Raw genomic sequence first — 255,632 nt, 5'->3', positions numbered from 1 at the left:
ACTTTTCTTTGAAACGCTTCATAATCGCAAAAATCCTTTTACGGAGTAAAGTTTAGGTACTAATAAAGGGGGGTTGTAAAAAAATTGAAATAATTAAAAAAAATTAAAATTCCTAACAATATCTTACCACGGGGCCCATTCTCTAACGGAAAATTCGCAAACACTCTCTAACGGGCTGAAAATTGTTTTGCTCTCTGTCGCACTTTTTGTAGCCAATAAGCTTGCAGCTTTTCTTTTTAGAGCAAGTTTACGATACTTTTGTAGATAGAAAATCGGGCCCCATATCTTTCAAAGTCGTTCTTTGAAACGGTATAGATCCAAAATCCTTTTACAGGGTGTTTGGTCTTGGGTTTTGGGTTTTAATTTTTAAATTGTGTTGCCTCGCTTCTTCCCCCTTCTTTCGCTCTTTTTTTGCCCGGCTTCTGTCGCCCCCCTTTTCGGAGTAAAGTTTAGGTACTAATGAAGGGTGGGATTGTAAAATAATTAGTAATAATTGCAAAAAATGTAAAAATGCCTAACGAGATATCTGTATCATATATCTGTCCTGCAATGTAGCCAACCCCGAAACTGCCCACAGCTGCGTGCGCCATCTCGCCATCTCTCGCAAGATCCGTGAACTACTGCTGTGACATAATTGCTGCTCTGCGTGAATATTTTTGTGAAAAATATACACGATCGTTTCAAAGCTCTCATTTTTATTCCAGGCTTTCAATCTCAATTTCAAAGGTACGTTATTGTTTGTGCACGTCTTCTGAAGGGTGGGAAAGTTTAATTTCGTACATATTACGTATACAACTGTTTATATCAGAAAATAAGGTTTTGAGGTGACAGCATTTTAAAATTTTTTTCAATTATTACTAATTATTTGACAATCCCACCCTTCATTAGTACCTCTACTTTACTCCTGTAAAAGAATTTTGCGATCTGTAAAGCCGTTTCAAAATAAGAGCTTTGAAATGAATTGTCGGTAATTTGGACGGCTTTAGCATCCCCTTAAGGAATATTGTGCTATTCGTGGGTTCCGAGAAAGGTTGGTGATTTTGAGTATATAGGCGAACGTTATAAAGCGATGCAACAAAACACGTATATAGATTCATCAGTGACGGGCTCAAGAAAACTAGTCATAGCAGTAAATTTTGCTGCTTAAAAAAAAAATAATGATTAATACTTATCTCCATACGCTTCTAGATGGGTGTGAATTGCATTTATACGAGTAAACGGAAAAATATTCGATGTATGCTTGAGAGAAAACTCGAGCGACAACGCTGTCGCTCTGGGTTAACTGACACATCGTGTGTTTTATATAGATTTATACTGATTTTATGCCGATTTGTGACCACGGCTTCAAAAATTACTTACTTACTTACTAATTCAATTATTGAGTGATTTTTTTTATCAAATACAATATACCACTAATTGAACCGAAACGACGATCACCGATCGATACAAAATTAAATCAGGCAGTCACTGATGCATCCATTTACATAATCTGCAATTTCTCTTTTAATATTTAGATTATGTTTAAAACTCGAGTAAAAAAAGTTTTTCGATACAAGAATGATTAATCTTGAGTTCGGTATAATTGCTTTTTGATTGGAATTACTTTAAAGTATTTTCCTCTCTTATATTAATTCATACGAAAATCTTAGGTGGTCACAAGTAGGTGCATTTACTTTATTGTCATGCTGCGCGGACAGTTTGCTTACTATAATAAATAGAACATCTTTTAGGCATGTGAATTAATTATAAGATGTAATCTCTTTAATTACCGCGTCTTTTGATATGGGCTTACAAAATAAGAATACGTATTACAAGTGCTAAGACAATTATAATAAGGAGAACAATATATTATGATACTTATTTTATATTTTTATTTTAACAGTATAACACTACAGTACAGTACTGCAAGAATTACAGCGTTAGTTTCTTCACCGAACAATGAGTTTTTAGATCTAAAGGATTCAACACCTTTACAGATGATTGTCGTTTCAAGATTATCCTTTATCGGAGTCTGGTCGGTATTTATTATCAAGTCCTTTAACCATTTTTCTTTCGTGCATCCTCTATGGTCTTTCTAACGAAGGCGTTCCATTCGTCGGGCTTATTCGTTGTATACCAATCGGCCATGTGGTCCAAAAGTACTTTTTGTTTTTCAGTGCATCTTCTGCATTGAGTTTGCATAGCTTCACCTATGACTCCTAAAACCACAAGAAAGCTCAATAGTTATTCGTTTTAACATAAAACATCAAAAATTATATAAAGCCCATAAAAAATGGAAAAGATTAGAAAAAAATAATATTCAGAAAGTCTGACATTTTAAAAATGCAATATATTTCAGCATTGCTGTAAATCGTATGCATTTCGATAAAAGATCGAAGTTTATATTTTGTCCATCATATTTCTAAAGAGACTTTTTATTCGAAGATTAGAGAGTAAAATCGTCGAACTCTCAAACCGATAGTCAATAGGAAATTTCATTGTTGTTTGTATAAATTATTCTCAGAAAATATATACTCTCAGAAAACTATGCTATTATTAAACATCTGTTTGTAAAACTTTCTGAAGCAGATTTAATTTTTTGCTAAAACATTCTATCTCTAGCATTTTGTTGTCGCAAGTTTTGTAAGATTGTTGTTGTTTTCAAATAGCGGAATAAGAATTAAGCAAATCTTTTGCCTGTACTGTACAGACAAGATTTTTTTATATATACGTATGTACGATCACCTTATTTTTTTGCATAAACGATCACCTTGGATGATTTTTACATCCCAATTAAAAGTCACTGTTATTGTCTCGAATTAGAAGTGATATTCCATAATTTTATGTATCGATATTTGAATATTATTATTATTATAAATATTAAGTATAATGATATATATTTATATATTAGTGGTTTTGCACATGTGCAAAGTTTTTAAGATTTCTTATAAGCTGCAGTCATTATTTATTTAAAAAAAACTCAGAGTGCTACGCAAAATTACACGTTTAAGGGTTATCTATTATAATAATATAATAGATATGTTTAATAGACATCTGTAATAGACTTATAATAATAAATATTAATTAATAACATAACATTGATAATGCCTTATAGGCTATCTTAGCAATGTTATGTATCTTAATTATAAACGTTATAAGTGTAAATAAAAATTGTCTTATAAAAGACAACTTTCATATAGATATGCGTGTCTGAGGGCGGTTATCCTAGTCGGATCTTATTTCAAGACCGTCTTAAGTAATGTCTTAAGTTTTGCTAATACGGTCATTTGATTGGCTGGACGGAGTCTTAAGACTGCTTTTGACCAGACTTAAAATGATCTTAGATATTAGATCCGACTATGAATACCGCCCTGAGAATGTTTCTCGAGTAACCAACAGTCGTGATACTTGAATATTTAAACGGGAAATACGCGCTCTAAATATATCCTTATGGATATGCATGCAAAACTCATAATTAAGATTCTGATTTATGATCTTGTGTGTGCACATCCGATACATAATAAAAGAAAGTTCTATTTTTGAACAACAAATCTCTTTTGATAGTTTGGTTTTTATCGATGTTTTTCTCAATGCAAGTTCAAAGCACAAAATTAATGCAATTTTATTAACTCTTCCCCAATTTTTAAGTTTATTCATTTTTATGCTAAGAAAAGATTTTTTTTATTTTAAATTGAAATTCTTGAATTAAAATTCTGCTCCACATGAAATTAATTTAAGAATGTTACTTTATGATACTTCTGGAAGTCGATTGTATACCTTGAAACGAGGTGAAAATTACGGAAGTGAGAAAACTTACTAGAGTATCTACAATTTTATTTGTCCAAATCCAGTAAATATGCCCACTTTTGTAATTTTTACCTCGTTTCAAGATACACAATTAAATCCCTATTCCCAACTCAATTCATCATAGATCCCTCATTAGCAGCCGTTAATTACTCAAAAGCTACAAATATATCAGCTACTATCATTAGAGAAAATCGATTTTACATTAACAAAAAAACAGCAAAGAAAAAAAATACATAATTAAACGTAGGGCGTTTTATGCGTAAGAATATACCTTTAAAGAATTTTGCATCTGCGGTCTTGCACGGTGCGGTGTCCATGAAGCAGTTGTAATATTGGATTCGCAATTTTTCGTTTGACAAAATTTCATTGAGGTCGATATCGTCGTACCGACCCGAGTACTTCTCCTCCGCGAATACACACGCCGATGCAACGGCGACCATCGTCACAATGAAGCTTAGTCGAGCCATCGTCTCTTCTACCTTTGCACTGACTCTCGCAATAGAAATACTTAGTATAACCGAGCAGCAAATCCATTTATACAGACTGGCCGCGGCAAAAAATTGTTGTTTTTTAAACTGGATATTGCATCACACGTGGTTGTCACACTTCGATGATGACATATCTGTAATTATAATGAAAGAAAAAAAAGAGACAAGAGGATTTACCAGTATAGACGAGTTCATCTTAGCGTTGTGCGTCACGAGTGATTCACAATTCAAAAAAAGCGTTTACGTAGATGCTTTTTCTGTCCCCTAAAGATTTATCTGAGAAATTAATTTTTTATTTTCTGCATTCGCATCTTGTTTTATCGCGGTTGATCTCACAAAGAAATTCTAAAGAATTGGGAGGGAGATAAAAAGAGAAATATTATAGCCAGAAATGTAAATATTATAGATAAGTGAATCATCATAGATAATCGTCATAGATTTCTCAGATCAGATTTTCAAAATTTGTATGAGTTTGTTAATAAGTAATTTCGATTTAGTTCGAATCTCGCTCTTACGAACGAATTATATATATACTTAAGCGTTCAAGCATTGCAGTTATAGTTATTTCTGAGTTATGAACAAGTTTCTCATGGACGCGAAACGACTAATAAATCTTCAAATCCCTATTTTTCTAATCATATTTTTTCATTATTATGTGTCAAATGAAATACGTTTCTTGAAGGTGACCGCGCGCTAGTAATTATTGTATAACTGGATACCATATTGGATATTGTAATAATAAAAAAGAAAAAATCCACGTGTATATGTAATCACGAGTATCCTGAATAAAATACAAAGTGCAATAAGGATTCTAAGAATCGCAATCAATCAAGATATCTGTTTTTTTGTTGCAGTTATTATATAGTTACATCAGAGAAAATAAATCTTTTTCTTATTTTTCACTACCGAAAGAAATGAATTTTTCGCATGCAATATCTTAAACACCACCAATTAGCAAAACTGTACCAAAGATTTTCTTTCGATATGTGTAGGCATTGTAGACTAATAAATAGCTCACGAAGAAAAAAGACGAGACAAATGTATTTTGGTATATAGACAACAGAAAAAAAATTTCTTTCTCATTTCTTACGCATCAGAGCTTGATAAAAAAAAAAAAAAAAAAAAAAAAAAAAAAAAAAAGTCTTAAATTATAGTCTTAAAAGTTTAAAATTATATTATCATATTAAAAGTGTTATTTACGTCACTATTTTTTATAGGATTTATTTTGCAAAGAAATAGTCTTGATAAATCATTAATTTAATATTTATCTATAAAAAATATCATATTATCTGATCGTTTTGTCAGCTAAATCGTCATTAATTATACTTCCCGAAATATTTTGCAGTCTTGTAATATGTAAAAAAATGCAAAATTAAAACGTGTAATTTCATAGGTGAATATTATTGTAGAAAATCCTATATGCTATTAGATAATTTGATTAAATAAGAATTAGTCGTACTTTGTAAATAGATAAATTTTTTATAAATAAACAGTCTTTTTCATGCTTTTTCTCAGAAGTCGGTCCGACTATGCTCTTCGACACGGGAAAAAAATTAGTTACCATAACAAATCTAGTTGTAAGATATGTTTAGTTGTCCATATTTTACAACTTCTTTTTTTTGTGGAAGAGATTAGAGAAATTTAAAGAAATTAGAATTATTGGAAAAATTAGAGAATTTAGAGAAAATACACACACATTTATCCAAAAGTATTTACTACAAAAACTGTGCGTAAACTCTTTCAAAAGATATATCATTTGTTATTGCTTGATGTGACGCAAAAGATCCTATAGGATATACAGGTCCATATGGATCTATCTTCGAAAATCAATAGTTTAAAAGTTACTGATTTTTTTGAAAAAATACAAAATTTGTTAACAAAATTTTTTTACTCTTTTGATAGTAAGTAACTCTTCACGAATCGAATTTTAACTTGGAGTCTGGGGTGGCTAACTCACGATCCAAAACGAAATGCTAAAATTTTTGCGCTCGTCACGCGAGCAGGTGGTCGGAGAGGAGATCAGGATTATACCTGAAAACGAGTGAGTGCACGAGTAAAAAATGAACTGTGTGCGTGTTTACGAGAAATGTTACGTACTATATGCTGAAAAAGAGATAACAAAAATGCGATAGTGAGCCAGTGAAAGATAGAATAAATGTGGTATACGAAGAGTGAGAAAACAATAATATGCGAATAAAAGAAAAAGATATACCGCGTGACGTTGCGCGTATTATACAGTAGGATGACCTAGATAAACCTTTACAAGCTTATAACTTGAAAGGAGGGGGTGTAAAAGTCGCCAGTTTTTGCTCTCGATGGGAACCTGTAAAAGTGTGAAATATGCTACCTTATTTGAGGGGTTGAAAGAAGAAGGAAATAATATTCTCCGAAGTTTTTGCCACACCGTAGACCGCTATTTTTGTCCGAATAACTCAAACTTACTCACATCAGAGCACAATACTGATCTCAAAGAAGTAAATATTCAGAAAACAGTAAAACGGAGGCGATAATATCACGGTATGGGGGTGCTTTGCATGGTTTGGTATCGGTAATTTAGCTCGAAATTGAAGGCATTATAACGGCAGAAAAGATATATCGATATATCGATATATTGTGCGAGAATTTAGAAGAATCTGTTTTGAAATTGGATTTAAAAAACAACTTTATCTCCCAGCAAGAAAATGACCCAAAGCATAAGGCAAAGAAAACCACTGCCTTTTTCAAATCTAATAAAGTAAAACTGCTCGAATGGCGCCACAATCACCAGATTAAAATTCCATTAAAAATCTGTGGGCTTATTTGGACAGAAACGTGGATAAAACGAACGTAACTGACAAGACATCGTACTATGCAGCATTCCAGAAGGCCTGGAGAAAATTGATCTTGAATACTTGAAGAAATTAGTCGAGAGTATGCCTCGCCGACTGGAAGCTACGGGCGGTCACACCAAGTATATACTAAGCACCATTAGAATTAATTTTATTTGTTTATTAATTATTACTTCTAAAAGTGTATGATTTATTTTGTCCAGAGCAAAAAATGTAACAATATATTGAATAATAAACTTTTTACAAGAAAAATGAGCACAATTTTTATTATTTCATATCTCCTTTAATTAAATACTTTGAAATGCTTTGATTTTGTATTTAATAATCTATTTGCTTGTTTAAAAAATAGTTACACTAACAAATTCAATTTATTGAAAGGTGAAGGGGTGACGGGGCATACTCGACATTTTTTTTTTCAAAGGCAATTTTCAACAATAAATTAAAATTTTCAAGCAAATTTAATGGTACACATTTAAAAAATGTTCCTTTAGGTAAAAAATTGCTTAAGGAAGTTTTGCTAGCGAATTCGGCACCTTGCACTAGTGCGCACTGAGTGCAAACTTTTTCGGTGCCACACATTCGGCTGCCGCCCTCTGCCCCAGTAGAGTGAAATCATCGTATTCGATTGTGTTGCACTACTATCATGCGACTTTTGTATCGTATTCGACGAAAAAAAACTGCCCCGATATAATGCTAAATTCGTATTCGGACAAACAAAGCAAACTGGATGAGGGCAAACTTTATTGCACTGAAATTTTTGGTGGTGCGGTTTGGTGTCACCGAGTATTTAACCACGAAATTTAAAATGGATAAAACAGTATTCGTTATATGGAATTATTGGAAACGAGTAGTAGAATGATGAAATAGAAAATTTAGTTTTAAATCATATAAGGGAGGAAAGACTAAAAGTAAAAAATTATGTGGATGTAGTAAATGAATATTCCGATAGAGAAGTATGTAATTTTACTTGATAATAACTGCCCTTATAAAATGTATATTGCAAAAAATACTTATATATAAATAAATAAATAAATATAATATAAAATAATAAATTATAAGTTATAATAAATATAATAAGTGTAAATATAAATATATATATATATATATATAAATATAATAAATATAATAATTAGTTATAATAGATGTTATATATGTTATAGTTTCAGAGAAACTTTCGACTACAACGCAGCACATATGCAAAATTAAAAAATTTATATGAAGAATCACAATTTTTTTCACAATGCTGCCGATAATATAATTTCAAGTGATCAAAAATTATTAGCATTTTTATGGTAACAAATTATCAAAAAGCAATATGTTTGTTGTACAAATATATGCAATTATAATACTATAAAATAAAATCAGATTTTTTTACATAGTTTTACAATATATAAGAGAGATGATATATTTAAATTACATTTAATTTTTTTCATAAATATTTCTGTATTAAAGGTTTGCAAGTAACAAAGTCAGCATCAGAGACGTTGCTGGCAGATTTAATATGGCAGAATCCACATTTCATAACAACAGTGACAATATTATGGATTTCTTAAATGACATAGCAAAATCAATAATAAAATTTCCTCAGACATTGAAAAAAAAAAAATATCCAGAAAGTTTGAAAGTGTAAGAAAGAAAAATAAATAAATAATATATTTTTAGTGTTGGTGCGTATTGTGTATGTGTGTGTGTACGTGTGTGTACGCACAAATATGTAGTTTTTAATGTTGTATACAGCATTATAGTAAACATTTACTTAAAGTAATATTATAAAAAAAATATTATTTACTTAAAGTAATATTTCTAAAACATTTTTGAAATATTCGGAAATATAATATTATGAAGTAACAATTTAGAAATATGTAGATATAAAATATTATGTAAGAACGTTCATAAGATACACAAAATCAATATTTTACAATGTTAATCTGATATTTCTTATTTATTGAGATCTAATTGTTTATTTTTATTTATAGATAAATGGTTTTCCTGGAATCCTGGGATGTATAGATGGAACATATATCTCAATACGTCCACCTGCTCACAAAATCAAGTCAACATATGTGAATCGGCACGATATGCCATCTTTAACGTTACAGGCAATATGTGATGCGGATAAGATGTTTTTCGATGTTTTTACAGGACCACCCAGTAAAGTGCATGATGCACGTATCTTTAAATTATCATTCATAAGTACTATATTGCCAGAAACATGTGGAGATGAGTGGCATATATTAGGCGATGCTGCCTATCCCCTTTATAACTCCTTACAGAGATTATGGAACTTTGACAGAACAACAAAGAAATTTTAATTACAAGTTCTCTGTTTGTAGAGTAAAAATAGAAAATGTTTTTTGTTTACTAAAAACAAGATTTAGATAGTTAATTAGATTATATTTTAATACAGTTCAACGTAGCTGTAAATTCATTCTAGCTTGCTGTACACTCCATAATTTATGTATTTATTATAAAGATAATTTGGATGATTTCATGGAAGAAGTAGACATTGTAAATATTGAAAATTTTGAAGAAATTAATAGAGATGATAAATAGAATTAAAGGTGAAGAAAAAAGGAATCGGCTATGTCAATTATTGTCATAATTCGATTTTCTAAACTTGTGACGTTTATTACGTTTCATTTTACATAAATTTGTGTTTAACTCTATAATCTATAATCTCTATAATCTAATAAGAAGTATAATAATAGCATAGTATAGCAAAAATATTTATTTTATTTTTATATTTTTAAGTATATTAAACAAAGTATTTGCACATATTTTTGCATAAATTAAATATTACATAGTAAACATAACTTTCAGCTATTAGAATTATTATTGCATGTTTAGTATTATTGCGTTATACATAAGTCATAATATTAAGGAGTTTTTACGATACTGTCTTTCAAAAACTTCCTATTATTGTGTTACAATATATGATAAAATGTAGTATAATAATATACATATACGTTACTATAATTATGTTTATCATCAACAAATACAAATATATTATCTTTCATGAATACTTTTTTTCAACATTACAAAATAATATACGTAATCAGAATTATAAAATAATATGTAATTAATACTGCAAAATAATAAGTAATTAACATTACAAAATGAGTAATTATCTTTTTTATGAATTATTATTTTCTTTTTCAAAAAAACTTTTTAATAATTTCATTTTTTCTTCATGCCTTTCTTGTCTTTTAGCCTCTTTTTCGTTATGAATCTTTAATAAAGTCTGTGCTAAACTTGAATCTTTATTATTTTTTTAACGTTAGATGTTTGTGGAGTATCTTTAACATTAATCACAACTTTGTTTGCACTTTGTAATATTTCTGGTTGTACATTATCATCTATAGCAGCAATCTTTTTTATTTCATTTTCAAAATTTACTTTCATTCTTTTTGACCCAGAAGTGGAATTATTTTTATCAGAAACGCGTTTTCTTTTAAGTATAGTTTTGTAGCGATTTTCGCATTGAATATATGTTTTTTTAATACCAAGAGTTGCTTTTAAATCTTCTGCTATTTGTTGTTACATTGCTTTTTTATTTTTAAACTTCTTCATCGGACCTTACTAATTCCAAGTAGGTTGGCGGTATTTAAAAAATTGAAGGTGACCTTTACGTGACCTTCAAGCAACTATTTAAGGTGAAACTAATGACACCATCTTATGTACCCCTTGGAACCATACAACTTTGGTCTGGAACATTTTTCTCTAAAATGTTGCGTTTACGAATAAATCGGGTGATACGGGTGGTCTGAGACAGCCGGTACATATAATATACCTATATATATATATATATATATATATATATATATACCGGGTGGAGAAAAAGTCCGGAACCGGTGAAATATCTCGAAAACAAGACATTTTAGGAAAAAACGTTTTATACAAAAGTTGTTTGGCTCAAAGGGGCACATAAGATGGTGCCACCTTGGATCGTCGTTTAAAGCTTACGTGAACAACACCTTTAATTTCTTAAATGGAAACCCCTATTTTTCAATGCATATTCTTGTAGCTAATCTCGAGAGCTTTTCAAAATACTATAATAAAGTATTTTTTTATTAAGAAGTTTTGGAATTATAAGGCTTAAAAGTTCTAGTATTTTGACATAAAATACAAAGTATCTTGTAAAACATTAAGTTTTTGGTAATGTTACCTTAACACTTATGCACAGAATAATGAGACGAATCAATTGGTGTAAAAAAGGCATATTTCCTTTAAGAAAAAATATGTAATTTGCAACATGCATTTGCATACTTTTTCTTAAAAGCAACTATGCCTTTTTTATACCAATTGATTTGTCTCATTATTTTGTACATAAAAGTGTTAAAGTAAAATTACCGAAAACTTAATGTTTTACAAGATATTTTGTATTTTATGTCAAAATACTATAGAACTTTCAAGCCTTATAATTCCAAAAGTTCTTAATGAAAAAATACTTTATTATAGTGTTTTGAAAAGCTCTCAAGATTAGCTACAAGAATATGCATTGAAATATAGAGGTTTTCATTTAAGAAATTAAAGGTGTCGTTCACGTGAGCTTTAAACGACCATCCAAGGTGAAACCAATGGCACCACCTTATATGCTCCTTCGAGCCAAACAACTTTTGTATAAAACGTTTTTTCCTAAAATGTCTTGTTTTCGAGATATTTCACCGGTTCCGGACTTTTTCCCCACCCGGTATATATATACGAACTTGTAAAGCGCGCCACGAACCATGTGACAACTCGTCTCGCGTGAAAAGTATATGTGTGAACTATTTCGACATATATATTAGTCATTTATGCCTTCTAATACTTAAAATAACTGCTATATTTTTCAAACTTTTTTTGTTTATAACTTTTTAATAAACAATGACCGCTAAAACCTTCTGAAGGTCACTCAGGAGGGTGACCTTGACAACATATGTCAAGGTCAAAGTAATTCGAGCTGTGTTAATTATTGTAAATAATTACCAATAATTTATATAGTATTATAGATTTGATGTTGTTAAATATCCTTCGTAAAATGTCTTTTATAAACGCACTAAATGTACTTTGGTTTATTATATTTGATATAGAGCGAATAAATTTTTGAAATTGAATATATAATACTTTGTAGACATTATGGAATAGTATTATTTGCTAATAGTATACTTAAATTTCAATATAAATTTTTATTATAATCGTTGATAGACTTTGAAGAAAAGACATGAAATAATGGCGTCGCTTTGTAGTAAAAAGCTTTATCTCTAAACAGTAGTTTTTACTATCTATAGAATAAAAATTGTATTTTTGTTGAATCTTCAAAATTTAATATTGTTCATAATTTTTTTTATTATCTTATACATTGCATATATTTTCGTCTATTTTAAATAAATTAATTTTTCAAAATATGATGTATGATTTATGAATATTTTGTATCACTTTTGTAGATCACTTATTTTAGTCGCAATATTGAAAAATATTATGTATTTCTATCGTTGTTAAAGAACTTGACGAGGTATAATATATTATAAACACAGGTTCCATATACGTATCGGATTCTTATTATTTTTCACTGTGTATGCTTTACATTTATTTATTATAGTTAGCTGAAACTATTTTTATATTGTGAGTATAAATTAATACATATTCTGTTAACGTTGAAACATCGAAATAATCTGTTTCAAATCAAGCGCAAGAAATATAACTTTTAAAATAAGATTTTATATTATTTTTACGTATTATTATTTCTAAAAATCTTTGGACAATTTTTAATTTTTTGTTATTTTTAAATATTTTTGTAACATTTTGTTTGTATTAATAATTCTAACTATTAGTACAATTTCGAATTTTTGTGATATATATTACACATAATTTACTGCCATCTGATTGGTAGTAAAGTATGTATGTGCTTTATAATGTTCACACTACTGTGTCTCTTTATTTTATATACTATTATATATATTATAATAATTTATTTTTTAGATATCGCTTGATTTAACGACTAGATTAAATTCGATAGACACGTTAGAAGAATTTATGCAGCTTTTTCACGGTGTTCCAGCGAACGAAAAGAGTATCGCGTTTACTAGTAAGTATAATTTGCTACTGCGTTATCTTTATTACGTGCTAAGTGCAAATGCAAATAATGCAATGGCAAATGATAATCTTAAGGAAAACCTGTCATGGAAGAAGGAGTAAATAAAACTTATTACTCTTTGCAAATTCCACTTTATTAAATAGAAATATAAATAAAAACTTATTATTATCAATAACTTATTATTATCATAATTAATTATCAAAAACTAGAAAATACGTCGTCAAAACAAACATTTGGAAATATATTTGATATATTCATCACGTTCCAATGTCGCATAATCACATATTAAATTCTTAAATACAGCTACAATCAAATGCATTACAATTATATATTACGGTTATCGTTGGAAAATTAATAGTTTATGGAGATGTGTGCAAATAAAAGTATGACGATAAGGTCTTTTATCCCCTAAGCTAAATTAAACCGTGGCGCGGTACGTCTTTTGATTGTTCCGTTGTTCATACAAACGCATAGTTATCAATGTAACCTGAGATCATCCCATAATGTGAATCGTATTTATCGTATTTATTGTATTTTATTTTTTACAGCAACAAATGGAAGTAAAAGGGCATGTAAACCCACGACCCATACCAGGTCGACCGCGACGTACTTCCGCTGAAGACAACGAATTTCTCCACAATTTTGATTCAAGCGAACGGATTCCGGTCAGCACAACAGACGGTAGTGGAAAATAATTTTAATTGTTCCGCGGAAACTGTTCGGCGTATATGGCGAGAACAGGGATATCACCGTCGTATCTCTGCTCAAAAGCAAACTCTAACGGAAAATCACAAAAACCAACGGATAGCTTTTGCCTTAGAACATTTGCCTTGGGAGAATGAATGGAAGAATACTATTTTCTCTGGTGAAAAAGTATTCTCAACGGATGAATTTAGACGTGTGACATTGTGGAGAACAAAAGGCACGAGGTACGATGAGAATAATGTGTATTTCCGCTAACGAAGTGGCCGCATCACATTAGTGTTTTAAGGGTGCATGACCTCGCGCGGCCCTGGACCGTTGGTACGCACCACACCACGTATGAACGGTGAGGAGTATGTGAACATATTGTCTACTGTGATGATGCCGTACGTTGCGGAAACATTTCCTGGTGTACCTCATCGTGTTAATTTTGTTCAAGACAATTCAGGAGTGCATCGATCGAGATTGGTTCAGGATTGGTTGGCCACACAACCCAACCTTAAGACGTTGGATTGGTCAGCCAAATCTCCGGATATGAATGTGATCGAAAATCTTTAAGACATAATTGTTCAAGAGTGGATTCCACGAATTCGGCGTACACGCGAGGAACTTGCGCAACACGTTCTTGATGTGTGGGAGGGTTTCCGCGCAAGGCCCGCGTTATTCCAAAACTTAGTGCAATCTATGCCCCAAAGATTAACTGCGGTGATAGAGAACCATGGAAGTGTCACGTGGTATTAATACTACGTGACCTTCCATGGATTATGCATGAATAAATGTTTGATATTGAATGATATTGTAGCTTGAACAATTTCGATGAAATATTATAATAATATAATTTAATAATGTTTCTATATTTTGAAATATAGAAACATTAAATTATAATATAGAATGAATGGAATGAATAAACAAGACATATGATATTTCCTCCCTTTACAACGCACAAAAACGTGAAAAGCTGAGGGACAAACTTGATAAGCGCATTAAATGCGATAACAATAACAATGTACAGGAAGATATAGAAGAACAATGGCAGAACATTAAAAGCAATATTCACGCGGCCGCCGAAGAGGTGTTAGAATACAGAAGAAAAGAAGCCAGGAAGGAGTGGATGACGCCCGAAATTCTCGACATGATGGAAGAGAGAAGGCACGCTAAGGAAGATACACAAAACTACAACCGGATACACCGAAATATTTGTCATAAGATTAGAGAACAAAAAACTCATGGTTGACGAATCAATGTAGAGAAGCCGAAGAACTGCAGCATGCAAAACATGATGACTTCCACTTCCACAAAAAATTAAAAGAGATTACCAATACCTTTAAAAGAACAAGCAGTACAAAAATTACAAAGGACAACAAGATTTTAATAGACCCTCAAGATATTAGCAGAGTGTGGAAGGAATATATACAAAATTTGTTTGATGACATACGATCGGCGGCTCCAGGTGAGGCATCTAATGACGCATCTGGTCCACCAATACTGGAGTCAGAGGTGGTCTATGCGCTCTCAACACTTAGAAACAGGAAATCACCAGGAGAGGATAACATACACGCGGAGGTGCTTAAACTAGTAAACACCAAAAACTTTGCCAACTATTCAATGCGATCTACGACACCGGCAACATTCCCGCTGATTGGCTAACCAGTACCTTCGTTGCTATACCAAAGAAACTTAACGCGAAAAAATGCGAGGAATATCGACTTATCAGCCTTATGAGCCATGCACTTAAAGCATTCCTAAAGATAATTTACAAGAGGATATACGGCAAATGTGAAGAGAACTCAGGCGACACACAGTTCGGTTTCAAGAATGGATTAGGCACAAGGGAAGCTCTATGTTGTATGCAACTACTTGTACAAAAATGCTATGATCAACGAAAAGATGTATTTATATGCTTCATTGATTATCAAAAGGCATTTGATAACGTACGACATGTCCAATTACTACCGATCTTGCAGGAAATAGGCATTGACGAGAAGGAAATTCGACTAATCCACAGACTATACTGGAACCAAACAGCTAAACTTAAATTGAGCAACGGGTCGCAAACAAACAGCATAAGAATCGCCATAGGGGACCGTCAAGGATGCTTACTCTCACCGCTTCTATTTAATATATATGTGGAGAGAATATTTCGGCTCGCACTCCAAGAACAAACAGCAGGAATAAAAGTAAATGGCATCCCTATTAATAATCTCAGATACGCAGACGACACGGCAATATTAGCTGAAAGTACCCAGGATCTACAAACAACCTTGAACGCCATCAATAAGGTAGGAAAGGAATATGGACTCAAAATCAACATAAGCAAGACAAAAATATAATGATAGTCGGCCGACAGTCCCACGAAAATAACAACCTCTATATAGACGGTCAACCGATTGAAAGAATAAACAAATTCAAATATCTAGGTACCACACTTAACGACAAGTGGGACAGCGATGGAGAAGTTAAAATAAGAGTGGCAATGGCCAGAAGTACTTTTACTAGATTTAATAAGTACCTCCTGAGACAGGAAGTGCCCTTGGCCCTCAGACTACGAGTAATCAGATGCTATGGCCAATACTGCTATACGGAGTGGAAACCTGGTCACTCAAGGTTAAATCCCTCAACAGAATAGAAGCCTTTGAAATGTGGACGCTAAGAAGGCTCTTAAGAATAAGCTGGACAAAACATACATCCAATGAAGAGGTATTGCATCGGGCCAACACCCATCGGCAACTACTAGATCTAGTCAAACAAAGGAAAACATCATACCTAGGACACATATACTACGGGGACCCAAATACGATCTTCTCTAAATCATTCTCACCGGAAAGATTGAGGGGAGAAGAGGCCCGGGCCGCAAGCAGCATTCATGGCTTCGCAACATTAGGAACTGGCGCAACATTTCAGATGCTGCCACTTTATTTAGACGTGCAGAAGAAGGCACACTACGCATTACGCAGTGAATACGTGAACACCTACACGCTACATTAAGCGTACAGCACTACAAGAAGAAGAAGAAAAAATGAATAAATGAATGAAGGAATGAATAAATATTGAATGAGAGCGTTATAAGGTAAAAGCTATCCGAGGTAATTTTAAAGATGCCAATTTATACTTTTTTTAATTTCCACTATCGTTGTCATGATCGGTCTCCTATATATATTTAAGACAAGTTCTCACTTCAGGTAAGACACCGTACCTGAAACATATTACTCTTTGAGTAAATTATATACTTTTTAAAATTCAAAATATAAAAAGTTTATAAATAATATTAAATTGAGCTTATTTTTCTTCTTTTTATAGAGTATACCAGGCAATCATACCTATATGACTGCCTCTTCCTTTCACGGCCACTTACCTTCCTTCGAGCATCGAGCGCATCCAACGTCCGCGTTGATGCTCGCTATCGGCACGGGTGGATTTCCGAGCGGGCGAACACCGTCTCGTGCACCGTCGCGTCGTCCTCTCCAACGTCGTCGTCGTCGTCGTCGTCGTCGTCGTCGTCGTCGTCGTCGTCGTCGTCGTCGTCGTCGTCGTCGTCGTCGTCGTCGTCGTCGGTGCCGTTCGTCCGAATGTCTTGGTCTTCATATAACATTCCTTGGATATTATTATAATATTAAAATATTTATACAAAATTTTTTATATAAACAAAGATTTTATTTAATAAAAATAATAAAATTTATAATTTTTTTATGTTCTCACATATCCTTTACATTGATTAATAGACAATATTTATAACCATTTGTAACATTAATTTTAGAACCATTATTTATTAAATATTTATAAATTGTTTTTAAATTTTTTAATTATTAAATTAAAAATAGTTTATTTATTTGATAATTTATTCCCGAAAATTTAAAATATTTTTATAACATTAAATAATATTATTTTATACAGGGGAGACCGGGGCGAAGTCGTCATCGTGGCGAAGTCGTTTTTGCAATTATCTCGAAATCTGTGTTGTGTGAACTTGCCATTAATACTGTAAACGCGGCTTATGGTGCCCACATGACCAACGGAGTCTAATGAGGTTACGTGCCATGTTTGGATTCTTATCGAGGCAAACGTGTTTTGGCAGGTCGAAAGTAAAATTTCTTCCGCGTCGAAAGTTTGTAATATCTTAAGTATTATTGTCTCTCCGAATCTCAAAGTAAGTGATTCTAAAGAGTAATGCATGCTGAACACGAATCTAGTGCAGTTTTTTTATTTTCATTGATTTCTAATATTTTATGAGCGACCAAACCTAAAACTTGTGTTCAGGGCGAAGTCGTCGCCAAGCCATCAGGGCGGACTCGTCACTGTGACGACTTCGCCCCGGTAGTTTCACTCTATTTTTCGTTGCAAATGCGTCATTGTATTTCTCAACTGCAGGAAAATGGTACGCACGTACCATCGCAAAACGGCTGCCGTCGACAAGGAGCAGCTTAAGAAGGTAGTTCTTGCGTAAATAAAGATATAGTAGATATAGTCCAGTCGGCACGTCGTTAAAAATGACAAATAAATCGACTAATTAGGACAAAGCTGCAAAAAAATTTTAATCGCTTTATTTGGGTGTCAGTAATGACATACTAAGGGTGCGTTCGGGGAGCGCGCTATTAGCACTATTGCATCATTCTATCTTTATCGCTCATCAAGTGTAGAACAAGGATAGAATAAGCAAATAGCGCTAATAGCGCGCTCCCCGAACGCAGCCTAAGTTTTCGACCTCCCCCGTAGTGTGCTTCGGCCGCCATCTTGGAAGAAAAGGGTGAAAAATCGGTTTTTTGCAAATATCTTGGTCTTTTATAACCAATAGTTTTGGCGCTAGAGCCGGGAAAAGTAGGATACTTTTTGTAACAAACGGTTTCAGCGACTTTATCTCGCCGTATCTCACTTCTCAGAGGCTGTAGTATACTTTTGAACTCGTTTCCTCACCACCTTGCGGTAGAGTTAGTGGCGCGTTTTTTTTTATATGGTGTCCGCTGTAGGCCTAATCCACTAAGTTTATTAATTATTAAGATTGTGTGTGAGTGAAAGGAGATGTAAAAATCGATTGTCACAATGCTTACGAAATAGGAATGTCTTCAATGTTACAAATTATTGTCAATCATTTTTGTGATATTAAATTTCAAAAAAAAAACGAGTTATTCCTCTCCGAGCAGCAAATTCATCAATAAAAATTGAAGACGAAATCGTTCCAATTGATCCAACCATACTTTTTCAAAAAATTTTGTTGGCTAAAAAATCTGATCAATATTGCCAACAATATTTGTGGTTCGAACTGGCTCCCTTTCCTCTCTCATTTTTCAATGAATTAGGGATGCGAAAGACAAAGAAATCGAGTTTGTACGAAGCATTTTCTCCTGTGACTAATGTCATTAATTTCGAAAATTTCGTGCACGTATAGACAGTGGATATTTTCTTCGTCGAATTGTATGGCGTCAACAAGAAACTTTCGCACAAATATTGGATAAATATGTTGATTATGTAAAGAAATATTACAAATTAAAGTTTCGTCATTTTTTATGGATATCCGGATGAAACATGCATTCAAAGCACAAAAAGTGATGAACGTCTCCGACGATCGAACAAACATGTTTCTACGAGCGTACTTTTCAATGAATCTATGATAGTTACCATCTATGATAGTTACCATGCCCCAAGAAAAATTGCTATCAAATGAAAAAAATAAGGATAGACTTATCTCAATGTTGGGCAAAAAATTTCAAACTGCAGGATTTATTATCAAGCAAGCTATTGAAGATGCTGACACTCTTATTGTCAATACTGCGATTGATGCATCGAAGAATTACGATTCCGTAGTAATAGTTGGCGAAGATATTGATCTTTTAGTGTTACTGACAGCCTTAGCATCATCTAAATCTAACATCTATTTCATGAAACCGAGCAAGGGAAAAACAGAGCAGATTTATTCATCTACTTTTTTCCAATATCTGATATTGCTGAGCACATTCTGTTTCTTCACACATTCACTGGTTGTGATACCACTTCAACATTTTTCAGGCAGGGTAAAATAAAATTTATTAAACTGTTCCAAAAAGATAAAAATTTGCAGAATATTTCAAAAATTTTTGGAGATCCGGATGCTCAGCCAGATTTCATTGACATAGCAGGACAAAAATGTATTCTCACTTTATACGGAGCAAAGAGCAATAGTTTTCTGGATGAGTTTCGATTTTCATGCTTCGCCAAATCTGCGTCGAAAGTAATGTTCAACATTGCCTCTATACCACCTACTGAAGCAGCTGCACGTCAACACTCCCTTAAGCTGGATTTTTACGAGCCGCTGAAACCGACCGTTCGAGCGACAAAACGGATCACGTGACGACGTTTGTATGGTACTTGGTATTTGTATCATACAAACGGCGTCACGTGATCCGTTTTGTCGCTCGAACGGTCGGTTTCAGCGGCTCGTGAAAATCCAGCTTTAGAGTCTACCATCAGATTCAGCTGTAGCGCGGAGTTAAAAAAAATCCTCAAGATTGGGGCTAGAAATATACAAGAAACGAATAATAATAAGAGAAATAGGATAGTAACGATAAACAATCAATTTAGTAACAAAGCCATGCGATCCAAGCCTGTCTTTTTTGGCAGCACCATATTAGTTTCTGTATGCATATATACTATATATATACGGGGCATTCTCTGTCAACCGGACACCCCCCTCTGCCCAAAATTTGTGTCGACCGATTGAGGTCAATGAGGGCTCAAATTGTAGGTAATGATATGTAGTTTCGTGTACCGTGTGGCCTTTTTGAGAATTCAAGATGGCTATCAAGGTGTCACGATGATAATCAGAGAAAACAAGATAAAATCAATAAACGACTTTCCGTATGCCACACGATCAAAAAAGCTCTAAAACTATTGATGGGATGGTTTTTGAGGTCGTTGATTAACAACTGAAGTAAAAATTCTAAAATTTAAGATGGCGGATCAAATATCGCGACCAAAACCGCAACGGCACCTTATTATGTTCCGTAAGGCTACTCGAATGGGCACTGGTTACGAATCTGCTACCAAAATTAAAAATTCAAGCAATTTCCGACCAGTTAAAGTAAGACCAAGCGTTGTCCGACTAGTTAAAGACAGAGAGACGACCCAGCCAATTGAGGCGAGACCAAGCGTTGTCCGACCAGTTAAAGCAAGACTGAGGGACGGTCCAGCCGGTTGAGGCGAGACCAAGCGTTGTCCGACCAGTTAAGGCAAGACTGAGGGACGGTCCAGCCGGTTGAGGCGAGACCAAGCGTTGTCCGACCAGTTAAGGCAAGACTGAGGGACGGTCCAGCCGGTTGAGGCGAGACCAAGGGGGTGACACTGAGTCAAATCACGACAATAAAATGGGCCGCATTTTGTTGCCGTCGAAACTAATCCACTAGTTGGCGCTAACAGTCATCTGCTCGGTGTGCTCCGTGGGCTCGTTCCGTGTGCTCGCAGCTCGATCGTGTTGTTACAACCTAAAAAGCTTTTGGTTCATATAATTTGTATTGAACGTTTTGAATATCGCAATAAATCAATTAAATTCGAGTGTGACAATTTGAAGCACATTTTGTCTGTCGTGCATATTTGTTTGCTGTACAATGCCGAGCTGCGTTGTGACCGGCTGTACTTCGGGCTATGGCTCAAACCCAGAACACGTGCATTTTTTTACAATTCCAAAAAATCCGGAAAGTGAAAAATTGTGGAAAACTGCAATTCGGCGAACCGATAGTTTTGTGAAATCCAGTAGAGCAGTGTGTGAGAAACATTTTCGAAAAGAACAGATTATGTGGAAGCGTGAACTTTTGGATCCTACTGGACGAGTCCTCGGCGTAGTGAATTTAATAAAATATGCTTGATAATTTTTAACTTGCCTTTGATAAAAATTTATTTTGTATTGTTATTCCAGACACAGTATAAAATACCACGTCTAATACCAGGCAGTGTTCCCTCTATATTTTCATGGGACGAAGTGATAAAGAGTGACCAGAGTGACAAAGTGATTACGACTGAACCGGCTGAAACACCACCTGCAAAATTTCAAAAGCTGGAATCGAGCAATGAACAAATCGATGTCGACGCAGATGAAACTGTCGTTTCTTCAGTTCAAATCGATAAGGTTTCATCGGTTTCATTCACAGAAGTTTACAATGTTATCCGAACAGGAGAATTGAAAGAGGCTGCAGCAAATACATGCGATGCCAGAGTTCCTATGCGATTGGCAGAACTCTCCACCGGAGAACTGTCTCTTCCATCAAGATGGATAATGCAGAGCATGCAGAGCAGTAAGAGCGAAGGCTCAAAATTATTAATTGTGTTTACTCTTGAAAGTGTTAAAATTGACGAGCATTTCCAAACATTCATATCGAAAGCAGTCACGGTAACAGAAGACTTGTCTGTTGAAATAAATGTATATGGTCAACCCTTGAATCCGATAAATTTTGATGTGCCTTGTCGTGTAACAAGTATAGAATGCTTACAAGATATAATATTCACAATTGATCGTCTTCACATATGCACTGGATGCAACGGATCTGCAGTAGAACAGGAAATGCAACGATTACACTGCCGCACTGTAAAAAAAGATTTTACCGGAAGCTGGCGTCACATTAATTGCATTGGGCTGCTTTCGAATACAACAGTATGTCAATTCTGTCGGACGGCAAAAAAAGTATCGCAAATATATTGCGTAGACTAAATAAATCGAAATCCCAAAAAATCCAAGCAACGACTTTCACAGAAAAAAAAATGCTGTGGTTGAAACTACAGAGCAAATGTCGGAAAGCACTACGAGCGAAACGTCAATCTCGTAAAAAAGTAAAAACATTAAAATCAGAACTTCAAGACATTCGCTCACAAATGACACGTCTCACTACGAGCGACCTCGAAAAGCATGTACAGGATGGTAATATACCTCAAAATCAACTGCATACATTAAGTCAGATCATTGATGCTGCCAAGCGTAAAAACTCCAAAGGCCGTAAATATTCGGAAGAATGGATTTTACTGTGCATGCTTATGCATATGCGATCAGCCTCGGGCTACGAGTTTCTACGATCAAACGAGATACTACCGCTACCTTGTGTGAGAACAATTCGAAGGTATGTTTCTTTCGTAATAGTATAGGCCGATTTGTAATACTTGTGACTTTCTTCAAAATAATGGAGATTAAAATATGTTACAATTACATGGCTTTATTTACAACAATGTTAATTTCAAGATGTTTACAATTATTTACACTTATTTATTAATGTAATTATTTACAATTTAATATGTTTATAAAGGTCCACATATTTATCGATTTTAGATATCTATCAAAAATTGATAGTACCTGTGTGGGTTCGATCCTCAATTCTTTGAGGTATTGAAAGTAGCGCTGAACAAAAAAGAGGAATCGTTGAGGCATGGAATTCTGTTACTGGATGAAATGTTGACACGAGAAAGCGTTAGCGTTGCTACGAAGAACCTAACGTACAAAGGATTAATTGATTTCGGCAGTGGTGAAGAACGATCCACGAAATTTACAGAAAAAGCTGATCACGCCCTAGTAATAATGTATCAGACGTTAAATGATTCATATGTTCAGCCAATAGCAGTATTTGCATCGAAAGGGCCCGTGAAAGGTGATGTGCTCGCAAAGCTCATAATCAAAGCAATTAGTCTCATGGAAAAAATAGGTGCCAAAATTCATGGAGTTGTTAGTGATGGCGCAAGCACGAACCGCAAATTTTGGACAGTACTCGGCGTCAATGCATCAAAAGATAATCTTCGCAATTACTTTGAGCATCCTTTAGTTGAAGGTCGAAAAGTATATGTTTTCTCCGACACTCCACACCTCATGAAGACCATTCGAAATCGTTTATATAACAACAAAGTTTTACAGGTTTGTAAAGTTTATTAGATTAGATAATTAAGTCACATAATTTCGGAATTTCTTCATCAGACATTTTCTATATTACCAAAAAATGTTTAGACTCATTTTTCAGAACCAGTTATAAAATGGGAATACATTGAAAAACTTCATGATGTAGATATCAAAAGTGCAGGCCCCGGACAAGCTCTGTATTGTCCGAAATTATCAAAAAATCATTTTGACCTCAACAATTCACTGAAAATGCGTGTTCGGTTAGCTGTTCAAGTATGAATTTGTATCTTTAAAATCCATTACATCCTAAAAAATGAGTTATTTATTTAATGTTTTATGTAAAAGGTTTTCAGTAACTCTGTTGCCTAAGGACTACGATTTTACAAGGGACGCGAACCAGAATTACAGCAGGATTGTGAACCAACAGCAAATTTTTGCAAATGGATGAACGATATGTTTGACGCTCTTAATCGTACAAACCCAATTGACGGCGTGACACCAGGAAATTCGGACTTCGAGGTGAGCTAAACAAACATTTACGGAGTCAATAACATTTTATTTATATTTAAATAAATACTTGCAGGTAATCGAAGAATCATTAAAGAAGTTGGATGCTTGGGAAAAACAAGTACGAGAGAAAAAACTTTCCAATGATCTGTTTTTGACGAAACCAACCGCAGAAGGTCTTAGAGTCACATTAAAATCAATGTTAGATCTTATCACGTATCTTACGGAGCATTGTGGATTTTCGTATGTCTTAACTGGGCGAATAAATCAGGATCCGTTGGAGGTTTGTATGTACACAGGACATCAAGCTTACAAAATTTTAGTATGATGTGTCACCTTTGTGCGAAGGGTGCGAAGTATTACAGGTATAAAAAGATTTGTAATTACGCTATAAAGTACTTTACTTTAAGACAATTTGCAAAATGTTTCTGTTGTTCTCTTTTGCTGCTCTCGTTTTACCGCGATCGTCAATAGCGCTTTTTACATTTTACTCACACTCGTGGCTCAATTTTCTTTTATGTTACGTGTATATCTTTCTTTTCTGAATTTGTCACTGTAGAGGTTTTTTGGCACAATTCGACAAGCTGGCGGTTGTGACGACCATCCTTCAACACCAACGTTCCTGAATATTTATAAAATTCTATCCATGTTTAGTGTTCTGAAACCTCCCAGGACAGGCAATTGTTCGATCACCGTGGACAAACCTGTTACTCCTTTAGTGACCCTTGGCGATTTCAAAGAAATATATAACAATCCTACAAATTCTTCAATCCTTTCAAAAAGTATTAAGGAAAAATTAAATCAAATAGTTCAGCACGAAGATTGGGATATTGAAAATATAATACAGCATGATTACAGCTTGCCCGAAGTAAGAAATTGTACAATGTACTGTTTGACAGCGGATTTGTTAAAACGCATTTGCAACACAGTCAAATGCTTAACATGCAAATATGCTCTTATAAAGCCTGAAGCAAATGGTATTATTCTGCCCGAATCTGTTCTGACACTGTGGCAGCAAAGAGACGGATTGGTACATCCCAACACCAATTTATATCGCTTTGTCCTCTTCCTGGAAAGTCGGTTCGAAAAGTACTGCAGATTTCCGAATGTTTTTGAAGAAATTTTGCAAGAAGTTTATAATTATGATAGTCTCTCATTCCCGTGTCTTGATCACGTTCATGACATTATTTTGCAAATTATTCAGCGCTTTCTTACGATGAGAATGCAGCAATACTGTACTCCCATGAATGCTGATAATAAAAAAATTAATCAGTTAAAAAAGAAAACTTCCAAATTTTGCAAAACGTAACAAAATGTTAATTGTAGGTATTAATTACTAATGTAAGCCAATTGCACGAAAATAAATATATTTTTACAACATTTACACAATTTTGTCATCTTACTGTAATCAATGTCAGTATTTTTAGTTCCTAATCTAATTCTGTTTTTCATCCATATACAGGGTGTTCGATATAAAAGTAACCACCCGAATAGGGGGGGGTAGATTGGGTCAAACTGAAAAGAAAAGTCTCGTACCATTTTGCAAAATTCGCAATAGTTAACGAGTTATTAAATAAAACGTCTGAGCGAATGCGCGCACAAGGAGCGATAGAGGCGGGCCTCGGCGGCTGGCTGGGCTGGCACGGTGCCCGGCGCGCGGCGAGCAGTGGGGGTCGAGAGACGAGCGGCGAGCGGGGCGCGGCGCGGCGCGGCGAACGTCGAGCGACAGATGTTATACACTGCGACGAAAAAGTATTAGAGCCAGCCCATACTAAACTTACGATAATTCCTTCGCGTAAACGGGATTTTCCTTCGCGTAAACGGGATTTTGTAGTAACTTACAATAATTTACTCCGCGTAAACGAGTGAATTATCGTAAGTTACTACAGAAGTAACGCGCTCGCGTAAACGTAGTAACAGTAGGTAGCACACGTATTGGCTATTGCATAGGCATTGCCGTAACGTCTTACGCCTTAGATAATATTAATTAGTTTAGCTTGAATTATGTGTAATAAAAACATTTAATTTTAGTAAATTTAATTATTTTGCATGTCAAAGTTTACGAGGTTTACCACAAGCCTTACTTTAACTTTTGTTTATGTTATAATAACTTTAATGGTGCGTGTCCACCTGCGAGTAAAACTCTCGAGAGTAGCTCTCGAGATTGATTCTCGCAAATGGACATATTTCTAAAGAGTACCTATAACGGAGAATGAATCGCAGCTCTCGGCGAGCGAACTTTTCAAGACCTACTCGCAAATCGACACGACGTTATTTTACTCTCGGAGATCAGCTCGCCAAGCTCGAACGCTGTACGTATTTTGAGAGCTACATGATGACACAAAGGAACTTATTGAATAATGCGGAAATCATGAACCATTGTAGAATACTACTGTGACAGAAATAAAAGTTTTTTTAATTTTTATGTTTTGCGAATAAAGTGCGAAAAATTCATAATTTAAAGAATTAGATAAGAATATTTTTAATACATTCTCTGCTTATTACATGGTCAATAATTAGTAACACTTTAGTTTTACATACTTTGCACGTTTTAATTACAGCGTTGAAATTAAATACATTTTTACATCGCAAATTAAGTACATTAAAAAAAAAATTATTAAATATTTACATGTAAAAATCTAACATCAAGGTATTTCGCAAACTGAAAACTAAATAATAATATCGCACTATGTATTACACTTCACAATTTGTAAGTCTGTAGAAACTTTTAATTGTTGGGAATCTTCAATCTTAAGCTCTCTAATTTAGAGCAGATCCGACACCTGCGATCAATCCATTGCTTGACCCAGAAGGTCTTTTTGTTGTTATTTAACACCCTTTTTCTTTTTAAAATAATGCTAGCCACTATAGTAGCCGCAAGTCTCTTCGTTTACGAGACATTATAATGTCACCACTCTCAGAGATCGACTAAAAAAGTACGTAAGTGGACACAGTTTTGAGAGAATTGTCCGAAAGAATACTCTCTGGATTCTCACGAGATGCTCGCAAGAGTACAATGTTAGAAAAATTACTCTCAAATGGCCAGTGTCAGAATAACTCGAGAGCTACTTTGGAGAGTTTTACTCGCAGGTGGACACGCGCCTTAAAACTCTCGAGAATATCTCTCGAGAGTTATTCTGACACTGTCCATTTGAGAGTAATTTTTCTGACATTGTATTCTCGCGAGCATCTCGCGAGAATCCGAAGAGTATTTTTTCTGAGAGTTCTCTCAAAACCGTATCCACTTACGTATTTTTTTAGTTGATGTCTGAGAGTGGTGACATCATAATGTCGCGTAAACGAAAAAACTTGCGGCTGCTATAGTGACTAGCATTATTTTAAAAAGGAAAAGGGCGATCATGGCGCAGAAAGATATGCGCTGCTCTAACGAGCTAAAGATCCGAGTTCAAATCCGACCGAAAATTGTCCGCGGTTTTTATTTGATCGCCACCTCTCGGAAGGGTTAATGGCAACCCGCCGAGAGTGTATCTCTAAGAAAGCAGAAGCACAGTATATACAGTAGCGCAACTCTCTGTCGGCGCCTTTGAAGTTAGTGTTGTCTAAAATGGAGTGCGCATGCGCGAAATAAGTAAGCGCCCACTAATACCAACTAAACGGCCACGTACAGCAGACACAACTGTTGAGTGTCGTCTTATCGACACGCTACGCTGATTCGTTGGGTCTAAAAGTATAAGAGCCAATCATGTGCTATGCTACTGAGCGGTTTTGCTGAACGCGCCCAACGTCTTTCTCTGAACTTCTTTCTCAATTGCTCTTCCTTTCTCCGCTCTCACTCCACTTTTACATGAAATTAATCTGAATTTAATGAAAATAATGAAAATAAATATTTATTATGTATTAAAAATAAGAAAAAAATTCATAAAAAATTCATAAATGAGAAAAAATAAAATTATATAAATGTGATTGTGCAGATTGAATAATATAAATGTATTGAGGTAAATTACTAGAAAATATAATGTTATATAACATATATTGAACAACCGAAAAGCAAAATATAATATTTTATACATTATACTTATAAGAAAACAATTATAATTATAAAAGATTTAATATAAAATAGTTTTATTACATTAAATGAAATAAATAAATGATTTTTAATTATGCATCCAAAATAAAAATGAGATATATATTCATGCTTAATTTAAAATGCAATAAATGAAATTTTAATTTTAATACAACGATGATATGTTAATATTACATTTTAAAATAATTTTAAGTATATCTCTATACAAAAAGAATATACCCGTAATAAATATAACTGCAATATATTAAAAGTACATGTTTTATTAATAAATATAATAAAGAAACTACATTTTTTATATAAAATAATTTTATTACAATACATAAGAAATTACATATTATGTAGTACCAAATTGTAGTCTTTTTTCTTTTAATTTATTCACTGCTCCATGCTTCAGCTACTCGATCCACCTCAACACAGACCAGAGAAACAGAACAAAAAAATACATTAAATACACTTTATTGTACAATTCTTTCATTGATATGTATCTCAGCTACTCGATCCACCTCGATACAACCCAAAAAAAGAAAAGGGCAATAAAAGTGCAAACTACAATAATTACCGTACAATAATGTAGAACAGAAAATACTTAAAATATAAACAAGGAATCTATAAAATGTAATATTAATAAGCGCCATTTCTTCTCCAAGTTTTTCATTCGTATAACCTTTTGATTATTCCTTGAGGCATGTAAGAACTTAAAAAAAAAAAATTAATTAATTTAATGTATCACTAACAGTATTCATGCCTTTACAAATACACATGCACCATCGCACATACATATATATATACATACATATATATATATATTTAACACACACGAATACATTAATTTATGTAACATACACAATATAAAATTTAATAAGTAACGTAATGTATAAAAGTCTATTAATGCACACTTATTAATACATATATAGTAACGCATAATTTCAACGCACAATATGAACGCATAATATCAAAACACAATATATCAATATTAACGCAACTGAAAAAATTGCACATACATGTTGCCATTAATTAAAAGTAAAATGTAAAACGCAACAATACAATCAATACATTATTAAATACAATATAAGTTAGACAATATAATTTGAAAATAAACAAAATGCAATAAAGAAACACGCAAAGTTATATATAATGTTATTTGCAAGCAAACAAAACATGCAATAAATGAACACACAATACTGGGCAAGTAATATATCACAATCCATTATAAGAATAAAAATCAATAAAACAGTAGCCTCAATAATTAAAATATGCCCGTAACGCATAACTCAACATGACAATTAAACATTATAAGAAGAAAATTTATAAATGGGAAACGTTTAAAAGTTTCCTATTTTTTGTGGTAACCCGTTTGCACGATTTATTATGCAGCGATAATGTATAATATATACGCATACGAAGATATAATTTTATCAAAAATGAAGTAGGGAAATTTGGACATGGCGGTTCAAAAGTTATATTTTGTGTTAATTGGAATAAATAATTGCCAATATTTTTTTGGAAACAATTCTTCTCAAAATTTTTTACAAATATTTCTTCTAATTTATGAATATAATAACAAAAGTCATTACTTGGTATGTTTAATTTCCCAAACAAATTTCCTTCTTCGTTTTCATAGGCTCGAAAAGAACAATATAATGTTGTATTATCTAAGACAGCCGTATTATCATTCATATATTTTGTACATATATCACAAGAATGTATTGCTGTACATCTTTTAATTAAAAATCCGCAAACATATTTAAATGCGTTTTCTTCTGGCAGATCCATTGAACGATATTCATGAGTCGGAATATTTAAAATGTTATGCGCCGATGATGAAGCAGTAAATTCCGAAACAGTGGACTCTTTGTTATTATCTAACGTTCCAATAAGATTTAACATATCATCATTATCAGAAGCACAATTTTGCGTATCCGAATGTTTTAATAATGTTGTACTAAAAAGTTTTTTAAAGGCGCGCTTAAATTGTATAGGTGTCGGATTAAGACAATTACCGCCTTGTTTCCGAACGGAACCAAAAAAATTTTCGACACAATCTTGATTCAATCTACGTGTTCGGAGATATGGAAAATTATGATTTTTTAATGTTTCCCAAAGCTGAATGATGCTATTAATTGTTATCTGCCAGCATTCAAAGCATTTAACTTTTACATATTTACCATTATTATTATTAATAACTACTTTAATACTTTTTATAAGATCTGACATTTCTTGCAAAAACTGCATTTGTTTTTCACTTCCGGTAAAAACTTTTCCATGTTCTTTAGGATTATTTACGGCGGACGAATTTAACATATCGAACAACTTATCAAAATGATCAATTAAATCTATAGTTCCAACGACTTCAGTCGGAAGAAGACCGACAGACATCTGTGTACACATTCCTGCACATACATGGTTACTAAGTACTTGTACGGCATATTTAACTTTCATTCTCATAAAGTTATTTGGGTCCATATGAATTTTTGATAATTTAGGAGCTGCTCTTATCCATTGTTTGACGTCTTGCATATAAAACTGTCTAATATGATCCCACGAAGCTACTTTATTATTAAATTCAAAATTATGTTTTAACAAATTATTTCGGGTTGCTTTTATTAAATGTGGAGTGTCAAAAATGTAAACTAAATTTTCTCCGTTAACTGAAAAAGTTGAATTTTGTGTAGATATTCCTAAATCACGGGACAGTTGTATAAAATTAGAACCCATGTCCGTAACCAATGCATGCACCATAGCACCTGTATTTCTTAATTTAATTATTGTATTAAATATCAGATTTTTTAAAAAGTTCATATGGCATGTAGTTTCTACAAAACAAAAAACAATAGGCACCTTCCAATTACCTGCAATACTACGTGCCATAATAACTAAAGCGCTTCTTGCAGGTTTAGATGATTTTTTATCACCAATGTCTTCGAAACCAATTATTTCATCCCGTGATATATTATAAAATAAATGAGCTTTTAAACTCATTTCATCGGCACATATTATGCAATGACGTTCTACAAGAGGCAACGTATTCAATTTTAATTTAAGTGCTTCAAAAATTTTATCATTTATACCAGGCTCAATATTCCATTTTTGCGTAAATAATTGTAGAGAACGTACAGAAGGCAATGCAATTGAATCTTTCAATTCCCGGTACATTCGTGGACTTAAAAAAAATAATGATAAAGCAAATTTCTTAAATTCGAGATCATATCTTCTGCCACGTTTACATTTTAATTGTGCGTCGACTTGTGCCGCTAATAATCTATTAAATTTTTCCGGTAATAACTTACGGCCTAATTTTATTAGCTGATCGAATTCGTTTTCTTCTTCAACTTTTGTAGCTTTCTTCTTGTTTTCCATACGAAGCCGTCGGATTGTTCCACGCATTACTTTATTTTGCGCCTTTAATTTTTGGAACTTCTCTCGCAATTTCCTTTTTCTTGGGCTATCATCAGACGATTTAGTCGAAACTGCAGGCTTCTTGATAGTGGATGTGCTCCTATAATATATTCCAAACGTTAGATCATAGCACAAAAATTATTTTTAAATATGATATATGTAATTATGTAACTATTTTGCTGTAAGAGACAAAAACAGCAAAATAATATTAAATAAAATCTAAAGTTAAAAAAAATATAAAAATATAAAGTGTTAATAAATAAATTACATATATCCTGACAATTATATTTTATAAGAAAACTTTTATTACATAACAAATAAAGAAAATAAAAATACATGTTTAACTGTAAATTAGTAAAGAAAAACTTACGGTTGAGTTATTTCTACGTCACTGACAATAATTGGGACGATTGTTTGTGAAGTTTCTGCTTTGCTGAAAATATACAATTTTTTTTTTTTTAGCCATTATTGTTAATAAACGTAAACAAGTCTCTTATTAATATAAATTACCTATTATCTTCTTGCACTTGCATTTCTGCAACAGTTGCCTTAGCACATGTATTTCTGCAACAAAAAATATATGTATCATATAATATTTATTATAAAATATAATATTATAACAAATAGAACATTTATATTTAGCATACCTATCTACTTTCTCTTTAACCACATTTTCCTCATTTTGTTGTGTTGTTTGTTCGGGTGCTGTGTTGTCCCTAAAAGATTTTAATTATTTTGTTTTTATATGTTACTTTCACATAATACATAAAAAATAATGTAAATATTGTTAGATATTGTTGCTATTATTTTTTATATACCTTATACCAGTATTATTCAAAAAATTTTATAACTAATTTAATTAAATTAAAATATGTAAAATTAATAATTATTTGTTAGTAAAAACTCACTGTTGTTGAAAACCTGGTCCAAAAAATATAGTGGGTACAGCATCTGGGTGAAGACGAGCCCTAACTTTATTAATTTTGTACCATTTGTTTTCAAAATGCAAATGGCACAAACGACAATTCTGGTGGGCATATTCTGGACCTTTAGGTTCTAGATCCAGCCTTCTACATGCTCGTACCCATTGCAGCCATCTGTAAATGTTGTACCATTTTACCAATGACAAAGTAATGCACACATTACAATTAAAAAAAATGGGTGCAAATTACAAACTTGCACATTGCTTCCTCATTATTACAGGAAGCTTATTTCATTTAATGTATAAATTTAATGTATATGAGAAAACTTTTATTTTATTTAATATATAATTATTAGTATTTATATATATATATATTTTTTTTTTTGGCTTCCTCATAGAAGAAGCTTTGTGAGCAAAGGGTTCTACTTGCACACTTAAAAACTATCAAGAAGCCCGATATCTCAATATTTGCGGAAGTTAGAGCAAATTTACCAAAATTTCTATAACTCCAGAACTAATCAACCAAATCTTAACAAATTATATATGAAATAGGGGTAGAAAAGACTGAAAAATATAATAAAATTAGAAATAGATCAATATCTCCAAATTTGCGGAAATTAAAGCATAAACAAACATTTCTGCAAATTCAAAATTTTATTTTAAAAAAACCCCTTGATTATTAGCAATTTTTATTAATTCTATTATATTCTTCAGTTTTTTCTACCCCTATTTCATATATAATTCGTTAAGATTTGGTTGATTAGTTCTGGAGTTAAAGAAATTTCGGTAAATTTGGCACGTACACACATACATACACACACACACACACACATACATGCATACAGACATTTTTTAAAACTGCAATTTTTCGACGTTTTAGAACATTCTGAACGCATTCAGAAAAACAAAAAAAAATTTTTTTTACGAAAACAAAGCTTCTATGTGAGGAAGCAATATAATTTATATAAAAAATAATAATATTATATAAAGCAATGTGTTATACCTGTCTTGTTCCTTTGGAAATTTAAAAAAATGTCGTTGCACATCAATAAACTTCTTAACGCACTCTGGTACTGCACAGCTTGGCTTTCTTATCGCATTCATTTTTAATTATTATATGCAGCAACACCTGAAACAAAGCTAAGATCAAAGTGCTTCCAAGAGAATTGAAAACTTATATAATATTTATATAGGTTAACTATTCCCTTAGAAAAAATTTCTCTTTTATGTTTCCTTCGCTTTTATCACTTTTATCATTTATTTCACTTTTATCACTTTCTTCACTTTTCTTTACTTCATTCTTTCACTGTCTTTATACTTTGTAAACTCTTTTCACTTTAATCACATAAACGTATTCAGAGTCTGTCAAACACTTCTAACAGCTCTCAATAGCATTCAGTGACTAATTGAGCTAATTCCCTCCAAATTTCTGTTCCAATACAGATAGGCATTTATTTAACTGACCATTTAAATTCTAAGAGGGAGCGAAGCAGAACGGAGAAAAGAAGAGCAATTGAGAAAGAAGTTCAGAGAACGACGTTCAGATGGGGTTAGTGGGCGCTTACTTATTTCGCGCATGCGCACTCAATTTTAGACAACAAGAAATCAGGAGAGTTGCGCTACTGTATATACTGTGGCAGAAGGGAGGCCTCGGATTTTATACAGGCCGAACTTCAGGAGGCTATGGCTTGAACTTGAGCTATAGTGCCGTTGAAACAACAAAAAGACCTTCTGGGTCAAGCAATGGATTGATCGCAGGTGTACATTCGGTGCTGGATCTGCTTTAATTAGAGAGCTTGAGATTGAAGACTCCTAACAATAAAAAGTTTCTGCAGACTTACAAGTTGTGAAGTGTAATACATAGTGCGATATTATTATTTAGTTTTCAGTTTGCGAAATACCTTGATGTTAGATTTTTACATGTAAATATTTAATAATTTTTTTTTTTTAATGTACTTAATTTGCGATGTAAAAATGTATTTAATTTCAACGCTGTAACTAAAACGTGCAAAGTATGTAAAACTAAAGTGTTACTAATTATTGACCATGTAATAAGCAGAGAATGTATTAAAAATATTCTTATCTAATTCTTTAAATTATGAATTTTTCGCACTTTATTCGCAAAACATAAAAATTAAAAAAACTTTTATTTCTGTCACAGTAGTATTCTACAATGGTTCATGATTTCCGCATTATTCAATAAGTTCCTTTGTGTCATCATGTAGCTCTCAAAATACGAACAGCGTTCGAGCTTGGCGAGCTGATCTCCGAGAGTAAAATAACGTCGTGTCAATTTGCGAGTAGGTCTTGAAAAGTTCGCTCGCCGAGAGCTGCGATTCATTCTCCGTTATAGGTACTCTTTAGGAATATGTCCATTTGCGAGAATCAATCTCGAGAGCTACTCTCGAGAGTTTTACTCGCAGGTGGACACGCACCATTAAAGTTATTATAACATAAACAAAAGTTAAAGTAAGGCTTGTGGTAAACCTCGTAAACTTTGACATGCAAAATAATTAAATTTACTAAAATTAAATGTTTTTATTACACATAATTCAAGCTAAACTAATTAATATTATCTAAGGCGTAAGACGTTACGGCAATGCCTATGCAATAGCCAATACGTGTGCTACCTACTGTTACTACGTTTACGCGAGCGCGTTACTTCTGTAGTAACTTACGATAATTCACTCGTTTACGCGGAGTAAATTATTGTAAGTTACTACAAAATCCCGTTTACGCGAAGGAAAATCCCGTTTACGCGAAGGAATTATCGTAAGTTTAGTATGGGCTGGCTCTAATACTTTTTCGTCGCAGTGTATAACATCTGTCGCTCGACGTTCGCCGCGCCGCGCCGCGCCCCGCTCGCCGCTCGTCTCTCGACCCCCACCGCTCGCCGCGCGCCGGGCACCGTGCCAGCCCAGCCAGCCGCCGAGGCCCGCCTCTATCGCTCCTTGTGCGCGCATTCGCTCAGACGTTTTATTTAATAACTCGTTAACTATTGCGAATTTTGCAAAATGGTACGAGACTTTTCTTTTCAGTTTGACCCAATCTACCCCCCTATTCGGGTGGTTACTTTAATATCGAACACCCTGTATATATATATATATATATATATATATATATATATATATTGTCACGACTTTTTGCACTCCCGGACCGCTCCGGGACGTGAGCCGGATCAAAAGGACTTAGGAGAGCGGGATGGTTGGCCTCTCCAGTGATTTCCTCGCACCTCCGATACTCCACGAAATGTTCCGAATGTTGGGCGCCAGACGCGTACCTTCGCGTCCACGAAATCGCGAAAACCTAAACGAGACGCAAAACGAAGTGTGGAGGTGCGTGGAATCGGCTAGCTGGACCTAATCACGGGCGGGGTTAATGAAGGGCGGCGCGATACTCGGCGGGGTGACACGTTAATTTCATACTCAGTCAGATAACAAAGAATATAACATTTATTGAGTACTGGTTGTCGAGAAAATAACAACGTTTATCCATCCATTATAACACGCAAGAATACTACACTTAACATCGCTCACGAGAGTGAGGTTCAACGCAAAATGTCGCGAGATAAGGGTACGTCACGCTTGGATTGCGTGAAACCCACGTCCGGAACCGTACGAAAACTCTGTCGCAATAATATCTTAACTTAACGCGAGATATTCATTTAACCAAGCAAGTCGCGATATCGCTAATAATATTGGGCGCCAGGTGTGGAGAAGGCCACACCACCTTTGACTTGAAGTACGCGTCTAATAACCACGGAACGCCAGGATGAACTACGCCAGTAACATCTAAACGCACGAAACGTGTAAGCGCCGGTAATTTCTTAACGCGAATATAGGACGCAACGCAAGTAATACCGGACGCAAAGTTTCTCAACGCGAGAGCACAATTATCAACCCGTAATAACGAGATCCGAACACCAATCAATACGCTAACACCGACGCTCGAACACCAGAATTTCCCGACGCGAAGAAACGGTAACGCAATTGACGAACTACCGGCCCGTATGCGGCCGTACACCAAGGTCGCGAGGACAACGCAATATACTCGCGATATCGAACTCATTAACGCCTATCGCGATCTCCAGGGATCCGCCACAACGCTTGTACCACGGTTCCGCGGCCACGATACCATCCCGAGGCCCTTCGCTCTCGTTATCGATCGCGAAATTACACTCAATCTTAACATACGTTATCCCGAGCGAGAGCGTGTACCGGAGGGCGGTGTCGTGGCTTTACATATCGCGATTTACGGGCAACCTCACCGGGGATACGCCTCCTCCTGGGCTCCTCGCCGTCGCCTTCCACCACGATCCTCGATCCTCCAGACAAATATCGAAATACCCGACTCGGGGTGGCTATCGCGTATCTTACGAAACGTATCTCGCCGACGGACGACCAGAGAGTGAAAACGCTAGACCCGCTCGATTGCGGAATCGATACGGTACCCCTTCCTGAGGGGCGCGCGAGCCAATCGGGCGCGAGCTTGCAAGCCCGCGGTGTCCCGGCGCAGTGCTGTCGATACGAGATCTTTCGGGGGCGTGCAGCGGTCCCTCGGCGGCGTGCGACTCCTCAATTCGGTCCTTAGCAGCGGACGGAATTCGGTTCTCGCCGGTGTGCCTCCGGTTTGACCCTGGGGCGGTGATCAGTCACCCCGTAGGTCGATGTTTTGTAGAGATCATTTGCTGAAGTCGGGTGTTCACCCATGCGCTTGGGGCCCCGCTATCGGCGGCCTCGTCCGTCGCTGCCGCACGTGCCGCCCGCCTGCCGCGCTGCTCTCGCCAGCCCGCGATCTCTGCTGCTTCCGCGTTTGCCACCCCTCCCGGGTCATCGATCGTCCTTGATTTCCCTCGCCACGTACTCCCTCGAAGGTTTGCCGTGGTGTGGGTGAGGTGCCGCGCGTATTACATTGCAAAAAAAAAGAACGTCATCAGAATGTGGAAACGCAATTAATTACGACCCCTGGAGATCTCGCCGTTGCCTCCCTGGTCCGTCCCTGGGCGCGAAATTCCGCGTCTTGTGACGGCGGCGGGGCGCCGCGACGAGGCGGCGAGCCGCAACGTCACAATATATATGGATGAAGATATATATATGGATACGAGCCGCATTTTGACGCCGTCTGAACTAATCCACTATGTGGCGCTGGTAGTCACCTGCTCGGTATATAACTATATGACACTACGGAACGGACCTACCGGACCTACGGACACTACTCTTCGGTGACTGTGTTCTTAATTAATAAATGTGTATATACATATATATATATATATACCAACGGTTTTGTAATCTGAGGAACCAGGTTCGAGTCCACTAGAGCCATGAATCATGGAAAAGTTTTTTTCCGAAAAAACCGCGCCCCTCCGTGCAAGATGCGGAAAAAACTGGGCTCCGTTTTTTGGCAGAGACGTTAAACCGTTGGGCCAAAAGGAGGAAACAGTAAGGTAGTGGATGAATTGGAGGTTAGAGTTAGGTACGTCCCTTCAAAACGCCCTTTAAGGTCCCTTGGGGTATATAAAGTAAAATTCTTTATTCAGTCCCCTAGTCTTGCCTTAACTGGTCGGACAACGCTTGGTCTCGCCTCAACCGTCTGGACCGTCCCTCAGTCTTGCCTTAACTGGTCGGACAACGCTTGGTCTCGCCTCAACCGGTTAGACCGTCCCTCAGTCTTTCTTTAACTGGTCGGACAACGCTTGGTCTCGCCTCAACCGGCTGGACCGTCCCTCAGTCTGGCTTTAACTGATTGGACAACGCTTGGTCTCGCCTCAACCGGCTGGACCGTTCCCCTATCTTGCTTTAACTGGTCGGACAACGCTTGGTCTCGCCTCAACCGGCTGGACCGTCCCTCAGTCTTGCCTTAACTGGTCGGACAACGCTTGGTCTTGCCTCAACCGGTTGGACCGTCCCTCAGTCTTGCCTTAACTGGTCGGACAACGCTTAGTCTTACTTTAACTGGTCGGAAATTGCTTGAATTTTCAATTTTGGTAGCAGATTTGTAACCAATGCCCATTCGAGCAGCCTTACGGAACATAGAAATGTGCCGTTGCGGTTTTGGTCGTTATATTTGATCCGCCATCTTGAATTTTAAAATTTTTACTTCAGTTCGTAATCAATAACCTCAAAAACCATCCCATCAATAGTTTTAGAGCTTCTTTGATTGATCGTGTGGCATACGAAAAGTCGTTTACTGATTTTTTTTCTTGTTTTCTCTGATTATCATCGTGAAACCTTGATAGCCATCTTGAATTCTCAAAAAGGCCACACGGTACACGAAACTACATATCATTACCTACAATTTGAGCCCTTATTGACCTCAATCAGTCGACACAAATTTTGGGCAGAAGGGGGTGTCCGGTTGACAAAGAATGCCCTATTATACATATAAATTTTTCCACTGCGCGCCGATTAAATTTTCGGACTTAAAATTAAGTAATTGTTTAGAATTAAAAACCCCTTTCCTCCTCGGAGTTAAATCAACTCGATTTAATTATCTAAAAACTGTAAAGAAATTTATTGCGAAAAATATGACCTCAGCCAGGGTTCGAACCTGGAACCTCCCTCATTCCGTGTAGGGCGTCGTACCAATTCGACCACCGAGGCATGTGGTAATATTCATCGCAATAACTGGTTAATAATAGTTTGAGACGTTTTTTTCAGACGACGTGAATATATAATAATAAGAGAAATAGGATTGTAACGATTAACAATGAATTTAGTAACAAAGCCATGCGATCCAAGCCTAGGTCTTTTTTGGCAGCACCATATTGGTTTCTGTTTGCGTATATACTATATGTTTGGCGCTCACCAAACTGTAGTTAGATGCATGTATTGTTTAGTCTCATTACTCGTTGTACATAATATTCTTGCGTACCTAGTCTTAAGTATTTCGGTGACTCGCGCGAAACGTCGGCGGATCGCGATCAACGCGGAATCGATAATCGCGCGACTCACCAATCGGTGCTGCCCTCGCTCACCCCACGAGGGCACCCGCCTGAAGAACAAGTACTCGCTCGCGACACTGTTCCAGCGCCGCGAGCCCTCAGCACTCATTGTTACGCCGGCTCATCGTTACGACGTCTGATCGTTACGACGTCTCGGAGCACGGAGAGATTAACGGAGCGCAGATAGAGTATCGGAGCAGAGAGACTTGTGCTAATATTCGGAGTCGCGAGATCATCCGCTCGCTCCCGGATAGTGCGGTCGCCCACTTTCTCGGCTTGTCTGTGTGCTGCCTTTACTTGCTTCCTCCTGCTTGCTTGCTGCCTGCCTTAAATTACTGCTGCCTGCCTCGCTTTCGCCTTGCTTGCTGCCCTGCCTGCGTTGCTGCATGAGCCCGATCGCGACCGAGACGAGACCGCCTGGAGTCGACGGCACAACGAACGGTGAGTCGCATTTGTTTAACTTAATTTTCGCTTTGGGGAGACTTTGCACATCCCCCCTGGTCCTTCGAGCTTCGCTTTATCGCAAATCCGGGTACGGCTCTACCGCCCCCCGAGCACTATATATATACATATAAATTTTTCCAAACTACTGCGCGCCTATTAAATTTTCGGACTTAAAACACAGTAATTGTTTAGAATTTAATTGGCGCGCAGTGGTTTGGAAAAATTTATATGTATATATGTTACAGTTAAAACCCGATAATCGTCAAAACCCGAATTTACTGGTAAATTCTAGTTTTAACTAAGCCAGCTTGGCAATTCGCGTTCTAGCTGAAATAATTTAGTCAAAACTAGAATTGACCGAGTGCTTTAGTATATTCGCGTATTAACTGAAAAAATTTAGTTAAAACTAGAATTAACCGACTGCTTTTTATTAAATTCACGGTCTAACGTGTTTCTCTTACAGTCAAAACGCGAAATCTTTTAATCGGCAATGCCATACATACATGTGTTACGCCCAAACACCGAAATCGCTCAGTGAGCGAAAAAAACATCCACAACGCGATGTGTGCATTTGAGAAACGTCCACGACGCGTTCTGCATAACTTGCATGTACTTTAAGTTATGAAGCGAGGTCCACGCTGCCTACCGGCGGAGGTGGATGCGGGAGGGGGGTCCGAAGGCCCCTCCTTGCATCTCCTGCGCGCGCGCGCGTGTGTGTGTGAATGACGCGCTTTAAAAGTATTTAAGTGTTTAAAGCACGTCAACTAACCTATGTAGGTTAGTGACGCGCTTTAAAAGTATTTAACTGTTTAAAGCGTGTCACTAACTTACATAGGTTGGTTGACGCGTTTTAAAAGTATTTAACTGTTTAAAACGCGTAACTAACCTACATAGGTTAGTTGACGCGCTTTAAACACTTAAATACTTTTAAAGGGCGTCACACACACACACACACACACACACACACACACACACACACACACACACACACACACACACACACACACACGCGCGCGCGCGGGGGGGGGTGCAAGGGGGGCTTTCGTCTTCCCTCCCGCACCCACCTCCACCGGTAGGCAGCGTGGACCTTGCTTTATAACTTAAAGTACATGCAAGTTATGCAGAATGCGTCGTGGACGTTTCTCAAATGCACACATCGCGTTGTGGATGATCAGCACCGTCCACAACGCGTCGTGGACGTTTCTTAAATGCACACATCGCGTTGTGGACGATCAGCACCGTCCACAACTGTACTGACTTGCACGACTGCACGTATTAGACAATTGACAAGCGCGCCGGCGACACGTTAGAACGCGAATTCACTAAGAGAGCAATCAGTTAATTCTAGTTTTAACTAAATTATTTTAGTTAAAACGCGAATTTACTAAAGCAGTCAGTTAATTCTAGCTTCAACTGAATTATTTTAGTTAAAACGCGAATGTACTAAAGCATTCGGTCAATTCTAGTTTTAACTAAATTCTTTCAGTTAGAACGCGAATTACCGAAAGGGCTTAGTTAAAACTAGAATTTACCAGTAAATTCGGGTTTTTTAACGGATTTCGGGTTTTAACTGTAACATATATATATGTATAGTATATATACTGTGACGTTGCGGCCCGCCGCTTCGTGGCAGCGCCCCGCCGCCGTCCCAAGGCGCGGAATTTTGCGCCCAGGGACGAGCCAGAGAGGCGACGACGAGATCTCCAGAGGCCAAAAATCGATATCGTTTCCGCGTTTTGACTATTCTCTTATTTTCATGTGTAATCATAATGCGCGCGGCGCCTCACCCACACCACGGCGAGTCTTCGAGGGAGTACCGATAACGAGAGGGGTCCGGGAGGACCAAGGACCGAGGAGGGGTGGCGAGAGCGGGAGCTACCTGGATCGCGGGCGGCGAGAGCAACGCGGCAGGCGTGCGGCGAATGAGGCAGCGATGGGCAAGGCCGCCGATAGCGGGGCCCCAAGCGCCTGGGGAAAACCCGGCCTCAGCAAGTTACCTCCACGCAATACCGGCCCGCGGGGTGGCTGGCCACCGCCCCGGGGTCAAATCGGAGGCACACCGGCCAGAACAAAGTCCAGTCTGCTGCCCAGGGACAAATTGGAGGAATCGCGACGCCGCCGAGGGACCGTTGCGCGTCCCCAAAGGATCCACCTTACGACGATCCTGCGTTAGAATATCGCGCGAGCTTGCAAGCTCGCTCTCGATTGGTTGGCGCGCCCCTACGGAAGGGGGTGCCGCATCGATTCTGTTATCGAGCGGATCTAGCGAGACACTCTCTGGTCGTCCGTCGGCGAGTGCGAACGTTCTCTTTAAGATACGCGATAGCCACCCCGAGTCGGGAAAATCGGTTACGCTGCGACGATCCTCCGTACGAGGTGACGGCGAGGAGCCCTACGAGGAGACATCACATCGGTGAGGTTGCCCGCAGTATTTAATATCGGGATGTAAAGCCACGACGCGACGCCGCCCTCCGGTGCACGCTCCCGTCCGGAAAAACGTTGTAACATCGCGACGCGTACGGTCCCTTGAGACCGCGCATCGAATGGCGATCGACAGCGAGAGCGAAGGGCCTCGGGATGGTATCGTGGCCGCGGAATGGAGATAAAGACGCGATGGCGAGCCTCTGGAGATCGCGATAGATTCGTGGCGAAATCCGTTACTGCGAGTCCATTTCGTATAATGTCCGCGCTCGTGATTGTGTCTCGCGCCTTCCGTGTTCACGGCGTATCGGATTACCCAATATTACTTAGGTTGCATTGTAGCCCGCGTCGGTACATCATTCGCGTTAATCGGCCGTCTGTGAGTGGCTAATTGCCTCAGAGAATCGTGCGTGTTAGGATAGTTATGTTTGGATGCGTTGTTCGGTGATTGCGTGTTATTATTGCTCGCGGTAATCCCGCACATTTTTCCTCGCGTTCCTTCCAGTATTTTGCGCTACGCCGAGTAGCTCGGCGTCTCATTTTTGCGTTCGGAAATCACTGAGGACAGTGTATTGTATTCGCCCGAATGACTGGCGCTACCCTTGGTCATTTCTCGCGTTAGATTAAGTCCGTATTTTCGCGTTTGTTATAGTATTCCGCGTCTCCTCGCGATCGCGCCGAAATTAATCTCGCGTTATTGTGTTGCGTTCGGTCATCATTACGTTGGGACGTGGCTTACGCCACGATCCCTACTTGCGTTAGGCTTAAGATAATTGGCGACAGAATTCTCGTGCGACTCCCGGCGTTGCGTTCACGCGCTCCGAGCGTGAGGTATCGTCCTCTCGCGATCTTTCCTGCGAGATCTTATTTTCTATTTCCGTGATTATTTCATGTTTACTGTTGAGGTTCCATATTAATTGTCAGTTTCGTCATACTGTATCTCTCTGATCTAATCGTCGCGCCTTCTGCGCGTTACTATACGATAACGCAGTACTTCGTTCATTCTCGTGTCCGCGCTACCATTATTTCTTTTTGTTTCATTTCTGACGTCGCGCAATTGATTATATGATTTGTCTGATTAACCAAAGCCGAATCGGCCTTTATTGTTTCACGCGCGAATTTCTAACGAATAAATGTTATTTTGATTTATTAATTGCTTGAGTTCGGGACCTTATTTATGGCGTGTCACCCCGCCGAATATCGCGCCGCCCTTCATCACCCCCGCCCCAGCCCTTAGGTCGAGCTAGCCGATTCCTCGCACATCCGCACGTCTCGCTTTGCGTCTCGTTTTGGGGTTTTCTTTCGCGATTCCGCGGACGCGCGTTGACGCGTCTGGCGCCCAACGGTAAATTCGTTTCGCGAAGTGTCGGAGGTGCGAGGGAATCGTCGGAGAGGCCCGTCATCCCGCTCTCCTTACTCTTTTTGATCCGGCCCACGTCCCGGAGCGGTCCGGGAGTGAAAAAGTCGTGACAATGCATACAAAAACCAATATGGTGCTGCCAAAAAAGACCTAGGCTTGGATCGCATGGCTTTGTTACTAAATTGATACAAGAAATGGTTTATTTCCAGTTCCTTCAATGAAGGAAGCCGCTCCGCAGGATATTTTGAAGATTTTCTGCAAATGCACAAAAGGCTGCAAAGCGAATTGCTGTTGCAGAAAAGCTGGATTGCGATGCTCTGTGACTTGTTTCAACTGTCGAAGTCTGTACACGCCCCGAATAGAACGTGGGCTTATATTGGTGTTAAGGAGACAAGAATTCGATTTCGTTCAGAAAGTTTAGTTGATATATTTATCTCACAGTATTTTCTAAGGTGAAATATCAAGTCATTCGATAGATTATTAAATACGTAAGAATTCAAATAAGTCATAAAGAAGAATTCATAAATATCAGAAATCACATAACTAATAAAGCACATAAATCAGACATAATATAAAGCAGAGTGCATATAATGATTAATGGTCAATTCACTTTACTTTATGTAAGTTTCCTCATGACACTCGTTTGTTTCAAGTTTGTCATTGGGTTTGGAACAAGCTCACGCACGAGCCTGGCCTCTAGATTTAGATGAGGAAAAAACAAATAAAACGAAAATTTGTATGGAGAGAGAAATTGTGTGACGTGATTTATGTAACTAAGAAACTTAGATTGGGCAAAAATATTCAAAGAATACCAACATTTGTTGCATGAGTAAAGGAAACTGCCCTAAAACCTTACCAGTATTCGTACACAAAAAAATACAATTGTAATAGCAAAAGTACGATATGAACAAAATAACTGTACAAATTACACAAAAAAGAAAATGGTTAGTATAGAATAGTCCTTTCTTTCAAAATATGGCAGAATATAGTTTGAGTTCAATGATGTCTCTTTGTCATGTAACCAGGTTCGTTATAAACGGAATTGTAATAATATGTAATCTTATAATTCATCTTGACGTAGTCAAGGTCAAACAAATCATGTAATATCAAAGAAAGGACTATTCCGTTATTCACTCAAATCATTTCAAACATGAAATTCAATGCAAACATAATTCAAACAATCATTGAAATAATGTATCAATCTTTTAGTTTTAATAATAAATAATCTTAATCGGCCTTTTACGATTTATGATAGACTGTTTGTTGTTGAACAAACAATTCACTTCCAGCAAAACCAAGTATTAAGTAAACGAAAATGAACTATAAGAATTTATTGATTTCTTATACGAATAGGTCTTCGGTTTTGATTGACACATTAATTTGACATAAAATAAACGCAATATCAGACAATCAACGATTCGCAGTATAATATAAAGTAATTGAATAAGAGATTTCATTGAAACGCAAGCAAACGGTTATTAAACAATGTTATCACGACGCATGAAATTGCTTAATAGATATTTCGCAAGTAACATATGCTAGTTAAGCAATGAGTGTAACGAATGTACGCACGTTAATGTGAATCTATACAAAGAATATTCACTATCGAATTTGTCATAAAAAAATCAATTACGATTAAACTCGAGATGAAATAAAAGGCGAGGAAGTATTCCTCTTGCTTGCTCTCGTGATTTCTGCAAGCTGTAACCGCAAAGTGTAACCGTGAGAGGATTAAAGATCCCTTGCAGATCTCTCGTGTAACGATAGACGAACGTCTAACGTCCTCACTTGTATAACGATAGACGAATATTTAACGTTCTCTCTAAGATATATTAAAACGGTTACCTCTGAATTGGCGATGTTATCACATCGGATCTTCGAATAATTAATATAGGTCGTATGGACCAATCCAAACCATTTATCCAAGGTTCTGAAATAGCTTCTCATCTCATGCTCATGTAGAAAGGCTTTCTCGAACGTTCCAAAAATGGCTGCCTTCTTCGATCTTTCCACGTGCCGGTACGTCTCACCGGACCGTATCTTAATGGCTTCCTTTCTGCGACGACAGTTGCCTCTGTTATTAGCTGCGTACACGCCTCACCAATTCGTTTGCGATTGCAAAACGATAGACAGATCGCGGTTACTTTCCGACTAGAGTATGTACAATGCTTAACAGCGAAAGAATGACGCAACTAAGTATTTCAATAGAGACCGATTACAAAGTACCGTACAGTACGACCGACGGAAGACGACTGGTCGCTCCCCGGGCTGCGTCAGCTGCGTGCCCCACCCGACATGCTCACGCACGCGCGCGGCATCCCTACGCCTAGCCGCCGCACACTCCTGGGACGCAACGCGGTCGGCGCCTCTTGCGCGCATTCACACGTGGCCTACGCAGAACGCGCGGCCTGACCTACCGCAACACAAAAGCCAAAGATGGCCGCACCGTCACAATTTCTCTCTCTGTCTCTCTCTCTCTCTCTTTCTGTATTTCCTTCAACTTCAAACACATTAAAAGAAAGATTATATTATTGTAGATTTAACTTAAAAGCCAAGAGTTTCATTAAAACCATTGAATGATTTCAAATTAAGTTAATTCCTGAATGTTTCAAAAAGTTGAATTGGCCATTAAAGAAAACAATGTAAATAACCATAAATACAATCATTAATTTAGATAAATGAAATAATGCGTGACTTTGATTTTCAGTTTATTGCATATCGAATGGATGATTGCAGAAATTAATGAGTAACTAATTCTAAATTGTTAATAATTCGCAAGTGAATCCGATATTTCTATCAAGATGTAATTGTTCCAAGTATTATCGTATATACCTCCAAATAGCTTTATCCTGTACTACTGTTTATAAAATGCGTAATATACTACAAAAAGGCGTGATATCCGCACAAAATTACCTTTTTTAAAAAAAGGTAAAAAAAGGCGTCAAGTACACGTATAGTAGTGTATATGTTGTTACCTAAAAAAAAATGAAAGTGGTAGTATTATACCTCGAAAAAACTTAAGTAACAAGTGGTAGACTTTTATATCTCGAAAAATCTCGAAAAAATCTAAGCAGTAAGGTAAACGGCCCAGTTATAGGCACCTTTATAGCAGCGACCCTGATTTTCTATTATTTACGAACGCGATATATTGTTAAACCCCAAACATACTATTTTAACACGTGCATTAAAGCTTTCTGAGTAAGATTCACCTATATTTTTAGTTAAATCATTCAGTTCTAATAAATAAATAATTATTTTTATAATGCTCGTTACTGCCGGCGTTTTTGGCACTATCGAAGTGCTCTGCCGCACTTTATGGCACCAACGGGCCCAATTTTCGGCACTTTGAGACGTCACAGTTACTTAAATTGTCCTGCGTATAATTTTAGCTGTAATAATCAATGTTTAATTACTAATTAGCTCTCTGGAAGGTATTATATTTTGCCAACCTCTATGCAAAAACTACATATAATATAAGATATATGAGATAAAATTAGCTACCTTCGAAGAGTCCAAAGTCTCCATCACTTTTTTCTCTATCTGTGCTTACTCTGTTACAACAGATTTTTTATATATTACATTAAAATACAAAAAATAAGATAGGTGAAAATAAAACACAGAAAACAAACTTTATCTGTAGCGTAAAAAGTGTCAAAATGTGTTGAATAATTAATAAATTTCAAACAAACATAAAAATTCATTAGAATTATTTTTTTCATAAAAAATGTTTTTTATTATAAATTTTCGAGTTACAAGTATCAATAAATCTACCTCAATTTCTAGAATAATAAAGCAAAATTGATGATGCAACATATTACAAACTCTGTGCCAAAAAGTGAAACATAACCTTCATTACGTGACGCACTTCTTGGCATCGGGAATTTAAGGGAAAAACTAACATACAGATAAACTATTACTTATCTAATCGATAATGTGATTCGTGCTGAACATGTTCATATAACCATTATGACGTTTTAATACTTACATAATACTAAAAATCAGCAGTTTGACGTTCGCTACCACTAAGGTGTGTCACCTAGGAATGCCCTTCGGGAGCCACTGAAACGCGCGAGTCGCCCCATTCACTGTCGGTAATTTAAGTATGAAAAATTAAAAAAAAAAGTGTTTATGCAATAATCAACAGTAAAAAACGCTTTTTAATTTGCTTGTAATTTTTTTAATATTTGACGAAAACTTTATTTATTACAAATATAAATGTACCGTCGGTGCCGGAAACTAGGACAGTGCCTGTAACTGGGCCGTTTACCTTAGTATCTTTATTTCCGAAAAATTATAACTCAAGTGATACACGTCACAAAATTATGTTTCCTTATCAAAAAGAAGAGTCGCGCTTCAAGTGATCTATTACAATTACAAAAAAGAAATGATATCTCTTTAAATTAGAGCGCCAATTACAGAGAGAACATGTATATTGCCTCAAAAAATAATTGTTGCACTACTTTGAAAAATCTTTACATTGTGTCAATTAGAAAAGAATGTATGATAACAATTTTATAAGAATAAAAAATTTTATTTAAATTTAACAAGGGAATATAAGATATTTAAATACAAAGTTTACATGTGTATTTTTTAATGGTCACAAAGAATTACAGAGGTAACAGTACAAAATACAAATATTTTATTAAAATATTTAATCCAACGAGGGAATACAATTTGTATTTAAATATAAATTTTATATATGTATTTTTCAATAGAATAAAATATTTAATCACAAAGAATTACAAAGGTAACAGTACAAAATAAAAATATTTTATTAAAATACATAAATTTTTCTTGTAAAAAAACTTGGCGCTGTTAGACCTCGAAATTTTAAATAAATAAATAAATTTATTCTATACTTAATTATAAGCCGCATTATCCGCCGTCCGCGTCGTCACGCACACCCATATCATTCACTCCCACATCCACGCTGATAATCATTTAATATTACTCCCATCGCATTTTTCTCTGAATTATTTTTATTTACTGTTGTCCTTATTTATTTAAAATTTTGACCTAATGGATTAAAAGGAGAGGAAACGAGCGAAAACGAGCGACTGCTCACAATTGCTAGGCTAGCGGAGTATCGGCTGAACGCACCCATTCAGATTTAAAGTTATTAATACACCTAGACACCAAAAACTATGAAGCGCATTATGTGGACCTCGTCATCGGCAACCTGGAACACGTAGACATCGAATTCGAAGTATTATTACACCTAGACACCAAAAACTACCGAGCGCGCTATCTGGACCTCGTCATCAGCAACCTGGGACACCTAAACATCGAATTCAAGGTATTAATACACGTAGACACCGAAAACTACGGAGCTCACTATCTAGACATCGTCATCGGCAACCTGGAACACTTAGACATCGCATTCAACGTATTATTACACCTGGACACCGAAAACTACGAAGCGCACTATGTGGACCTCGTCATCGGCAACCTGAGACACGTAGACATTGAATTCAACGTATTCTTACACCTGGACCGGAAAACTACGGAGCTCACTATCTAGACATCGTCATCGGCAACCTAGAACACTTAGACATCGCATTCAACGTATTATTACACCTGGACACCGAAAACTACGAAGCGCACTATGTGGACCTCGTCATCGGCAACCTGAGACACGTAGACATTGAATTCAACGTACTGTTACACCTGCGCCCCGAAAACAGCGAAGCACACTATGTGGACCTCGTCATCGGCAACCTGGGACACCTAGACATCGAATTCAACGTACGATTACATCTGGACACCGAAAACTATGAAGCGCACTATCTGGGTCCCGTCATCGGCAACCTGGGACACGTGGACATCGAATTCAAGGTATTAATACACGTAGACACCGAAAACTACGGAGCGCACTATGTGGACCTTGTCATCGGCAACCTGGGACACCTAGACATCGAATTCAACGTACGATTACACCTGGACACCAAAAACTATGAAGCGCACTATTTGGATCCCGTCATCGGCAACCTGGAACACGTGGACATCGAATTCAACGTATTATTACACCTGGACACCGAAAACTATGAAGCGCACTATGTGGACTTCGTCATCGGCAACCTGTGACACTAGACATCGAATTCAAGGTATTAATACACGTAGACACCGAAAACTACGGAGCGCACTATGAGGACCTCGTCATCGGCAACCTGGGACACGTAGACATCGAATTCAACGTGTTATTACACCTGGACACCGAAAACTATGAAGCGCACTATCTAGACCTCGTCATCGGCAACCTGGGATACCTAGACATCGAATTCAAGCTTAATTCATAAGAATCGACTTAAAAATTCCCTAGCGGCATTTTCTGCCAAGCGTAGAGAATCTTCTTTTCCGTTAACTCAATATATATTTATATATATATACCTAATTTTTTTTTTACCTAAATAGAAATCTTCCTTCTGACCGATTAAGTCTATCGACCTAATTTCGAAATACGCGCGCGATATCGAAACTGGCGATACCTGCGCCGCCAGCGTCGAAAAAGTGAAAGTGACGTTTCTGATTATGACGTCATCATATCAGACGTCGGCGTTAGAAGTAGAAGTATCTTAATAAAAAATTTTCACATTTGGACTTTGGGTCGCAATATCTCCGCTCGTAGGGCACGTAGCGGAATATTATGAGAGAAACCCCCCCCTAATTGGACCCCAAGCTATCGATCAAGCCTACTTAGAACTTGATCCGTTCACTCGTTATCGAGATCTCAACATCTCGGGTACTCGCAACCCGTCGCGTCGCGTAAAAGAGTCCACGGTCGGTCTCGCTCCGCGTGTACTTGGCGCGAGACACTACCGTGTCTCTTGATATTAAGAAAAGAAATGGAATTGGATCAAGTAAACGCATGAATCCATGTAATCATTGAATAATATCATATAACACGCATTGCAGATATATCATATTGCAACTCAGCAACATCGTATTCGTCAAATTATGAATTGAACGAAAGTATCGCTCGAAATATATTCGTTAAATTTGATGAGAAACCGTTCGCATTACGGTCGCAATATATTTACTTGAATGAAAAGAAATCTTATTGAATACGGTAGAATCGTTATTGAATTATAGAGTTAGCGCAATTTAATACAGAACGAAAGTAATATTTATACAGAAAATAAAGCCGTTACGGATAGAAGACACCGTTTTCTGCTACTGATATAAGATACAGTAGATTTACGTTAAGGTGCGAATTCATGGGACGCTCGTTTCAGCGTATCGCGAGATCACGTGATTTCGATCTGACGCTAGCGTCAAGCAAAGAAAGCTGGATTTTTTCAGTTTTAAGCGTCAAAGCCAAAGCAGCGCGAAGACGCCAACATTTTGACGCTGTTTTCCTTTTCATGAATTTCAATTGACGCCGGCGTCAATTGTGGTCATGCGACTTTTTTGCCGCTGAAAATGAGCGTCGAGCGTCAGCATGAAAAGGCACCTTTACTGATAGAAGGAACAGTACATTGACGCGTGGTTGCAACCATAGAAGAATTTGAGTACTCAAAAGCAAGAGAAGAACTCTTCTCATCCGGCCTCACCGATAATATCGCGAAGGCTCGGAGATGGGATCGAAATGCTCTGCACATGTAACGAGCTCAATTCAAGTAATCTCCATCCAAAGTAATGAAAGCTCCCGAATGTTCTGGAATTAGATCGCACTTTAGCCATTGAAAGTGATCCATGATTCTATTTACTCAGAACAACGAGAGTTACCTTTGTCGGGACTTCCACTTCTTGTGGAAGTATTCTCCATACAGGAGGACTGCGACCTTTGTCTTATGAAGCAGATAATAAACGTTTACGGCCTCTGAATTGCCGTCGTCTTTTGGCTTGGCTGCAATGGCGGACATCTATCCCTTGCAAAATGAACGGTGTATGCCTCTCCTTTCCGTTCGTCTCGTGTACGTGTACATATACGTAGACTGAATCTAGCCTCTATATAAGCCTCCTCTTGAAGAATGAATACCGAGCACAATTGTAAACCGGTATACTAAATCAGTGTATCTGATTACGCAAAGCAAAAGGCCACGAATACGCGTGATTCTACACGCGCGACTTGTTACAACAAGAGACTGATGCGTGTAATGGACGCGTTCTCGCTCGAGAACAATCTCGCTTCCGCAAAGAAGCCAGAAGTCGGGTCACAGTATATACTGTGGTCGAGTGGCGCTACATCGCCGCATGGTTGCGCCGCTGCGCGCGCGCAACGCATTCTATGTATGTCACTATGGGCACAGTATATACAGTAGCGCAACTCTCGGTCGGCACCTTTGATGTTAGTGTTGGCCAAAATGGAGTGCGCATGCGCGAAATAAAGCAGTATTCTGTCTCACTTCTCTCTTCGTCATCTCTTTCTTTCCTACACGTTAGCCCATATTGAGGTTAGTTTAACGCAGTTGGCGCGAGATACAACTATGTCTGTTCCCAGCAAACACAGAATACACCTATTACTACGTTTACGCGAGCGTTACTTCTGTAGTAACTTACGATAATTCGTTCGCGTAAACGGGATTTTGTAGTAACTTACGATAATTTACTCCGCGTAAACGGGTAAATTATCGTAAGTTACTATATACAGAAGTAACGCTCGCGTAAACGTAGTATATGATAGCAAATTGTCGCCAAGATGGCATTAAATTTGGAATTTGATGCCATCTTGGCGACAATTTGCTATCAAACGTGTATTCTGTGTTTGCTGGGTTAATTTCAATAAAAATTATGCAGAATTATTGTTAACGATGTACAATGTTAACAATGCGCACAAAAAAATGAAAAAAATTAAAAAAAAATATTAAAAAATATTACATAAATAATAGATGAATTGTTAATGATGCAAAATAATGAAATATAAATACTAATATATGAAATATTATACTAATAATAATAGTGTATGTTATATAAATATATATTATATAAAATAAATCAGGAATAAATGTAAAATAAGTATATATAACACACATATAATATATATAGATTAATTTTCTCACATAAAAGTATACACACATAGTATACACACAAAGAAATTATGTAAACATTTTAAATTAATATATAACACTTTGTAGATTAAATGTATACATTTATTTATTTTTATAAAACGTCACATTTTACACAATATATTATATATTAAATATATTATACATTTTGTGTGTGTGTGTGTGTGTGTGTGTGTGTGTGTGTGTGTGTGTGTGTGTGTGTGTGTGTGTGTGTGTGTGTGTGTGTGTGTGTGTGTGTGTGTGTGTGTGTGTGTAGTAATAAACACAATTTTTTAATGATACGATAATATGTAGTCACACACAATATATATTAATAAAATTTTTACATTTTATAAATACTTAAATAAATTTTTACAAATAATGGAATACATATTATTGAAAACTTTACTGATAATACTAAGCTATTGCACAAAAAAAATTGCATGGTTTATTAATATTAAAAACTAAATATATAATTCGCGCATTATAATACTAATAATAATACACAAACTTTTTCAGCTTCTTTTCACCAACCTCTCTCATCTATTCGTATCTCAGCTACTCGATCCACCTCGATACAAATCGAAAAGAGAGACTGACAAAAAGCAAAAGTAATATAATAATAGTAATAATGAATATAAATATAAGAATATATAATTACATAAATACTTATAAAAAACAATTCAATGTTATTAGAAGAGCAACGCGCGTAATCTACATTCCATATATCTAAACCGATCGATTTTAGTTTTCAAACTCAACACGTGCATATTTCGTACATCATATAAGAAAACTTTTCTAAAGAAAAAAGGCTATTGTCCCCTAGGTCCTTCTCTCCGTCCACCATAAAAAGAATTTATAGTGGAGGGGATAAGAGGCCACAAAAGCCCGCTAGAATTCTGTAAAATTTCAGTCTGCTTCAATCTGCTAGTAGCAATTAACCAAATGCAGAAGTTGTGTATACTGGTGACGATCACGTGTTCGTTTAAGCCAAGCGTTTCGTTTCGAGAGCGTTCGCGATGATCTGTAAAATGAACGAATTGTGGCGATGCTTCCAACGAACGTTTCGTGTGGATTACGAGACAATAATTTCGATGCCGGAACAGACATGTAGACCATTTTATACACATCATTAAAATAATTGAAAAAATATAAAAGAATTCATACATCTTCTTTGAAGTTAACTATGTTATAAAATATTATAAATTCAAAAATAGATAAAAGAGTTGTAGATATTTGAGATTTGAGTATTTCTGCATTTGATTGCTACCAGCAGACTGAAGCAGACTGAAATTTTACAGGATGCTTGCGAACCCTTATAGCCTCTTATCCCCTTCACTATAAATTTTTTTTATGATGGATGGAGAGAATTAAGGACCTAGGACAAGAGCCTTTTTTCCCTATATATATATATATTTTTTTTTTATTTGACGCACTTTTTGTTGTTTCTTCTTGTACAGTGTCCATTGACATGTGTTGTTCAATCAATGTTCAAAGCTTCATCGTTGTCCATTATTGTGCTTTTGAAAAAAAGTTTATTTGAGTTAAGTGTTAATTTAAATTTAATTTTTCTAATATTTTTATGATAAATGCAAAAATAGCTTACACATTATTGTTTTCATTTTCCATTAATACTATTACATCCGTTGATACTGTAGAAGCTGTAGTACTGCTGTAAAATAATATATTTTTAATTATTTTATATTACTATCAAAAATATTCTGAAGTATCACAAAACTATAGATTTTCCAAATAAAAAGTAATTAAAACTAATATATATGAAAACTTACTTATTATTAGTGAACTCTAAACATCTTGTTGGTAAAGCATCTGGATGAAGGCGACTCGACTTTTGACCATTTTATATTTATCTTCCTCAAAATGTACATGGCACAATCGACAATTGCGGTGAGCATACTCGGGGCCTTTCGGTATTAAGTCTGATCTTCTGCATGCTTGAACCCATGCCAACCACCTGTATATGTCAGAATAATTAATCAAATTACGCAAATAATGAAATAATAATGTAAACAATTATTAAAATAGTATTTGTCCTATCATGTTCTTTTGGAAAGAGGAAGAAGTGTCGTTTTTCCACATTTATGGTGCTCATACATCTTGTCACTGCACACCAATGACTTTCTTTTTTAAAGTTTTTAATGGTTTTTTCCATTTTCTAATTCCTTCTTGTAGCAAGAAATCTGAAACAAAGCTAAGATCAAAGTGCTCTCAAAGAAAAGAAAACCTGTATAAAATTTACACAGGTTAACTTTCCTTCCTATACTTCCAATACACAAATCACTTCACAATCACTTCACAAATCTCTTCACAGTCACACACTTCACACAATTTTTTTTCCGACTTTTATCAAGTCAATCTATAGCTGTCTTAGCACTTTAACGCCTTAGCATTTAAATGTGCCTCTAAATCCGTTAGAAAAGGAAAGAGAGTAAAAAGAAAAGAGACAGAGGTAGTGCTTTATTTCGCGCATGCGCAATCCGTTTTGGCCAACACGAAATCAGAGGAGTTGCGCTACTGTATATACTGTAGTCCAGTCAAAATACGATTAGACCTAGAAAAATTGCAACACAAGGTTTTATTACGTCATTGTGTTCAGAAAAATATACTGAACAACATATTCAAATTCCGCCATTTTCCGCTATCCCTAAGTATGTTTTTTATTAACAATTTATAAACAAACTCGTTTTTCTCTACAAATACGATTAATTTTGAAATTTTTGTAGAGATCAAAGTTGTAGAATAGACAAATATCTACAAAAAATGTTCTTATGAGTTTTTCGAAATATCTCATATTATTTGAGATATTTGCAACGGAAGCTCAAAACACATTATAGCGCTGCGCGCTTACGGCCAACATTAGCCAGATAAATTAGCATCTGTTTCCAGGGTGGCCACAAGGAGGCTGTTGGCTCGATTGTCACCCCATTTTTGTTTTTTTTTTTATTGTTTTTGTTTTTAATATATTTTTTTATAATCCTACATATATATATATATATATATATATATATATATATATATATATATGTGTGTGTGTGTGTGTATACATAGACACATATATACTAGTATCGAGAACCAATTCAAGTTCCTTGTAGAACTTAGAGAACTAGCAGCGAGAGAGAGAGATCGATAGAGACTGCTGTGTGCTTAATTGTTAGAACTCTCCGCTCTGCTCCGCGCGTAGCCTAGTAGCTCTTGTTGCAAATATCTCAAATAATATGAGATATTTCAAAAAACTCATAAGAACATTTTTTGTAGATATTTGTCTGTTCTACAACTTTGATCTCTGCAAAAATTTCAAAATTCATTGTATTTGTGGAGGAAAACGAATTTGTTAATAAATTGTTAATAAAAAACATACTTAGAGATAGCGGAAAATGGCGGAATTTGAATATGTTGTTCAGTATATTTTTCTGAACACAATGACGTAATAAAACCTTGTGTTGCAATTTTTTCTAGGTATCCCTTCTTTTTTCCGTATTTTGACTGGACTACTGTGCTATGGGCCCGCATTGGTCCCACTAGAGCTTTTCACGGACTCGATTGGTGACTCTGAAATTCTAACAGATGGCAGCACACCACTGTTCCTATGTCAATAACGCGGTATTTTGAACAAAGTCAAGCATGCACAAACATCGATATTATAATAGATCACTGTGACGATGAAGAAATCGACGTAACTGTTCAACATTTTGAGGAAACATTGACCGATCCTGACAATGAGATTGATTTGAACAACGAGGAAGAACCAGAAGAAGCAGAAAAGGAAGATAATATTGAGGAAAAGAAAGATGCTGCGGAAGATGACATTTGCCAACCTTCTACATCAAAAAGACCAAGATTATAGAATAATTAATTTTTTTATAACGGTTTTTTTTATTTGCGCATCACGTTTTGTGTGCCTGACTCGCATTCGCCGTCTGATTGGCGGACCTGTGCGCGATCGATCTTGTGTACCGACATTGACAGTTGACAATCGGTGAACAAAACTATTGCTGGCTTGGCGGATTTGTTACGCGGAGTGTTAGCGTGTGAGTCATTCGGTTGCCTGGATTGGCTTTGCTAATATCTGTATGAACCATATGCATGTTAAATTTTACGTGATTCTTGTGTCGGGCTGAATTGTGTAAAGCTAAATTCACATGCAGCCTACGTGTTTCAAGTGTAGAAAGTCGATTGTTCATCGATCGATTGAGTGCAGCGGGTGTGGTAAAGCGTTTCATCCTGGTTGCATTAGGTCTTATTCAGTGTCAAGATACGCTGACTCATATACTGTATATCTCTATTATTGTCACTAAATATACCCCCTCTTACACCTACAACTGATAATACTGCGCATGTATTTGAGTTTGATAATATGGCCTCTTCTGCTGTCTCGCGTACTCAGTCGACCCCACCGCCTGCGATGGATGAACTTTTGTTAAGTCTGTTCGAGCAGATGAAGCTGTCTGACTCAAAGGTCTCTGCGTTTATTGAGAGTCAGCAGCGAACTAATGAGGTAATTAACGGTAAACTCGATCAGATTAATAGCTTATCCGAGACCGTATCCAATAACACTCAGCGAATTTCTTCCTTGGAACTCGAGAACGCGGCCCTTAAGAGGGAACTGCAAGTGCTAAAAGCGACTCGCTTGGATCGGCAAGATGACAGTGCCAGCGAGATTATCGTGTCTGGGTTGCCGGAACCGCTTTCTGTTGCTCCTTCTGCGGTAGCTCGTAACGTGCTGGTAGCGCTTGGTGCTCCGGATATTTCGCCTCGTATTTTAAATGTAAGAGTCGTCCGCAAGTCTCTCCCTGATTCTGCTTCTTCCCACTCAAATGCTACTGCCAGTAATTCTCTTTTTATTACTGTGACTTCTAACTCCGTCCGCGACCTAATTATTTCGAAGAAGCGAGCTAAGGGCGTTCTCAGGCAGGGAGAGGTTTGTGGAAATGACTCCAGAAGTATTGTTTATATCAACGAACTACTCTCTAAGGATAGTTACGAACTGTTGCAGCAGACGAAGCGTATGGCTAAGGAGCGGTTATATAAATATGTGTGAGTAAGGCACGGGCGGATTTGCGTGAGACAATCTGATGGCTCGCCTGTTATCTACATCGTTTCGAGTGCTGATCTGGCTCGCCTTGATTGACCGCATCAGATACATCCACCGAGGCGCTCTAGTCATAACGAATCCGAATTTTGAGTTGCTCATTTCAATGCTAACTCTTTTCGTGGTCACATGGAGCTGGTCAGGCTCCACTTTGATTTAAATCCGTATCATATTGTCTCGGTATCCGAAACGTGGCTTCACGAAGGTATTTCAGACGAGCTTGTGGCCCGTGGCCCTAGATGGCTATTTTATGATCCGCCATGACCGGGTTGGGCGTATGGGAGGGGGCGTAGCCTGTTACATTCATCGCTCACTTAAGGCTAAGCTGGTCGCGTCCTCTGCTGCAATTCATATCAATGCTCCGGAATTCCTTTTGATTGAAATTCGATTGCCATGCGATGAAACAGTCTTATTTGCGTCAATCTATAGAAGACCTAAGGGCTTCCTATTTCATGACTTTGCTCAAGCACTTACTAATGTCTCCCATCTCTATAAAAATATCATTATAGGTGGCGACTTGAACTGTAATTTACTGGCAAATAGCTTTGAATTTTATTACCTGCGTGATCTTATGTCTAGTCTATCTATGTACATTATTCAATCCGACGCACGTATCATACGGCCACCACTGACTCATGGCTTGATGTCCTAGTGGTGGACGATTGCGAGAAAGTCCTAAGATTTTCTAAATCCGAGAGCCCGTTCATTGCGGGTCATAATCTCATTGAGTTGTCACTCTCATTGGGCAGGAGAACAGTGGCGGCGCGTACAGTTGTAAGACGTTGCTATCGTGCTATTGATGTGGATGAGTTCCTGGTTCATCTTCAGTCCCTAACTGAGAGTCCTGAGGTTACGGCTTGTGTTAATGCCACTCCTGACCAGTCGTCGTTATCTCAGGTTGATAGATTCTGTTCTGTGCTCTCTGAATCTGTACTTAATACACTTAATGTGTTTGCACCAGAGCGTGTTGTTGTTATTAAAAAGCTCCCTGTGCGGTGGCTTACTGACGATCTCAGGTCTAGCATACGCACTCGAAATCGGATTTACAAGCGCGCTAAGCGGTCAGGTAGCATACTTGGCTATTCTGTATACAGGCAATATTGTAACCAGCTATACATGGATATTAAACGTGCCAAAAGTGAGTTTTAATTTAACTCTCTTACAACCATTACCGACCCTGCAAAATTGTGGAGAGAGTTGGCACGTCTGGGTCTTGTAAAGTCTTCTTTAGTATCTCCTCTACATTTTTCACACCTAGTCAATTGAATGCACACTACGTCTCTGTTTCTGATGCTCATTCGCCTTGCTTATATGAGGACTTTATTTCTGCTATTGCTCGTGTCACTTCTCCATCCAAACGTCCTGAGTTTGCTTTTTCTGCGATTACGCCTCTCACGATCTTTCAACTTATTTCTGCGAGACCACTTCATTCCTATGCGACAGGTGTGGATGGTATTCCTCTCTACATATTGCGGTTGGCGTGGCCTGCAATTTCGTCTTGTTTAACTGCTCTTTTTAATTACTCCTTAGAACAGCCATCCTTTCCGTCTCAGTGGAAGAGGGCGCTCATTCGCCCTCTCTTGGAGACTCGCATTCCCTCATCTCCATCTGACACGAGACCGATTGCAAACTTGCTTGAGTTGTCTAAAATACTTGAACGTATTGTTGCTTCACAGATTGCTGACTATTGAACTAAGCATAATCTTATCAATACGAGACAGTTAGCTTTTCGTCCGTATCATAACACTCAGTCTGCGCTTTTGCGTGTGACAATATAAAGAAAGCGATTGACTCTGGACTTGTTACAATCATGATCCTTTTCGATTTCAGCAAGGCGTTTGACACAGTACCACATCTCAGACTTCTGATCAAACTCAAAGAACTGGGTTTTTCTGACCCCACTCTTATCTGGCTTTACTCATACCTCACTGGTCGCTCTCAGGCTGTTGCTGACGATGAGGGTAACCATTTCTCTTGGCTTTCTACTCTGTGTGGTGTTTCGCAGGGCTCTGTCCTCGGTCCACTTTTGTTCACTCTTTACATTAATGACATTCGTACAGTCTTGATATATTCCGACTACATGATATTTGCTGACGATGTTCAATTTTATCGTTCATGTGCTCCTTCCTCCACAACCTTAACTTAAGGCCGGTTTTCACACGCAATGATTGGTGGCGCCAACTGACTGGCATTCATTGGCGCCAGAACCAACTGGCAAACTCACAAGTGTTTACACAGTGATTGGCGTATAATATGGAAAATATTTAACATTTATTAAACACTGTCACAACTTTTTGCACTCCCGGACCGCTCCGGGACGTGAGCCGGATCAAAAGGACTTAGGAGAGCGGGATGGTTGGCCTCTCCAGTGATTTCCTCGCACCTCCGATACTCCACGAAATGTTCCGAATGTTAGACGCGTACCTTCGCGTCCACGAAATCGCGAAAACCTAAACGAGACGCAAAACGAAGTGTAGAGGTGCGTGGAATCGGCTAGCTTGACCTAATCACGGGCGGGGTTAATGAAGGGCGGCGCAATATTCGGCGGGGTGACACGTTAATTTCATACTCAGTCAGGTAACAAAGAATATAACATTTATTGTGTACTGGTTGTCGAGAAAATAACAACGTTTATCCATCCGTCACTCACGAGATTGAGGTTCAACGCAAAATGTCGCGAAATAATGGTACGTCACGCTTGGATTGCGTGAAAACCACGTCCAGAACCGTACGAAAACTCTGTCGCAATGATATCTTAACTTAACGCGAGATATTCGGCTCGGGCGCAACGGGGAGGCGCCGAGTCATTTAACCAAGCAAGTCGCGAGATCACTAATGATGTTGGGCGCCAGGTGTGGAGAAGGCCACACCACCTTTGACTCGAAGTACGCGTCTAATAACCACGGAACGCCAGGAAGAACTACGCAAGTAACATCTAAACGCACGAAACGTGTGAACGCCGGTAATTTCTTAACGCGAGTATAGGACGCAACGCAAGTAATACCGGACGCCAAGTTTCTCAACGCGAGAGCACAATTATCAACCCGTAACAACGAGATCCGAACACAAATCGATACGCTAACACCGACGCTCGAACACCAGAATTTCCCGACGCGAAGAAACGGTAACGCAATTGACGAACTACCGGCCCGTATGCGGCCGTACACCAAGGTCGCGAGGACAACGCAATATACTCGCGATATCGAACTCATTAACGCCTATCGCGATCTCCAGGGATCCGCCACAACGCTAGTACCACGGTTCCGCGGCCACGATACCATCCCGAGGCCCTTCGCTCTCGTTATCGATCGCGAAATTACGCTCAATCTTAACATACGTTATCCCGAGCGAGAGCGTGTACCGGAGGGCGGTGTCGTGGCTTTACATATCGCGATTTACGGGCAACCTCACCGGGGATACGCCTCCTCCTGGGCTCCTCGCCGTCGCCTTCCACCACGATCCTCGATCCTCCAGACAAATATCGAAATACCCGACTCGGGGTGGCTATCGCGTATCTTACGAAACGTATCTCGCCGACGGACGACCAGAGAGTGAAAACGCTAGACCCGCTCGATTGCGGAATCGATACGGTACTCCTTCCTAAGGGGCGCGCGAGCCAATCGGGCGCGAGCTTGCAAGCCCGCGGTGTCCCGGCGCAGTGCTGTCGATACGAGATCCTTCGGGGGCGTGCAACGGTCCCTCGGCGGCGTGCGACTCCTCAATTCTGTCCTTAGCAGCGGACGGAATTTGGTTCTCGCCGGTGTGCCTCCGATTTGACCCTGGGGCGGTGATCAGTCACCCCGTAGGTCGATGTTTTGTGGAGATCATTTGCTGAAGCCGGGTGTTTACCCAAGCGCTTGGGGCCCCGCTATCGGCGACCTTGTCCGTCGCTGCCGCACGTGCCGCCCGCCTGCCGCGTTGCTCTCGCCAGCCCGCGATCTCTGCTGCCTCCGCGTTTGCCACCCCTCCTGGGTTATCGATCGTCCTTGATTTCCTTCGCCAAGTACTCCCTCGAAGGTTTGCCGGGGTGTAGGTGAGGTGCCGTGCGTATTACATTGCATAAAAAAAAGAAAGCAATCAGAATGCGGAAACGCGATTAAATACGACCCCTGGAGATCTCGCCGTTGCCTCCCTGGTCCGTCCCTGGGCGCGAAATTCCGCGTCCTGTGACGGCGGCGGGGCGCCGCGACGAGGCGGCGAGCCGCAACGTCACAACACACAGTAAATGACAACAACCATATAACCTCAAATTTTGAGGTTATATGCTTTGGCCAATAACCGCCAGTAAACGCCACATTACTAGCGCCAGTTTGCATCAAGTTTTTACACTTGCATTTTTACTGACATTAGTCGACTGGCGCGGCCTGGCGCCACCAATCATTGCGTGTGAAAACCGGCCTTTATTAATCTCCAAAGATGCAAACGCTATTTTCGATTATGCAAATGTCAATGGGTTGAAACTAAACCTTGCAAAATTCAAAGTCATTATTTTTGGCAGTGGAATAAATATCAACAATATTGATCTGAATGCATTACCACCTATTATCACACGCCTAATACGTTAATCACACACCTTTGACATATGTAAGTGAGGTGAGAAACCTTGGAGTCTGTTTCGAATCGAATCTCTTTTGGAAGAAGCATGTCTCGCATGTCTCGCAGAGAGTTCATTATGCGTTGTATAAATTGAAATTCAGCAAGAGTTCTCTTTCCACCGAACTTAGAATCAAGCTGGTAACATCTCTGGTACTACCCCACTTGGACTACTGCTGCCTTGTCTATCATGGCTTGAGCAAGGAACTTAATCTGAAGTTACAGAGACTTGTAAACTGCTGTATCAGATTTATCTTTGATTTGCGGAAAGACGAGCATATAACGCAATATCGACGACGCCTAGGGTGGCTGTCCGTAGAAAATAGAAGATTGTATTTTCTTGGCTGTCTGATGTATCGTATCATCTACATGGGCTCGCCAGCATATCTGATCGAGTGAACTTTTTACCCCACTTAACCCTTCGCTCAGAAGATCGACTCGAATTGCAAATTCTTCTTCGCAAACCTTCCATATCCCAGCTTTCCGAACGGAAATATATAGAAATTCCTTTCAGATAGCGGCCATCTATTTTTGGCACTCTCTCCCGGACAATATTACATCAGCTACTACTATTGCAGCTTTTAAAAATCTCCTCCGATCCTACCTGCTGTCATCCGAATTCTCAGACTAAGTTCTTTAGCGTGTAGTGTGTATAGAGTACTCATAGTATTCTCTTCACCTAGTATTACCTGCGTTCGATTTAGTTGCATTCTGTTTCTTTAATTTTTTAGTTGCTTGTAGATTATGTGCTTTTCTAATATTAAGTTGCGTTTAAGTTAAGTTGCGTGTCACTGTATCTTTATCTTGTATATTACTATCTTTGCCCTGTAGCTATGCTTGGGCATAAATATACTTATCAATCAATCAATCAATCAATCAATCAATCAATCAATCAATCTTTCTCTCTCTCTCTCTCTCTCTCTCTCTCTCTCTCTCTCTCTCTCTCTCTCTCTCTCTCTCTCTCTCTCTCTCCCCTCTCTCTCTCCCCCCTCTCTCCCTCTCTCATCGCTGTCCCTTAGTACACTGGGTAGCGTACGCACTTAGTATGGTAAAATCAGGATTTTTTGGAATTCTAGGGTATATTTGAAGAAAAAAATACGGTAATGTTATTTAGGACAAGAAACTTTTTATATATTATTTTGTTGATAAAATGTTGGGAAATATAAACGAAAATACATATATAAATAAAATATATTATTTCTTTTATTGTTATACTGTTGAAAGTAAATAATATTACATAAAACCAGTAATGCAATTGAACATAGATATACATACACACGCACACGCATACGCAATCGCACATACATACGCATACGCACATACATATATATTATTTTTATTATTTTTTCTGTGGGCCCCAGGCCCCGTCCATGCATGCATGATGACGATATCACGGAACACGGAACGTCTTCAAGATCATGCTCCGATTACTTTGTACAAGAATAATTCTGCATAAATTTTTCTTTTGTGCCTTTATATTATATGCTTATATGCATTTTTCAAGCAAAATGCATTTGCAGAATTATATATATATATATATATATATATATATATATATATATATATACACATCTTCCATCGCGTAAATTCGCGTAAAATCTTCCTAGCTTCTTCTCCTCTCTATATTAAAATGAAAGAAACGTATCCGACTGAAAAAGGCCCGTTTAGCGAAATAGAAAGCCGATGCCAGTCTCACGCGAAAAGCGAACGTCGAATTTATAACACAATGGCTGCGTTCGGGAAGCGCGCTATTAGCGCTATTGCATCATTCTATCTTTATCGCTCATCAGGTATAAAACAAGGATAAAATAAACAAATAGCACTAATAGCATCTTCCCGAACGCCACCCAATAAATTAGTATTTATAGCATCTCGAATTTCTATCAAGAAACAAGACAGGTCATTTTTTTGTTTTCTAAGAGAATTCAATTATTAACCGAATTTCACTAATATCTAAACGTCAGAAACGCACGTGGTCCGAGTTAGCACAGTCCGACAGATTTCTTTCTATAGACGGCATAGTTGCCAAAATATATTTCGTGAAAAAAAAATTAATCTGCAAAAATCAAATAATATTATGAGCACGAAAAAATAAACACGAAGAATTTACTTTGAGAATCAGAAAGATTAAAAAAACGCGACAAAGTTTTTTTCCCTCCGGATGAAATTCCAACGTGCGCTTCTAAGGTCAACGCGCATCCTTTGCTAAACAAATGAATTCATACACGTTTTGCTGCCAGATTTTTATTGACGTGATACAGACGGGTGTATACATCTGAGCCTCAATAAAGCGCGAGTTTAATCGTAAATCAATTATGCGAAAGATCGTAGATCTTATATTCGTCAATAAAGTTATAAAATCCGCAAACAATGCGAAAATTTGCGTATAGTCCCTCGTGATCGAATATAAATGCATCGCGTTGCTTCGCTAATGATCGGATAAACACTTTCTCGAAAACGCAACATATTTGCTCCACGAAATAAGCTCGCATAAATCGCATCTGACAAAACCACGGTCTAAGACCGTGGACAAAACTGAAATTTAACAATTATATGTAAAATCAAAAACTATAAATTAGTTTTTTGTTTTTAACAAGAGAAGTTGAGACATGTAGCGATAAAATTAAATGAATTCCTAACACGATAAAGATAAATTTAACAATTTTCTTCTATGGTTTTCGTTTTCTTTTTAAGAAATAAAGATGTTAAAAGAAATCAATATAAAAGTAATCTTGGTGTAAATTTTCAAAAGGAGGAAAGCAAGTTTGAAAGAATAATATGATAAATCAACATTCTCTGAATACATATTAAAAACCATTCAATTTTTTCCCCACGCGTTGTGGAAAATATGACAGCTCCGTATAATCGTTAATTACCGCGAGATATATGCTAACAAACCGTCATAAGCAAATTCCTCGAAACATTCGCTACAAGAGAAAACGAAACCAATTTTGGGACAAGAACGGAAGCGTTCGTTTGATCGTCATCGTCGTCATTGTCTTCGTTTCTAAGCCGAAAAGATGTACTCCACTAAGATAAATCATAATTATTCTTGATATCAGCATTCGCGGCATCCTAAAGTCCCGATGGATAAAAACTAGATACTTGTAGCATCCGAGTTTTTTTTATTGCACGAACCAGGATGATATTCATCGTAAAAGCAAGGGAAACAATAAGTTTCACGGCATCTAGCACACCGTACGAACGCAGATATTTTACAGGCGCAAGGTTTTTTTTTAAATGTCTATTGGAAAACATACTTCATTGACGTTCATAAAAATGTCTCTGTCATCACAAAGGTTTGAAGCGAATCGCCACGCGTATCGAATCATGTTCTTAAAGATTGGAGAGAACAGTTGGTGATGTACAATAGATTGAATTTTAATGCAATTTTCTCGAGAATTAATTAAAATGCCTGTAAAATATCTGCCTTGTAAAATATCTGCGTTCGTACGGTGTGCTAGATGCCGTGAAACTTATTGTTTCCCTTGCTTTTACGATGAATATCATCCTGGTTCGTGCAATATTGACGTGTAAAACGACTGTATACAATATATTTTAAACTATATATTTTATATCATATAATTCACTTTTAAAAATTAAACAATATTTTTATTAATATTATTTTTGCGCTGTATTTTCTCGTAATTTTCAAAAATATAAAACCATTTTATTTCCTACCTGACGTTTTTCATTTTTGTACCAATATTCAAAATAAGAAAATGTAAATTTTTCATTGAAAACGAAATTGAAAACGATTAAATATTAATTAACATGGATTTGATAAATTTTACATTAAAATTAAAATTATGTGTACATAGCGCGCTCGGAATTCTTCAAAGTCGATTTTCTCGAGTTTTTCTGAAAAACGCGCCTTAATACTTTGGGAAATTGATGTCCGATTGATAACTCTCAAGTACAGTAAGTACGAAAAAAAACAAAAATCCGTTAGCCTGAAGGTCCCCTTGTTAGTCGGGCAACGTGAACACAATCAGTTTCACATTTGCCCGTTTCTGTGAAAAAAAACGCGACGATCACCTTTTTCCTTTTTTTTCAAGTACTATGTATACTTGTAAACTATAAATGTATAAAAACGATTACTCGCGTCGCTCGCCGCGATGGAAAGAAAGTAACACAATACAATTTCTTTATGATTCTCGAAATCAGAACTGTTTTTATCTGTTTGGATTTCTAAGCACAAGGAAAGACATCTCTTTTGCTTATGAATTATTCGACAAATCAATGATACCCTTCATGGAGTGCAGTAACTGACAATGGAAACGAAGACGAGAACGAAAAAGGGTAACGGATAAAAGATTGAAAAGGGAAATGAAAGCACCGCGAGCTTTCTCTTCTCGACGGTCCTTCGACTTTATTCGCGAGGCAACGATACTTTACGCAAATATCCACTTTCTGTATACAATCATAATTAGCTAATCATCCGTCGACGAAACATATCGCTCGCGACAGCCGCTTCGGCGTAAACTGCACGTTATGCGCGTTCTGCCGAAGCGTATCTCAATCACTATGACAAGCATTTAAAAAAAAAACATTCTTTTTGAAACAAAAATTGAAATAAAAGTAAAAAAATAGTGCAAATTAGAAATTTGCACTTGGCTTCCTCATAGAGGAAGTGATGTCTTAAGATCACGGTCTTACATACAGGTCTCTCAACTCTATAATGTGTGTATGTGCCAAATTTACCGAAATTTCTATAACTCTAGAACTAATTAACCAAATCTTAACGAATTGTATATGAAATAGGGGTAGAATTTTTCGGGGAGTACTATACAGTGTATAGTTTTGTGTTACCGATTTTCTGGAAACCGTTTTTTTATTTTTCTAATTCTTGAGTAAAAGAATTAAAAAAATTAGTTTTTAGAAAATAGATAACGAAAAACTATACACTCTATAGTAATCCCCGGAAAATTCTACCCATATTTCATATACAATTTGTTAAGATTTGGTTAATTAGTTCTGAAGTTATAGAAATTTCGGTAAATTTGGCACATACATACACACATACACGCATACATACACACATACCGACATTTTTTAAAATAGCGATTTTTCGACGTTTTAGAACATTGGCAACACATTGGCAAAAGCAACTAAAATAGTATATTACACTACAAGGGCAGAAAGTTTGAGATTCCTGCACTGCGCGCCATCGTGCTCGAGGCGAAGCCGAGAGCACGATGGCGCGCAGTTCAAGGCTCTCAAACTTTCTGCCCGTGTAGTGTATACTATTTTTCTTGCTGCCTGGTCGAAAGTACGGAAGAATGACATGTGTGTGTTGAAGATATTGATGCCTGCCCCGACATTTGCGGCACGAGCGAAGCGAGTGCTGCTGGTCGGGGGCAGGCAAATAACAAATTTTTAGGTTATACGAGTGAAAGTAAAAGTAGAGGTTGGGGCGATGTGAATTGGGTTTGTGGTAATATTGTGGTAGGGATCTTGTCATATATTGAGTGCCAGTGCACGCAACTAATAGCGTTTTTCACTGGCAGAGCCGGTGCGCACTCAGTGCCAGTGCACATTAAAGCCGTCGTACACAAACCAACGTAAAGTGTATGTTTAATATAATCGGGTTAAATCATGAAATCCTCAATATTCTTTATTGCACTATTTGGTAAAATATGTACTGAGTATTTTATCAGTCAAAATATTTGCATTTTACTTTAAATATTAGAGACTAAATCAGTGTACAACGGCTTTAATGTGCACTGAGTGCGCACCAGTTCTGCCAGTGAAAAACGCTATAAGTTTTTACTCCCGCTATTCTAGATGGCGCGCATGTAGTTTAACCAAGGCATAAAAATGAGACTTTCTGCCGTGGAACCGGGGCCGAAAGTATGTACTTTCGACCGAGGTAGTAAGAAAAAATTTTTTTTTTTACGAAAACAAAGCTTCTTTTATGAGGAAGCAAAAAGACATCTTTTGCGAGGTTGCTATGCTTGAAAAATACATATAATATAAAGGCACAAAATAAAAAAAAATTTATGCAGAATTATTCTTATTGTTAGTACAAAGTAATCGGAGCATGATCCTGGAGACGTCCCATGTCCGTGATATCGTCATCGTGGACGGGGCCTGGGACCCACAGAAAAAATAATAAAAATAATATGTATGTGCGTATGCGTATGTATGTGCGATTGCGTATGCGTGTGCGTGTGCGTATGTATATGTATATCTATGTTCAATTGCATTACTGGTTTTATGTAATATTATTTACTTTCGACAGTAACAATAAAAAAAATAATATATCATAATATATATTTCATTTATATATGTATTTTCGTTTATATTTCCTAACATTTTATCAACGAAATAGTAAATAGAGTTTCTTGTCCTAAATAACATTACCGTTTTTCTTTCTTCAAATATACCCTAGAATCCTAACACCACACTTCCAAAAAATCCTGATTTTACCATTAGGGTGCCTCCCCATATGCAAACGGAATCTCGGAATCATTCTGATTGGTTAGTCCCATGAGGCTATTGGTTAGAATTATTCCGAGATCCCGTTTTCCGAGATTCCGTCCTGCATGGAGAGGCACCCTAAGTGTACGTTACCCAGTGTACTAAGAGAGAGAGGAACAGGGATGGAGAGAGGGAGAGAGAGAGAGAGAGAGAGAGAGAGAGAGAGAGAGAGAGAGAGAGAGAGAGAGAGAGAGAGAGAGAGAAAGAAGAATAAATGGGTGCATGCAAATTACATACATAGGAGAGAAAGGAATAATACGAGAGATATCTATCCTTGTCTAACGAGGCATCTGTACGACATTATTGGTATATCTGTCAAAGTTCGTTCTTTGAAACGGCTTTATAGATCGCAAAATCCTTTTACAAGAGTAAAGTATAGGTACTATATAAATGAAGAGTTGTTCTTTCCATGTGCTCCCTAAATAAGTTACATAACAGTTACAAACTGGTTTACTGGGATTATGTTATAATAATTAAGTTTTTTATTCAGTTTGTAATCTATACTGTTCATCAGCTGCCGTTACCCTCTACTCTGATGCTAATTGTAAGACTGAGGTATATTTTTCTATATAAAGACAGAATAAAATTAGTTATATATAAATCAGTACTATAAATTTAATATTTATTGCATTTGTTATAGAAGTTATTATTTTACCCCATCAAGAATGGATAGATCCTTTGAAAGAGTTTTACATCATTCATTTACATTACAAGAAAAAAAATTATTGGAGGTGCAAGAGATGCAGTAAATTGCCAAGTGTCTAATAAGTACCCGCGTCAATACATATACTATGTGTACTAATTCACATTCTCAATTATGCTACTGATATTATTTGTCATCAGACAATTATAAATATACACATAATAATTAGATACATATTATACATATATACGCACATGTGTGCATAAGAATATATGTAATTTATAAAAAGCGGGTGCTTATTAGCCTTGATACGTTACCACAGTATATACAGTAGCGCAACTCTCCTGATTTCTTGTTGTCTAAAATGGAGTGCGCATGCGCGAAATAAGTAAGCGCCCACTAACACCATCTGAATGTCGTTCTCTGAACTTCTTTCTCAATTGCTCTTCCTTTCTCCGTTCTGCTCTGCTCCCTCTCAGAATTTAAATGGTCAGTTAAGTAAATGCCTATCTGTATTGGAACAAAAATTTGGAGAGAATTAGCTCAATTACCCACTGAATGCTATTGAGAGCTGTTAGAAGTGTTTGAAAAACTCTGAATAACTATACGTTTGTGATGAAAGTGAAAAGAGTTTAGGAGTATAAAGTGGTTACCTACCTCAGAAGGTAGGATAATTATTCCTAATCATTGTACTTAAAATCAGTCATGCTTAAATTAAGAATATCGTTTATCTATTTATCTTGTGAAACTAACTCTGTGATACTCTAATATCTAGAAAAAATTGCTGCTTGATTCTACGTTGTCTACGAACGGTTACATTTCTGAAATACTTATTAAAATGCAAATTTCTGGCTGAAACAGACGTCAGATAATTCAGATATCGACTTCACAAAAGATAGTGGTGTCGATTTTGAAATGTCCAGCATGCATTCCACAATACAATACAATTTGTAAGTTATCATATAACAGCGTTTCATGATTTAATTCAGAATTTATATTAAAAGTAATGATTTTTTTTTCTTGTAGGGAAAGGCTCATAGTTGAAACTATAATACTTCCACCGTTTGAATTTTTAGTAAATTGCGGAAAGATAACATATTCTCTCAGCAACATATTTATCTAAAAAGATACAAGTATACGTTATTATACCATCTTACTTACAAAAAATTAATACGTCATTTAATATTAATGTGGCATATTATCAAATATTTTATTTTAATTAATATTGTTGCGGAATTTATAGATATCTCGTTTCGATATAACAATAACAGCTAGTGCTCGGCAATGCACAAAATCTAAACGCAATACCGAGCGAGAAGGATTTCAAAATTTATATGATAGAAACAAAGCATGGAGATCCTCATCCAGACACGGGTATTTCACCTTTTTTTACGACAATAAAATATAAAATGATTCTAGGCAAAAACCGCCAGTTTTTCATTGAAATGGGACGACCGACGAAAGTACATTTCTCTTTATCCCGGCTCAATCAACTTTATAACATACGGAATAAGGTAACTCAACAAAGAATGTATAACATATTCGTATTCAACAGTTCTAAATTATATCAATGTTCTAGGTATTATCGTGTTTTATTGATGACGACGTGTATACGTAAGTACCTATACAGAGAAGAATGAAACTACGGATATGGATTCGCAAAATATAGCAGTGCCGACGAAATCGAGGAAATTTAGTGTACCTGATTTACATTTAAATACAAGACAGGTTGTATTATCCTTGAAGACTGACACCGGAGCAGAAATTATTATCAGTTTAGCATCGTTAAACGGAAACCTATCGACACTAGCTTCTAAGACTAAACAGAATATATTCAAATCTATCCATAGATTCTTTCATTGTATCTGCTATCTTAAATAAGAATATCAAGTGCTATTAAATCCATGGTGTTGCAATTTCGTATGTGGATTTTTGTATGTGGACTTTTGCTTACTCAGATCAGAACGGCTCTTAGGAGAAATTTTATAAATTTATAAACGCAATGCTAGGCTCAATCCGGCGTATGGGAATTATCGAGATAATATAATACATATGTCCATTAATTATTCTATCCAGACACATTTTATATAAGCCATTTACTGCCAATTGATTGATGCATATCTATCGAAGTACATATAGACTCTCATTGATGAAGCCTTAACGGAACGCGCGAAAGCGCGTTCGAATTCCGAAATACAACGATTGTCGCTGCTTCTGCGAAGTAACAATATGGTTGTAGAATTTCGAATCGTTACTCGACCACTCTTTCGGGACACTTTTATATTTTTATAATGTATCATATTAGGTATACGTTGATTTATTTAAATATAAAATTTTATTTTGCATGTCTGTATGTACGATAAATATGTCGCTTTATATTATACGAATTGTTTGTTATAACAATTAATGATATAATATTTCAAATCTGTATACCATAATTTAGTAATATAATCATTAATCGATATAGGAGTCATGGATACTTCTATTTTCCTATATTTATATTCCTAATTTTAGTGTTTATAATCCTAATATTCTGTCTGTAACATCGGATAAGAAAGAATCCATACATAATCTGTCCGAAAACAGTTTCTGCATCAGAAAGAACATAAAATGGATTAGTATATACATTTCTTATCCTTCAGATACAAATTTAAGGAATTATTTTTCTATTCTATAAGAAATCGCAATGCATTCGAAATAGCGCTTAGATAGAGCTCTATTAAAATACTACCTAAACATAATTTCGATTATATTACAAATTTTTATGGAGTAGAAAAGTGATTTTTTTTGTACCTGAAGAAGAACTCAGAATTGGTGACATAGAAAAGAATTTCTTTTGAACTCTTAAGAGTTGTTTTGGGACAGAAATGATATACGGAAAAAGTACGTCAAAAATTTTTTAAATCAAGAATTTAAAAAGAATTCTTTTTCAATTCTCCGTGCTATCCGGAAACATATCGTCGTATTAAAATTAAAATTTCATTTATTGCATTTTAAATTAAGCATTAATATAGTGTATCTTATTTTTATTTTGGATGCGTAATTAAAAATCATTCGTTTATTTTATTTAATCTAATAAAACTATTTTAAATTAAATATTTTATAATTATAATTGTTTTCTTATAAGTATAATGTATAAAATATTATATTTTGCTTTTCGGTTGTTCAATATATGTTATATAACATTATATTTTCTAATAATTTGCCTCAATACATTTATATTATTCAATCTGCAATCACATTTATATAATTTTATTTTTTCTCATTTTTGAATTTTTTTCCTTATTTTTAATAGATACATAATAAATATTTATCTTCATTATTTTTATTAAATTCAGATTAATTTCATGTAAAAGTGGAGTGAGAGCGGAGAAAGGAAGAGCAATTGTGAAAGAAGTTCAGAGAAAGACGTTGGGCCCGTAAAACCGCTCAATAGCACGTGATTGGCTCTTATACTTTTAGATCCAACGAATCAGCGTAGCGTGTCGATAAGACGACACTTAACAGTTGTGTCTGCCTGAACGTGGCCGTTCAGTTGGTGCTAGTGGGCGCTTACTTATTTCGCGCATGCGCACTCCATTTTGGACAACACTAACATCAAAGGCGCCGACAAGAGAGTTGCGCTACTGTATATACTGTGGCAGTGTTTTATGCCTTAAGTCTTTGTCTTATGTAACGCACAATACTGTGTTAATGTTTCCTGTCTTGTGTAGTTATACGTCGCGTATACTACACAAGACAGGAAACATTAACACAGTATTGTGCGTTACATAAGACAAAGACTTAAGGCATAAAACACTGCCTTAAGGTTATAAGACAGCCATTCTGTTTAGGCCCTTTACGTAAGTATCGTAGTCGTGGACGTAGGGTGACGTAGGGTAAGGCAGAGAAAAACGTAGTCGTAAGGCCTATTGCCTACAATAGCCTTGCGACTACGTTTTTCTCTGCTTTAACGACATTTACGTTTCGTTCTCTGCCATCAGCCTTACGATTATGACTAAAACTTTGTTACGTGCAATGGCCTTTATGCAGAAGTGTGTGCTCCCCGCTTAAGTCTATGCTAAGTATAAGGTCTATGACCAAAAGATACATACATATGTACAATTGATACTTTTTTACTTTGAGAAGAAAAAAAATTTGTATTCGCTTTCGTCTTCGTCTGCTTTCGTATAATAGCCGTATCGAGTCCGTCTCAAGGAATCGGATGCCAAATAAAAAAAAGAAGAAGAAGAAGAAGAAGTCTACTTTCGTCATTCCGGCCTGGATTCGATGATCCGTTTGTCCCAACCTTTCCTCTTTTTCTTGTTGGACTTTGTACTTTAAACCTGTATAAACTCGAGACAAACATCCCTACTCTTTATCTTGATATTATTTCTTGACAGTTTTCGCACTGTCATCGATTCCTGCCACACCGCCGTAAAGTAAAAACAACAGACGGACGTATTACCGTTTTTCAATTCCGTTTTAATACTTTAAAAAAGCATTGACACAATGATGCTCAGGAAGGTAAGTGACAAAAAAATCGCTTTATTCATTTGACTATTGAAATCGCACGTTGTACGATTTATTGAACTTTTTTACATTTTGTACATCTTGTATCTTCTATTCATAATTGGAAAATATAACTGACGTACTGTAATGATTTGAGTTAATTATTCGTGTGTTGACATATATCTTGAAATTAATTTCTTTCAGGTATTTAACCCAACAATGTATCCAAAAGTGGTGCGATCCTTTTCAGCAGCTACGGAATCTGCTCAAGGACTTACTTTTGGTTAGTATATTTATAGTACCTTAGCAAATATATATGTAGAGAGTATATATAGCCATAAACACAAAATTATTAGGCACCCTTGTTTCTTCTGAATATCTTGGAATAAGTGAGCTTTCTATTTATATATTGTTTTTGTCCTAGACTTTTTTGTCTGTGAAGCAGTGAACAAACAAAAAATCTAGTAATTGCTTTGTGAAATGGAAATAATTGTGCCCGTATCAATCAAAATCGAAATACGAAGTGAACAGTTTTCTGAATAGTATTGCTGTTCCCCTAAAAGAGATAATACTTTGTACCTCAATTGTTTGAACTATTCACAAGGCCAATAGGATGAAAAGAACAAAAAGCTATACGCTCATTCAGTTCGATATTCAGAAGAAAAAGGATGCCTAATAATTTTGTCAGTGGCTGTATATGAAGTTACCCAGTAAGCAAAATAATAGCAGTATATCGACAGATTAGATTAGTAACAGATTTAATGAAAATATATCAGCAGATTAACATCAATTGTATTCGCGCTCAGCTTATGTTCTGTCAGCAGAGTCTGCTAACATAATCAGACAACACATTGGCAGCAGAAACCGTGCAGACAGAGCCTATTGACAGGCAATGCGAGCAGGTTCTATCGTATTTCTGACAATAGTTTGACAACATTTCTAATAGAGCAGCTTTTGTATGAAATTTTGTTACCTTTCTGACATCAAAATTTTATTACAGGCTCTGCTCATAATCTGTCCGCGCAGGTTAGGTTTAGCTATCTGAGTATTTAGACAAATAATTAAGAATTAAATACGATCTTAAAGAGATGACAGAGATCCGTGCTAGATATATATATATATATATATATATATATATATATATATATTTGTAGAAATATTCACTTATGTAACTACGATTATAAATAAACACATTTCGAATAAGTAAAATAAATTGAATTAAATACATCAGAAAACAGAAAAGTATAATTTCGTTATTTGATTACTGTTTCGCATTGTTTTTTCATCTTTTGTAAACAAGATTATGCAAAGTTATTTAATTTCTTTAGTAAGATAAATTTAAATGTGTAGTACACATTTATATTTATTTAGTTTTTGCATAAAAAAGTTACATTTAATCTTGTTATATCTTGGCATAAATGTTGAATAAAATATACAGGTTCAAAAAGGTTGTACCAAATTTTAGGATTATGTAGTACTCATGAAAACAAATCGAAAAGTCTTAATAAACATTACTCCAAAAACCATTTATTTCCGAGTTATAAAGCATTCGATATATTATCTGTTCGTTTCACGAGTAGGTATACATTGTCCCAGGTAGCATACCTATGTCAAAATGACGTCGAAAACTGGTCATTACTGGTCCAATGATATGTTAGATGACCAAATAATATCGAATTTAAGACGTTATTTTATGACGTTTTAATGACGTTATAATATCAAGATTTTTAAGTCATTTTTTTAAATAAATTTTTTGTAAGATAATTGAAAAATATAAGAATGTCAACAGTTGTTACATTACAAATTTGTATTACAAAATTAACTTTTCATAAATATCTGTATATATAAATTGTACATTATATTATATTGTTTTATAAGAGTATTTAGCGTGCTTTCAACATCTCTATGTGGGTTATATGACACTTGTTTCAAAAAATGCCTTAATCTTTTAGATCTTTTACGAATTTTAAGTCCAATAAATCACAAATCTTTTCGAATTTTTAATCATGTAAACCATTAATATTTACGGATATTATTAAGCAGGAAAAGCCTCTTATCGAGCCATATATTGTACGAAGGCTGGACTCGGACTCGAACCACAGAACTTGGTGTCACTAATAATCATTCGCGAAAGCCCTGAGCCATGCGTCATCCTAATTGTATTATTATATTAAAATATTTACTGGTTACTTTTTTTTTATATGTAAGTGTCGGGTCATCCGATAGAGATGGCATCCAATAGGATCCGTTTCTCGTATTTAAAATATGACGAACGGTGGTAAGAACGATATGACGGAACTGCACAACTTGTATCAATTTATGCTGCTCGTGTGTGTTCAGTGGTAACACGTTCTCATTTAAATGGTTTGCAAATCACAAAAAAAATTCTTACACTTAATTCTCGGCATGCCATATGACATTCCTATATTCGTAAACTATATTCCAATGCTAAAATTGAATACATTGATGAGGTAATTGCTCGACAACTTACTAATGCCCATAAGCATGAATACTAATCCGCTGATTAGCTGATGTATTGGCAATTATAACATTGATGATATTCCTATGAAAATTAAATGCCGCTTGCCTAAGCATTTTTTGCCTATTATCTCTGAATAAATTTCCTTTTTCCTTTTTCTTGTTTTAAGCTAAATGGGTTTTTTCCAAATTTTCACTCTGAAATAAAACTTCCAATTTTTAAAAATTTATTATTACTCGGTATGTTAAATATGAAATAAACCTGGAAGTTTTTAACATATTCGATCTTCAATGAATGTGCCAGATTGTGTGTTGAAATAATGAACGAAGAGCACATCAAATATCTGCTGTAAAAAATGCTTTATAACTCGGAAATTAATTTTTTGAGTAATGGCTTACTAATTGTAAGACTTTTCAGTTTGTTTTCATGAGTAGGGGAGACCGAGGTTAGTTGGTATATAAGGCAAGTTGGTGCACGGTAATTATTATAAAAGTGACAAAAGATAATATTGCATAAAAATATAGTATTTCCGCAAAAACATTGCGATAATGTTTCAAGTTTCAGGTAGTTATTTTAGGTTGAGTATCGTATTTTCACAAACAAAAAATATTTTTAGTTTTGTATAGCCGAAAATAAATAAATCAGTAATATATTAAATGTTATATTTATAAATTTGGCCATTATATATCATAATTCTAATTGTGTCTTTAAAATCTTTACTTTAAACGTAAGTAATAATATAACTTCCAGTTGTGTTAAGTTCTTAAAACATTTTTTTGTTTAAACAATAATCAAAAAATCTAAATATGGTAGGTCGGGGCTGGTTGTGACGAGGTAGATTGTTACAGCTTTCTACTTACAATTTCGACCAGCTCCGTCGATGTAACACAACCTCGGCATAACAGCGGCAGATATTTTAATCTTATGTATAAGATTTCACCGTTAACGTCTCTTATTACGTATCAGAACCAGTCAATACAGAACATCAGTTATATTATATCTATATTATAATTTTGCACTCAACAATGTAAATGTAATATAATACATATTGTTACATGTTGTTATTCCTCTTTATTAAATATATTATACTTTGAAAACTGGATCTTTCACAACTTAATCCAGTACTGTAACAACTTACCCCGTATATGAGGCTGGTTGTTGCAAATGTCGTCATCTTATAATTGTTATTGGTGCGCAATAAAATTATACTATTTAGTTAAAAAAATAATTTTTGTGTTGTATAAGTATGCGGCTATTGAAAAATTCTTTTGCGGCTTGTATTCCATTTATTAGTTACGTGTAAAAAAATCTTTAAAAGAAATTGTACCAACTCGCCCCGGTTTCCCCTACTACATACTCCTAAAATTTGGTATCACTTTTTCAACACTGTATATGCATTTTTTATTTACATATATCTATTATTACTATGAAAAGTTTTCTCATACTTGAAAAAATTTTTATAGATCTGTAAAAAAATGGTATATACATGTATCTTAAATAGATTTTTTTATATCAGTGATTGAAAATATAAATCTCGTACTAAGTTCAATTTTTGCAAGGAGCTTTGTTATTACATATAAAAATATTTATTTTTATATATCAAATAAAAATAAGAGTTATACTTACAAATAATGACTACGTTTATACAACCCGATTTACGCTGCAGTTATAACATATCAATATTATAACTATTAACTACTAACATTAAATGCCATGTACACTACATTGATGTAATAACTTCGTTGTAAAAGAGCGTTTACACAACATTTAACGTCAGTAGTTATAACTTCAGCGTAAATCGAGCCGTGTAAACGTAGTCAATTTTATAATAATATGTATCATATTTAAATTAATAACCCAGAAAATATGTAACATGCAACTTACATGCAATTTCCTACTCAACAATGTAAATGCAATATAGCACACGTGTCATATCGCATGTTACTTTGGCTGCGTTCGGGGAACGCGCTATTAGCGCTATTGCATCATTCCATCTTTATCGCTTATCAGGTGTAAAACAAGGATAGAATAAGCAAATAGCGCTAATAGCGCGCTCCCCGAATCCAGCCTTGGTGTTGCTGGAAAAACGTCTCCGAGTTATAAAACAATTATTATCATCTCATTGCATTATTTTAGAACTATCTGATACTCAGAAAGAGATGCAAGAACTAGCGCGGAAGTTTACCAAGGAAGAAATTATCCCAGTAGCTGCAGAGTATGATAGAACTGGGAAATATCCATGGGACATTATTAAAAAGGCATGGAGTATTGGTCTTCTAAATAAACACATCCCACAACATTGCGGTATGCTTGATTTATGCAGTGCATTAGAATTTTATTATTATACGTATCTTATATACAAACTAATATTATAATATATTGCTAGAATAATATTGTTGATGCAAAAATAAGAAAGATTGATAATAGTTATAACTTATTCTAGGTGGTATGGAAGCGAGTATTTTTGATGCATGCTTGGTTGCGGAAGAATTGGCTTATGGTTGCACAGGGATAGCAACTGCAATAGAAGGCACAGGTCTTGGAGTAAGTTTTATCACGAACAGTCTCTCGCTCGTGTATCACATAAAATTCTAACGATAGTTCTTTCAGCAAATTAAATATTAATTTTTCTTCGATCTAATTAATTTTTTTGAGATTATATATTTTAATTAATTTATTTAATGTGTAATAACACTATATACATATGTATATATAATGTAATAACTATTATATCTATATTTATATAAATTTTTTTTTATTTACAGCAAACTCCAGTTATCGTAGCTGGAACAAAAGAACAGCAAAATAAATATCTTGGGAGACTTTTAGAAGAGCCACATGTTGCGGTGAATTTGAAATTAAACTTATATATTATCTATATTTAATATAAAATTAATGTTATATAAATGAGATATTATTTATAGGCATATTGTGTTACTGAACCTAGTGCAGGCTCTGATGTAGCAGGTATTAAAACTAAAGCTGAGAAGAAAGGAAAAGAGTGGATACTTAACGGCACTAAGATGTGGATTACAAATGGTGGTGTTGCCAACTGGTATGTTAACATACTGCAATATATAGTATGAACTTCTGAAGAGTATTATTTTGTATTTTTAATATAATTTCTTATATTATGTAGGTATTTTGTTCTGGCGAGAACAAATCCAGATCCAAAGGCCCCGGCTAATAAAGCTTTTACAGGCTTTATTGTAGAACGCGATAGTGAAGGCTTAACTCTCGGTCGTAAGGTAATTCCTGACAGTTTTTTGTCATCATCCTATTAAATGTTATTTTGAATTTTTACTGATCTGTACTAACACTACTAACCATTTTTTCATGTCTTAAGGAGATTAATATGGGACAAAGAGCAAGCGACACACGAATGATAACATTTGAAGATGTTCGTGTTCCCGAAGAGAATGTATTGCTTGGAGAAGGGCAAGGTTTTAAGATAGCTATGAAAACTTTTACTAGGACACGTTCTCCGGTAATGTTTCTATCCATTAGATCCATCTATTAGATGCTGAATAAGTTTAGTGTAAGATTTATACGTATCTTCACATTTATATTACAGGTTGCAGCAGCGTCAACTGGTTTAGCTCAGAGAGCTCTGGACGAAGCAACGAAATATGCATTAGAACGTAAAACGTTTGGTAGACCGATAGCAGAACATCAAGCAATAGCTTTCATGTTAGCTGATATGGCTATTGGTGTTGAGACTTCTAGACTAGCATGGATGAAAGCAGCTTGGGCTGCTGATAAAGAATTACCGAATGCTACAACACTCGCCAGTATTGCAAAATGTTATGGTGCTGATGTAGCTAATAAATGTGCTACAGACGCTGTACAGGTGATGTGCAATACAATAATTAACAAATTAACAAATGATTTTTCTATTAAGCTATACGATTAGTAAAAGAACATTTTGTTCTTCAAGTACACATTTTTCTTACAATTTATTGTACATGTCAATTTTTTTATAGGTTTTCGGTGGTGCGGGTTTCAATTCCGAATATCCAGTGGAAAAGCTTATGCGAGATGCCAAAATTTATCAGATATATGAAGGTACTGCACAGATTCAAAGGCTGATTATATCGCGCGCTCTGTTTGATGAAGCTAAACAAAAGAGCAATTAAATAACCGTATGTCGGAATTAAATTGTATCATAAAAATTATTTTTATATTGAAGTATTTTTATGTAGCTTATGTGTATTCTTATAAGCTACAAGATAATAGAAAAATACAATAAGATTTATATATACATTTAACAATAAACATATATACAATGTTTATATTCTTAGAATATATTTATACATTATATTATACATTAATATAATATAAACGTTGGCATTTTTATACTTATTTGATATTGTAAATATATATATATATATATATATATGTATACATGTAATAATACAATTTGTACGGGTTGTGAATATTTTATGTAAATGTTCATGAGGTTGAAATCATAAAATCATTCTCGGCTTAATTCAGAAAAATACCATAAAAATTATTTCAATCGAAAACGTAGTAAGTATAAAAATTGATGAAGGGTTGAAAAAAGCAGATCATTATTAGAGACGTTAGAAAGCTAAAATTTCAATTTTTGATGTATCCAATGTAAATGTCTAATTTTTTACGCGTATTTACATTTCTATAATTTAATTCGTGAAAAAACATTATGATTTTCAATAATTTGTATTTAAAGAAAAAAAAAGTTTTCTAAGAAAACCTTCGAAAAGGTAACAATTAACGAAAATTTTGCTTTCATCTCCGAACTCTCGGTAATCTCGCAACGTGAATCTTATTTAATGCGCACCGATTTCAACACGTTTGTATATTTCTCTAACGACGAGACGACGAAAAGAAATCGAGAAAACGCGAGCTGACGATGTCTCTCTGAATCGAGAGATCGGCAATCCCGGGCGTTTTCGGTCGTGTGCGACTTTAGGGCCACCGATCATAACTCTGATTAAATTAATTGTTAATTAAAGGGTTGCCAATATGACAAAATAATTAGTGTGACCATCTCTATTTCTGACGATAATATAATATAATATAATCGTTCTAACCCAATCTTTCGTTATATATCTTTCTTTTCTACAATACACAAAAAGCGAATGTAACATAAGATTGGGTTAGGATGATTATATCGCCAGAAATACAAATGATCACACTAATTATTTTGTCATGTTGGCAACTCTTTAATCAACGATTAAATTAATCGGAGTTTGGTCGAAGTGGCCCTTTAATAACCAATAGTATTGGTTAAAGGTGCACTAAACGTGCACTAAAAGTGGGGCGCGTGCACTTTTAGTGCACGTTTGCAATAATCATTTTTCACAGATAACTTTTTTGTTTAGAGTCTAAACCTAATTCTGACAACGGTATCGTATTTTTAGATGTAATCCGCTAGCCACGCCACAGTCTTTTTGTAACAATACATTGTAGAATTTTTATATAAAGCGAATGTTTTCTCAAGTTGAGGTTAAAACAAGAAGTCAGTATTACAGACGGGTATAGGATCCCCTTAAAGGGGTCTATTCTGTAAACGTTAACTTTTGCGCATATATAATACAGAAAAGCTGCGCAAAGCGCGTAACGATATCATTAATAACGTTTATGTAACACGTGCATGGAAAGTGGCCCATTGCGCACGCTACGCGTGCGTGATAGACCACTTTCCATCTACTTGCAACATAAAATAGGGTGTGCAAGCCGTGCGTAATGCACAAATAACTTAAGGCCTATCTACATAAGACGCAGAACGCGAGTCGCAAGCACACACACAGTCTACATGTCAACCTAACCTCTTTGTTAGATTGACATGTAGACTGTGCGTGTGTCTTGCGACTTGCGTTCTGCGTCTTATGTAGATAGGCCTTTACAGAATAGGCCCCTTAGGCTTAGGCCGTTTTGAAACGGGCGCGCTTTCGCGATAGACGGCGCTGGCCGTGCTGCGACCGGGGAGTGCGTTAGTCAAGTGCATTGTTCATTGAAAACGTATTACGGCCGTATTATGTCCGGCGGACCGTAGCCTTTTTCACGCGGTTTTACTCGGTGAAGTCCAGTGAAGTCGCGCGTGACGAGTTATGCAACGTGCGCCGCGTAAAGGCGGCCCGCGCCGGGCAATCGGACACCGCGGCAACTGACCTACTTAGAGCTCGGCCTATCATCGTTCATCGTCGTACTCCATACTCCGCCGACTCCGCGACGCGGCGGCTGGCGGCGGCGAATCAAGCCGCCGACACAGTATATCTGTGCCGCCAACGTGCGCGAGAGAGGAGAGGTTCGTGACGGATCCCCCGCGTGGCTCGCGCGAGCGGCCAAAAAAGCCGGCGGTGGCACCAGGCACAGGTCGTCCCCCCGCTGGTCCCGCAGCGCCAGATTCGCGGAACGACGCCGGTCGCGACGCGACTGCGGCGTAGGGTGGTAGCGGGGAAGGGGACGGGCACCTTTTGGAAATTGCGTCTTTCCACCCGCGACGGAGCTCCCGCCGATGGGGCGCAGTGCCGTAACCGGCGTGCGATGGCGCCCGGAACGAGGGTACCGGGTCTGCCCTAGCTAACCGAGGCGGCGTGTAACGGGTTCGTTCCTCGAGTCCTCTTTCTCCGCCGTTTCTCGCCCTCTTCTTGATCTCCTTTCGTTTCCGTCCTATCGCGGAAACGACGGCGCGTCGTCACGCGATTACCATTTTCCCTTTCGTTCGACCGCATATACATGCGCGACATAAGTAATAAGAGGATCGAGAGGCGATTGCGAATCGGAGCGACGCGCGCGCGCGCGGACGCTTGTTTAGCCCGGTCGAGGATCATCGCGCTCACATCTCTGACCCTCGAGTTTCGCTACAAACTTCAGACTCTTCAGAGTAATTTCTGCGTAAACTTACGGTACTGAGGTACTCGCTTTCCGCTATCACGCGAGCTGAAATTTCGAGCTTCCGAGATGTTGATTCGTGGGTCATTCCGTTTGTCACCGGAAAGAAAGAAGACAGGCAAGAAAGATCGGCGTGTCGAAAGAAAAATGCGAACGTGTGGCGGGCGACGCGGCCGCTACGGTCCTGACGGCTCTCGCGACTGTCAGCGAGCGACAGTGCGTCGGACGCTCGCTTGACTCAGGGAGTGCCCGTGCCCGATGTAAAGTGTAAGTGAAGTGTCCTACAGACCTACATTTGTCTAACGTTCCATTTTTTCACGGGCCGACGGGAACGGAAGGTTAACGAATATCGCGCGTGTTACCCGTTCGCTCCTTTCCACGGTGAAGCGTGACGTGTGCGGGTGCCTACGATGCCGCCGTCCCGTGATATACCGACGTTCGACTGACAAGACCAGACAAGACGGACGGAAGACGTCGGAAGAAAGAGACCGAGAGAGATAGATAGATAAAGCAGACGAGGACGGAGTGAGCGGCCGGAGCGAGCGAGCGAGTTAACCGTGGCGGTGGTGCAGTTTTGGTACGCTCTCGGACACGGCGCTCTGACCGGCGCGCGCGGGGCGCGTAGTCGTAAAAAGAGACGGTAGAGACAGAGAGAGAGAGAGAGAGAGAGAGAGAGAGAGAGAGAGAGAGAGAGTGAGAGAGAGTATGAGAGAGTGAGAGAGAGTATGAGAGAGTATGAGAGAGAGCGAAGGAGGGAGACAACTCGTGACGCGTGCGCGAGAGTGACGGAGAAGAGTGGCAGAAGCGTGAGAGGGAGCGAGAGGGAACGATAGAGGAGAGCGCACGATAGGGAAAGCGAGTAAACGAGACGGAGGGAGGGAGGGAAAGAAAGAGTAAGAGTGAGAGGAAGGGAGGGAAAGAGTAAGAGTGAGTGAGTGAGAGAGAGCGTGCGTGCGTGGAAATAGAGGTACGGGAACGGAGCGCGCGCTACCGCGAGACAGAATCGCGAAAGAAAGAAAAAGAGAGAAAGGAAGAGAGAGAGAGAGAGACCGAAAGAGAACACGTAAAAGAGTGTAGGTGTTCTTCCGAAGAGAAGTGCGAGCGCTCGCGGGAACAACGTGCGGGAGAGGTGGAGGGAATCCTGTCTGTCCGTTTGTCTTGCCTGTCCGTTTGTCTGTCTGTCCGTCTATCCGCCGGGACACGCGAGGCCCGGAATGGCTGCGAGGACAGGGGACGGCGGGGGTGAAACACCCGCGACGGTCCTCGACGATAATGCCGGCGGCATCGTGACGACGGCGGGCCCCCTCGCGGAATCGTCCACGTCGTCTTCGTCCTCCTCCTCCTCCGCCGCCGCCGCCACCGCCGCCGCAGCCGTGGTGCCAACGGTGATCCTGACGGAGAGTACCGCTACGAGCGCCGGTAGACTGCCCTTGACGGGATCGCAACAACAGAGCAACTTGCATCAAGTGCATCAGCAGCAGCAACAACAACAACAGTCGCGACAGAGAGTCAACCTGATCGCCGACGTAGTCGTCAATGATGTCGCAGGTAACCTCAATGACTCTCGCTCTTAGGTCTTAGAGCCTTTGTTGTCGCTAATGTACCGCTTGCCAACCCCTTCCACCCCTCCTCTTTTCTCTTTCTCTCTCCCGGCTTCGCTCTCGCGTTTTCCTTGTCGCACTCACGCTTCTCATCTCTCTTTCCACCCGGTGCTCATTCCGTTTCTCCTATCTTTTTCCCCCTTCTCCATCTGCACCTCCTCCACTTCCTCCTCTTCCTTGTGTTTTGGATCTTCTGTCGTCTGTTACATCGGGCGCGCGTGCATTGGTACCGCGAGAATTCTTGAGTCATTTCCGAATTTGCACAGAACTCTTTTCATTCTCATCGAATAAGTCACGGAGAAGCCGGACTTAGATATCTTTTCTTTCCCTTTAGAATTGAAGGTATCCAGGACAAAAAACCGGACGCTCGATAGATTAAGATTTCGATTAAAAAAGATGAAATTCGCAATTAAATGCAATTTGTTTAATGCGTTCGCCATGCACTCGCGCGCGATTTGATTCCCGCCTGAAGTGCGTCTGATCGCGATCACGTGGATCACGTTCGCGGGGAGCCGCGTAGAGACAACGGCCCCGCGTTCCTGATTTAGTGCCGACTCGCGTAGCGTTGTGTAGTGGCGCAACAGGCGTTTCGGAGCGAAGTTCCGAAGCTGAGTCGCGCGCGAAGTCTCCTCTCCATCCGTCCGTCCGTCATCGTCTCGAATTTAGAACAGACAGCCTTCAAGCAGCTTCTTTATGAATGCTGCTGGTTGCAGCACACTCCAACCCTTCGCGGGCAAAATTAGCGGTTCGTCAAAACGAGAGTCGGCCGCCTTTATTTACGTCGGCGCTGCTGCCTCGCTCCCACTCTTCCCCCCTTCCTTCCGTCTCTTTTTCTTCTTTTTCTCCTCTCGGCGTCTCAACGCCTTTTCTGTTTCTCTTTCTTCCGTCGCGACGCGAGAAATTGCGAAACGAGTTTTTCTCGAGCAATCGTGATTAACTTTTCGCAGGTAACTCTTATCTCTTTCTTCCCCTCTTTGTTTTTCTCTTTTATCTTATTACTTCTTCTTTCTGTTGTTCTCCCTTCAAGCACCGCTCCAACTTCTTTCCTCTTTTTCTACGTTTATTCGAGAGGTATTCCACGAAGCTCGTTTGTAAAAGTATCTGCACGCTTCTACCTGAATAAGACGACTCCACTAAATCATTTAAGCAAAGACAGACTGGGACAAGTGGCAAGCCAGTTCCGACTCATTCAAAATGCAGGTGCTAAACAAAGCGACAAGCGTGAGGAGAAATGGAGTCGATTATCTTTCCATAAATTATCGAAAGAATATTTCTAAAAAAATACCTGAAGTTTGATGATGTTTTTGTCGAATTCATGATAAAATTATCAATAAATTTATCAAACAATGTTTTTGTTTTAATATTTTCCCCATTTTTCCACTTGTCCCAGTTCATCCGTCCATTCATCTAATCATCTCACACCTGTGCTTCATTTCAGCGGAATCTAATTAATAAATTGCGTATTCTTAGCCTCTTACTCCGCTGTTGCTCTGTGCTTTTAAAAAGAGCTTGTTACACGTTCTAATTCGATTATGTAATGAGATCAAAATATTTTCTTCGCGTTAATCTCATTTTTGTCGCTAATACGTGTTATTTTTACCGCTTGCGATCGCGGAACGCGAGTACATTCTGTGTACAAACAGATGCATAAATGAAGAGTCCGGATCCGTGAGATAAGAGCGATATACAACATACGCCATTGTCACATAAATATCGCCGCATTTAAATGTTGAACGAAATCAACTGACTCGCGAAGACGTGCCGGATGGCAATCCGTGGTTGAATCTGCTCGCATAGAATTTGCATGCAATTTCGACATACGAATTAAAGTGGATAATTAGTGTCACGGAGACGAGTACGAGCGGCCTGTTCCACTTTTCGCGCAGTCCACTTCTTTTTTTGCGACTCTTGGCGAGCGCAAATCCTCGACTGTTTTCAAATCGCAAAAATGACTCGATTTATTAATGGTATTCGTTGTCTATGTTTATGTAATATCGATACAGCGTTAGCGTTATAAAAGAAAATAACTCGGTCTTTTAAAGTAGTTGTCTCGCGAATCGCAATAAACAAGAAAAATTTGAAAATTTAACTATACGTTAATAAATGTGATATGTACACGTTCGTACAATTTAAAAGACTGTTTCGAACGCGAGATAATCGCTATCAAAAATTGCACTTTTTTTATATGCATTGCGTAACACAAAGCATACAAAAATTCGTATCTTGAATAATTAGAACGAACAATAAGAACGTGATAAAAACGGATATATAGTAGAAAGACACTTTAGGATAATACTAGTAAAAAAGAACCCGAAATTATTGACTGTTTAGTTTAGTTTTAGAAATACAATAATAAATAGGCCTCGATTTTCACGTAAAGGAGCGATTGGAGGCGAAAAATAAAAGGATAATCTTTTGTTCTGTGTGTGAGGGACAGAATTATCCAACAGTTTTCAGCCTGTAACTGTAAATATTTTGACGTCGACTTAGAAGTATAAAATTTTAAATTGTACTGTCAGACGCAACTATCTTAATAAAGATTAAACATAAAATTCACTAATATTCACTCATTTTAAAAATATATTAACCCTTAAATGCCACACCTCTCAAGAATCTCGTAAGTTCACTGAGGGGTCTAAAAGACCCCAGCATGAAAAATGTCTCCTTACTCATTGATTTTTTTATGTTTAGTTATGACAATTTTTTTCAATGTTGTCCAAGGTTTAGAGAAGAGTATAAAATGCTAATATTGTTAAAATTTCAATTTCAACATAGTATAAAAAATTAAGTAAACTGAGTACTGCTAAGTGTACAAACGGGTAGGTCAATTACTCAACTATCATCAATGGGGGCATGAGCTCCATTTTTGGCATGAACTTTTGAAAACATTTTATTCTAAAGGGTCTGGGGTCTGCTGGACCCCACTACTGGTCATTTAAGGGTTAAATATTATATATTATACGTTTTACATGACATTTTTGTCATTTTCTTAAGCATACTTTCCTTAAGCAAAGAATAATATTGTATGTTATTTTTTTTAATATTTTGTCACTCTATTAGTAAATAATAGACAACGTTAGACATACCCAAGAATATATAGCTATTGAATTTTTGTATATAGTGATCTGGAAAACTATCTCAAAATCAATGATTAAAATGTTTTCAATTAGTACGCACGCAGTTAGCGCAAAATTTGTCGAACCGCTTTTACACACTCGTCGTAATTCATCGAGCAGATATTTCGGTACTCATGTCGCGCGCTATCATCGGTTCCGCAACACGCAACAAAAAAATTGTTAAGGCCGGATCTACAATGTATCGTAAGGTGTGTCGGATGTCGGGAGCAGTCGGAACATAATTGATGGTTCAATCCATGAGATAAATTCGTTTTCTAAAAAGAAATTATCTCATTTATTTATAACAATCGGCTGTGTTCCGACATCCGACTCTGACATACTTCTGACTTATTATAGAACTTAACGCTTAACTTTCTATTATAATGCGTCGTCGAAGTAATTTATAACCCGAGCGGTAATTGTATGTCTTTCACGTGGCTGACAATGATGTGACACCTGCTGTCTACGATCGCCGAACCATACCCGGAATTGTTGGCACGCGAGATCGCCGCGCGCTTCCGGTAAACGATGGTAAACATACGACAAACACTGAATTGCGAGGCATGCACGTGTGCTTGTATTTTGAGATAACTTCACGAAGTTTTAGTACTTATACGCCTCTATCTGCTTAATCAAAATCTCAAAATCTTAGAGTTACGACAAACTGCTGCCATTTATAGATGAAGCAAATGAAGCAAGTAAACTAATTTTTTAAAATATATTAGATAAATTAAATTCGCTACATTTTTTTCATTCATTGTAACCCAGACAATTGTCAAATTAAATCGACAACTGTTATTATAAGTGTAAATATAAGTATAGGGATGACGCGTGGCTTTGTGTGAGCGCGAATGATCAGAACTGAAGGAACTTAGGTCCAATCCCAGCCTTTATTCCACATGCAATATACGTACAGGGAAAGAATAAGCCTTTCAGACAGCGGTGTGCATGTGCTTCGGACCATGCCATAGATTAATTAATTAACTATCTGACAAAAAGATATAGAAAATGTGAAGAAGTAGAAATAATGAAAATAGATTTATTATTTTAAATGCATCGAAATGTTCATGAAACGTAGAAAATAAATCCACAAAATACACGGCATCAACCCGAAAGCGAATTCAAACATTGTTATATGAAAGTAGAAATAGAGTAAAAGAGGAGAAGAAGAAAACACAAAATAACTTTATTTTATTTTAGCATGCCAACGGTTTTAATAGTATACACATGTTCTATATTGCTAATTTTAAGATCACAAAACATTGACATTTTGCAATAGGATAACTCGGGGGAATATATGCCACACTTAAGAAAAATATGATTTTTTTTCCTATTTCTCTTTCTTTTTGAGGTATCTTTGCATACTGGTTTTTTCCTTCTTTTGTCTGTTATGTTATTTATATATAGTTTTAATGAAATATTTTGATTCTTTACTATTAAAAAGAAAGAAATATAAAAGTGTTGCAAAAGTGGCATATTACCTCCATGTGGGGGTAATATGCCACATATACAAATATGTATAGTAATTTAACTTTAGGGCATTCTTGCCTATGTAATAAATATTTTTTTACATGTTTTTAGACAAGAATGAATTTAGAATTTTAATTCTAAAAAGCACGTTGTCATACTTGTCATACTGTACTTACCCCATAAAAACTATAATACTGACAGGAAGTAAGAGTAAAACTTGAGCAAAACGTCAGATATAATATTTTTAACAATTTCACAGTATTTACAACAACGCTTCTAGCTTTGTTAAACATAACGAGTGGCATATTCCCCACACTGGCATATTCCCCCCAGTTACCCTATCTCAACCGATCAGAAGTCATTACACTATGTCGCAACTTTTATTAGGAATTCTATCAAAATCTAATAATAAACACTTCTTTATCTGCTTAATCAAAATCTTTGAAGAAAAAATATATTTTTCGAATGATAGAGAAATAATTTGTGCTACTTTTATGTACTCGTAAAAATTATCCGTGTGTTTCCACGACAACTGTTATCCTGTACTTACAATCTCACACGCTTAACGTGATTATTGTACTTCTGCTATATCCAAAATGTAACGCTAAAAATAGTCAAACTATATAATTGTTTGCTTAAAATAAAAACGGTATTATTTTACGAATATTATATTACCTGAATATGCTCTCACGATTTTCTTATCGAGCAGTCCCGATTGCACGGTGCATCCTTTTTCGGGTGGAATGAGACACAATCGACTGTCACTTGACGAACAGCACGAGTGTCGCTGTCGCGAGACGGGTATCACGATAGATAACGTAGGAAGTGACATAAAATTATCAGCAGGAAGTATCGCACGCTGGTTCGCTCCTTTGAATTTGATAATAACGCGCGTGAGATTCCGCCACAGATATTTTGGTCGTAATTTTACAATTGCCATACACTAACAACGGCTTAATTTTGATACTGTCAGTCTAATGCGAGCGTAAAACCGTCGTTATTGTTCACTGAATAAAGATTATTGTTGAGAAGATTATATGAAATCGATAATAACTAGATAGGGAACAATTCGAACTAATATAAAGATGCAAGGCGTCAATATGTAGCGATTGGTGATTATGCGTGCCGGTTTATCAGTATGGGAATTGTATATATTGGAAATTTTACCTTTCTTTATAATTGTACATAAATATATCTCATGAAGAGTGCAGAATTCGAAAATTTAAGAATAATCTATAATTTCTATTGTGGTTGATTGTATATTCTCCGAAAATACCTTTGAAAAAAAAAAAAAATGGAGAATAATCTGAATAAATAAAATTGACTAATATATGTATGTCGAATCAATTGAATAATTTATTTGTTGTTGGTTAAGCAATTTGCAGTAAACCTTTACCCATAAAAAAATTTCTAATGTTGGTAAAACAATTCAGAAAAAGACTGCATTTCGCAAAACGCATTGTGTAATATAAGCACCTATAGTTTACACAAAGTTTATTGTAGATAAATACAATAAATCAAGAATAATGTTGATAATAAAAGTTTTAGTTTTAAAGTTTTGAAAAAAAAACCGTGAAAGAGTAGAAATCGAGACAATACAAACAAATATAAATTATGGAAAAGAAATCGACATCATTTAATTCATCAAAATTATTCGGTCTATGCCAAAATTTTAGGTTTTCTTATAAATTTTTTATCACTATAAACGTTTACATCAAAATTATCGAATTCTATGTTGATTAATAATACGCACAAAACTCAAATTCTATTTGAAGGATACAGGGCAAAAACAATCAATGTCCATCCGGATTCGAGAAAAACGTAATTTTAAATTTTAAGACATCAGACATCTTAGGAATAAGCTATTGAAAAAAGTAAGTAAATATCGTAATGCATAGTGTTTAGATTGTATGTTAAACTTTGATGTGTGTGAGTCTTCCCCATAAGCACGTGGATTATATTATGATCGTTTTTCTCCTCCTGTACTCATCATCATTCATTTATTAAAGATGGGTTATGATCGTCTAGTAAATATAAAACCAGAAGTTAATTTATAAATTTTCTGATATTAAAAGTTGCCACTATTATACAAAACTATTAGTTTAGTGATCAACCATGCATTGAAAAACGCAATTTTTATTTTTAATTTTAGGTTAAATCTAAACTACAAATTAATCAGAGAATGAAAAAACTGAAACGATCGTATCGACGAATTTTATCGTTATATCAATATGTTGCGTTATTTTGGTGAAAGCGATAAAGTAAATATTTTGGTGAAAGCGATAAGGTAAATCATCAGTTTTCGGAAAATGGAACTGATTCTAGAAGTGTACGCTAATTATGACGGGTTCTCCAATAGTTCCGCTGAAAGCTTATAATTTCTTCGATGAATACAATGCCCAACGGGCGAAAGGTTTACTTTCAAATTTTTGCTCATTCAGTTTGTTCTTCGTGTATTTTGTGCATAACTGCCGCATTGTCGTATTTCGAACCAGTCGGTTTCCTTTACATTCACGAAAATCATTTCGTCGTGGGTTATATTTTGTTGTGATTGTTTACGCCTTCAGTGAAATATCGGTTGGACACGCCGGTTTAGTGTTTTTTTTTCATGTTACGAAGAAAAAAGGAAAACGAGATCCCGTCGTGCTTTCGTCATGAAACTCGGCACGTGGCACCATGAAATTCGAGAGAATTTCTGGCATTGACGGCATAAAATTATGGAGAGAGAGAGGGACGGATATACACACGCAGGTATAATATATAGTATAAATAAAAAGTGCATCAACATCTACCTGCTGTGCCAGACACACTTGTTGCGCATCTTCCTCGAGACCAGGCAAACGACACGCGTTTCGCGCGAGTATCGATAAATCGCGCGATTATGTGTGCTCGGTCAGGGGTAAAAAAACCATCCCTAGTCGGGGGCACGATGGGAAGCACGAGAAGTAGTGGGAAAGGGAGAGAAGTGAGTCCCGCTCGTGGAAGAAAACTTCACGTCCCCGATAAGGGTTAATTGAATAACAGCTGTGGAAATCGGATGTTGTGCACACGCAAAGTAACGACGGTCGCGCTTTCACTTTATTATTGCGTAACAGCGGGGATGAAAGATTTGGTTACGGTCGTGTAACGACCGTATGAGATTGCTCAATTGTCTCTCAAACATTTTACATCGCTGAAATGTCTGTTACGATAACGATCGCGCTGTGTTTCGTCGTACACTGAATCATTGGACAAACGTAATTTTATCACTTTCGAGTTATAGAACTGAGAAGAGCTAGGGTGTCACTTTTTATATTGCGTATTTCCATCGCAATTCCGCGCTCAGCTGTCTAGCTGCACTTTTGCCAGATTTTGTATATCTGATTTCGAATCTGCTTTTAATACGAAGTTTCAAAGAAAACATGACAAAAATTGAGAAGTTACATGTATAACTCGTTGACGTGAAAGTACTGCCGTGACTAATGCAAAATTTCGTTTAAACATTTGCACACGAGAAAATACTTTGTTTTGTCTTTGGCATTTTGTGGTGGCATGTCGAAATAAGGGTCACACGTGTCTGACACGTGCTGGTTTTTGAACGTTGAATGTATAAGGATATAGTTACGCACTTTTCGAGCTTTGTAGAAATCCATATTCAGAATTTTCGTGGCGCGTGTTAATATGGAAAGAAACGCGCGTTTACACACACACACACACACACACACACACACACACACACACACACACACACACACACACACACACACACACACACACACACACACACACACACACACACACAACAGTACGACGGTGATGGAAGGTGTCTTCGACAAGCGTTTCGATAAGGCAACATTCATAACTCACGAATAGCATGATAACTCACGAAACATAGGTAAAACACTTTCTCTTTTCTGTTGCCTTCGCTCTGTGACTCCGGAAGTACTTTAGTATAACAATAGGCACGCGACCCTTCCGTTTTTCACCCTTCCGTTCTTCTCTGGTCAATCCTTTCCCATTTTAGTTTCTTCATCATTTATTTCGTTCTTTACTTTCGGTTAATTTTTCATCGATGACTTGACTGTTCACCTTTAATGTAACGCCATTGTTGAATGCTACAGGTAGGTTGTTTTACCGTTCCGTTTCGTCAAGGGTATTACACAGAAAAAATACCTGTACAACGGAATTTCGTTTCGCCTTCGTTATTGTTATCGCGTTTGCAATTGAAATTATTGTTCCAATTCTCACTATATAGGGGATACCAAAAACGAATTTGACCGGACATTTCAGATGAATTCTATTGCAGTGTCTATATATGCAGAGACTAATTATCAGAATATCTATTTCAGTCAGTAAAAGCTTCAGGTTGGTTCTCAAGCATTATGATTTCAACCGACATGAGGTTGTTTAAAAGCAAAATTGCTGACCAAATATATTGTTTATTTCCTACTGAGATTTGTAAATGGCAGTTTTAAAAATAGATTTATGGAATAAGCTATAAAGTAACAGAGCGTGTTATAAGAGAAACAAAGCTTACAAAATGGAAAAGAGAGGGAAAATGTTATAGAAGTGAATTTAGAAAGGGAAAAAATATGAAACAAAAATTTCAAAAATATATCGGATATTTACGCATATCTTACCAAATTTTTCAACTTTGCAATTTATTTTTAAAACTATTTCTATATAAGGAAAGAACGGTTTTGCTGAAAATTATAAAAATAATAATTATGTCAGATACATATTTAAAAATAATAATTACATTAAACCATTAAATAATTATGTAGAACGCTCAAGTATGATAATAATGTTGCAAAAAGATATTCTAGCATCCAACTCGAGTGTCCAATATAATGATTTAAATGGTCCAACATAATTGTTTTCAGATATATAGGTATCATAGCTAAATTTTTAAATACTTTAGCAGAACCATTTTCTCCGTGTAAGACAGCTTTGTATACTTCAAGTCGATATCCGCGACGTTAAAACATTACTGGAAGACGTTTTATGGTCAATCAAATCGCAGGAAAAAAGAACGAAAAGAACATTAAGGCCCCCGCACAGTCAAAAATATAAGGAACAAGGAACAGATATTAGCGATTAGGAATAAGAAATCATGCAGGAATAAAGCTGGATGCACAATGAAAAACACAGGCACTAGAAACAGGGAATAATACAGGCAATAAATTTTTAACCTATTGGAAGCCGTGTTTAGGTCGGCTATATTTTGCCTTTTTTCCGCCGTTTGGCGTAGGTGTAATTAGGAAGGTAAAACAATCATCTCTTAATCCGCTTCCTTGCGTGATTAAAAGAAATGAGCTAACGTGCGTCCCTCGCGTCATTGCGGTGAGACGTTTCCGCCGATTTTGATGCGCGAAAGGGGATTGATTCTTCTTTTTCTTTTCTTCTCTCTTCCCCGTTCTCTTTCGTCGTAAGCGCAGATATCCCCGGCGATTGGTGTACAATCGGCGCGTAAACGACTCTCCTACATGCGCGGTTTTTATGGGCATCGCGCACACATGTCCACCACCCACACCGTTAAAGACGATGAGGCCGTTTCTCCTTCATCGCGGCCGCTATTGAATCGCTTGACCCACTTTGATAAACTCGCGTCGGAATAACTCAATATAGTACCGTGTCGCGAGCCGACAACAGTAATTATTATTGTGAACGTCCCCCGGGCCGCGGCGTTCCGGCTGCTCGTGGGAGCGCGCGCGGTACACGTTATCGGTACGTGCATCAATTTATCTAGATAAACGCCCGCGTGCCCAGGGTGCACTAGACGTGGTTCTCACTGGAGCTTCGCGAAATTAAATGCGACACCGCCGTCGCAATTATTTTTCGTAGCGATAGGAAGCACGCCATGATACACGAACCACGCCGCGCAAGAATCTTGGCACAGGGCAGAATCTTGGGACGGGAAAGAAGATTCTACACGGGATTTATATCCCGGAAAACGTATTTTAACCGTTTTAAATTGACTTTTTTTCTTGATTTATCGATATTTTCCATCGCGAATCTTTTAAGGATGACGTATTCCGCCGATTCGCGTTGCCCTAACACGATATCTTTCTTAATTGACGGCATCAGGTATGGCGACAGGTATGTCGTATAAACTGCAAGAGAACTGCGTTTTAATATTATACAAATGTACAGTCGTCACCAGATAATTGCATATCTTTCGAGGAAACGCATATAGTTGAAAAAGTTGATAGTTTAAGGAGGTTCGATGGCTACAACAAAATGCAGAGAGTTTCATGAAATTTTAATATGCTGTTCTGGAATGCAAAATAGAATTATGTGAATTTTTTAGGAATTTTTCACCGTCCCGTTTTGAAAAAAATCTACTCCAAAAACTTAAAAAGTACAATTTTTGGATTAGATTTTTTTCAAAACGGGACGGTAAAAAATTCCCAAAAAATTCACATAATTCTATTTTGCATTCCAAAACAACATATTAAAATTTCATGAATTGGCTGCATTTTTAACATAGGTTTTTATGGGAAATGATATATTGCATATACCTTAAGAATGAAATAAGTGCAAGAAAAAATTCAAATGATAAGGAAAAAAAATATGCACATGTAACTTAATAATTTACAAATAAATGAGCGAAAGAAAGGGGAAGGTTATCGCACATTTCGTAGAAAATTTAATTATTAAAGCATAAATTGCTTGATTTTTCGTCTGCTAGACTGCCACGATCGTGAACGACGTGAACAGCAGCACGCATTATACGCACGCGGCGACCAATCAGAGCAATCCTCTTCTCTCCCACTATTTCAAACGCTAGTGCGCTGTTTCCAGAACCCCCGCGTCCCACTACTCCCTCCGATGAAGCCATCGAACCTCCTTAAAGTGCTTTATTGGACGATTGCGATGTGATTACCGAGTATAACGAAATAACTGCAAAACATTTTTTCTTAAAAAACGTGTTTAAATACACTCAAAGTTAATTTAGCGTATTATACTTTTCTGGCTGCTTATTATTTAGTAATCTGCAAGATTTTTAATTACATTCCCCACTCCCTATTTTTTCGTGGCAAAATTTGATGCCGTCGGTTATGCTGACAAAATTCCATCTGCCGTCGCGTGGCGCCCTCGCGTTGTTATCAATAACTAACATCTCGCTGATATATGTCTGATACATCTGATATGAGAAAAATTATATTTATGCAAGTGTATATGTACGTATTGCGATAGACTTAGGCGCGGGTCACGCACACAGCCATCCAAGATTCTCTTTATTTTTAAAGGTCTATCGACTCTCAATAATCGTGCGTACTCCTGATACTGACGCATTTTAGAGCACGCGTAACGCCCGCGCACCTAACAAACGAAAAGAGACGACTAAGAAAGGGAAGAGAGTGTGTTAAAAGGTTTAGCACGGCGGAAACGTTCGATTTGCTCAGCCATGCGTATTTAGAATGTGGAGCGATCTGCGGTAGAACGGAACGCAAGTGAGAAATGCAGTGATTGATTGCAATACAATAGTCCGATTTCCATATAGGTAGCTATTTTAATTTTTGTTTCTCGTTTGTATATGTATACTTCATTTGTGTAGACTTCTACTGTCTATATGTAGACAAAGAATATAATAATAATTCACACTTTGTACTTATTTATTACACAAACAAATCTTTAATGAACTTTACGAATCGCGAAACTTCGAGAGCGCATTTTTTCGCACAACAAGGTAGGTAACTAGTAATTCTATAAAAGGCATAAGCATGAATTTAAGGAATCTTATTTGCAAAAGTAAGTAGCGGAGATACATTAAAGAAGTTTGTTACAGTTTTGTTTTTTCTGCATTTTCTGGATCGTAAAAAGATACAGATATGTTGGAACGTTATTTTTCTTAGAGGCTTCAAAGTGTTGTTAAGGTACGTAGAAATTACAAATGTTTTATAAACTTAAATTAAGTCTCTTTGCCGCTATTGAACGCGTTCTCTCTAAAACTCCAAATGCTACGCAAAATTGTAATTCATAGCTAGAATTTACAATATTTTATGAGGGTTTTGAGACTCACTTTTTTGTCAGTCAATTATGCTAATAGTCATAGAATATATCAAAGAATTATGTTGCAAAATGACTGACATACCGAAATGACTTTTTCGGGCGGCCCTACACCCACAAGCGACTCACTTTTTTGTCAGTCAATTTGCAAATAGTTATAGAATATATCAAAGAATTATGGTGCAAAATGACTGACATACCGAAATAACTTGAAAAAAAAAATTTTTTTGCACAATGCGTGGCTATACCACCCAAAGCGCCCCACTTTTTTGTCAGTCCCCGGAGCTTTGATTATTAAATAACATTCTGAATCACCACAAAAAGTTTCATAAGTACCGAAATAATCACGAAAAAATGGAGCTAGCTCCCCTACTATCCTGTCGGTGCCGATGCCGCGGAGATTTTGAAAAACAAGCGAGCGCGCGATTGATTCACGAGCGTGCGCAGCTCCTGACGCTTCCCTTCGATCACCATCCGACAGTGCTGCTCGCCTTTGCGTCATCAGGATCAAAATTATATAGAATACTCGGTAATAAGGTCAGTCGTTACAAAGCGAAGCGATATGCTCCATCGAGAAATGAAGAGATTTATTAACGAAATCTTAACGAACTTTTAATCAGATCTCATGTTTCTTTGTAAATTTCTCAACAATAATCTAAATAATTAAATTGATATTTAATTTAATACTTGACGTTTGATATCTTGGTAACTACCCGTTTAAAATAACAGAGAAATCTACATAAGACGTCTAGATAACGTTTAACGAAATGTCTGAGAAATGGAACGTTTATGAAAGAGCGAAGGATAAAGTTGCTGAGACATAACTTAATCAACCATATATCTGAATTATTTATATAAGAATTAATTTTCATTACTTTTATAATATCGTGCATCTTTCGTCAGTGGCGCACATATCTCTACGACTGGATTCGGGGAGCGTGCTATTAGTGCTATTTGCTTATTATAGAATAATGCAATAGCGCTAATAGCGCGCTCCCCGAACGCAGCCTTATTACTTCCATATAGCGCGTTAAATTTTGAAGTCATTCCGCTGAATTTCGCGCTGATCGCGTCTCGTCTCGTCACACCGCGTGGAAACGATCCATCTCGTTCCGACCCGCGCTGAGTCCCGCCACCCCATCCGTTTAATCCGCGTCGATCCGCGCTCATACGTACGTTTCTCGTGCCAGTTATGATGAATTCGATTGGGTAATACCGGCGCGGTGCGGCGCACCGCGCCGAGGCATAAGAAATGACGCCATGGGACACGGTCTGTGGTTTTTAATACGCGTCCTACTTTTCGCTATCTCCTCACGGGCATGGTGCGGCGCGGGCGGGGCGGGGCAGGGCAGGGCGAGACGGACGGTCGGCCGGCCGGCCGAGCGCGTGAGCGAGCGAGCGAGCGAGCGAAGTATCTCGCCTTCTCTCTGCATCTCCTCCTCTCTTGCGTCGCGACACGTCGCGCTTCTCTAGTTACGCTCGCACGTGAAAAAAGCGTGGCGCGATTGGCGCGTGTCGGTAGCTCAGCCTCTATCCCTCTACCATTCCGGTATGACTTTGCGTTACTATCTCTTTTCCTTTCACCGTTGCTATTTCCCTCTCTTTGTTGTACGCGTATCACCATACCTTCGCCAGTAGCGGTCGAGATAGACCGACGAAGAAGGAGAGATTCGCCAGGTAGACGGCGAGAAGAAGAGAGCCCGTGAGTTGCAGAGAGGGAACGGACGAAGAGACGACGGGATAGAGAGAAAAGAGGCAAGGAGGGCGAGAATGCGAGATAACGACGCGCGCGCGGCGCGTGTTATATATGGCTAGAAGGACTGAAATTGAAAGTGGTCGTCCCACTCTTTGGCCTACTGACCTGATTACCCACTGACAATGACACGAATCCTTGCCTCCCACTCCAAATCCTTGTACTCTCCTGCGCCTCTTCTCCCGCCATCGTACCGACCTCTCCTCTCTCCCTCCGTCCTTTCTCAGCCGCGTACGTGGACGCGCGGGCGCCTTCTCGTATCTATCGCTCGCCCCGACGACGACGGTGGCGGTGGCGGCGGCGGTGGCGCAGGCGTCGTCCACATCTACCACGAGGACGCGCAGGTAATGCTTTTTTATCTCGGTATCTATAAATCGTCGCGCTGCGGCCGCAGCCGCGCAAATGGAGGTCGCGATGCGCGAAGGCCATGACGAGGGACGCAACAAGTGCATTTCCGAAATGACGCGGGTCGCTTAAAAAGGGAGCAACCCTGGTTTGATTCCCGGGAACGAGGCCGAACGCGATCGAGCCTTGCGATCGAAACACGAAAGAATTCGGGGTCGCGAGATGATGCATCGGCCCTCGCTCTGGCAAGGGGTAAAATTGATTTTTTTTCATCGAATTTATGAATTCACGAATTCACAAGACTTGGAATATTAATAATCGGGGTGGCTAACGTGTCCCAGTTTCGCTAGGACGCTGGTTCCACAATCGCATGTATCCGAGCTGTATTTATATTTAAATGACCCACTTTGGGAATATGGGAATTAGAGATCCAGTTATGCATTGTTAAAACGCGCAAGATGCAAGTTTTTAGAGAAATGGGGCGAAACTTTGAGAAATAAAACTTTACTCTGGCATTGTACCAAAAGAGTAAGCGATAAATCGCAATCCAGCCTAAAACGCTCCGCGTACGCTTATTTTCAAGCTCAGTATGCAGCCAAAATCACCAAAGTCGAGCGTTGCGAAGAAACGTCCAGCTATTAACAGCGTGATCGCAGTGATCGATGAGAGATCAATTTGACGATCATTCTCTTTAATGTTAACGATCCAACACATTAACTCGAGAATAGTCATCTGGAAAGATTTTTATACCCCAGCGTTGAAAAATGAAGCTTATATCACAAAATCTACATTTATATATATATATATATATATATATATATAAAAGTAACAAAATTATTGAAGTAGATCAGGGTGAAAATGTGAAAATTTCACCCTGATCTACTTCAATAATTTTGTCACTTTTTTCCGAGAAGTATTCTGAAAAAGAGAAGATACGTATTTTTTGGTTTGGGTATACGATCAATATTTCCGACGGTGTAATTTTTGTAAAAATTGAATTTTTCGGTAACTCTATTTTTTAAAACGTTAATATCTTCAAAATGTTCAATCCTATCGAAAAACGGTTCTGATAAAATTTGTTCAGTTTAAAATGATTACATGATGTATATTCTTTTTAATTTTTGAACAGTCTAAAGTTGTGTTATACGATGTTAAAGAGGAAAAAATCGTTTTTTGTGAAGTTCGCCATTTTTTTAAATTAAAAACCAAATTTGTAAAAATTCTATATTAAAAATTACTTCTTGGTAGAGTAGACATGGTAAGATTTTTTTTCGAAAAGTTCTACCTAATTGAAGTTTTTTTAATAACCTGAATTTAACATTACTCGGACTAAAATAGTCAAAACGCATCCGTTATAGTAGCAGATTAATATTATATATCTTGATATTGTGTTGTTACGAAATAAGAAAACATTTTTCGGTGTCATATTTTATTGGCCATAACGAATTTTCTGTACAAACCCTGTGTTACGTTTTCTAACTAATTCTATTTAATTAAACTATAGTACTCGATATTTTCAGTGCATTATCCGAATTGGCAACGGGAAAGTTATCGCTAAAAGATATTTCCTATCGAAAGATATAGCTTGACTTGTCACCGCGCGCGTGAGACCTGTGTGAGTATGTAATTTGCTATCTACAATGCTGATAGAAGCTAGATATATATTTATATTAATATTTTTATGTTGAAGAAAGCTACATCTAAAATAGTTCACAATTGTTTTTCTGCAACAGAATTTTGCTATTCAAATCATTACAAAATAACTTTAAAAGATACAATCTTTATCAAGGAGTACATTACCCGTTTTATGTTTCTATTACGTTTTCATTAATTTAACATCGACTTTTGTCGCATAGCCAACTTACTCTACTATATCAGGGCAAGTTGGCTACAATGCAGCATGTTCGTATTTCACTTATTACAAAGAAATTATAGTATACAGGAGCGTTCTTGGCATGAAAATGTATAGAGTAAGGTTCTCTCTATCATTAGTACTATTTAAGGCTCCTGGGCTTTTTCCCGACATCTCATGAGATGTGATGTCAAAAGCGAGAAATGTTGAGAATTGACACGTTGAGAATTCTTGCGTAGTATTTCCAAATAAAAAGATATTTGCTTAAAATAACACTACAGATTACTTTAGCACACTTCGAAAATACTCCGAGTTGAAGTTAAGTCTACCCCTTTTTCTTGACAGTTAATAAACAGCCGTAAAATGAATTTAATACGAAATCTAGTCATGCGCCTGCGCACAAGCCTGCATCGTATCACATTCGTTTTACGGCTGTTTATTAACTGTCAAGGGAAAGGGGTAGACTTAGCCTCAACTCGGAGTATTTTCGAAGTGTGCTGAAGTAAGCAAATATATTTTTATTTGGAAATACTACGCAAGAATTTTCAAGTGTCATTTCTCGCTTCTGACGTCACATTCCAACATGCATGGCCGCGACGAGTACCTAGGAGCCTTAATCATGATAATTAGTTGTTTAAAAACTCAAATGCCGAAATTGTGAAAACTGCCAACGAGCCCCGATCTCCCCTACATGTGTAGATTTAACATATGCCTGCTATGTTAATTGAACTTAACAAATTTAAAATGTAAAATTATTAAAATAATTTAAAAAATATGTTAAAGTAACACAATTTGAACGTATTTATTAAATGTGTTAAAATTTACAGAAAAAGTTGATTTTACTCTATAACAGAAATGGGAATAAAAATTTACAGAAAAAGAGTGTTGATTTTATCTTACAATCTTAACTTCAACATAAATGTTATGTTAATTGTACACAATGTTAATTAACCTCAAATTACGATCAGAATTACATTTCTTTTCTGTTGAAATATTTTAACATAATATCGGTGTTATCACAGTTAACACATTCATATTATATTAATTAACACAAAAATTTGAGTGGACGTTTGGGACATGTGATTTAAGTTATATTTAACACAAATTTTCCAACAGTGTGAACCCAAACCAAAAAATACGTGTCTTCTCTTTTTTTCAGAATACTTCTCGGAAAAAAATTGTCAAAATTATTAAATTAGGTCAGGGTGAAAATTTCATGCAAAATGCCCTATACATATATACTTTTTATTTAAAGGTTCTTGGGAGTCAATGATGTATCTTAAAACGAGGTAAAATTTATAAAAATGAGAAAATTTACTAGAATACCTATGATTTCATTTGTCGAAATTTAGTAACTGTTTACTTTTGTAATTTTTACCTCGTTTCAAGGTACAAGATAATCGACTCCCTAGGACCAATCTTCGCTCGGAATTCTCAATAGCCGAATGATTGACTTCGTTCTGGCGAGGCATATCAGATCAAGCGTATCGATTCTTATATATAGCGGAACGAAACGTTTTGAAAACGGTTGCCTGCTTGTATGGGAAGCGCGTCGGCGATAAATTTTAACAGATGGCACTTTCTCGATGAGAGGATCGGGAACAAATCGAATTATATAAACGTTTTAAGAACGAGTGTTTTTATAATACATACCGACTTTACTCATGCGTAGAAATGGCAGCTTCCTTTTTGTCGTACGTTAGCTTCTCCTGTCTCGTCCGTGGCTCGTTAAACATCGTTTATTGAAACACTCTCATGAGATGTTTTTACCATCGTGCCCCGTTGACGAAATCCCGTCTTACATTTTAATTCACTCGCTATGTGAGGTAATCTCTGCGACAGCGTGTCTTTTTTTTAGAAAGGGCTCTGGGCCCAAAAGTGTTGTAAACACGCGTACAAAACAGAAAGATCAAAATCGTTAATGTCGATGAGTTTAGAAAAACCAACGAGATCCTATAAGTAATCTAATATTACTATTCTTAACATGACCTTCATTCTCAGGAAAAAAAATATGTATAGTGTATTCTTAATTGTAACGTATGCAAAAATTTATAATATTTTAATTATTTATTTAATGCCCGATCATTGTGCAGCGTTTACATTATATAATAAGGGATGATAGGGAAAAGTAACCAGAGAGTAAACTGAGAAAGAGTGTCAGGGAAAAGTTTGTTACGTTTAGAAATTGCTTCTAGGAGGAGAGATCTAATACAAAGCTTGAAATACTGCGAAACGACGTATTTGATTACCAAAGACTATGTTAGGTGCTTCCTTGAAGCATGGTTAAGTAATATTGACAAGCGAAATTTCGGCCCTTCTCAGACAGGTTAGTATGTTCATCTCATTTGAACATCCGCAGAAGAAAACAGGATGCGGGTACTTCTTGCCCGCTTTATCGCCTGGCAATACTATATTACTTCTCTCAGAGTTATTAATGAAACGCGTCGTTCATGCAAAAGCATTTCTTCGCAGCGCTTCCGTGTACTTACAGGATAGCGCACTCGAAATAGAACGTTTTACCTTATTGACTTGCGCGCCAGTTGAATGCCGAAGTCATTATCACTTGGTCATGGTCGGCACTAACATGGTCCGCGACAATTTTTCCGGTAATCATTTCCAGCGTCTATAAACAACATGGTGCAGAGTACTCGGAGTATGCGGCGTTACCGGTCTCGGAATACAGTGTTGCAGCTACGTTAATTCCTGCGATAATTGCATATTGCTTTTATGAGTAATGCTCCATCTGCATATTTACGCTTTGCGATTCGGTATGCTCTCGAAGCAATTGGGCGAGAATTTACGTATATGTAGGGCACGTTTTATATTTACAATTTCTATGACTGTTACAAGTTTCAAGAAATCAAGAGATCGATCGAGTTTTTCACTTCGGATTTGGTGCGTCGATAGCATACCGGGCCTACAATACGTCGGCGACCAATTCACGACCCCCGGGGGCCTCTCCACTCTCGCTTTCGGCGCGAAGGAGGCGCTCTTTCAGTAGGATTTCATAATCCTTTTTCCAACCCGGGCGAGCCGCAACCGGCCCACAAAGTGCACACACGCGCGCGTTTCCACGTACCTTTAAGGCCGGTTTTTACACGCAATGATTGGTGGCGCCAGGCCGCGCCAGTCGACTAATGCCAGTAAAAATGCAAGTGTAAACACTTGATGCAAACTGGCGCTAGTAATGTGGCGTTTACTGGCGGTTATTGGCCAAAGCATATAACCTCAAAATTTGAGGTTATATGGTTGTTGTCATTTACTGTGTGTTTAATAAATGTTAAATATTTTCCATATTATACGCCAATCACTGTGTAAACACTTGTGAGTTTGCCAGTTGGTTCTGGCGTCAATGAATGCCAGTCAGTTGGCGCCACTAATCATTGCGTGTGTAAACCGGCCTTTACTCTTCTAACAACTGCGTGTCGCGAGAGCTATCTATATATACGTACTTGTGTATATGTATGGATGTGTACGTGGCCAAACGCGATTCTCGTGCGTCCGCCTACTTTCGCTAGTTTGCATAAGAAACGTATGTTGAAGAAACCGAATACGCGTATTCGGTTTAGCGCATTCGATAATACATTCCGGGTAACGTGGTCTCTAACAAATATATCTTCTTTTTTTCTGTTACTTTAAATATATTTATCTGTGACGAAAGCGAAAGTTAGAATCACGAAATCAGATTGGTCCAGATAGGTGGATAATTGAATGTCTACTAATCTTTTAAAGACGCAATTTATGCGTGATAGAAGCCTTGCCATTTCATGATAATGATGAAATCAAAACTTGAAGAAAGTGCTAATATACCGACTATTTTTTGCATAAATTATTTATATTGAATTAGATAATTTTGGTTGGTATCAATTTCTCTAGATTCTCTTATTGTGTTTTAATTTGCGCATCTCGATTTTCGAAATGGTGAAATTGTTGAACTACCAAACTTTCTCGTCTCAAAAGTTTTTGCGTTCAGATCAACACTGGTTGATTTTTCGGAACAATTTACGAACAAAAGTGAAATTGTACATATACTTTCCCTTTGATTGCAATCAACGCCTGTGTGTGCGTGCGTGCGTGCGTGCGTGCGTGCGTGCGTGCGTGCGTGCGTGCGTGCGTGCGTGCGTGCGTGCGTGCGTGCGTGCGTGCGTGCGTGCGTGCGTGCGTGCGTGCGTGCGTGCGTGCGTGCGTGCGTGCGTGCGTGCGTGCGTGCGTGCGTGCGTGCGTGCGTGCGTGCGTGCGTGCGTGCGTGCGTGCGTGCGTGCGTGTGTGTGTCCTGTGGTTTCTTGTCCATTATATATATTTCTCCTTTAAACGTTTTACATTTTTTGATAAAAGTGAAAAGTGTTACGAAAAAATACAGTTAATAATTAATAATAAATTATAAAATTAGATATAGGTGTTGAAATAATTTTTAAATTTTTTTTAAATGCATTGAGAAAAAAATTTGTTAATCGCAAAAAATATTTAGTCCGATACGAGCAACTAAACATTTTAGTTAGTTTAACTAAACATTAATTGAATTAATTAATGATTAAAACATTTTAAAAGACATGAATGCACTATACCTTTTTTAGTGCAACTTAATAATTGTTGAAACAACTAATGTTTAGTTAACTAACTAACATGTTTAGTTGCTCGTATCGGACTAAATATTTTTTGGGATTAACAAATTTTTTTCTCACAATCAGTGTGGAACAATTCTTATTATATATAGGTATTACTTATTATTTTATATTTATACGTTCTATTTTAGATACTATTTATCAGTCTATATGCAAGAAACCGTGTTTTTGAAATGAGTTTTTCTTTCACGAAACCTTTGAACGTTGAAGAATATTATAAATTTAATCTAAAAAAATTATATGATTACAATTTCGGCAGCATGTGCAATTTTCGATTTGTTGTTTTAAGAGAAGAAAATTGTCAAGATATATAAGTCGCAAAAAATTAGTCCAGTCCCTGCGGTATCGGTGCACTCTCGTTCGTTGAATGCACGCTACATCGCGGAGCCTTGCAGCCGCCCGCCGGCGCCGCGGCTGCCATGCATAAATCTGAACGCGTATCTGACTCGAGCGAGCAAAGGTCTTCCCGTATGAAAATCGAAGGACGCTCGGTGTTCAGCCTCGCGTTTTCCGCACGCGCGTCGCGTGTGGGGGCGCTCGAAATACATGAAAAAAAAGAGGAGTGCGCGCCACGCACTATCACCCCATCCACGCCATTTTGATGGAGGTCACCCGGTGAGTTAAGTGGGTCTCGACCACTTGGTTAGTGTGTCATGGCGTACTCGTTGCTGAATAAACTTAATCTCAATAGCGCAGTTAATAAGCCAATCGCGACAGGCTCACGCGATCCTCTTCTCTTCTTCTACCCTCTCTCCCCCCTCTCTCTCTCTCACTCTTTCTCGCGCTTTCTTATTTCCCATTCTACATAGACATTTTTCACGAATGTTTTTCTCAAGGGTGTTATGATCGAAAGGATGACGAGTTATTTTAGACCGAAGACTCGGCGAGGGTTTCGTGCGAAAACAATTTTGCGACGATCCATCTGTTTTTGTAATATTAAACAGCGCTATTTAAAATTAATCCCACGTTAATTATTTGTACTCAAGGTTAATTATTTTTACTCAAGGTCATGTGTCTAATCTTGTCAATAATGCATTTTAAAGACTAGAATAGTGATTCTACATTTAAATTAATCTCAACAGTATATTTTAAAATTTTTAACTGATATATATTTTTTTATTTTTTAACTGAAAAATTTAATGAATTAAGTATGTTGTTTGCATATCATCAAATTTTAATACTGCGAATTCTCTAATGTTGATTTTCGGAGAAATATTTAATTACGAAGATATATTAAAAATTAGATTTGTTGATGTAAACAACGCTTCGAAAATGTAAAGTCCAAGTATAAACAAAACTTTGTTTTTTAATTAAATTCAAGTGAATTTTGCTTTATGAAATTTAAGAAGAACAGAAAATTCTAATTGCTAAAATATACGACATCAAAGATGGGAAAACTAAAAATAATTAATCAAATTTTTGCTAAAAAAAAGTTAACTTCGTGTTTATCAAAGAATTATTGCTGATCTCATTGTCAGTATATTGATTCGTGTATTTAAGAGTAATTCGTTCAAGATAATTAAACATTTAAATGAAAATGAGAAATGTTATCGTTACAAAGTATTGTTGGAGAAAAATATGAAATTAGCTGCATTATTTTCCTTTCACTCTTATTTGAGTGTCGCTTTTTTTACATCGATGAAGCGTGCAATAAGTTTTACATGATTTCAAAAATAATTTGCAACAATATTGAGGGAAGGTTTAATCTTCTGTTCCGTGACACGCAAAGCTCCTTAGTGTACACCTGAGCTCTCAGTCAAGAATTAAGCTCCTCGACGTTCCTGTAATAACGCGATCCAAACACGCGCGATGGACGATGTGTCTTATGTCTTTTTCCAGAAGCGCAATTACGTTACGATCACCAAACGCGCCTAGTACACGCTGTATAAGTCAAATTAGTTGTTTGTTACTAACATTGAACCTCAAAACAATCAGCATACTATTTTTTATATCTGCGATATAATAAGAAAGAATAGAGAAGATAACATAATGGAGTCACACTTAATGGCGTCGTGCAATTAATAATTACACAACATGAATCAAATTAAGCGATTAAGAAATAAAATTTCAGCTATGTATTAGAGACATTTAAAACAAGTATCGAGATACTTGTTTAAAAAAAAAAGTTTATTGCGTCGTCGTAACGCGATTAGCGGCCGATTCAAGCGATTGCGAATGTTTCGAAAAATCTATTTATTCGGATTTCATAAAATCAGGCGTCCTGGCACTCTTATCGCCGTATCCCATCCATTTGGATCGCCCGACTACCTCGGTGACCCCGTTTCGCCCACCGGCAGTCGATTTCGCGAGCTCGCAATTTCTGTAACTCACGTACACGCGGCTATCGATTATAGAGCTTAAGGCTGATTGTTCACAAGAGACGCGCGCGAGTAGGCTTATATAACTATAATTTCAGACCGGCGCAAACGGAATCACAGCATATTTTTCTCTTTTTTTTTATTATCAATTATATATTACTGTATTGCGCTAAGTCTGTGACGAAACGGAGTAAAATAATGTTGCATTACCTTGGATATATTTAGTATTTAGTAATACGAATTTATGTTTTCTTGGGTTGATTTTGTTTCTAGCATAAGATTTGTGAAAATAAATATGCCTGACCGCCCTGACCACATCGTTGTTAAATTGCAAATGTAAAAGTTTTTCTAAATAATGCGGAAAGCCGAGATAAACAAGCAAAATTATAATTTATGAAGAATTAGATGAATATTATGCCATTGTAAAATAATTTGACTAATAAAAAATATATATGTATAGTACTGTATATTATACAATATATGAATATATAAATGCCATTTGAAAAAATATAATGCGAAACGAGCAGTATTTCACCAAAAATGTTTCTTCTCTATTTTGAAAATTTCTATTACGTCGAGTATATCGAGATGATTTTGCGACAGCCCCGAATCCACCATGGTGTTTCAAAGGCAGACTGAGAGTGACCTTGGGCCCGATTTTGCTTTGCCGATCCGTTTTGACGGTATTATGGCGCTCCTCGATCGTCTGCGGCCGCAAAAACCGCAAGTCAATGTAATCACCAACGTACGGCCGCGCAAAGCGTCCCGCGATAGTTCTAGAATTACTCGATCGGATTATTATTAAGCACGTAAAAAGAGGAAGAGATTCGTGGTTGACTGATCGCGTGGCGGCTACTCGTGTAGAGTTTTACAACTAACCAGTATTGGGCCATTACTACCAGATTTTTTTTTATTGTGTCCATTGGCAGTTAAAGTACTGGTCCAATCGGATGATAACTTGAACCCAAGAATGGCGAGCGATAAATGGTCCACGAATGTCAAATAAAAGTTTAGCCTTACTTAAAAAAGTAAGTATGTGAAAAACTTATTACCATAAGTATACAATTTTTACATGACGCTGATTGTTCTCTCACTTTGCTCACTGTGAAACTATCAATGCGATAACTGTTTTTTTAATCATTCTCAATCCTTTGCCCTTGACAGGGCGTGACGGCGCTTCATGGTGACGTCATAGTGACACTTCTTGCTCGGTCGCTCCAAGTCCTCCGGTCTATTGCCAAGTAAGTCGCCCCGTGGATAGATCTCCCTATCAGGGGCCGCTGGTCCAAGCATCTGCTTGGTGATCTTCCTCTTGATCTCTTTCCATTGATCCTTTCCTTCACCACCAGCTTCACCATTGTGTCTCCTTGTCTGGCTATGTGTTCAAAGTAGCGGAGGTAAGCCTGACTGATGCGCTTGAGGAGTCTTATTCTGATGCCTAGTTCGACCAGCACAGACATATTGGTCCGGTGTTTAGTCTACGGGATCCGAAGGATACGTCGGTACACCCACATCTCAAAACTCTCTATCCTCTTTCTGTCCGTCTTTTTGATGGTCCATGTCTTGGCTGCATAAGTTGCGATGGGAAAGATGAGGGAGTGCACCAGTTGTAGTTTGGTGTTCTTCGTGATGATTCTGTCCTTCCATATTTTGCTCGGTTTTATGGTGGCTGCCCTGGCCATAGCCGTCCTCCTTCTGAATCCATCCGAACATCCTCTTCCGTTGGTTATCATAGAGCCCAAGTATACCATTTTCTCAATGACCTCAAATCCAGACACTTCCTTCACATTGGGCTGGTTATCCATCTGTCTGTCGATGATCATGATCTTCGTCTTAGCTCGGTTAATTTCCAGACCATACTCCTTACTGGTCAACGTGAGTCTCTCCATGAGAGTTTCCATCCTTGCGCGGTAGCAGCCAGAATTGTCGTGTCGTCGGCATACCTCAGGTTGCTGATTCTTCTCCCTCCGACGGAAATTCCTCCTTTCCAATCCTCAAGCACTTTCCGCATTATGTACTCTGTGTAGATGTTGAAGAGGATGGGTGAGAGAATACAGCCCTGTCTTGTGCCCGTTTCTGCTTTGAAGTTGCTGGATATCGTTTGGTTGGCCTGAAGAGCTGCTGTGTTGTTCTCATATAGGCTTTGCACAAGAATCACCAGGTGCCGCGGCACTCCCATTTCCAGCAGAATGGTCCATAAGGGTGTCCACTTCACTGATTCGAACGCCTTGGTGTAGTTGACAAAGCAAAGAAAGACCTTGATGTTGAACTCCCTGACTTTTTTTTACGATTTGGCGAATATTTAGGATTTGCTCTCTAGTGCCCTTCCCGGGAATGAAGCTACACTGTTCCTCGGCTATTTCCGGGAGCAGGAAGCTTTTTAGCCTGTTGTGAAGGATATGTAGGACTTTGCTCGCGTGAGGAATAAGCCACGCGATAATAAGAGCCACTGTCCTGTAGTTGTAGCAATCAGTGGGGGAACCCTTCTTGTATATCGGGACGAAGATCGAGTGACGTCAGTCGTGAGGCCATCTTCCTGTCCCCCAGATGATGTTGCATAGATCCAGCACCGCATCCACTCCAGCCTGGCCCATGGCTTTGAACACTTCTGCGGTTATGCCATTTTCCCCGGTTATGCGACTTCCCATTTTTCAACTGTCCGATCACTTTTTCCACCTCCGAACGCAGAATAAGAGGCTTCAGCTCCAACTCATGGGGCCCGCATGTGGGGTCTGCTTGGCCATGGTTGTTCTTGAACAGGTTGGCGCAGTACTGTTGCCATGTTTCTGCAATGCCTTTTGGGTTCATGATCTTCGTGCCATGCTCGTCCCTGATGACTTGGGTTTGAGGCTTGAATTCCCTGGTCAGGTACTTGACAGTTTTGAAGAGCTCGTGGGACTCATGTCGGTTAGCGTGACGTTCAATATCAGAGCATAGTTTTTTTATAGGAATTTGTTTTTGTTCTGGTTACATGCTCGCTTGATCTGTTGACTGATCCAGCGTAGTCGATCCGCGTTGTTTGCGTCACCCAAGTTACTTCTAATGCGTCGTCTCTCCTCCATCAGTTGCAAAGTTGCGTCGGTCATCCAGTGCTTCTTTTTCCAGATTTCGATTGTTCCGCTCTCCTTGACTGCCTCCTCAATTCATTTTTTGATGTTTTTTTTATAGCCGTTATTAATTGCAAGCAAGTTATTTTATGTTACAGACAGGTTTTATCAAGTCGAAATACATAAAGATACTAAATAAGTTTTTATCAAAAGAAGTAATTATTTAACTTCAATTTCATACACACATATATTATGATTTTAACTGACTTCAAAAAGAAGGTTCTCAATTCGGCAAATATGTATGTGGGTATATCCACGATTTTCTCTGAAATTACTGGGCGGATTTGGATGCGGTTTTCACTGTCTTATAGAGCAATCCTCCTGGAAGGTTTTAGTGCATAAAATATCGTGTTAGAACATCAGGATACGGAGCAGTAAGGAAATATGCGATAATAATTACAACTAATAAATTATTATTTTATATTTATATTAATTAAATAAAGCATTAATAAAAAAGTACACACACACACACACACACACATATCCTCTGTATATGTATATTCCTCCATCTATACTATTATATAAAATCCTTACGGGTGGTGTATGTTTGAACGTTAATAACTTAAAAACTATTGGACCGAATTTTTACAACAAGTACATGAAATGGGGTAGAATTTTCTGGAATGTGCTATAGGGTGTGTATTTTTTGTTACCGATTTTCTGGAAACCGATTTTTTTAATTTTTCTAATCCTTACGGGTAAAAGAATTTAAAAAATCGGTGTCCGGAAAATAGATAACAAAAAACTATACACCCTATAGCACTTCCCGGAAAATTCTACCCCTATTTTATATGGTTTTAATACAAATTCGGTCCAATAGTTTTTAAGTTAAAAACGTTCAAACATATACCACCCGTAAGAATTAGAAAAATAAAAAAAAAACGTTATTAACTTAAAAACTATTGGACCGAATTTATATTAGAACCATATAAAATAGGGGTAGAATTTTCCTGGGAGTGCTATAGAGTGTATAGTTTTTCGTTACCGGTCTTCTGGAAACCGGTTTTTCTAATTTTTTTAATTCTTACGCGAAATAATTGACCGAATCTCAAAGAATTATATATGAAACAGGGATAGAATTTTCCGGGAAGTGATATAAAGTGTATAATTTTTCGTTTCTGATTTTTTTGGAAAATGGTACTAAAATTTTTCCAATTTTTCGGGAATTAATTGCCCGAATTTCACAGAATTGAATTTTGTGATATAAAGTGTATAATTTTTTGTTATTGATTTTTTTGGAAATTGTTATCAGAAATTTTTTGAATTTTTCAGAAAATAATTGATCGAATCTTAAAGAATTGTATATAAAACAGAGGTAGAATTTCTCGGGAAGTGTTATAAACTGCATTAGTTTTTCGTTACTGATCTTTCAAAAATTTTATTAATTTTTAGAGGATGGGTTTAATTGCCACGATGTGTATTATTTTTCGATAACAATTTATTTTTTATGTAGGATAAGTTGTTTATTTCACATATTATATGTGAACAGAGTCACTTTAATTCGTGGCTTTTGTGACTGTCGCGAGTGATAGAAAAGTTATTGGGGTTTTCTTGCAATAACCTGCAGTTAAAACGAGAGAAACAACTTATTCGATTTTTATATAAATAAGATTCTCATTAAAAATTTGGATTAATGGAAAGAAAAATTTCCAAGAAATAATTTACACAAAAAAGAATGACGCCAAAATTTTGATAAAATATGTGTGTAAAATAATCCAATTTTGTATGATAGGGAGAGGGAGATTGGGAGAGAGAGAGAGAGAGAGAGGGGGGAGAGAGAGAGAGAGAGAGAGAGGGGGGGGAGAGGGGGGAGAGAGAGAGAGAGAGAGAGAGAGAGAGAGAGAGAGAGAGAGAGAGAGAGAGAGAGAGAGAGAGATGATGATAATGACGATGATGATGAATTGCTATTTATTAGGCGCTCCGGGATTTCTCCCCTCAAGCGCATATACAAAGGAAAATATGATACAAAGTAACAAAATAACAAAAATAACATGTATATCTATAACACATGTAAGAGAAAAAAAATAGAGAAAAAGTAAATAACAACATAAAGTATCGCTATTGCTGACTTTGAGTATGTGAGCTGAGTAAATATTTAAAAAAATCACGCTTAAAGAACCCCTTCGTGGGGGCATTACGCAAGTAACTAATGACTAGTGGTAAGCTATTCCATAGTTCGGCCGCGAAACTAATGAACGATTTTTTATATAGTTCCGTTCTACATTGAGGGAGAGACAACGACTTCGGGTGAGATCTTGTATCGCGCGCTGCCATGTCGCCCTTGTAAGTAAAGGCTTGGTACAATGATGTGGGTTTCTTAGAGTGAAGGATGGAGTATGTTAAGTTACCGACAAAATATAAACGTCGCTGGTGTATCTTTAGCCACTTAAGCTCTTCGAAGTAAGGCGTGATATGTTCATCCCGTTTAGCCTGACAGACGAATCTAACACAGGTGTTCAAGGCTCGTTGCAAGCGCATATTATGATCTCTTGTGATATCAGTGAATGTTGCACAACAGTAATCAAAAAGAGGCATGATCAGGGTGCAAATTAACCTTGCACGTAACAGAGGCGGCTTTTCCTCTCCCTCTCCCTCTCCCCCTCCCTCTTCCTTTTTCTCTTCCTCTCCCTCTCTCTCTCATTCTCCCTCTCATAAAAAATTGGATTATTTCACACACATATTTTATCAAAATTTTGGCGTCATTCTTTTTTGTGTAAATTATTTCTTGGAAATTTTTCTTTCTATTAATCCAAATTTTTAATGATAATCTTATTTATATAAAAATCGAATAAGTTGTTTCTCTCGTTTTAACTGCAGGGTATTGCAAGAAAACCACAATAACTTTTCTATCACTCGCGACTGTCACAAATTGAAGTGACTCTGTTCACATATAATATGTGAAATAAACAACTTATCCTACATAAAAAAATAAATTGTTATCGAAAAATAATACACATCGTGGCAATTAAACCCATCCTCTAAAAATTAATAAAATTTTTGAAAGATCAGTAACGAAAAACTAATACAGTTTATAACACTTTCCGAGAAATTCTACCTGTGTTTTATATACAATTCTTTAAGATTTGATCAATTATTTCCCGAAAAATTTAAAAAATTTCTGATAACAATTTCCAAAAAGATCAGTAACGAAAAATTATACACTTTATATCACAAAATTCAATTCTTTGAAATTCGGGCAATTAATTCTCGAAAAATTGGAAAAATTTTGGTACCATTTTCCAAAAAAATCAGAAACGAAAAATTATACACTTTATATCACTCCCCGGAAAATTATATCCCTGTTTCATATATAATTTTTTGAGATTCGGTCAATTATTTCGCGTAAGAATTAAAAAAAATTAGAAAAACCGGTTTCCAGAAGATCGGTAACGAAAAACTATACACTCTATAGCACTCCCCGGAAAATTCTACCCCTATTTTATATGGTTCTAATATAAATTCGGTCCAATAGTTTTTAAGTTAATAAAGTTAAATATATTTTTTTTATTTTTCTAATTTTTACGGGTGGTATACGTTTGAACGTTTTTAACTTAAAAACTATTGGACCGAATTTGTATTAAAACCATATAAAATAGGAGTAGAATTTTCCGGGGAGTGCTATAGGGTGTATAGTTTTTTGTTATCTATTTTCTGGACACCGATTTTTTTAATTCTTTTACCCGTAAGGATTAGAAAAATTAAAAAAATCGGTTTCCAGAAAATCGGTAACGAAAAAATACACACCCTACAGCACATTCCAGAAAATTCTACCCCTATTTCATGTTCTTGTTGTAAAAATTCGGTCCAATAGTTTATAAGTTATTAACGTTCAAACATACACCACCCGTAAGGATTTTATATAATAGTATAGATAATAGTATAGATATATACATTAGTATAGATATATATAATATATATATATATATACACAGGGTGTTCCGTAAGTTGAGGTAAATCGCTCGGGAAATGAATGGGGAACCAAAAACAAGAAAGAAAGTTGATACAAACATAGGTCCGAAAATGCGTTGTTTTCGAGTATCACCATATTTATGTTAAAATTTGAAATTGCTTTACTTTCGAATTTTAGTGTCAAAATTGAAACATGAGATGATTTGTACGAGTTTCAACACATAACTAAAGTGAAATAAAAGTTGCGGGCTGCTTTAGCACTACCCAAGATACACTACGTGCATGGAGGTACAGCCCGCTTAGTATCCCTTGGCAGAAATCAGTACCCCTATTCTGTACCTCTTAACGACAGTGTCATTCAGGTATACTATATGGAAAGAAAAGCTGCGCAATGACGATATAACGTATATACGACGATTATATATATAATATATGTATATACACATCTGTAACTCTAACGACAGTATCGGTATCGTTATATCGTCGTTGCGCAGCTTTTCAGTATAAAAAAAATTTTTTTAAAGCTCTAAAAAGTATGAAATAATACTTTCAAGAATTTCTTTCAATTTTTTAAAGTCGCCACTGGTAAATATGCATAAAAGGTTACGCACCTCACCAATTTTATCGCCACTTAAATATGTTGTAGGGGAGGTCTTTCTGAGTAATTCCACACCAGAAAACAGTGAGGGACGACATTAGTTCAGAAGAAATAGCAAATTACAATTTCACAATTTTAATACTTTTTTTTAGGTATTATAAAGTCACATTAGTTCTAAGAGAAATAATTTGCTGATACGTGTGTATAGACAGTACACATGCAGGCGGGGGAGGGGCGGTACTGAAAAAAAAAGATATTATCACAGCATATACAAACTTTAATGTCAAACTTCAATTTGTTGTATCTTCTAAACTAATAGTCCGAGAGCCCACCGCAAAAATTTGGGTCCATCGCTTTTATGGATAAATTTACTTGCAAAAGGTAGTTTATAAGTCGTATTATCATAAACGATTGTCAGCCAAACTCGTACCCCCTGCGTTATGAGCAATAAAAATTTATTAACAATTGGATTTCTAAGCGATTTGGGTCCATCGCTTTTATGGACGAAACTTGTTTCATTCGAAAGGGCATCAAATTCCCTTTCAGAAAATACCCGGCTGATTTGCCCTGGCCCCTGCAAAACCCAGGCTGATCATGATTTTTGACTCAACGCGCGAGTCAGATCGAGCGTGGCGTTTGAAATGCGCGCCGTAAACAAGGACAGAGCGTCACGCTTTTATTTATACTTTGGATACTATCTAATATCATAAATTTTTAAAGATCATAATTGTTGTTATTGTTATTATTTAACGTTTATGATATTATAATATTGTGTAGGGATTAAGAATATTTTTGATTTTTTTTATCATTTATATTATTATATTTTATATGTTAATTATATACTTTTATCATTTATCATAGTTAAAAATATCATATTTCCAGATAAAAAGTATGGAACTGTCAGAGAACGTAATGTAAATTGGAATTTTGTCGAATATTTCCAAGTTTTTTACATTTTTTTATAATTAATTGAATTTTAACAAAATCATAGCAAATACTACACGGAAAAAAATAAACTGTAAAAAATCGTCAGAAATCTGATGACTATTTACAGTTTATTATGTAACTCGGCCACGGGTAATGATAAACTCGTAATTTTTCAATGAAATAAATGAGATCAAGAGACACGGTAGTGTCTCGCGCCAAGTACACGCGGAGCGAGACCGACCGTGACTCTTTTACGCGACGCGACGGGTTGCGAGTACCCGAGATGTTGAGATCTCGATAACGAGTGAACGGATCAAGTTCTAAGTAGGCTTGATCGATAGCTTGGGGTCCAATTAGGGGGGGGTTTCTCTCATAATATTCCGCTACGTGCCTTACGAGCGGAGATATTGCGACGCAAAGTCCAAATGTGAAAATTTATTTTTAAGATACTCCTAACGCTCTCATTCAATATTATTATGATTATCAGAGAAATGTCCCTTTCACTTTTTCGACGCTGGCGGCGCAGGTATCGCCAGTTTCGATATCGCGCGCGTATTTCGAAATTAGGTCGATAGACTTATCGGTCAGGAGGAAGATTTCTATTTAGGTAAATTAGATATATATATATAATAAATATTGAGTCAACGGAAAAGAAGGTTCTCTACGCTTGGCAGAAAGTGCCGCTAGGGAATTTTTAAGTCGATTCTTATGAATCAAGCTTGAATTTGATGTCTATGTATCCCAGGTTGCCGATGACGAGGTCCACATAGTGCACTCCGTAGTTTTTGGTGTTTACGTGTATTAATATCTTGAATTCGATGTCCACGTGTCCCAAGTTGCCGATGACGGGATCCAGATAATGCGCTTCATAGTTTTCGGTGTCCAGGTGTAATAATACGTTGAATTCGATGTCTAGGTGTCCCAGGTTGCCGATGACAAGGTCCACATAGTGCGCTCCGTAGTTTTCGGTGTCTACGTGTATTAATACCTTGAATTCGATGTTCACGTGTCCCAGGTTGCCGATGACGGGATCCAGATAGTGCGCTTCATAGTTTTCGGTGTCCAGGTGTAATAATACGTTGAATGCGATGTCTAGGTGTCCCAGGTTGCCGATGACGATGTCTAGATAGTGAGCTCCGTAGTTTTCGGTGTTTACGTGTATTAATACCTTGAATTTGATGTCTAGGTGTCCCAGGTTGCCGATGACGAGTCCACATAGTGCGCTCCGTAATTTTCGGTGTTTACGTGTATTAATACCTTGAAATTGATATCTAGGTGTCCCAGGTTCATAAAGACAAGGTCCAGATAGCGCGCTCCGTAGTTTTCGGTGTCTAGGTGTAATAATACCTCGAATTTGATGTCTACGTGTCCCAGGTTGCCGATGACGAGGTCCACACAGTGCGCTCCGTAGTTTTCGGTGTCTACGTGTATTAATACCTTGAATTCGATGTTCACGTATCCCAGGTTGCCGATGACAAGATCCAGATAATGCGCTTCATAGTTTTCAGTGTCCAGGTGTAATCGTACGTTGAATTCGATGTCTAGGTGTCCCAGGTTGCCGATGACAAGGTCCACATAGTGCGCTCCGTAGTTTTCGGTGTCCACGTATCCCAGGTTGCTGATGACGAGGTCCAGATATCGCGCTCCGTAGTTTTCGGTGTCTAGGTGTAATAATACCTCGAATTTGATGTTCACGTGTCCCAGGTTGCCGATGACGAGATCCAGATAGTGCGCTTCATAGTTTTCGGTGTCCAGGTGTAATTGTACGTTGAATTCGATGTCTAGGTGTCCTAGGTTGCCGATGACAAGGTCCACATAGTGCGCTCCGTAGTTTTCGGTGTCTACGTGTATTAATATTTTGAATTCGATGTCCACGTATCCCAGGTTGCCGATGACGGGATCCAGATAGTGCGCTTCATAGTTTCCGGTGTCCAGGTGTAATCGTACGTTGAATGTGATGTCTAAGTGTCCCAGGTTGCCGATGACGAGGTCCACATAGTGCGCTTCGTAGTTTTTGGTGTCTAGGTGTATTAATAACTTTAAATCTGAATGGGTGCGTTCAGCCGATACTCCGCTAGCCTAGCAATCGTGAGCAGTTGCTCGTTTTTGCTCGTTTCTTCTCTTTTTAATCCAGTAAGTCAAAAAAGAGGAAACGAGCGAATCGGCTGAACGCACCCAATGTAGGACACGTAGATATCAAATTCGAGGTATTAATACATGTAGACACCGAAAACTACGAAGCGCACTATGTGGACCTCGTCATCGGCAACTTGGAACACGTGGCCATCAAATTCAAGGTATTAATACACCTGGACACCGAAAACTATAGAGCGCGCTATGTGGACCTCGTCATCGGCAACCTGGGACACCTAAACATTGAATTCAAGCTTGATTATAAAAATCGACTTAAAATTTCCCTAGCGGCAGAATTAAAATTATGTCATGACATAATAAAAATCGCTGAATTAAAATTATGTCTAGACATAATAAAAATTGGACAAAAATTATGTTTAGACATAATAAAAATTGGATGAATTAAAATTATGTCTGACGTAAAAATAATTATCAAAAATATCGATACCTGGAAGATATCGGTACATATACAGTTGCGAACAACATTCAGTAAGACACGCAAATAAAAATAAATAAAGATTAACATTAACATTAATCATGCTTTATTGCGATTATGTTTTATGTTGAAATTGAAAAATATATACAAGGTGTACAACTAAAAGGGTTACAGATTATTATTTTTAAAAAACTGAGCAAAATATTAAATTGTTGTTTTCTTTAGAAATAATAGTCCGTAACACTTTTAGCTTCATACCTTGTATTATATACGGTTTATGAGATTATAGAATATATTGTTTATAAGATTAAGATGCGTAACACTACAAAAAGGCGTGATATCCGCACAAAATTACCTTTTTAAAAAAAAGGTAAAAAAAGGCGCCAAGTACACGTATAGTAGTGTATATGTTGTTACCAAACAAAAAAGAAAGTGGTAGTATTATACCTTGAAAAAACCTAAGTAACAAGTGGTAGATCTTTATATCTCGAAAAATCTCGAAAAAATCTAAGCAGTAGTATCTTTATTTCCGAAAAATTATAACCCAAGTGATACACGTCACAAAATTATGTTACCTTATCAAAAAGAAGAGTCGCGCTTCAAGTGATCTATTACAATTACAAAAAAGAAATGATATCTCTTTAAGTTAGAGCGCCAATTACAGAGAGAACATGTATATTGCCTCAAAAAATAATTGTTGCACTACATTGAAAAATCTTTACATTGTGTCAATTAGAAAAGAATGTATAATAACAATTTTATAAGATTAAAAAATTTTATTTAAATTTAACAAAAGGGAATACAAGATATTTAAATACAAAGTTATTTACATGTGTATTTTTTAATGGCCACAAAGAATTACAGAAGTAACAGTACAAAATAAAAATATTTTATTAAAATACATAAATTTTTCTTGTAAAAAAACTTGGCGCTGCGCTAGACCTCAAAATTTTAAATAAATAAATAAACTTATTCTATACTTAATTATAAGCCGCATTATCCGCCGTCCGCGTAGTCACGCACACCCATATCACTCACTCCCACATCCACGCTGATAATCATTTAATATTACTCCCATTGTATTCTTCTCTGAATTATTTTTATTTATTGTTGTCCTTATTTATTTAAAAGGTCTAGCAGCGCCAAGTTTTTTTACAAGAAAAATTTATGTATTTTAATAAAATATTTTTATTTTTTACTGTTACTTCTGTAATTCTTTGTGGCCATTAAAAAATACACATGTAAATAACTTTGTATTTAAATATCTTGTATTCCCTTTTGTTAAATTTAAATAAAATTTTTTAATCTTATAAAATTGTTATTATACATTCTTTTCTAATTGACACAATGTAAAGATTTTTCAATGTAGTGCAACAATTATTTTTTGAGGCAATATACATGTTCTCTCTGTAATTGGCGCTCTAACTTAAAGAGATATCATTTCTTTTTTGTAATTGTAATAGATCACTTGAAGCGCGACTCTTCTTTTTGATAAGGTACTACTAACACGGCAAATGAATTTTTGATATGCACATCAATGCTTTTTTTACAGTGTATAATAATATTAATATATATTCAAACAGTAAGATTAGGTTCATACATCAATTTATAATAAAAATTCAGTAAAATGACTAAATTACAGTGCTAAACAGTATTTTTTATTGATAATTTTATTATTTTTTACATATTATTTTTTCCGTGTAGTATTTGCTATGATTTTGTTAAAAATCCAATTAATTATAAAAAAATGTAAAAAACTTGGAAATATTCGACAAAATTCCAATTTACATTACGTTCTCTGACAGTTCCATACATTTTATCTGGAAATATGATATTTTTAACTATGATAAATGATAAAAGTATATAATTAACATATAAAATATAATAATATGAATAATAAAAAAAATCAAAAATATTCTTAATCCCTACACAATATTTTAATATCATAAACGTTAAATAATAACAATAACAACAATTATGATCTTTAAAAATTTATGATATTAGATAGTATCCAAAGTATAAATAAAAGCGTGACGCTCTGTCCTTGTTTACGGCGCGCATTTCAAACGCCACGCTCGATCTGACTCGCGCGTTGAGTCAAAAATCATGATCAGCCTGGGTTTTGCAGGGGCCAGGGCAAATCAGCCGGGTATTTTCTGAAAGGGAATTTGATGCACTTTCGAATGAAACAAGTTTCGTCCATAAAAGCGATGGACCCAAATCGCTTAGAAATCCAATTGTTAATAAATTTTTATTGCTCATAACGCAGGGGGTACGAGTTTGGCTGACAATCGTTTATGATAATACTACTTATAAACTACCATTTGCAAGTAAATTTATCCATAAAAGCGATGGACCCAAATTTTTGCGGTGGGCTCTCGCACTATAATACTGTCCCCCACTTTTTTCTTGCGTAGAATTACTCAAAAAGACCTCCGCTACAACATATTTAAGTGGCGATAAAATTGGTGAGGTGTAACTTTTTATGCATATTTACTTCGGCGCCAAATTAATAATAGGTACTTCAAAAAATTGAAAGGAATTCTTAAAAGTATTATTATTTTTTAAAATTTTTTTATTAAAAAATTTTTTTTAGTTTTGCTTCTTCATAGAGAAAGCTTTGTGATGGTGAAAAAAAAAAATTTTTCAAGATTTTAAAAGAAATAGGTTTAGAATGTTCCAAAATGTCGAGAAATCATATTAGTAGAAAATGTCCGGAAGTGTGTGTGTGTGTGTGTGTGTGTATGGATTTTTTGTACACGCATCTACTTTTACAATTTTTTAATTACCGGGATGCATTTTTTTTAATCGATAGAGTATCATATATATATATATATATATATATATATATATTCGAATATATATAAATTCGAATAAAATTTATATACCGGTCAACCAATTTTAATAAAATTTGAAGAGGACATACTTTCTATATATATATATATATATATATATATATATATATATATATATATATATATAGAAAGTATGTCCTCTTCAAATTTTATTAAAATTGGTTGACCGGTATATAAATTTTATTAGAATTTATATATATATATATATATATATATATATATATAGAAAAGTGTGTTTTATCCTATAGCTTTCTCAATATTTGAGATAGCGATCTATATCTAATTCTATTAAATTTTTCAGTTTTTTGTTTTTTTACCCCTATTTCATATATAATTAACTAAGATTTGGTTAATTAGTTCTGGAGTTACAGACGTTTGAAATTTCGGAGAATCCGTACATAAATATTGATCGCATATAAAGCTAAGTCTAATTAACCGAATTTAAAAGAATTATATATAAAATGGGGATATAAAAAACTGAAAATTATAATAAAATTATAAATAGATCGATATCTCCAAATTTGCGGAAGTTAAAGCTTCTTCTATGAGGAAGCCATGTGCAAATTTCTAATTTGCACAATTTTTTTATCTTTAGTTGTGAAAAATTTTTTCAATGTTCAAGGCTTAGAAAAGGGAATAAAATGCTTATATTGTTAAAATTTCAATTTCAACATAGTATAAAAAATTAAGTAAACTGAGTACTGCTAAGTGTACAAACGGGTAGGTCAATCACTCAACTATCATCAATGGGAGCATGAGCTCCATTTTTGGCATGAACATTTGGAAATATATCATTGTAAAGGGTCTGGGGTTCGCTGGTTTTTAAATTTATGTCTGTGTGTGATATGAAGAAACCTCGTAATTGGAACCGAAGTAAAATTTATAATTTGACAACAATGAACAATTTTATACATTTTTGGAAAACTATACTTTGTTTGAATCAATTTTTTTATTTTAATATTTTATATGTAAAAGTATTAATATACGCACATACATACACTTTATACGCACGCAGGCAAACACACATTCATATACATAGAGAGAGAAAGTGTTAAAGAAAAAGTGGCGCGTGTAGTGTAGTTATACTTTGTAACATTCTAGTATCAAAAAATTTCTGTAAAATTAGAAATTACAGAAGTAGTACTCAGATTATTTTTGTATAAAAAAGCGAAATATTAAAATTTTAAAAAGTATTTAGTGGTTTGTATTTATAAATATCATCTTTCATTATAATTATCAATGTGCATAATTATTCGCTAGACGTCTTGTATAGTGCTTAACGTTAGCTATAATGTTGAACTGGGAATGATCCATCACCGTATACCGCGCGCATTATCGTAGAAGTAAATAGACATCCGATTATTTGCCAGCAATAACCCAGTATTGAATGACAGATTTTTGGCCAATGGTTGATCCGCCAGTGGTGGATCGACCAAGTATTGCTTCTGTTATAATGTCGGGATATCTCATATGAATATAATAGAAGTGCGGCATAACATTCGGCAAAAAGAAATAACACTTTCGAATCCATCGTGGAAAGAGGCCTCGATGTATTAATTTTAATGGATGATATTTTTACATAAACAAAACTTATTATTAAATAAAAAGTAGTGCGACAGAATGGAAATTTTCTATTTACAAACCAATATAAATTTAAATCTTTCTCTTTGAAAATTTGTGCGTTTACGTCGCACTCAACAAATCTCCGGCAGTGAAATGTACGTTTGAATAATTCGCAGTTTTGGCAGTCGCGTCCCTTCACGCTGCATTAACTTTGCGGAAATTTTATTATCCGAGGATCGTATCTGGTACATGGCCGTATTATCCTTTATTGAATTGTTGTGACCGAAAGTAGGACGTCGCCAGGAAACTCCGTATTCAGTCTGTCTCTGATAATGAAATATTCACTAGGATTTTTCTTGCTGCCGTTTCATAGGGAAACGTTGTAATTGATCGACGTCCATTCCAGACCGTGACTTAGCCTACCGCATGAAAATATAGGACCACAGAAGAACATTTGCGTGCTCCGGTGTCCGCTAAAATGCGAACGCTGACGTAGTAGTAACGGTGGACACTTAACTTTACGCTCTATAAAATGTTCATTATTTGACTTTTTTAAGACTTTACAGAAACCAACTCTAAATAATGCATCTGTTCCCTCCGCGGTTTGTTCATCACGAAATTTTCACTCGTCCGCGTTTCATATAAAGAACATTTCTGAACGTTTTATTTGACGAACATAAGATTTCTCATGAAAACACAATATTTTTTTTAATCTTTCGTATCAAGATATTTTTGTTTGTTCGTAAATTATAATGGAACAACTACAGATTTCGTATTTTTAAAAAGAATCCGACGAGAGTTCACATTTCATATTCAAAAATTCATAATCAAGAGATGAAATTGTCAAAAAAATTTTGTCCGATTGCGGAAATGCGTACAAGTCTGAGGACATACGCCCGAGTATGCGAAATCTTATAAGTCGAGCAAAATAGTAAGAGAGAAAGAGAGAAAGAGGACGAATCACCGCCTTGGATAAGAATGTATGTCTAGTTTAGTGGGCAAGTAGGTCGCGAGGGAAACCAACGGCGACGTGGGTTACGCAACGTAGTTCCAGTGTTATACAACTATTGACTCACCGGATTAACAAGCAGGCTGGGTGAAAACGAAAGCTGAGTGCCCGTCAGGCCACCTCCTCTCTCCTCGCCTCGTCTCGCCTCGCCTTGTCTGGTCGTGCCTCGCCGCGTCACTCCACTCCGCGCCTCGCCTCGTCTCGTCTCGCCTCGCCTCGCCTCGCCTTTCCTTGCTTTTGCCCGCGAGAAGCGTCGACGTAGGCACGCGCGGAGGTATGTATATGCTTTTACGTGAGAAAGATTACGAGCGAGAAGCAATCAAGCATTGGTACAAATGGCGTGGATAATTAGACACATCGTTTAGCTATCGACTCGCTCGCCGAGGATTCGCTTAGGGAAATTTATTCGTACGCCATTGTCTCCTGCCAAACGTAATGCAAAAATTGTACAAGAATAAATATATTTTTTATGTTATCGCTTTGTTTATTTAAAAATTTTTAAAAGTGATTTTAATTTGATTCCTTTAATTACAATCAGTTGAGCAAAATTTCGACTGTGCACTATAAAAGAATTAAAATGCTTTAATTTATTTGAGAAAGTGTCGATAGACACATTTTGTTTGTCGTGCTAGAAGATAAGTGATATCAAAAAGAATCGAATAATATCTTTAAACTATTTGGAGTGATTTTTTTTGGAATTTCAGTGATCGAAAATTGTATTTTTGCTTTGTATTGCGATTAAAAATTGGATTGTATTTAGCCGCACGTGTAATGATTAAAGTTAATTGAAGTTGCTTATTTTGCATTAACTGAAGTTATACGAATATTCGAATATTAGCACGACTTTGTGTACTAAATATACATGATAACTGTAAACTGAAGAATTAGTTTCAAAATAGATTCAAATTAAAATTATTATAGAACAAATAATACCTATAATATAATTAAGTAAAAACGTATATATTAATTTTAAGCTTTAATAAAAAAAATTGGTTTCCAGAAAATAGATAACAAAAAACTATATATACACTCTATCAAGAGACACGGTAGTGTCTCGCGCCAAGTACACGCGGAGCGAGACCGACCGTGACTCTTTTACGCGACGCGACGAGTTGCGAGTACCCGAGATGTTGAGATCTCGATAACGAGTGAACGGATCAAGTTCTAAGTAGGCTTGATCGATAGCCTGGGGTCCAATTAGGGGGGGGTTTCTCTCATAATATTCCGCTACGTGCCTTACGAGCGGAGATATTGCGACGCAAAGTCCAAATGTGAAAATTTATTTTTAAGATACTCCTCCTCCTCCTCCTCCTCCTCCTCCTAACGCCGCGATCTATCAGAGAAACGTCACTTTCACTTTTTCGACGCTGGCGGCGCAGGTATCGCCAGTTTCGATATCGCGCGCGTATTTCAAAATTAGGTCGATAAACTTATCGGTCAGGAGGAAGATTTCTATTTAAGTAAAAATTAGGTATATATATAATAAATATTGAGTCAACGGAAAAGTAGGTTCTCTATGCTTGGCAGAAAGTGCCGCTAGGGAATTTTTAAGTCGATTCTTATGAATCAAGCTTGAATTTGATGTCTATGTATCCCAGGTTGCCGATGACAAGGTCCAGATAGTGCGCTTTATAGTTTTCGGTGTCCAGGTGTAATAATACGTTGAATTCGATGTCTACGTGTCCCAGGTTGCCGATGACGAGGTCCACATAGTGCGCTCCGTAGTTTTTGGTGTCTACGTGTATTAATATCTTGAATTCGATGTCCACGTGTCCCAGGTTGCCGATGACGGGATCCAGATAATGCGCTTCATAGTTTTCGGTGTCCAGGTGTAATCGTACGTTGAATGCGATGTCTAGGTGTCCCAGGTTGCCGATGACAAGGTCCACATAGTGCGCTCCGTAGTTTTCGGTGTCTACGTGTATTAATACCTTGAATTCAATGTTCACGTGTCCCAGGTTGCCGATGACAAGATCCAGATAGTGCGCTTCATAGTTTTCGGTGTCCAGGTGTAATCGTACGTTGAATTCGATGTCTAGGTGTCCCAGGTTGCCGATGACGAGGTCCACATAGTGCGCTCCATAGTTTTCGGTGTCTACGTGTATTAATACCTTGAATTCGATGTCCACGTGTCCCAGGTTGCCGATGACGAGGTCCACACAGTGCGCTTCGTAGTTTTCGGTGTCCAGGTGTAATAATACGTTGAATTCGATGTCCACGTGTCCCAGGTTGCCGATGACGAGGTCCACAGTGCGCTTCGTAGTTTTCGGTGTCCAGGTGTAATCGTACGTTGAATTCGATGTCTAGGTGTCCCAGGTTGCCGATGACGAGGTCCACATAGTGCGCTCCGTAGTTTTCGGTGTCTACGTGTATTAATACCTTGAATTTGATGTCCACGTGTCCCAGGTTGCCGATGACGAGGTCCACACAGTGCGCTTCATAGTTTTCGGTGTCCAGGTGTAATAATACGTTGAATTCGATGTCCACGTGTCCCAGGTTGCCGATGACGAGGTCCACATAGTGCGCTTCGTAGTTTTCGGTGTCCAGGTGTAATAATATGTTGAATTCAATGTTTAGGTGTCCCAGGTTGCCGATGACGAGGTCCACATAGTGCGCTCCGTAGTTTTCGGTGTCTACGTGTATTAATACCTTGAATTCGATGTCCACGTGTCCCAGGTTGCCGATGACGAGGTCCACATAGTGCGCTCCGTAGTTTTCGGTGTCTACGTGTATTAATACCTTGAATTCGATGTCCACGTGTCCCAGGTTGCCGATGACGAGGTCCACACAGTGCGCTTCATAGTTTTCGGTGTCCAGGTGTAATAATACGTTGAATTCGATGTCCACGTGTCCCAGGTTGCCGATGACGAGGTCCACATAGTGCGCTTCGTAGTTTTCGGTGTCCAGGTGTAATAATATGTTGAATTCAATGTTTAGGTGTCCCAGGTTGCCGATGACAAGGTCCACATATTGCGCTCCGTAGTTTTCGGTGTCTACGTGTATTAATACCTTGAAATTGATGTCTAGGTGTCCCAGGTTGCTGATGACGAGGTCCACATAATGCGCTTCATAGTTTTTGGTGTCTAGGTGTATTAATAACTTTAAATCTGAATGGGTGCGTTCAGCCGATACTCCGCTAGCCTAGCAATCGTGAGCAGTTGCTCGTTTTTGCTCGTTTCTTCTCTTTTTAATCCAGTAAGTCAAAAAAGAGGAAACGAGCGAAAACGAGCGACTGCTCACGATTGCTAGGCTAGCAAAGTATCGGCTGAACGCACCCAATGTAGGACACGTAGATATCGAATTCGAGGTATTAATACATGTAGACACCGAAAACTACGAAGCGCACTATGTGGACCTCGTCATCGGCAACTTGGAACACGTGGCCATCAAATTCAAGGTATTAATACACCTGGACACCGAAAACTATAGAGCGCGCTATGTGGACCTCGTCATCGGCAACCTGGGACACCTAAACATTGAATTCAAGCTTGATTCATAAAAATCGACTTAAAATTATGTCATGACATAATAAAAATCGCTGAATTAAAATTATGTCTAGACATAATAAAAATTGGACAAAAATTATGTTTAGACATAATAAAAATTGGATGAATTAAAATTATGTCTGACGTAAAAATAATTATCAAAAATATCGATACCTGAAGATATCGGTACATATACAGTTGCGAACAACATTCAGTAAGACACGCAAATAAAAATAAATAAAGAATTTTACAGTTAACGACTTATTAACATTAATCATGCTTTATTGCGATTATGTTTTATGTTGAAATTGAAAAATATATACAAGGTGTACAACTAAAAAGGTTACAAATTATTATTTTTAAAAAACTGAGCAAAATATTAAATTGTTGTTTTCTTTAGAAATAATATTCCGTAACTCTTTTAGCTTCATACCTTGTATTATATACGGTTTATGAAATTATAAGATATATTGTTTATAAGATTAAGTTGCGTAACACTACAAAAAGGCGTGATATCCGTACAAAATTACCTTTTAAAAAAAAAGGTAAAATGAGCGCCAAGTACACGCATAATAGTGTATATGTATTATGTTGTTACCCTGTTATGTTGTTACCTCGAAAAAAACAAAGTGGTAGTATTATACCTCCAAATAGCTTTATCCTGTACATACTGTTTATACAATGCGTAATATACTACAAAAAGGCGTGATATCCGCACAAAATTACCTTTTTTAAAAAAAGGTAAAAAAAGGCGCCAAGTACACGTATAGTAGTGTATATGTTGTTACCTAAAAAAAAAAAGAAAGTGGTAGTATTATACCTCGAAAAAACCTAAGTAACAAGTGGTAGATCTTTATATCTCGAAAAATCTCGAAAAAATCTAAGCAGTAGTATCTTTATTTCCGAAAAATTATAACCCAAGTGATACACGTCACAAAATTATGTCACCTTATCAAAAAGAAGAGTCGCGTTTCAAGTGATCTATTACAATTACAAAAAAGAAATGATATCTCTTTAAGTTAGAGCGCCAATTACAGAGAGAACATGTATATTGCCTCAAAAAATAATTGTTGCACTACATTGAAAAATCTTTACATTGTGTCAATTAGAAAAGAATGTATAATAACAATTTTATAAGATTAAAAAATTTTATTTAAATTTAACAAGGGAATACAAGATATTTAAATACAAAGTTATTTACATGTGTATTATTTTTTAATGGCCACAAAGAATTACAGAAGTAACAGTACAAAATAAAAATATTTTATTAAAATACATAAATTTTTCTTGTAAAAAAACTTGGCGCTGCTAGACCTCGAAATTTTAAATAAATAAATAAACTTATTCTATACTTAATTATAAGCCGCATTATCCGCCGTCCGCGTAGTCACGCACACCCATATCACTCACTCCCACATCCACGCTGATAATCATTTAATATTACTCCCATTGTATTCTTCTCTGAATTATTTTTATTTATTGTTGTTTTTATTTATTTAAAAGGTCTAGCAGCGCCAAGTTTTTTTACAAGAAAAATTTATGTATTTTAATAAAATATTTTTATTTTGTACTGTTACTTCTGTAATTCTTTGTGGCCATTAAAAAATAATACACATGTAAATAACTTTGTATTTAAATATCTTGTATTCCCTTGTTAAATTTAAATAAAATTTTTTAATCTTATAAAATTGTTATTATACATTCTTTTCTAATTGACACAATGTAAAGATTTTTCAATGTAGTGCAACAATTATTTTTTGAGGCAATATACATGTTCTCTCTGTAATTGGCGCTCTAACTTAAAGAGATATCATTTCTTTTTTGTAATTGTAATAGATCACTTGAAACGCGACTCTTCTTTTTGATAAGGTGACATAATTTTGTGACGTGTATCACTTGGGTTATAATTTTTCGGAAATAAAGATACTACTGCTTAGATTTTTTCGAGATTTTTCGAGATATAAAGATCTACCACTTGTTACTTAGGTTTTTTCGAGGTATAATACTACCACTTTCTTTTTTTTTTTAGGTAACAACATATACACTACTATACGTGTACTTGGCGCCTTTTTTTACTTTTTTTTAAAAAAGGTAATTTTGTGCGGATAGTACTCACCGGAAAATTCTACCCCTATTTCATATATAATTCGTTAAGATTTAGTTAATCAGTTCTGGAGTTATAGAAATTTCGGTAAATTTGGCACATACATACACACATACACACATACGCACATACACACATACATACACACATACTAACATTTTTTAAAATAGCGATTTTTCGACGTTTTAGAACATTCTGAACACATTGGCAAAAGCAACTAATAAAATTTTTTTTACGAAAACAGCTTTCTTTATGAAGAAGCAAAAGAATTTGGGAAAAGCAGCATTTTGCTTCGCTTTGCTTCGCTTCCATTTTTTCCCAGTAGATGACGATCCTGATTTTAACTGGCTGGCCTTTCTCGATTATCTCGATGCTTCGGGAAAATAGCTTGGTAGAACCGCGTCGTAGATGCAAATCGATCCGCATATTTTTTGACGACGTCATAAAAAGGAATCGGGCCACGGCGCAGATTTCTTTCGCACGAGGCACACGACGAGACAAGCTATACGAATTGCAGCACAAAAATCACCAGCCGTCGCAATTCGATCCGAACGTACTTCTCGATCGCTCGTTCTGAAAGTATAGTTTTATAATAGCGAGCATCAATGCATCTCTTTTGCTCGTTGCGGCTTGTGTTTCGCGGAATCGCGAAACATCCCGCGCAAAGAGACGAAGTATACCTCGATCAGCTTGAGTGCTTTCCTATACTTAAGTACTTACTATGCGGCGAGCGAGTCGATTCTTACCTCGATCGAGAGCGAAGTAGTAAAGACGGCCGTTGCGTAAGGCAGTCGGCTTTTGCTTAACCGATTTCAACCCAAACGGTCGAGAACGATCGCGACTAAGTGCTCGGAACGAGGCTCATCTGACCGATTCTTTTTTTCCCCTCGATCTCTGCTCCATGTAATTTGCACCACGGAATTCGAGTCTGCCCGAGAAGATTGTCGTTCATTTCGTGGCATGAGTTTTACAAAATAACCAGGCATCAAAGAGAGACACGGGTTACCGCTATTTTCACATATTTACCCGTCATGATAGCGTGTAAACTTGAACAACTGTCTTCTGCTTGAGATCATGACGCGTGTTTTCATGACGTTTATAGCTGTTTGCCTTGAGCCCTTGATTACACTAATTATATATAATAAGTTATGTCAATGTAATGTAAGAACTGAGAAGTGAAATTTGGTTCTGAATGCACGAATAAACGTGTTAGTTACAAAGCAGCCGAAAAGCGATATTCTTTTCAATGAAAGAAAGAGAGAGAGAGAGAGAGAGAGAGAGAGAGAGAGAAAGAGCGAGAATTTAAAAGAATATTAATTACAAAATCAAATGTTATCAACGTCGGAACAAAGCCCTCTGAACTGCTTCCGATATGGCTTCACTGTATATATTTGCTATTATCTTTCATTGAGAAGTTAGATTATTATCTCTGTTAAATATTATGATGTGTGATTATAATGTGTTACTTTCGGGGAAGATTTCTTTCCCTGACCTACATGTTCGGTAGAACAGATAAGACCTCGTAACACTTCAAGGATACATAATTTACAATCAGTGATATCGAATAACTTCATGTAAAAGTATTACTTCTCTCACGTTATGCCGTCATACGGATGACGGGCAGATCGTCAATAGAGTTTAATATACCGATGAATTTACCCTGGATGATCAATAATTATCTTATCCATTAGTGGCGCAAACGCGAAATTGCGATAGTCGTAATAATCATGATAGTCTCGCGCCAACGAGAATCACCCTGACACGCTTTCGAAATTAATCGATTATTAATTTGTTAATTAATAATTACTTAAGTATTAATAAATATTTAAGTATTATTCAAAACGCATTTATAAGGGAACAATTGCAAAGGAACTCTTTCGCGTTTCTTTATTTCGGCGAACGCGCTCATTTGCGTTTATTTACAGTATAACTTCTTAAATTAACGTTCGTAGCACGTTGCGTGAGGTCGAATCCAGGCCGAGCGAACGCGAACGAGCGTGAACGAACAGCTCGCTATAAGTATACAGGGAATACGCCGGCGCGCGACGCCGTTCGTCCTCATTGAAGCGATTTCGTTCGTTCGCGTTCGCTCGTTTAGTCTGAATCCGGTTTAAGATAACCGTGCGTGTCGCTATTTCTGGCTCGGCACGGATGGAGTCACTTTCGATTCTCTCGACGTCCGGCCGCGCTCATCCAAACCAGTTTCGCTGTCTTTCCTCATTCGAATTAGCGGCGACAGCGGCGGCGACAACAGCGGCGGCGGCGGCGGCGCCGGCGGCGAATGTGCGTCCACACCGTGTGACGAACCGCCTCCTATATCCGTCACCGGGCCGCTCGCTGTCTTATCGAGCAGCCAGATCGACGAAGGTAATGCAGGTCGCGCGATACGCGGGTCTCGTTGTCCCTCTGACGTTACCGACCTGCCTCAAATTGCGCGCGAGGCGCGATCCTCGCTACGAATAAGGACGCTGGACAATCAAGAGCGGATAAATAAAAATCGCACCGCGATTCTCTCGGCAATCTGGGCTGCAATCCACTTTAACACTACAAATGCTTTGAAGCATTCTTCTCCTTTCTTTTAATGAAGCGAGAAGAACGCTTCAAAGCATTTGTAGCATTAAGTGGACTACCAGCCCTGAACACTTATATTATGGAACTTTTTAGAATGGATTCCGATCGGAATTATTCCATTTTTCCTAAGAAATATAATGAAAATCTAGAAAATATTTATACTATTCCGACCGGAAAATCTATTCCAAAAAATTCAATATATATAATACTCTGTTTCAAAAATCAGGAATCTGTAAGAGGGCGGAAAGTCAAACTCTTCTCTTGATCCGTATTTAGGTAGAATAGATCTGCTTCCTCATAAACTAACGCCAGGCTAACCACGTGTGGTTTGCGATTCGCAATTCGCCGAGTTTGCATTCGTTGTTTATCATTCATGCCGACTCGCCAACGATTTTTTCACGAGATCAAAGAGCGCGAATCATCACGAATCAGTATTAATCGCGTACAGAGTTACGTCATACAAATAATAAACTACAAATCGTGCAAAGAGTTCATACTGGCAAATGACGAATTTCTGCGAATCGCAAATCGCGCATAGTGTGGCGCTAGCTTAAGACTTTCGATTTCAATTGTTGATTCGAAGAGAGAAAGTGACGCGGGAATGATTTTGGAGTAAACGCGTGAGGAAAGAGCATCAAGAGCTTATTTACGCGATGGTCTTTCGATACGTCGTAACGAAGTAGAAAAGAAAGAAGAAGGAAAGACACCATGGCTTTTCTCATTTGGACACTTTCGATATTTTTGTTTTCCGCTGTAGTAGTTACGCTCTCTTTCGTAACGTTCCGACTTGGGTTTCTATGACTCCCTTATAACACAGCTTCTCTCGAAAAATAAAATGTTAATCGCGCGAGCTATTTTACATCGCAGTTTCGCAATAGCTCTGATTGAGTATGGAAATGTAGTTGACACCGAAAAGAACCGGTTTGCGCGCATGATCGCGCGCTCCAACTAATCTGATATGCGATGCCACATGCTTACGCGTATACGGCGCGTAATAGAAATTGACACTATGCTAGCCGTTAACGTTGTAGATCATTGACGGAACGATTTGGTAATAGCGGGACACTAAGCCGCATACACTTTTCGTGCAACGAAAGCGGACGTTGAAAGGCAGCGCCGAGTTATCTCTTTCCGTGTGGCGTAAGACGGGAGGACGGATGTACATAGTACATTAGCGCCACGCAGCGTTTCTCAATTTTCTGATTTCGAATCTGACAGGCCCTTAATTACGACACGTCCGTGAACGCGTTGCATTTGAAAAGAAATCGATGGATTTAGTCGTCTAAGGTGATTCTCCGAAACGGTGAGTTACCAAAGACGTGCCATCCCCGTTCCCCGTCCGCTTCGCTTCGGCCCAAACCGAAATGGTGAAATCGGCCCCAAAAGCCCGTTACGCAACGAGGAAACGTTAGGTCGAGAGGGACCTGTTGACCAACGTCGGAAACATTAAGTACCGTATTATATTCACTGGCGTATTATCCACGTGGCTCAGAAAAAAAAAGAGAAGCCTGCAATTTGGCTGAAAAAATTCTCTCTAAACTTTAAACTACTTTACGAGAATGTTACGCACTAATGAGTAATCAAGTTTAAGTTAAGCTAACTTAAACTACATAATAAATTTATTCTAAAAAGTTCGAAATAAAAGAGAACGACAATGCAAGGTAAAAAGCAAAATGATACGATAAATATAAAAAGAAACACGGTTTAAATATTAGAATACAATAATTCGAAATTTTCTCGCGTGTACGTCTGCGGATTAGAAACTAAAATACTCCTATCTTCAACGATGTCGAAGGATAAACATACTCGAGAAAGTCGTCAAAGATGAGCCGTCTCGAATGAAGGGAGGAAAAGAAACGAAGAAATATGTCACGCGTACTCTCCCTCCCTCCCTTTCTCTCTCTCTCTCTTTCTCTTTCGCACGCACGACGATTGTCGAGAGAATGCTATAAGTATAATTTTTTGTGGCCTAACAGAGAAAGATATTCGTTTTGTACGCGAGTATTTTCATATCGGGGGCAAGAGAGCGAAAAGAAAGGGGGGAAGCAGGGAGGAGACGGCAAGTGAAAATAAACTGTTGCAACAGTTTGTCCGCTCTCCCTCTCTTTTCCCTTCCTCGCTCTTCCTCACCCCAAGTCACCTTCGCCCCACAGCCGGCGATAAGTGCTGCCGCAAGGGGTTGTGGGTGGATGACGGAGATCAATAAGCGGTGACATACTTACCGAGTAAACCTGGCCCAGTTTCAGCGCGACCTCATTCCATCGTTCTTCTCTTCCCCTTCTTCTCCGCCGTTTGCCATCCACTTCTGCTTCGACCCCCGTCGCGCGCTTCCTTTCTACCCTCTCCTTTCTCTCACTACTTTTTCCTATACCTGCCGCTTCTAACCCTTATTTGACGCACGATGGATTTCTCACCTTAGTAAAGTAACGTTATATCATATATCTTTTAACCTGAAAACTTTAATTATACTATTATTATTATTATCGTCACATTGTTACGTAATATCTAACTTGATATCGCTCTTTGCACATTACTCGCGCGATTTATTATAACTTGAAGATAAAATGTGATTTTCGATGAGGTATAAACATGGTCCCGCAATTAAAGTGATATTAAATTACGCTTTTAATCGTGGGCGTTTTCCATACGTAGATATCAGATCTAGCTCTCAGTAAGCTAACGTTATAGAGAAATAGGAGTAATTGAGAAGTATCGCAAGATTAACTCGTATAGAATCGCTTAGATCGCGGCTGATCGCAAATTATTGATGGACGACGAATCAGTTCGCCGCGTAACCGTCAATATCTTGTCATACGAGATATGTTACTTAAATTATATATAGTTCACAGCGGAGATCGTCGTTTATGTAAACATAACCGCGTGGGACTTATTTTGTAAATTAGATCGGGATCTTAAGACTCAGCGCTGTCTAGGCGAAGTCCAAGTTGCGCAGTTTGACCTAATTACCATTCGTATCACATTCGGAAGCTTCCATTTGCATAACATGTAAGCGCTTTATCAATATGTATTTTTTTCCATCCTTTTGATCCGATAATAAGTTTTACTCTATTTATAGATACATAGTGGGGGAGGAGTAAAATATGCGATGACCTAAAAACATCATTCTAACGCTATAATTACAAAAGCTTAACTTTACAGCCCGCCAGGATTTATTCCGACTGTAAGTTTTTGCGGGAAAAAATGTCATTAACGCAAATCGCTCAAAGAGACTCTGTTATTAGTGCTGGATACCGCGCAGGATCTTCGATCGTACGCTACGTGGAAAGAGTCTGACCTTTAAATCCGTGACACGGTTAAACCTTCCGTTGCACTGAGCGAGTGTGCGCTTTTGATTCCGAGAAAAGTATTAATTTATTTATATTGTCGTCGCAGAACGTGCTCGTAACGTGAGAAATTTGAAATTAGAAATATGTAGGCCTTTTTTCAAAGAAAATCTTTGAAACTGAAACGTAGTGCTTTACGGTTATTTCTCTCTCCCACTTTTTCGTTATACATTTACTTAGCGCCAAGTGCAATTATAATTTCTAGTTTATTCGACAACAAGTAATAGGGGAACCACGACCGATATAGACGCAAGATGAGAATCGTTAAAACGCTTGAACATTTGTGGTGATGGTACGAATCCTTGACTTTCGGCTAAGGAACACATAATGGTGTGCTCGCGTCTCTCCGATCTTGTCCATCTCGAGATGGCGTTTTCGGTAAGGGAGATAAGTCCGGTCGTAATTACGCCGATCATTAAGCAAGTCGGACGAGCCGTCGCGGCGTCGTTACTCGGAATAATTATGCATTCATTAGCTGTTGACCGGCCCGCGCCCTCCTCTCGCATCTTCGCCGACTGTTTATCAGATATTGCGAAACGGCGCGCGCGGCGGCGGGACTCGCCTGTCTCGACGTAGGAAATGACGTAGGGTGAAAAACATAATTGGCGACGTTATCGCGTTAATTCGACGATACGGTCGCCCGTCACGCACCGGACCGCGAATCGTTTCGTAATTAGTTAAATTTCGATCGGCGCGGAATCGTCGTTGATCCCGTGCGTCGCGCGTCGCGTCGCGCGTCGGCTCGACCCGCCCGAATGTAGTGGCGCTGTGCTCTGTGCTCGTGAACGCGAATAATGCATAAAACGCGGTCGATTGTCATCAGGGCAGGACAGAACGGTTGGTGGATAAACAACGAGTCAACACCGGCGATGCGGCCGCAGAAAGGCGCACAACTCGTCCTCCCCGTGACGAAACGCTCGGCTGCGCTAAAGGCTGACCTTGAATGTACTTATCTACCGATGGGAAAGACTGCTCACGAGTGGTTGCTACGCGTGTTTACTCGGCTTGTTCTGAATAATTTCACAGCTTGTACATGCGTGTATCGCATGCGGATGCCGTACCGCATGAGCGTCGTAAGCGAGACGAAGCGATCCTTGGAGCTTCTGAAACCTTATAGATCGAATAGAATATAGGCAACATAGCAACGAGGTATAAAATCTCAATCTAAAGCAGAAAATACGTAGATGTGTAAAATATAATAGACAAGCGCCTGAGACTGCTGAAATTGAAATCGTGTAAAATTCTGTTCAAATGTTCAGTTAATTTTGATGATGGATTTTTCATTTGGTCTGGTTCAATTTTTGCTCTAAACTGAACTGTCGATACATCAATAGTTTCAAAATTACATATGACTGCAAAAGCAAGAGCTTTCCATGATTCAAGAGTTACTTCTATAGAAATTTGCGAGATTCGGTTAAATACTGCAAACTTTATTTTATATTTAGATCTTTTCATCCTTTATCTTGATAAAAAGTTGTAATTGAGAGTGTTATCAAGTTAGTTGAGAATTGAAATAGCGAACAGAATATTTTGTGGTAGCAGAAAGTCATTTGAAATTATGCCGTGTTAATTCTCTGCCTCCGTAATCTAGAAACCTATTATATCTTACATATCTAGTGTTTGCCTTGGTGCGTAATTTCTCGTAGCAATCTCGAATTGGGAAGAGTATACACATGTTCTATTCAAATAAATAAATCTATAGATACTATATCTACGGATAATAAATCTATATATACCATATCTATAGATATTAAATCTATATATATATATATATATATATATATATATATATACTGATATATCTGTAGATCTGTAGATACATAGGTAAACTACATGGCGAAGTGGTTCTTTTAGTCATTCTCTTGGGAGCCACACATATTCTCGGATTGTCGCGACGATTTAGACGATGGTCCAAACCGATCCGCAGTTGCCCGGATTTGGTCCCGTGGAAGTATAGTCCTTCAGCGATTGTGTCTGTCCCTATATCTCATCACGACTCGGTCTTTAATCGAAAATCCATTACGAGAAAGGCCGCGAGCGACCCGCACGCGTGGCGCATACGCACGCACGCGTATGCAGACACACAGGGAAAGGCGTCCTCGGTCCGGTCCGCGCGAGCTTGTCTAACAGCGAGAGCGCGCGCTCCTCTCTCGCGAGCGCGCGCGCCGCGCGGTGAACTGTGTCAAGGGCAGAGGCGACGCAACGGATCGGCGGAGCCGAAACGAGACGATGCAAAATGAAACGAGAGTTTTACCTGTCCTGCCCCTGGCACTGCCTTGGTCGTCCGTGTCTGCCAGCGAATCCCGAAATCTTGCCTTCTCCCGCGCTTCTTCCCATTCTTCTCCTGCTGCGAAATCTCTTCTCTCTCCATCCGCCTAATACCATTCTCTGTCATTTCCACGAACCGCATCAAGATCATCGGCGCGTTGGTCGTACGTTCGTCGGCGAGTCCTTTTGCACACGTCATTGGAAGAAATGAGAATTATTAATCACGTGTCGACCGCGTCGGTCCGTCACGGGCACATTGTTGCGGTCCGTAGAAATTAGGGATAGCCTGCGCTTGTCCGAAGTGGAAGAAAGATGCCAAGTTTAAATTTTGGCTATACAGTATACACCCAGCAATATCACTAATGTCGACGTAACAGTACGATAATACAGTGGTCCCCGTAAAACGCGTATAAAATGAATCGATCCGGACAGAGTCGGTGAGATACGTCTGTAGCTCGCTCGAGCATCATTCCCGAGGAACGGAAAGTCATAAGAAAGATTCGTTGTTCACCGTCACCTTTATTCACTTTCGTCTGCGTACATTAAAATCAGATCATGAACCTCCGCTCGACCTCCGACCCTCCGGGTTGGAATTTGGATCAAGGAGGGCTCTCTGTGCTCAGCGAGCGTGACGCCTTTATGGAGCTTACACACGGAACGACACCCGCGCTCGGAGTCTAGCGAATCGATCGCGCCAACGGATCGTTATCAATCTAGGACCGGTTTCGTCGACGTGCCTAATCGTCATTTATGATCGATCCCTTGTCTCTTTCCAGGTTTCAAGATAGGAAGCTCGGGGAAATTATTTGTGGCAATAAATAAAAGACAGCACTTATTCATAGTCTGGAACTAAAAAACAAACGTTTAAAAAACGTACGTTTTTTGCGTAATAAGGATAGAAGTAACAAGTTATACTAGCTATAGTAGGTTACAAAATCGCCGACGAGTCATAATGAGTATTATTCTATGGACATGAGTCACTCTTGCATTTCTAGGGTATCGGTTAGGTTAATTACGCTTGCAGCAATAACGGCGATAAAATTACGTAAATACTGATTGACGCGTATTTCACGTATAATCATTTCGTACACTCGTACACTCGTACTCTTTGGTTCGTATCGACCGTATTACGCCATTTATCGCCGAATGCGTTGTCCCGATTTTTTAGCTGAATTTAGTCGCCGAAATCCATAATTATTTTGCATGATTACATGGCGCAAACGTTTTAGGCGCTGAAACAGTTATGGGTCAGTAGAAGTGGATATCAGTCAGCCGGAAATTAGTTTATATACCCGACTTTTCTTAGCGGAATACGCACGAGGCCGTGCGCTGCAGAAAGGGAACGCGATTAAGCCACCTTGCCGATACCATCTTGCAGAAGTATGCACGTACGCAACGCGTATTTACGGAATTCATTCTGTTTTGCTCGCTATTAATTCCTCAAGTAATAACTTATCCGCATCTCTCCGAGAAATTCCGATCCCCTGACTAGATCTTTCGGGATTTTAAGGGCAACGTAATTGGGAGAAAGCGTGAGAGGACTCTTCGGCGAGAATTCATAGCAGGCTTTGAACCATGAATGGAATCATGCGAGTTCCTCCATCGATGTTTCAATCGTCTTTACATGCCACGCATACAATCTAATTTTTTTTATATTTATAAAAACATGAGAGAGTTACATTCCAGACAGCACCATGTCTAAATCGACATAAGACATCTTTTAGACATCATGCATATCATAAAAATATTTTTAAGACGTCTTATGTTTTGATTTTGGATATGCGTGCTGTCTGGGATCATATTACGAGGTACACTTATTACCGTAAAAGAGAGGAAAATTATTTATGTTCTTTAAGATTTATTTCGGCCAAACAGACTTACGTTTAAGTGAAGGTATAGCTACCATAAAACGTTATTCCTTACATACCTATACAGATATAAGTACCTAACGTTATTATTGACTACGATGGGCGCGAGAGAGCCACGCTTGTCCGAGCCGCATGACAAAGTAAATTGAAATCGAGTGACACAATACCAGGTGGAATTGGGACAACGGCGATATATACGACCGCGCAGAGGTTTTGTTGCGGTACGCCTTTTTTCACTCGGCGAGCGACGCGGATCTCTCGGGCGCGAGCGAGCGACAGAGAAAGAGAAACAGACACAAAGGTGGCTTAGTGCATCGAAGCGAAACGCATGCACGTCTCGACACCGCGTTTCATCGTATGCACGCCGCCCGGCATACGTCTCTTCTCGGCCGCGACTCGGTGGATGCCGAGACCTATAGGGACAAAGGAATCCCGGCACGATTTCTTCCGGAAGATGAACTTCCTTCTGCCCCTCACACTCGCGTCCGCTCCGGTAATGAAAGCGCGGCTGCTCCATAAAATTTTGTGTCCGACTTGCGTTAACGGCAGATCGATACGAAATACATTTCGATGCGGCAGCCATTTCGACCGTCGCGTCGCGGAGAACGACAATTTATTTATGCCGTACAGAGTTACACTGTTAACGCTGTTAAGACGGTTACGAGACAATCTTTTTTCCCTCGATATTAAAATTTAGAATCTTGATTAATTTTTACAATTGAAAATTTCAAACGTTGACACGTCAAAAACTAACGAATAAAATATAAGCCCTATTGCTTACTTGAATTCAAGTAAACTCTAATTTTACGACAACTTTTCATTTGAGGTTTAGCTAGCAAGATGTTCAATATCGAAAATCCATAAATTGCAAAAAAAACTCTTGGTGCTCGATGGAGTTTTTGCTATGAAAAATTCCAACGAATAATGTCAACAATAGCGGAGCATTTTTTTAACGGGCACTCGCGTGCGACGGGATGCGACGTATAACGGGTTTTAAAATTGCTGCGATTTTCGGCTAAATAGCAACCTTATTTTGTTTTCTTTGTGTCGCGACGAGAGCACCACATGGGGAAGCCAGAATTAGGACAGCGGGTGTAATTATTACGAAGGGTCTCGCGTTGGTGAGCCTTTTTGCTTCTCTTCACGAGTCACGGGAACGTGGAGGAGCGCATCGGAGTGGAACGCACCGCGCGTCTCGACACTCTCTCTCTCTCTCGGTACTTATATTCAGTCTGCGTGTACGCAAAAGAAAAAGAAAGAAACTGGAATCGCGCGATTCAATGCCGCGTACTAAATCTCAATTGGAGTCACATCTGCTTTCTGCGTCTTTCGTCGTCTATATTACGCTCGCTGTACTGATAACAGCAATTTCTCTCGGCCATTAGAATTATGTTATTTCGTTAGTTCCGTCGTCCAATAAGGTAGACAAACGTTTCGGTAAAGACGTAAATAAATATCGACCTCAAAAGCCTAATCGAAATATCTTTCCTGTTTGTTTTCTGCAATGAGTTAGAAGTTGAAAAAGAGCTTTATTATATAATACAAGAAGAATATAATTCTAAAAGTAAAAAAATTGGATTAATATTAATTTTTTATTTATATTTAATATTTATTAAACGTAACATTTATTAAACGCAACAACGTATTTTATTATTTCGTAAATTCTAAACTATCTTAACCGCATTACATGCAGATTAAAACTATTCAGAACTACGCAAAAATGTTTATCTTGTTAATTTATTCATAAGTGGCCACGAGTGTCGGCTACATCGAGAACGAATGGGTAAACAAATGCGAATGCTCGTCTGAAACATTCACGTACAGTTTATTTCCACATGGGACATGGACGCGTGTCCTGCGTCTTACGTTTTACATATATTCGCGCGACGATATATTTTCGTCTCCGACGTTCGTTCGCTCCGAAAATATTTTTTCACGCGGAAAAGAAGAAATGCGCAAAAGAGAAGACGCGCTCTTCTACGCCACTGTCTTCTGCGTTTCTTTACCGAAGTATTCGCGGCACGGCGAGTACACGCGCGCGCGCGCAATGTTTAAGGCTCTACCTGTTATATTCCGTGGCGTGTCAGCCTATTTATATCGGCCTAGATTCCACTTTTACATCGCGAGCCACAGGTACGCGCCCCGAGGAACACCGGCGAGCTGCGCGATTCTCACTCACGATAAGCGCGCGATTAATTTTTGCGAAACTGCACCCTCGCACTCGGCAAGCGCGTTTCACGCGTACACGCGCACGTCCCTCTCCGCCATCCTCCACGGTGAAGTTATACGTCGTTTAAGTACTGGTTCACGTAGCGCGCATGAAACAAGACGTTGCGTTTTTGCACAAAGGGACGATCGTAATTTCACACCATCTTGAGAATTCGTATCTACGGCCATCTAAGTATATATTCAGATGGCTAGCAAAAACGTCTAAACGATAGACGACTATGGGTGCGTTCGGGAAGACGCTATTAGTGCTATTTGCTTATTTTATCCTTGTTTTACACCTGATGAGCGATAAAGATAGAATGATGCAATAGCGCTAATAGCGCGCTTTCCGAACGCAGCCTAATATTAATTATTATTAGATAACCGAGAGTTGTTACAGTAATTATTGGATGTTGCCACGAATGGCTTTTCGGCAAGGAATTATCCGAAAGCGTAAAGGCAGCGAAGTTGATCGAAACTTCATCCAAAGACATGAAACGACCTCAAAAATCGCAAGTGTATCGCGGATAATAAAGTTCACGCAGGATTGAGTGATTAGCCGTGATTAGTCCGAGAGTCGTATGTATTGCGAATCAGGATAAAAATTTCAATCAAATTATTCTGTAATTTTAATAACATATACATAGTGATTATAAATAATCTTTGTTAATTTGATTGAATAAATTAATCATCTTATCTAATTGTAAGTGTTGATTAATTATACGTAGGACATATATCTAACTATATAAATGCTTGAACATATTATGAAAAATATTTCGCAGTGACTCGAAACTTACGAAGTAAATCATCCCGAAAAGCAGAAGAGGAAAGGTATCTCTTTTTAAGAGAAATTTTTCTAAACTTTTTCTCGTGCTTTTGCTGTCGACTGTACCATGAGATTTAGAGAATCGTCTCGTGGACCGGGTTCGTTGCCCTGCGTTACTTTTTACCAGTGTACGACAAAGGGTCGAAAGCGTGTGCTATATAACCTGCGACGATTTAGAGCTCTCGATGGAACCCTTACATGCCGGCTCGCTTTAGCGAGTCATCGTCAATTATTTTATCACGCTACTTATTTGGACGTTTTACGAGTTCCACAATCGGAAGTTACGTACGAAGGTACGGCCGCGACTGCAATTTCCTGGTATCGATACGTTGTCTTTCGTTGCGTCTCGCGCAGGATCGGCGCGCAAACCGACCGGCTGAGCGCGTTCTTGCATACCGCTCGGAAAATATTATATTTTCCCACGTCGGCGTCCATCGAGCACGGCCTACTTGCCGCGTAAAAAGGGCTCGGCTCTAAATCGAGAGCAAGTTTACACGGCGACCATCGCTCCGCTCTAGCTTTTACGGGTTATTCACCAATACTGGCGAGTGAGCCCGGCGAGCGTCCCGGTTCCACGGATGCGCGTCCAAAAACCCCGCGCGCGTCCGATCGCGCTCGACGATTGGATCTGATATCCACTTCATTTGCTACGCTGTCACGTCAGTCGTGCGGTAGTCGAGCAGTGTATAGTTGGCATCGCGAGAGTTATTGGCATCTCGCCGCGCGAAACACTTTTGCTTTCTCGCGCTTCTTGAAGAGGTAAAGAGGACTTGTTCGATAACGAGAACATTCCTGTTCCCTCAATCTGATTCAGATACACGTTAATGTAATGAATAAAAAAAGAAGCATGCATTTGGCTGCTTGAGAATCCGGTTATCTGTCCAATCGCGAAACAAGGGCGTCCTGTTTTGTACGCGATATTTGAAGTACTCCAATTATTCCAATAACTGAATCTCATAAACGATGAGACGCCACGGCGAATTGGATGCTCAAGATACCGCGGAATTCCGGACCCGCAAAGTACCCGTCCGTATAGGGAGAGTTCACGTTTTCGTAAATATACTTTTATGGTTTTATGACGAAGATAGCGTTGTCAAGTACAAGGAACAATCGCCGGAAAAATTTTTACGAAATTACAGCACACGGACGTGCAAAACTAAATTCATCGCATTAAACTCGATAACAACGGCAGACACAACATTACGCGCGCACGCAGTGCGACTTTTTCGAGTCGGTCTCTCCGGGGTTCTCTCGACGCGCGCGAGGTGCAGCGTGCAGCGTGCAGCCAGGCGTGCGGTGCGGGGGCTTTCGTGCGTGGAATAGGCTCAAGGCCTGTGCCGCCCCGGTGTAACGCCAGAGGAACCGACTACTTACGGCATACTACTCAGCCTACTGCTCACTGCCGGTATACACAGGCCCCGGGGAGAGCTACCTGCTCTCTTAATCGGTGATCGATCGATCGGATCCGACGAGATCGGGGACTCGAGGAAAGATGCGCGCGCGTAGAACGCCGTTCATCTCTGCAATCTTTGCGTGCAGGCATGTCCGGTAAAACGTCATCCCGTGAAAGCTCTGGGAATTACTTTTATACATGCAACAAGTATATATATTAATTTATTTATTTAAGTATTGCGACGTTAAAGTTAATCCTTCAACCTGTGGGTGATTCTGCTTGTAAATTTGTACAAGTAAAATACGTTCTACATTGTTTGGAAAATATTAATTGAGTTTTGTACTGATCGACAAAGTTGTCTATAATTAGATTATTTTTAACTGAAAAATGTTTCTTCTGTCATTGAGAAGAACCCCTTGCACGATTGAGGTCTTTACAATGTGCTAAAAACGAGAAACAAGAATATGGCATTCTCGATATTTCAAAGAGATTTCGGGAATATTTTTTCAACCGCGTTTGAGGAAAAAGAATATATAGGATATATCTTTTTTCTGGCTCCTAACTAGCTATCGCTAAATAAAACAAAGTACGCGAAGTGAATCATCAATAGGATTATCCTTGCGCAGTGCGCGTTCTTGCGGATACCACCTTATAAGTAGGTACGCATTTACAATACACGTGCCAGTATATTACACGCGGAAGACGGATTTTGTGTGAATTTTTTTATTCAATATAATGTTAATTTTTTCTAGATATTAAACTGTGAAACGCAATGTACTTATACATATATTAATGGAAGACTATGTTAGATTTGAATCATCCAAATGTCCCATATGATTACCACAAACCTAATCGTGGGTCTACCCGATCAATAGTCTTTTAGCTTCCGTTCCTGATTATACTACATCATTATTTGAGAAATATGTGAGATACGCTATATACATGTATATTACCCCGGAACTATATATATTTTACGAGGGAGAGATTGCATTTGACCTTAAGAGATAAACCTCGAACTGCGTTGTGCTTATTATTAGCCGTTTCACAGATCGTAATAATGAAAAATAAAATATCTGAAAATAGACGAGCATGATAATTTCTAGATTCGTAACATCGTAAATTTTATTCTGACATAGCACTCTTGCGCATTTCCGCACGCCGCGGGAGTGCGGGTGCGTAGCATATACTTCTTGCCGTTCGATGTGCATTAATTGGACGGTAAGACCGAGCACGTTCCCCGCGCATAAGCGGAATTCCAGTCTAGTAACCATACGTGCGATTGCCGGTTTAAACGGTACCCTTTAAAATATTTTCTACGACATGATAATACGACCGGGCCGTACATCAAACATTTTTCTACAGTCAGGGGTTTACATCGACTATTTTTTCATTGTTTTCGTCATCTCAAGTGCTGAAACGATCGTGGGACTCGATTAAATTATGGCAACGAGAGTTTAATCACGAACTATTATCGGAAAAGGAAGAACAATCTAAAAAGACATAATAAAAATAAGCAGATAGTTTTATCAAATACTTAATATTTTAATAAATAAAAAAAAGATAAAGAATTTTATTTTACTTTATATACCCCAAGGGGCCTTAAAGGGCGTTTTGATGGGACGTACCCAACCCTAACCTCCAATTCATCCACTACCTTACTGTTTCCTCCTTTGGACCAACGGTTTAACGTCTCTTCGAAAGACGGAGCCCAGTTTTCTCCACATCTTGCACGGAGGGACGCGGTTTTTCGGAAAAAAAAACTTTTCCATGTTACATGGCTCTAGTGGACTCGAACCTGGTTCCTCAGATTACGAGTCTGGCGCTCTACCACTAGACCACACCGCCGCCCTAATATTTTAATAAATATTTGACGTAAATTATTAGTTCATGTATGCGAAGAACAAAATATTTTATCTGATTGTTTTGATGAGTTTGTCAATTATTTCATAATAAATTACTTTTTATTTGTAACCATTATTTGACCAAATTTTAGACGTTCAAATTATTAAATTTAAAATAAAAAAAAGTTAAATGGTGTAGTTAATTCATTACGATTAAGAAAGTTTTACTTCAATTCGGAGAATAAATATACGCATTAATACAAAAAAAAATTTGATTTATTTTTGTAATTATATTCTTTAAATATAGGTAACTTTAAATGGTAGTATTAGAAATTAGAACATTCAGTTTTATTCTCTTTGTTTCGTATCATAATTACACCGTCTATGATTTTCCCCCCCTGATTGAACGGGGATATCGTGACAGAATTAGTTGTACAAAAAGAAGCTTGTTGCTACAATATTCGGAAAGCGCCAGATTAAGGCAATCATCTAGATCACGCGGCATTGTGAAACGAAACGATCCTTCGCGATTGGCTCATCGGAATTCATAAGCGGCGCATAGATTTGAGTCATCGTACGATTGATTGTTCATCCGTGATTTTTCCCGGGAAAGATCCGCGCGAGCCCGTGTTTCTTCACTATACATTTCCCCGTTCTCGTTTACACAACGTAGGAAGGATATCAGTTTTCCGCGTGACGTACACGGCGAGGAATTGTATCAGCGGGGGAGATTTCGCGGATAAGATAGATTTTGGGATCATCCACGAAAGTCACTTGTAGTTCAAGAGCGGTTTATGTAAGTCATTTTGAAATATTATGAATTTTCAATGACACGCGGATATAAACTGAAGCGATACATCACTTTCAGTATAATCCCTCAAAAATTGGATCGGCATGTCAAAATGAAGGATTTAGCTGCGTTAATAAAATTGATTTAACGTTCAAGAAAGGCAGTATCTAAGTTTTACAATTTTATTAACTCGAGAGGGGAAAGGGGCTATTTTATTTATCGTCCCTATAATAATACTTGATAATGCGAAATGATCGCAAAACTTTCTTTCTGCGATGTCAAGTTTCCTCGGCCAATCAAATTTTGTTCTATTTTACGACAGTCCAGTCGAATAAACACCCCGAACGCAAAATGTTCTGATGTAATCGCTATGTCTGTGGATGGTTTCGTAAAACCGATATTCTGTTAAATAATCTTGCTGGGGTTTACCTGTAGTTATCTGATATTTACAATAATATTATTTTTAATGCAACAGATATCGGCGCGGCAACAGAACGACTGTGGTGTGTTTTGCAGTGTATTATTTTATGAGATAACTGATGATAAAACAACACGCTTAACTTTTGTCCACTCCACTTCGAAAAGTCAGCAGTTTGCTACCGATAGACATGTCGCTGCTCCTCGCAAATCCTCTTGCTATCCTCGCAAATATTTCAGCAACATATTTGCAATCGACGTATGTATACACGAATACAACGTACTGCTTCAATATTCAAATTACCAGCATGCGTATTAATCGAAATGTCAAGTTGGTCACTAAGGTCTATCAATTTTCGTTGGCAAATAGAGGCTCGGCACTGAAGCGTATGGGCGTTGTGACGTCGCGTCACGAGGGAATTGGAGAGGACGAAAGAGAAGAGAGCAAACAAGCGGAGATATAAAGCGAGGCAAGCAAAATAGCAGAGGACCACACCCCTCTAAAGGATTGTTCGAGGATTATCGCGCGACAGTATTGTCGTGCGAAATCTTAGCTTTCAATTTAAATTACGAGACTGCGTGTGAGTTTAATGCACGTGATACCATCGTATAGCAAATGCGGAGGCTTGCAATGTATGCAGCCTCTAACGATATAATTGCTCCTTTTCTTTCGCATTGCCAATCAACTATTTGGATTTTAACGTCACTGATGTAGTATTCTACAGAAACATTTTTTTAATATTTGTATCTGAGAGCTATAGTCTCACCGATAAAACGTTTTTTCGTGAGGAAAAATGACATCCTACAGTGAACGCGGATCATGATATTATCGGAGAGAGATATTGCATCTAAATGTTGCGATACAACAGCACACTCGAATTTCACATGAATGGTACTTAAGGGAGGAAGAAAGCGAGCGAAAAGGGTAGAGGAGAGGGACGTAGTCTGACCTACAGAGAACGTATTAGCAATCGGGCAAGCGAGCTCTGTGTGACGCTTAGTAGGGGCGGGCAAGGGTGAACTGCATACATATATCGATAACACGACGTGATAACGGTGGCGGTGACGGTGACGATGACGGCAACGGTGTTGCGCCCAGATGAAGAGAGCGAGAAAGAACGAGGGGGTGAAGGGGTGAAGGTGGGGGAGGAGGAGAAGCAAGGCTTTCCGTAGGTCGCGGGATGGGACGGGGTGGAGAAGGGTGGCTACAGAAGGACGCGGTAGCGGGAAGAAACGTGGCAGAGTGCGGTCAAGTGTACTGGGTAACTGGGTCAATGAGAAAACCGAGAAAGAGCGACGTTGTTGTCGTGGGAGCGCAAGCGCAATCGCGCGTTCGATTCCAGCCGCGTCCTCCTACCCCTTCGTTCCGCCTATCCCTCCGTCCACCTTCTTGTTCAAAAGTCCTTCCCTAAAAGTACCCGTCTCTGTAGTGGAACACAATTCAAATCTTCGTCTTTCTCAGACATGCCGAATCATTCATTTCCCTCACCGTATGCGACACGCGGGAAGATTCAACGGAGTGATATCCTGATGTTGTTTATGGGAAAAATCTTTCAAGGAAAATGCTTGCGATGTGGGACAAACACATTTATTACCGTAAATATGGGTAAACTTTTCCCCTAGATGGTTTTTTGTTCTTAAATCAGCGAGAAGGGGGGTATTCGTTTTATTGAAATATGGTATTATAAAGAATGTTTTTCTGTAAATGTGTGTTTACAATATAATGGGATTTTTTATTTGTTTTTAATAATTTTATGTATTATGCGATAAAGGAGTTTTACAACACGATATTTTTCAAATTTCTCAAAGAATATGCTGATCTTTGTTTTCTTTCTATATATAATATCTGTTAAATACCTTCATATTTGTATGTTTTATTTCTCATGATATTTTTGCATTTTATTTTGTTTTTTTTTATCCTATACTTTTTCTCGTATAATTATTCAGAAATTATAATTATTTTTATAATCATTTGACCATTCAGATCTATATTTAAAAATGTCACCACTTGGGTTATTCCGAAGAAGTTTGTTTTGAAATAATAATAAGAAGCTACTTCCCTCCGTCTTTCTTTCTCTGCTATTTACAAGACCAGCTGCTCCAAAACTGCTGCTGTTTCAAAGTTCCGTTTTCCAAGCATCCTTTAAAAGTATTAGCTATTTAGTCACTGAGTTCGTAAGTTTATTCGGCAGCGGTTATAGTTCAATCGTTCTCCTACTCCTCGTCGAATAAATATGTATCATCAGTCACTGCTGTTCCTTCGAGTTTCAGTATCTTTCGTCTATCCTGCGTGACGGTGACAAAACGCTTGGACAGTTCGCGAAAAACGCAAATTTTCGGACCTCTATCAAGTTAGCCCCCCATCATCGCAAAAAAAATCCGGACCTATTAAAAAATTTAGTGCTATTTATATGTGCTAATTTGTTGCTCTAGTCCGAATTTTGTTGCTCAAACCGTTTAGCAGGAAATCGAGATCGAAAAGGGTGGGGCCAGCTTGTCGTCAAGCTAGCCCCCCCCCATAATAAAAAACCTGTATAAAGTGCTCAAATAAAAAAAAAATACACCAGAATTTGTTGCTTTTTTGTTGCTTTAAGATAGCGTGAAAACATTTCTGAAATATAACGTTTTTTTAGAAAATACGTATATCCGAATACTTAACAAATAGCACTATATTGACTACATCTTAAACAACGTTGTATTTCAGAAATGTTTTCACGCTATCTTGGAGCAACAAAAAAGCAACAAATTTTGGTGTACTTTTTTTTAAATTTGAGCACTTTATATATGTATATTTTTTCGCATGGGGGGGCCAGCTTGACACAAGTTCTAGCCCCACCACATACTAAAAAACACATATAGAGTGCTCAAATCCAAAAAAACAATACACCAAAATTTGTTGCTTTTTTGTTGCTTTGAGATAGCGTAAACAAATTTTCGAAATATAAGGTTCTATAAACATGGCCACTAATAAATACTGTATCTTCAACCGTTATCCGCGACTTCGATGGCTAAAAACTAACTAAAAGAATTTGTTGCTCGGGTCTTTTTGTTATTTAAATATTCTATGGACCGTGCCCTACCAGAATATGCAACGTATGATTTCGTTGCTCGCCCCTAACTGCAAATAAACAAATTATTTGTCTCCGCGTCGACCGTTATCCACGACTTCGATGGTTAACAACTAACTAAAAGAATTTGTTGCTCGGTTCTTTTTGGTCTTAAAATATGCCCGCGCCCTTAATAATCGAATAAAAAAGCTATAGATAAATCAAGATAATTGAATCAATCATACATACGCGATACGTCGTGTAACAAATGAAAAAATTAATTATTTAACCGAACTTTTAGCCATCGAAGTCGCAGATAACGGTCGACGCGGAGATAAATAATTTGTTTATTGCAGTTAAGGGCGAGCAACAAAATTATACGTTGCATATTCTGGTAGGGCACGGTCCACAGAATATTTTAAGACAGAAAAAGCCGAGCAACAAATTCTTTTAGTTAGTTGTTAGCCATCGAAGTCGTGGATAACGGTTGACGCAGAGATAAATAATTTGTTTACTTGCAGTTAGGGGCGAGCAACAAAATCATACGTTGCATATTCTGGTAGGGCACGGTCCACAGAATATTTAAATAACAAAAATACCCAAGCAACAAATTCTTTTAGTTAGTTTTTAGCCATCAAAGTCGTGGATAACGGTCGACGCGGAGATAAATAATTTGTTTATTTGCAGTTAGGGGCAAGCAATAAAATCATACATTGCATATTCTGGTAGGGCACGGTCCATAGAATATTTAAATAACAAAAAAACCCGAGCAACAAATTCTTTTATTTAATTTTTAGCCATCGAAGTCGTAGATAACACGGTCGACGCGGAGATAAATAATTTGTTTATTTACAGTTAGGGGCGAGCAACAAAATCATACGTTGCATATTCTGGTAGGGCACGGTCCATAGAATATTTAAATAACAAAAAGACCCGAGCAACAAATTCTTTTAGTTAGTTTTTAGCCATAGAAGTCGCGGATAACGGTCGAAGATGCAGTATTTATTAGTGGCATTGTTTTCAGAACCTTATATTTCAAAAATTTGTTTACGCTATATCTTAAAGCAACAAAAAAGCAACAAATTTTGGTGTATTGTTTTTTTGGATTTGAACACTCTATATGTGTTTTTTAATATGTGGTGGGGCTAAAACTTGTGTCAAGCTGGCCCCCCTCCCATGCGAAAAAATATAATATATAGAGTGCTCAAATCCAAAAAAAAGTACACCAGAATTTGTTGCTTTTTTGTTGCTCCAAGATAGCGTGAAAACATTTTTGAAATACAACGTTGTTTAAGATGTAGTCAATATAGTGCTATCTATCTGTTAAGTATTCGGATATACGTATTTTCTAAAAAAACGTTATATTTCAGAAATGTTTTTACGCTAGCTTGGATCAACAAAAAAGCAACAAATTCTAGTGTATTTTTTTTTTATTTGAGCACTCCATATAGGTTTTTTATTATAGGGGGGGGGGGCTAGCTTGACGACAAGCTGGCCCCACCCTTTTCGATCTCGATTTTCTGCTAAACGGTTTGAGCAACAAAATTCGGACTAGAGCAACAAATTAGCACATAAATAGCACTAAATTTTTTAATAGGTCCGGATTTTTTTTGCGATGGTTGGGGGGCTAACTTGATAGAGGTAATTTTCGGCCGCCTCGCACGGATGACTTTGTAAATGGGACATGGGTATGTCGCAGAAATTCTGAGCGACCTCGATTATTGGCGCGAGACACACCGAGCACGTCGATGGCTGTTGCCGATACTGCCGAAATAAAAATTGCAAAATTAACAGAAACGTGACGTGATCTCCAATCACATTTAAGAAAGAAAAGATAAACGTAATGTATTGTTAGCGTGTACAATTGAACAAGAGTTTGTTATTCTTCCGTTTAAGTGTAAATTTAAGCGTAAATCCAAGCCAGTAGACTAATCGTTTCATAGTAAAATACGTATCGATCGGCGACGAGATTATCCGTTGTCGCAACAAGTGTATGAATAATGTGCATACTCGTCGCTAAACGCGCCGCCGATGCCAATTCACTCTTGCCGACGTTATCGTTAATACTGTTACACGTAACAACGACAGTAAACCAACTCGCTTGCAGACAACATCGAGCGACATTAGCGTCATCAAATTCGCTATCGTCGTGCGCCGCGTTTTATCACACCTATACCGATATTTGTACCGCCTGCATCCCTCTTTAAAAATATTTCGGTGTCGTCAAGTCTCTGGCGTGAGTGTTGCCCGTCTCCTCCGTCTCAGATAGGCAACATAACAACCCTCTTTCATTGCGCGGTTCCAAGTTGTCGCGTCGCGTCGCGTCGCTTGGAATAAATGCCGCGTCGATGTTCGCGCACGCGCCAAACTGGCCTGTGTGAGTGCCGATACTTCACTGTTCACACTTATACACACACACACACACACACACACACACACACACACACACACACACACACACACACACACACACGCACGCACGCACGCACGCACGCACACGCACACGCACACGCGCACACACACACACACACACACACACACACACACACACACACACACACACACACACACACACACACACACACACACACACACGTGCAACGAATACACGCATGGGGATCCACTCGAGCGCCAAGCAGTACAAGGTGGTCCAAGTGCATCGGGTAAATGGGTCAAGCGAATTAATTCACACTAGCTGGCAAGCCGCGCTCCATGTCTCTCGCTATGCACAACAAAAACAATATAAAACGCGCCATGGTTACAAAGTAAGAGCTAAGCGAGACACGCACGAAATGCAGTTCGCGGAAAGCGTAAACATGAAAATCGCATTAACGGGTACCGATCTTGTATCTTGTCTTAGGAAAAAAAAATCATAAAACTTTAAGCATAAAATCATAAAAAGAGATAGCGAGAGAAGCTCTTATTATCCCGCAACTCCGCGACGAATAAATTGCGTTTTGCCACATTTGCTGTCCCACGATTTGATGTATACACATATTTTTATGCATTCGATTGGGGAGACCTTGTCTTTTTGATGATAAACTGGTCTTCTGATTTTAGATGTCGTTCATCTAAATTAAGCTATCGTCTTCATAAAAATATATTGGAGACAGAAATATTCTAGTTCCTTTTACGCGAAAATTGTGTTTAAAATTTAGAACAAAGTTTTCTTAATAAATTTTTAAATTATATCGAGAATAACCGTAAAGGAAATTTATGCCAATACTATGAATGTGCGATTCGATAAATTTTGATACATAATTCATAATTTCAGATAATTCTGGAGATCAAAATGTTTGAAATTTTCTTGCAAATATCAGTTTTTACTTCAAACTTAAATTTACCTAAAAAATAATGTTTGATTGTCGCTTCCTCTTTTAGTCATAAAAGCACATTCATAGTTTTGGGATAAGAGGAACGATATGATGCTTCAACTTAAATTTCTGGACTTCGTAACTTAATAACGAGCGAAAATTACGTGCATTTTACTTTTAACGTTACGTTGTCAAGCGAAGATTTATCTAGTATTACGAATACGTGTTATCATAACTTCGTTCAGTTATCATCGATGCCTCTCAAAACGTCTTCCGGCAAGAACCCGACGGAAACTTATGCGTGCGATTGCCTTATCACGCAGAGCAAACATTGCAGTTACAATGTTGCACGGTCGTTGCGTTATGAGCGCGAGGCGTATTTATTTTCGCGTGAATTACCAAATTGATGTCATAATAATCTATTAGCATAGCGTCGCGGGAGGGAATTGATGACCTGGACTCTCGGAATGTACGTGCATTACATTACAATTAACCCTTGATTGTCACATAAGGTCAAAGCGACCAAATTTTTCAAGTAACATATCTTAAGAGTACTATGTTTAATTTTGAGCAAAAAACATTGAAAAATGAAAGTTATGATTTTTTCCTCAAAATGTGTTTTTTTTTCTAAACTTACATCTTAAAAAATTTTTTTGCATGATGTTACTCAAAAAGTTAATTTTTATAATAAGAATACATTCTACAATGTTTAAACTTTATTTTAGAATTTTTTACGATCCACTTAAACTGTTAGTTTTTGAACAACGGCTGCTTGAAAATTGGTTGGGGTCAAATTGACCCTTGTGACAAACGTTTTCGAAAAAAGAGGTGTGACAACTGTGAATTAATGCCACAATTTAAGTAGTTTTCACACGTAGTAAAATACGAATAAAATATATAGTATTATATAGAAATATAAAACGATGTACTCAAAGCATATCGTTTTGGCGAAGGCCAAAGGTGCGCATCGTGAAAAATTCATAACGTTTAAAAAGTCAGTACATGACGCCAATATCAGAAGATATTATTCAGGTGTAATTGTTTGAAACACTTGAAAGAATCTTCACGTAACGTAAATGCTTATATATCGACATGAAATAAATTTATTTTTTCTATTTCAACCTCAGTAATCTCAGTAACCCTTTTTCCTAACTAATTGTAAGTTCACTAAAAGAAAACTTTTTTTTAAACATAATTATATGTATATAACTTGTTAAGTGCGAAAGCTTAAGATACATTGTTTTGCATTATTACACATGACAGGATTTATAGAAAATCGTTTTTTCGCGATGCAGACAGTATGCGATCGAAATATGGCGAATGGAAACTTGATTGCATCGCAAGTATACCTTTGTCGCAGGTTGTATCGACTTTGACGTTACCTCGATCCATACACTGAGAGTATTGAGATAAAGTCGCTCAAGTCTTGCGTGTTCGCACGAAACCAGCTCGGATGCCGTTATATGTGTATACATACACATACCGAATGCCTCTAAATTTCCGCACTAATTCATTACACAGCGACATGTTTTTCGTAGAAAACCAACGTGATTGTTTCTTATCGAGAACTTGGTACACAATACTTTATTAATTTTTTACGTTGAATGCTTCAATAAGAATTATAATTCTGTCGAAGAAACATCTATATGATATTAATTTAAAGTTCGTTATTGCATTCCAAAAGTTTAAATTAAAAAATTCTTTCCATTACAAGAATTTAGGATATAAAAAATACTATACCAAAGTATTTTGTTCAAATATTGCGAATAGATGCGAGCAATTTGGGAATTTCTTAAATGTTTATCGTAACAAAATTCGTTTTCAGCATTTCTTGCGATATTTTTATTGTACTTTTTAAGAGAGGCACTTTCTACTGCCACGCGAAAATGTTATACGTCAAGAAAATGTTTAAGCAATTAGTTACGTTTTTTTTTCTTTATGCCTGATGCCTGATAGCTTCGTCGAAGAAAAATACCGTTTTCACTATGGCACCCTGTAGCGTAGTCCCCGAGACACAGGTAGGCCCATCTTTGTTAGGGATACAGGAAACGCATATAGATCTCGAATATTTGGATACGCAGAATTACGACCGGTAAGCGTGCACAAATATACATACAAAGAAACGCACGCGTGGCGTAGCGTCGACGTCGCCGTTGGCGCATGCATGCGAATCCGCTGGTAACATTGGTGCTGGCCAGAATTCAGGTCACTCGTATCAAACTGACCTACATACCGTTATCATCTGTATTATCGCCTTTGATAAAGCGTTTATTAACCGCACGATTATACGCCAGTGAAAGATCCATAAAGGACGTTTTTATCCCTTTCTCTTTTTTTTTAGCTTAACTTTAGTTCATGATATTGTGTGTTTGTAGTACATTGAGTCGTCAATTTCCTATTACTGTGCGTAACTTCCATAATAGCCCTTTAGGACTAATCCCAGGCCAGAATAGATTTCTCTCTTATCTTTCTTCCTCTTTCTGCTTTGCTCTCCCTTTATCTTTGTCGCCGAATATTGTTTCCCTCCGTTTCCCTCTGAATGGTTCGGCGCTTGTCGAATGCCCGTCAATTTAATTTTTTTTTTTACTTTTTCCTCTTATCCGCCTTCGCTTTGACGGCCGCGACGGTAATAATAATTCAGGGTAAAAACGCCTTATCCCTCTCCCGCGATGTCGCGCTAAAAATAACGGGCAACAAACAACGCAGCTGACCTTCGTCCTGGCCACCGTCCTTCCTCGACGCTCCGAACACTTCAACTTGATCTAATTACATATCCGCCCCCGCAAACTTTCGAGCGATATCACGCGGGCCGAAAACGTTCACTGAAAACGGTCGATACTCCTCAATATCGCTTGATACAACGCAACGTCCTTGAAAGAGCGCGAGAAAAATACCGGAAGACTAGATGAGGGATGATCGGCTGTCACGTGACATATTATTTGCGGGTGGGCACATTAAATATTGGAAAGTCTTACAAAGTCTACAAAAAAATAAGAATAAAGAATAAAGAAATAAAAATACGTGAATGTTATATGAACTTACTTTGTTTCATTCCATACCTCTATAATACCAATGTACGCGCAGCTTGTTTATCACAAACTATTTTTTCCACAAAATATTTGATGGGAATTTTCGCGCTAGTATGGACGATATTCATAGTCGGTTCTTAAGATCGTTCTCGTTAAAGATTGTCTTATTTTCTATTTAAATACATGGCAAGAGATTACCCGTATGTTATGTGAGGGAAATATTGACCCGTTACAAATTGACAGCCAAAAGTCGCGCGACTACGGGTGGCACACCAATTTTTGGTCAAGGCCAGCGATGGCAGCATTGTTTTTTTATGTTCGAGCTACATTTCCAAAAAAAAATCGTATGTTCTGTAGTATAGGATGTTAGGCGAAGGTGCGTCGGTTCCCACAATAACCAGTCATTCAATTAGGTAGAATCTCGCTAGGTTTATTAATGCTCTATGTACAGGTAAATTATTTCTTGGATGTGTACGGATAGGTGGACGTGTGTGATTTGTGTAGAGAATTAATGTGTAGTGTTAACGCGGTGTGTTGCGTATTATCCGTCCCGAATAGTTAGATTCGCTGAGGCCGAGCTTGGAGAGGAGTCTTGACGTTCTTGTAGACGAGGCCAGTGAGTGCGTCACCACAGAGTGCTCCGGTTGGAGTTAGATGTGTGGTACTCGGGTTGGCCGGTCGATGAGATGTGGCTTTCACGGGAGGAAAGTATCCACCTTGGAGATCAGGAACAGACCCTTCGTCGTGGCCCCAGGTGCAGGAATCGGAGTCGGAGAAGGCAGCGCCTTGGTCTCGGTGTTGTCCGGTGAGCTGGGTCGTAAACGACCCAGGAAACCTTTCCACAGCAGGGAGTCTGTCGACTCTTACCGAGGAGAGTTAATGCCCTGCAAAGCAGGTGTAAACGAAGGCCTGGAATGAGCACGGCTCCGTATCAAACGGAGGCCTTGAAGAGCACGCTCCGTCTCCAAAAGAGATTATGTCAGGGGCCCTGGTAGTAGCATACCCTGACTGGTGAGCTGATCGCTGGAGAAACCCCGCTGGGTTGCCCCTTATATAGAGGTCGATGTCGAATCTTTCTTACGAGAGAATCGACCGGCGATGCGCCGCGTAGCGGGCGCGCGTTGAACTGCCCGGCCGATCGATACCGTGCCGCTGCTCGCGCCGCGCGCCTCCCGTCCTACTGCCGGCGTCGCGCGCGCACCGTCGCGCGTCGTGGCGGACAGTTGACCGCCACATGTTCTGTGAAGGAAGTATTGACCCGTTACAAATTGGTAGCTAAAAGTTGCGCGACTTACAGATGGCACAAAAATTTTTGGTCAAAGCCAGCGATGGCAGCGTTGTTTTTTTATGTTTAGGAATGTTCGAGCTACATTTCAAAAAAAAATTCGTGTGTTCTGTGAGGGAGGTACGGTATGAAAATATGTCACGTTTAAGGGTTGCTGCTATGGTTCCTGTCAAGATGGGGGGTGGCAGCATATTTTTTTATCAAAGTGCTTGACATCCTGAATTGATTGACACAAGTTTCAGCCGGATGTTCTTTAAGGGTGTTTCATCTCAAAAAATCATACCGAAAGTGGCCCTTTTTTTAACACTTCGGTCAAGTTTCAGGGCATATAAAACCCGGCACAGGGTTAACCACTAAAAAAGCTATCTATTCGAATAAAATTCAGCCGGATGTTCGATGAGGGAGGGTTTTGTGCAGCCGGCTCTCCTACTATTTCTGTAGTGCAGAAATAGTTATTTGTGTAACAAGTGCGGGAAATTGAGAATTGGACACGAGTGCGGAGTAGACGCACGAGCCGAAGGCGAGTGCGATCGCCCGCACGAGTGTCCAATTTAATTCTCAACCCGCACGTGTTACACACCCTATTTTATATTACAAAGTGCGTGGAAAGTGGCCTATTGCGCGCGCGTCATCTGTGCGACGTATGGCCGATTCCGCACGCGCAAGAGATTTCTCACTCGAGGCCTTCGGCTCGTTCGTCCACTCCGCATTCGTGTCCAATTCTCAACTTCCCGCACTTGTTACACAAATAACTATTAACAGTTCAGTGTCACGTGATCTACCTTTCAAGGGCTGTTCGTTCAGAATATGGGTGATCCGAATTGAGAGACACAGCGACATGTTTTTCGTAGAAAACCAACGTGATTGTTTCTTAAATTATCGAAAACTTGGTACACAATTATACTTAATTATTAATTTTTTATGTTAGATGCTTTAATAAGAATTATAATTCTGTCGAAGAAACATCTATATGATATTAATTCTAAGTTCGCTATTGCATTCCAAATTTGTCGACTCCGAATTAAGCGTGATTCTCGAATGATCTGTGATCGATGTTTTTTTAAATAATTTAAGCTGCTTTTAAGGCTCTGTGTGTGTATGTGTGTTAGAAAGATATTTGTCAAACATCTATACGTTTATTTTGTTCGGATAGATTATACATTTTTTTGGTAAGTTAAAGTTCGTTCTCTAATCAAACGTATTATTTCTGACTCACAATCAGCGATGCTATGCTTTTTCCTTATTATTACGTCACTAGCGTTATTATGTTATGTATCTGCTCATTAACGTATCTTTATCTCCGTCAATAAATTACGATTCTTTTCACATGGCGGACGTTTGCATGTACATACGTGCAGTCGTGTGGAATTCGCATTATGAATTTTCAAATTCGAACAAAGAGAATACATTTTTGCAAAATCGAGTTTGCTATTAGATAAATGCTAGCGAAAAATCGAAAAATCTCGAAATTAACCAACTAAGAAATGAATGTCGCGATTTTAGTTAACGATACCCTTGACCTAGAAATAGCCGCGGGGGAAGCAGTTTACACCCCAGCGACCCAAAATAGAACAGACATTTTCGTCGAACCATCCGACTTCGTCAGGATTGTCGATAAATCTCCTTTCGCAGTTAATCCGGGAACTTATATTATCGTCAATATTTTACTTGTTTCTTTATTACACATATCTATATATGTTCCAATTATATATTATAAAAATATAAGCAAAAAATCCAAATCAAATTAAGAAAGGTAATCTAGTAAAGTGATTAAATATATTAAACAAGACGAACTGCTTAAAATTAAGCCTCGTTAAACACCGTCACCTTTTTACAGCATCTTAATCTGGCACTGAGATTATTCGAGGTCTGGTTAATTTTTCTTAATATTTGTACGTATAAATAAAAAGATCAACCAGAAATTGTTCCATATGTGATTTGATTTTGTTAAAAAGTAATACCTAACGAGAGTTCAGAATCAAGGTAAATTTTTTACTTTATTTTATTATTTATAACTTACATTATTATTTGGCGAAAAAGGAAGAACCCTCATCGTATTACCGTTCGCATTATACATAAGTACCAAGTATCTTATGTGGTACTAAGAAGAAAGAGAAGAGAAATTGATCGGACACGAGTGACCTGGATATGTCGTTTGAGATTTTAGCAATTTAGAAAACAAAATAGGTCGTAAGACCCATCTCGAGTGACCGTCGTGAAAAATAATTCACTTATAACAATGGAGAGACAGAGATTCAAGAAAAGTAAGATTTGGCACTGCACGTGGCAATGTGCTCTCTCGTGCAAGCGAAAGTGCAAGCAGGAATGTCGAGAGTAATCGCGACGTAACGGAGAGAGGGAGAGAGTCAGCGGCTTACCTCACTCACGGTGGCAGGGCGATTCACTCGAGTCGAGTCTCGTCGAGAGCGAGCGCTTGCATCTTCGTCGCGTAACCGCTCGACGTAACAGCCGTAACTAGTACCATTGCCAATGAAAGCCGACGTCGCGGAAAGTAAAAGCGGATGAGCCAGTTTTCGCGCGGCGCGGCTGCTTTGCGACGAGAAATGGAGAGAGAGGAAGACGGAATCATAGCGTGCAAAGACCGGCCGGCGAACGAGAGCGAAAGACTTTCGCCCATTCATTGCTCGATGCGGCTCCTCGATCCGGTAGAGAGATCGCTTATATCTGTCGCGCTACATACCTAGAGCTCTATATATAGAAAGAGAGAGAAAGAGAGATGCTCAACTCGGGGAATCTGATGCGTGACACATCATTTGATCCGTCATTGCGGTTACTTTGATGAATTAATAATAACGCGATTTCTTACGTTTAATTGATCGCGTGTAATTAGCATGCAGCGGTTTACTACACGTTCAATACCGTATCTGACAATGAGTTTGACGTTGTGTCACAAACGAGACTTCTCTTATCTTTAATAAATTTAAAATGTTTAAAACAAAATCATATTTGTATAATATACTCCGAATTTCTATACTTATAATTCAAAATTATTTAATTTTTACTGGCGAATAATACATTATGTTCAATCTATTCACCAGTATTGATTAGAATTGCAAATAAATTACGTGCGCGACTCTTTATGGCGCGACCGCGTCACAGTAGTTCGATTAAAATACAAAATGCTTCGCTGACTGTGAGGCAGGCGTCAAAATCATTAATCCCTCAACTTTATTCGACTTAGAATTGTTTATTGTATTATATTGTACATTTATTATATCGATTACAAGTGACTGGCTGTTCAAAATCGTGACTCAAACATAGAGCGCAATATTGAACGCTGACGGAGAGAGCGACACATGCGTTTGCGAATGCGTAAACGCCGGTGCAATTAATGACGAACGATACGCAAGCGGCACGTCATCTCGCGAAATCATTAGACATTTGCGTCATGTGCCACGGAGATAAACTCATTTAGCACGTGCCGCCTTCACGATTTCATGTTTCTACGCGCAGCATCCACGACCATTCAGCAATATCAGTCAGACTTCGATTAATATACATTTTGAATTCGGTAAACTTCGAAAACTGATCTTGCTGTTATATTAAAAGAGATATGAGAAAAGAAAAAAGATGAGAAACTCATAGATATGTTAGAAAATTCAAAGTTTTTCAAAATGTTTCGTTAATGCAACTTTTCTAAGATACATATCTATATTTATAAGATAGCAATATAATTAAGATAATAAATTCACTTACAATTATAATTTATTTTTATGCAGGGTAAGAGGGAAATATTTTGGGAGACGATAGTATATATGGGTCATTGTAAAAAAAATTATATGAACATGGTTATTATTCTCAATAGTTTCGGAGATACAGCCTTTTGAATTTTGTAGAAGATAGTAATGAATGATACATGACCATACAAATGCTCAAAAATTGAACCGTGAACGTCAATACACTTTGCATGCAATCGTGTCCTAAAATTGCGTGTCATTTCTCTGAGTGCGGTGTGTCGTTCTTTTACACGAGTAGCAGCATCTAAAATGCGAGCAATCAATTCTCCTCATGTATTCGGCTTTGTTTGGTAAACCTCCGTTTTTAGCCGTCTCCACAAACAATAATCTAATGGAATCAAATCCGGAGACCCAAGGAATCGGACCACCACGGCTAATCCATCGCCCAAGGGAAAGTTCGCTACATTCAAACAATTGAAAATAATAACCATATTTATATAAATTTCTTTTTACAATGACTCATACTATCATCTCCCAAAATATTTGCCTCTCCTCTTAATTCATCCTCTATAGATATATATTAACCAATTTTATGAATATTGTAAAAAATTTAAAGAACTTTGGATTAATCAGAATTGGCGTAAACCAATACGGATTTTAATGTCAAATCCAAACCTATATTTTTTCCATCGACAGATCTCTTTATCGCGGAACGTTTGCTCCCTCCACACATGCTGCACATCACAAAAATCTTACCTGTACTGAAATTATGGCTGTCGTGCGATTCACAGAGTTCTATACGTATTAGGTATGTGCGCGTACACGCGCACGCACGCGCATACACACACACACACTCTCTCTCTCTCTCTCTCTCTCTCTCTCTCTCTCTCTCTCTCTCTCTCTCTCTCTCTTGGAAATATCCATAGTTCTGAGCTGAGCGTTGAATGGCGGCCGAAGAGGACGACCACGGGCTCGCGCCGCCACTGGCCGCCACGGAAGCCTCGCAGCAAGGAAGAGATCCGCGGGAGGCCAAGGCACGGGACCGAGCTCGGATTCCCGGCACCGGCGCGAGAACGCCGATCGGTTCACCTCGCCCAGGCCCGGCACGTCAGCCAAACCCGCTTCCCGACCAAGCCCGACACGCCCCGCTCCTCAGAGCCGATCCTTATTCCGAAGTTACGGATCCAATTTGCCGACTTCCCTTACCTACATTAGTCTATCGACTAGAGGCTCTTTACCTTGGAGACCTGCTGCGGAAATACTTGTCATCTATGCGAAAAGTATTTCTGGGAATCCTAACCAAATTCTGAAAGTCATCATCTGGATTGACGTTGACCCTTGTTGCACGTGCGCCTGCTGTCTGATCTGCTCTTTTCTACACCTCATTCTTGGAGTGTGCATGCTGTTAGAGTGGCACCCATTGCGATCCACGTGAGCTCTATTATTCTGTTGGCTGACTGGCGCAGGATACGGCTAGTGTCGCTGGTAGCTCTGTTGCGATCTGATTGGCCGACCTGCGTGCGGTTGATCTCGAGTTCGATCGATAGTCGATAATCGATAGCAGAAGTGAGATCTCGGTGTAAATTGGCTGTGCCTATGCAGCGCAAGTGCAGCAGGTGTACCAAAATTATTGCCGGCTCGGCGGAATCGTGCGCGGAGTGTCATCGTGTGTTTCATCCGGGCTGTGTTAAAGCGTATCTCGCTACCAGGGCAGCCAGTGACTGCTGCAGGACTGGGCTGTCGACCATGCCGCTCACGCCCAGGGATGAGCGTGGGTCTCATCTCGGTTCTCCTTCTCCGAGTGCAGGGGCTATCACCCCTGGCGCGTCGTCAACAACCGATGCATTGCTACAGTCGATCCTGCTGAAACTCGACGAATCCGACAAAAAGTTCACGGCCAGGTTTGATGAGTCTGATAGGAGGATTACTGCATTCATTGAGCATCAGGAGTCCGTGAATGCTGACTTTGCGCGTAAACTCGATCAGATTCCCGTTCTAGTGAAAACCGCATCTGATCATGGAGAGAGGATTGCGGCGTTGGAGGTTGCTGGCGTGCGGTTGTGTGGCTCTCAGCAGTCGGGTCTCGGCTCATCTGCTGCATCGTTGGTCTCTCAAACATCCGACATTATTATCTCTGGCATTCCAGGCTACTTCACTGACACATCGAGTGAGCTCGTTAAAAGCGTTTTTCTTTCTCTTGATATTTCTCGACTTCTTGCGGATGTTCTTGAGATCCGTGATGTGGCGGTGGGCGCGTCCGCGGCGCTGGGTGGGGGGCCTGCCTCCATCTCTGTCCCCGACTCTCAGGCCCGCGGCTCTAAAAAATCGATTATAGTTGTGCTTAAGTCGCGCGAGGTCCGTGACTACATTTTCCGAGTCATGCGTCGAAGGCATGGTCTAACTATCGAGGAGGTTTTCTCCAGAAATATTCCTGGGAAAATATATTTAAACGAACTCCTTCCTATCGACGCTTATAATCTGTTGCGTCGGACGAGGGTGAGAGCTAGGCAACTGGCTTTCAAGTACGTGTGGTGTAGGGATGGTAAGATCTTTGTCCGTAAGGACCAAGGTTACCCTCCAATTTCCATAGCCTCCGACGCTGATCTTGCGGAGCTTCACTGATCTGTTACTGCGGATGTTACTTCTCCTGCTTTGAGAGCTCGCCTTGGGATAGCATGCTTCAATGCCAGCTCCCTTCCTGCCCATCTCGAGTCAATCCAGGCCTTCTTAGCGTCAAATTTTTTCCACATAATCTCAATTTCGGAGACCTGGCTTCACTCGCATATTTCTGATGATTTAGTGCGTATCTCAGGATACTACTTGTTACGGGTGGATAGGGAGGGCAGGGAGGGAGGTGGAGTCGCTTGTTATATACACGATTCATTGCAAGCCAAAGTTTTAGCGTCGTCGCCATCTGCCTTCTCGAATGAGCCTGAATTTCTCATTCTTGATGTACGAGGTAATGCATGCGAGCCTCTTTTGTTCACCTCTATGTATCGTAGACCTAGAGGAAAGAACTTTGCTAAGTTTGTTGACACCCTTACTACACACATGCAAAACTATAAACATATTATCATTTCAGGTGATCTTAACTGTAATCTCCTTGCCTCTTCATACGAATCTAATCACCTTAAAGATATGGTCTCTCAATTGTCCCTTAACATTGTTGAGTCGCAGCCGATTTTCCATACTCGTTCTTCAGACTCATGGCTTGATGTTTTTATAGTCGATAGTTTACATAAGATTTTATTGTTTCGCAAGTCTGAGACCCCCTTTATTAATGGTCATGATCTTATTGAGTTAACCTTTTCTTTTGATGTTCCGCCCTACTCGAACCGTACTCTGGTTCGACGTAGCTACAAGAGATTCGACAGACAGGGATTCATTGATACTATTATCTCTGCGTTGTCTTCATCTTTCTCGAGAGATTTTGGGCAGATGAGTCTTGGCGAGTCTGACTTGGATGGTCTCTTGGGCACTATTACCGGTGATTTCAGGGCCAGCCTTGACCTGTATGCACCCATTCACACTTTTCACGTATCTCGTCCGTCTGCGCCCTGGCTCACTGGTGCTCTTGCTCAGAGGATTCGGCACCGGAACCGACTTTATAGCATAGCCCGAAGATCTGGCAATGTTCTAGATCTTCACATTTACAGGGCATTTAGGAACAGTCTCACTCTAGACTTGAGGAAGGCCAGAGAACACTTCAACATGGAGAGGTTAGGCTTTATTTCTGATTCTTCCAAGATATGGCGTGTTCTTGCAAATCTTGGTCTTATTGAATCACCTCTTTTTTCTCCTCTCAACTTCTTTTCACGCGATCTTCTGAATGCACATTATGCCTCTATCTCTAATTGCTATTCCTCTTGTTCGCAGTCTCAATTTTCTGACATCCTCTCATCAATAGTACCAGACGAACCACTTTTAGTTTTTCCCAGATAACTTTTGACAATCTCTGTTCCTTAGTGGCTTCCCCTTCTACTGTCTCTCTGGCCTCAGGTTGCGATCAGTTACCACTTCATGCCTTAGCCCTCGCCCTGCCTCACATTGGCAATCTCTTAATATCTTTTTTCAATTGTTGCCTCATAATAGGTTATTTCCCTTCAGCGTGGAAACGTGCCATATTGCGCCCGTTATCAAAAGTTAAATCGCCAATTACCCCCTCTGATACCAGGCCTATAGCCAATCTGTGTGAGCTCTCCAAGTGGTTCGAAAAGATACTACACAGTCAGATCGTAGATTTTATTAATTCTCACCACATCCTCGATGAACGGCAATCAGGATACCGTAAGGGTTATTCCACCCAGTCTGCTCTTCTGCGATTGCTTCATGATATTAAAAGCGGTGTTGATGTGGGCGAGGTATTGATCCTTGTTTTTTTTATTTTAGCAAGGCATTCGACACTGTCTGTCATCAGCTACTTCTGACTAAATTAAGGAAATTAGGGTTTTCCGATCTTGCTCTTAAACTAATTTTCTCATATCTTACAGGCCGCTCACAAGCTGTTGTCGATCTCGATGGTGAGCTCTCTGACTGGCTGTCGGTCACCTCTGGTGTCCCGCAGGGATCAGTCCTTGGCCCACTTCTTTTTTCATCATTCATCAACGACATTGGAGCTTTCCTCAGGTTTACCAGTTACTTAATTTTTGCTGATGACACGCAGATTTATCGCAGGTCCCTTTTCGCTCAGCTTAATACTGCATTGCAGCTAGTGGCGCATGATGTGGGCGTCATTTCCGAATTTGCTGCTACCAATGGACTAACTTTTAACCTTACTAAATCTAAGGTCTTGATACTGGGTAGCAGACGTTATGTACAGCAATTAAATATTAATGACTTACCTCTTATTTCGGTTAATGGCGCGTCTATTCCATTTGTTAACGAGACGCGGAACTTGGGAGTCTTCATCCGCTCTGACCTGTCTTGGGAGGGCCACGTCTCGCACATTTCTAAGAGGGTACACTTCACGCTTTATAAACTAAAGTTCCATAAGAACTCTCTATCATTAAATCTACGCGTGAAACTAGTGACCTCGTTGATTTGGCCTTTGCTCGACTATTGTTCCCTCGTTTACAATGACGCTTCTGAAGAGCTTAACATCAAGCTCCAGAGGCTCATTAATTGCGCGATTCGCTTTATTTACAACCTAAGGCGTGATGTGTTCATCACGCCTTACCGACATCGACTCGGTTGGTTGTCGGTAAAAAATAGGCGCTTGTATTTTCTGGGTATAGAGATGTACAAGGTTTATCACAACAAGTCTCCCAGCTACCTTTCTGAAATCTTCAGCGATTCTGATTCCTCTGTCAGGCGATCATCACGTCTGGCAGTACAACACTCCTTCCATGTTCCCACTCATAGAACCGATTTATATCAAAGGTCCTTCCATTTGGCAGGCGTCTACATGTGGAACTCTCTTCCTAGCTATATTGTGTCATCACAGTCCATTGCCGAATTTAAAAATAAACTGCATGATCACCTTTTCTCGCTCGAACTTAGCTCTGTTCAGAGTTCCACTGCAGGCCTTTCAACTGCTTAGTGTTTCTTCCTTCAAGGGTGTCAACGCATTGTACATTTGTTCTTCAGGTTTAATTAGTCCTCATCTCCAGCGTCAACGTAACTTACATCCGCAGATATCAGATTTAAAATATTAGATATCATTATTATTGTTCTTACTTTTAATTTATTTTATGTTTATAATAAGTGAGACATTATAGGTCATAATTTGCGAAAGCAGGAGAGGCATAAGAAAACCAGCAAGAAGCAAGCAAGCAAGCAAAAAGCGCGCGAGAGCAGCGGACGAGCGGCGCGCGCGCCGCGCGCGCGCGCCGCGCTCTAGGCGCGAGCGCGCGGCGAGGCTCGAGCGCGGCGAGCAGAGGCGCGAGAGGAGAGAGAGCGAGCGAGGGCGAGGAGGAGAGCAGAGAGAGGAGAGCGCTCTTCTCTCTCTCTCTCTATCGCGCTCGCGCTCTCTCTCGCTCTCTCGACTCGCGCTCTTCTCTCTCTCTCTCCTCTTGTCTCGCTCTCTCATCTCCTCTCTCTTCTCTCTCTCTCCTCTTATCTATCCTCTCTCTATCTTTCCTCTATCTCTCTCTCTCTCTATCTTCTCTATCTCTTCTCTCTCTCTCTCTCTCTCTCTCTCTCTCTTCTTATCTTTCTTCCTTCAAGGGTGTCAACGCATTGTACATTTGTTCTTCAGGTTTAATTAGTCCTCATCTCCAGCGTCAACGTAACTTACATCCGCAGATATCAGATTTAAAATATTAGATATCATTATTATTATTCTTACTTTTAATTTATTTTATTTTTATATATAAGTTTATACATTTATTTGTCATTATTTGCCTAAAGTCACTGACTAGGGCATAATAAATACCATCAATCAATCAATCAATCTCTCGTTGCGCGTCCAGCTCAACCGAAATTATTTCTCAGGGAAATTACCGGTCATTACGGTCGCCAATCATTATCATCGGCCTTACCTTTTGCAGCGTCGAGCTTCACGTACCCAATTTTCCCTTCAACCTTGAAAATCATCCCGCTCGAATTCCCGCGTGAAAAGAAACGAGCCACATTCCAATCGAGATATTTGCCTCTCGCGTAATCATATTAAATAATTTTTCGGTCAAAGTCGAGGCTGTCCATGACTTTTTTCAATCTCGATAACTGATAAAAAAAAGAACGACGAGGCGTGCCGTATAGGTGCCGTAGGTGTTTGTTGTAATTGTTGGATGTTGCGTGCGTGTAATTCACGACGAAATTACGCACGTTGAATGTACAAATTTGCATCTGTTACATATAAAAGAGTGCATAAATTTTGCGGAACGGTCAACTTGAAACGAAACATTCAAGTTTCTCCGTTGGATTTATATAAAGGCATCATAAAATATTTAGCAGTTCTAGTTCAAGTTATTAATATTAATATCAAACTACGTTAGTGTTTTGAATATTCAACATTTTTCATAAAATAAGTATTTTTAACGTTTAAGTCTGAAATATTTGCTGCCTGTTTTGAAAGGCTGATTTTTTCGCAAACTTTATTCGTGTAATAATTTGAACGGCAAATTTATTACTCGAATAAAATGATAATACTTATTAGATTCTGAATTAACGAAATGAAAATATACGGATTTGTCAAAAGTAATAGAAAACCAATTAGTATTGCTAATATAGCAAGTTTCTTTTTTCTGGCTTTGATTGCTCATTTGCCCACACGAATAAAATTAGAATGATTTTATTTTCGATAACGACGGTCGAAACTTCGGCGTCTTTCCAACATTTCGACATTCTCGATCAAGAGACACGGTAGTGTCTCGCGCCAAGTACACGCGGAGCGAGACCGACCGTGACTCTTTTACGCGACGCGACGGGTTGCGAGTACCCGAGATGTTGAGATCTCGATAACGAGTGAACGGATCAAGTTCTAAGTAGGCTTGATCGATAGCTTGGGGTCCAATTAGGGGGGGGGGGGGTTTCTCTCATAATATTCCGCTACGTGCCTTACGAGCGGAGATATTGCGACGCAAAGTCCAAATGTGAAAATTTATTTTTAAGATACTCCTAACGCTCTCATTCAATATTATTATGATTATCAGAGAAACGTCCCTTTCACTTTTTCGACGCTGGCGGCGCAGGTATCGCCAGTTTCGATATCGCGCGCGTATTTCGAAATTAGGTCGATAGACTTATCGGTCAGGAGGAAGATTTCTATTTAGGTGTAAATTAGGTATATATATAATAAATATTGAGTCAACGGAAAAGAAGGTTCTCTACGCTTGGCAGAAAGTGCCGCTAGGGAATTTTTAAGTCGATTCTTATGAATCAAGCTTGAATTTGATGTCTATGTATCCCAGGTTGCCGATGACGAGGTCCAAATAGTGCGCTTTATAGTTTTCGGTGTTCAGGTGTAATAATACGTTGAATTCGATGTCTACGTGTCCCAGGTTGCCGATGACGAGGTCCGCATAGTGCGCTCCGTAGTTTTTGGTGTCTACGTGTATTAATATCTTGAATTCGATGTCCACGTGTCCCAGGTTGCCGATGACGGGATCCAGATAATGCGCTTCATAGATTTCGGTGTCCAGGTGTAATAATACGTTGAATTCGATGTCTACGTGTCCCAGGTTGCCGATGACGAGGTCCACATAGTGCGCTCCGTAGTTTTCGGTGTCTACGTGTATTAATACCTTGAATTCGATGTCCACGTGTCCCAGGTTGCCGATGACGAGGTTCACATAGTGCGCATCATAGTTTTTGGTGTCCAGGTGTAATAATACGTTGAATGCGATGTCTACGTGTCCCAGGTTGCCGATGACGAGGTCCACACAGTGCGCTCCGTAGTTTTCGGTGTCTACGTGTATTAATACCTTGAATTCGATGTTCACGTATCCCAGGTTGCCGATGACAAGATCCAGATAATGCGCTTCATAGTTTTCAGTGTCCAGGTGTAATCGTACGTTGAATTCGATGTCTAGGTGTCCCAGGTTGCCGATGACAAGGTCCACATAGTGCGCTCCGTAGTTTTCGGTGTCCACGTGTCTCAGGTTGCCGATGACGAGGTCCAGATATCGCGCTGCGTAGTTTTCGGTGTCTAGGTGTAATAATACCTCGAATTTGATGTTCACGTGTCCCAGGTTGCCGATGACGAGATCCAGATAGTGCGCTTCATAGTTTCCGGTGTCCAGGTGTAATCGTACGTTGAATTTGATGTCTAGGTGTCCCAGGTTGCCGATGACAAGGTCCACATAGTGCGCTTCGTAGTTTTAGGTGTCCAGGTGTAATAATACGTTGAATGCGATGTCTACGTGTCCCAGGTTGCCGATGACGAGGTCCACACAGTGCGCTCCGTAGTTTTCGGTGTCTACGTGTATTAATACCTTGAATTCGATGTTCACGTATCCCAGGTTGCCGATGACGAGATCCAGATAGTGCGCTTCATAGTTTTCGGTGTCCAGGTGTAATTGTACGTTGAATTCGATGTCTAGGTGTCCCAGGTTGCCGATGACAAGGTCCACATAGTGCGCTCCGTAGTTTTCGGTGTCTACGTGTATTAATACCTTGAATTCGATGTTTAGGTGTCCCAGGTTGCCGATGACGAGGTCCACATAGTGCGCTCCGTAGTTTTCGGTGTCTACGTGTATTAATACCTTGAAATTGATGTCTAGGTGTCCCAGGTTGCTGATGACGAGGTCCACATAGTGCGCATCATAGTTTTTGGTGTCTAGGTGTATTAATAACTTTAAATCTGAATATGTGCGTTCAGCCGATACTCCGCTAGCTTAGCAATCGTGAGCAGTTGCTCGTTTTTGCTCGTTTCCTCTCTTTTTAATCCAGTAAGTCAAAAAAGAGGAAACGAGCGAAAACGAGCGACTGCTCACGATTGCTAGGCTAGCAAAGTATCGGCTGAACGTACCCAATGTAGGACACGTAGATATCGAATTCGAGGTATTAATACATGTAGACACCGAAAACTACGAAGCGCACTATGTGGACCTCGTCATCGGCAACTTGGAACACGTGGCCATCGAATTCAAGGTATTAATACACCTGGACACCGAAAACTATAGAGCGTACTATGTGGACCTCGTCATCGGCAACCTGTGACACCTAAACATTGAATTCAAGCTTGATTCATAAAAATCGACTTAAAATTTCCCTAGCGGCAGAATTAAAATTATGTCATGACATAATAAAAATCGCTGAATTAAAATTATGTCTAGACATAATAAAAATTGGACAAAAATTATGTTTAGTCATAATAAAAATTGGATGAATTAAAATTATGTCTGACGTAAAAATAATTATCAAAAATATCGATACCTGAAGATATCGGTACATATACAGTTGCGAACAACATTTAGTAAGACACGCAAATAAAAATAAATAAAGAATTTTACAGTTAACGACTTATTAACATTAATCATGCTTTATTGCGATTATGTTTTATGTTGAAATTGAAAAATATATACAAGGTGTACAACTAAAAGGGTTACAGATTATTATTTTTAAAAAACTGAGCAAAATATTAAATTGTTGTTTTCTTTAGAAATAATAGTCCGTAACACTTTTAGCTTCATACCTTGTATTATATACGGTTTATGAGATTATAAGATATATTGTTTATAAGATTAAGATGCGTAACACTACAAAAAGGCGTGATATCCGTACAAAATTACCTTTTTAAAAAAAAGGTAAAATGAGCGCCAAGTACACGCATAATAGTGTATATGTATTATGTTGTTACCCTGTTATGTTGTTACCTCGAAAAAAACAAAGTGGTAGTATTATACCTCCAAATAGCTTTATCCTGTACATACTGTTTACACAATGCGTAATATACTACAAAAAGGCGTGATATCCGCACAAAATTACCTTTTTTAAAAAAATGTAAAAAAAGGCGCCAAGTACACGTATAGTAGTGTATATGTTGTTACCTAAAAAAAAAAGAAAGTGGTAGTATTATACCTCGAAAAAACCTAAGTAACAAGTGGTAAATCTTTATATCTCGAAAAATCTCGAAAAAATCTAAGCAGTAGTATCTTTATTTCCGAAAAATTATAACCCAAGTGATACACGTCACAAAATTATGTTACCTTATCAAAAAGAAGAGTCGCGCTTCAAGTGATCTATTACAATTACAAAAAAGAAATGATATCTCTTTAAGTTAGAGCGCCAATTACAGAGAGAACATGTATATTGCCTCAAAAAATAATTGTTGCACTACATTGAAAAATCTTTACATTGTGTCAATTAGAAAAGAATGTATAATAACAATTTTATAAGATTAAAAAATTTTATTTAAATTTAACAAGGGAATACAAGATATTTAAATACAAAGTTATTTACATGTGTATTTTTTAATGGCCACAAAGAATTACAGAAGTAACAGTACAAAATAAAAATATTTTATTAAAATACATAAATTTTCTTGTAAACAAACTTGGCGCTGCTAGACCTCGAAATTTTAAATAAATAAATAAACTTATTCTATACTTAATTATAAGCCGCATTATCCGCCGTCCGCGTAGTCACGCACACCCATATCACTCACTCCCACATCCACGCTGATAATCATTTAATATTACTCCCATTGTATTCTTCTCTGAATTATTTTTATTTATTGTTGTCCTTATTTATTTAAAAGGTCTAGCAGCGCCAAGTTTTTTTACAAGAAAAATTTATGTATTTTAATAAAATATTTTTATTTTGTACTGTTACTTCTGTAATTCTTTGTGGCCATTGAAAAATACACATGCAAATAACTTTGTATTTAAATATCTTGTATTCCCTTGTTAAATTTAAATAAAAATTTTTAATCTTATAAAATTGTTATTATACATTCTTTTCTAATTGACACAATGTAAAGATTTTTCAATGTAGTGCAACAATTATTTTTTGAGGCAATATACATGTTCTCTCTGTAATTGGCGCTCTAACTTAAAGAGATATCATTTTTTTTTTGTAATTGTAATATCTTTTACCAGAATTTTATCCCATTTCTTGAAATTACAAATATAACATATAGAGTGATTCAGAACGAATGTAGTAAAACTTTGATAAATTGTTTGGGAAGTCATTTTGAATAAAATATGTCATGAACATGGGTCCTATTCTTAATACTTACAATAGTTACAGAAGTTTTAAAATTTTGCTGTTACTATAGTAAAATTGCATATTACATGCTTGGTAGGAAGTGATCTTTGAAAAATTAAAACAAAACAGGAAAATATATAAACATCATTTATTTGCGTTTTATAATAAATATTCAAAATATGCTCCCTAAGCACGCATTGCACGCATTGTATTGATATATGTATTCATATCATATTTTTTTATCGGAATGACTTCCCAAACAATCTGTCAAAGTTTGTGTCTCACACTCGTTCTAAATCACACTGTATCTCTAAATGCATTTTAAATTAGGTACTTTTACATAATAAATGGGAAAAACAAATATTTTTACACTTTATTTCCCCATTTATACATTTTTCCTCATTTATTTTCTTTTTTATTAAAGACAGAACACAGAGTTAACTTTTTTATAGTTATATTTTTTCATTGTTGATTATATACAAGACAATGCAATAATACTAGTTCAGGTATAGTAAAATATATTTAAGCTTAAATCTAATTTATAGCTTTAGGTCTTAGTCCATAAAACTTTGAAAGCTTTCAGAAAGCAATCGCATGTGATGAAAGTTAGAAAAAAAAGGTGTCAAATACAATATAATAGAGAAAGGCGCTATAAGATATATTGCGCCAGGTATATACTATGTCCTTTCTTTCTCTCGGCTTCTTTCTTCACTTTCACTAACAATAGAATGGTACGCGTGCAAGAAGTCGAAACTTAATGATCGCCACGCTCCGGCTACGTATATCCGTTTTTCCTTTTAGAATCGGTTTAGAATCTTTTGCTATCACATGGCACTCTACTCGATTCCGCGTTAGCGCAGCGAAGTAGAAACAACTTAATTATAGATCCGGCACGCCCTCTCTTTATATTATTGTCATAAGATTATTAGAACAGCGATAAAACCTATCAACATTTCCCTGTTGTTATTACATTACCGAACAATTTTATTGATATGCGATACGTCGATCGATATAAATTTTCAGACACAAATGCCTCTGAATAGATCTTAGTATTTTATCGGTCAAACTATTTGCGGGGTGCAGTGGAAAAACAGACAGGTGGACAAACAGATAGATAGATAACTATATGCATACCACTAGCAGACGCGTTATTTAAGCACTGTCTTTCATTTTCCGAGCTATTCTCGGAGCTCGGAAAAATCGAAGAATTCGAAGGAAAGTAGAAAAGATCGCGAATAACTTTTAAACATTTTTTACAATGAATAAAAATGATTAAAAATATTGATTGTATTTCTAATATTAGAACCTTTTCGTGATGACACTAGGATGGACATGTGAGGAGAAATCAGAATATATTTCAAATCTGTCCAACAAAATTGATTTCTTTTCGATTAATACTTATAATTTACACCTGTCTATCATTTTGATCATTTTCTATGCCAGTCAAACTTTAATGATTATTCTACTATGCATCGGTAATAAAAAATATAAAAATAGGAAGCCAACGAAACTCATCTAACACGTCTGTGTGTGTGAATGTGCAGTCTTTTTCAAGTCTATGTGTGATTTGGCGAAGAAAAGTGACTAAAATTTTAAAATAAAAAAAAAGAGAGTCAAATAATTTATGATTTTGGATTAAATTAGAGTTTAGATTCTTTTCTAGATCCATTTGAAAAACGGTGAGACAATGCGCTTATTCGCACGCACATCCATGCAGCCGATCGAGGCTAATGCGCAACGACACCTTCACATTCCGACCCGTCCGTAACTCAAAAACCACCGATGCATGGTTTTTTGACGGTTCGACGCTTCCGTCAAGAAGAAATAATTTAGCCGCGAGTTAAAAAAAACATTTCGCGGATAAAAGGAGAGGCGATAAATAGTTTTCGAACGATCTCTGTATACAATCTCATACTTTTCTCTCATATTATTTTTTATTCTCTCACTGGCACGTAATAATGCGCGCGCGTATACAAATGAGCGCACGCGCACCTCGCGATATTGCAACAATACGTTCGTCGATGCGTCGCGCGCGCATGCACGCACACGCGGAGGCATACATAGGCATAGATACGTCACGAGCACACCAGCACGTGGTCTCGCGGTACCCCATGTGGGTAAATGTGTCAAGGACGTGCGAACTGGCCTGCAAAACGACGATTCGCTTTTCGATGAAACATCGTTCTCTCTCTCTCTCTCTCTCTCTCTCTCTCTCTCTCTCTCTCTCTCTCTCTCTCTCTCTCTCTCTCTCTCTCTCTCTCTCTCTCCCCCCCTCCCTCCCTCCCTCCCTCCCTCCCTCCCTCCCCTCCCTCTCTTCTCTCCTCTCTTATCTCTCTTCTCTCGCTCTTTCGTTTTCATCGTCATTTCTGAGGCAAAGCGAGCGGCGATTTTTGCGAAATCTTTATTACCAGAGCATAAACATAGCGAATCGGACTTGGGAAATGGGTCACACACATCGAGGACCAAGGCTTTTTCGGAAACACTCGCGGAAACTGATAATCTTCCGCTGGAACAAAATCAATTTATACTCGTGGAATTTTATTTGAACGGTCCGGAGAATTCGGATTCTACTCAAATCGCGTTAATTATTTTACATTGTGTCACAATTATGTCACATTAATAATAACGAATTGACGAAAAATTGTCATTTCGTCTCAGGTATATTTGTTTAGAAACGAGGAAAATCTGGGTTAAACAAATATCGCTCCAGGTCACTCCGTCGTGCGAACGGCACGCGAGGCGTAAATAATCGGTGACAGCAAAAAAAGAACAACTTCGTCACGTTGGTATTTGTTTTCCTTGGTAGATCCTCGTAATACCCTATCGGAATGCCTGAAGCTGAACGCGCGATTTAGATACTCCGGATTTTCGTAAGCGTAACACAAAGGAGAATCCCTCCCTCTTCCCCACCGCGACAGAAATATTCATTACGTTAATATACGACGTGTAACCGCACAATCGGTTAGATTTTACTTTTAGTTTCGAAAATGGGATTGCGAAGTGGGGATAGGCCTTGGCATACATCGCACACCGAGACACATCGTTGGTAGCGAGAGAGTGAGAGAGAGAGAGGGAGAGAAAAAGAGGTACACATCGTACACCGGTACGCTCGTATTCCCCGACGAATATTACAAACTATACAAACTATGATTCCACAGCGAAGAGTAATCGCATCCCGAGACACGGTATTCGACGAACGAGCGCTCTTATCGGAATCATCCTTCCCGTTTCTTATTAATAACGTATATTATATCCGTGTATCTCTTTCTTTTTCTCTATCCCTCCCTCTTTCAATCAGCCCAGATGCAACAGGCATTATCCTGCCTGAGTAAATTACCTCAGTGTCCCAGTTTGAAAGATAGATTATTTGAAAAAAAAAAAAAAAAAAAAAACAACTTTGTTTTGAAAAATAAACTTTAACTTTGCCAAACTAAATTATTACGTCGTCATATCGACGCTCGAATTGGCTGAGAATTCATCAAACCCTACAGCTCTCTTCGATACTTGTGTATCGCACTCATGTAAATGACGTTAATTGATTGCTATATGCACCCAATATAGTTTTATCGATTTATTAATATTTTGTCCTCAAAAGATTAGCTGCACATTTTTTTCAATACTCCGATGGGTAGTAGATATTACGGTGTTCTCCGTGACCTAAATTACCTTAAATCAAAACAAGTTATCTGAGTTTCTGAATCTGGTTTACTTCTTTTTGCTTCTTCATAGAGGAAGCTTTGTTTTCGTAATAAAACAAAAAAAAAAAAAAAAAAAAAAAAAAAAAAAATCGTTTTTCTGAATGTGTTCAGAATGTTCTAAAATGTCGAAAAATTGCTATTTTTAAAAAATGTCTGTGTCTGTGTGTGTGTGTGCGTGCGTGCGTGCGTGTGTGTGTGTGTGTGTGTGTGTGTGTGTGTGTGTGTGTGTGTGTGTGTGTGTGTGTGTGTGTGTGTGTGTGTTTGGGTGTGTGTGTGTGTGTGTGTGTGTGTGTGTGTTGTGTGTGTGTGTGGTGTGTGTGTGTGTGTGTGTGTGTGTGTGTGTATGTGTGTGTGTGTGTGTGTGTGTGTGTGTGTGTGTGTGTGTGTGTGTGTGTGTGTTGTGTGTGTGTGTGTGTGTGTGTGTGTGTGTGTGTGTGTGTGTGTGTGTGTGTGTGTGTGTGTGTGTGTGTGTGTGTGTGTGTGTGTGTGTGTGTGTGTGTGTGTGTGTGTGTGTGTGTGTGTGTGTTGGTTTTTGTGTGTGTGTTTGTAAGTATGTGTGTGTGTGTGTGTGTGTGTAGGTGTGTGTGTGTGTGTGTGTGTGTGTGTGTGTGTGTGTGTGTGTGTGTGTGTGTGTGTGTGTGTGTGTGTGTGGTGTGTGTGTGTGTGTGTGTGGTGTGTGTGTGTGTGTGTGTGTGTGTGTGTGTGTGTGTGGTGTGTGTGTTGTGTGTTGTGTGTGTGTGTTGTGTGTGTGTGTGGTGTGTGTGTGTGTGTGGTGTGTGTGTGGTGTTGTGTGTGTGTGTGGTGTTTGTGTGTGGGGTGGTGTTATTTGTGTTTTGATATTTTTTGGGGATGTGTTTGGTGGGGTTGATTTTGGGGGTGTTAGGTGGTGTTTTTCGTTATCTTTTTGTGGAACAATTTTTTTAATTTTGTACTCATAAGATTTAAAAAAAAAAAAAACGTGTGAAAGTTAGTGCACTTTTTACAATACTCCGATGGGTAGTAGATATTCGATGTTCTCCGTGACTAATTACTCAATCAACAGGTTATCTGAGTTTTGAATCTGGTTTACTTCTTTTTTTTTTATCTTTTATTGTTCTAATCAGTTCGCTGCAATTTGCATGTCTTGGTTCAGTGAAATTATTTCAGTGCCCTACTTTAAAGATAACTCGACGCTTCCTTTTTTTTGTTGTAAGATCTTATTTTATCCCTGTGTGTGTGTGTTGTGTGTGTGTGTGTGTGTGTGGTGTGTGTGTGTGTGTGTGTGTGTGTGGTGTGTGTGTGTGTGTGTGTGTGTGAGTGTGTGTGTGTGTGTGTGTGTGTGTGTGTGTGTGTGTGTGTGTGTGTGTGTGTGTGTGTGTGTGTGTGTGTGTGTGTGTGTGTGTGTGTGTGTGTGTGTGTGTGTGTGTGTGTGTGTGTGTGCTAAATTTACCGAAATTTCTATAACTCCAGAACTAATCAACCAAATCTTAATGAATTATATATGAAATAGGGGTAGAATTTTCCGGGGAGTACTATAGAGTGTATAGTTTTTCGTTATCTATTTTCTGGAAACCAATTTTTTTAATTTTGTTACTCATAAGAATTATAAAAAAAAAAAAAACGGTTGAAAGATTAGCTGCACATTTTTTACAATACTCCGATGGGTAGTAGATATTACGATGTTCTCCGTGACCTAAATTACCTCAAATCAAAACAGGTTATCTGAGTTTCTGAATCTGGTTTACTTCTTTTTTTTTTATCTTTTATTATGCATCTCATAATCAGTTCGACTGCAATTTGCATTGTCTTGGTTCAGTAAATTATTTCAGTGCCCTACTTTAAAGTATAACTCGACGCTTCCTTTTTTTTTTAAAGATCTTATTTTATCCACTCACGATCTTATCAGATATTATTGGATTTATTATGTTTATATTGTGATTTTATTTACCACCTTTCTTAGCGAAAGATAAATAACATTTTTCTAATATCCATAGGTCAGCATTAATTATCGCGATCTTTTTCATTGAATTCTTTATCTATTGAATTATCCATATCTACGTTAAATGAAAATGTTTTTTTTCCTCTTCTTCAAAGGTATCCACGTGTTACTTTTCGCTATCTATAACTAGGTCAAGACTTCTCAAGTTAGTTCTTTAGCAAGTTTAAAACTTTCGTTATAGATTCTCGAGGTGCGCAAAGTATTCTCGCATGGCCCGTTCTCGCATCACCGCGACAATTATTCCGATTGGCGTCGCACGCGAATTCACACGCACGTCCATTTGACCACGAGGCGTTTAAATGATCACCGCGATGCTAATTGACCCAAAAATCAAGCGTGATGCCGATAATGGTCGCATAATTTCAGTATATACGGGTAAAGGACTGTCACGATGCCGCGGCAGGCTTTGTCGTCGTGACTGTCGTCGTGTTATCGCGTCGCGTTGAGTCCTGAGCGCGGTAACGAGTTTACACCGAGTTGCGGAATATATATATATATGTATACGTATAAGCATAGGGTGTAATATAAGTACAAGGAGGAAGACAAAAAGCGCAGCGGCGAGTACACCGCGTCGCGTCGCATTGGCGATACTTTTGCACGATAAATTACTTTATTTCATGCCACTCCGTCTATAATTATTCTCTCTGCCTTTTGCATGTTATTAATCGCTCGCGATAACGAGCCGGCGAGTGGACTCGCTAACGCATCGCGTCGCATCGCATCGCGTCGACGGCGAGCCTCCACGTGCTAGCCAATTCTGTCGGCGACATGCTAAACGATATTATCGTTAATTGGAGCGTTGCAATTCGACCGTGTTACGCAACGCGGTGACACCAAGTGTGACACTTTCTGCAAATCGACGAAACTTATTTGAATAAAGAACAGAACGTTTCTTTCTCTCTTTTTTCCTTTTTTTTTTATCAACTCAGCCGACCCGGGGCAATTGCACCCGGTGCCGTAATACGCAATGCCGCATTGCGTAACGCGATGCAACCATGCGCCGAAAACGCGACACTCGAAAGTGAAACCGATTCCATCCGATTCTCCGTTTTACGACGCGTCGCAGCTAATTATCTACGCCGCCCCACTCCGGGAGCGCACGCAATTTTGACGTAATCGCGGTATCGTTGTAAGAAAAAAAAGAAGAGAAAAAGAATTGGAGAGAATCTTCAGCTCGTGGACGCGGACGCGACGTGCCCGTATGTATGGCGACTGCTAAACGCGGTGTGTTGCGCCGTCGATTTTACACTTTGAAAGTTTCTGGGTCGCGGCGTGCGGATGGGCTTTCACTTTCCTCCGTTCCGTCTTCCGTTCTTTCGAGCGCGTTCTGTGTCGGCTGCTGGGGCCCTTTTCGCTTTCGTTTGACCCTTTTTCGCTCGCGACAATTTTTATTCCACTTGCGTCGACGGCTACGCGATCGGCAGCAACGCGCCATCGAGGCCTCTTTCCTGTAGGCACCTATTCGGTCGACAGCTATCCGGTAAAAATAATACGTGAGCGTACGTGCGTGCGTGCGTCGGGCGTTCGGACGCGACGTGCTCATGCAGGTACTCGCTTCCGATCCGCACCGGTTCGAACAAAAGACACGGACCGCTGTTTAGAAGCAGAGGCGGTACAATGAGGAACGGAAGTTCGATCGATCGGGTGTATTTTTTCAGCGGGATTCGAGTCACGGCCCTCGTTTGCGTCGTGCTTCATTCGAATCGCACACTATTACGGAATTTGCGTAGCCTATTATGTCCCGCGTATCTGTATAAAGCGGTCTTGATATATTGCTTGTCGAATACGATAAACGATGTTAACGTAACGTCGTCACGCCACATCATTTTGTAATAGTCATTACACAAGGAAAGTCTGCTTTTTAAAATTGCCATAAAATGTGGAATGTACGAATGTTTCTTTCATTATCATTTTAAACGCAATGGATACTTTGTAAGTGTCGGGCAACTCACTTTGCTTTATACAAGATGGCATTTCGAAAAAAACCTCGCCCAAATGGGTCATTAGCGCACAACATTGAATCATAGGTCATTTTGTAGGTATTGTTGTGTACATCACTAGCAAAATAAGTTTAGGTTCTGGAACAGTGGGCAGAAGAAGTTATGATCGGTTCAGTTATCAATCTTAATACCTAATTCATTATTATCTTCACCGTCATCGTCAGAACTGTCAGAAAATGATATAAAAATATCTTTAATATGCTCCTATGTCAGCTTAATTCTTGCGTTTGAATGTTTTTTTTTGTCTTTCGGTCAAAAATTGCAAACCAGACGCAGGCCTGAAATTTTCACCGAACAAACCAAAAAGTTCGTTACCGCCGTCACCATAAGAAAGTGCTCTGGGCGCATGGAAGTCTGGACGATATTATGAAATATATTATTTTATATAAAATTAGTAATATTATAATATTTAAGTTAAATAGTGTAAAGTTTTTAGTGCCAGTTAGCTAATATTACATATAGTAATATGCGAAATTCACGCCCACGAGGGAAAGTATCTTTCCCCACGTTTTTGAGACGTGAGACTATGTTATTATTATTTCTATCAACCTTCTCTACAAATGCAAAGTCAAGTGTGTACATGGTCCAAAACCTTTTAATAAGATGGGCGAGGTTTTTTTCTACTAATGAATTTTGCTCCGTTATCGTTACCGCGATATTTCCCGGCCAAGTAAACGGCAGAGGGAAAGAACCCGTTGTGTGTTTCATAACGAACTCTTTTTTTGGAATTAACGTTATTCTTTTCGACCAAGTTGCGCTTCATCATTTACCCACATCCTCGCTTCTCCGAGCACCGCCACCGACCCCCGCTACGCAAATCCTTATCAAGCTTTTTACACACGCTTTTCGTGCTGCTTTCGTGCTGTTTGTGGCTTGGAAACGCGGGTGAGCGCAGAGGCCCAAATCGGGTATGTTTCGCGCGCTCAATAGTTATCATAAGAATTGCTCTATTATAGAATCGACGTCGAGACACGTTTGTTCTCCAGAGCTATTTCTCTTTTAGTACTCCTAGTGTGTGTATTATTACGTATTCTCGGATGCTGCCCGAAAGCGACGATGTATCTCTCGTAAATTTTTTTTTTCTTTCTTTTTTGCGACGGATTTTTTAACGACTCCTGCGTAAATTCTAGGATCAGTTTATGGGGTAAGATGCGACGTACGCTTAATCTCGAAACCTGGTGCACCCGATGCGATGACAACGATGATGACAACACGCTTGCGATACTCCGCAAGGCGTGCATTCATGTGTGCCCGCGCGCGATCGCGCGCTTCTTGCGGGTGTATATGGGTTTGTACGTGGATACGTGTGTGAGTACGTGTGTACGCGCTGTTACAGCAGAAACGCTCGCTCGGTCACTCGTACGAGAAAGAGTGCGAGAGTTGGCGAGTGAATAAATGAGTCGAGCGCGGGAGAAGGGAGGAATGAGGAGGGGCGTGCGAGGAAGAGAGAAAGTGAGAGTGAGCGCGGCGCGGCAGGAGGGAGGGGAGGGACCGAGCAGAAAGAGAGAAAGAGACGTCGCGGCTTTCCACGGCAGGTAGAGTACGCCTGTACATACGTACGAGGTAGGAAGGCGGTGGACGGGGTTAAGGGGCGCAAGGCGGGAGAGAGGCGAAAGAAAGACGCACGCACGTCGGCGGAGGAAGACGAAACGCGCGCGGCGGGAAAAGACGGGGTCCGCGAGAAGGAGAGAGAAAGAAGGAGACGACGGCGCGGCCGCGAGGGGCGAAAGGAGGATACAAGGGAGCGAGAGAAACAACGGAGACAGACGGAGAGAAAGAGGAAGCTCGACGGGGAACGGAGGGTAAACCAGAGACGGAGCGCGGGGGACGTAACGAGAGGGAGCGAGTCGCGGCTGCGTCATGTTCTCAACGAACTGGGTCAGTAGGTCTCCCCACCACGCTCCGCGTCGCACATCCACCGCTCGTGTACGCGCGTACATATCCGTACCCACACAGGCAGGCGTGGAGCGCTGGTGCTTGTCTCTCTCGGGGAGTGCCAACGGCGTTGCTGTTGACCCAGCCGCGGCCTGTACGTGTCTCGTGCCCGCGAACGCTTACCCGCGGCCACACTTCTACCTGACGATATATCCGCGGCGGCGCGGCTCGCCAGTCGTGCACTTTGAAAGCAAGAGTCGCGCTCTCCTCTCCGCGCGCGCGCACGCTCCCGTCCCCCCCTCGCACAGCAGTCTCTCGAGAACGGACTCCGCGCTCCTTGTCTCGAGACGCCGCGCGGAAAGGCCGAAAAAAGATTCGGTTCTACCCGATACGTTCGCGGAATGCGTCTTACGTCATTCGTAGGACCGGTCGTTTTCTCAGTTTTGCCGACGAGATGCCGCGAGAGCTCTTTTTCTCCTCCTTTGCGTACAGCGGCCGATAGAGTTTTATACTATACGTTTCCAAAATTCGTCTCTCCGCTGCGCAAAAAATCGACTCCGATCTCGGAGCGGGGACCGGATACGAGCCGCGCGTCCGTCGTCCGTCGCGCGTAACGAAGCCGAGCCGGCCGAGCGCCGAGCCGAGCCGAGCGACGCTCGCGCGCGCTCGCGGACAATATTTCTCCTGCCGACATAGACCTGGTTCCGTAAGTAGGTCATCCCCCGCCACAGGTCGCGCAACCTCCTTCTCGCCGTCCCCCTCCGCTCTCTTCGACCGCGGCAATCCCGCCCGGCCGCCTCCTCCCCGCCGCGACCGCGTGCTACTCGCCTACCCCCCCCTCTCTCTCCCGCCCGGCCGTCCGTACGGGCCTCTCAGGCAGCACCTCCACACGTCGAATACCTGGCCGCGCGCGGTGGCATGCGCTGCTGAATCACTTTCACTTATGCCGTGCGCTGTGTTGGTTACACTCCGCGCCCGCGTCTCGCTCGCTCCGCTCGCGTCGTTAACTCTCTCTCTCGTTTCCTCCTTCTCGTCGCCCCTCGGCGTCTCGCTGCCCGTCGGTAAAGGGACACGCGCGCCTTCTCTCTATACCCACCGAAACGCCGAAGGAGCCTGACAGTAGTGCGCGCCTCGGCACCGTTCTCCGTGGCACAGTTTCGTTCAATTTTCCGACTGTCCGCGTTTGCCGTCGTCGTCGTGTCGTCTCCTCCTCGTCTTCATATCGCGACAAATGTCGTCGATCTCGTTGTCACGCGTCAACGAGCGTCGCTCGGTTTTCAGAAGTGCGCCCGCTGGCAGTAACGTGTACTTAATCGGCCGCGCGTTATCGTGAGACGGGAGTGATCGCGGCGTGAGAAGTCGATAGCAGCAGCAGCAGCAGCAGCAGCAACAACCGCAACCGCAGCGGTACAAGTAGCGTCGTCTCGTTATCTTCATCATCATCATCATCATCATCATCATCATCATCATCGTCGTCAATCCGACGTTCCCGGACGACGCGCCGCAGGGGAACGACGTGGGCCGTTCTCGTCGTCGTCGTCGTCGTCGTCGTCGTCGTTGTCGTTGTCGTTGACGACGTTGTTACCACTGCGCGCTCGCAGCAATACGTCACGTATACCGTGTCTCGCAAAGGCGGCCTCCCCGGCAGTCTCTACCTACCTACTCCATCCATGTGCTGACGGTAGGGCAGCGGAAGGGAGGGAGCGGGCCCTTCGGGAAAGCAACGAGCCGAGAGGACAACTAGTCGTACGCAGATAGGCGAGCTGTCAAGTCACTCTGCTCAGCTCCGGTCCCGGAGTCCCTTGTTGATCGCGCGCTCGTCCGTTCGTTCGCTCGTTCATTCGCTCACTCGCTCAACTCGCTCGCTCGCTCGCCGGTCTATTAGTCATCCGAATTACAGTGCGTGCTAGCGCTCTCTTTCGCGCCTTCCTCCACTCGCGATAATACAATCGCGATTGTGTGTCGCACGTAGACCCGTGCCGTGTTTGTTGACAGTCTCGCGCGCCCCTGTGCTACTACCGCGGCGCTCCTCGGTCCTCGTGTCGTTGCTGTCGCATGTGTGTCCGTCCATCTGTCCGCCTCATCCGTGGTGTTACTCGCCGGAGTCTGGACGCGCGATATGCGGATGGACGTATTCGTCGTACGCGAGTCTCGTCGTCCGCGTCGCGCTCGGCGATAAGTTGGATTACAGTGTGCGGACAGGAGAGGAAGCGACGAGGTTCGAAAGGGGGCTTCTTGGTGCTGTTTGCCGCTCGTTCGCTCCGTTTCGACAGTGGCGAATGTTAACGCGCGCGGCGACATTCGACGATTGTTATCATGCCTCGGACGTAGTCGACCTCGACCGACGAGTTTGTGTATCCGCATATACGTTTGGTGGTGCGCGATGGTTTTTCTCGATAAACGTGTGTAACCCGCGAAAAAGAGAGAGAGTGAGAGAAAGAGCGTGACTGGTGATCGATATTCTTATTCGTGCCCCAGGGCACCAAAGTCGAGTGTGTGTTCCCTCTTCCCGTACCCGCGGAGGAACTCGCGTTTCCTCCTCGCTACGAACTGTGCCGGCGTTTTATTTGTTGACATCGACGTCATCGTTGCCGTCGAAAACGACATCAGCGGGCGCGCCAGGTTGCATTTTACGAAACATTTAACAACCGGCTTGCCGGAAATTACGCGTTCGCCTAAACGGATCGAGAGCGATGTCCCGCGAACGTGACCAACTGAACGGAATAGATAGACACAAATATACAAAGATATATATAGATGTAATTTATTGAGACCTCCTCGAGAAGTCAGCTTGATCGACGTTACGCGACGATAGCAGAGTAGTGCCCAGAAATTTAGTAAAGATTTGAGAAAGAAACGTCGGAGTGTGTGAGAAAAGGGAGGAAAGTCAAAACGAGTCAAAACGAACGTCTCTGTGTCGTCGCATCGGGCGCATCCGAGAGGGTGGCAGGGGGGCTTGTAGCCCCGTTTCACACACATATGTGCCGATACGCGAGCACGTCCGTCCGTCGTGCGGTGCTTCTCGCGCATGGGTGATATGTTATTGGAGATGGAGCAGCATTCGGGCCTGATATCCCTGAGCATGTCGCCGTTCCACCTGAGTCCGCAGGGCAGTCCGCAGGCCGCTGGACAGCAGCCCCCGCAGCAACAGCCGCAGCCGCACTACGGCTCGTCGGCTTATAGCAGTTGCGCGCAGAGCTCGCCATCGCCCATGTGCCATCAGCCGCAGTCGCAGTCGCAATCGCAGCAACAGCAGCAGCAGCAACAACAGCAACAACAGCAACAAATGTCCGCTCACAATCAGGCGGCACAGTCGCAGGGCATGTCGAGTTTTGAGGCGGCCTTCTTCGACGCCCCCCTCGAGGATCATCGATGCCCCGTGTGCGGACACAAGAACATATCCAGTTATCAGTGCGGTTTGCAAGGCCTGCTCACGTGCGAGAACTGCAAACATTTCTTCAAGCGCAACAGCTCGCCGTGCAGTAATAAAAAGGTTTACACGTGTCTCTTCTCTCAAACGGGGGGTGGCGGCGGCGGCGGCGGCGGCGGCGGCGGCGGTGGCAATGGCAATAGCGGTGGCGGCAACAGCGGTAACGGGGGTGGTAGTGGCGGTGGCGGTGGCGGCGGTGGCGGTGGTACCTGCGGCGCGTCTTCGGCACTCGAGATCTGCGCCAACAAGAAAGTGTACACGTGTCTATTCCCGCCTACAGGAGCCGGAAGCGGTAACGGAGCCTGCGGCGGCACGTCCACCAGTCTCGAAGGTAACGGCGGCGGTGGCGGTTACGCCAGCAGCGGCAGTGGCAGTGGCAACGGCGGCGGCCCTGCCGCCGGAGGTGGCGGTCCAGGCGCGGCTAACGCCGCGATCAGCGGCGGGCCGGCCGTCGCCGCGGGAGGTGGCAACGTCGCCGCCGGTTCGGTCCCGACCGGCGGCGGTACCCTGTGTCACCCTGGCCTGGGCCAGGTCGGTGTCGTAACCGGCTCGATACCGTGCCCGTCCGATTTCCCGGACACCAAGGACATCGTCATCGAGGAGCTGTGTCCCGTATGTGGCGACAAGGTGTCCGGTTATCACTATGGTTTACTCACGTGTGAGTCCTGCAAAGGATTCTTCAAGCGCACCGTCCAGAACAAGAAGGTCTACACGTGCGTGGCTGAGAGATCCTGTCACATCGATAAAACTCAGCGGAAGCGGTGTCCCTTCTGCCGTTTTCAGAAGTGCCTCGAGGTCGGCATGAAACTCGAAGGTGAGTCCTTTTCAGTGTTACTTATCGAACGATTATTAAGGATATACCTACTTAAGACTTAAGCGAACGGTCGTGCAACGAAATAATTCAAAGATAATTTTGTTTAAAGCTTTCTCCGACCGTCTCGTAAGCGAGAGTAGGACGTCAACAAATATTTTACTTGCATTCGCTGTTTCTTCGTTCGCTCGGCGTATATTCATTTTTTAGTATGAAAATGCAAACTGATGTAAAGCATCAAGAGATAATTTTGAGTAAACTGAAAAAAAAAAATTCCATATAGTTATACTATAAACATTATATATACAATAAGACCTGTTCTACAATATGTCGTATGTCGCTGTGGGATGTCGAAACGCGATGGTCCAATGAGGAGAACTCGTTTTCGAAAAAGAAATTCTCTCATTGGACTATCGACTGCATTCTGACATCCCACAGCGATGTATACAACGTATCGTAGAAAGGGAAAGAAACAGCGATGGCACCAGAAGCGAAAAAAGATCATTTGTACACTTTGAAGACAAACACGAGGAATATTTTAAGCATTTGTAGCGTTTTACATTTCTAATTACTATTGATAAGCACCGTTCGATGCCACCCGCAACATAATTTACGAAACGCTTACGATAATCTTTACATTTATGTCAAATATAATAATAATAATAATTAATTTTTATTTTAACGGGACAAAATACCCTTTAACATACAGTCAGAAAAAGAGAACATACATTTTACAAAATCTAATACGAAGAGTATTTTTATATCAAGCCGAGACTCTGGATTGATTTATTAATTGATATTACGAGATATTACGAGATAAGTCGAGAAAGCTTTAGTTTCAAAGTAGTTACAGAGCCGCAAAATAAATCTACCCTATTGGAATAATTGCTCGCGGAGATCATCAATCTATTAAGCAAGAATTTGTCCCATATAAAGTACGGTTCTATCCGATATGAAAGACGGAGTACTGCTTTAAGTTTCTAGTTGGAATGCTAAAATTTCTTCTTAACAAATTTGGACCATCAATAAAGTAATTATATTTGATTATTAAAATCGAAGAGGGGGGATTAGAATTATTGCGGAAAAAATGATAAACAAGCTTTAGTGCGTACCGTTGAAAAGCGACTCCCGAGAGAAAAACTCAAGCGCGAAGAGAAGAGAAGAAAAAAGGATGAATTTTTTCGAGTTACGACCTCTTTTTATACAGAGTAATTTCGATTTTAATAGCAAAAGGTGTCGAAAAGAATTTTAGCGAAATATCGAAATATCTATGCATCTTATCAGATAAATAACTAATCCAATAAATGATCCAATATATTATTACATGTTAAAAGCATATTTCATATAACACCGATAGATATCTATAGGAACAAAAAGTCTGTCAAAAACTGAATCGATTTATTGAATCGCACGGGAAACGTTATAGATATATGATATATACCTATATGTATAGATTTGTAACTCGTTATGTAGATAACATCTCGCGAAGAATTTTATCGACGGGCATCTGTTATCAAAAATAATGTTTTATGTGCATACGCGCAGTTGAGAGAACCTAGGATCGATGCACGTGAAATACGACGCAAAGAATACTATTTCAATTTGCTAATTTTCATATTTGAAAAACCGATAATATTAATTCTGATCGTTAAATTGTGTGATGAAGGTTATCGCGATGAAGGTCTGAATCGCGATATCGGATAACAGCTAGCGTAACGTTAATGCCTCACATATAACTGATAACAGGCTAATAATAGACCCAACAATGCAGATCGACATAACGTCATTAAGTAAACCGTTATAAAAAATTCCCGCAAAATCGCAAAGTCTCATTCTGGACTTCTAGAGAATTAAATGTAAATCTACGCGTATACTCGTGTATTAAATCCACGCCTATTTCCACGTACGAGTACAGTACATTCAAACACAAGTTTATTTAAAGATAAAGGATGTAAAAGGAGATTAACGAACCAAGCAAGGTATACGTGCTAATAAAGTATTAATAAATAATGTGAACAAACGTTTCGACCTGTAATAAAGTAAAGTCTTCAGTGCGATATAACATAACCGTCACTTACAAACTAAAATTAATGAAATATAGTCAGATTATAAAATTCGTAAAACAAGTATGTAGAATACCAAATTATCTGGAGAAGAGTCTCTTGATGTGCAAGAATGATGGAATGTGCTCTCATAATGTAATTGTTCAAGTGATGCATAAGTGTAGGCGGTAAAGGAACCGATTTTGTTAGGAACAGAAAGATTGAGGATAAATATGAAAAAGTTGGTGTTAGTTACATTATAAATAAGAAAGAGGAAAGTATAAAAGAAGTAATAAAAACATAGAGAAAGATAATTTTTTATTACTTGATTAAACGTTAAATTGGTCTTAAAGAGAGTTCCTTAAAGAGAGAAAAAAGAAACAAGTTTATTTTTTTCGTCGTTATAAAAAGAACCTACATATGAATATCCAATTCCGTGGCGGGCATGTGATCGCCCGTTATCTATCAATTGCATCGCGCGTCGTTTTAATAATTTCTCAGTTTAGGGTGAGTTTTTTAATTCAGCACAAATCCACCGCATTTTTATTGAACACAAATGATAACATGACGTCTCCGATGGATGTTTGATGGCCTGTTTTTAAGAACGGTTCGATAAACATTAATGGATTTAACTGAATTCAATAATAAGTATATGTTATATCTATGATCAAGACTGGTAGACACACATCAACAATTTAATATTTATATACGTGCATATAATTCTAAAACCCGGTTACGTTACAACATTTGTTACACATAATTCTGGCTTAATTCTTGACTTTCACCAGGCGTGAGCCACGTTTTCCCGCCAACAGCGGTCCGGTGTCACCGACATTATTATTATATGTTTTATGTTATCTCTTGTTGAATATCTCCGCGCGAGTGCCGCTAACCGCGCGCGTCAAAAGCCGTTTATGCGCGCGTTCGGTTATCATCGTGGTCGTCGTGGTGATCGTCGTGGTAGTCGTCGTCGTCGTCGTCGTCGTCGGTTGGACTCGGTTCTCGTCAACGTGACGCTCGGACGTTTCCGCACCACGCTCATACGAACTTAACCTTATTACACACCGTGGAAGCGATTAATCGAGTCTCACACCGCGTGCTCCCTTTCGCCGTTTTAAAGCTCGGGAATGCGCGCTGGACGGCGAGCGATGGCACGTATCTCTTAAATAGTGACGCGAATCGATCGCGCGCGCGCGCGCGCGCGCCTCTTCCCCGCGATATTCGAGTCGGAGCGGAGAAGCGGTCGTTCCTACACGCTGGACAAACGAAATTACGTCACGGCACGGCACGGCACTAGTAACACAATTACGCGCCATTATCTACCCGCTTACGTTTGGCCCCGTTAAAACTCCTGCGTCAACAATTTCTTCTTAATTAGCAGGCGGCTCTGTGAACTTCGGTAACTTATAGACGATATATAAATTATGCCGTGTGATAATTTTACTCTTACGCGCGAGGAAATATTCTACGAGACTCTTTCTTCTTCGTAATTAAATTAATAACGTCTGGCGAGCCGCTTGATATAATTATAATTTTTTAATTTCTAATTATATCTTAATTCAAGATAAATTTATTAATACAAAATCGGTCACACGTATATTCACGCACGCACACAAACGCGCACGCGCGCGCGCATACGACGTGTAATAAAATTAAATTGAATCGAGTTATAAACAGGCTAGTTCGATCGATGCTCCAATTTCGGTGCTTTCCGCCGCTCGCGATTGCGCTCGCATTTGTCGAGACACGGGGGGGAGGGGGAGGGGGGAGTTCAGAAATACCGCCAAGAAACAGAGTTTGCAATGGTCGTAGCGTCTAATGCAATCCGAGTAACTGGGTCTAGGCCCCCAAGGCCCAACGATTAAGCGAATCTCGAAACAGCGTCTGTTGCAATTGCCGTCTTTGCACACCGTTTTCCACGGCGCGTTCCTACGACGGCAAACGGGGGAGATTGCTTAACGCGGAAAGTTTCCAGAGTGCTTGCGAGTGTTTACGAAAGGAAGGGGTTTCTTTTTATCTGCGTCGCGTTTCTTACCAAGTTTTACAAAGGAAGAGGAACAAAATTATGAGCCGACGAAAATCCCGCGGAAAATGCGCGTAAAATGCGTCCCGATAATACGTGCACGCGGAAATACGAGAACAGCACGGGCCGTGCCTATCTACGAGAAAAGTAATTAAACTGAATTGTCAACAAGGTAGAAAGAGGGAGGGGAAGGGAGAAGAGAGTTTCGATAAGATCGTGATTCGATAATTTGACACGAAGTATATCATTAAGTGATAATATCCGTCATAATCGTGGCCCGATGCTGTCATTTCGTCGCTGCAAAATGTAAAGAGCATAGAGCATAGAGTAACGATTGTTGTCTGATTTTTCCTTCCGTCGCTTCGTCGTTATACGTTTTTCGACTCGTTTCACTCTCTCGCGTTGTTCGCTTCGGCGTTAATAAATTATTTCTACGCATTCGTCGCCGAAAGCGGAGTTTGTTTAACGCTGTTCGATTAATCATCGCGATTTTGAATTGTACACGAGCGCGCTTTCTCGAATAATTTACGACGAGATCGCGGCTCGATTCGTCTACCGATTTGCCTTGTGTGAAAGAAAGAAACGCGACGAGGCACGAAAAGAGCCGGCGAGCACACTTGTGGTAATCAATGCGCGATAACACCTGTCAAAGATCCGCGGCAAACTCGAGCCGTTTTCAACGACGCGTGAATGAGCTGGCTCGTTCGCTATAAAACGAGCAGTTCCGCGCCTAATACGGCTTTTTAAGCAATTTAAAAACTATAACTTGCTAGCAATGAACCAAGAAATAGCCAATTATTAATAATAATTTATGTTAGCGTTTGTGGTAATTAATTAATTGTGTAACATATGACCTCTTAATTTTCTTTCAAGCAATTACATTTCGATAAAGAAGTCGCCTAGTATTAAAGAAATATTTCAACGCATTAACATAAAGTTAATTAATCATTTATTAAATGCAGTGCAGTTGATCTTGGTCATCGAAAAAACGATAAAGAATCAATTAAGTACCTTCTATATCTCTATTTCACATTCAGTGTCAATAATTTAAAATTGTTCGTATGTATTTAATTAAATTCAATGATAATTTGTTGATGATTTGATAATAAAACCTTAAATTTTATTCGCTTAAGGAAAATATCATTAGTTTAATTATTATTATGATTGGGATATAATCACGATTGGTCGTTATATTTATAGTTTTTTCGTGTATGTCGAAAATTCTTAAATGCGGCGGGCGAGGACGCGAAATATTCTTCGCGTTCGATATTATTCAACGTGTCGCGAAACGCAGCGCGGTTTTGCGCAATTTACAAGCATGACCGTATGTACACGCAATAAAGTGTCAACGCTCCAGGTTTCAGTTTCGCAGGTGCGAACAATTTGCCCAGCGGTTAAGTAAATGAGCTTATCTATTCTTATACCGACGATAATGCCACTTTACTCTTTTCGCCAGAGAGTTTATATAAATATCCGCATGCAGACTCTCTGAGACTCGCGTCTGGGATAGCAATTTAAATTATTCCCGAGTCATGACAACGAATAATTTTTGCCGACTATGCCAAAAAAAATCCGGTTGATACATTACGACGATATATATTTATTATAGATATGCATAATGCGCGCTTGGTTTCGTGTTTCGATTTTCGATGAAACCGGCATCAAATATATTGAACCGGAATACATCCCGGCATGTGTGCGTGTGTGTGCGTTAACTAATATTGTGATAAAACTTAACGCGCAACAAGGCGGACATAGGCTCTTCTTATCAAAATTACGTTCAAACAGCGACGACATAAAGAAAAAAAAATCGCTTTCGACAGAGCGAGTGTGGTCTGTGCGAAACGCGCTGTTTTACGAGTTGTTGTTAAATAGAATTTTTTAATCGATGGAACATCAAATTCAAAGAGCGTCGAATTTTAAAAACGCAAGATTTATCGGATATCTTTATAATGATACAATACGTTACAACCTGATAGGATAATATCTGAGAAATAATGGCGATAAAATTACTAAAGTCAAGCCCGCATATTCTATCATGTTTGAATACTTATTTCAAAAGAATAACGCTGCTCTCTCTCTCTCTCTCTCTCTTTCTTTCATAAAGAAGTTCGCCAATCATTTCTGCCAGCAATATGTTTCGCGTTTTACAATTTATCGTCACTATAGTTGCATTATTGCCAGAGTAATTTAAATGTAATGACTCATATTCAAAATGATAATATAACTATCTGTATAAATATACGTCGATATGCTCGATGCCGAAAGAGAAGCATGCGTAGTCAAGTACGCAAATCAAGAAATTACGCTGTTTTTATCGGGGGTGGGAAGGGGGGAGTCTTAAAAAGGGATAGTATTTCACGACCATCGTTCGCAGCCGCGGGAACGCCCTATCATACTCGTACGACGAGCACAACACGTTTGAGTGAAACTCGTTAATCCCTTGGCAGCATAATAACCATATATATGTGCATATATACGGACAGTAAATTTGTCTCGGAGATCGGTAGAGGAAGAAAAAAACTGTAATTTCTCCGTTCGCAACTCGACGAGGAAAAGAATCAAGTTTTTTTCCGTCTTGAGTCACCGAGTTCATCTCTCGCGACGGAACTGTTGTTGCGAAGAGTTATTGCGTTATCAAAATACCGTTTGAATGAAAGCTATACCTCGAGCAAGAATCTAGACTCTCTTTGTTTACGATTAGCTGTCGCGTGCAAAGGGAACCTCTTGCACGTAGTCGGCAACTACGAGTGCACGTGCATGTCGGGACGCAGCCGGGAACATGTCGCGATTTTGTTCGATGGCAATAATTTTGTTCCCCGGTTCGTACTAACGTATCTATATATAGAAGACGAGAAGGTTGAAACTTCCTTAGGTTCGGCGCGCGTCTATAGAAACTTTTTAATCTTACGCCGGGTCTCTCGATATAAACAAAACTCAAATATAGAATTGGGAGAGACTTTTGAATCGGACTTCGATTTTGAATAGAAAGTTTCTTTTTTTCACGATTTAAGAAAAATGCTTCAACCGATCCTTAACACATCCTTGATCGTAACTAACAATAAGTACAAAGTATTCTTAGCTGTTCTTGCATTTTATACTGTTTCAATATTTCTCAGCTTGTATACATGTATACATACGTGATGTGTAAATACATGTGAGTGTAAATTCGCAAAGTCTAAATGACTCTGCGGATCAGAATCGAAAATGTTACGATCGTAACGCTTGTAAAGAATACTCGCAATATGCCGCTTCCTAAATTTTTACGAAACATAGCAAGAACGGACAAAGATAATTTTGAAGCTAAAATCAGTTTTGAAGCTGGAATATCAGCAGAAAAAGGCAAGCATGTTAAATTAATGTTAAACTTATTCAATTGCGAAGTTTCCTAGCCTCTGTAACAGATCAAAAATGATCGACGATAAAAAATTTTTATGTAAACAGAATAATATATTATAACCTTTACAATACAAACATGAGTATTTCGTGTCCGATCGATTTCCATCCAGTTCTATCCATTAAAGTTCCTCGAAATTTCAAAGGGTCCTTAATTACATATATTACATTTTATTTTTTTCCAAGATGTAGTACAGACATTTGTTTTAGAAACTTGAAAGTAGTTCATGAAGTTTTAGACATTTCCTGAACTACTTTAAATAAGTGAAAAAGTGGTCGGACACATTGATGTTTGTACGAATAAGATGCCGTTTTTCACATTGTAGTGTAAGGGATAACAGAAACAAAGACGTTTGTAAAATCATTGTCCCTAGTTTTCAATCTTCATTTCTTTTGAGGACATTTTCGTTTTTTAATTAAAATTATAGAAATAACGAAAACACAAAATTTTTTTTCTTTGTTTCATAAACCTGGCAAATTTGTCAAATATTGTATGAATATTCTTTGTTGAGGTTTTGATTTAAGGCGTAATTTATTCATTATGAAATATCGAACACCTAACGTTTCCGGAAATAGATATAACCGAGATATAACAATAGATACATTTTTGGCATTAATGTATCACACTACGTGAAACTATTCTGTCTCGATACATTATAGGTTTATTATATACTTTCCAGAAAAGAGGAAAACCCATTCGCGTCCAGCTTCTATTCGACATACGACTAAAAACAAATTTATCTTGCCAGCGCCCTTATTAGAATTTGAGCTCATAATCACTCGCCTCACACGGTCCGCATTGCATAATTAGAGTGTATAAAAATTTGAAATAGGATGTGCTTTCTTACCTTTACCTGTCCACGTGTAATACTCGCAGATGAAAGTCTTTTGACCGGCGGTTTCTACTAGACCGCCGAAATATATTTTCTCCGACACGCGGAGAAATTACAAATTACGGACGCACTTTTATAATTCCTTCAAAGAAAATCAAGCTCGCGTGGACATTTGGAAAATACCTGCTAAGTAATTCTTTTGTACAGATCCGCTTTATTTAATTAACGGGCATATCTAGGAAAGGTAAAAATATCAAGACTTGACACTCTGTTTGACGATTGTAAAATATGGAACTTCTGGATTCTCCGGATTGTAAGTTTTTGGACATCCATTATTCGAACGCTTTGCTGTTGGAACGCCCTATTATGTGAACAAGGACACCATTTATTAGGATATCTTTTCTTCTATTATTTCGTCAAAGCGAAAATTTGTTTCACTTTGCCGCATTGGTGGCACAGGACACGTCGTCTTGGGTGGTTCAAAAGCGCTATTATCTTTAACCGAAACTCCGGAACTCAATTGGTTTATGCTGGGGGAAGAAGGGAACAAAAATTTCTGTTCAAATTTGACTTATTTATAGAATTTTTCGTCTATATACCATCAACCAATATAATTGGAAATCTAAAGCGCTTGGACGAAGAATTACGCACGTTCTGTTAATTTTTTTTGTCTCGGAGATATGTCGTGTTCCACGAGCATAAGGCACTTTGAAAGAGCGGCAGTCTTAATAAATGTTAATAAGTACGGAGGGTTGAAGGAACGAGCTCGCGCCTTGCCTTGTCATTTCGTGACCGCGCGCGTGAAAAAACGTTGTCATCGTCGTCGCCGCCGCTAATTTCGCATATCAGATGGAATCTGCACATAGGTGCACCGGCCTTTTATTTATAACCATGCGGATCTCGCACCTCGCAACGAAACGATCGGTCGCTCGCTCGCGGCGCATCGAAACTAGTTTGGTGAATACAAGAACAGTTCTTTTTCATCACCGAACCACGAGTATCTTCTACATTTTTGTGTTTAAGGCCGTGCAACCATTCACGTTCAAGGTCACTTCAACAACGATGCGGTTGTACGATGCGAGTATTCCGCGATCGGTTACTTTTCTAATTTGTCGAACGTGAGCTTCAGCTTCCTAACAAGGTCGAGCTCCTTCTACGGAAATACAGCCGCTTTCGTGCTTTCCAACCGGATGATTATTGAACATCTTCGGTCATCGTACGTCGCATCGATACTTGTTATTCTGTTTTATTCTTATTTGCAACGCTTGAACTATATCCTACTACTACCGATAACCTAAATTCTGCGAGGAGAAAATTTCCTCCAAGATTTTCTGGTTGAAGAAAATTTTAAAATACATTCCACATCGGGATAAAAATGTCTACATATTAAATTATTTCTCTTTTAATATCTTATCTTCGAGAAGTCTTTTAAAAAGAACTTCTCTCGTCTTTTAAAAAGATCAGAAGAAAATGTTTGAGACACATTGCTGCTGCTCATCTTTACAAGTTATCATCTTGTCCTATGCAGTGCAGTAGACAATTGAAAGATTAATTCTTCAAATATCAAACGTTATGTCAAATGGAGAAACTTTTCATCCCTTCCTTCTTGACGCTTCTTGCCTGTCTCCATTATTAAATCTACTTTGACCGTTCTCAGTTGATGTACGAGCAAAAAACATCGAGGAGATAACAATGGCTAATATGCCATGCCTTTCACAACTTCGTACTATTTTCTTTGCGTCTGTCAGCCACGTGGGCGAAACAGCGTTAATTTAACATGTAAAAATGGATTTTGGCAATTTGATTAGAGACTGCAGCTATATCGTTGCCCGTAAAACAGTAAAACAGATTCGGCGATTCGGATCGCAGTTCAGCAGCGACGTTGATCATAGCTCAGCGAGAGTCATAGAGTAATGAAGGTAGCGCAATCTTTTCGCGCGTGACTAGGACAGTAGGGAAAAAACTAGGACGCGCGCGACGCGAAGCGCGTCCATCTCTATTAATCGCGTATCACAAATATCAGATTGTCATAAAAAGTGGGACGGGTTTCGCAAACACCCCGCGGTGTGCGGACCTGTGGAAATCTCCGAAAATAGGACATGGATTCCACAATAGGGTTGAACGGTCATTTCTGGGAAACCGGCGCGACGCGGCGCAGAACAGAAACCGTACGCGGCATGCGCCTTTAGAAACTCACGAATTTTATAATTATTGTATTATGTCGCAAGACGGTGTCTGTGTACCTGTGTACTCGTGTACCCGTCCGTCCGTCCGTCCATTCGTCCGTCCGCCCGCTCATTCGACTCCTACCTCCGCGCGGACACGCTCGGCGCGCGTCATGCTGGTGAGAGAGAAAGGTTAGGTTGAAGCGGGAGATTGTGTAATCCCCTCGTTGAGCGAAGTCTCATCGTTTTCTTTTCTCCGAAGCTTTTACTTCTTTCTCGGCTCACGCGGGCGCTCGTGCACGCGCAAGCGCCGCGAATTCGCAAGGAACGCACGCACAGGAGGACCCGGGTCTTTCTCTCGGCCGCGCATATATTACGTAAGTATTATTTCGTCGCTATAATAGCCGGTCGCGTATTAGCGTGTCATTAATTGAAATGCCTGATGTCTGGGAGACAGGTGCGCGCATGCGTTATCGCGTTCGCGTCGCTGCGCGCGGTCGCGTTTCGAATTTCTGTTCAGCTGCGCCGCGCCGCGCGCCGTGTCACGGTACGAGTCCATTCGATTTCACGCCTCCTCATCGCACTCTGAACTTTGTTGTAGATCTTTTCTAGGTGACAACGCGAAGCGAATAGATGGATATTGCACCCTGAATTTCGCGTTTGATAACCCGCTTGTTTAATAAATGCTGGTAAAGATTTTTTTATTTGACCTAACTGGCTATCTTTATAATCGTCACGATAATATGACATTGATTTTGGTCAATTAATCGTCAAGACGTTTTGACCATGCATGAGTTTTGATCCTTCTTGATCGATGTAACTTTCATGCTAATATACATGTATAAGCATCCTATTTAACATCACTATAAAGAATTTATTGCGAAAAATATTACCTCAGTCAGGATTCGAATATCTTAATAAAAGCTCATTCTTTGTCTGTTTGATCTAAACTTCATCATTAACGCAGCAAGAACATATCAAGATTGCGTAATTAGGATTATCACAATTTTCACATACTGATTTTGATGTTTTTGGGCTTTTTAATCTTGACGCATAAAGATTTCTGACTTTTTGTGCGCTGCTATTGATATAATGGTTACTCTCGATAACGATACAAGAGGATTTTTAAAATCCCAAGATAAATGCAATTACTCACTCTCCCAATGCAAGTGGTTTCCCTCTTTGTCCGCCATGCCGACAAAGTATTTCCGACGAATCTTTTCCAGAACACGAGCTCTTTTTTTTCGCGCTCTTTCGCAACACGCGCGCGCGGGACAACTTCGCTAATGTCGCGTCGCGAGTATGTTGCCGTGTCACTCGGAGGGATCCCGAGCCCAGTGATTGGCCCGACCGTGGGCGAGCGCGGTCACGTGGTCCCTCGTTAATTTTTATGGGGAGAATCTGACGTCACGCCGGACTAGTGGACCAGATTCTCCGTGTGGATTTCCCTTTCTTTTCGACGTGCGCGCACGCGAGCGTTGTACCCTCTCATCCTGGGTTCGGCGCACCAAGACTGTTTATCAATGCGAACTAGGCGCAAACCGGATATAGATTCGCATTCTTCGGGAGGTTTGCGCCGCCGCGCGCCGCGCACCGGGGCCCGCGGCCGCGCGAATCGAGTCGTTTGACGCAAACGACCTACGAATACTTGAATGGACGACATAAATAGGCCCGCGATACTCTGTCACCGATGTTATCTGTTATGTGTATACGTAAATAGAGCGAGAGATAAAGCCAATAGAGCGTATACTCGTAACAAGATATTGTTTTACTGTGCATTATTGCGCTCCAGTTTAAAAATCTATCCTACCGTCGATACGTGGATTTGATTATCCCGCCATCTTTAAGAAAATCAAAATGCACACCATCGAGGAATTGTTATTCTCAAATAATTTGTGAGACTAAATTCTCTAAAAAAATATAATTTTGTTTGTTACTTAATGTTCATATTTCAAATCAACTGTGAATAGTTAAATCCGTGAATTTTTGAACGTAAATGAGAGAGTATTGATTAGCCGGCCAAAGTAATTCTACGAAAATGGAACTTTTCCGGTAGGCGTGCGCTGTGAAGTTTCGTAAATAGCTGGCTGCGAGAATCGCGTGCGTCGATTTCTCTAATGATCGAGAATCAATAGAAATGTTTCTTCTTTGAATCGCATATTTATTAACTTCGCGTAACTGACTGAAGCTTTTTTTCCGTCATATTCGTTATATGCCACATCAATTTTAAAAGAGTTGTCATCAAACGCGTTTTTTTACACTATCAAATTTATATTCCTCGTAAAAGAAAAACAATATAAATGATAATGCATTGATAATTTTAGCACAATTACGTGGAGAATATATATTGTCACGTAGTTCTTCGTTGGTTTTACGCCTGAAGAATGTTAAACATTTGTAATTCATTGCAATAAATGCATGCTGTGGTATTCAATTAGTGTCAGACTTAGGCAAACGCGCATGTAAAACTTTGATAACTCTATGAGACGAGACATGACAGGTTTACGGTAATTAAGCACGGCACTTGAGATCTTCAAAGTGCATTTATTAAGGATGTATATTACTTATGTCAAAATAGAGGGATAAAGCTGAAATTTACAAAGATTATGCACTTATATATCCCAAAAACCTGTGTTAAATTTGCAATCGATTGTCTGACCCGTTTCTGAGATATTTGCTTTATCTGAGTTCTGGGTAGCACCTCACGAGTTCTACTAAAAACTATTAATGCTCAAAGCGCTACGACCGATATATAAAAAGTTTTCGCGATTTTTCACATGTCGGGTCGAAAAATTTCTAAGTTCCGAAGGATAAAATTTTTTTTTTGTAAACCAGACAATTTTATCAGAGTTTTGGGTAGCACCTTACGAGTTCTATCAAAAACTATTAATGTTCGAGGCGCTACAACCGATATATTAAAAGTTCTCGATATATTCCGTTTTCGAGCAAAATAAAAAAAAAAATTTTAAAGTTCTGGGAGTTCTGTTGAGAGTTCTGGGTAGCACCTCAAGAGTTCTAAAAGAAATCTTAATGGCAAAATTAAATATTTTTAATACTTTTATTGTTATCGCTGATTTAGTGATTTCATTTTGTGAAGTTAGCACCCCCAAGATTCATCAACGGTTTTTTTAGCTTTATTTGCCGGAACTATTTCTAAAATTAACAAGGAACTCTAGAACTCTTCGGGGTGCATTCAGAACTTGAAGCAAAAAATGAGTTTTTGAAAGATGGGGTGGTAACTTCACAGAGGTTAGCTTTACACTGTTTAATCAAGAAAAGAAAATTATACTACATATAGCTATATGTGAAACATTCTTAAAAGCGTAAAAGAAATAATGATTGTCGTTTTGTTTATTGCAATTAGTAATTTATGTCGAAATATAAAACACCCGAGGCGGAAATCACAACCGGCATTGGTATACAAAAATTCAAAAGTGAACTAAAAAAGTAAGCAATGGCCTATAATAATTGACGGCATTGTTGTCAGTGGTTGGGCAATGGTATAGGTATATAATAATGACACCAGTGGCAGTGGCAGTGTAGGAGGCATTGCATAGCATTGCTAAGGCAGTGCCCGAATTTTATTCGGCATTGGCAGTACGGCAGTGGTGTAGAAAATTTTGGGTTGTCAATTTTCCCTCGAAAACACCACTTTAGAGAGTTTATACTTAATTTAATGAAAAAAGAGGTGTGATTATTTTATTACCATTTACATTAAATGTTCCTGTATTTACGCAACAAATAAAAATTCACGCAGATAAAAACCCATATAAAATCTGCAGCAGTAAACATTGTCCGAATATATTTGAAATGCATAAGCTCTTTCGTCGTTGACTTCGAATCCTCTAATGTTAGGTCTATGATTTGGAGAGAAAGTATGCGAGTTCTATGGCCATCTTGTAGAGTAGATTGAGGCACAGATTTTGGGGCGAACGGTTCTCTCGACCTCTCGCGTCGCAGCGGTTGCGGAAATTTATCAGGCACGATAAATTTCGGCATGTAAAGAGAAGAATTAAGGATAAGAGGAACGCATAATCGCGTGTAACTTCCGGATTTGCGATATCCAGACGCGATGCGGAGTAAACGCCGCATTGATGGTCGCAATGGCAATTCTTGTTCGTCTCCTTGTGACCGGCAGTTTGAGCGTAAATTCCATCAGTGTCACGGTTCGGCCGTGCATATTCGCCAATTGCGACCGATCGAATCGGCCTGCATATCTATATGTTAGGGTCCGCCGCCCACGCGAATCGTTACTATACCCACTCGGTGGCCACCGAGAATCGCTATTGAATCTCCGTACAATTGCGTCGTACTTTTAACCCTTCGAGCAATGGCGTAACCTAGACGGACACGGAATCAAAACTAAGATCCCTGCACAAAATAATAAGAAAACTAGTTAATTGGAATAATTAATATTTCGATCATTTTGCTCGTGATGACGCGAAGATAAATTTCTATGTAATTTATTCGTTAAAGAAGACTGAAATTTACAAATGCATATGTCTGACCCGTCCAAGTTTAACTCTCTTATCCGTTTTGCACCCGCATAACGCCTGCTGATTTACATAACTCTGTTGCAACAAAGTGCACTTATTATTCAATTGATGCAATATATATTTTTGATACTTTCTGTTATAGCGATCGATTTATTCCCCAACCGATTGCTGTCTCGGAAATCATCTGGATTTCCGTAAAAATTTATTGTTTATTAATTTATTGTTTTTTATTAATAGCCTGCAAATCTCTATGTTCGGGTTTTCCAAAATAATAGAAAGTGGCAGAACAGATTTTTTCAGTGAAATTTTCAAGCTCAGTTTTATAAATTTTGAACGAAGTGGATTTTCCAATTGTGGGGCTTTATTTTCGGTCCAAGATGAGGCGAAGAAAAATTCGATATATTACCTTTAAATAATGCACGTACACGATGGCTATCATGGCTGTCGCGTCTGAAAGCGAGAACGTTTCAGAAGGTTGAAAGGAAAACAAGAACGTTGCACACACGTGCGCCAGCGTGATCCGCGTGCTAAGCTACGCGTGCGAGGCACATTGCTTTGCCAATGCGATCCGCGAATTGGGTTATTTCGAAAGTGTATAAACATTCGAACATAAACAGCGTGGAGAAACATTGCGATACCAATAAGAATATAACAATCGCTAATGCTAATACTCCGATGATCGCGAACGAAATTTCTCTAGTTTTTGTTTTGTTGTTGTGATTCGTTAACGATACATAATACAGTTTGTTTTATTAATGGCAAGTTGTTTAATTTTAGTCAACAAGAGCCATTGAATCTCGCATGTATCATGCGATCGTAGTCTTGCGAAATTAACGATGAAGCAATAATTAAAAGAATTTGCCAATACGATGAAATGTCAGTAATCTTCTTCTAAATAAGTTTAGATAAAATTATATAGTACCTGGAGTTTCAATAAAAGTTTGTGACAATAATTTAGATAAATATAATGTATATAAATTCTGAGATTCATGTTCTATTAAAATACGCTTTGAAACATTTTTTATGATACTATATATGATTCTCTTATTTGAGATATTTTAACCCTCCGTCACCACCGTTATTTTTACTGCTTTCGTTGCCCCCCTGGTTCCATTTTGTCCAGCCTGCCGGATCTTGGCGTCTCTTGGCGAGTGAGTTCTCATTACTAACACTTTTTTTAGGTAGGGGAGCCAGACCTCGCCTTCTCTTTATCTCGGAAATATTTGATGAGCTCAAAAGTTCGCTTGTGCCCAAAAAGACCCAGGGGGGTGACAGAGGGTTAATATTTTGTTTATAATTTCAATATTACACACAAACACACGCGCGCGCGCGCGCACGTGTTCGGATTGAATAATAATAAGAAATTATTTACCCCGTAAATCTCTATCAAAGGTACAATTTTGTCTTGATTCAAAGTGGCCAACGGTTGCACTTATGGCAGAATATGAAGAGATTGAATATTTAGAGAATAAAATTATCTATAAAATGAAATTTTTTTGATCATCATCGGATTAATACTTTCCTATTATATCTAGTTAAGCCTTGAATTTTTGGGGATTTTTTATTTAATGCTGAAGTACCGATATTAAATTTACAACTAATAACCGGAGCAACTTACGAATTCGCCGAGAGTCACTTTCCCATCGCGCGACTTTGGGCGCCACTCACGCCTATAAGCTATTGATTTTAGAGAAATGCCTTCACGAACTTTTTTATAGGAAATTTAATTCTCTACAAAATTGTTTATGTGCAATTTTGCTGGGACGCGAACGGTTTTCGCAGCGTTTCGAGTAAAAGGTCAAAAGGGGCCAATTTTTTATGCATGGTTTTTATTTTTTTTGCAAAAACGAGCGGGGTTGACGAACCACAAAATTGATGTTTTTATCAGTGCCATTTACTACCGAATGGCATATAAATTAAGAGTCTGAATTCCAATTTTGATTTAAGCCCCAAATAACCCGTAACTTGACTGGCCTATAAAGCCAACTGCAATTACAATACAAATTTTCTCACATATAATGAGATAGAAACAAACAATTTACGAATCTGTAGGGAAACATTAGTGCCAGTCTCTTTTCTCGTTGGATGAAAGAGGGTTAGCTCGAGGGTCGAAAGCGTAGATCCACGCCTAGATCTGTGTCGCGTCGGGTTTGCCGTCGCCGCACCGCGGCCACGTCACGACGAAGGACCGGGTCCATGTCACGAAACGGAGTAAGAGAGAAAGAAAGAAAGAGATATAGGGGCATCGCGTAAATACGTACATGCATGTATTCATGCTTACGCTGAGGGAGCGCGCGAATTGGCGCGTCTTTGCTCGGCCGGCCGAAACAAAATCGCGGAGCCGCAGGATGATATGGCTGTGTTGCGCGCTTGACTCCACGCAGTATCGATAGTATCGCGCGGGGGCCAACTTTGAACGCGGGGGAACGGGGGGAACCGACGGCGCAAGAGAAGGAGAAGAGCGCGAGAGAGAGTCGTGAGAGCAAGAGAGGGTGCACAGGGTGGCGGAGGCGGTAATGTGGAGCGGGTGAAGGAGCGACGAGGGGGGGGGGGGTTTATACTCGGAGGTAGTATACCGTGAAGTCGGAAGGGGCAGGAAGGGGCCGCGGAGAGGTGACGAAGGGGGGGCGGGAGGACTACGTCGGCGTGCAGGGCGGCACAGGCAGAAGTGGACGAGCAAGAGCTATTCAACCTCCTTTCACTTTCAACGAGCGCGCTCGCTCGCTCGCTGGTTCGTTCGTTTTGTATGTTTCGTTCGCTCACACTCGTGCTCGTTCGCCGTTTTATGCGACCGACAGCGAGCAGTCCCGCGTACGAAAATAGGCAACGCCGCCGTTTTCGCCAGGCGACCGGGCCTTCTCGGTGCCCCGCGAGAGAGTTCAGAAGCGACGAGTGCCCGCGACCGAAATCCCCTTGATGACGGTACGCGAGGGTGGCGTGACGCTGCCCTCGTGGCCGCTTAATTTCACGGTGCTGAGAAATGATCAAGAAAATGAGTGGAAGAGCTCGTGATTGCAAGGGAGCTTGTTAGATAGTGAGATGGCTCGGTAGCTTATTAGATATCTGTAGTGTCATCAGAAACAATGAGAGTCAGTTCCATCTGACAAAAGAGGGTTTTAGTATCGAGATCGTGCCTCGCAGATGGGCATGCGGTATATCTCCAGATTTGTCCCCCTTACAAGTATTTACAGATCTTTTCTCGATGTCGACTTTTTAATTATACCGATACTGATAATCAGATGTAGCTTTAAAACCAAGAAACGCCTGCCTGATTCGGGACTGTCCGCATTAACGTATAAATAATTCCAAGGAAATTATAAGGTTTCATATTTGCACGCAGAGGTGTACTAATACCTCCGCAAAATAGATGTGGGGTATCTCTGTAACTAGACTGAGGAAGATTGTATATAGGACTAGCATGCCCCGCCGGGCTTCGCCCCGGAGAACATGTGTATTAAGACACGCAAATAGTCTCTTTTCTCTTTCTTTCTCTCTCTCTCCCACTCCCTCTCTCTCTCTCTCTCTCTCTCTCTCTCTCTCTCTCTCTCTCTCTCTCTCTCTCTCTCTCTCTCTCTCTCTCTCTCTCTCTCTCTCTCTCTCTCTCTCTCTCTCTCTCTCTCCCCCGCTCTGGAAAATTTCGTAACCAAGATACCGATTCCCAAAAAGATCGGTAACGAAAACTGTACACATCATGGCGCTCCCCGTAAAATTCTACCCCTACTTCATATATAATTTTTTGCGATTCGGTCAATTAATTCCCGAAAAATTTGAAAAATGTCTGATACCGGCTTCCAAAAAAATCGGTAACGAAAAATTATACACTTTATAACATTCCCCGGAAAATTCTACTCCTGTTTCATATATATTTCTTTGAAATTCGATCAATTATTTCCCGAAAAAATGAAAAAATGTCGAATACCGGTTCCCAAGAAGATCGGTAACGAAAAATTATACATTCTATAACACTCCCCGGAAAATTCTACCCCTACTTCATATACAATACTTTCAAAACCAGTCGAATAGTTTAAGAGTACATAAAGGACATACATACATACATACATACATACATACATACATACATACATACATTCATTTTTATATATATATAGATTAAGTATCTTACAAGAGTAGATTCGAATCTGTTGGCGTAGTTTTGAACTCTCTATAATTACTTTGAAAAATAAAAGCACTACTTTCTTTCAAGTAGACTCAAATCTGAACGAAATGGGTTCAAACTCTCTACAAATTAACCAAAAAAATCCGTACACACACACACATACATACATACTTCCGGACATTTTATGTAAAAGATTATATATCATGCAATTATATATGAATTTTGTCTCAAGTAAAAAAATAGTGCAAATTAGAAATTTGCACTTGGCTTCCTCATAGAGGAAGTGATGTCTTAAGATCACGGTCTTACATACAGGTCTCTCAACTCTAATGTGTGTAATGTGTGTATGTGCCAAATTTAGTTTTTTCCACCCCTATTTCATATATAAAAAATTTGGTTGATTAGACTAAACTTTATCAGGGTTCTATGTATGTACGAAATGTCTGTAACTCCAGAACTAATCAACCAAATCTTAATTAATTATATATGAAATAGGGGTAGAAAAAACTGAAAAATTTAATAGAATTAGATATAGATCGCTATATCAAATATTGAGAAAGCTATAGGATAAAACACGCTTTTCTATATATATAAAAAAAAAAATTCGAATAAAATCTATACCGGTCAACCGATTTTAATAAAATTTGAGGAGAACATACTTTCTATGATACTCTATCGATTAAAAAAAAATGCATCCCGATATCTAAAAAATTGTAGAGTAGATGCGTGTACAAAAAATCCGTACACACACACATACATACATACTTCCGGACATTTTTTACTAATACGATTTCTCGACATTTTGGAACATTCTAAACCTATTTCCATCAAAATCTCGAAAAAAAATTTTTTATCATCACAAAGCTTCATCTATGAGGAAGCAACAAGAATATTAGGACCATAAGGATCCTGGCGCATATAGACAAACTTAAACAGTAAGACTTAAGCAGTAAACAAATTGACCAATTACAGTCAAGTATCCTCGAAAACTTAAGATAGCTAAAGTTCTTCTGTGTACCATGACCCTTACTTCCAAGTGGACTCGAACATGGATCAAATACGTTCAAACCGTTAATAAGTACTTTATTAAAAATTTTATGTTTCTTTGAATTAAAATGTTTGTACAAAGCGATAATTATTTTAATACATTATTTTTTGATAATTATAAATATTAAATTATTCATTGTTGAAATTAAGTATAATAAAAATATGATTAAAAATTTAGAATAAAAGTTATTAAAAATGTTTACATATTCTTTAAACTTACAATTTTATTTGAGAGGTGGAACTTGATCGACCACGTCGTCAATTGTCTGATTTAATATAAAAATTTCTGATTGGCTGGTCTAGTGGAAAAATTCCAAGCACCGGTCACTGTGAGTGGCTGTAGTCAATCGCAACGTGGTCAAACGGGACGCTCCCAAGTTCGAATATTACTTGTAAAAGATTCGATTCTTTATGATAGACACTACCTAAAAGTACATTTTGAATCTTCCAGGTATTAATTCTAAAAATTAATTTATTTTTTATAAATATTGCTCGAATTCTAGAAAATAAAACTTGATTATTGGATTTACATATTGAACTTGAGCCCATCCCTAATTGTAACATTTAATACATAAGCTAATATAACGATTTTTCTCGCGATACCGATTTTCTAAAAGTTTTCTCTCAAACAATTTCGGACGTTTGAAAATTCCATCTTCAACAGACGAGTACAACGGTCGAATAAACAATGTTAGAAGCGACTGCAAAAGGATCTAAGATTTTCTCTTTAAACAGGGCTGATTATTTCAAGATTTCGCTTGCTAACTGTAATTATTAAATTAATAGTTGGAATTAATATTTATGGTCGTCAAATTTTACGTCTTTACGATATAGCGTATAATTTCATACGTAATATTTCGTATCTCGTAATAATTTTGGTATAATAAGACATAATGTCGCTCTTTATCTGTCAAAACATTACAAAATTATAATTTAACGCACGCACGCACACACACACACACACACACACACACACACACACACACACACACACACACACACACACACACACACACACACACACACACACACACACACACACACACACGTGTGCGCGCGCGCACACGAGATGATTCAAAACAATCCTATTGTCCCCCAAATGTCAGATTCCTGACTCGATTTCAAAACGACTTTTTCTGTAGCAAAATTTTCGCCGAAGCTTAGTTTTCGAGTTATAAAAGGAAACAGTTACCTTTTTTATTATATATTAGGTACGGGCCGGGTACGGGAAGTAAGTAGGGGCGGCGCGACTCGTAATCCTTTAGCGTGCAATTCGCTCACTTGCAGAGATAACAGCATTGCATATCGACAATTTTTTGTCGCGTTGATGATGATCGGCTCGCGGAGGCGAAGAATGAAGCGCTTATTGCGATCAGCTGTCGCGCCGCTTCTGCCTACCTTCTCTGTATTTGGCCCGTAATAAGATAACTATTACTTTTTATAACTCGAAAACTAAGCTTCGGCGAAAGTTTTGCTACAGGAAAAATTGTCTCAGAATCGAGTCAAGAATCTGACGTTTGCAGAACAATAGATTGTTCTGAATCACCCTGTACACATACAATATTTTAATTTTAATTTAATTTAGAGAGATATGTCAACGAAAATTCTGCAAAGTATTAAAATTTTAAATTTTAATATTTTACGTGGAAGTTAACGTAATCACAATTGGATGGGAAAATAAATGTAAATATTAAAACATCTGTGCAACAAATACATCACTTATCGTTATCGTGATATCAATGCATTTAGAAAATTTTGAATTCTTTAAGGACGTTCTCCGGAAAATCGATTTTCTTTTAAAACTGTGAATATACGTTAATTTAGGTGTGCTTTATGCGATGGTATAAATTTCAATACCTCTTGCGGTATTAAAAATCGAGATACTGAGTTTCAAATTTTCAACTTTTAACATATAATTCCTATTCCGAGCTATTGTAAAAGAGACATTATAATGAATTGTGAAAAAAGTTTTCTCTAAATGTTTTTGAAAAATTAGTATATGATGCTCCATAAAAATAGAAATAATATGCAATTAAGTCAATACCCTTGCGGTACTCGTTTTCGAGATACTTGCGTGTAAAGTACGCGATTTAATGAATTTTTTGCTCGGTTCAGAGTGACAGAAGAGGAGAGGCGTCAGTTACTTGGCAACGCCGCATGAGTTCTCACGCGTGAAGTTAACTTCTTATTTTTTAGATGTTTATTATATTAATATTTTGTATATAAACATCTTTTTAAGCACGAATACAAGTTGAGCACGACTGGAGCCGGAGAACGTCCTTAAAGGGATGCTAAAGCTGTCTGTAATACCTACACTCGTTTTTAACAATATTTGCTTCGTATAAAAATTCTACAACTTGATGTTACAAAATGAGGGTGCAGGTCCATTCAGTAAAAAGTTAAGCGAAAAGTACGATAATGTACGTACATTACGTTCACGTAATCGTACTTTTTGCTTAACTTTTTTGTTTGGAGTCTCAGCCTAATTCTACAAACGGTATGATAATCCTTGATGTCTACTGAATGGACCTGCACCCTCATTTTGTAACATCAAGTTGTAGAATTTTTATACAAAGCAAATATTGTTAAAAACGAGTGTAGGTATTACAGACAGCTTTGAGATCACCTTAAAGGGATCCTGCAGCCGTATAATTTACCGACATTATCGTTTTTAGATGGATCTTTTAATTGGCTTTATAGAATTGCAAAAATCTTTTACAGAATTAAAGTCCGCACAAAAATCTAGGGTGTCAAACGCAATTTTATATCAAAAACATCAAAAAATTAAAAATGTTACTTATTTGGACACATACACAGCTGTCACCTGACGACAATATTTGCTTAAAACAAAAATTCTGCAGTTTATACATACATAATGTTTATTATCCTCCCTTGGGAAAACATGTAGGAATAATATCGTGTAAGTGTAAGATTCAATGCGTACAAAAAAAGATCCATCTAAAAATTATTTTAGTAATGCAAATACGGATGCAGGATGACAAGAAGAGCAGCAACAGTAGTTGCCGGATCTTGCGAGAGATGGCGAGCAATCATGTCTGTGAAGTTGGCCACCATTTTTAAAATGGTGTTTTCACCACTTTAAATGACGGAACTCTTTTTAAAAACTACAGAGAACTCTAGAACTCTTTCTGGGGAATCCAGAACTCTAATAAAATTTTCCGAATTTTGAAAAAGGGGGGCCAACTTCACAGACATCGAGCAATCGAACAAAGACAGATGTCATTTCGTTAGACAAAGACAGATATAGGGAAAACAAAATTAGAAAGGTTGACATTATCGACATCGAGGAAGTTCGCCTGTCACTGTAGGATCCCTTTAATATACTCACCCAGTAAGCAATTTGATAGCAAATTGTCGCCAAGATGGCATCAAATTTGTTCAAAGATTGGTGTCAAATCCGGTGCCATCTGTGACATCTTTAAGCTCGTGTTTTGCTAACAAAGCCTGTGTACATAACCAGACAGCAAATTGGCAGCGAAAACCGAGCAAACTTTGTGTAGCGTTGTCTGCCAACAAATTGTCGGCAAATACCGAGCAAGCTTTGTCTAGCGTTGTCTGCCAACAAATTGTCGACAAACACCGAGCAAGCTTTGCGTAGCGCTGTCTGATGACAAATAATCGGCAAAAACTGAGCAAGCTTTGCGCAGCGCTGTCTGACGACAAATAATCGGCAAAAACCGAGCAAGCTTTGCGTAGCTTTGCAGATCTTGCTCGGTTTTTGTCGCCAATTTATCGTCAGAGTGCTCGACGCAAATCTTACTCGGATTTTGCCGCCAATTTGCTGTTTGGTTATATGAGTATATTTGCCCGTATATTGCCGCCAAAGTGTCTGTTAAACATTAAAGGGTAAAATTTAAACCAAGGCCTTGAGTTAAATAACACTTTGTTATTTTTAAAAACTATATGTGTCGAAATTTATTATTTTAACACAAAACAGTATTATTTCAACTTTCATTGGTTTAGTTATTATAAATTAACGACATATTGAGTAGGAGCAGTGGCGATCTATAGGAATGGATCTATATAGAAATGACTTCAATTGAGTATAATTTGACACTAAGAATTTAACAGTGTATGTATACTTAGGGCGAAAGAGGTGCTATCACATCTCTTATAGCGACTCGCGAATACAAGTCCGTGCGAAAATCTCTTTGAAAATTAATCGCCCCGAAGTTGTACCTAAATGCTTTCCGGGCCATGTTTCTAGAGGAAGTCCCGATTGCGCGGTGCATGGGTCATTCGACGCGAGTAAAAAGCGTAAAAACAACATGCTCGCGAGAGAGCTGCGTGCTATAATCGACAATTACAGATTACGCGAACGATTACCATTACACTTAATTATTTTCTTCGCGTCGTTGGCGGTTACTCGGTTACAGGCCGACATGGGTGTGGTGTACGCTGTTTAAACCACATGTACGTCGCTTCTGGCCGATCATAGTTGTTCTCCAGAGTCGCGCATACTTGAAGATTCATTCTTCGTCGTTTGCGATTTAAACTGAGCCGCGGCATTTATCGAGTTTTTTAAATATCGAACCATCAATATCGAATCGTGAGTCTCTTGAAATATTCGAAAGGTGTCAAGCAATTGTATCAAGTAATTGTAATTTTAAAAGCGTGTTCAAGGATATGATTTCGGCTTCGTGAAAGAAGCAAAACCGTGATATGTACACTTTGAAATCAATCTTATAAATTACTAGAAAATTTACGACGTTCTTTAATATACTTAGGTTTTTTTAGCATTTGATCTTAGATCTTAAGTTTCTAATCAACGTTTACATTTAAAAATTTTATCGAGATAAATTCTTGAATTTAAATGATGAACAATATTTATGCACTTATTTGTTGTAGATTCTTTCGACGGCATGTAATTCAAAAGTTACTGACGACGTCTCGGCGTACTCGAAGAAAAATTGCAATATAGCCGGGAATTTATAAAATCTCAAGTTTGCGTCACGTGTTAAATTCCGCGTATATTCCCGACGCTGCGCCTATACGCAAACAGTTTTCGAAACAACCTGAGAGACGAGACTCGATCAATCTCGCGCGGCAGATGGCTCGTTATCAGCGGCCAGTTTGAAAAAGTCAGTACGCGCGGCTCTACGGCTTTAGACGCGTTTATTCGCGATAACAGGCTGCAGAACGCGGGAAACGCGCCGTGGGATATGTGCCGAACACGATGATTTTGCGCAGTGCTCGCGCGCGCGCGTGTTGATTGCCGCCGCGCGTATGTACATACATACAACAGAAATAGCAAGCGGCGTACTCTCACGCTTTTGTCCTACTTATCCGGCGATTAGCTGTGACTTCCGCTTTCGTCCGACTCGGAAGACTACGCTTCCCCAAGGTTGCTTCGTTCGATCGTGCGCGCTAAAGAGATTTTTCTTTAGAATTAAACCGTACAACACTGATCACTACTTTCAGGCCGCTTTTTGCGTTCAAAATTTAGGGTCGCTTTAAGTCGGAAAATCTCCAGTCCTTCGATCATTTTCGATCGTAACTTTTTAATGCCATCAACGTATTTTTTTCGAAACTTATGTAAAATTATGTTTTTCAGATATTCACCTATATAATTCTGAGGTAAAGTTTAATTTAATTTAATTAAATGAGGAACCAAGCTCCTATGTATCAAATACTGTAAAGTGATTAAGGACCAATAAATGAGCAAAAAAGTTAAAAAATTAAATTAATATATAGGGGGTCCCATTTAAAACAGTACGGTCGAATAACTCATAAAGGAGGGAGTTGATGAAAAAGTATGTCAGATGAAAGTTGGATAAAATGTATAAAAGATCAAATCTCACCGATTTTGTCACCACTTAAATATATTGTAGGGGAGGTCTTTCTGAGTAATTCTATACAAGAAAAGTGGGAGACGGCATTGGTTTAGAAGAAATAGCAAATTGAAGTTTTACAATTTTAATACCTTTTTTAGGCATTATAAAGTAACATTAGTTCTAAGAGAAATAATTTGCTGATATACATATATGTATAGACACACTGAGAAAAAAATATTGAAATCCAAAAAAATATTTATTAGGTATGGCTCCTAACAGCTTATTTTGCTAAATATGATACACATATTTATTTAGGAATTAGATATTTTACTTAATTTAAATAAAAATATATAATTTTAAATAAAAAAAAAAACATGTGTATTATATTAAATAAATAAGCTGTTAGGAGCCATACAACCAGGACAATGCGATGGAAACATTTAAGAAGTTGAAACAGATTTACAAAGATCAATTTCTATCCCGGGCACAAGGCATTTTTAAATGGCGGTAAAATTGTAAAGATGGATCCCGTTCTGGAGTGGACTACCAATGACATAAACAATTTGGTGATTCAAATTTAATTTAATTGATCACCAATCATTTTTACTGTCAACTTCTTAAATGTTTCTGTCGCGATATCCTGAAATTTGACACATAATTTTTTGTCAAAGTTCACATAACACTGGTCGATTTTCTTGTGTTCCATTTTCATGACATGTCACTCAAACATACAGTTATCCTGTTATACAAATGATTGTAGAATCACAGTTGTTAATGTTATCAAATTGAAATTTTAACTGAGGGTAGAGTATAAATGTAGCTCTCGGTCTACTGCAGTCTCGTTTTTACAGTGTTACCAGTTGTTGAGATAAAAAATTCAGTTTATATATTGCCAGTCAGTCGATTTAAATTACTTAATTGTTATTCTATATACTGGCGAAGAAAATTCATTATTCTGTTTATAAAAAATTCAGTCTCATTACTTTTTAGACAGACTACGTATTAATTTAGTACACACTAATAGTTTTAATTATTATAATGAAAATTAAGAAGCGGCAAATTGTGATGCAAAAATAGTTATTTGTGCAACAAGTGCTGGAAGATGAAAATTCCCGGGTGCGGTGACCGCACGAGCCGAAGGCGAAAGTGGCCCATTACACGCGCGACGCGCGCGTGAAAAGCCATTTTCCACGCACTTGCAACATAAAATAGGGTATGCAAGCCGTGCGTGAAGATGAAAATTCACGGGTGCGGAGTTGACGCACGAGCCGAAGGCGAGCACTTGTTGCACAAATAACTATTTCTGCATTGGAAGGAAGCAGTTTTTTCTTTTCTCTTCATACATACATATTACCTATTTCTGAAAAAAGTCGTTCTGAATAAGCACTGCTCCCGCGGAGCCCATTCCGCGCGCGCCATTTGTGCGACAAATAGCTAATTTTCCACGCGAGAAATTCAGTGCGGGAATATCTCATTCCCGCACGGCTTCAAGTGAAATATCGCTCGCGCGTGCGGAATCAGCCATTTGTCGCACAGATGGCGCGCACGCAATAGGCCACTTTCCACGCACTTTGTAATATAAAATAGGGTGTGTAAAGCCCCTTGCACAATGCCAGGCAACAGGCAATAGGAACAGGGTATAGAAATCAGAAATCATGTATAAATGCAGAATAAACAGTGACACAGGCAATAGACACAGAAGTTTCCGTTACGTTGGAAATTCTGTGCCTATTGCCTGTTGCCAACCAATCATAGCATTCGAATTTTTTAGGTTGTAATTAACGATTTTTTGGTTATTTCCTGTTCCTATTGCCTGTTGCCTGGCATTGTGCAAGGGGCTTAACACGTGCGGGAAGTTGAGAATTGGACACGAGTGCGGTCACACAAATAACACAAATAACTATTATTATTAGTATATACACATTTGTACGGTTACACAAATAACTATTATTTGCTGCCCACCATGTTGAGCCGTTGCCGCGTTGGCGCTAAAATCATGCCTAATATTCGCCGAATATTCGGTTATTCGGCAGATGACCTTGCCTAATATTTGTATTCGGTATTTGGTCAAATATACTATATTCGTTACAATTCTAATTTGTTGTATCTTCTGAACCAATACCGTCCCCCACTTTTTTCTTGCGTAGAATTACTCAGAAAGACCTCCCCTATAAAATTTTTAAGTGACGATAAAATCGGTGAGGTTTGACCTTTTATACACATTTACCGAAAATTTTATGGTTTGAATAGACGATATATCTTATTATAGATTTTGGAATTATTTATTAAAAAAATAGGGGTTTCCATTTAAAAAGCTTAACTTGGACTTTACCGGACCCAACACGGGCCCTAAATCAAAATCTAATATGATCGTCTATTGGCCCTCTTCGATCCTACAACTTTCATCTGACACATTTTTTTCATCAATTCCATTTTTTATAAGTTATTCGACGGTATTATATTAAATAAGACACCTGTATTAACTTCAATATAATAATAAACGTTTCAATTACACCGAGTCTTCATCAGCCAAAATAGGAATATTCTAAATTTAAAACTAAATCCAAATAGAGAACGATAAATAAACAATTAATTTAATTAAATCTTTGCTGAGAAAAAATATTTTTATTATTAAAAAGAGCGATACGTCGGACCGTTCGGAATCGTAAAATTTGCACTAAATGTATAAGGAGACAAATGAAGGGCACAGACAGAAGGAAAACGATCAAAGTCCACTTTTTGTCAAAATTGACCTGATCATGCTATCTTATGGCATTTTCAAAGAACTTTCATAATTCTTATCTTTTTGATCAAAATCAGTTACAAATAATTTATTGGAAATAAGACCGAAAAATCATAGTCCACATGCTTGTGAAAGAATTTATCGGAGTCCAACATACAATGTAAACGCTAAGTAAAATATGCATTCCAATATTCACTGCCAGTACTTTTTTTAAATAGCTTTCTAAAGTTTCTAAGATATCTGATGTCTTGAAATAAAAAATTACGTTTTTCTCGAAATTACTCCGGATAGACATTGATCATTTTTCTCCTGTGTGTACCCTTCAAATACATATAATAAATACAATTAAATATCTACTGAGAACATTTAACAATACTTATAATCACGGTTTTGCTTAAGACATCAATTCTTACATTGATTTCTTTGACGCCTGAATATGATGTTCCATTTCCTACATTCCCTGAGAAATCAAGTGCGACTCGCGGCCTTCGGGCGGTATCGAACGGCGCGTAGACCAGCGGAAAAATCCATTCAAGGATAAGAAAACGCTCCGTACACTGCGGCTCTTAAGCGTTAATTAAAGGTTTAAGAATAAATAGCGAGGGAAACCCCCTGCTAAACGTGATACACACGCGCCGCGCTGAATCAGCAATTCTCCCTGTTGTTCCAGCTGTACGGGCAGACAGAATGCGAGGCGGTAGGAACAAATTTGGGCCCATGTACAAGAGGGACCGGGCGCGGAAGCTGCAACTGATACGTCAACGGCAACTGGCGATCCAGACGATACGCGGCAGCCTCGGAGACCCGACCGGCTATTCGTCCGCGGTCGCGCCCTTGATGCACATCAAGCAGGAGATCCAAATACCTCAAGTCTCGAGTCTGACCTCGTCGCCAGACTCGAGCCCGTCCCCCGCGACCGTGGCCGCGGGTCTGGTCACGACGCAAGCCGGCGGCAGCGGGGCCGGTCAGCACCAGCTGATCGCGCCATCCAGCCAACCCAACATCGGTACCAGTGGCGGCGGTGGCAGTGGCGGTGGTGGCGGCGGCGGTGGTGGCGGTGGCGGTGGTGGAGCCGGTGGAGGTAGCGGCAGTGGCGGAGGTGGCGGAAATCACCTGCACAATCTCAATCCGAGTCTGGACAGTAAACTCTGGGCCGCGAACTCCACCACCCCCGGCACGAAGGTCTTCAACTTCGGCGAACAATCCGCCCAGCCGCATGGCGGGGTGCCGAGCTACGCGCCCAACCCCCCCGTCGCTCTCAAGAGCCCGATGATAAGGGAGTTTTTATTGTCGATCGACGACCGCGAGTGGCAGTCGTCTCTCTTCGGACTGTTGCAAAACCAAACGTATAATCAGTGTGAAGTGGACTTGTTCGAATTAATGTGTAAAGTGCTCGATCAGAATTTGTTTTCGCAGGTAGACTGGGCTAGAAACTCGACGTTCTTCAAAGATCTCAAAGTGAGTATCTCGGGCATCTAGACCGCCGCGGGTCTTTTCTAGAACGACGAACGTCTTCTGTCCCTTTTTTCCCTCCTTTCCTCCATCATCGCACGAATTCGAGATTGTTGCCTTTTTCCGCGATATTTTTGATATAAAAGTGAACGAGAGAGGCGTCAACATGTAACGTCGTTAGAAGTAACCGCAACGATTTTGTCGAGGATCTCCTCGACGAGAAAAGTTCGTTCTTACCGATAAATAACTCGCTGCCTGGTCTGCTCGATGCCATGAGCGGGGATGTGAGGTAACCGGCGGCATTACACAATCACTGAATGATTTCAAGCATCGCCTCATATCTAGGTCATAACAAGATACGTTTCTGGGTTATGGCGGTTGCCCCAAAGCGGGACCACGTTAATTATAAATTGCATACTTCAACCGGTCGTTTTGTAATAACTTTTTATTTTTGCTCCAACACGGCGGATTTGTTAACGACGATGCAAAGCAGACCGAGGCCATTTTGTTGAAACTTTTCGTCGACAATATGGTACACATTGCCGCGCCTGATCTTCACTGCAGTCTCATTAAAATCGTGTCGCGCTTCTAAAAGAGATTCTTTTTTTAACACTTTTCTATTTCTGTAATATAAATAGTCACATATACCAACTACATTTTGCGGTATTTTTTATTAAAAAAAAAAAAAAAAAAAAAAAAAAAAAAAAAATGTCTTGGTTTAATGAAACATTTGAGACACAACTAATGTTTATCAAATATTTATTTGTAAGTTGCTATTAAAGTTTTACAAATAATTATTTATATCTATTTATAAATTCCAATTTTAGCAATTTTCCCATTTATCATACGAATTTTTTTAATTTAGCCAGCTCTGAAAACATTTTATCGTACTAACATGTGATTTTTTTTTAATATTAAAGTTCGAATACAAATATCAAATTGAATACAATTACTCTCCATATACCATATATTTTTCTATGTATTTAGTCATTATATCTAACATTTGCACGGCAATGTTATTTGCTAGGTTGACGATCAAATGAAGTTGCTGCAACACTCTTGGTCGGATATGTTGGTGCTAGATCACCTTCATCACAGGTTACACAATAATCTACCTGACGAGACGACCCTTCACAATGGCCAAAAGTTTGATCTTCTCTGTCTCGGCCTACTCGGAGTTCCTTCCTTGGCCGAAACCTTCAGGGAACTGTCCAAGACGCTTCAGGAACTAAAATTCGACGTCCCCGAATATATATGCATGAAATTTCTAATGCTGTTAAATCACGGTAAGTAAAATTAAAAGTCCATCCATGTCTATCTCGTAAGCGACGAGCTTTGAAAGACAACAGGTGATAATTGAGTTGGCAAGATTCACGCGACCATGCAGTCACGTTTTATGTAGCTTTCTGCAAAGATCGCATCGCAGAGACCTTTCGCATCAACGATGTAAAATTTATTGTGCATCACAACTTGGTTTTTTATTCTTTGTTCCACTTTCAAGTAAATACCTCGTTCCAATACCCTATAATATTCAAGTCAAATTTGTATCTTTTACATAAGTGCGTATATTTAATTTGCTGCAGATGTCCGTGGATTAGTAAACAAGAAGCATGTGCAAGAGGGTCACGAGCAGGTTCAACAGGCGCTTATGGAATACACGCTACATCATCACCCATCTGTACTGGTGCGTTTTATCGCAAAATGTTTCCTCTTATACTTGTCTTAAAACGGATTAAACCAGATATTTAATTGTCCTTATCTTTTATCTGTCTAGGATAAATTTAACAAGCTGCTAGCAGTATTACCGGACATTCACGAGGTGGCAACCAAGGGAGAAGAGCATCTTTATCAGAAACATTGTAATGGAGGCGCGCCAACACAAACGCTTCTCATGGAGATGCTTCACGCCAAGAGGAAATGAAACGATCAGTTTTACTTGGTAATTTTTGCCATCGAATAAAAAAGAAGTCTGTTATTACACACACACACACACACACACACACACACACACACACACACACACACACACACACACACACACACACACACACACACACACACACACACACACACACACACACACACACACACACACACATGTAATATAAGAAGAAAGTCTTGTTAACGCCCCTCGTGAGACAGAGTGGACCTCAAAGTACCTATTAAGAGCTAAAACGCTGCTAAGGTATCGGACCAAGTAATGGGGCCCTGGTTCATGAAATACCTAGGCATACAAATCAAGTATAGACATACTTTACACACATACGTACACACACACACATACACACACACACACACACACACACACACACACACACACACACACACACACACACACACACACACACACACACACACACACACACACACACACACACACACACACACACAATATATGTATTATAAAGTGTATCTAAATATATAAACACAATGACATATATTTTCTATATTTGATGTTGAAGTTTTAGAGATGTATCCGTGGAGAATTACCCCTGTTAATGGGTATAAGCGCAGGGAAACATTAAGCAAGATGCCTTGAAAACAGTACAAAGGGTGGTTAACAAAAAATATTGGTCAAAGGGCAGGCAACTTTTGTCTAAATAAGTAAAGCTATTTTTCTAATACTTAGAGGCGAATTTATTTTTAAGCATACCACACTGAAGCCTTGCTCTCACTCGAACGAAATATATCGTACCGCTAAAAGAGAATCAAATTCTCTCTCCAGATCAATCGTGCTTCTGCAAGGGATTCAATGGGCATACTTGAATGACAATGAACTTGCATGTGATATAACATATGTGTTTGTCGCACGGCCACCTGGGCATCCTTAGGATTTCCTATAAAGAAAAAAAAATCTGCATTTTTGTCACACTTGCACACAGCGGGGCTACTACATTGTAAATACTAGTTAACACATTCCAATTATGTTGTAAAGTACAGATCATGTTAAATATTGTAATTACAATATTTTGTGTATAGTTGAATAATGAAATGAAATAAATATATTTCTGTTGCTTACTTGAGGAAAATCATTAGCTACTTAAATGTCTTCACTAATTTTAGGATCTTATTCATGTATCTTTCTTTATTACTTCTCAAATAGGTGGCGGAAAGGAATAACTACAAATTGCGATATTTTACTATTGTATGTTGTATCGTAATAAAGATTCTGTTTAAGAAATAAAAGAATCATTGGAGCAAGGTTTATGTGGTCCTATATTGTCTAGCAATTAATTCTAAATGCATAAGATAATATTAATCGTATCGCAATTGTTAAATAGAAAAAAATATTTAGTAAATGTTAAGATAGCGATCAAAAGTAGTAATTTTTCACTAAATATATTATTATTATTATTAATTATTACTATTATTATTGTTTAGCCAATAGTCAGAAATTCTTCAGTGCTGTGAAGGCTGTCTTTTCGACGCCTGTGGTATTTGAAGCCATTGGAAATTACATATTGTATCAGATGCAAAGTTTAAATGTGACAACAGAGACAGCAATCTTTCCTTGCACCGGTAGATTGATAATATTATCCGTTGCGACTCTTCTTGTTTTTATTCACGTATCAAACACGTACCTGCTGCAAAAAAGGCTATTTTACTACTTTCACTTTTTCCACCGATCTTTCAATACATTTAACTAGGTGTAAAGTGCTTGTTGACAAGCGCAGAACTTGATGTCTCGTGTTAGATTAAGATTCGAGTGTTAAATCAAATCAAGAGGAACAGTAACGAGTATTATTACCAATGGAATTAAATATTTTCTCGAGGACAACGCATGTACTTATCGCGCAAGTAAAGATTTGTGTCCATTGTCAGTTTTGACTTTATACGTCGATATAGAATATGCAAATTCCCAAATTTTCAAATCGTTCAATTTTTCATTAAACATGAAATTGGAAGCAGCCTAGGCTTATCATTGTTCTCATCTACAATAACGTTTCTTTGAAAAGAAAGAAAAAGATTATTTTTATTTAACTCACGACACGAATGATGACTACCTCTTCATATTTGTATTAAGTTTTTATATTTTTACATTTTTAGTAACCACATACCTCAAAATAGACGCCCAGATAGCAATTTGAATGGAACGAATGAATGTAACATGCATAAACAGATATTTTTTATTCGTGTAGTATGTATAATTACACGTTAAGAAACTACGATGTAATACAACTTATTAAAAGTATCGTACCCATGTCCACACGTTATTAGCTCTTAGTTAACTATTACTATTGTATTTTCTGCAAATTAGTTCATAATTCTGTCGTTTACCATGTATTAGTTACTGCTGTCTCACAATTGAAAAATGTGGCTTTAAATCATGCATTGCTGTTTGGGTGAGACGAGTTTACGCTATCGTTTATTTATTGTTCTTCTTTCATCTCTGAGACCTCCTGCTGAACGTGTCGGTCTGATAATTTTGGAACAAGTCGTATTAGTCGCAAACACTATCATATGTTAATAAGAAAAAAGCTCTATCGAAAAAGAAATAAGATAGCTCGAAATTAATTATCTCTGTATATATTTTGTATTATAGAATAAAGCATATAAAGCGTGACATATTAATTGCCTTTTTTAATTTTAAAAGGAAAAGGCGTTTTTTTTTTTTTCATAAATGTTGTAGGACAACATCATTTCCTTTGAAAAGAGTATTTAACGACAATAATAGTTTTACAAGAAACATGCCATTTTCATGCAAACGATAATATTTTAATGTTTTCCTTTCTAATGAAACATTTATTATCTTTTCTAATAAATTTAAATTAAGACCAAAGTCAAGACAAATTCATGGTATAATCCTTTTAACATTAATGTAAGTGCGTTGGATCTATCCAAGAGCTCTATAATCATGTAGTAACATAAACGTGTAAGTTTATGAAGAGAATACATGTAAAATAAAATTACAGATAGCATACAAAATACAGAAGCATTTACACACAAGCACGTTTTTATTAATACAAGAATATAAAAACTCGGTATCCGCGCTTAAAACTTACTCGAATGTTAAAAAATATACTCGAGAAAAAATGATCATTGTTACTCCGCGAAAATGACATTCAGTATTATAAATGCTATATGTTCTCTTCGAAATTCCGCAACTTTTACTCTTCAAACATTTCCTTCTAAAGTTGGCACTTTCCTAAAATATTAATGTCACGCTCTAAATGCTTCATTCTGTATATACATCGATTAACGACTCCATCTGTTACAAGACATTTATTAACAATTGTAATTAGTAAATATGATAATTACAGCGTTGTGTATATTTTTTTATGTTAAATATGTACAGTTACCAATTATGATTGGCAAATAACCTAATTTAATATCTACGTGATTTTTTGATCCAATAAATCATTGGAATAAAATTAAAAATTTTAAAGGAAAAATATTATGCGTTGTTAACACTGCCATTAGCAGTTGGCAATTGTAAATTATGTAGAAAAATTTAATTGACTGTAAATATATCTTTATTATTAACAGATAATTGTTCCTTTCTAGAGAGCTAACAGTACTATTTTTTATATATTATATTGGTTGAGAAACCCATGATGATATTACTTCTCTTATTTTGAAACTTTAGGGTTGCTATCAGATTACAAAATATTCGGAGAGTTGAAAATAATATAAGATCAATCGATATACTATTTTGTGAAATTCAGAAATAGCATCTTGCGATTATTCATTCTTATTAAGATATACAATTATTACAAAATTTCAAGATCTTTGTGCGCTCGAAGAAAGAAAAGAAGAATAATATAATTCGTAACTATCGAATAATGTTGTTATTCATGTATTATCAAACAACATATATAATATATATATATATATATATATATATATATATATATATATTTGTTTGCTTTGTATAAATACAAAATGAAGAACGTTGCACAGTGACTAATAAAAATATATATTGCAACTATCTCGCAATCTATACCAATTTATGACTTGTGCTAAAACACAATATCTTTACGTATTAAAATCTTTGTATTGAATTATGTTTTGTACATTTTTGTAATGCATTAACATTACAACTTATTTTAATTTTACAGTAAATAATTTTCGACAGTACTCTAACGTGGATTAGTTAAGATCATATTTGACGTGTTAGAAAAAATGTGATTGGTCATTTCCAATGGACTAATCTACGATTAAGTTAATCAGAGCTTGGTCGAAGTGGCCCTAAATGCTTGCTTGCACTAACTTTTTCATAAATTAATGTTTCATTATTTTTACTTATAAAAATGCTAAATGAAATGACAGATACTCGGTATGCGCGCGAGATGTAACTTCAGTTGTCACTGCTCTTAATGTGACTAAGGTACAAATATAACATCTTATTTTCCATAAACGCAATGATATATTTATAATGAATGCAGCATTTTGGATTTTGTACGAATTCTTGTTTATGTACAAATAATAAGGCAAAGATATCGTTCTTTACAACTTTCTGCAGTCTACATCAAATTACATATTAACAGATAACTTCTGTTTAAGTTTTAATTAAATCGTGCTGATCAATATATTGTACGAACAATTATAGCAAGATATCTTTCATGTGTGTTCCTACAACATCATTGAAATTTCGAATGATATCTTCAAATAGAAAATACAGTTCTTAAAAATACAGTTATAACCGATTCAAATTCTACGTTAGAGGAAATTTTTCTAGCATATAAACTTAATGCGCGTCTGATTTCAAAAACATATTATAAGCCTCCTCATTCATCAGGCTCTTAAGCTCATCTGGATCGCTTAATTCTACTTTGAATAGCCAACCATCTTTGTAACAAGATTTATTAATTAACCCGGGTTTATTTTCGACTGCCTCATTTTTCTCCGTAACTTTCCCGCTGACCGGGCTTATCAGTTCTGAAGCTGCCTTCACCGATTCCAAGGCTCCACATTCCTCTAAAAAAATCATAATTACATAAACTATGAAAAGCATTCAAATTTCCATTCTAAATTTTAAGATTATAGTGTTATATATTGTGTTACAGATTTCTAAGTAAAAATAAGGAAAGGAAAATTAGATAAGACGAAGCTTAAATCAATAATGATTAAGTTTACGTTTTATCAACACTTTAGTTTTTATTATCTAATTTTCCTTTCTAGATTGGATATCTTAGAGCCTCGTCATAAAATTATTTTTAAAAAATAAGAAAAAATGTACATCCTCAAATTAGAACACAATTGAGTTTTCTTCGATAAGAAATTCCAATTTATGTTTCTAGAGGCAATCTTTTTAAGGCTCCTGTAGTGCGATTCTGTAACTCGTTATGCTGTCGTTATGTGCTCATAACGACAGTTGCGCGTGTACTATATGATAAAAAAAAAGCTGCGCAACGACAATATAACGATAACGATACTGCATAACGAGTTATAGAATCGTGGTCCTGCATGGGGATTCTCTAACTCCTTAACAAAAGTTTCGGTATCGTTGCGCAGGTTTTTTACTATATATAATACCTGCGCAACGACATCTTGTGAGATTGTGATGTCAGAGGCGAGAAATGACACCTTATTTTGTGTGCCATTCTCAAATTAAAAGACACTTCGATAAAAAATCACTACAGATTGTTTCAGAACACTTCTAAAATTGATCGAAAACTATACTTTTCCCTCGACAATAAACTCGGAAATAGCCGTAAAATGAATGTAATACGATGTAGGCTTATGTGCAAGTGCATGACTAGCTTTCGTATTACATTCATTTTATTGTTTGTCGACGGAAAAGGATAGTTTTCGGTCAATTTTCGAAGTGTTCTGAAACGATCTATAGTAATTTTTTCGAAATGTCTTTATTTGAGAATGGCACACATGACAAAATATGATGCATAACGAGTTACAGAATCGCACTACTAGTTGTTTCTGAAGTTTTTTTGAAATTTAGTCGCGCTAAGTAAGAAAGCATATCAACTATTATACCATCTTTTTTGATCGTGGATCCTACATCAGGAAGCTGCGCGTACACCACGTCCCCAAGCGCATCCTGCGCGTAATCCGATATACCGACTGTGCCGATTTTCCCATCTACCATTATCCATTCATGTTTATCGGTGTACAATCGTTCTGAAAAATCACGCATTTATATCGTAAAACTACGACAGCAGTGTATTTAAACGAAGTTGCATCATTAAAAATTTTTACAAATTATACATAATCATTATAAGTATATTTGTGAATTTGTGTATCGATCGAGACAATTACAAAAAATGTGGCAATATAGAACCCATCAGCTCTAGAGAGTGACTTTAATCAAACTTCGACTAATTTAATTCTGAATTATTTTGTTAACATGAATAGAATTATTATTTTTTGTTATTTGATATATCGAAAAAGGTTAAATTAGGAACAAGAAACTGTATATATAATTAAAATTTTCGCCTTAAGAGGGTAGCAAAGCAAAAAATAGACCTTTTTTAAAGTTAAATATTTAAAAAATAAAAAACTGAGTATTTAAAACTTTGATGCATAATTCTATATTCTTTTATAGTTACCTATTTAAAAAAGAGAAGAAAAAAAATATATATAATATATGTATATAAAAAGGAGTATTGATAATGAAGGGAACGAAACAGTTCTTTCCATTCAGTATAATAGCTGATAGTGGATATCATTCCGGACTAACGAATAATCTAAAACAAAATCAAAAATGCATTCATCATAATCTAAATAAGTGTTCCTAAAATGTGTTGGAAGCAAAATTAGAAAAAAAAAACATTTTTTCCACTTTATTAAAGAAAATGCAATGTTGTACTTTTTTTTAAACTAAAATATTTTTTTAAATAATTTTTTTCAAAATTCTACTTTCGACACATTTTAGCCCAACATTTCCGGCATATTGTTAATTTTTTTAACGATTCTTTTTTTAAAATAACCATAAAAGAATATAGAATCATGTGCCAAAACTTCAAATACTCAGAGTTTTTACTTCTTAAATATTTAATTTAAAAACAAAGTTCAATTTTTTTGTGTGTAAAGATCAATTTTTTTGCTTATCAAGGTTATCTACCCCCCCTCCCAGTAAACAAAATGATAACAATCTGTCGGCAGATTGGTAACAGATTTGATCAGACATGTCAGCAGACTGACTAACTGCGTCCGCATTCAGCTTATGTTCCGCCAGTAGAGTCTGCTATATATAAATCAAACAGCAGCTAAATTGGCAGCAGAAACCACGCAGAGCCTGAACGGTACTCCAATCTACTGTCTGATTATGTTAGCAGATTCTGTTATACTTCTGTTGGTGTCCTGCTAATATCATGTGATATATCAGAGCTGACATTAAATGTGTAGTTTGTCTGCCGACAAAATTTGTAGCAGATACTTAGCAAGATCTGCTTTCGACAGACCTTAACCAACCCAGGGTAGCAGAGTGACGTCAAATGACGTATTAATTCCGTCTTAATGACGTCCTCTAACGTCATTAAGACGTCTTTAGATGTCATCTTACTACCTGGGAATTCTACCGGTTGAACTAAAATCGTTGATTAAGTTTATAGAAGTTTGATCGAATTTGCTACTATTGTTTTATAAGTAGTAAATATATGTGTATATAATATGTATATGTATATCTTTCTCTAGTTAAAATAACAAGGGCGAGCTGGACCAAACTTTAAATTAATCAACGATTAATTCGATTAGTAGAATTGTTTAATGTCCATTTCTACCAATGTAGATTAACTTTAATCTCGGTTGAACTTATTTATCTTTTTTTAGTTCTAAGGATTAGAAGAAGATAAAAAAAGTTCACTCGAGATTAAAGTCAGTCTACATTCGTAAAAATGGATATAAGGCGAAATGTCTAACTGCATAATTATATACATATATATGTATGTATAGAGTGTAAAACTAAAGGTGTTACAGACTATTATTTCTAAAACTAAATGAATTTTTGTCAACCGTTTGATATCAAAAGTAACATCTTGTGATAAAATTAGTTTTTTTAGGTGGAGTCGTTTATAACGTAAGTTTTTAGGTTTTAGTAATAGTATACTATTTAGTGTAAGTAAGCTTTTTTAGTTTTACACCTTGTATACAATTATTATTATTATACAAGATATTATTATGTGTAATGTAATATCAACCCAGACAGCACACATACCCCAGATAGCACACCCCCAGATACACGTTTCAGAAATGTTTTATAAGCGTTTTTCCGAAACGTTTTATAATCGATTTCTAGAAACGTTTCTCATGAGTAAAAATATCCATTCGAACGTTCGCGATGGAACATTTCTTTTCCAATAAAATAACGTTTAAAAAACTGTTACAGAAACGTTTCGTTTTAATAATAAAGACATTAAAAATTTTTACTTTTCACGTTTTTTGAACGTGTTTATGACGTCTTTGAGACATTACGTGAGAATGTTCTAGAAGCTTTATGCATATAGTCAATATAATCATATTACCATCTATGACGTCTATTCTTTTTCGAAGAAATTCCTGAACTGGTGCACATTCGTGCAATAAATTAAAGTGAAACAAAATATACTTGTCTCTAACTTAATTGCATTACTGATGTGCACCAGTTCAGGAAGTTCTTCAAAACGGAACACACATATAAATGTTCTTTCAATGGCCACGTTCAGCAGAACGTTTATTTTGCAACTGTTGGCAGTTTTCTAAGCTCATATTTATAAATAGATTAAGACCGGTAGGACAAAATTAATTTAAGTAAATAAGTGGATATATGTGCATGGATAAAATGATTTATTTTGTGCAAAAATAATTAGTGCAATATAAATTTAAATGTTTCAAAAAAGGCTATTAAAGCTATTATTATATAAATAAAGCAAATTATAATTTTGAAAGAAAAAATTTAACAAATAGATATTTTTATTAACTGTAGAAACGTAAAAAATACGTTTCTTAAATCGTGGTTTCAAAAACATTTTTGTTCAAACGTTTCTTAATTGTTCTTTACGATAATGAAACTATGTATACGTTCAAAAAACGTATATGAAACTAATATGTGCACCTGGGACGTGTCTAAAAGACATCTTAAAAACGTCTTTACGACGTCTTTTAGACATTGTGGTGTCTATACCTACATACGTGCCAAAAGTTCCGGGATGGCCAATTATCTCAGAAAGTATATAAGATATTGGTTTATTGGAAAAATGTTTCAGATAAAAGTTGGAGATTACGTACGTCTCCTTGGAGCTTTCATGTATGCACAAGTATTTAAAGAAGTTGGGATACTATTGCATCAGCATATTCTTGATACCGAATCAAGTCAAAAAGTCTTGTATCACTTTTCCCTCCGACAAACAGTTATTGAGATATCATGAACTAAATGTTGAAAAAGTTACCAAGTTTTCGTTAAAAATATCTAAAAAAATATTAGGCAAATAAAAAAATGGTTAATTATGCATAAAAAGACCCCACCCGCCAATGACCTTGACCTTGACATATGTTGTCAAGGTCACCCTCCTGAGTGACCTTGAGAAGTTTTTAGCCGGCGGTCGTTATTCGTTAAAACGTTATTAACAAAAAAAGTTTGGAAAATATAGCAGCTATTTTGAGTATTGGAAGGCATAAACGACTATAATATTACGTTTTTTTTTTTTAAGCAGAGAATACTTTATTTCGCGATTATTTTGCGAAAAAGTCGCTGTTTTACCAAAACACAACATTTAAAGCAGTAAATTGTTGATAAATTGTATATTGAATATATGTGAGTATTGGAAGGCATAAATGACTAATACTACGTTTACGCGAGCGTTACTTCTGTAGTAACTTACGATAATTCTTTCGCGTAAACAGGATTTTCCTTCGCGTAAACGGGATTTTGTAGTAACTTACGATAATTTACTCTGCGTAAACGAGTAATATATCGTAAGTTACTACAGAAGTAACGCTCGCGTAAACGTAGTATAATATATATGTCGAAATAGAGTTCACGCATATACTTTCCACGCGAGACTAGTTGTCACATAAGTTCGTGGCGCGCTTTACGAGCTCGTTTAAGTAGAGGTGGTATTAAACAAGATAAGTTAGTTGATCATCTGTGTGAATATTTGTGGCGATATACAATAAACGAGCTTGTAAAGCACGCCACGAACCGATGTGGCACCTCGTTTGCTCATTTCGCGTGGAAAGTGTATGCGTGAACTATTTCGACATATATATTAGTCATTTATGCCTTCCAATACTCACATATATTCAATATACAATTTATCAACAATCTACTGCTTTAAATGTTGTGTTTTGGTAAAACAGCGACTTTCTCGCGAAATAAAGTATTCACTGCATTAACAAAAAAACTTTAATTTATCAACAATTTACTGCTTTAAATGTTGTGTTTTGGTAAAGCAGCGACTTTCTCGCAAAATAAAGTATTCTCTGCTTAAAAAAAAAAAACGTAATATTAGTCGTTTATGCCTTCCAATACTGAAAATAGCTGCTATATTTTCTAAACTCTTTTTGTTAATAACTTTTTAACGAATAACGACCGCCGGCTAAAAACTTCTGAAGGTCACTCAAGAGGGTGACTTTGACAACATATGTCAAGGTCAAGGTCATCGGAGGTGCTTTCCCTACTAAAGTCATAATTACCAATAATAGTTTATTTATAATTAATAAAAGTTAATTGAGCTTTACATATAATTAGCAGACATAATTTAGAAAACATTTTTTTTAATCGACGTGAAATTATTTGGGAAACACGTCTGTAATGTTTTCAACGTTTAAGAAATAATGATTTCATCTGACAATAAAGTTTCATGTGCGTTTGCTGGGCAGTGTGACGTAAAAGTGCGCGAAATTAAAAATACAGATCATTTTAATTGACGCAGGCAAATATCTCAAAAAATATGGAAGTAATGGAAAAATGTTTTACAAGGGGACCAGGCTAACGAATTTTTGTTTTTTTTTTCGTACTTACTGTACTTGAGAGTTATCATTCGGACATCAATTTCCCAAAGTATTAAGGCGCGTTTTTCAGAAAAACTCGAGAAAATCGACTTTGAAGAATTCCGAGCGCGCTATTTACACAGAATTTTAATTTTAATGTAAAATTTATCAAATCCATGTTAATTAATATTTAGTTGTTTTCAATTTCGTTTTCAATGAAAAATTTACACCTTCTTATTTTGAATATTGGTACAAAAATGAAAAACGTCAGGTAGGAAATAAAATGGTTTTATATTTTTGAAAATTACGAGAAAATACAGCGCAAAAATGATATTAATAAAAATATTGTTTAATTTTTAAAAGTGAATTATATGATATGAAATATATAGTTTAAAATATATTTTATACAGTCGTTTTACACGTCAATATTGCACGAACCAGGATGATATTCATCGTAAAAGCAAGGGAAACAGTAAGTTTCACGGCATCTAGCACACCGTACGAACGCAGATATTTTACAGGCAGATATTTTACAAGCATTTTAATTAATTCTCAAGAAAATTGCATTAAAATTCAATCTATTGTACATCACCAGCTGTTCTCTCCAATCTTTAAGAACATGATTCGATACGCGTGGCGATTCGCTTCAAACCTTTATGATGACAGAGACATTTTTATGAACGTCAATGAAGTATGTTTTCCAATAAACATTTAAAAAAAAACCTTGCGCCTGTAAAATATCTGCGTTCGTACGGTGTGCTAGATGCCGTGAAACTTATTGTTTCCCTTGCTTTTACGATGATTATCATCCTGGTTCGTGCAATATTGACGTGTAAAACGACTGTATACAATATATTTTAAACTATATATTTCATATCATATAATTCACTTTTAAAAATTAAACAATATTTTTATTAATATCATTTTTGCGCTGTATTTTCTCGTAATTTTCAAAAATATAAAACCATTTTATTTCCTACCTGACGTTTTTCATTTTTGTACCAATATTCAAAATAAGAAGATGTAAGTTTTTCATTAAAAACAAAATTGAAAACGATTTAATATTAATTAGCATAGATTTGATAAATTTTACATTAAAATTAAAATTCTGTGTACATAGCGTGCTCGGAATTCTTCAAAGTCGATTTTCTTGAGTTTTTTTGAAAAGCGCGCCTTAATACTTTGGGAAATTGATGTCCGAGTGATGACCCTCAAGTACAGTAAGTACGAAAAAAAAACAAAAATCTGTTAGCCTGAAGGTCCCCTTGTTAGACAAAAGTTGCATAGTTCTGTCATGAGGCGGACATATAATCCAGATGTGAATCGTGTCATAGATGCCATCGTTTTCAAGAAATTTTAAAGGCTAATTTCTTAAATAGATTTAATTTTTTTCTTGAGATAAAAATTATAGATTTCATCGAGACGTTTTCAAAACACTATAACAAAGCTCACTTTTGTTAAGAATTTCCTGAGATATTTTAAATTTTGTATAATATTTTTAATGTAAAATATGAAATATCTCTTAAAGTATTCATGTTTCAATGACTTTAATTTTATACGTTTATACGTAAAATAATGTAGTCGATTATTGTAAAAAAAAAAAACAGAAAAAATTATTTTAAAATTTGATTGCATTTTGTAGTCATTTAATTTTGCAAAATTGCAAATGTAAAAATTAATATTCTTCGATTCCTTTTGTTATTTTACGTATAAAAGTATGAAAGTAAAGTCATCGAAACATAAAAATGAATACTTTACGAGATATTTCATCTTTTATATTAAAAATATATTATGACAAAATTTAAAATATCTCAGGAAATTCTTAACAAAAGAGAGCTTAGTTATAGTGTTTTAAAAACGTCTCAACGAAATCTACAACTTTTATCTTAAGAAAAAAATTAAGTTTCATTAAAGTAGTCGCCTTTAAAACTTCTTGAAAACGATGACATCTACGACATGACTCACGCCGAAATGTATCCCTCTTTAAACCATATAACTTTTGTCTGAAACATTTTTCCATATCTTCCATATTTCGAGATATTTGCCTGCGTTGATTAAAATGATTCACCTGTATACTATAGTACTATACTATATTATGCCTGCATTCCGATATTCACTGTCAGTACTGCAAATCTATATTTTACGTCACGTGTGTACTATAGATTTTCAGTACTGAAAGTTGCTGACAGTGAATTTCGGAATGCAGCCTATAATGAAAACTGGTAATTATTCAGAATAGGGCCTTTTCCAAATTTTGAAATTTTTTGCGGTTTTCTTGGTAAAAATCTTTGTTGTAACTCCGACAGTGATAAAATCAAACGGGGGCGGAATTCGAAGATGTAATCTTCAATTTTCTTTTACTTGAAAGTATACATGTAGCCGCGGAAGGGACTCTGTCGCAGGCTCCTCCGCCTACATATGTACTGTCTATATACACACATATTCTTCGGACTTCCTCGATTAATTATTATCACTGTCGGAGACCACAAAGATTTTTACAAAGAGAGTCACAAAAAATATCAAAATTCAGAAAAGATTCAAAATAATCACCTGAAAACCTATTTGGAATTATACTAGCTTGGACCTTATTTCGCGAAGAGCAAAAAAAGATCCAAGCTAGTATGATTCCAAATAGATTTTCATTATATTAGTATAATATATTTTAAATTTCGCTCACTTTTATGTCACTGCGCATGCTCTAGCTCTCTGGGTCATGTTCCAAAACTCACTCTAGTTAACTAAAATGCTATAGTGTACGTGACGTAAACTATAGATTTTAGTTACCCAGAATGAGTTTTGGAACATGACCCTGATGCTCATATACGTGTATGTATGTATACATGTATGTATATACCTGCACGTTGGCGATATAGCAGGGCTGCGTTCCAAAATTCACTCTAGTTAACTAAAATGCTACAGTGTACGTGACGTAAACTATAGATTTTAGTTACCCAGAGTGAATTTTGGAACGCAACCCAGATTTCCTAACCGGAAAGTCGATTTTAGCACTTTATAACTTTTGTTGCACTTGAGAACGACGATTTTAACTTTCATATTCAGATTTAACACACCAAAATATACAATAATGTTAAGTTTCAGTCAAATCAGTGAGCAAGTCACTATATATACTACGTTTACGCGAGCGTTACTTCTGTAGTAACTTACGATAAATTACCCGTTTACGCGGAGTAAATTATCGTAAGTTACTACAAAATCCCGTTTACGCGAAGGAAAATCCCGTTTACGCGAACGAATTATCGTAAGTTACTACAGAAGTAACGCTCGCGTAAACGTAGTAATATATGTTCTTCACACTTACCGATCATTATTTATTCCCAACATTGAAAAAATTACAGACGTGGTTCCCAAATGATTTCACATTGATTTAAAAAAAAATGTTTTTAAAATTATGTCTGTTAACTATACGCTCAATTAATTTTTATTAAATTATAAATATAATTAATTAACTATATTATTTCCTAAACTATGAGAATATATTCCTAAATTTGCCCAAACGTTTCCCAAACAATTGCAATAATAAAAAAATATTAGGTGCCTCTACCCTCCAACTTTTATCTGAAACATTTTTCCAATAAACCAAAATACTTTCTGAGATAATTATAGGCGTTCCGGAACTTTTGGTACGCACGGTATATGCGTGCGCGCGCGCGCGCGCGTGTACATAGAACCAACAAATTGATTCCTCATCGATTAATATCAATTAATTTTACTTAAAGGACGAGAAGCGGAGAAAACTCGCAATAGTTGGTACTCAACGACCAAATCATTTCTTCCCGTCACAGTTTTCGCAAACACGTGTAGGCGACCTTTAAAAAGCCTAGCCGGTGATCCCGGGCTAATTTTCACGCGCACTCACCGATTCTCAAGTTCCGAGTTGTGGTTATGGATCGTGCCACGACGAGAGTTGGTATCTTCGACTTGACGGCTGTGCCGAGGAAATCGCCGTGCGAGACGATCGTTTTTGCTGCGCATCTGCTGATCTGGACGATTAATCTTGCCATTTCTTCTTTGTTTCGCGATCGCCGTGCGACGTGCGAGACCGTGCACGAGACTACCTAACCTCTTTTCTCACTCCGGACCCTCACGGGATGACGCGTGGCTCAGTGCCTACGCGAATGATTAGTAACACCAAGGTCCGTGGTTCGAATCCGACCCGGCCTTCGTCCCATATATGCTTTGTTGAGAAGTTTTTTCCGATTAAGATTCTTATGGATTAATGATCTGCACGATTGGGAATCGGAAAGGATTCACAATCTGCAAGGTTTAAGATTCGTAAAAAGGATCAAAAAGATTATGAACGTGTGTATCACGGTGGTAGTGTAAATGAATGAATGACTAGGTCTACATTGCTTGTGCTAATTACCTTAGGGTACAAGGCACCTTATTTCCTCATCCGAGGAATGTAACTGATAAAACCCCCTCCGGACCCTCACGCGAGTTACGCGTGATGCAACGCAACCCGCGGCGAGAGCAAAACGGAGCTGAGCAGGCTGAGCTGAATCCTCGGTCGAGTAATGAGACGCGAGACCAGTGATCCAGCTAGCACGTTTCTATCGTTATTAGCCGCTCTCTTATCTCATCAAACTAGATATTTTAAACAGGTCAACGTAAGAACGAGTGCAAAACGAGCGTAGGATACACGCTCAAATTTCGCCAAGAATGTAAAAAAAAAAAGAATTTTTTCGAATCTTGGCCCGTTTTCCTCGGCCTTAGACACAAACGTTGATTATGTTGATTACGAGCATAGAACAATCTCGAGTACAATTGCAACACAAATAGTAAGTGACCTCCGGTCTTTGAGCAATCAAGTTAGTTTTATATTTCTGCTATCAGCCATCATCGTCGGCAGCGAATAATGTTTAGACGTGTTACTTATTTTTATTAAATCGTAGTCTTGAGAATATCTTCAGAATGCACTAGTTGATGTCAATTGTAATTTGCAATTTCTTAATTAAATAAAAAGAAATGATATACAGATTCTACGTTACAGATCATCAGGCTTGATTTATATTTAAAATTATATGACTTGCTCCAATTGGATATATGTGAGCAAAAAGTAAAAAATAAATAAATATCAAAGGCTCAGGCGATTAATAAATCAATTGAGAAAATAAGGAGCATAGTACTGCAACAAGGTGTTAGGTGTTAGCGTTGAAAAACTTGTATTTGTGATCAAATTAATCTACAGACGTTTCGGTCTGTTACTAGACCATCTTCAGTAAAAATACAAAAAAAAATTAAAGATTAAAATAATTAAAACACAATACGCATAATTATAAAACCGTTATACATCTGTTGTAAAGTCGCGTCACAATCACGTTGTGAAAGGATAATTTGTGCATTTATTACAGTAAGTCATACTGTAGGGTCGTAATTTGTGTTAAACTGAGAAGGTCCGAGAGACTAAAAAAAATAACTTCGGTGGCTACACGTACAATTTTTTTACTTAATTTTGTTTATCACAAAAACGAATAAAATTCTATAAATTTCTTATAAAATAGAAGCAATCTTTGTATTCTTAATGCAGCTAGATTGTATATTAGACCACATTATTCTCAGATATACATTTTACAATAAAAAAAAGGAGATATTAAGTTGAGATTAATTTCACCTTGCATAATTACACTCAATCGACATTAGTTTTCATTTCATAGATTTTTTATCTAAAGTGTTAGCATTTAATTGATATATAATTCTCTTTAAATTACATATTTTATTAGTTGTTTGTAATTTATTAGAAAAAGTATTCTCTAGTTTTATACACTAGAATTAAATGAGAACAGATAGACTTTCCATATTTTAAGTTTTAAGTTATAAGCGGTAATTTTTTTTTCGTTTGTTGTCCTCCATGTTGATTACATGAATTGTAATATTATTATATCTGTGGATAACATGCATCTTCTGTCTTATGTTTTAACTGTATAATAAAGTAAGATAGCTTAGCTTACACACATAATTTGATATTATGTGTGTAGAATTATAGTATATGTAATTATAAAATAATTTCTTTTATTAAATAAATCAGAGGAATTTATATAAAAAATTTGAAGTCATTTGTCAATAAGTAGAAATTTATTGTAAAGTGTACATATATATATTCAGGATTATTGTTATATGGACAACATTTGGTTCAATATCAATCTTACAATATGTAGAATTTAGACAACGTTTTTCAAATTACGTGAGTTTAAGAAGACAGTAACAGTACGCTTCGAGAACATCTCGTAATACATGTTATCAAAATTCTACAATATCAATGACCTCATTGAATATCAGTGACCTCAGACATCAGCGTCACATTAAGATCTACCTACAGTTACAGTACATAAAAAAACTGTTTGCAATAAAACTAATATTTATATATCGTATCTTTCACACGAATATACTTCTCTTTATTCTTTATCGTTTTACGCTGTCAATGACTATTACCTGATGCTAAATAAATATCGGATGATAAAAAACATACAATCCGAGTACTTTACAATACACTGAGATATAAGTATACTGGAGTGTGCACTGTCATACTACGCCCATGGACGAAAAATTATCAGAAAATAGGTAATGTTTTGGGATCTCTGTTTTTCTCTGTTGTACAAGATGCATGTACGTATCCTGCAGTTGTCTGTCATACAAATTGTATGACAAAGACACCATGCTATATTACCTCTCTCTCTCGCCTCGCATCAGCCGAGCCAATGCACACTCCAGTATACTTATATAAGCGTAAACTTGGTGAGAGACGCTACCGCGTCTTTTGATCTCAGGCGTATGTACATATAATACCATAAGTAAAACAAACGAATAAACATTTGTTTCAGAAACTTTTGTCGCGTCACTCACATATATACACATATGTAAATAAAAAAATTTATATTCTACGTTATATCAAGTTCTATGTCACACACACACACACACACACACACACGCACACGCACACGCACACGCACGCACGCACGCACACACACACACACACACACACACACAAATTGAATTCTAATCTTGTTTACATTAATGCATCAAGCTTACAAATGTCAAATAAAATTAATGCAAAAATACGAAAAATATTCGGAGTAAATACTATCTATTCTTTAGAAAATTTAAGTATACTATCTATAATAATTGATACTTGATAACCTAATTATGATATTGTATACATTATCAGAAAGATCTTAAACAAACAAGGAATAAACACGGAATCGTTACATTATAATCCGATAATGGAAGAACGTCCAGTTGAATTATGGATTGAGACTGGGATGGGTTTGCTAAGACACCATTCGTACCACACTTTCTTAGAACCACATCTGCGCCAGAAATGAACCACTATTTCATCTTCTGCCTTCAATTGTATTGGTTCCTGTATCAATAAATATTTTTATCTTATCTCAAGATTTATATTTTACAAGTATACCTTAAAAAGAAAAAATTATTTTTATTAATACCTTAAGTGGAAAAAAAATTGGGAACCAACTAAACATATCTGGGCTATATGTGCTAGGCTCTATGCTTAATGTGATGTTTCCATATAAAACTGCTGTAAAATATCCTGAAAATCCATGTAATACGCAATTCTGTTCCACTTGGAAAATTTTGGTTTCATATCTCGAATTGTCAGTAACAGCGTCTAAAAAGATACAAATGTGTAAGGAAATTAAAATAATTAAAATATAAATAATTGGATACTTTATACAAACCTGTATTCGGATGTTTGAATGTAAAAAGTGGTTTTGGATTTGCTATGTCGTATTTGTTTTGAAGATGTACTACATATGGAGTTTCAAAGTGAGTCAACGGATGTTTATCTTTATCTCTAAGTTGCCTTACTTCATTGTACAGTTTAGAGGATTGCATAGGAGCTATGTATGAAGTATATGATTGCGGTATGTTAATTCCGTCATCTAAAAATTTCAAATAAGTATAAAAAAAAAGATTAATGCTATTCATATAATTTATGTAGTTTGGCATGTAATGCGAACCTCTTAAGAACTTGAGAACATTATCTAGACATTCAGGAGATAATTCGTTATCGCCAAAGGATCCGAGTAATTCAGACACAATAATATCAGCTTTTTCTGGGGGATTCCATTCTCTCATATCGCACGATATCACTGTAACTTTTTCTTTCCACATATCTCTCTGAAGGGCCTGTAAACTGTAAGAAATCAATGAATATATAATTTATAATCATATAAAATCTAATATAATATTGGACAAAAAATGTCCTAGTTTATTTTTTTCAAAAGAAATTCAAAAACAAGTTTTATATAAAATCAATATTTTATTAAATAAAAGATCGCTAATCTTTTTTCTCCCGACTACTTTTTTGTTATTTTTGGCTTAATTTTTCTTCTCATTGATATAATTATATTACACTTAATAAAAATCATCCTATTAAAAAAATTAGCTTTTTTATCCAATCCAATATAATTGTTATATTTTAAAATAATCTCACGTTATCACGGCATTAGGATTTTTCTCCACTGCATATATTTTCACTTCTCGATAGGCCATTTCTGCGGCATTCAGAGATGCAGTTACAAGCGGCCCTCTTCCAGCACCAACTACCATAATAACTCTAAAAATTTATAATTGTTATACGTATATTATTAATTACGTATATTACCTTATAATGATTCGACTTACATCGTCCTTTCCTCCTCTTCCATCTTGGATATTATTGCTTTAATAGCTTCGTATATAGCACTCTGATATTCTCGATACTTTACGGGATCCTTCTCAAATATTTCATAAGTTTGTGACTCCAGATTATCCATTAGAGGCTGTAATGGACATTGCAGATAATCCTCATATCCTCGAGCGAATCTTTCCACTGTTCCATCACTTTGGCATCCCTGAAAAAATAAAGACATTGTTTCCTACATTCAACAAAGTTGTTATAAAGAAAGAATTCATCTTTTGATAATTTTATATAATCTCTTCAGTTTTACCTTCCACAGGTAATCAAGGTAGTTATGATAGTAGCTAATACTTTGGTAACGTGATGCGCCTGTTAAAATAAATTGTACTTCTAACACAGCAAATCTCTTTACTAATACTTGGTGTGCTTTACTTAGTACCGGATATCCTTTTTTATTTGTTAGAAATAACGTTGTCGGCAAAATCAAACATCTCACTGGTTCTCCGAGCCATCTATCAATCTTATAAATTAAAACTCAAATTGTAAGTTTATACATATTACATTCATATTGCACAATTTTAACCCTAGAACATCACACTGATTGTGAGTGTAACACACTCACATTTGTTATTAAAATGCCCGCCGTTTCTATACATATAGTGAAAGTTAAGGAATCTAAGTGGTAAAGTAAGGTAAATAAACTTTTGTTCCCCTCTATGACTCCCTATGCTGCGCAGCCTCATCTGTCGTTTAATACAGTATGACATGCCATTAAGGCTCCTGAGTACTCGTCGCGACCGTGTTAGTTCGTCACGTAGCGTGTCAGAGGCGAGAAATGACACGTTAAGAATTCTTGTGTGCCATTTCCAAATAAAAAGCTATTTGCATAAAATAACACTTCAGATCATTTCAGCACACTTCAAAAATACTCCGAGGTCTATCCTTTTCCCTTGACAGTTAATAAACATCCGTAAAATAAATGTAACACAAAACTTCTCAGTGTGTTATTTCTCGCCTCTGACGTCATGATCTCACATGACCGTGGCGAAAGTCCAGGAGTCTTAAAAACAATATTGAATGTGCTATACCTATGTGTGGTGACTGTGGTGTAAGTGCTTTAGAGTCATAGTCAACTTTTGTCACGTCAAAACAATATATTTTTTAAAGAAATCATTATTTCTTATTTCTTTTTGAAAAATTACATCCTTTACCATCAACAAATGACTAGTCTTTTTACACAATACAGCGTTAAAATAAAAGTAATTTTTGGAAGCAAATAGCGCTTTTTGTGAGTCAGGAAATTTCTATTCGGGCTTGTTCCGAAATTAATTTTTGTCTTTAAATGTTAATCGTAATTATGACACAGGCGCGTTTCTGACATTCTGCTGTTTAAATTTAAAAAAACCTAGAAACGTTTAAAAATATCGACTTTTCAAAAAGTTATTAATAATTGAAAGTACACTGGGTATCGTACACCCAGTGTGATAAAATCAGGACTCGTAAGAAGTGTGGTATTCTAGAGTTAAATTATAAACTTATCTTTAATAGCTCCTGCACACAGGACGCGGCAAAGCGGTGACAAATTATTGTCTTGCTTTTCCGGAAGTAATAGATATTGTATAATTGACTGATTATAAAACGGTGATTGGTTACCGCTTTGCCGTTTTGCCGCATTGTCCCGCGTCCTGTGTACAGGAGCCATAAGTTACCTCTTCCTCTTCAGGCAGGTCATGACTGACAATTAACGCAATTCCTAATCTTTTATTGTAATCACATATTACTCTAAAGACATTCCACCATTCCCATGGATTTTCTTCTACTGGGCATTCCTCTATTCTGTAAGAATAGGTTTGCCTAATTGGGTTCTCCATAGGAACTTGTATCCATACCTATAATCAACAGAATGTTTTGATAATCTCAAACCCATATCTCATCCTACAGTTTATAAATAAAAAATTAAAATTCTATATTGATAAACATATTTCGTTTTTAAATGTAAATAACATTCCTATTTTAAAATATTCATTTTTAACAGTATAAGTATTAAGTATATTTTTTACTGTTTGTCAACCATCTCTTAATTTATAAAAATTAATACTAAAAATTATAATTGTATTGTATGTGTTACCTGGAAGGTACAGTTATCTTTGTTTACTTTATCAGAAATAATCCTGGCAAGATTTATATTTTTATCTATCCCACATCTTAATTTAAAAGTCACTCCTGACAAACCAAAGTGACTAGCTAAGCATAATTCCTGATTTAAGGTTTCTTCACTATTTTTTCTGACGACTGGATCAATCGAGTCAACATTGATAAGTGGCGAAAACTTCCCAATTATTAAATTATTCCAATCTACAAAATAATATTATAGATTTATCTTAAACTAACTTATTTATTTCAAGTATTGATATAATTAATTCAAATATATACATGTTTATACTTAATTTATACCTGAACTGGATAAAATTAAGTCAGGCCTAGTAAATGGTCCTGGACGATTTTTGGCAGGTCCAGAAATAAATTCTCTTTTAAATAAAGGATGAACCAAGGGGACGCAAACAAAATCATATCTGAAATATGAATAAAAGCACAAATAGCGTGTGCAGATTGCGTAAAATATAAATACATATACCAAAAGCATAATAATTAAATATATATAATTAGTAACAACTTACTTTGAGTCATTTGCATAAATTAAACAATCACTTAGATTTACCGCACAGCAAAAATCCAACCCGCAAGAAACTGGTCGCTGATTTGTCATTGTAATATATATAAATAAATTAGGTACTTTTCTGAAATATTTCCGGACGAATTATGCGATAAATATGATTTCAATTCCTTTCGTACATCATAATTAAATGGCATTTATTTAGAATACGGGCCTGAACGCGAATATAGATGAAATTATGTTCAATTGACGCGTTTTTACACAAAATGAAAGAATCTGGCAGTTAAACGCGGCGGTTTGCCTCGTGAGACGCGAAATATTAAATCGTTACAATTGACGACTATTCAGGTTAGACTGAGGGTGCCATTACATGGAGCGCGGAAACGCGGAAACGCGGAAGCGCGGAACAGAATAGTAACTAGTAACTAGATTCCGCGTTTCCGCGAGTTGAGTCCTGGGTAGCGATCATGTAACTTTTTTCCTAGAGCGGAAACGTGAAAAGTGAAAACTTTTATGTTGGGTCTACAATGCGAGTCGCAAAGTCGTGAGTCGTAAGAATGGACCAATCACAGTCGATTATTCTCCTCAAATTTGACTGTGATTGGTCGATCAATTCTTGAGACTCACGACTTTGCGACTCGCATTGTAGACCCAGCATTATGTAACTATCTCTTTCTATTGGTGTTGAATAGAAAGAGATAAACTTTTCACTTTTCACATTTCCGTCTTAGGGGAAAAGATACATGATCGATCCCCTGCACGTTTGAACGGAAAAGCGGAATCCGCTATTATCGTGTATGTATGTATGGCTGCGTTTCGATATTCACTGCCAGTACTTAACGCAGCTTATGTATGTACCCTGGCTTGCATATAAGATATACTTCATAATAACCATCAACATGATGTTTGGATCTATAATATTATACTGCCACTTTTATTAAATAATAAAGTAATCGAAGAGTATGTGTAAAAGCTTTTTTTTTCAATGTGATTAAACAGCTCCGAAATTTGATGGAGTATACTGTATCCGCGTTGACAACGGATTTTGACGCGTTCGTTCCGCGAGTTTGTTTCTCCTTATATTACATGGAGCACAATTTGCGCGGAAAAGCGGAACAGTATAGTGACAAATAGACATTTGTATTCATTTCTTAAAATTGTGTTTACTTAATTCATTGCAATTTTTATTAATATGCTTATCTTTTCAGCTTATCTATTGAATACAAGCATTTTAATAAATAAATACCGTTAAAAATTAATATTTTATAATTCTCCGTTCCGCTTTTCCGCTCAAAATATGCTCCATGTAATATTAAGGCATTCAAAACAGACGGAACGGATCGACGGAAATCTAGTAAATTTTGTCTTCCGCGCTTCCGCGTTTCCGCGTTTCCGCGCTCCATGTAATGGCACCCTGATATATCGACGAAATGCAGCGATACGAGCATGCGCTTTGGACACTTGCGCAATGCGCATGCGTAAAGCGCGCCAAAAAAAACTTTTTAAAATTAAAGCCCCTTGCACAATAGGCGATAGCGATAGCGATAGCGATAGCGACAGCGACAAAAAAGTTGCCTTCTTCTTCTTCTTCGTATGTTTAAGGGGATCCTAAAGCCGTCTGTAATACCGGATTTTTTTCTTAGCACTAATCTTTTAATTGGCTTTATAGAAATGCGAAATTCTTGTCTAGAATTAAAGTACGCATCAAAATCTAGGTCATGGTGGTCGAATTTATATCAAAAACGAGAAAAAATTAATATTTTTGTTAATTTTTGGTATACGTGACGACAATATTTGCTTTGTACAAAAATTCCACAATAAATATCCACAAAATTAGACCGGCATGACCTAGGGACAACATTTAAGAACAATATCGTGCAATTAGATCTAAGATTGAAAGCCTAGAAAAAAAGATTAGTTTAAATAAACTTTTATATGTGCAAAAGCACATTCAGGTTGATATTGCGTGTAGCGAGAGATGGCGCAGCAATCGAAACAAGGACAGATGCCTCTCGTTAGACAAGAACAGATATAGATATATGACATAGAAAACAGGATTAGAAATGTTGACATTACCGACGTCGAGGAAGTTCAGCCTTCACTTTAGGATCCCCTTAAGGGGATGCTAATGGAGAATTCACATTGCGTCCGATCACGTCCGATGTTCAACGTACGACGATCCGACATCCAATTACAGAATTTATTATTAGAGACAAAAACTTCCTATTGGATGTCGGATTGTCGTACGTCGAACATCGGACGCAGTGTGAATCCTCCATAAAGCTAATGGAGGATTCACATTGCGTCTGATCACGTCCGATGTTCGACGTACGACGATCCGACATCCAATAACATAATTTATTATTAGAGACACAAATTTCCTATTGAATGTCGGATCGTCGTACGTCGAATATCGGACGCAGTGTTAAGCCCCTTACACAATGCCAGGCAACAGGGAATAGGAACAGGGAATAGAAATCAGAAATCATGTATAAATGCAGAATAAACAATGACACATATATGCAATAGACACAGAGTTTCCGTCACGTTGGAAATTATGTGCCTATTGCCTATTGCCAACCAATCATAGCATTCGAATTTTTTAAGTTGTAATTAACGATTTTTTGGTTATTTCCTGTTCCTATTGCCTGTTACCTGGCATTGTGCAAGGGGCTTGAATCCTCCATAAGGCCGAACTTTCTCGACGTCGGTAACACAGTATAACCATACCCAGTAGCGACACTCAGCCGTCCGACCCGGAATAAAATTTTAGTGCGCATGTGCGAGTCCGTACATCTCACAACATGGTTGCGCCCAGTTGCGTCTCGAACATCGTAGGTAACCTCAACCTCCACAGTTTTATGACATATTTTTTATTTGAATAAATTGTGTCTTTTTATTAGTGATAAGAAAATTCCGGGTGTGACGTGCTACATTAAAATGAAGTTAATGAAGAGAGGTGGATATAGTTGTGCCATGAAGAATTGTTCAAATATTTCTGGGCGTGAATCTGGTCCCAGTTTTTTTCGTTTTCCAAAAGACCCAGATAGGTAAAAATAATTTCCATTAGCGGATTTGTTAATTGAATTATATATCAAGTGTTTTTTCATTAATATTTTATACAAAACATCTTTCAGAGCAAAATTGTGGTTGGAAAAATGTGGTCGCGAAATTAACACGTCACCAGAAAATTTATATAAAAATTACAAAGTTTGTGGTGATCATTTTAAATCGTCGATGTTTTTAAACGATTTGAAAAACAGACTTCAACCACATGCAATCCCCGAACAAATGGAAAATGATAAATCTTTTGAATTATCAAGTGAAAACAACGCAACATTTAATTTGAGTGATGATTCTGAGGAAAATACAGTAATATCAGGTAAGCAGTTTTGAACTCTGTGTGTGTGTGTGTGTGTGTGTGTGTATGGTTGGAAATATCAAAAATTTTGTGAACATAATTACTATATTTCAGTTGAGTGTGATATCATTAAATCTAACTATGATAAGCAACAATTGGAATTATTTGAAACTGGCTTTTCAGACAAAGTTGAATGTCAGTCAATATTAGGTAATAATTTTAGTTCAATATAGAATTAACTAATGCTAGTAACATGAAATTTTTGTGAATTAGAAAATAAAATTGATGTATGGTTATTATAATTTATATATTCGTTCTTTCTTTGTAATGAATGGAATATAATCATTAATTTTTTAAGTTTCATAAGTGATGTAGTATTTTTAAATATTATAGTTAACGACCATCATGGGCAATATGAACATGAGCAAGTGGAATCAGTGTCACATCAGTATGCTCAAACAGAGCTACAATATTTGGATCAATATGCTCAAACAGAACCACAACAGTTGCATCAATATAGTCAAACAGAGCCAAAATTTTCTAATCATTCCCCGCGCAAAAGAATTTTGAGAGGCAGAATTGAAGCGTTACATCGAGAAATTCGAAAATTAAAACAACAATTAGAACGACAGAAAAATAAGATACAAACTTCAAAAATAAGACAAAAATGTCCTTGAATGAATATTGTGAAGCTACAGACGAATTTCTACCACCAGAGATTGCAAATTTTGTAAAAACTCAAGTACGTCTTAGTAGATATAAGTCAGCCAAAGGACGAAAATATTCGCTTCCATTTAAAAAGTTTTGTTTAGATATATTGTTTTCTGGGGGAGGCAGAATTTATAATTCTTTTGCACAAAAATTTATCCTTCCCAGTGTAAGAACCTTACAACGCATGATTGAACATTTGAAAATTACTCCAGGTTTGCATGATTTTGTTTTCGATGTTTTGAAAAAAAAGTTACAGGCTTCTTCGTCACCTCTCGAGAAGTATTGCATTTTATGCATTGATGAAGCATCAATTAAAGCAAATCTGTATTATAATATAAGTCAGGATGAAGTCATTGGATTTGAAGACTTGGGTGATGGTAAATCATATCTTCCAGCATGTAATGTTGCAGTTTTAATGATCAGAGGGATTTGCAACAATTGGAAACAACCTTTGGCTTACTTCTTTCTTCATTCTTCATTTTCTGCTAGGAAATTAACAACCATTATTCCTCAAGCAATTACAAAACTGCAAAATGCGGGGTTTATAGTAGTAGCGTTTGTTTCAGACATGGGAGGGAATTTTAAATTAACCGCTAAATACTTAGGTGTGACAGAGAACAATCCATTTTTTTTTGTTAATAACGAGCGAATCTCACATCTTTTTGATTCACCTCATATAATTAAAGCTGTCAGGAATAATTTCCATGACAATATTATTGAGTATGACTCTAAACCTATATCTTGGAAGTGCGTTGATGATTTATTTCAACAAGATCAAACTAGGCAATTTCGACTTGCACCTAAACTCACTGATAAGCATATGAAATTTTCAAATTTCGATAAAATGAAAGTATATTTGGCTACACAAATTTTGAGTTTTACAGTGAGTAGTAGCTTGAGGAAAATGGTAATTTCTGGAGCTTTTAAACCTGCGGTTGCTCCAATTGCACTTAGAACAGCAGATTTTATCCAAAATATGAACGATTACTTTGATCTATTCAATTCATCTTCGGTTCAACATCCATCACAATTTAAACAAGCTTTTCGGGGAGCGCAATATCAATTAGAATTTCTTTCAAAAATTGAAGATTATTTATCCAAAATAACGATATTTAATAAAACTGGTGTTAATATTTCTAATAAAGTTCAAGTTTTCAAATGCATGAAACACAATATAAATTCTCTTCTTCAAATGTGGGAACATTTGCAAAATGTGTTTCCAGAAATGCAATTTCTATTATTACGCCGTTTTACTCAGGACTGTTTGGAACACTTTTTTTCGGCTATTCGAGGATTGAACGGCAATGTTATTAATCCTACCCCAGTTCAGTTTTTTTATTCATTCAGAAAAATTTTTTCTATGAAATATTGTACTGCTGAAACTGGAAATTGTGAAAGAGACAGTGCTGATATATTTGTAGCTATTACAAACTTTAGAGAGAAGAATTATATGGATGTTGAACCTAAGACAGATGACATTACACCAATACTTTTGGATGATCATGATTATCGTCAGATGGACGTAAACGAACAAGATGCGTTCCGATATATTTGTGGATACGTAATACGTAAATGTCTTCAAAAACATTCGTGTGAGATTTGTTCTCAATATGCACACTCGTACATCGACTTAAATGAAACTTCATATTACTGTTTCTTTAGGGCTTACAATTCTACTGAAGATAATCCTTTCGGAAATTTATCTATGCCGCACGATGATTTCGTAATATATCTTAAAACGTTGGAAAATTTATTTTTTTCTAAAATTGAGGAATTGATTGTACAAAAGCATATAATTCGTATCCTCATTACCATTTTTAAAGAAGTTGAATTTATTCATCCGTGTCAACATTTTCCGCATAATTATTTATTGAAATTATATGCTCGAGTTCGACTATTTTATACATTAAAATTTATTAATAAACGTTTCAAATCGCAATCCGGACACAGAAAAACTATAATTTTACGTCACGATTAGAATTTAATGTCTGTATTTTCCTTATAAATGCAAATTATTTAATATCTACTTTTATAAAAGTAAATGTGTTTTCGTTAATTAAATTTATTATTGAAGTTCGTTTATAATTTTATTGTTATAAAACTAAATGTGTTTGGCAACTTTGTGAATGTCAAAATGCATGTGTTACTTTCTGAAATAAATTTTTAATATTTCTGCTACTCCTTTTAACATTTCTGCTACTTTTTTTAACATTTTTACTATTTTTTATGTAAGTATTATACAGTAACAGCACATAATGATAGTGAATATTACATGTTTTCACTTATTCCAATTATTGTTTCAGTTGACATTGACATTTGGAGCACATTCTTTCTACTGAAGGATGTCCATGAGGAACAATTAATTAAAAAAAAATGGATATCTTAATATTTATATATTACTAAAATTTTCAGTAAAAATTATGAAATTTTAACGCAAGTATTCGGAATAAACATAAGTATTTTTTTAAATATTTTTATGCATTTTTTACTCAATGACAGAACAAATAAAAATATTAGCTTTTGCGCCCAATGATCTATATTCGCTTTTGAGCTCAATAATTATATATATTTTGTATACATTTTACAATTCTATTTACACAATAAGTTACGAAAAATTTTGAAATAAAATGATACAAAATACACAGAAGTATTATTTTCATTTCTTCTACTTCAAGAAATTCTTTGGATTATAATTAAAATTGCGCAAAAAATCTTTTTTGATTATATATACTCATATACATTTTTTAATTATATATGTACATTTCAATTGTAGCGCCGGTACATCTGACAATATGGCGACGTACCACGTGACTTGAGGACAACTACATCAAAGGTGCCGACACTCAGTGTCGCTACTGGGTATGGTTATACTGTGTCGGTAATGTCAAGCAAAGGCCGACTGATATTGGAGACCTCGCGTGGTGACAACGCGAAACTCCGGTTTCAGTGTTACCAACTAATTTCAGGTTCTATGAAGTGGTGTATGTCCCCGTATGTACACGTACACACCCCACTGAATTGCTCACACGGACGCACGGTAGAGAGACATATGCTATAGACGCGGCAACGCCGCGCGGCGTTGCCGCGTCTTGGATTCTTTAGCAATACGGCCTGAACCTGAAAATGCTCTGGCTGATGGCAGAGAAGGAGACGTGAGCGCTTACGTCTGTCGTAGACGTAGACGTGAACTAGCAGAGAAAAACGTAGAGTCGTACTTCGTAATACGTATAAGTCGTGGTCGTGACTGCGGAATTGCGTTTTGATACATAATATGTAAGTATATAATATATATATAATTTATAAATAAATATACTAAAATAAAATATAAATTATTTTTTACTTTAAAAACTTTATTTACAAAGACAAATTTATTTGCCTTTTTCTGTACCGAATGGTCAAAATATAATGACAGTATTTGAGGTTAACCAATATTTTTCTTTGTTATTTCAGAGTACACTGCTGCGGTAAAAAGATTTATAATTGTATTTCTTTAGAAAACATTTTTGAGTGCTACTTTGAGCAAAAAAATGTCGGATCATTTAAATTATTATACTGTTGATTCATCTGAAATACATGTAAATGATTGTGATCTGAATGATGGCAGTGAACCTGAAAGTATTATTACTATTGAAGAAAAGAGTGGTGATGAGCTTTTGATAGAACTGTATAGAGAACGTCCATTTCTATATGATAAAAGTAATAACAATTTTAAGGACAGCGCAATGAAACAAAATGCTTGGGGTGAAATATCAAAAATAATGATCCAAACGAACTGTGGTGAGTAAATTTCACTTATTGTACCATAAATTATGTAATTAATAAAATAATAATAATGTGATGATTGTTAATAAATAATAATAATTCTTAACTAAAATGTTCTATTTTTATTTAGGTGACATTTATACTCCTTCGTATTGCCAAAAAAGATGCATATCATTGAGAGAGCAATATAACAGAGAGAAAAAAAAGATGTAAATTGAATCACGAAGTGGCAGTGGTGCTGCTAAATCTTCCCGATTTCCTTTTTTTAAGCAATTAGAATTTTTGGATAATGTAATTAAAAGACGAAGGTAGGGGGTAACTTATTGAATTCATTATTTAAATATATATATTTGTTGTCCAACACACGAATGTTTTATTTTCAGAAGCTACACAAACTGCACAAAATCACAGTCGCATACACTTGAAAAAAATAACAGTTGTGATGAATCACAAAGTGTTGCAAATGAAGAATGTGTGAACACAGAAGAAAATGAAAATGACAAGGAGCACATTTATAATACGAAGAATTTTAATAAAGAAAATGAAGAACCAAAACAGAAGAAAAGAAAAATTAATGAAACTAAGGAATTAGAACAAACATTATTTCAAATGAGTCAAAAAATTTATAATTACATGGAAAAAAAAGATAAAATTCCGACAACGAAAGCAGATGATGCTTTCATGGAATTTATTAAAATTCAGTTTAGTAATATTTCAAAAAAGGAGAAAGATACAAGAAGAAAAATGGTAATGGATGCTCTAACTGCACCATTATCAGAGAAGTAAATTATTTTGTTCAAAAGTTCTTTTTGTTTAAAAAAAAAATTTTATACTTTGTTTAAAAATATTTTATATATTTTTTTGTTTAAATGTGAAAAGTTCTTTTTGTTTAAAAAAATTTTATATAGTACAATATAGCTATAAGTAGATTGCTTTTTTTTATCTGTAATAAGTTTGCTTTAAAAAGATTTTATTTACCAAAGACAACATGAAAGTGATTTTTTTATTTACCAAAGTTCCTAAGCTTGCAAAAAGTATGTCTTATTTTGTATATATTGTGATACTAATAATTTAAATAATTTCATAAGACTACAAAAGGTTGTGAAATATATGTTTTCTTATTTAAAATGTTACAACTAACGTTTAATATCATAGAATATATTTGTACCGCATGTATAGTTTATTATATAATAAATTTATATATATTAATTGTGTGTGTGTGTGTGTGTGTGCAATAATTTTATTTCACAGAATCCACCAAAAAAATTGCAAATGCAATATTCTTCTCAAGAAATTCCTAATAAGAACCTTTATACTAAATAATTTTTAACAAAGAAGAATTATATTACTATAATACATAAAAAAGTTATACATAATAAATATAATTATTTACTTATAAAATTTTTTTTAATTATAATATATTACAAGTACATGGGAAAAAAGCATATAATATATATATATATATATATATATATATATATATATACTAATTTAAATATATATATATCTACTGTAAATAAAAATAGTTTACATATTTGTTGTTTTCTTTATTTAGTACAGAAACTTATGTCAAATAGATAATTTTTTTTAAATATGTTAAATAATCTAACATATCAAAACATAATGTCTCTCTCTCTTTCTCAGTCTCTCTCTCTCTCTCTCTCTTTCTCTTTCTCTCTCTCTCTCTCTCTCTCTCTCTCTCTCTCTCTCTCTCTCTCTCTCTCCTTCTCCACACACACACATACATACATGTATAATTATTCGTCTGCATATACACCTCTTTGAACATAATCATGTTGCCATTCCACTTTTCCAGCTTCAGAGATAAAATAATTACTCAAAGTATTCCTTTGATTTTCGGCATATCTTACGTCATTATCTTCTTCAAAATTACTTGGTATATTGATCCAAGGAGAACTCTGAAAAAACATCAAAAAATATTAAAATTCAAAAAATTAAATAATTATTTTTATTTTTATTTGTACCTCGTTAGTATTATCTTTGAAACTTGGTTCTTGACTGTACATCTTATGTCCATTTTGTTGTTCTTCTTTCAATACATAATTATGGAGATACACAGAAGCTGTTACAATTAAATCTGCAGTTTCTGGTAACATACTAATCGCTGTGTGGAATATTCTCCACTTATTGAAAAAAATTCCAAAAGCACTTTCAACTATCCTCCGTGCTCTTGAAAGTCGATAATTAAAAATCCTCTGTTTGTACATCAAATTTTTGCTGGAATAAGGCTTCATAATTCTCTTAGACAGTTTAAAAGCATCATCAGCCACAAAGTACGTGTATGTTTTCAGATTGCTATTAGGAAGATTTATTTGTTCATTTGGTAAATTTAACATATTATTATTTAAATTTGTGCCTATATTGCAATCGTTAAAAATTCCTCCGTCACTGTTTCCTATAACAAAGAATTATACAAAAATAAATAATTGTAATAAAACAATATATATATGAGATTATTATATTATACATAAAATTAAAAAAAATTTTGTTCTTGCTTACCTCCATACGCTCCAATGTCAACCAACACAAATCTATACAAATGATCAGCTACTGCCAATAATACGATACTATAAAATTTCTTATAGTTAAAATATAAGCTTCCAGATCTTGGAGGACAACGTAATCTGACATGCTTGCCATCAACAGATCCGACACAATTTGGAATGTTCCATCTATTCCAATATCCATGTGCATATTTTCTCCAGTCTTCTTCTGTAGATGAACTAAGATATAATGGGTCTAAAACCTTATATAAAACATGGCAAACTTCTTTTACTACTTCTCTTACTGTAGATTCACCAACTCTAAAGGCTAACGCAATGGTAATTGGTAAGTCACCTGTAGCAAGATATCTATAAAAATATAATAATTACAATACATTAATATTAACTATAATATGAAACAATTATATATAATTTAGTTATCTATAAAAAGTATATATAGTTATTATATAAATACCTTAAAGTTATTAATAGTCGTAATTCTGGAACTAAAGCACGAGGACTTTTTTTTGTCAAATATGGTTTTGTCATTTGTACTAACTGCTGAAAATGTACCAATGTCATTCTGGTATAACGATAAAACAACTGAGGATCATTTTTTATTTCTTGGAATAAATTATTGTAATCTCCAAGCTGAATTCTTCTCATATTAATAGGGCTCACAAGCCATCGTCTATTTAGCCATCTAATTTGTCTTTTTTTACGTATTAGCAAAAGACATAAGTTTATCCAATGTATTACCAGAATTAGAAATTCATCATCATTTTCCATTTTTATTACAAAGACTGTAAACTGTAACTATTATAATATATATTCTGAAACATTAATGTATAAAATTTATTAATTACTTATACCTTTTATTAACAATAATTTACAATTATAATAAATCATATTTAGTTCATAACTGTATTTTGTACTACAATATATATAATTAAAAATATTACTTTTCAAATATTTTTATGACAACATATAACAAAAAGAAAATATTGGTTAACTTCAAATACTATCATTATATTTTGATCATTCGGTAAAGAAAAAGGCAAATAAATCGTTATCTTTGTAAATAGTATTTAAAGTAAAAAATAATTTATATTTTATTTTAGTATATTTATTTATAAATTATATGTATATTATATACTTACATATTATGTACTCTTATCAAAACGCAATTCTTTAGCAGTCACGACCACGACTTAAGGTGAAATTTCATGGGCAGTGAAAAGCAGCAGCAGATCGTACTGATTGGCTACAAAATAGAGAAATTCTAGATACTCGAAAACTTCTCTATTTTGTAGCCAATCAGTACGATCTGCTGCTGCTTTTCACTGCTCATGAAATTTCACCTTTATACGTACTACGAAGTACGACTCCTACGTTTTTCTCTGCTTTAGTTCACGTCTACGTCTACGACAGACGTAAGCGCTTACGTCTCGTTCTCTGCCATCAGCCTTCTCTGGCCGTCCGCGTAGCAGAAGGCAGTAACGTATCAAGGCTGATAAGCACCCGCTTTTTATAAATTACATATATTCTTATGCACACATGTGCGTATAATATAATATCTATCTAATTATTATGTGTATGTTTATAATTGTCTGATGACAAATAATAACAGTAGCACAATTGAGAATGTGAATTAGTATACATAGTATATATTGACGCGGGTACTTATTAGACTTGGCAATTTACTGCATCTCTTGCACCTTAAATAATTTTTTTCTTGTAATGTAAATGATCGAATGATGTAAAACTATTTCAAAGGATTTATCGATCTATTCTTGATGGGGTAAAACAATAACTTCTATAACAAATGCAATAAATATTAAATTTATATAGTATTGATTTATATAACTAATTTTATTCTGTCTTTATATATATATAGAAAAATATACACTCAGTCTTAGCATCAGAGTAAAGGGTAACGCAGCTGATGAACAGTATAGATAACAAACTGAATAAAAATCTTAATTATTATAACATAATGATATTAATAATTAAGATTTTTATTCAGTTTGTTAATTATCTATAACTGCATAACGTGTGCAGTTTACGCCGAAGCGGCTGTTTTAACGCGAGCGATATGTTTCGTCGACGGATGATTAGCTAATTATGATTGTATACAGAATACTGGATATTTGCGTAAAGTATCGTTGCCTCGCGAATAAAGTCAAAGGACCGTCGAGAAGAGGAAGCTCGCGGTGCTTTTATTTCCCTTCCGAGTGCGCTTTTCAATCTTTTATTCGTTTTCGCCCTCGTCTTCGTTTCCATTGTTAGTATGCAACAGCCGTTACTGCACTCCATGAAGAGTATCATTGCTTTGTCGAATAATATACATAAGCAAAAGAGATGTTTTTCCTTGTGCTTAGAAATCCAAACAGATTTGATTTCGAGAATCATAAAGAAATTGTATTGTGTTACTTTCTTTCCATCGCGGCGAGTACCTAATCGTTTTTATACATTTATAGTTTACAAGTACATATACAGAGTACTTGAAAAGAAAGAAAAAAGGTGATCGTCGCGTTTTTTTTTCACAGAGACGGGCAAACGTGTAACTGTGTTCACGTTGCCCGACTAAATCAAACTCGGATGCTACTAAGTATTTAGTTTTTATCCATCGGGACTTTAGGATGCCGCGAATGCTGATATCAAGAATAATTATGATTTATCTTAGTGGAGTACGTACATCTTTTCGGCTTAGAAACGAAGACGATGACGATCAAACGAACGCTTCCGTTCTTGTCCCAAAATTGTTTTCGTTTTCTCTTGTAGCGAACGTTTCGAGGAATTTGCTTACGACGGTTCGTTAGCATATGTCTCGCGGTAATTAACGATTATACGGAGCCGTCATATTTTCCACAACGCGTCGGAAAAAAATTGAATGGTTTCTATATGTATTCAGAGAATGTTGATTCATCATATTATTCTTTCAAACTTGCTTCCTCCTTTTAAAAATTTACACCAAGAGAAACTTTTGTTACATATTACTTTATTTTGATTTTTTTAACATCTTTATTTTTTAAAAAGGAAACGAAAACCGTAGAACAAAATTATTAAACTTATCTTTATCGTGTTGGAAATTCATTCAATTT

At 37.6% G+C, this 255,632-nt stretch overlaps 7 protein-coding genes, 5 long non-coding RNA genes and 1 pseudogene across 18 annotated transcripts; 7 read left to right on the top strand and 6 right to left on the bottom strand.

Moving 5' to 3' along the window:
- Nucleotides 1-1,848: 1,848 nt before the first annotated feature.
- On the bottom strand, nt 1,849-4,300 carry LOC143908678 (ejaculatory bulb-specific protein 3-like). Its single transcript, XM_077426434.1, has 2 exons — nt 4,058-4,300; nt 1,849-2,198 (listed from the first exon to the last, which is right to left on the bottom strand). Exons 1-2 carry the CDS (start codon nt 4,251-4,253, stop codon nt 2,038-2,040), a joined length of 357 nt encoding a protein of 118 aa, XP_077282560.1. The 5' UTR covers nt 4,254-4,300; the 3' UTR covers nt 1,849-2,037.
- A 98-nt stretch (nt 4,301-4,398) lies between these two features.
- Nucleotides 4,399-10,016, top strand: LOC143908679 (uncharacterized). Its single transcript, XR_013260211.1, has 3 exons — nt 4,399-8,394; nt 8,555-8,728; nt 9,079-10,016. It is a non-coding gene; the product is annotated as an uncharacterized LOC143908679 (long non-coding RNA).
- Nucleotides 10,017-20,346: 10,330 nt separating this feature from the next.
- Nucleotides 20,347-25,580, top strand: LOC143908686 (uncharacterized). Its single transcript, XM_077426438.1, has 6 exons — nt 20,347-21,682; nt 21,757-22,948; nt 23,155-23,730; nt 23,821-23,985; nt 24,058-24,231; nt 24,296-25,580. Exons 1-2 carry the CDS (start codon nt 21,449-21,451, stop codon nt 22,543-22,545), a joined length of 1,023 nt encoding a protein of 340 aa, XP_077282564.1. The 5' UTR covers nt 20,347-21,448; the 3' UTR covers nt 22,546-22,948; nt 23,155-23,730; nt 23,821-23,985; nt 24,058-24,231; nt 24,296-25,580.
- A 10,158-nt stretch (nt 25,581-35,738) lies between these two features.
- LOC143908683 (uncharacterized) lies at nt 35,739-37,243 on the bottom strand. The gene is made up of 2 exons (XR_013260212.1): nt 36,850-37,243; nt 35,739-35,888 (listed from the first exon to the last, which is right to left on the bottom strand). It is a non-coding gene; the product is annotated as an uncharacterized LOC143908683 (long non-coding RNA).
- A 12,408-nt stretch (nt 37,244-49,651) lies between these two features.
- Nucleotides 49,652-52,116, bottom strand: LOC143908684 (uncharacterized). The gene is made up of 2 exons (XR_013260213.1): nt 51,473-52,116; nt 49,652-51,401 (listed from the first exon to the last, which is right to left on the bottom strand). It is a non-coding gene; the product is annotated as an uncharacterized LOC143908684 (long non-coding RNA).
- Nucleotides 52,117-67,333: 15,217 nt separating this feature from the next.
- On the top strand, nt 67,334-72,675 carry LOC143908685 (uncharacterized). Its single transcript, XR_013260214.1, has 3 exons — nt 67,334-70,510; nt 70,980-71,074; nt 71,140-72,675. It is a non-coding gene; the product is annotated as an uncharacterized LOC143908685 (long non-coding RNA).
- A 937-nt stretch (nt 72,676-73,612) lies between these two features.
- Nucleotides 73,613-80,872, top strand: Mcad (Medium-chain acyl-CoA dehydrogenase). Its single transcript, XM_077426454.1, has 11 exons — nt 73,613-73,631; nt 73,737-74,066; nt 74,256-74,334; nt 78,667-78,834; nt 78,974-79,074; nt 79,296-79,376; nt 79,455-79,585; nt 79,670-79,778; nt 79,877-80,017; nt 80,105-80,380; nt 80,514-80,872. The coding sequence occupies exons 2-11, from the start codon at nt 74,052-74,054 to the stop codon at nt 80,664-80,666; spliced, it is 1,254 nt and encodes a 417-aa protein (XP_077282580.1). The 5' UTR covers nt 73,613-73,631; nt 73,737-74,051; the 3' UTR covers nt 80,667-80,872.
- A 1,531-nt stretch (nt 80,873-82,403) lies between these two features.
- Nucleotides 82,404-221,568, top strand: Ftz-f1 (ftz transcription factor 1). Of its 3 annotated transcripts, none has more exons than XM_077426452.1 (6): nt 82,404-84,954; nt 187,351-187,884; nt 217,209-217,996; nt 219,018-219,276; nt 219,574-219,674; nt 219,765-221,568. In XM_077426452.1, exons 1-6 carry the CDS (start codon nt 84,621-84,623, stop codon nt 219,909-219,911), a joined length of 2,163 nt encoding a protein of 720 aa, XP_077282578.1. In that variant the 5' UTR covers nt 82,404-84,620; the 3' UTR covers nt 219,912-221,568. The 3 variants fall into 3 exon arrangements, with proteins under 3 accessions (XP_077282578.1, XP_077282577.1, XP_077282576.1); XM_077426451.1 differs by lacking the exon at nt 82,404-84,954 and having other exon boundaries at nt 185,054-187,884; nt 219,765-219,929; nt 220,453-221,568; XM_077426450.1 differs by lacking the exon at nt 82,404-84,954 and having other exon boundaries at nt 185,054-187,884.
- Nucleotides 179,065-185,047, bottom strand: LOC143908699 (uncharacterized). The gene is made up of 2 exons (XR_013260218.1): nt 184,737-185,047; nt 179,065-179,468 (listed from the first exon to the last, which is right to left on the bottom strand). It is a non-coding gene; the product is annotated as an uncharacterized LOC143908699 (long non-coding RNA).
- A 377-nt stretch (nt 221,569-221,945) lies between the features above and the next one.
- Ppl (glycine cleavage system H protein, mitochondrial) lies at nt 221,946-235,562 on the bottom strand. Of its 3 annotated transcripts, none has more exons than XM_077426455.1 (4): nt 235,242-235,562; nt 234,735-235,132; nt 225,926-226,069; nt 221,946-224,908 (listed from the first exon to the last, which is right to left on the bottom strand). In XM_077426455.1, the coding sequence occupies exons 2-4, from the start codon at nt 234,877-234,879 to the stop codon at nt 224,679-224,681; spliced, it is 519 nt and encodes a 172-aa protein (XP_077282581.1). In that variant the 5' UTR covers nt 234,880-235,132; nt 235,242-235,562; the 3' UTR covers nt 221,946-224,678. The 3 variants fall into 3 exon arrangements, with proteins under 3 accessions (XP_077282581.1, XP_077282582.1, XP_077282583.1); XM_077426456.1 differs by having other exon boundaries at nt 234,735-235,052; XM_077426457.1 differs by having other exon boundaries at nt 234,735-235,036.
- A 1,366-nt stretch (nt 235,563-236,928) lies between these two features.
- Nucleotides 236,929-242,595, bottom strand: Csul (protein arginine N-methyltransferase 5). The gene is made up of 11 exons (XM_077426453.1): nt 242,195-242,595; nt 241,971-242,089; nt 241,645-241,871; nt 241,226-241,405; nt 239,827-240,036; nt 239,522-239,730; nt 239,331-239,453; nt 238,855-239,030; nt 238,573-238,776; nt 238,321-238,502; nt 236,929-238,235 (listed from the first exon to the last, which is right to left on the bottom strand). The coding sequence occupies exons 1-11, from the start codon at nt 242,281-242,283 to the stop codon at nt 238,083-238,085; spliced, it is 1,872 nt and encodes a 623-aa protein (XP_077282579.1). The 5' UTR covers nt 242,284-242,595; the 3' UTR covers nt 236,929-238,082.
- Nucleotides 242,596-244,904: 2,309 nt separating this feature from the next.
- LOC143908691 (uncharacterized) lies at nt 244,905-247,532 on the top strand. 2 transcript variants are annotated; one of them, XM_077426447.1, is made up of 5 exons: nt 244,905-245,024; nt 245,094-245,240; nt 245,328-245,572; nt 245,666-245,761; nt 245,945-247,532. In XM_077426447.1, the coding sequence occupies exons 1-5, from the start codon at nt 244,969-244,971 to the stop codon at nt 246,226-246,228; spliced, it is 828 nt and encodes a 275-aa protein (XP_077282573.1). In that variant the 5' UTR covers nt 244,905-244,968; the 3' UTR covers nt 246,229-247,532. The 2 variants fall into 2 exon arrangements, with proteins under 2 accessions (XP_077282573.1, XP_077282574.1); XM_077426448.1 differs by lacking the exon at nt 245,666-245,761.
- A 1,340-nt stretch (nt 247,533-248,872) lies between these two features.
- LOC143908690 (uncharacterized) lies at nt 248,873-251,461 on the top strand (annotated as a pseudogene). The gene is made up of 5 exons (XR_013260215.1): nt 248,873-249,121; nt 249,229-249,535; nt 249,713-250,039; nt 250,155-250,332; nt 250,408-251,461. The product of XR_013260215.1 is annotated as an uncharacterized LOC143908690 (transcript).
- Nucleotides 251,462-255,632: the final 4,171 nt, after the last annotated feature.

This window comes from Temnothorax americanus, unplaced genomic scaffold (assembly GCF_048541705.1).
Source record: "Temnothorax americanus isolate GAGA-0224 unplaced genomic scaffold, ASM4854170v1 Scaffold111, whole genome shotgun sequence".
Lineage (NCBI taxonomy): Eukaryota > Metazoa > Arthropoda > Insecta > Hymenoptera > Formicidae > Temnothorax > Temnothorax americanus.
Note: the sequence above shows the minus strand (reverse complement) of the source record. Positions and strands in the feature narration are given on the sequence as shown.

Coding starts and splice junctions, on each gene's coding strand:
- Ftz-f1 (XM_077426451.1), top strand. CDS start 186,669: ATGGGTGATATGTTATTGGAGATGGAGCAGCATTCGGGCCTGATATCC. Junction 219,277..219,573: donor TCTAATGCTGTTAAATCACG/GTAAGTAAAATT, acceptor AATTTGCTGCAG/ATGTCCGTGGATTAGTAAAC. Junction 219,675..219,764: donor ATCATCACCCATCTGTACTG/GTGCGTTTTATC, acceptor TTATCTGTCTAG/GATAAATTTAACAAGCTGCT.
- Mcad (XM_077426454.1), top strand. Junction 79,377..79,454: donor TAGAAGAGCCACATGTTGCG/GTGAATTTGAAA, acceptor TATTATTTATAG/GCATATTGTGTTACTGAACC. Junction 79,779..79,876: donor GCTTAACTCTCGGTCGTAAG/GTAATTCCTGAC, acceptor TCATGTCTTAAG/GAGATTAATATGGGACAAAG.
- Csul (XM_077426453.1), bottom strand. CDS start 242,283: ATGACAAATCAGCGACCAGTTTCTTGCGGGTTGGATTTTTGCTGTGCG. Junction 240,037..241,225: donor ACCTGCCTGAAGAGGAAGAG/GTAACTTATGGC, acceptor TTAATTTATAAG/ATTGATAGATGGCTCGGAGA. Junction 239,731..239,826: donor ACCTTGATTACCTGTGGAAG/GTAAAACTGAAG, acceptor TTATTTTTTCAG/GGATGCCAAAGTGATGGAAC.
- LOC143908691 (XM_077426447.1), top strand. CDS start 244,969: ATGTGCGAGTCCGTACATCTCACAACATGGTTGCGCCCAGTTGCGTCT. Junction 245,025..245,093: donor CCAGTTGCGTCTCGAACATC/GTAGGTAACCTC, acceptor TCTTTTTATTAG/TGATAAGAAAATTCCGGGTG. Junction 245,573..245,665: donor GGAAAATACAGTAATATCAG/GTAAGCAGTTTT, acceptor ACTATATTTCAG/TTGAGTGTGATATCATTAAA.
- Ppl (XM_077426455.1), bottom strand. CDS start 234,879: ATGGCAAGATTAATCGTCCAGATCAGCAGATGCGCAGCAAAAACGATC. Junction 226,070..234,734: donor AACTCGGAACTTGAGAATCG/GTGAGTGCGCGT, acceptor GTGATTTTTCAG/AACGATTGTACACCGATAAA. Junction 224,909..225,925: donor ATCCACGATCAAAAAAGATG/GTATAATAGTTG, acceptor TGATTTTTTTAG/AGGAATGTGGAGCCTTGGAA.
- LOC143908686 (XM_077426438.1), top strand. CDS start 21,449: ATGCCGAGCTGCGTTGTGACCGGCTGTACTTCGGGCTATGGCTCAAAC. Junction 21,683..21,756: donor CTGGACGAGTCCTCGGCGTA/GTGAATTTAATA, acceptor TTGTTATTCCAG/ACACAGTATAAAATACCACG.
- LOC143908678 (XM_077426434.1), bottom strand. CDS start 4,253: ATGGCTCGACTAAGCTTCATTGTGACGATGGTCGCCGTTGCATCGGCG. Junction 2,199..4,057: donor AGATGCAAAATTCTTTAAAG/GTATATTCTTAC, acceptor TTGTGGTTTTAG/GAGTCATAGGTGAAGCTATG.